Source organism: Schistocerca cancellata, chromosome 11 (assembly GCF_023864275.1).
Source record: "Schistocerca cancellata isolate TAMUIC-IGC-003103 chromosome 11, iqSchCanc2.1, whole genome shotgun sequence".
NCBI lineage: Eukaryota > Metazoa > Arthropoda > Insecta > Orthoptera > Acrididae > Schistocerca > Schistocerca cancellata.
Genome location: NC_064636.1, coordinates 97042816 through 97331173, shown reverse-complemented (window position 1 = coordinate 97331173; position 288358 = coordinate 97042816).

Below are 288358 nucleotides of genomic sequence, written 5' to 3'. Positions count from 1 at the left end.
ATTTGAAGGCCCATGGGATACAGTAAACCTGCAATGGTGCATCGGAATCTAATACTGCTGTCCCAGGAACGTCTCAAAGCACGAACTATTAGAAGAGTTACTCCTCTTATAAATAAGTCGACATTTTGCCTTTTGTATTCAATATCGATGCAATTTCTGTGTTTCATCGTTGATTTGAAGGTCCAAGGGATTCTGTAAACCTGCAATGGTGCATCGGAATCTAATACTGTAGTCCCAGGAGAGGCTCAAAGCACGAACTATTAGAAGAGTTACTCATCTTGTAAATAAGTCGACATTTTGCCTTTTGTATTCAATATCGATGCAATTTCTGTGTTTCATCGTTGATTTGAAGGTCCAAGGGATACAGTAAACCTGCAATGGAGCGTCGGAATCTATTACTGCTGTCCCAGGAATGGCTCAAACATGAAATATTAGAAGAGTTATTCCTCTTGTAAATAAGTCGATATTTTGCCTTTTGTATTCAATATCGATGCAATTTCTGTGTTTCATCGTTGATTTGAAAGTCCAAGGGATACAGTAAACCTGCAATGGTGCATCGGAATCTAATACTGCTGTCCCAGGAAAGGGTAAAACACGAACTATTAGAAGAGTTACTCCTCTTGTAAATAAGTCGACATTTTGCCTTTTGTATTCAATATCGATGCAATTTCTGTGTTTCATCGTTGATTTGAAGGTCCAAGGGATACAGTAAACCTGCAATGGAGCGTCGGAATCTAATACTGCTGTCCCAGGAATGGCTCAAAGCACAAACTATTAGAAGAGTTACTCCTCTTGTAAAAAAGTCGACATTTTGCTTTTTGTATTCAATATCGATGCAATTTCTGTGTTTCATCGTTGATTTGAAGGTCCAAGGGTTACAGTAAACCTGCAATGGTGCATCGGAATCTAATACTACTGTCCCAGGAAAGGGTAAAAGCACGAACTGTTAGAAGAGTTACTCCTCTTGTAAATAAGTCGACATTTTATCTTTTGTATTCAATATCGATGCAGTATCTGTGTTTCATCGTTGGTTTGAAGATCCAAGGGATACAGTAAACCTTCAGTGGTGCATTGGAATCTAATACTGCTGTCCCAGGAACGTCTCAAAGCACGAACTATTAGAAGATTTACTCCTCTTATAAATAAGTCGACATTTTGCATTTTGTATTCAATATCGATGCAATTTCTGTGTTTCATCGTTGATTTGAAGGTCCAAGGGATACAGTAATCCTTCAATGGTGCATCGGAATCTAATACTGCTGTCCCAGGAAAGGCTCAAAAAACGAACTATTAGAAGAGTTACTTCTCTTGTAAATAAGTTGACATTTTGCCTTTTATATTCAATATCGATGCAATTTCTGTGTTTCATCGTTGATTTGAAGGTCCAAGGGTACGGTAAACCTGCAATGGTGCATCGGAACCTAATACTGCTGTCCCAGGAAAGGCTCAAAGCACGAACTATTAGAAGAGTTACTCCTCTTGTAAATAAGCCGACATTTTCTCTTTTGTATTCAATATCGATGCAATATCTGTGTTTCATTGTTGATTTGAAGGTCCAAGGGATACAGTAAACCTGCAATGGTGCATCGGAATCTAATACTGCTGTCCCAGGAACGTTTCAAAGCACGAACTATTAGAACAGTTACTCCTCTTTTAAATAAGTCGACATTTTGCCTTTTGTATTCAATATCGATGCAATTTATGTGTTTCATCGTTGATTTGAATGTCCAAGGGATACAGTAATCCTGCAATGGTGCATCGGAATCTAATACTGCTGTCCCAGGAAAGGCTAAAAGCACGAACTATTAGAAGAGTTACTCCTCTTGTGAATAAGTCGACATTTTGCCTTTTGTATTCAATATCGATGCAATTTCTGTGTATCATCGTTGATTTGAAGGTCCAAGGGATACAGTAAACCTGCAATGTTGCATCGGAATCTAATACTGCTGTCCAAGGAAAGGCTCAAAGCACGAACTATTAGAAGAGTTACTCCTCTTAAAAATAAGTCGACATTTTGCCGTTTGTATTCAATATCGATGCAATTTCTGTGTTTCATCGTTGATTTGAATGTCCAAGGGATACAGTAAACCTGCAATGGAGCGTCGGAATCTAATACTGCTGCCCCAGGAATGGCTCAAAACACGAACTATTAGAAGAGTTACTCCTCTTGTAAATAAGTCGACATTCTGCCTTTGTATTCAATATCGATGCAATTTCTGTGTTTCATCATTGATTTGAAGGTCCAAGGGATACAGTAAACCCTCAATGGTGCATCGGAATCTAATACTGCTGTCCCAGGAAAGGGTAAAAGCACGAACTATTAGAAGAGTTTCTCCTCTTGTAAATAAGTCGACATTTTATCTTTTGTATTCAATATCGATGCAATATCTGTGTTTCATCGTTGATTTGAAGGTCCAAGGGATACAGTAAAACTGCAATGGTGCATCGGAATCTAATACTGCTGTCCCAGGAGAGGCTCAAAGCACGTACTATTAGAACAGTTACTCCTCTTTTAAATAAGTCGACATTTTGCCTTTTGTATTCAATATCGATGCAATTTATGTGTTTCATCGTTGATTTGAATGTCCAAGGGATACAGTAATCCTGCAATGGTGCATCGGAATCTAATACTGCTGTCCCAGGAAAGGCTAAAAGCACGAACTATTAGAAGAGTTACTACTCTTGTGAATAAGTCGACATTTTGCCTTTTGTATTCAATATCGATGCAATTTCTGTGTATCATCGTTGATTTGAAGGTCCAAGGGATACAGTAAACCTGCAATGTTGCATCGGAATCTAATACTGCTGTCCCAGGAATGGCTCAAATCACGAACTATTAGAAGAGTTACTCCTCTTGTAAATAAGTCGACATTTTGCCTTTTGTATTCAATATCGATGTAATTTCTGTGTTTCATCGTTGATTTGAAGGTCCAACGGATACAGTAAACCTTCAATGGAGCGTCGGAATCTATTACTGCTGTCCCAGGAATGGCACAAACATGAACTATTAGAAGAGTTATTCCTCTTGTAAATAAGTCGATATTTTGCCTTTTGTATTCAATATCGATGCAATTTCTGTGTTTCATCGTTGATTTGATGGTCCAAGGGATACAGTAAACCTGCAATGGTGCATCGGAATCTAATACTGCTGTCCCAGGAAAGGGTAAAAGCACGAACTATTAGAAGAGTTACTCCTCTTGTAAATAAGTCGACATTTTGCCTTTTGTATTCAATATCGATGCAATTTCTGTGTTTCATCGTTGATTTGAAGGTCCAAGGGATACAGTAATTCTGCAATGGAGCGTCGGAATCTAATACTGCTGTCCCAGGAATGGCTCAAAGCACAAACTATTAGAAGAGTTACTCCTCTTGTAAATAAGTCGACATTTTGCCTTTTGTATTCAATATCGATGCAATTTCTGTGTTTCATCGTTGCTTTGAAGGTCCAAGGGTTACAGTAAACCTGCAATGGTGCATCGGAATCTAATACTACTGTCCCAGGAAAGGGTAAAAGCACGAACTGTTAGAAGAGTTACTCCTCTTGGAAATAAGTCGACATTTTCTCTTTTGTATTCAATATCGATGCAGTATCTGTGTTTCATCGTTGGTTTGAAGATCCAAGGGATACAGTAAACCTTCAGTGGTGCATTGGAATCTAATACTGCTGTCCCAGGAACGTCTCAAAGCACGAACTATTAGAAGATTTACTCCTCTTATAAATAAGTCGACATTTTGCATTTTGTATTCAATATCGATGCAATTTCTGTGTTTCATCGTTGATTTGAAGGTCCAAGGGATACAGTAATCCTTCAATGGTGCATCGGAACCTAATACTGCTGTCCCAGGAAAGGCTCAAAGCACGAACTATTAGAAGAGTTACTCCTGTTGTAAATAAGCCGACATTTTCTCTTTTGTATGCAATATCGATGCAATATCTGTGTTTCATTGTTGATTTGAAGGTCCAAGGGATACAGTAAACCTGCAATGGTGCATCGGAATCTAATACTGCTGTCCCAGGAACGTTTCAAAGCAGGAACTATTAGAACAGTTACTCCTCTTTTAAATAAGTCGACATTTTGCCTTTTGTATTCAATATCGATGCAATTTATGTGTTTCATCGTTGATTTGAATGTCCAAGGGATACAGTAATCCTGCAATGGTGCATCGGAATCTAATACTGCTGTCCCAGGAAAGGCTAAAAGCACGAACTATTAGAAGAGTTACTCCTCTTGTGAATAAGTCGACATTTTGCCTTTTGTATTCAATATCGATGCAATTTCTGTGTATCATCGTTGATTTGAAGGTCCAAGGGATACAGTAAACCTGCAATGTTGCATCGGAATCTAATACTGCTGTCCAAGGAAAGGCTCAAAGCACGAACTATTAGAAGAGTTACTCCTCTTAAAAATAAGTCGACATTTTGCCGTTTGTATTCAATATCGATGCAATTTCTCTGTTTCATCGTTGATTTGAATGTCCAAGGGATACAGTAAACCTGCAATGGAGCGTCGGAATCTAATACTGCTGCCCCAGGAATGGCTCAAAACACGAACTATTAGAAGAGTTACTCCTCTTGTAAATAAGTCGACATTCTGCCTTTGTATTCAATATCGATGCAATTTCTGTGTTTCATCATTGATTTGAAGGTCCAAGGGATACAGTAAACCCTCAATGGTGCATCGGAATCTAATACTGCTGTCCCAGGAAAGGGTAAAAGCACGAACTATTAGAAGAGTTTCTCCTCTTGTAAATAAGTCGACATTTTATCTTTTGTATTCAATATCGATGCAATATCTGTGTTTCATCGTTGATTTGAAGGTCCAAGGGATACAGTAAAACTGCAATGGTGCATCGGAATCTAATACTGCTGTCCCAGGAGAGGCTCAAAGCACGTACTATTAGAAGAGTTACTCCTCTTGTAAATAAGTCGACATTTTGCCTTTTGTATTCAATATCGATGCAATTTCTGTGTTTCATCGTTGATTTGAAGGTCCAAGGGATACAGTAAACCTGCAATGGTGCATCGGAATCCAATACTGCTGTCCCAGGAAAGGGTAAGAGCACGAACTATTAGAAGAGTTACTCCTCTTGTAAATAAGTCGAAATTTTCTCTTTTGTATTCAATATCGATGCAATATCTGTGTTTCATCGTTGATTTGAAGGTCCAAGGGATACAGTAAACCTGCAATGGAGCGTCGGAATCTAATACTGCTGTCCCAGGAATGGCTCAAATCACGAACTATTAGAAGAGTTACTCCTCTTGTAAATAAGTCGACATTTTGCCTTTTGTATTCAATATTGATGCAATTTCTGTGTTTCGTCGTTGATCTGAAGGTCCAAGGGATACAGTAAACCTGCAATGGTGCATCGGAATCTAATACTGCTGGCATAGGAAAGGGTAAAAGCACGAACTATTAGAAGAGTTACTCCTCTTGTAAATAAGTCGACATTTTTTCTTTTGTATTCAATATCGATGCAATATCTGTGTTTCATCAATGATTTGAAGGTCCAAGGGATACAGTAAACCTGCAATGGTGCATCGGAATCTAATACTGCTGTCCCAGGAACGTCTCAAAGCACGATCTATTAGAACAGTTACCCCTTTTATAAATAAGTCGACATTTTGCATTTTGTATTCAATATCGATGCTATTTATGTGTTTCATCGTTGATTTGAAGGTCCAAGTTATACAGTGATCCTGCAATGGTGCATCGGAATCTAACACTGCTGTCCCAGGAAAGGCTCAATGCACGAACTATTAGAAGTGTTTCTCCTCTTGTAAATAAGTCGACATTTTGCATTTTGTATTCAATATCGATGCAATTTCTGTGTTTCATCGTTGATTTGAAGGTCCAAGGGATACAGTAAACCTGCAATGGTGCATCGGAATCTAATACTGCTGTCCCAGGAAAGGCTCAAAGCACGAACTATTAGAAGAGTTACTCCTGTTGTAAATAAGTCGACATTTTGCTTCTGTATTCAATATCGATGCAATTTCTGTGTATCATCGATGATTTAAGGGTCCAAGGGATACAGTAAACCTGCAATGTTGCATCGGAATCTAATACTGCTGTCCCAGGAAAGGCTTAAAGCATGAACTATTAGAAGAGTTATTCCTCTTGTAAATAAGTCAGTATTTTGCCATTTGTATTCAATTTCGATGCAATTTCTGTGTTTCATCGTTGATTTGAAGGTCCAAGGGATACAGTAAACCTGCAATGGTGCATCGGAATCTAATACTGCTGTCCCAGGAAAGGCTCAAAGCACGAACTATTAGAAGAGTTACTCCTCTTATAAATAAGTCGACATTTTGCCGTTTGTATTCAATATCGATGCAATTTCTGTGTTTCATCGTTGATTTGAAGGCCCATGGGATACAGTAAACCTGCAATGGTGCATCGGAATCTAATACTGCTGTCCCAGGAACGTCTCAAAGCACGAACTTTTAGAAGAGTTACTCCTCTTATAAATAAGTCGACATTTTGCCTTTTGTATTCAATATCGATGCAATTTCTGTGTTTCATCGTTGATTTGAAGGTCCAAGGGATTCTGTAAACCTGCAATGGTGCATCGGAATCTAATACTGCAGTCCCAGGAGAGGCTCAAAGCACGAACTATTAGAAGAGTTACTCCTCTTGTAAATAAGTCGACATTTTGCATTTTGTATTCAATATCGATGCAATTTCTGTGTTTCATCGTTGATTTGAAGGTCCAAGGGATACAGTAAACCTGCAATGGTGCATCGGAATCTAGTACTGCTGTCCCAGGGAAGGGTAAAAGCACGAACTATTAGAAGAGTTACTCCTCTTGTAAATAAGTCGACATTTTGTCTTTTGTATTCAATATCGATGCAATATCTGTGTTTCATCGTTGATTTGAAGGTCCAAGGGATAAAGTAAGCCTGCAATGGAGCGTCGGAATCTAATACTGCTGTCCCAGGAAAGGCTCAAATCACGAACTATTAGAAGAGTTTCTCCTCTTGTAAATAAGTCGACATTTTGCCTTTTGTATTCAATATCGATGCAATTTCTGTGTTTCATCGTTGATTTGAAGGTCCAAGGGATACAGTAAACCTGCAAAGGTGCATCGGAATCTAATACTGCTGTCCCAGGAAAGGCTCAAAGCACGATTTATTAGAAGAGTTACTCCTCTTGTAAATAAGTCGACATTTTGCCTTCTGTATTCAATATCGATGCAATTTCTGTGTTTCATCGTTGATTTGAAGGTCCAAGGGATACAGTAAACCTGCAATGGTGCATCGGAATCCAATACTGCTGTCCCAGGAAAGGGTAAAAGCACGAACTATTAGAAGAGTTACTCCTCTTGTAAATAAGTCGACATTTTGCCTTTTGTAATCAATATCGATGCAATTTCTGTGTTTCATCGTTGATTTGAAGGTCCAAGGGATACAGTAAACCTGCAATGGAGCGTCGGAATCTAATACTGCTGTCCCAAAAATGGCTCAAAGCACGAACTATTAGAAGAGTTACTCCTCTTGTAAATAAGTCGTCATTTTGCCTTTTGTATTCAATATCGATGCAATTTCTGTGTTTCATCGTTGATTTGAAGGTCCATGGGTTACAGTAAAACTGCAATGGTGCGTCGGAATCTAATACTGCTGTCCCAGGAATGGCTCAAATCACGAACTGTTAGAAGAGTTACTTCTCTTGTAAATAAGTCGACATTTTCTCTTTTGTATTCAATATCGATGCAATATCTGTGTTTCATCGTTGGTTTGAAGGTCCAAGGGATACAGTAAACCTGCAATGGTGCATTGGAATCTAATACTGCTGTCCCAGGAACGTCTCTAAGCACGAACTATTAGAACATTTACTCCTCTTATAAATAAGTCGACATTTTGCATTTTGTATTCAATATCGATGCAATTTCTGTGTTTCATCGTTGATTTGAGGTCCAAGGGATACAGTAATCCTTCAATGGTGCATCGGAATCTAATACTGCTGTCCCAGGAAAGGCTCAAAACACGAACTATTAGAAGAGTTACTCCTCTTGTAAATAAGTCGACATTTTGCCTTTTGTATTCAATATCGATGCAATTTCTGTGTTTCATCGTTGATTTGAAGGTCCAAGGGATACAGTAAACCTGCAATGGTGCATCGGAACCTAATACTGCTGTCCCAGGAACGTCTCAAAGCACGAACTATTAGAAGAGTTACTCCTCTTTTAAATAAGTCGACATTTTGCATTTTGTATTCATTATCGATGCAATTTATGTGTTTCATCGTTGATTTGAAGGTCCAAGGGATACAGTAATCCTGCAATGGTGCATCGGAATCTAATACTGCTGTCCCAGGAAAGGCTAAAATCACGAACTATTAGAAGAGTTACTCCTCTTGTAAATAAGTCGAAATTTTGCCTTTTGTGTTCAATATCGATGCAATTTCTGTGTATCATCGTTGATTTGAAGGTCCAAGGGATACAGTAAACCTGCAATGCTGCATCGGAATCTAATACTGCTGTCCCAGGAAAATCTCAAAGCACGATCTAGTAGAAGAGTTTCTCCTCTTGTAAATAAGTCGACATTTTATCTTTTGTATTCAATATCGATGCAATATCTGTGTTTCATCGTTGATTTGAAGGTCCAAGGAATACAGTAAACCTGCAATGGTGCATCGGAATCTAATACTGCTGTCCCAGGAGAGGCTCAAAGCACGTACTATTAGAAGAGTTACTCCTCTTGTAAATAAGTCGACATTTTGCCTTCTGTATTCAATATCGATGCAATTTCTGTGTATCATCGATGATTTGAGGGTCCAAGGGATACAGTAAACCTGCAATGTTGCATCGGAATCTAATACTGCTGTCCCAGGAAAGGCTCAAACATGAACTATTAGAAGAGTTATTCCTCTTGTAAATAAGTCGATATTTTGCCTTTTGTATTCAATATCGATGCAATTTCTGTGTTTCATCGTTGATTTGAAGGTCCAAGGGATACAGTAAACCTGCAATGGTGCATCGGAATCTAATACTGCTGTCCCAGGAAAGGGTAAAAGCACGAACTATTAGAAGAGTTACTCCTCTTGTAAATAAGTCGACATTTTGCCTTTTGTATTCAATATCGATGCAATTTCTGTGTTTCATCGTTGATTTGAAGGTCCAAGGGATACAGTAAACCTGCAATGGAGCGTCGGAATCTAATACTGCTGTCCCAGGAATGGCTCAAAGCACAAACTATTAGAAGAGTTACTCCTCTTGTAAATAAGTCGACATTTTGCCTTTTGTATTCAATATCGATGCAATTTCTGTGTTTCATCGTTGATTTGAGGGTCCAAGGGTTACAGTAAACCTGCAATGGTGCATCGGAATCTAATACTACTGTCCCAGGAAAGGGTAAAAGCACGAACTGTTAGAAGAGTTACTCCTCTTGTAAATAAGTCGACATTTTCTCTTTTGTATTCAATATCGATGCAGTATCTGTGTTTCATCGTCGGTTTGAAGATCCAAGGGATACAGGAAACCTTCAGTGGTGCATTGGAATCTAATACTGCTGTCCCCGGAACGTCTCTAAGCACGAACTATTAGAAGATTTACTCCTCTTATAAATAAGTCGACATTTTGCACTTTGTATTCAATATCGATGCAATTTATGTGTTTCATCGTTGATTTGAAGGTCCAAGGGATACAGTAATCCTTCAATAGTGCATCGGAATCTAATACTGCTGTCCCAGGAAAGGCTCAAAAAACGAACTATTAGAAGAGTTACTCCTCTTGTAAATAAGTCGACATTTTGCCTTTTGTATTCAATATCGATGCAATTTCTGTGTTTCATCGTTGATTTGAAGGCCCAAGGGTACAGTAAACCTGCAATGGTGCATCGGAACCTAATACTGCTGTCCCAGGAAAGGCTCAAAGCACGAACTATTAGAAGAGTTACTCCTCTTGTAAATAAGTCAACATTTTCTCTTTTGTATTCAATATCGATGCAATATCTGTGTTTCATCGTTGATTTGAATGCCCAAGGGATACAGTAAACCTGCAATGGTGCATCGGAATCTAATACTGCTGTCCCAGGAACGTTTCAAAGCACGAACAATTAGAACAGTTACTCCTCTTTTAAATAAGTCGACATTTTGCCTTTTGTATTCAATATCGATGCAATTTATGTGTTTCATCGTTGATTTGAATGTCCAAGGGATACAGTAATCCTGCAATGGTGCATCGGAATCTAATACTGCTGTCCCAGGAAAGGCTAAAAGCACGAACTATTAGGAGAGTTACTCCTCTTGTGAATAAGTCGACATTTTGCCTTTTGTATTCAATATCGATGCAATTTCTGTGTATCATCGTTGATTTGAAGGTCCAAGGGATACAGTAAACCTGCAATGTTGCATCGGAATTTAATACTGCTGTCCAAGGAAAGGCTCAAAGCAGGAACTATTAGAAGAGTTACTCCTCTTAAAAATAAGTCGAAATTTTGCCGTTTGTATTCAATATCGATGCAATTTCTGTGTTTCATCGTTGATTTGAATGTCCAAGGGATACAGTAAACCTGCAATGGAGCGTCGGAATCTAATACTGCTGCCCCAGGAATGGCTCAAAACACGAACTATTAGAAGAGTTACTCCTCTTGTAAATAAGTCGACATTCTGCCATTGTATTCAATATCGATGCAATTTCTGTGTTTCATCATTGATTTGAAGGTCCAAGGGATACAGTAAACCTGCAATGGTGCATCGGAATCCAATACTGCTGTCCCAGGAGAGGCTCAAAGCGCGTACTATTAGAAGAATTACTCCTCTTGTAAATAAGTCGACATTTTGCCTTTTGTTCTCAATATCGATGCAATTTCTGTGTTTCATCGTTGATTTGAAGGTCCAAGGGATACAGTAAACCTGCAATGGTGCATCGGAATCCAATACTGCTGTCCCAGGAAAGGGTAAGAGCACGAACTATTAGAAGAGTTACTCCTCTTGTAAATAAGTCGACATTTTCTCTTTTGTATTCAATATCGATGCAATATCTGTGTTTCATCGTTGATTTGAAGATCCAAGGGATACAGTAAACCTGCAATGGAGCGTCGGAATCTAATACTGCTGTCCCAGGAATGGCTCAAATCACGAACTATTAGAAGAGTTACTCCTCTTGTAAATAAGTCGACATTTTGCCTTTTGTATTCAATATCGATGCAATTTCTGTGTTTCATCGTTGATTTGAAGGTCCAAGGGATACAGTAAACCTGCAATGGTGCATCGGAATCTAGTACTGCTGTCATAGGAAAGGGTAAAAGCACGAACTATTAGAAGAGTTACTCCTCTTGTAAATAAGTCGACATTTTATCTTTTGTATTCAATATCGATGCAATATCTGTGTTTCATCGTTGATTTGAAGGTCCAAGGGATACAGTAAACTTGCAATGGCGCATCGGAATCTAATACTGCTGTCCCAGGAACGTCTCAAAGCACGATCTATTAGAACATTTACCCCTTTTATAAATAAGTCGACATTTTGCATTTTGTATTCCATATCGATGCCATTTATGTGTTTCATCGTTGATTTGAAGGTCCAAGGGATACAGTAATCCTGCAATGGTGCATCGGAATCTAACACTGCTGTCCCAGGAAACACTCAATGCACGAACTATTAGAAGAGTTTCTCCTCTTGTAAATAAGTCGACATTTTGCCTTTTGTATTCAATATCGATGCAATTTCTGTGTTTCATCGTTGATTTGAAGGTCCAAGGGATACAGTAAACCTTCAATGGTGCATCGGAATCTAATACTGCTGTCCCAGGAATGGCTCAAATCACGAACTATTAGAAGAGTTACTCCTCTTGTAAATAAGTCGACATTTTGCCTTTTGTATTCAATATCGATGCAATTTCTGTGTTTCATCGTTGATTTGAAGGTCCAAGGGATACAGTAAACCTGCAATGGTGCATCGGAATCTAATACTGCTGTCCCAGGAAAGGCTCAAAGCACGAACTATTAGAAGAGTTACTCCTCTTATAAATAAGTCGACATTTTGCCGTTTGTATTCAATATCGATGCAATTTCTGTGTTTCGTCGTTGATTTGAAGGCCCATGGGATACAGTAAACCTGCAATGGTGCATCGGAATCTAATACTGCTGTCCCAGGAACGTCTCAAAGCACGAACTTTTAGAAGAGTTACTCCTCTTATAAATAAGTCGACATTTTGCCTTTTGTATTCAATATCGATGCAATTTCTGTGTTTCATCGTTGATTTGAAGGTCCAAGGGATACTGTAAACCTGCAATGGTGCATCGGAATCTAATACTGCAGTCCCAGGAGAGGCTCAAATCACGAACTATTAGAAGAGTTACTCATCTTGTAAATAAGTCGACATTTTGCCTTTTGTATTCAATATCGATGCAATTTCTGTGTTTCATCGTTGATTTGAAGGTCCAAGGGATACAGTAAACCTGCAATGGAGCGTCGGAATCAAATACTGCTGTCACAGGAATGGCTCAAAGCACGAACTATTAGAAGAGTTACTCGTCTTGTAAATAAGTCGACATTTTGCATTTTGTATTCAATATCGATGCAATTTCTGTGTTTCATCGTTGATTTGAAGGTCCAAGGGATACAGTAAACCTGCAATGGTGCATCGGAATCTAATACTGCTGTCCCAGGGAAGGGTAAAAGCACGAACTATTAGAAGAAATACTCCTCTTGTAAATAAGTCGACATTTTGTCTTTTGTATTCAATATCGATGCAATATCTGTGTTTCATCGTTGATTTGAAGGTCCAAGGGATACAGTAAACCTGCAATGGAGCGTCGGAATCTAATACTGCTGTCCCAGGAATGGCTCAAATCACGAACTATTAGAAGACTTTCTCCTCTTGTAAATAAGTCGACATTTTGCCTTTTGTATTCAATATCGATGCAATTTCTGCGTTTCATCGTTGATTTGAAGGTCCAAGGGATGCAGTAAACCTGAAATGGTGCATCGGAATCTAATACTGCTGTCCAAGGAAAGGGTAAAAGCACGAACTATTAGAAGGGTTACTCCTCTTGTAAATAAGTCGACATTTTATCTTTTGTATTCAATATCGATGCAATATCTGTGTCTCATCGTTGATTTGTTGGTCCAAGTTATTCAGTAATCCTGCAGTGGTGCATCGGAATCTAACACTGCTGTCCCAGGAAAGGCTCAATGCACGAACTATTAGAAGAGTTTCTCCTCTTGTAAATAAGTCGACATTTTGCCTTTTGTATTTAATATCGATGCAATTTCTGTGTTTCATCGTTGATTTGAAGGTCCAAGGGATACAGTAAACCTGCAATGGTGCATCGGAATCTAATACTGCTGTCCCAGGAAAGGCTCAAATCACGAACTATTAGAAGAGTTACTCCTCTTGTAAATAAGTCGACATTTTGCCTTCTGTATTCAATATCGATGCAATTTCTGTGTATCATCGATGATTTGAGGGTCCAAGGGATACAGTAAACCTGCAATGTTGCATCGGAATCTAATACTGCTGTCCCAGGAAAGGCTCAAAGCTCGAACTATTAGAAGAGTTACTAGTGTTGTAAATAAGTCGACATTTTGCCTTCTGTATTCAATATCGATGCAATTTCTGTGTATCATCGATGATTTAAGGGTCCAAGGGATACAGTAAACCTGCAATGTTGCATCGGAATCTAATACTGCTGTCCCAGGAAAGGCTTAAAGCATGAACTATTAGAAGAGTTATTCCTCTTGTAAATAAGTCGATATTTTGCCATTTGTATTCAATTTCGATGCAAATTCTGTGTTTCATCGTTGATTTGAAGGTCCAAGGGATACAGTAAACCTGCAATGGTGCATCGGAATCTAATACTGCTGCCCCAGGAAAGGCTCAAAGCACAAACTATTAGAAGAGTTACTCCTCTTATAAATAAGTCGACATTTTGCCGTTTGTATTCAATATCGATGCAATTTCTGTGTTTCATCGTTGATTTGAAGGCCCATGGGATACAGTAAACCTGCAATCTTGCATCGGAATCTAATACTGCTGTCCCAGGAACGTCTCAAAGCACGAACTTTTAGAAGAGTTACTCCTCTTATAAATAAGTCGACATTTTCCTTTTGTATTCAATATCGATGCAATTTCTGTGTTTCATCGTTGATTTGAAGGTCCAAGGGATACAGTAAACCTGCAATGGAGCGTCGGAATCAAATACTGCTGTCACAGGAATGGCTCAAAGCACGAACTATTAGAAGAGTTACTCCTCTTGTAAATAAGTCGACATTTTGCATTTTGTATTCAATATCGATGCAATTTCTGTGTTTCATCGTTGATTTGAAGGTCCAAGGGATACAGTAAACCTGCAATGGTGCATCGGAATCTAATACTGCTGTCCCAGGGAAGGGTAAAAGCACGAACTATTAGAAGGGTTACTCCTCTTGTAAATAAGTCGACATTTTGTCTTTTGTATTCAATATCGATGTAATATCTGTGTTTCATCGTTGATTTGAAGGTCCAAGGGATACAGTAAACCTGCAATGGAGCGTCGGAATCTAATACTGCTGTCCCAGGAATGGCTCAAATCACGAACTATTAGAAGAGTTACTCCTCTTGTAAATAAGTCGACATTTTGCCTTTTGTATTCAATATCGATGCAATTTCTGTGTTTCATCGTTGATTTGAAGGTCCAAGGGATGCAGTAAACCTGCAATGGTGCATCGGAATCTAATACTGCTGTCCAAGGAAAGGGTAAAAGCACGAACTATTAGAAGGGTTACTCCTCTTGTAAATAAGTCGACATTTTATCTTTTGTATTCAATATCGATGCAATATCTGTGTCTCATCGTTGATTTGTTGGTCCAAGTTATACAGTAATCCTGCAGTGGTGCATCGGAATCTAACACTGCTGTCCCAGGAAAGGCTCAAATCACGAACTATTAGAAGAGTTACTCCTCTTGTAAATAAGTCGACATTTTGCCTTCTGTATTCAATATCGATGCAATTTCTGTGTATCATCGATGATTTGAGGGTCCAAGGGATATAGTAAACCTGCAATGGTGCATCGGAATCTAATACTGCTGTCCCAGGAAAGGCTCAAAGCACGAACTATTAGAAGAGTTACTACTCTTGTAAATAAGTCGATATTTTGCCTTTTGTATTCAATATCGATGCAATTCCTGTGTTTCATCGTTGATTTGAAGGTCAAAGTGATACAGTAAACCTGCAATGGAGCGTCGGAATCTAATACTGCTGTCCCAGGAATGGCTCAAAGCACGAACTATTAGAAGAGTTACTCCTCTTGTAAATAAGTCGATATTTTGCCCTTTGTATTCAATATCGATGAAATTTCTGTGTTTCATCGTTGATTTGAAGGTCCAAGGGATACAGTAAACCTGCAATGGAGCATCGGAATCTAATACTGCTGTCCCAGGATTGGCTCAAAGCACGAACTATTAGAAGAGTTACTCCTCTTGTAAATAAGTGGACATTTTCCCTTTTGTATTCAATATCGATGCAAATTCTGTGTTTCATCGTTGATTTGAAGGTCCAAGGGATAGAGTAAACCTGCATTGGTGCATCGGAATCCAATAGTGCTGTCCCAGGAAAGGCTCTGAACACGAACTATTAGAAGAGTTACTCCTCTTATCAATAAGTCGATATTTTGCATTTTGTATTCAATATCGATGCAATTTATGTGTTTCATCGTTGATTTGAAGGTCCAAGGGATACAGTAAACCTGCCATGGTGCAACGGAATCTAATACTGCTGTCCCAGGAAAGGCTCAAACACGAACTATTAGAAGAGTTACTCCTCTTGTAAATAAGTCTACATTTTGCCTTTTGTATTCAATATCGATGCAATTTCTGTGTAACATCGTTGATTTGAAGGTCCAAGGGATACAGTAAACCTGCAATGTTGCATCGGAATCTAATACTGCTGTCCCAGGAACATCTCAAAAACGAACTATTAGAAGAGTTACTCCTGTTATAAATAAGTCGATATTTGGCATTTTGTATTCAATATCGATGCAATTAATGTGTTTCATCGTTGATTTGAAGGTCCAAGGGATACAGTAAACCTGCAATGGTGCATCGGAATCTATTACTGCAGTCCCAGGAAAGGCTCAAAGCGCGAACTATTAGAAGAATTACTCCTCTTGTAAAAAAGTCGACATTTTGCCTCTTGTATTCAATATAGATGCAATTTCTGTGTATCATCGTTGATTTCAAGGTCCAAGGGATACAGTAAACCTGCAATGGTGCATCGGAATCTAATACCGCTGTCCCACGAAAGGCTCAAACATGAACTACTAGAAGAGTTACACCTCTTGTAAATAAGTCGACATTTTGCCTTTTGTATTCAATATCGATGCAATTTCTGCGTTTCATCGTTGATTTGAAGGTCCAAGGGATGCAGTAAACCTGCAATGGTGCATCGGAATCTAATACTGCTGTCCAAGGAAAGGGTAAAAGCACGAACTATTAGAAGGGTTACTCCTCTTGTAAATAAGTCGACATTTTATCTTTTGTATTCAATATCGATGCAATATCTGTGTCTCATCGTTGATTTGTTGGTCCAAGTTATTCAGTAATCCTGCAGTGGTGCATCGGAATCTAACACTGCTGTCCCAGGAAAGGCTCAATGCACGAACTATTAGAAGAGTTTCTCCTCTTGTAAATAAGTCGACATTTTGCCTTTTGTATTTAATATCGATGCAATTTCTGTGTTTCATCGTTGATTTGAAGGTCCAAGGGATACAGTAAACCTGCAATGGTGCATCGGAATCTAATACTGCTGTCCCAGGAAAGGCTCAAATCACGAACTATTAGAAGAGTTACTCCTCTTGTAAATAAGTCGACATTTTGCCTTCTGTATTCAATATCGATGCAATTTCTGTGTATCATCGATGATTTGAGGGTCCAAGGGATACAGTAAACCTGCAATGTTGCATCGGAATCTAATACTGCTGTCCCAGGAAAGGCTCAAAGCTCGAACTATTAGAAGAGTTACTAGTGTTGTAAATAAGTCGACATTTTGCCTTCTGTATTCAATATCGATGCAATTTCTGTGTATCATCGATGATTTAAGGGTCCAAGGGATACAGTAAACCTGCAATGTTGCATCGGAATCTAATACTGCTGTCCCAGGAAAGGCTTAAAGCATGAACTATTAGAAGAGTTATTCCTCTTGTAAATAAGTCGATATTTTGCCATTTGTATTCAATTTCGATGCAAATTCTGTGTTTCATCGTTGATTTGAAGGTCCAAGGGATACAGTAAACCTGCAATGGTGCATCGGAATCTAATACTGCTGCCCCAGGAAAGGCTCAAAGCACAAACTATTAGAAGAGTTACTCCTCTTATAAATAAGTCGACATTTTGCCGTTTGTATTCAATATCGATGCAATTTCTGTGTTTCATCGTTGATTTGAAGGCCCATGGGATACAGTAAACCTGCAATCTTGCATCGGAATCTAATACTGCTGTCCCAGGAACGTCTCAAAGCACGAACTTTTAGAAGAGTTACTCCTCTTATAAATAAGTCGACATTTTCCTTTTGTATTCAATATCGATGCAATTTCTGTGTTTCATCGTTGATTTGAAGGTCCAAGGGATACAGTAAACCTGCAATGGAGCGTCGGAATCAAATACTGCTGTCACAGGAATGGCTCAAAGCACGAACTATTAGAAGAGTTACTCCTCTTGTAAATAAGTCGACATTTTGCATTTTGTATTCAATATCGATGCAATTTCTGTGTTTCATCGTTGATTTGAAGGTCCAAGGGATACAGTAAACCTGCAATGGTGCATCGGAATCTAATACTGCTGTCCCAGGGAAGGGTAAAAGCACGAACTATTAGAAGGGTTACTCCTCTTGTAAATAAGTCGACATTTTGTCTTTTGTATTCAATATCGATGTAATATCTGTGTTTCATCGTTGATTTGAAGGTCCAAGGGATACAGTAAACCTGCAATGGAGCGTCGGAATCTAATACTGCTGTCCCAGGAATGGCTCAAATCACGAACTATTAGAAGAGTTACTCCTCTTGTAAATAAGTCGACATTTTGCCTTTTGTATTCAATATCGATGCAATTTCTGTGTTTCATCGTTGATTTGAAGGTCCAAGGGATGCAGTAAACCTGCAATGGTGCATCGGAATCTAATACTGCTGTCCAAGGAAAGGGTAAAAGCACGAACTATTAGAAGGGTTACTCCTCTTGTAAATAAGTCGACATTTTATCTTTTGTATTCAATATCGATGCAATATCTGTGTCTCATCGTTGATTTGTTGGTCCAAGTTATACAGTAATCCTGCAGTGGTGCATCGGAATCTAACACTGCTGTCCCAGGAAAGGCTCAAATCACGAACTATTAGAAGAGTTACTCCTCTTGTAAATAAGTCGACATTTTGCCTTCTGTATTCAATATCGATGCAATTTCTGTGTATCATCGATGATTTGAGGGTCCAAGGGATATAGTAAACCTGCAATGGTGCATCGGAATCTAATACTGCTGTCCCAGGAAAGGCTCAAAGCACGAACTATTAGAAGAGTTACTACTCTTGTAAATAAGTCGATATTTTGCCTTTTGTATTCAATATCGATGCAATTCCTGTGTTTCATCGTTGATTTGAAGGTCAAAGTGATACAGTAAACCTGCAATGGAGCGTCGGAATCTAATACTGCTGTCCCAGGAATGGCTCAAAGCACGAACTATTAGAAGAGTTACTCCTCTTGTAAATAAGTCGATATTTTGCCCTTTGTATTCAATATCGATGAAATTTCTGTGTTTCATCGTTGATTTGAAGGTCCAAGGGATACAGTAAACCTGCAATGGAGCATCGGAATCTAATACTGCTGTCCCAGGATTGGCTCAAAGCACGAACTATTAGAAGAGTTACTCCTCTTGTAAATAAGTGGACATTTTCCCTTTTGTATTCAATATCGATGCAAATTCTGTGTTTCATCGTTGATTTGAAGGTCCAAGGGATACAGTAAACCTGCATTGGTGCATCGGAATCCAATAGTGCTGTCCCAGGAAAGGCTCTGAACACGAACTATTAGAAGAGTTACTCCTCTTATCAATAAGTCGATATTTTGCATTTTGTATTCAATATCGATGCAATTTATGTGTTTCATCGTTGATTTGAAGGTCCAAGGGATACAGTAAACCTGCCATGGTGCAACGGAATCTAATACTGCTGTCCCAGGATAGGCTCAAACACGAACTATTAGAAGAGTTACTCCTCTTGTAAATAAGTCTACATTTTGCCTTTTGTATTCAATATCGATGCAATTTCTGTGTAACATCGTTGATTTGAAGGTCCAAGGGATACAGTAAACCTGCAATGTTGCATCGGAATCTAATACTGCTGTCCCAGGAACATCTCAAAAACGAACTATTAGAAGAGTTACTCCTGTTATAAATAAGTCGATATTTGGCATTTTGTATTCAATATCGATGCAATTAATGTGTTTCATCGTTGATTTGAAGGTCCAAGGGATACAGTAAACCTGCAATGGTGCATCGGAATCTATTACTGCAGTCCCAGGAAAGGCTCAAAGCGCGAACTATTAGAAGAATTACTCCTCTTGTAAAAAAGTCGACATTTTGCCTCTTGTATTCAATATAGATGCAATTTCTGTGTATCATCGTTGATTTCAAGGTCCAAGGGATACAGTAAACCTGCAATGGTGCATCGGAATCTAATACCGCTGTCCCACGAAAGGCTCAAACATGAACTACTAGAAGAGTTACACCTCTTGTAAATAAGTCGACATTTTGCCTTTTGTATTCAATATCGATGCAATTTCTGTGTTTCATCGTTGATTTAAACGTCCAAGGGATACAGTAAACCTACCATGGTGCATCGGAATCTAATACTGCTGTCCCAGGAAAGGCTCAAAGCACGAACTATTAGAAGAGTTACTCCTCTTGTAAATAAGTCGACATTTTGCCTTTTGTATTCAATATCGATGCAATTTCTGTGTTTCATCGTTGATTTGAAGGTCCAAGGGATACAGTAAACCTGCAGTGGTGCATCGGAATCTATTACTGCTGTCCCAGGAAAGGCTCAAATCACGAACTATTAGAAGAGTTGTTCCTCTTATAAATAAGTCGACATTTCGCCTTTTGTATTCAATATCGATGCAATTTCTGTGTTTCATCGTTGATTTGAAGAACCAAGGGATACAGTAAACCTGCAATGGTGCATCGGAATCTAATACTGCTGTCCCAGGAAAGGCTAAAAGCACGAACTATTAGAAGAGTTACTCCTCTTGTAAATAAGTCGACATTTTGCCTTTTGTATTCAATATCGGTGCATTTTTTCTGTGTATCATCGTTGATTTGAAGGTCCAAGGGATACAGTACACCTGCAATGTTGCATCGGAATCTATTACTGCTGTCCCAGGAAAGGCTCAAAGCATGAACTATTAGAAGAGTTACTCCTCTTGTAAATAAGTCGATATTTTGCCTTTTGTATTCAATATCGACGCAATTTCTGTGTTTCATCGTTGATTTGAAGGTCCAAGGGATACAGTAAACGTGCAATGGTGCATCGGAATCTAATATTGCTGTCCCAGGTGAGGCTCAAAGCACGAACTATTAGAAGTGTTACTCCTCTCGTAAATAAGTTGACATTTTGCCTTTTGTATTCAATATCGATGCAATTTCTGTGTTTCATCGTTGATTTGAGGGTCCAAGGGATACAGTAAATCTGCAATGGTGCATCGGAATCTAATACTGCTGTCCCAGGAAAGGCTCAAACCACGAACTATTAGAAGAGTTATTCCTCTTATAAATAAGCCGACATTTTGCCTTTTGTTTTCAATATCGATGCAATTTGTGTGTTTCATCGTTGATTTGAAGGTCCAAGGGATACAGTAAACCTGCAATGGTGCATCGGAATCTAATATTGCTGTCCCAGGAGAGGCTCAAAGCACGAACTATTAGAAGAGTTAATCCTCTAGTAAATAAGTCGACATTTCCTTTTGTATTCAATATCGATGCAATTTCTGTGTTTCATCGTTGATTTGATGGTCCAAGGGATACAGTAAACCTGCAATGGTGCATCGAAATCTAGTACTGCTATCCCAGGAAAGGCTCAAAGCACGAACTGCTAGAAGAGTTACTCCTCCTATAAAAAAGTTGACATTTTGCCATTTGTATTCAATATCGATGCAATTTCTGTGTTTCATCGTTGACTTGAAGGTCCAAGGGATACAGTAAACCTGCAATGGTGCATCGGAATCTAATACTGCTTTCCCAGGAAAGGCTCAAAGCACGAACTATTAGAAGAGTTACTCCTCCTAAAATAAGTCGACACTTTGCCTTTTGTATTCAATATCGATGCAATTTCTGTGTTTCATCGTTGATTTGATGGTCCAAGGGATACAGTAAACCTGCAATCGTGCATCGGAATCTAATACTGCTGTCCCAGGAAAGGGTAAAAGCACGAACTATTAGAAGAGTTACTCCTCTTGTAAATAAGTCGACATTTTGCCTTTTGTATTCAATATCGATGCAATTTCTGTGTTTCATCGTTGATTTGAAGGTCCAAGGGATACAGTAATCCTGCAATGGTGCATCGGAATCTAATCCTGATGTCCCAGAAAGGCTCAAAACACGAACTATTAGAAGAGTTACTCCTCTTGTAAATAAGTCGACATTTTGCATTTTGTATTCAATATCGATGCAATTTCTGTGTTTCGTCGTTGATTTGAAGGTCCAAGGGATACAGTAAACCTGCAATGGTGCATCGGAATCTAATACTGCTGTCCCAGGAAAGGCTCAAAACACGAACTATTAGAAGAGTTACTCCTCTTATAAATAAGTCGACATTTTGCCGTTTGTTTTTAATATCGATGCAATTTCTGTGTTTCATCGTTGATTTGTTGGTCCAAGGGATTCAGTAAACCTGCAATGGTGCATCGTAATCTAATACTGCTGTCCCAGGAAAGGCTCAAAGCAAGAACTATTAGAAGAGTTACTCCTCTTGTAAATAAGTCGACATTTTGCATTTTGTATTCAATATCGATGCAATTTCTGTGTTTCGTCGTTGATTTGAAGGTCCAAGGGATACAGTAAACCTGCAATGGTGCCTCGGAATCTAATACTGCTGTCCCAGGAAAGGCTCAAATCACGAACTATTAGAAGAGTTACTCCTCTTTTAAATAAGTCGACATTTTGCATTTTGTATTCAATATCGATGCAATTTCTGTGTTTCGTCGTTGATTTGAAGGTCCAAGGGATACAGTAAACCTGCAATGGTGCCTCGGAATCTAATACTGCTGTCCCAGGAAAGGCTCAAAGTACGAACTATTAGAAGAGTTACTCCTCTTGTAACTAAGTCGACATTTTGCCTTTTGTATTCAATATCGATGCAATTTCTGTGTTTCGTCGTTCATTTGAAAGTCCGAGGGATACAGTGATCCTGCAATGGTGCATCGGAATCTAATACTGCTGTCCCAGGGAAGGCTGAAATCACGAACTATTAGAAGAGTTACTCCTCTTGTAAATAAGTCGACATTTTGCCTTTTGAATTCAATATCGATGAAATTTCTGTGTTTCATCGTTGATTTGAAAGTCCAAGGGATACAGTAAACCTGCAATGGTGCATCGGAATCTAATACTGCTGTCCCAGGAAAGGCTCAAAGCACGAACTATTAGAAGAGTTACTCCTCTTGTAATTAAGTCGACATTTAGCCTTTTGTATTCTATATTGATGCAATTTCTGTGTTTCATCGTTGATTTGAAGGTCCAAGAGATACAGTAAACCTGCAATGATGCATCGGTATCGAATACTGCAGTCCCAGGAAAGGCTCCAATCACGAACTATAAGAAGAGTTACTCCTCTTGTAAATAAGTTGACATTTTGCCTTTTGTATTCAATATCGATGCAATTTCTGTGTTTCATCGTTGATTTGTTGGTCCAAGGGATTCAGTAAACCTGCAATGGTGCATCGTAATCTAATACTGCTGTCCCAGGAAAGGCTCAAAGCAAGAACTATTAGAAGAGTTACTCCTCTTGTAAATAAGTCGACATTTTGCCTTTTGTATTCAATATCGATGCAATTTCTGTGTTTCATCGTTGATTTGAAGGTCCAAGGGATACAGTAAACCTGCAATGGTGCATCGGAATCTAATACTGCTGTCCCAGGAAAGGCTCAAAGCACGAACTATTAGAAGAGTTACTACTCTTGTAAATTAGTCGATATTTTGCCTTTTGTATTCAATATCGATGCAATTCCTGTGTTTCATCGTTGATTTGAAGGTCAAAGTGATACAGTAAACCTGCAATGCAGCATCGGAATCTAATACTGCTGTCCCAGGAAAGGCTCAAAGCACGAACTATTAGAAGGGTTGCACCTCTTATAAATAAGTCGAAATTTTTCTGTTTGTATTCAATATCGATGCAATTTCTGTGTTTTATCGTTGATTTGAAGGTCCAAGGGATACAGTAAACCTGCAATGGTGCATCGGAATTTAATACTGCTGTCCCAGGAGAGGCTCAAAGCACGAATTATTAGAAGAGTTACTTCTCTTGTAAATAAGTCGACATTTTGCCTTTTGTATTCAAAATCGATGCAATTTCTGTGTTTCATCGTTGATTTGAAGGTCCAAAGGATACAGTAAACCTGCAATGGCGCATCAGAATCTAATACTGCTGTCCCAGGAAAGGCTCAAATCACGAAGTATTAGAAGAGTTACTCCTCTTGTAAATAAGTCGACATTTTGCATTTTGTATTCAATATCGATGCATTTCTGTGTTTCATCGTTGATTTGAAGGTCCAAGGGATACAGTAATCCTGCAATGGTGCGTCGGAATCTAATCCTGATGTCCAAGGAAAGGCTCAAAGCACGAACTATTAGAAGAGTTACTCCTCTTATAAATAAGTTGACATTTTGCCTTTTGTATTCAATATCGATGCAATTTCTGTGTTTCATCGTTGATTTGAAGGTCCAAGGGATACAGTAAACCTGCAATGGAGCGTCGGAATCTAATACTGCTGTCCCAGGAATGGCTCAAAGCACGAACTATTAGAAGAGTTACTCCTCTTGTAAATAAGTCGATATTTTGCCCTTTGTATTCAATATCGATGAAATTTCTGTGTTTCATCGTTGATTTGAAGGTCCAAGGGATACAGTAAACCTGCAATGGAGCATCGGAATCTAATACTGCTGTCCCAGGATTGGCTCAAAGCACGAACTATTAGAAGAGTTACTCCTCTTGTAAATAAGTGGACATTTTCCCTTTTGTATTCAATATCGATGCAAATTCTGTGTTTCATCGTTGATTTGAAGGTCCAAGGGATAGAGTAAACCTGCATTGGTGCATCGGAATCCAATAGTGCTGTCCCAGGAAAGGCTCTGAACACGAACTATTAGAAGAGTTTGTCCTCTTATCAATAAGTCGATATTTTGCATTTTGTATTCAATATCGATGCAATTTATGTGTTTCATCGTTGATTTGAAGGTCCAAGGGATACAGTAAACCTGCCATGGTGCAACGGAATCTAATACTGCTGTCCCAGGAAAGGCTCAAACACGAACTATTAGAAGAGTTACTCCTCTTGTAAATAAGTCTACATTTTGCCTTTTGTATTCAATATCGATGCAATTTCTGTGTAACATCGTTGATTTGAAGGTCCAAGGGATACAGTAAACCTGCAATGTTGCATCGGAATCTAATACTGCTGTCCCAGGAACATCTCAAAAACGAACTATTAGAAGAGTTACTCCTGTTATAAATAAGTCGATATTTGGCATTTTGTATTCAATATCGATGCAATTAATGTGTTTCATCGTTGATTTGAAGGTCCAAGGGATACAGTAAACCTGCAATGGTGCATCGGTATCTATTACTGCAGTCCCAGGAAAGGCTCAAAGCGCGAACTATTAGAAGAGTTACTCCTCTTGTAAAAAAGTCGACATTTTGCCTCTTGTATTCAATATAGATGCAATTTCTGTGTATCATCGTTGATTTCAAGGTCCAAGGGATACAGTAAACCTGCAATGGTGCATCGGAATCTAATACCGCTGTCCCACGAAAGGCTCAAACATGAACTACTAGAAGAGTTACACCTCTTGTAAATAAGTCGACATTTTGCCTTTTGTATTCAATATCGATGCAATTTCTGTGTTTCATCGTTGATTTAAACGTCCAAGGGATACAGTAAACCTGCCATGGTGCATCGGAATCTAATACTGCTGTCCCAGGAAAGGCTCAAAGCACGAACTATTTGAAGAGTTACTCCTCTTGTAAATAAGTCGACATTTTGCCTTTTGTATTCAATATCGATGCAATTTCTGTGTTTCATCGTTGATTTGAAGAACCAAGGGATACAGTAAACCTGCAATGGTGCATCGGAATCTAATACTGCTGTCCCAGGAAAGGCTAAAATCACGAACTATTAGAAGAGTTACTCCTCTTGTAAATAAGTCGACATTTTGCCTTTTGTATTCAATATCGGTGCATTTTTTCTGTGTATCATCGTTGATTTGAAGGTCCAAGGGATACAGTACACCTGCAATGTTGCATCGGAATCTATTACTGCTGTCCCAGGAAAGGCTCAAAGCATGAACTATTAGAAGAGTTACTCCTCTTGTAAATAAGTCGATATTTTGCCTTTTGTATTCAATATCGACGCAATTTCTGTGTTTCATCGTTGATTTGAAGGTCCAAGGGATACAGTAAACGTGCAATGGTGCATCGGAATCTAATATTGCTGTCCCAGGTGAGGCTCAAAGCACGAACTATTAGAAGTGTTACTCCTCTCGTAAATAAGTTGACATTTTGCCTTTTGTATTCAATATCGATGCAATTTCTGTGTTTCATCGTTGATTTGAGGGTCCAAGGGATACAGTAAATCTGCAATGGTGCATCGGAATCTAATACTGCTGTCCCAGGAAAGGCTCAAACCACGAACTATTAGAAGAGTTATTCCTCTTATAAATAAGCCGACATTTTGCCTTTTGTTTTCAATATCGATGCAATTTGTGTGTTTCATCGTTGATTTGAAGGTCCAAGGGATACAGTAAACCTGCAATGGTGCATCGGAATCTAGTATTGCTGTCCCAGGAGAGGCTCAAAGCACGAACTATTAGAAGAGTTAATCCTCTAGTAAATAAGTCGACATTTCCTTTTGTATTCAATATCGATGCAATTTCTGTGTTTCATCGTTGATTTGATGGTCCAAGGGATACAGTAAACCTGCAATGGTGCATCGAAATCTAGTACTGCTATCCCAGGAAAGGCTCAAAGCACGAACTACTAGAAGAGTTACTCCTCCTATAAAAAAGTTGACATTTTGCCATTTGTATTCAATATCGATGCAATTTCTGTGTTTCATCGTTGACTTGAAGGTCCAAGGGATACAGTAAACCTGCAATGGTGCATCGGAATCTAATACTGCTTTCCCAGGAAAGGCTCAAAGCACGAACTATTAGAAGAGTTACTCCTCCTAAAATAAGTCGACATTTTGCATTTTGTATTCAATATCGATGCAATTTCTGTGTTTCATCGTTGATTTGATGGTCCAAGGGATACAGTAAACCTGCAATCGTGCATCGGAATCTAATACTGCTGTCCCAGGAAAGGGTAAAAGCACGAACTATTAGAAGAGTTACTCCTCTTGTAAATAAGTCGACATTTTGCCTTTTGTATTCAATATCGATGCAATTTCTGTGTTTCATCGTTGATTTGAAGGTCCAAGGGATACAGTAATCCTGCAATGGTGCATCGGAATCTAATCCTGATGTCCCAGAAAGGCTCAAAACACGAACTATTAGAAGAGTTACTCCTCTTGTAAATAAGTCGACATTTTGCATTTTGTATTCAATATCGATGCAATTTCTGTGTTTCGTCGTTGATTTGAAGGTCCAAGGGATACAGTAAACCTGCAATGGTGCATCGGAATCTAATACTGCTGTCCCAGGAAAGGCTCAAAACACGAACTATTAGAAGAGTTACTCCTCTTATAAATAAGTCGACATTTTGCCGTTTCTTTTTAATATCGATGCAATTTCTGTGTTTCATCGTTAATTTAAAGGTCCAAGGAATACAGTAAACCTGCAATGGTGCCTCGGAATCTAATACTGCTGTCCCAGGAAAGGCTCAAAGCACGAACTATTAGAAGAGTTACTCCTCTTGTAACTAAGTCGACATTTTGCCTTTTGTATTCAATATCGATGCAATTTCTGTGTTTCGTCGTTGATTTGAAGGTCCAAGGGATACAGTGATCCTGCAATGGTGCATCAGAATCTAATACTGCTGTCCCAGGAAAGGCTCAAATCACGAACTATTAGAAGAGTTTCTCCTCTTGTAAATAAGTCGACATTTTGGCTTTTGTATTAATATCGATGCAATTTCTGAGTTTCATCGTTGATTTGAAAGTCCAAGGGATACAGTAAACCTGCAATGGTGCATCGGAATCTAATACTGCTGTCCCAGGAAAGGCTCAAAGCACGAACTATTTGAAGAGTTACTCCTCTTGTAATTAAGTCGACATTTTGCCTTTGGTATTCTATATTGATGCAATTTCTGTGTTTCATCGTTGATTTGAAGGTCCAAGAGATACAGTAAACCTGCAATGATGCATCGGTATCTAATACTGCAGTCCCAGGAAAGGCTCCAATCACGAACTATTAGAAGAGTTACTCCTCTTGTAAATAAGTTGACATTTTGCCTTTTGTATTCAATATCGATGCAATTTCTGTGTTTCATCGTTGATTTGTTGGTCCAAGGGATTCAGTAAACCTGCAATGGTGCATCGTAATCTAATACTGCTGTCCCAGGAAAGGCTCAAAGCAAGAACTATTAGAAGAGTTACTCCTCTTGTAAATAAGTCGACATTTTGCATTTTGTATTCAATATCGATGCAATTTCTGTGTTTCGTCGTTGATTTGAAGGTCCAAGGGATACAGTAAACCTGCAATGGTGCCTCGGAATCTAATACTGCTGTCTCAGGAAAGGCTCAAAGCACGAACTATTAGAAGAGTTACTCCTCTTGTAACTAAGTCGACATTTTGCCTTTTGTATTCAATATCGATGCAATTTCTGTGTTTCGTCGTTGATTTGAAAGTCCGAGGGATACAGTGATCCTGCAATGGTGCATAGGATTCTAATACTGCTGTCCCAGGAAAGGCTCAAATCACGAACTATTAGAAGAGTTACTCCTCTTGTAAATAAGTCGACATTTTGCATTTTGTATTCAATATCGATGCAATTTCTGTGTTTCGTCGTTGATTTGAAGGTCCAAGGGATACAGTAAACCTGCAATGGTGCCTCGGAATCTAATACTGCTGTCCCAGGAAAGGCTCAAATTACGAACTATTAGAAGAGTTACTCCTCTTGTAACTAAGTCGACATTTTGCCTTTTGTATTCAATATCGATGCAATTTCTGTGTTTCGTCGTTCATTTGAAAGTCCGAGGGATACAGTGATTCTGCAATGGTGCATCGGAATCTAATACTGCTGTCCCAGGGAAGGCTGAAATCACGAACTATTAGAAGAGTTACTCCTCTTGTAAATAAGTCGACATTTTGCCTTTTGAATTCAATATCGATGAAATTTCTGTGTTTCATCGTTAATTTGAAAGTCCAAGGGATACAGTAAACCTGCAATGGTGCATCGGAATCTAATACTGCTGTCCCAGGAAAGGCTCAAAGCACGAACTATTAGAAGAGTTACTCCTCTTGTAATTAAGTCGACATTTAGCCTTTTGTATTCTATATTGATGCAATTTCTGTGTTTCATCGTTGATTTGAAGGTCCAAGAGATACAGTAAACCTGCAATGATGCATCGGTATCGAATACTGCAGTCCCAGGAAAGGCTCCAATCACGAACTATAAGAAGAGTTACTCCTCTTGTAAATAAGTTGACATTTTGCCTTTTGTATTCAATATCGATGCAATTTCTGTGTTTCATCGTTGATTTGTTGGTCCAAGGGATTCAGTAAACCTGCAATGGTGCATCGTAATCTAATACTGCTGTCCCAGGAAAGGCTCAAAGCAAGAACTATTAGAAGAGTTACTCCTCTTGTAAATAAGTCGACATTTTGCCTTTTGTATTCAATATCGATGCAATTTCTGTGTTTCATCGTTGATTTGAAGGTCCAAGGGATACAGTAAACCTGCAATGGTGCATCGGAATCTAATACTGCTGTCCCAGGAAAGGCTCAAAGCACGAACTATTAGAAGAGTTACTACTCTTGTAAATAAGTCGATATTTTGCCTTTTGTATTCAATATCGATGCAATTCCTGTGTTTCATCGTTGATTTGAAGGTCAAAGTGATACAGTAAACCTGCAATGCAGCATCGGAATCTAATACTGCTGTCCCAGGAAAGGCTCAAAGCACGAACTATTAGAAGGGTTGCACCTCTTATAAATAAGTCGAAATTTTTCTGTTTGTATTCAATATCGATGCAATTTCTGTGTTTTATCGTTGATTTGAAGGTCCAAGGGATACAGTAAACCTGCAATGGTGCATCGGAATTTAATACTGCTGTCCCAGGAGAGGCTCAAAGCACGAATTATTAGAAGAGTTACTTCTCTTGTAAATAAGTCGACATTTTGCCTTTTGTATTCAAAATCGATGCAATTTCTGTGTTTCATCGTTGATTTGAAGGTCCAAAGGATACAGTAAACCTGCAATGGCGCATCAGAATCTAATACTGCTGTCCCAGGAAAGGCTCAAAGCACGAAGTATTAGAAGAGTTACTCCTCTTGTAAATAAGTCGACATTTTGCATTTTGTATTCAATATCGATGCATTTCTGTGTTTCATCGTTGATTTGAAGGTCCAAGGGATACAGTAATCCTGCAATGGTGCGTCGGAATCTAATCCTGATGTCCAAGGAAAGGCTCAAAGCACGAACTATTAGAAGAGTTACTCCTCTTATAAATAAGTTGACATTTTGCCTTTTGTATTCAATATCGATGCAATTTCTGTGTTTCATCGTTGATTTGAAGGTCCAAGGGATACAGTAAACCTGCAATGGAGCGTCGGAATCTAATACTGCTGTCCCAGGAATGGCTCAAAGCACGAACTATTAGAAGAGTTACTCCTCTTGTAAATAAGTCGATATTTTGCCCTTTGTGTTCAATATCGATGAAATTTCTGTGTTTCATCGTTGATTTGAAGGTCCAAGGGATACAGTAAACCTGCAATGGAGCATCGGAATCTAATACTGCTGTCCCAGGATTGGCTCAAAGCACGAACTATTAGAAGAGTTACTCCTCTTGTAAATAAGTGGACATTTTCCCTTTTGTATTCAATATCGATGCAAATTCTGTGTTTCATCGTTGATTTGAAGGTCCAAGGGATAGAGTAAACCTGCATTGGTGCATCGGAATCCAATAGTGCTGTCCCAGGAAAGGCTCTGAACACGAACTATTAGAAGAGTTACTCCTCTTATCAATAAGTCGATATTTTGCATTTTGTATTCAATATCGATGCAATTTATGTGTTTCATCGTTGATTTGAAGGTCCAAGGGATACAGTAAACCTGCCATGGTGCAACGGAATCTAATACTGCTGTCCCAGGAAAGGCTCAAACACGAACTATTAGAAGAGTTACTCCTCTTGTAAATAAGTCTACATTTTGCCTTTTGTATTCAATATCGATGCAATTTCTGTGTAACATCGTTGATTTGAAGGTCCAAGGGATACAGTAAACCTGCAATGTTGCATCGGAATCTAATACTGCTGTCCCAGGAACATCTCAAATACGAACTATTAGAAGAGTTACTCCTGTTATAAATAAGTCGATATTTGGCATTTTGTATTCAATATCGATGCAATTAATGTGTTTCATCGTTGATTTGAAGGTCCAAGGGATACAGTAAACCTGCAATGGTGCATCGGAATCTATTACTGCAGTCCCAGGAAAGGCTCAAAGCGCGAACTATTAGAAGAGTTACTCCTCTTGTTAAAAAGTCGACATTTTGCCTCTTGTATTCAATATAGATGCAATTTCTGTGTATCATCGTTGATTTCAAGGTCCAAGGGATACAGTAAACCTGCAATGGTGCATCGGAATCTAATACCGCTGTCCCACGAAAGGCTCAAACATGAACTACTAGAAGGGTTACACCTCTTGTAAATAAGTAAACATTTTGCCTTTTGTATTCAATATCGATGCAATTTCTGTGTTTCATCGTTGATTTAAACGTCCAAGGGATACAGTAAACCTGCCATGGTGCATCGGAATCTAATACTGCTGTCCCAGGAAAGGCTCAAAGCACGAACTATTAGAAGAGTTACTCCTCTTGTAAATAAGTCGACATTTTGCCTTTTGTATTCAATATCGATGCAATTTCTGTGTTTCATCGTTGATTTGAAGGTCCAAGGGATACAGTAAACCTGCAGTGGTGCATCGGAATCTATTACTGCTGTCCCAGGAAAGGCTCAAATCACGAACTATTAGAAGAGTTGTTCCTCTTATAAATAAGTCGACATTTCGCCTTTTGTATTCAATATCGATGCAATTTCTGTGTTTCATCGTTGATTTGAAGAACCAAGGGATACAGTAAACCTGCAATGGTGCATCGGAATCTAACACTGCTGTCCCAGGAAAGGCTAAAAGCACGAACTATTAGAAGAGTTACTCCTCTTGTAAATAAGTCGACATTTTGCCTTTTGTATTCAATATCGATGCATTTTTTCTGTGTATCATCGTTGATTTGAAGGTCCAAGGGATACAGTAAACCTGCAATGTTGCATCGGAATCTATTACTGCTGTCCCAGGAAAGGCTCAAAGCATGAACTATTAGAAGAGTTACTCCTCTTGTAAATAAGTCGATATTTTGCCTTTTGTATTCAATATCGACGCAATTTCTGTGTTTCATCGTTGATTTGAAGGTCCAAGGGATACAGTAAACCTGCAATGGTGCATCGGAATCTAATTTTGCTGTCCCAGGTGAGGCTCAAAGCACGAACTATTAGAGGTGTTACTCCTCTCGTAAATAAGTTGACATTTTGCCTTTTGTATTCAATATCGATGCAATTTCTGTGTTTCATCGTTGATTTGAGGGTCCAAGGGATACAGTAAATCTGCAATGGTGCATCGGAATCTAATACTGCTGTCCCAGGAAAGGCTCAAACCACGAACTATTAGAAGAGTTATTCCTCTTATAAATAAGCCGACATTTTGCCTTTTGTTTTCAATATCGATGCAATTTGTGTGTTTCATCGTTGATTTGAAGGTCCAAGGGATACAGTAAACCTGCAATGGTGCATCGGAATCTAATATTGCTGTCCCAGGAAAGGGTAAAAGCACGAACTATTAGAAGAGTTACTTCTCTTGTAAATAAGTCGACGTTTTGCCTTTTGTATTCAATATCGATGCAATTTCTGTGTTTCATCGTTGATTTGATGGTCCAAGGGATACAGTAAACCTGCAATGGTGCATCGAAATCTAGTACTGCTATCCCAGGAAAGGCTCAAAGCACGAACTACTAGAAGAGTTACTCCTCCTATAAAAAAGTTGACATTTTGCCATTTGTATTCAATATCGATGCAATTTCTGTGTTTCATCGTTGACTTGAAGGTCCAAGGGATACAGTAAACCTGCAATGGTGCATCGGAATCTAATACTGCTTTCCCAGGAAAGGCTCAAAGCACGAACTATTAGAAGAGTTACTCCTCCTAAAATAAGTCGACATTTTGCCTTTTGTATTCAATATCGATGCAATTTCTGTGTTTCATCGTTGATTTGATGGTCCAAGGGATACAGTAAACCTGCAATGGTGCATCGGAATCTAATACTGCTGTCCCAGGAAAGGGTAAAAACACGAACTATTAGAAGAGTTACTCCTCTTGTAAATAAGTCGACATTTTGCCTTTTGTATTCAATATCGATGCAATATCTGTGTTTCATCGTTGATTTGAAGATCCAAGGGATACAGTAATCCTGCAATGGTGCATCGGAATCTAATCCTGATGTCCCAGAAAGGCTCAAAACACGAACTATTAGTAGAGTTACTCCTCTTGTAAATAAGTCGACATTTTGCATTTTGTATTCAATATCGATGCAATTTCTGTGTTTCGTCGTTGATTTGAAGGTCCAAGGGATACAGTAAACCTGCAATGGTGCATCGGAATCTAATACTGCTGTCCCAGGAAAGGCTCAAAACACGAACTATTAGAAGAGTTACTCCTCTTATAAATAAGTCGACATTTTGCCGTTTGTTTTTAATATCGATGCAATTTCTGTGTTTCATCGTTAATTTAAAGGTCCAAGGGATACAGTACACCTGCAATGGTGCCTCGGAATCTAATACTGCTGTCCCAGGAAAGGCTCAAAGCACGAACTATTAGAAGAGTTACTCCTCTTGTAACTAAGTCGACATTTTGCCTTTTGTATTCAATATCGATGCAATTTCTGTGTTTCGTCGTTGATTTGAAGGTCCAAGGGATACAGTGATCCTGCAATGGTGCATCAGAATCTAATACTGCTGTCCCAGGAAAGGCTCAAATCACGAACTATTAGAAGAGTTTCTCCTCTTGTAAATAAGTCGACATTTTGGCTTTTGTATTAATATCGATGCAATTTCTGAGTTTCATCGTTGATTTGAAAGTCCAAGGGATACAGTAAACCTGCAATGGTGCATCGGAATCTAATACTGCTGTCCCAGGAAAGGCTCAAAGCACGAACTATTTGAAGAGTTACTCCTCTTGTAATTAAGTCGACATTTTGCCTTTGGTATTCTATATTGATGCAATTTCTGTGTTTCATCGTTGATTTGAAGGTCCAAGAGATACAGTAAACCTGCAATGATGCATCGGTATCTAATACTGCAGTCCCAGGAAAGGCTCCAATCACGAACTATTAGAAGAGTTACTCCTCTTGTAAATAAGTTGACATTTTGCCTTTTGTATTCAATATCGATGCAATTTCTGTGTTTCATCGTTGATTTGTTGGTCCAAGGGATTCAGTAAACCTGCAATGGTGCATCGTAATCTAATACTGCTGTCCCAGGAAAGGCTCAAAGCAAGAACTATTAGAAGAGTTACTCCTCTTGTAAATAAGTCGACATTTTGCATTTTGTATTCAATATCGATGCAATTTCTGTGTTTCGTCGTTGATTTGAAGGTCCAAGGGATACAGTAAACCTGCAATGGTGCCTCGGAATCTAATACTGCTGTCCCAGGAAAGGCTCAAAGCACGAACAATTAGAAGAGTTACTCCTCTTGTAACTAAGTCGACATTTTGCCTTTTGTATTCAGTATCGATGCAATTTCTGTGTTTCGTCGTTGATTTGAAAGTCCGAGGGATACAGTGATCCTGCAATGGTGCATCGGAATCTAATACTGCTGTCCCAGGAAAGGCTCAAATCACGAACTATTAGAAGAGTTACTCCTCTTGTAAATAAGTCGACATTTTGCATTTTTTATTCAATATCGATGCAATTTCTGTGTTTCGTCGTTGATTTGAAGGTCCAAGGGATACAGTAAACCTGCAATGGTGCCTCGGAATCTAATACTGCTGTCCCAGGAAAGGCTCAAAGTACGAACTATTAGAAGAGTTACTCCTCTTGTAACTAAGTCGACATTTTGCCTTTTGTATTCAATATCGATGCAATTTCTGTGTTTCGTCGTTCATTTGAAAGTCCGAGGGATACAGTGATCCTGCAATGGTGCATCGGAATCTAATACTGCTGTCCCAGGAAAGGCTGAAATCACGAACTATTAGAAGAGTTACTCCTCTTGTAAATAAGTCGACATTTTGCCTTTTGAATTCAATATCGATGCAATTTCTGTGTTTCATCGTTGATTTGAAAGTCCAAGGGATACAGTAAACCTGCAATGGTGCATCGGAATCTAATACTGCTGTCCCAGGAAAGGCTCAAAGCACGAACTATTAGAAGAGTTACTCCTCTTGTAATTAAGTCGACATTTAGCCTTTTGTATTCTATATTGATGCAATTTCTGTGTTTCATCGTTGATTTGAAGGTCCAAGAGATACAGTAAACCTGCAATGATGCATCGGTATCGAATACTGCAGTCCCAGGAAAGGCTCCAATCACGAACTATAAGAAGAGTTACTCCTCTTGTAAATAAGTTGACATTTTGCCTTTTGTATTCAATATCGATGCAATTTCTGTGTTTCATCGTTGATTTGTTGGTCCAAGGGATTCAGTAAACCTGCAATGGTGCATCGTAATCTAATACTGCTGTCCCAGGAAAGGCTCAAAGCAAGAACTATTAGAAGAGTTACTCCTCTTGTAAATAAGTCGAAATTTTGCCTTTTGTATTCAATATCGATGCAATTTCTGTGTTTCATCGTTGATTTGAAGGTCCAAGGGATACAGTAATCCTGCAATGGTGCATCGGAATTTAATCCTGATGTCCCAGGAAAGGCTCAAAACACGAACTATTAGAAGAGTTACTCCTCTTGTAAATAAGTCGACATTTTGCCTTTTGTATTCAATATCGATGCAATTTCTGTGTTTCATCGTTGATTTGAAGGTCCAAGGGATACAGTGATCCTGCAATGGTGCACCGGAATCTAATACTGCTGTCCCAGGAAAGGCTCAAATCACGAACTATTAGAAGAGTTACTCCTCTTGTAAATAAGTCGACATTTTGCCTTTTCTATTCAATATCGATGCAATTTCTGTGTTTCATCGTTGATTTCAAAGTCCAAGGGATACAGTAAACCTGCAATGGTGCCTCGGAATCTAATACTGCTGTCCCAGGAAAGGCTCAAAGCACGAACTATTAGAAGAGTTACTCCTCTTGTAATTAAGTCGACATTTTGCCTTGTGTATTCTGTATTGATGCAATTTCTGTGTTTCATCGTTGATTTGAAGGTCCAAGAGATACAGTAAACCTGCAATGATGCATCGGTATCTAATACTGCAGTCCCAGGAAAGGCTCCAATCACGAACTATTAGAAGAGTTACTCCTCTTGTAAATAAGTCGACATTTTGCCTTTTGTATTCAATATCGATGCAATTTCTGTGTTTCATCGTTGATTTGTTGGTCCAAGGGATTCAGTAAACCTGCAATGGTGCATCGTAATCTAATACTGCTGTCCCAGGAAAGGCTCAAAACACGAACTATTAGAAGAGTTACTCCTCTTGTTAATAAGTCGGCATTTTGCCTTTTGTATTCAATATCGATGCAATTTCTGTGTTTCATCGTTGATTTGAAGGTCCAAGGGATACAGTAAACCTGCAATGGTGCATCGGAATCTAATACCGCTGTCACAGGAATGGCTCAAAGCACAAACTATTAGAAGAGTTACTCCTCTTGAAAATAAGTCGACATTTTGCATTTTGTATTCAATATCGATGCAATTTCTGTGATTCATCGTTGATTTGACGGTCCAAGGGATACAGTAAACCTGCAATGGTGCATCGGAATCTAATACTGCTGTCCCAGGAAAGGCCCAAAGCACGAACTATTAGAAGAGATACTCCTCTTGTAAATAAGTCGACATTTCCTTTTGTATTCAATATCGATGCAATTTCTGTGTTTCATCGGTGATTCGAAGGTCCAAGGGATACAGTAAACCTGCAATGGTGCATCGGAATCTAATACTGCTGTCCCAGGAAAATCTCAAAGCACGAACTATTAGAAGAGTTACTCCTCTTATAAATAAGTCGACATTTTGTCTTTTGTATTCAATATCGATGCAATTTCTGTGTTTCATCGTTGATTTGAAGGTCCAAGGGATACAGTGAACCTGCAATGGCGCATCGGAATCTAATACTGCTGTCCCAGAAAAGGCTCAAAGCACGAACTATTAGAAGAGTTACTCCTGTTGTAAATAAGTCGATATTTTGCCTTTTGTATTCAATATCGATGCAATTTCTGTGCTTCATCGTTGATTTGAAGGTCCAAGGAATACAGTAAACCTGCAATGGTGCATCGGAATCTGATACTGCTGTCCCAGTAAGGGCTCAAAGCACGAACTATTAGAAGAGTTACTCCTCTTGTAAATAAGTCGACATTTTGCCTTTTTTATTCAATATCGATGCAATTTCTGTGTTTCATCGTTGATTTGAAGGTCCAAGGGATACAGTAAACCTGCAATGGTGCATCGGAATCTAATACTGCTGTCCCGGGAAAGGCTCAAAGCACGAACTATTAGAAGATTTACTCCTCTTATAAATAAGTCGACATTTCCTTTTGTATTCAATATCGATGCAATTTCCGTGTTTCATCGTTGATTTGAAGGTCCAAGGGATACAGTAAACCTGCAATGGTGCATCGGAATCTAATACCGCTGTCACACGAAAGGCTCAAACACGAACGATTAGAAGAGTTACTCCTCTTGTAAATAAGTCGACATTTTGCCTTTTGTATTCAATATCGATGCAATTTCTGTGTTTCATCGTTGATTTGAAGGTCCAAGGGATACAGTAAACCCGCAATGGTGCATCGGAATCTAAAACTGCTGTCCCAGGAAAGGCTAAAAGCACGTACTAAAAGAAGAATAACTCCTCTTGTAAATAAGTCGACATTTTGCCTTTTGTATTAAATAACGATGCAATTTCTGTGTTTCATCGTTGATTTGAAGGTCCAAGGGATACAGTAAACCTGTAATGGTGCATCGGAATCTAATACTGCTGTCCCAGGAAAGGCTCAAAACACGAACTATTTGAAGAGTTGCTCCTCTTGTAAATAAGTCGACATGTTGCCTTTTGTATTCAATATCGATGCAATTTCAGTGTTTCATCGTTGATTTGATGTTACAAGGGATACAGTAAACCTGCAATGGTGAATCGGAATCTAATACTACTGTCCCAGGAAGGGCTCAAATCACGAACTATTAGAAGAGTTGTTCCTCTCATAAATAAGTTGACATTTTGCCTTTTGTATTCAATATCGATGCAATTTCTGTGTTTCAGCGTTGATTTGAAGGTCCAAGGGATACAGTAAACCTGCAATGGAGCATCGGAATCTAATACTGCTGTCGCAGAAAGGCTCAAAGCACGAACTATTAGAAGAGTTACTCCTCTTGTAAATAAGTCGATATTTTGCCTTTTGTATTCAATATCGATGCAATTTCTGTGTTTCATCGTTGATTTGAAGGTATAAGGGATACAGTAAACCTGCAATGGTGCATCGGAATCTAATACTGCTGTCCCAGGAAAGGCTAAAACACGAATTATTAGAAGAGTTACTCCTCTTGTAATTAAGTCGACATTTTGCCTTTTGTATTCAATATCGATGCAATTTCTGTGTTTCATCGTTGATTTGAAGGTCCAAGGGATACAGCAATGGTGCATCGGAATCTAATACTGCTGTCCCAGGAAAGGCTCAGAACACGAACTATTAGATGAGTTACTCCTCTTGTTAATAAGTCGACATTTTGCCTTCTGTATTCAATATCGATGCAATTTCTGTGTTTCATCGTTGATTTGAAGTTCCAAGGGATACAGTAAACCTGGAATGGTGCATCGGAATCTAATACTGCTGTCCCAGGAAAGGCTAAAAGCACGAACTATTAGAAGAGTTACTCCTCTTATAAATAAATCGACATTTTGCCGTTTGTATTTAATATCGATGCAATCTCTGTGTTTCATCGTTGATTTGAAGGTCCAAGGGATACAGTAAACCTGCAATGGTGCATCGTAATCTAATACTGCTGTCCCAGGAGAGGCTGAAAGCACGAACTATTAGAAGTGTTACTCCTCTTGTAAATAAGTCGACATTTTGCCTTTTGTATTCAATATCTATGCAATTTCTGTGTTACGTCGTTGATTTGAAGGTATAAGGGATACAGTAATCCTGCAATGGTGCATCGGAATCTAATACTGCTGTCCCAGGAAAGGCTCAAAGCACGAACTATTTGAAGAGTTACTCCTCCTGTAAATAAGTCGACATTTTGCCTTTTGTATTCAATATCGATGCAATTTCTGTGTTTCATCGTTGATTTGAAGGTCCAAGGGATACAGTAAACCTGCAATGGTGCATCGGAATCTAATACTGCTGTCCCAGGAAAGGAACAAAGCACGAACTATTAGAAGAGATACTACTCTTGTAAATAAGTCGACATTTTGCCTTTTGTATTCAATATCGATGCAATTTCTGTGTTTCATCGATGATTTGAAGGTCCAAGATATACAGTAAACCTGCAATGGTGCATCTGAATCTAATACTGCTGTCCCAGGAAAGGCTCAAATCACGAACTACTGGAAGAGTTGTTCATCTTATAAATAAGTTGACATTTTGCCTTTTGTATTCAATATCGATGCAATATATGTGTTTCACCGTTGATTTGAAGGTCCAAGGGATACAGTAAACCTGCAATGGTACATCGGAATCTAATACTGCTGTCCCGGGAAAGGCTTAAAGCACGAACTATTAGAAGAGTTAATCCTCTTATAAATAAGTTGACATTTCCTTTTGTATTCAATATCGATGCAATTTCTGTGATTCGTCGTTGATTTGAAGGTATAAGGGATACAGTAATCCTGCAATGGTGCATCGGAATCTAATACTGCTGTCCCAGGAAAGGCTCAAAGCACGAACTATTTGAAGAGTTACTCCTCCTGTAAATAAGTCGACATTTTGCCTTTTGTATTCAATATCGATGCAATTTCTGTGTTTCATCGTTGATTTGAAGGTCCAAGGGATACAGTAAACCTGCAATGGTACATCGGAATCTAATACTGCTGTCCCGGGAAAGGCTTAAAGCACGAACTATTAGAAGAGTTAATCCTCTTATAAATAAGTCACATTTCCTTTTGTATTCAATATCGATGCAATTTCTGTGTTTCATCGATGATTCGAAGGTCCAAGGGATACAGTAAACCTGCAATGGTGAATCGGAATCTAATACTGCTGTCCCAGGAAAGGCCCAAAACACGAACTATTAGAGGAGTTACTCCTCTTGTAATTAAGTCGACGTTTTGCCTTTTGTATTCTATATTGATGCAATTTCTCTGTTTCATCGTTGATTTGAAGGTCCAAGAGATACAGTAAACCTGCAATGGTGCATCGGTATTTAATACTGCTGTCCCAGGAAAGGGTTAAAGCACGAGCTATTAGAAGAGTTACTCCTCTTGTAAATAAGTCGACATTTTGCCTTTTGTAATCAATATCGATTCAATTTCTGTGTTTCATCGTTGATTTGAAGGTCCAAGGGATACAGTAAACCTGTAATGGAGCATCGGAATCTAATACTGCTGTCCCAGGAAAGGCTCAAAACACGAACTATTAGAAGAGTTGCTCCTCTTGTAAATAAGTCGACATTTTGCCTTTTGTATTCAATATCGATGCAATTTCAGTGTTTCATCGTTGATTTGAAGTTACAAGGGATACAGTAAACCTGCAATGGTGAATCGGAATCTAATACTACTGTCCCAGGAAAGGCTCAAATCACGAACTATTAGAAGAGTTGTTCCTCTCATAAATAAGTTGACATTTTGCCTTTTGTATTCAATATCGATGCAATTTCTGTGTTTCATCGTTGATTTGAAGGTCCAAGGGATACAGTAAACCTGCAATGGAGCATCGGAATCTAATACTGCTGTCGCAGAAAGGCTCAAAGCACGAACTATTACAAGAGTTACTCCTCTTGTAAATAAGTCGATATTTTGCCTTTTGTATTCAATATCGATGCAATTTCTGTGTTTCATCGTTGATTTGAAGATCCAAGAGATACAGTAAACATAAAATGGTGCATCGGTATTTAATACTGCTGTCCCAGGAAAGGGTTAAAGCACGAACTATTAGAAGAGTTACTCCTCTTCTAAATAAGTCGACATTTTGCCTTTTGTATTCAATATCGATGCAATTTCTGTGTTTCATCGTTGATTTGAAGGTATAAGGGATACAGTAAACCTGCAATGGTGCATCGGAATCTAATACTGCTGTCCCAGGAAAGGCTAAAACACGAATTATTAGAAGAGTTACTCCTCTTGTAATTAAGTCGACATTTTGCCTTTTGTATTCAATATCGATGCAATTTCTGTGTTTCATCGTTGATTTGAAGTTCCAAGGGATACAGTAAACCTGGAATGGTGCATCGGAATCTAATACTGCTGTCCCAGGAAAGGCTAAATGCACGAACTATTAGAAGAGTTACTCCTCTTATAAATAAGTCGACATTTTGCCGTTTGTATTTAATATCGATGCAATCTCTGTGTTTCATCGTTGATTTGAAGGTCCAAGGGATACAGTAAACCTGCAATGGTGCATCGTAATCTAATACTGCTGTCCCAGGAGAGGCTGAAAGCACGAACTATTAGAAGTGTTACTCCTCTTGTAAATATGTCGACATTTTGCCTTTTGTACTCAATATCGATGCAATTTCTGTGTTTCGTCGTTGATTTGAAGGTATAAGGGATACAGTAATCCTGCAATGGTGCATCGGAATCTAATACTGCTGTCCCAGGAAAGGCTCAAAGCACGAACTATTTGAAGAGTTACTCCTCCTGTAAATAAGTCGACATTTTGCCTTTTGTATTCAATATCGATGCAATTTCTGTGTTTCATCGTTGATTTGAAGGTCCAAGGGATACAGTAAACCTGCAATGGTGCATCGGAATCTAATACTGCTGTCCCAGGAAAGGAACAAAGCACAAACTATTAGAAGAGATACTACTCTTGTAAATAAGTCGACATTTTGCCTTTTGTACTCAATATCGATGCAATTTCTGTGTTTCATCGTTGATTTGAAGGTCCAAGGGATACAGTAAACCTGCAATGGTGCATCTGAATCTTATACTGCTGTCCCAGGAAAGGCTCAAATCACGAACTACTGGAAGAGTTGTTCATCTTATAAATAAGTTGACATTTTGCCTTTTGTATTCAATATCGATGCAATATATGTGTTTCACCGTTGCTTTGAAGGTCCAAGGGATACAGTAAACCTGCAATGGTACATCGGAATCTAATACTGCTGTCCCGGGAAAGGCTTAAAGCACGAACTATTAGAAGAGTTAATCCTCTTATAAATAAGTTGACATTTCCTTTTGTATTCAATATCGATGCAATTTCTGTGTTTCATCGGTGATTCGAAGGTCCAAGGGATACAGTAAACCTGCAATGGTGCATCGGAATCTAATACTGCTGTCCCAGGAAAGGCTCAAAGCACGAACTATTAGAAGAGTTACTCCTCTTGTAAATAAGTCGATATTTTGCCTTTTGTATTCAATATCGATGCAATTTCTGTGTTTCATCGTTGATTTGAAGGTCCAAGGGATACAGTAAACCTGCAATGGTGCATCGGAATCTAATACTGTTGTCCCAGGAATGGCTCAAATCACGAACTTTTAGAAGAGTTACTCCTCTTGTAAATAAGTCGACATTTTGCCGTTTGTACACAATATCGATGCAATTTCTGTGTTTTCATCGTTGATTTGGAGGTCCAAGGGATACAGTAAACCTGCAATGGTGCATCGTAATCTAATACTGCTGTCCCAGGAAAGGCTCAAAGCAAGAACTATTAGAAGGGTTACTCCTCTTGTAAATAAGTCGACATTTTGCATTTTGTATTCAATATCGATGCAATTTCTTTGTTTCATCGTTGATTTGAAGGTCCAAGGGATACAGTAAGCCTGCAATGGTGCATCGGAATCTAATACTGCTGTCCCAGGAAAGGCTCAAAGCACGAACTATTAGAAGAGTTGCTCCTCTTGTAAATAAGTCAACATTTTGCCTTTTGTATTCAATATCGATGCAATTTCTGTGTTTCATAGTTGATTTGAAGGTCCAAGGGATACAGTAAACCTGCAATGGTGCCTCGGAATCTAATATTGCTGTCGCAGGAAAGGTTCAAAGCACGAACTATTAGAAGAGTTACTCCTCTTGTAACTAAGTCGACATTTTGCCTTTTGTATTCAATATCGATGCAATTTCTGTGTTGCATCGTTGATTTGAAAGTCCAAGGGATACAGTAAACCTGCAATGGTGCATCGGAATCTAATACTGCTGTCCCAGGAAAGGCTCAAAGCACGAACTATTAGAAGAGTTACTCCTCTTGTAAATAAGTCGATATTTTGCCTTTTGTATTCAATATCGATGCAATTTCTGTGTTTCATCGTTGATTTGAATGTCCAAGGGATACAGTAAACCTGCAATGGTGCATCGGAATCTAATACTGCTGTCCCAGGAAAGGCTCAAAACACGAACTATTAGAAGAGTTACTCCTCTTGTAAATAAGTCGACATTTTGCCTTTTTTATTCAATATCGATGCAATTTCTGTGTTTCATCGTTGATTTGAAGGTCCAAGGGATACAGTACCTGCAATGGTGCATCGGAATGTAATACTGCTGTCCCAGGAAAGGCTCAAAGCAAGAACTATTAGAAGAGTTACTCCTCTTGTAAATAAGTCGACATTTTGCCTTTTGTATTCAATATCGATGCAATCTCTGTGTTTTATCGTTGATTTGAAAGTCCAAGGGATACAGTAAACCTGGAATTGTGCATCGGAATCTAATACTGCTGTCCCAGGAAAGGCTCAAAACACGAACTATTAGAAGAGTTACTCCTCTTGTAAATAAGTCGACATTTTGCCTTTTGTATTCAATATCGATGCAATTTCAGTGTTTCATCGTTGATTTGAAGGTCCAAGAGATACAGTAAACCCGCAATGGTGCATCGGAATCTAATACTGCTGTCCCAGGAAAGGCTCAAAGCACGAACCATTAGAAGAATTACTCCACTTGTAAATAAGTCGACATTTTGCCTTTTGTATTCAATATCGATGCAATTTCTGTGTATCATCTTTGATTTGAAGGTCCAAGGGATACAGTAAACCTGCAATGTTGCATCGGAATCTGGTACTGCTGTCCCAGGAAAATCTCAAAGCACAAACTATTAGAAGAGTTACTCCTCTTGTAAATAAGTCGATATTTTGCCTCTTGTATTCAATATCGACGCAATTTCTGTGTTTCATCGTTGATTTGAAGGTCCAAGGGATACAGTAAACCTGCAATGGTGCATCGCAATCTAATACTACTGTCCCAGGAAAGGCTCAAAGCACGAACTATTAGAAGAGTTACTCCTCTTATAAATAAATCTACATTTTGCCTTTTGTATTCATTATCGATGCAATTTCTGTGTTTCATCGTTGATTTGAAGGTCCAAGGGATACAGTAAACCTGCAATGGTGCATCGGAATCAAATACTGCTGTCCCAGGAAAGGCTCAAAGCACGAACTATTAGAAGAGTTACTCCTCTTGTAAATACGTCAACATTTTGCCTTTGGAATTCAGTATCGATGCAATTTCTGTGTTTTATCGTCGATTTGAAGGTCCAAGGGATATAGTAAACCTGCAATGGTGCAACGGAATGTAATACTGCTGTCCCAGGAACGTGTCAAAGCATCAACTATTAGAAGAGTTACTACTCTTATAATTAAGTTCGACATTTTGCATTTTGTATTCAATATCGATGCAATTTCTGTGTTTCATCGTTGATTTGAAGGTCCAAGGGATACAGTACCTGCAATGGTGCATCGGAATGTAATACTGCTGTCCCAGGAAAGGCTCAAAGCAAGAACTATTAGAAGAGTTACTCCTCTTGTAAATAAGTCGACATTTTGCCTTTTTTATTCAATATCGATGCAATTTCTGTGTTTCATCGTTGATTTGAAGGTCCAAGGGATACAGTACCTGCAATGGTGCATCGGAATGTAATACTGCTGTCCCAGGAAAGGCTCAAAGCAAGAACTATTAGAAGAGTTACTCCTCTTGTAAATAAGTCGACATTTTGCCTTTTGTATTCAATATCGATGCAATTTCTGTGTTTCATCGTTGATTTGAAGGTCCAAGGGATACAGTAAACCTGCAATGGTGCATCGGAATCTAATACTGCTGTCCCAGGAAAGGCTCAAATCACGAACTTTTAGAAGAGTTACTCCTCTTGTAAATAAGTCGATATTTTGCCTTTTGTATTCAATATCGATGCAATTTCTGTGTTTCATCGTTGATTTTAAGGTCCACGGGATACAGTAAACCTGCAATGGTGCACCGGAATCTAATACTACTGTCCCAGGAAAGGCTCAAAGCACGAACTGTTAGAAGAGTTACTCCTCTTATAAATAAGTCGACATTTTGCCGTTTGTATTCAATATCGATGCAATTTCTGTGTTTCATCGCTGATTTGAAGGTCCAAGGGATACAGTAAACCTGCAATGGTGCATCGGAATCTATTACTGCTGTCCCAGGAAAATCTCAAAGCACGAACTATTAGAAGAGTTACTCCTCTTATAAATAAGTCGACATTTTGTCTTTTGTATTCAATATCGATGCAATTTCTGTGTTTCATCGTTGATTTGAAGGTCCAAGGGATACAGTGAACCTGCAATGTAGCATCGGAATCTAATACTGCTGTCCCAGGAAAGGCTCAAAGCACGAACTATTAGAAGAGTTACTCCTGTTGTAAATAAGTCGATATTTTGCCTTTTGTATTCAATATCGATGCAATTTCTGTGCTTCATCGTTGATTTGAAGGTCCAAGGAATACAGTAAACCTGCAATGGTGCATCGGAATCTGATACTGCTGTCCCAGGAAGGGCTCAAAGCACGAACTATTAGAAGAGTTACTCCTCTTGTAAATAAGTCGACATTTTGCCTTTTTTATTCAATATCGATGCAATTTCTGTGTTTCATCGTTGATTTGAAGGCCCAAGGGATACAGTAAACCTGCAATGGTGCATCGGGATCTAATACTGCTGTCCCGGGAAAGGCTCAAAGCACGAACTATTAGAAGATTTACTCCTCTTATAAATAAGTCGACATTTCCTTTTGTATTCAATATCGATGCAATTTCCGTGTTTCATCGTTGATTTGAAGGTCCAAGGGATACAGTAAACCTGCAATGGTGCATCGGAATCTAATACCGCTGTCACAGGAAAGGCTCAAACACGAACGATTAGAGGAGTTACTCCTCTTGTAAATAAGTCGACATTTTGCCTTTTGTATTCTATATCGATGCAATTTCTGTGTTTCATCGTTGATTTGAAGGTCCAAGGGATACAGTAAACCCGCAATGGTGCATCGGAATCTAAAACTGCTGTCCCAGGAAAGGCTAAAAGCACGAACTAAAAGAAGAATAACTCCTCTTGTAAATAAGTCGACATTTTGCCTTTTGTATTAAATAACGATGCAATTTCTGTGTTTCATCGTTGATTTGAAGGTCCAAGGGATACAGTAAACCTGTAATGGAGCATCGGAATCTAATACTGCTGTCCCAGGAAAGGCTCAAAACACGAACTATTTGAAGAGTTGCTCCTCTTGTAAATAAGTCGACATTTTGCCTTTTGTATTCAATATCGATGCAATTTCAGTGTTTCATCGTTGATTTGAAGTTACAAGGGATACAGTAAACCTGCAATGGTGAATCGAAATCTAATACTACTGTCCCAGGAAGGGCTCAAATCACGAACTATTAGAAGAGTTGTTCCTCTCATAAATAAGTTGACATTTTGCCTTTTGTATTCAATATCGATGCAATTTCTGTGTTTCATCGTTGATTTGAAGGTCCAAGGGATATAGTAAACCTGCAATGGAGCATCGGAATCTAATACTGCTGTCGCAGAAAGCCTCAAAGCACGAACTATTAAAAGAGTTACTCCTCTTGTAAATAAGTCGATATTTTGCCTTTTGTATTCAATATCGATGCAATTTCTGTGTTTCATCGTTGATTTGAAGATCCAAGAGATACAGTAAACCTAAAATGGTGCATCGGTATTTAATACTGCTGTCCCAGGAAAGGGTTAAAGCACGAACCATTAGAAGAGTTACTCCTCTTCTAAATAAGTCGACATTTTGCCTTTTGTATTCAATATCGATGCAATTTCTGTGTTTCGTCGTTGATTTGAAGGTATAAGGGATACAGTAAACCTGCAATGGTGCATCGGAATCTAATACTGCTGTCCCAGGAAATGCTAAAACACGAATTATTAGAAGAGTTACTCCTCTTGTAATTAAGTCGACATTTTGCCTTTTGTATTCAATATCGATGCAATTTCTGTGTTTCATCGTTGATTTGAAGGTCCAAGGGATACAGCAATGGTGCATCGGAATCTAATACTGCTGTCCCAGGAAAGGCTCAGAACACGAACTATTAGATGAGTTACTCCTCTTGTTAATAAGTCGACATTTTGCCTTTTGTATTCAATATCGATGCAATTTCTGTGTTTCATCGTTGATTTGAAGTTCCAAGGGATACAGTAAACCTGGAATGGTGCATCGGAATCTAATACTGCTGTCCCAGGAAAGGCTAAAAGCACGAACTATTAGAAGAGTTACTCCTCTTATAAATAAGTCGACATTTTGCCGTTTGTATTTAATATCGATGCAATCTCTGTGTTTCATCGTTGATTTGAAGGTCCAAGGGATACAGTAAACCTGCAATGGTGCATCGTAATCTAATACTGCTGTCCCAGGAGAGGCTGAAAGCACGAACTATTAGAAGTGTTACTCCTCTTGTAAATAAGTCGACATTTTGCCTTTTGTATTCAATATCTATGCAATTTCTGTGTTTCGTCGTTGATTTGAAGGTATAAGGGATACAGTAATCCTGCAAAGGTGCATCGGAATCTAATACTGCTGTCCCAGGAAAGGCTCAAAGCACGAACTATTTGAAGAGTTACTCCTCCTGTAAATAAGTCGACATTTTGCCTTTTGTATTCAATATCGATGCAATTTCTGTGTTTCATCGTTGATTTGAAGGTCCAAGGGATACAGTAAACCTGCAATGGTGCATCGGAATCTAATACTGCTGTCCCAGGAAAGGAACAAAGCACGAACTATTAGAAGAGATACTACTCTTGTAAATAAGTCGACATTTTGCCTTTTGTATTCAATATCGATGCAATTTCTGTGTTTCATCGATGATTTGAAGGTCCAAGATATACAGTAAACCTGCAATGGTGCATCTGAATCTAATACTGCTGTCCCAGGAAAGGCTCAAATCACGAACTACTGGAAGAGTTGTTCATCTTATAAATAAGTTGACATTTTGCCTTTTGTATTCAATATCGATGCAATATATGTGTTTCACCGTTGATTTGAAGGTCCAAGGGATACAGTAAACCTGCAATGGTACATCGGAATCTAATACTGCTGTCCCGGGAAAGGCTTAAAGCACGAACTATTAGAAGAGTTAATCCTCTTATAAATAAGTTGACATTTCCTTTTGTATTCAATATCGATGCAATTTCTGTGTTTCGTCGTTGATTTGAAGGTATAAGGGATACAGTAATCCTGCAATGGTGCATCGGAATCTAATACTGCTGTCCCAGGAAAGGCTCAAAGCACGAACTATTTGAAGAGTTACTCCTCCTGTAAATAAGTCGACATTTTGCCTTTTGTATTCAATATCGATGCAATTTCAGTGTTTCATCGTTGATTTGAAGTTACAAGGGATACAGTAAACCTGCAATGGTGAATCGGAATCTAATACTACTGTCCCAGGAAAGGCTCAAATCAAGAACTATTAGAAGAGTTGTTCCTCTCATAAATAAGTTGACATTTTGCCTTTTGTATTCAATATCGATGCAATTTCTGTGTTTCATCGATGATTCGAAGGTCCAAGGGATACAGTAAACCTGCAATGGTGCATCGGAATCTAATACTGCTGTCCCAGGAAAGGCCCAAAACACGAACTATTAGAAGAGTTTCTCCTCTTGTAATTAAGTCGACGTTTTGCCTTTTGTATTCTATATTGATGAAATTTCTCTGTTTCATCGTTGATTTGAAGGTCCAAGAGATACAGTAAACCTGCAATGGTGCATCGGTATTTAATACTGCTGTCCCAGGAAAGGGTTAAAGCACGAGCTATTAGAAGAGTTACTCCTCTTGTAAATAAGTCGACATTTTGCCTTTTGTAATCAATATCGATGCAATTTCTGTGTTTCATCGTTGATTTGAAGGTCCAAGGGATACAGTAAACCTGTAATGGAGCATCGGAATCTAATACTGCTGTCCCAGGAAAGGCTCAAAACACGAACTATTAGAAGAGTTGCTCCTCTTGTAAATAAGTCGACATTTTGCCTTTTGTATTCAATATCGATGCAATTTCAGTGTTTCATCGTTGATTTGAAGTTACAAGGGATACAGTAAACCTGCAATGGTGAATCGGAATCTAATACTACTGTCCCAGGAAAGGCTCAAATCAAGAACTATTAGAAGAGTTGTTCCTCTCATAAATAAGTTGACATTTTGCCTTTTGTATTCAATATCGATGCAATTTCTGTGTTTCATCGTTGATTTGAAGGTCCAAGGGATACAGTAAACCTGCAATGGAGCATCGGAATCTAATACTGCTGTCGCAGAAAGGCTCAAAGCACGAACTATTAGAAGAGTTACTCCTCTTGTAAATAAGTCGATATTTTGCCTTTTGTATTCAATATCGATGCAATTTCTGTGTTTCGTCGTTGATTTGAAGGTATAAGGGATACAGTAAACCTGCAATGGTGCATCGGAATCTAATACTGCTGTCCCAGGAAAGGCTAAAACACGAATTATTAGAAGAGTTACTCCTCTTGTAATTAAGTCGACATTTTGCCTTTTACATTCAATATCGATGCAATTTCTGTGTTTCATCGTTGATTTGAAGGTCCAAGGGATACAGCAATGGTGCATCGGAATCTAATACTGCTGTCCCAGGAAAGGCTCAGAACACGAACTATTAGATGAGTTACTCCTCTTGTAAATAAGTCGACATTTTGCCTTTTGTATTCAATATCGATGCAATTTCTGTGTTTCATCGTTGATTTGAAGTTCCAAGGGATACAGTAAACCTGGAATGGTGCATCGGAATCTAATACTGCTGTCCCAGGAAAGGCTAAATGCACGAACTATTAGAAGAGTTACTCCTCTTATAAATAAGTCGACATTTTGCCGTTTGTATTTAATATCGATGCAATCTCTGTGTTTCATCGTTGATTTGAAGGTCCAAGGGATACAGTAAACCTGCAATGGTGCATCGTAATCTAATACTGCTGTCCCAGGAGAGGCTGAAAGCACGAACTATTAGAAGTGTTACTCCTCTTGTAAATAAGTCGACATTTTGCCTTTTGTATTCAATATCGATGCAATTTCTGTGTGTCGTCGTTGATTTGAAGGTATAAGGGATACAGTACTCCTGCAATGGTGCATCGGAATCTAATACTGCTGTCCCAGGAAAGGCTCACAGCACGAACTATTTGAAGAGTTACTCCTCCTGTAAATAAGTCGACATTTTGCCTTTTGTATTCAATATCGATGCAATTTCTGTGTTTCATCGTTGATTAGAAGGTCCAAGGGATACAGTAAACCTGCAATGGTGCATCGGAATCTAATACTGCTGTCCCAGGAAAGGAACAAAGCACGAACTATTAGAAGAGATACTACTCTTGTAAATAAGTCGACATTTTGCCTTTTGTATTCAATATCGATGCAATTTCTGTGTTTCATCGTTGATTTGAAGGTCCAAGGGATACAGTAAACTTGCAATGGTGCATCTGAATCTAATACTGCTGTCCCAGGAAAGGCTCAAATCACGAACTACTGGAAGAGTTGTTCATCTTATAAATAAGTTGACATTTTGCCTTTTGTATTCAATATCGATGCAATATATGTGTTTCACCGTTGATTTGAAGGTCCAAGGGATACAGTAAACCTGCAATGGTACATCGGAATCTAATACTGCTGTCCCGGGAAAGGCTTAAAGCACGAACTATTAGAAGAGTTAATCCTCTTATAAATAAGTTGACATTTCCTTTTGTATTCAATATCGATGCAATTTCTGTGTTTCATCGGTGATTCGAAGGTCCAAGGGATACAGTAAACCTGCAATGGTGCATCGGAATCTAATACTGCTGTCCCAGGAAAGGCTCAAAACACGAACTATTAGAAGAGTTACTCCTCTTGTAATTAAGTCGACGTTTTGCCTTTTGTATTCTATATTGATGCAATTTCTGTGTTTCATCGTTGATTTGAAGGTCCAAGAGATACAGTAAACCTGCAATGGTGCATCGGTATTTAATACTGCTGTCCCAGGAAAGGGTTAAAGCACGAACTATTAGAAGAGTTACTCCTCTTGTAACTAAGTCGCCATTTTGCCTTTTGTATTCAATATCGATGCAATTTTTGTGTTTCATCGTTGATTTGAAGGTCCAAGAGATTCAGTAAATCTGCAATGGTGCATCGTAATCTAATACTGCTGTCCCAGGAAAGGAACAAAGCACGAACTATTAGAAGAGATACTCCTCTTGTAAATAAGTCGACATTTTGCATTTTGTATTCAATATCGATGCAATTTCTGTGTTTCATCGTTGATTTGAAGGTCCAAGGGATACAGTAAACCTGCAATGGTACATCGGAATCTAATACTGCTGTCCCGGGAAAGGCTTAAAGCACGAACTATTAGAAGAGTTAATCCTCTTATAAATAAGTCGACATTTCCTTTTGTATTCAATATCGATGCAATTTCTGTGTTTCATCGATGATTCGAAGGTCCAAGGGATACAGTAAACCTGCAATGGTGCATCGGAATCTAATACTGCTGTCCCAGGAAAGGCCCAAAACACGAACTATTAGAAGAGTTACTCCTCTTGTAATTAAGTCGACGTTTTGCCTTTTGTATTCTATATTGATGCAATTTCTCTGTTTCATCGTTGATTTGAAGGTCCAAGAGATACAGTAAACCTGCAATGGTGCATCGGTATTTAATACTGCTGTCCCAGGACAGGGTTAAAGCACGAGCTATTAGAAGAGTTACTCCTCTTGTAAATAAGTCGACATTTTGCCTTTTGTAATCAATATCGATGCAATTTCTGTGTTTCATCGTTGATTTGAAGGTCCAAGGGATACAGTAAACCTGCAATGGTGCATCGGAATCTAATACTGTTGTCCCAGGAATGGCTCAAATCACAAACTTTTAGAAGAGTTACTCCTCTTGTAAATAAGTCGAAATTTTGCCGTTTGTACACAATATCGATGCAATTTCTGTGTTTTCATCGTTGATTTGAAGGTCCAACGGATACAGTAAACCTGCAATGGTGCATCGGAATCTAATACTGCTCCCTTAGGAAAATCTCAAATCACGAACTAATAGAAGAGTTACTCCTCTTGTAAAAAAGTCGAGATTTTTCTTTTTGTATTCAATATCGATGCAATTTCTGTGTTTTATCGTTGATTTGAAGGTCCAAGGGATACAGTAAACCTGCAATGGTGCATCGGAATCAAATACTGCTGTCCCAGGAAAGGCTCAAAGCACGAACTATTAGAAGAGTTACTCATCTTATAAATAAGTCGACATTTTGCCTTTTGTATTCAATATCGATACAATTTCTGTGTTTCATCATTGATTTGAAGGTCCAAGGGATACAGTAAACCTGCAATGGTGCATCGTAATCTAATACTGCTGTCCCAGGAAAGGCTCAAAGCAAGAACTATTAGAAGAGTTACTCCTCTTGTAAATAAGTCGACATTTTGCATTTTGTATTCAGTATCGATGCAATTTCTTTGTTTCATCGTTGATTTGAAGGTCCAAGGGATACAGTAAACCTGCAATGGTGCATCGGAATCTAATACTGCTGTCCCAGGAAAGGCTCAAAGCACGAACTATTAGAAGAGTTGCTCCTCTTGTAAATAAGTCGACATTTTGCCTTTTGTATTCAATATCGATGCAATTTCAGTGTTTCATCATTGATTTGAAGTTACAAGGGATACAGTAAACCTGCAATGGTACATCGGAATCTAATACTGCTGTCCCGGGAAAGGCTTAAAACACGAACTATTAGAAGAGTTAATCGTCTTATAAATAAGTCGACATTTCCTTTTGTATTCAATATCGATGCTATTTCTGTGTTTCATCGATGATTCGAAGGTCCAAGGGATACAGTAAACCTGCAATGGTGCATCGGAATCTAATACTGCTGTCCCAGGAAAGGCCCAAAACACGAACTATTAGAAGAGTTACTCCTCTTGTAATTAAGTCCACGTTTTGCCTTTCGTATTCTATATTGATGCAATTTCTCTGTTTCATCGTTGATTTGAAAGTCCAAGAGATACAGTAAACCTGCAATGGTGCATCGGTATTTAATACTGCTGTCCCAGGAAAGGGTTAAAGCACGAGCTATTAGAAGAGTTACTCCTCTTGTAAATAAGTCGACATTTTGCCTTTTGTAATCAATATCGATGCAATTTCTGTGTTTCATCGTTGATTTGACGGTCCAAGGGATACAGTAAACCTGCAATGGTGCATCGGAATCTAATACTGTTGTCCCAGGAATGGCTCAAATCACGAACTTTTAGAAGAGTTACTCCTCTTGTAAATAAGTCGAAATTTTGCCGTTTGTACACAATATCGATGCAATTTCTGTGTTTTCATCGTTGATTTGAAGGTCCAAGGGATACAGTAAACCTGCAATGGTGCATCGGAATCTAATACTGCTGCCCCAGGAAAATCTCAAATCACGAACTAATAGAAGAGTTACTCCTCTTGTAAATAAGTCGAGATTTTTCTTTTTGTATTCAATATCGATGCAATTTCTGTGTTTTATCGTTGATTTGAAGGTCCAAGGGATACAGTAAACCTGCAATGGTGCATCGGAATCAAATACTGCTGTCCCAGGAAAGGCTCAAAGCACGAACTATTAGAAGAGTTACTCATCTTATAAATAAGTCGACATTTTGCCTTTTGTATTCAATATCGATGCAATTTCTGTGTTTCATCATTGATTTGTAGGTCCAAGGGATACAGTAAACCTGCAATGGTGCATCGTAATCTAATACTGCTGTCCCAGGAAAGGCTCAAAGCAAGAACTATTAGAAGAGTTACTCCTCTTGTAAATAAGCCGACATTTTGCATTTTGTATTCAATATCGATGCAATTTCTTTGTTTCATCGTTGATTTGAATGTCCAAGGGATACAGTAAGCCTGCAATGGTGCATCGGAATCTAATACTGCTGTCCCAGGAAAGGCTCAAAGCACGAACTATTAGAAGAGTTGCTCCTCTTGTAAATAAGTCGACATTTTGCCTTTTGTATTCAATATCGATGCAATTTCAGTGTTTCATCGTTGATTTGAAGTTACAAGGGATACAGTAAACCTGCAATGGTACATCGGAATCTAATACTGCTGTCCCGGGAAAGGCTTAAAGCACGAACTATTAGAAGAGTTAATCCTCTTATAAATAAGTCGACATTTCCTTTTGTATTCAATATCGATGCAATTTCTGTGTTTCATCGATGATTCGAAGGTCCAAGGGATACAGTAAACCTGCAATGGTGCATCGGAATCTAATACTGCTGTCCCAGGAAAGGCCCAAAACACGAACTATTAGAAGAGTTACTCCTCTTGTAATTAAGTCGACGTTTTGCCTTTTGTATTCTATATTGATGCAATTTCTCTGTTTCATCGTTGATTTGAAGGTCCAAGAGATACAGTAAACCTGCAATGGTGCATCGGTATTTAATACTGCTGTCCCTGGAAAGGGTTAAAGCACGAGCTATTAGAAGAGTTACTCCTCTTGTAAATAAGTCAAAATTTTGCCGTTTGTACACAATATCGATGCAATTTCTGTGTTTTCATCGTTGATTTGAAGGTCCAAGGGATACAGTAAACCTGCAATGGTGCATCGGAATCTAATACTGGTGCCCCAGGAAAATCTCAAATCACGAACTAATAGAAGAGTTACTCCTCTTGTAAATAAGTCGAGATTTTTCTTTTTGTATTCAATATCGATGCAATTTCTGTGTTTTATCGTTGATTTGAAGGTCCAAGGGATACAGTAAACCTGCAATGGTGCATTGGAATCAAATACTGCTGTCACAGGAAAGGCTCAAAGCACGAACTATTAGAAGAGTTACTCATCTTATAAATAAGTCGACATTTTGCCTTTTGTATTCAATATCGATGCAATTTCTGTGTTTCATCATTGATTTGAAGGTCCAAGGGATACAGTAAACCTGCAATGGTGCATCGTAATCTAATACTGCTGTCCCAGGAAAGGCTCAAAGCAAGAACTATTAGAAGAGTTACTCCTCTTGTAAATAAGCCGACATTTTGCATTTTGTATTCAATATCGATGCAATTTCTGTGTTTCATCGTTGATTTGAAGGTCCAAGGGATACAGTACCTGCAATGGAGCATCGGAATGTAATACTGCTGTCCCAGGAAAGGCTCAAAGCAAGAACTATTGGAAGAGTTACTCCTCTTGTAAATAAGTCGACATTTTGCCTTTTGTATTCAATATCGATGCAATTTCAGTGTTTCATCGTTGATTTGAAGTTACAAGGGATACAGTAAACCTGCAATGGTGCATCGTAATCTAATACTGCTGTCCCAGGAAAGGAACAAAGCACGAACTATTAGAAGAGATACTCCTCTTGTAAATAAGTCGACATTTTGCCTTTTGTATTCAATATCGATGCAATTTCTGTGTTTCATCGTTGATTTGAAGGTCCAAGGGATACAGTAAACCTGCAATGGTACATCGGAATCTAATACTGCTGTCCCGGGAAAGGCTTAAAGCACGAACTATTAGAAGAGTTAATCCTCTTATAAATAAGTCGACATTTCCCTTTGTATTCAATATCGATGCAATTTCTGTGTTTCATCGATGATTCGAAGGTCCAAGGGATACAGTAAACCTGCAATGGTGCATCGGAATCTAATACTGCTGTCCCAGGAATGGCCCAAAACACGAACTATTAGAAGAGTTACTCCTCTTGTAATTAAGTCGACATTTTGCCTTTTGTATTCAATATCGATGCAATTTCTGTGTTTCATCGTTGATTTGAAGGTCCAAGGGATACAGTAGACCTGCAATGGTGCATCGGAATCTAATACTGCTGTCCCAGGAAAGGAACAAAGCACGAACTATTAGAAGAGATACTACTCTTGTAAATAAGTCGACATTTTGCCTTTTGTATTCAATATCGATGCAATTTCTGTGTTTCATCGTTGATTTGAAGGTCCAAGGGATACAGTAAACCTGCAATGGTGCATCTGAATCTAATACTGCTGTCCCAGGAAAGGCTCAAATCACGAACTACTGGAAGAGTTGTTCATCTTATAAATAAGTTGACATTTTGCCTATTGTATTCAATATCGATGCAATATATGTGTTTCACCGTTGATTTGAAGGTCCAAGGGATACAGTAAACCTGCAATGGTACATCGGAATCTAATACTGCTGTCCCGGGAAAGGCTTAAAGCACGAACTATTAGAAGAGTTAATCCTCTTATAAATAAGTTTATATTTCCTTTTGTATTCAATATCGATGCAATTTCTGTGTTTCATCGGTGATTCGAAGGTCCAAGGGATACAGTAAACCTGCAACGGTGCATCGGAATCTAATACTGCTGTCCCAGGAAAGGCTCAAAACACGAACTATTAGAAGAGTTACTCCTCTTGTAATTAAGTCGACGTTTTGCCTTTTGTATTCTATATTGATGCAATTTCTGTGTTTCATCGTTGATTTGAAGGTCCAAGAGATACAGTAAACCTTCAATGGTGCATCGGTATTTAATACTGCTGTCCCAGGAAAGGGTTAAAGCACGAACTATTAGAAGAGTTACTCCTCTTGTAACTAAGTCGACATTTTGCCTTTTGTATTCAATATCGATGCAATTTTTGTGTTTCATCGTTGATTTGAAGGTCCAAGAGATTCAGTAAATCTGCAATGGTGCATCGTAATCTAATACTGCTGTCCCAGTAAAGGAACAAAGCACGAACTATTAGAAGAGATACTCCTCTTGTAAATAAGTCGACATTTTGCCTTTTGTTTCAATATCGATGCAATTTCTGTGTTTCATCGTTGATTTGAAGGTCCAAGGGATACAGTAAACCTGCAATGGTACATCGGAATCTAATACAGCTGTCCCGGGAAAGGCTTAAAGCACGAACTATTAGAAGAGTTAATCCTCTTATAAATAAGTCGACATTTCCTTTTGCATTCAATATCGATGCAATTTCTGTGTTTCATCGATGATTCGAAGGTCCAAGGGATACAGTAAACCTGCAATGGTGCATCGGAATCTAATACTGCTGTCCCAGGAAAGTCCCAAAACACGAACTATTAGAAGAGTTACTCCTCTTGTAATTAAGTCGACGTTTTGCCTTTTGTATTCTATATTGATGCAATTTCTCTGTTTCATCGTTGATTTGAAGGTCCAAGAGATACAGTAAACCTGCAATGGCGCATCGGTATTTAATACTGCTGTCCCACGAAAGGGTTAAAGCACGAGCTATTAGAAGAGTTACTCCTCTTGTAAATAAGTCGACATTTTGCCTTTTGTAATCAATATCGATGCAATTTCTGTGTTTCATCGTTGATTTGAAGGTCCAAGGGATACAGTAAACCTGCAATGGTGCATCTGAATCTAATACTGTTGTCCCAGGAATGGCTCAAATCACGAACTTTTAGAAGAGTTACTCCTCTTGTAAATAAGTCGAAATTTTGCCGTTTGTACACAATATCGATGCAATTTCTGTGTTTTCATCGTTGATTTGAAGGTCCAAGGGATACAGTAAACCTGCAATGGTGCATCGGAATCTAATACTGCTGCCCCAGGGAAATCTCAAATCACGAACTAATAGAAGAGTTACTCCGCTTGTAAATAAGTCGAGATTTTTCTTTTTGTATTCAATATCGATGCAATTTCTGTGTTTTATCGTTGATTTGAAGGTCCAAGGGATACAGTAAACCTGCAATGGTGCATCGGAATCAAATACTGCTGTCCCAGGAAAGGCTCAAAGCACGAACTATTAGAAGAGTTACTCATCTTATAAATAAGTCGACATTTTGCATTTTGTATTAAATATCGATGCAATTTCTTTGTTTCATCGTTGATTTGAAGGTCCAAGGGATACAGTAAACCTGCAATGGTGCATCGTAATCTAATACTGCTGTCCCAGGAAAGGAACAAAGCACGAACTACTAGAAGAGATACTCCTCTTGTATATAAGTCGACATTTTGCCTTTTGTATTCAATATCGATGCAATTTCTGTGTTTCATCGTTGATTTGAAGGTCCAAGGGATACAGTAAACCTGCAATGGTGCCTCGGAATCTAATACTGCTGTCCCAGGAAAGGCTCAAAGCACGAACTATTAGAAGAGTTACTCCTCTTGTAAATAAGTCGACATTTTGCCTTTTTTATTCAATATCGATGCAATTTCTGTGTTTCATCGTTGATTTGAAGGTCCAAGGGATACAGTACCTGCAATGGAGCATCGGAATGTAATACTGCTGTCCCAGGAAAGGCACAAAGCAAGAACTATTGGAAGAGTTACTCCTCTTGTAAATAAGTCGACATTTTGCCTTTTGTATTCAATATCGATGCAATTTCTGTGTTTCATCGTTGATTTGAAGGTCCAAGGGATACAGTAAACCTGCAATGGTGCATCGGAATCTAATACTGCTGTCCCAGGAATGGCTCAAATCACGAACTTTTAGAAGAGTTACTCCTCTTGTAAATAAGTCGAAATTTTGCCGTTTGTACACAATATCGATGCAATTTCTGTGTTTTCATCGTTGATTTGAAGGTCCAAGGGATACAGTAAACCTGCAATGGTGCATCGGAATCTAATACTGCTGCCCCAGGAAAATCTCAAATCACGAACTAATAGAAGAGTTACTCCTCTTGTACATAAGTCGACATTTTTCTTTTTGTATTCAATATCGATGCAATTTCTGTGTTTTATCGTTGATTTGAAGGTCCAAGGGATACAGTAAACCTGCAATGGTGCATCGGAATCTAATACTGCTGTCCCAGGAAAGACTCAAAACACGAAGTATTAGAACAGTTACTCCTCTTGTAAATAAGTCGACATTTTGCCTTTTGTATTCAATATCGATGCAATTTCTGTGTTACATCGTTGATATGAAGGTCCAAGGGATACAGCAAACCTGCAATGGTGCATCGCAATCTAATACTACTGTCCCAGGAAAGGCTCAAAGCACGAACTATTAGAAGAGTTACTCCTCTTATAAATAAATCGACATTTTGCCTTTTGTATTCATTATCGATGCAATTTCTGTGTTTCATCGTTGATTTGAAGGTCCAAGGGATACAGTAAACCTGCAATGGTGCATCGGAATCTAATACTGCTGTCCCAGGAAAGGCTCAAAGCACGAACTATTAGAAGAGTTACTCCTCTTGTAAATACGTCAACATTTTGCCTTTGGAATTCAATATCGATGCAATTTCTGTGTTTTATCGTCGATTTGAAGGCCCAAGGGATATAGTAAACCTGCAATGGTGCATCGGAATGTAATACTGCTGTCCCAGGAACGTCTCAAAGCACGAACTATTACAAGAGTTACTACCCTTATAATTAAGTTCGACATTTTGCATTTTGTATTCAATATGGATGCAATTTCTGTGTTTCATCGTTGATTTGAAGGTCCAAGGGATACAGTAATGGTGCAATGGTGCGTCGGAATCTAATACTGCTGTCCCAGGAAAGGCTCAAAGCACGAACTATTAGAAGAGTTACTCCTCTTCTAAATAAGTTGACATTTTGCCTTTTTTATTCAATATCGATGCAATTTCAGTGTTTCGTCGTTGATTTGAAGGTCCAAGGGATACAGTAAACCTGCAATGGTACATCGGAATCTAATACTGCTGTCCCGGAAAAGGCTTAAAACACGAACTATTAGAAGAGTTAATCCTCTTATAAATAAGTCGACATTTCCTTTTGTATTCAATATCGATGCAATTTCTGTGTTTCATCGGTGATTCGAAGGTCCAAGGGATACAGTAAACCTGCTCTGGTGCATCGGAATCTAATACTGCTGTCCCAGGAAAGGCTCAAAACACGAACTATTAGAAGAGTTACTCCTCTTGTAATTAAGTCGACGTTTTGCCTTTTGTATTCTATATTGATGCAATGTCTGTGTCTCATCGTTGATTTGAAGGTCCAAGAGATACAGTAAACCTGCAATGGTGCATCGGTATTTAATACTGCTGTCCCAGGAAAGGGTTAAAGCACGAACTATTAGAAGAGTTACTCCTCTTGTAACTAATTCGACATTTTGCCTTTTGTATTCAATATCGATGCAATTTTTGTGTTTCATCGTTGATTTGAAGGTCCAGGAGATTCAGTAAACCTGCAATGGTTCATCTGAATCTAATACTGCTGTCCCAGGAAAGGCTCAAATCACGAACTATTGGAAGAGTTGTTCATCTTATAAATAAGTTGACATTTTGCCTTTTGTATTCAATATCGATGCAATTTCTGTGTTTCATCGTTGATTTGAAGGTCCAAGGGATACAGTAAACCTGCAATGGTACATCGGAATCTAATACTGCTGTCCCGGGAAAGGCTTAAAGCACGAACTATTAGAAGAGTTAATCCTCTTATAAATAAGTCGACATTTCCTTTTGTATTCAATATCGATGCAATTTCTGTGTTTCATCGGTGATTCGTAGGTCCAAGGGATACAGTAAACCTGCAATGGTGCATCGGAATCTAATACTGCTGTCCCAGGAAAAGCTCAAAGCACGAACTATTAGAAGAGTTACTCCTCTTGTAATTAAGTCGACGTTTTGCCTTTTGTATTCTATATTGATGCAATTTCTGTGTTTCATCGTTGATTTGAAGGTCCAAGAAATACAGTAAACCTGCAATGGTGCATCGGTATTTAATACTGCTGTCCCAGGAAAGGGTTAAAGCACGAGCTATTAGAAGAGTTACTCCTCTTGTAAATAAGTCGACATTTTGCCTTTTGTATTCAATGTCGATGCAATTTTTGTGTTTCATCGTTGATTTGAAGGTCCAAGAGATTCAGTAAATCTGCAATGGTGCATCGTAATCTAATACTGCTGCCCCAGGAAAGGCTCAAAGCACGAACTATTAGAAAAGTTACTCTTCTTGTATATAAGTCGACAATTGCCTTTTGTATTCAATATCGATGCAATTTCTGTGTTTCATCGTTGATTTGAAGGTCCAAGGGTTACAGTGAACCTGCAATGGTGAATCGGATTCTAATACTGCTGTCCCAGGAAAGGCTAAAAGCTCGAACTTATAGGAGAGTTACTCCTCTTGTAAATAAGTCGACATTTTAGCTTTTGTATTCAATATCGATGCAATTTCTGTGTTTCATCGTTGATTTGAAGGTCCAAGGGATACAGTAAACCTGCAATGGTGCATCGGAATCTAATACTGCTGTCCCAGGAAAGGCTCAAAGCACGAACTATTAGAAGAGTTACTCCTCTTGTAAATACGTCAACATTTTGCCTTTGGAATTCAATATCGATGCAATTTCTGTGTTTTATCGTCGATTTGAAGGCCCAAGGGATATAGTAAACCTGCAATGGTGCATCGGAATGTAATACCGCTGTCCCAGGAACGTCTCAAAGCACGAACTATTACAAGAGTTACTACCCTTATAATTAAGTTCGACATTTTGCATTTTGTATTCAATATGGATGCAATTTCTGTGTTTCATCGTTGATTTGAAGGTCCAAGGGATACAGTAATGGTGCAATGGTGCGTCGGAATCTAATACTGCTGTCCCAGGAAAGGCTCAAAGCACGAACTATTAGAAGAGTTACTCCTCTTCTAAATAAGTTGACATTTTGCCTTTTGTATTCAATATCGATGCAATTTCAGTGTTTCGTCGTTGATTTGAAGGTCCAAGGGATACAGTAAACCTGCAATGGTACATCGGAATCTAATACTGCTGTCCCGGAAAAGGCTTAAAACACGAACTATTAGAAGAGTTAATCCTCTTATAAATAAGTCGACATTTCCTTTTGTATTCAATATCGATGCAATTTCTGTGTTTCATCGGTGATTCGAAGGTCCAAGGGATACAGTAAACCTGCTCTGGTGCATCGGAATCTAATACTGCTGTCCCAGGAAAGGCTCAAAACACGAACTATTAGAAGAGTTACTCCTCTTGTAATTAAGTCGACGTTTTGCCTTTTGTATTCTATATTGATGCAATGTCTGTGTCTCATCGTTGATTTGAAGGTCCAAGAGATACAGTAAACCTGCAATGGTGCATCGGTATTTAATACTGCTGTCCCAGGAAAGGGTTAAAGCACGAACTATTAGAAGAGTTACTCCTCTTGTAACTAATTCGACATTTTGCCTTTTGTATTCAATATCGATGCAATTTTTGTGTTTCATCGTTGATTTGAAGGTCCAGGAGATTCAGTAAACCTGCAATGGTTCATCTGAATCTAATACTGCTGTCCCAGGAAAGGCTCAAATCACGAACTATTGGAAGAGTTGTTCATCTTATAAATAAGTTGACATTTTGCCTTTTGTATTCAATATCGATGCAATTTCTGTGTTTCATCGTTGATTTGAAGGTCCAAGGGATACAGTAAACCTGCAATGGTACATCGGAATCTAATACTGCTGTCCCGGGAAAGGCTTAAAGCACGAACTATTAGAAGAGTTAATCCTCTTATAAATAAGTCGACATTTCCTTTTGTATTCAATATCGATGCAATTTCTGTGTTTCATCGGTGATTCGTAGGTCCAAGGGATACAGTAAACCTGCAATGGTGCATCGGAATCTAATACTGCTGTCCCAGGAAAAGCTCAAAGCACGAACTATTAGAAGAGTTACTCCTCTTGTAATTAAGTCGACGTTTTGCCTTTTGTATTCTATATTGATGCAATTTCTGTGTTTCATCGTTGATTTGAAGGTCCAAGAAATACAGTAAACCTGCAATGGTGCATCGGTATTTAATACTGCTGTCCCAGGAAAGGGTTAAAGCACGAGCTATTAGAAGAGTTACTCCTCTTGTAAATAAGTCGACATTTTGCCTTTTGTATTCAATGTCGATGCAATTTTTGTGTTTCATCGTTGATTTGAAGGTCCAAGAGATTCAGTAAATCTGCAATGGTGCATCGTAATCTAATACTGCTGCCCCAGGAAAGGCTCAAAGCACGAACTATTAGAAAAGTTACTCTTCTTGTATATAAGTCGACAATTGCCTTTTGTATTCAATATCGATGCAATTTCTGTGTTTCATCGTTGATTTGAAGGTCCAAGGGTTACAGTGAACCTGCAATGGTGAATCGGATTCTAATACTGCTGTCCCAGGAAAGGCTAAAAGCTCGAACTTATAGAAGAGTTACTCCTCTTGTAAATAAGTCGACATTTTAGCTTTTGTATTCAATATCGATGCAATTTCTGTGTTTCATCGTTGATTTAAAGGTCCAAGGGACATAGTAAACCTGCAATGGTGCATTGGATCTAATACTACTGTCCCAGGAAAGGCTAAAAACACGAACTATTAGAAGAGTTACTCCTCTTGTAAATAAGTCGACATTTTGCCTTTTGTATTCAATATCGATGCAATTATTGTGCTTCATCGTTGATTTTAAAGTCCAAGGGATACAGTAAACCTGAAATGGTGCATCGGAATCTAATTCTGCTGTCCCAGGAAAGGCTCACAGCACGAACTATTAGAAGAGTTACTCCGCTTGTAAATAAGTCGACATTTTGCCTTTTGTATTCAATATCGATGCAATTTCTGGGTTTCATCGTTGATTTGAAGGTCCAAGGGATACAGTAAACCTGCAATGGTGCATCGGAATCTAATACTGTTGTCCCAGGAAAGGCTCAAATCACGAACTTTTAGAAGAGTTACTCCTCTGGTAAATAAGCCGACATTTTACCTGTTATATTCAATATCGATGCAATTTCTGTGTTTCATCGTTGATTTGAAAGTCCAAGGGATACAGTAAACCTGCAATGGTGCCTCGGAATCTAATACTGCTGTCCCAGGAAAGGCTCACAGCACGAACTATTAGAAGAGTTACACCGCTTGTAAATAAGTCGACATTTTGCCTTTTGTATTCAATATCGATGCAATTTCTGGGTTTCATCGTTGATTTGAAGGTCCAAGGGATACAGTAAACCTGCAATGGTGCATCGGAATCTAATACTGTTGTCCCAGGAAAGGCTCAAATCACGAACTATTAGAAGAGTTACTCCTCTTGTAACTAAGTCGACATTTTGCCTTTTGTATTCAATATCGATGCAATTTCTGTGTTGCATCATTGATTTGAAAGTCCAAGGGATACAGTAAACCTGCAATGGTGCATCGGAAATTAGTACTGCTGTCCCAGGAAAGGGTTAAAGCACGAACTATTAGAAGAGTTACTCCTCTTGTAAATAAGTCGATATTTTGCCTTTTGTATTCAATATCGATGCAATTTCGGTGTTTCATCATTGATTTGAATGTCCAAGGGATACAGTAAACCTGCAATGGTAAATCGGAATCTAATACCGCTGTCACAGGAAAGGCTCAGAGCACAAACTATTAGAAGAATTGCTCCTCTTGTAATTAAGTCGACATTTTGCCTTTTGTATTAAATATCGATGCAATTTCTGTGTTTCATCGTTGATTTGAAGGTCCAAGGGATACAGTAAACCTGCAATGGTGCATGAAAATCTAATACTGCTGTCACAGGAAAGGCTCAAAGCACGAAGTATTAGAAGAGTTACTCCTCTTGTAAATAAGTCGACATTTTGCCTTTTCTATTCAATATCGGTGCAATTTCTGTGTTTCATCGTTGATTTGAAGGTCCAAGGGATACAGTAAACCTGCAATGGTGCTTCGAAATCTAATACTGCTGTCCCAGGAAAGGCTCAAAACACGAACTACTAGATGAGTTACTCCTCCTACAAATAAGTTGACATTTTGCTTTTTGTATTCAATATCGATGCAATTTCTGTGTTTCATCGTTGATTTGAAGGACCAAGGGATACAGTAAACCTGCAATGGTGCATCGGAATCTAATACTGCTGTCCCAGGAAAGGCTAAAAACACGAACTATTAGAAGTGTTACTCCTCTTGTAAATAAGTCGACATTTTGCTTTTGTATTCAATATCGATGCAATTTCTGTGCTTCATCGTTGATTTGAAGGTCCAAGGGATACAGTAAACCTGCAATGGTACATCGGAATCTAATACTGCTGTCCCGGGAAAGGCTTAAAGCACGAACTATTAGAAGAGTTAATCCTCTTATAAATAAGTCGATATTTCCTTTTGTATTCAATATCGATGCAATTTCTGTGTTTCATCGATGATTCGAAGGTCCAAGGGATACAGTAAACCTGCAATGGTGCATCGGAATCTAATACTGCTGTCCCAGGAAAGGCTCAAAGCACGAACTATTAGAAGAGTTACTCCTCTTGTAAATAAGTCGATATTTTGCCTTTTGTATTCAATATCGACGCAATTTCTGTGTTTCATCGTTGATTTGAATGTCCAAGGGATACAGTAAACCTGCAATGGTGCCTCGGAATCTAATACTGCTGTCCCATGAAAGGCTCAAAGCACGAACTATTAGAAGAGTTACTCCTCTTGTAACTAAGTCGACATTTTGTCTTTTGTATTCAATATCGATGCAATTTCTGTGTTGCATCGTTCATTTGAAAGTCCAAGGGATACAGTAAACCTGCAATGGTGCATCGGAATCTAATACTGCTGTCCCAGGAAAGGCTCAAAGCACGAACTATTAGAAGAGTGACTCCTCTTGTAAATAAGTCGATATTTTGCCTTTTGTATTCAATATCGACGCAATTTCTGTGTTTCATCGTTGATTTGAATGTCCAAGGGATACAGTAAACCTGCAATGGTGCATCGTAATCTAATACTGCTGCCCCAGGAAAGGCTCAAAGCACGAACTATTAGAAGAGTTACTCCTCTTGTAAATAAGTCGACATTTTGCCTTTTTTATTCAATATCGATGCAATTTCTGTGTTTCATCGTTGATTTGAAGGTCCAAGGGATACAGTACCTGCAATGGAGCATCGGAATGTAATACTGCTGTCCCAGGAAAGGCTCAAAGCAAGAACTATTGGAAGAGTTACTCCTCTTGTAAATAAGTCGACAATTTGCCTTTTGTATTCAATATCGATGCAATTTCTGTGTTTCATCGTTGATTTGAAGGTCCAAGGGATACAGTAAACCTGCAATGGTGCATCGGAATCTAATACTGCTGTCCCAGGAATGGCTCAAATCACGAACTTTTAGAAGAGTTACTCCTCTTGTAAATAAGTCGAAATTTTGCCGTTTGTACACAATATCGATGCAATTTCTGTGTTTTCATCGTTGATTTGAAGGTCCAAGGGATACAGTAAACCTGCAATGGTGCATCGGAATCTAATACTGCTGCCCCAGGAAAATCTCAAATCACGAACTAATAGAAGAGTTACTCCTCTTGTACATAAGTCGACATTTTTCTTTTTGTATTCAATATCGATGCAATTTCTGTGTTTTATCGTTGATTTGAAGGTCCAAGGGATACAGTAAACCTGCAATGGTGCATCGGAATCTAATACTGCTGTCCCAGGAAAGACTCAAAACACGAAGTATTAGAACAGTTACTCCTCTTGTCAATAAGTCGACATTTTGCCTTTTGTATTCAATATCGATGCAATTTCTGTGTTACATCGTTGATATGAAGGTCCAAGGGATACAGCAAACCTGCAATGGTGCATCGCAATCTAATACTACTGTCCCAGGAAAGGCTCAAAGCACGAACTATTAGAAGAGTTACTCCTCTTATAAATAAATCGACATTTTGCCTTTTGTATTCATTATCGATGCAATTTCTGTGTTTCATCGTTGATTTGAAGGTCCAAGGGATACAGTAAACCTGCAATGGTGCATCGGAATCTAATACTGCTGTCCCAGGAAAGGCTCAAAGCACGAACTATTAGAAGAGTTACTCCTCTTGTAAATACGTCAACATTTTGCCTTTGGAATTCAATATCGATGCAATTTCTGTGTTTTATCGTCGATTTGAAGGCCCAAGGGATATAGTAAACCTGCAATGGTGCATCGGAATGTAATACTGCTGTCCCAGGAACGTCTCAAAGCACGAACTATTACAAGAGTTACTACCCTTATAATTAAGTTTTTGCATTTTGTATTCAATATGGATGCAATTTCTGTGTTTCATCGTTGATTTGAAGGTCCAAGGGATACAGTAATGGTGCAATGGTGCGTCGGAATCTAATACTGCTGTCCCAGGAAAGGCTCAAAGCACGAACTATTAGAAGAGTTACTCCTCTTCTAAATAAGTTGACATATTGCCTTTTGTATTCAATATCGATGCAATTTCAGTGTTTCGTCGTTGATTTGAAGGTCCAAGGGATACAGTAAACCTGCAATGGTACATCGGAATCTAATACAGCTGTCCCGGAAAAGGCTTAAAACACGAACTATTAGAAGAGTTAATCCTCTTATAAATAAGTCGACATTTCCTTTTGTATTCAATATCGATGCAATTTCTGTGTTTCATCGGTGATTCGAAGGTCCAAGGGATACAGTAAACCTGTACTTGTGCATCGGAATCTAATACTGCTGTCCCAGGAAAGGCTCAAAACACGAACTATTAGAAGAGTTACTCCTCTTGTAATTAAGTCGACGTTTTGCCTTTTGTATTCTATATTGATGCAATGTCTGTGTTTCATCGTTGATTTGAAGGTCCAAGAGATACAGTAAACCTGCAATGGTGCATCGGTATTTAATACTGCTGTCCCAGGAAAGGGTTAAAGCACGAACTATTAGAAGAGTTACTCCTCTTGTAACTAAGTCGACATTTTGCCTTTTGTATTCAATATCGATGTAATTTTTGTGTTTCATCGTTGATTTGAAGGTCCAAGAGATTCAGTAAACCTGCAATGGTTCATCTGAATCTAATACTGCTGTCCCAGGAAAGGCTCAAATCACGAACTATTGGAAGAGTTGTTCATCTTATAAATAAGTTGACATTTTGCCTTTTGTATTCAATATCGATGCAATTTCTGTGTTTCATCGTTACTTTGAAGGTCCAAGGGATACAGTAAACCTGCAAAGGTACATCGGAATCTAATACTGCTGTCCCGGGAAAGGGTTAAAGCACGAACTATTAGAAGAGTTAATCCTCTTATAAATAAGTCGACATTTCCTTTTGTATTCAATATCGATGCAATTTCTGTGTTTCATCGGTGATTCGTAGGTCCAAGGGATACAGTAAACCTGCAATGGTGCATCGGAATCTAATACTGCTGTCCCAGGAAAAGCTCAAAGCACGAACTATTAGAAGAGTTACTCCTCTTGTAATTAAGTCGACGTTTTGCCTTTTGTATTCTATATTGATGCAATTTCTGTGTTTCATCGTTGATTTGAAGGTCCAAGAGATACAGTAAACCTGCAATGGTGCATCGGTATTTAATACTGCTGTCCCAGGAAAGGGTTAAAGCACGAGCTATTAGAAGGGTTACTCCTCTTGTAAATAAGTCGACATTTTGCCTTTTGTATTCAATATCGATGCAATTTTTGTGTTTCATCGTTGATTTGAAGGTCCAAGAGATTCAGTAAATCTGCAATGGTGCATCGTAATCTAATACTGCTGCCCCAGGAAAGGCTCAAAGCACGAACTATTAGAAAAGTTACTCTTCTTGTATATAAGTCGACAATTGCCTTTTGTATTCAATATCGATGCAATTTCTGTGTTTCATCGTTGATTTGAAGGTCCAAGGGTTACAGTGAACCTGCAATGGTGAATCGAATTCTAATACTGCTGTCCCAGGAAAGGCTAAAAGCTCGAACTTATAGAAGAGTTACTCGTCTTGTAAATAAGTCGACATTTGGCCTTTTGTATTCAATATCGATGCAATTTCTGTGTTTCATCGTTGATTTAAAGGTCCAAGGGACATAGTAAACCTGCAATGGTGCATTGGATCTAATACTACTGTCCCAGGAAAGGCTAAAAACACGAACTATTAGAAGAGTTACTCCTCTTGTAAATAAGTCGACATTTTGCCTTTTGTATTCAATATCGATGCAATTATTGTGCTTCATCGTTGATTTTAAAGTCCAAGGGATACAGTAAACCTGAAATGGTGCATCGGAATCTAATTCTGCTGTCCCAGGAAAGGCTCAAAGCACGAACTATTAGAAGAGTTACTCCTCTTGTAAATAAGTCGACATTTTGCCTTTTGTATTCAATATCGATGCAATTTCTGGGTTTCATCGTTGATTTGAAGGTCCAAGGGATACAGTAAACCTGCAATGGTGCATCGGAATCTAATACTGTTGTCCCAGGAAAGGCTCAAATCACGAACTTTTAGAAGAGTTACTCCTCTGGTAAATAAGTCGACATTTTACCTGTTATATTCAATATCGATGCAATTTCTGTGTTTCATCGTTGATTTGAAAGTCCAAGGGATACAGTAAACCTGCAATGGTGCCTCGGAATCTAATACTGCTGTCCCAGGAAAGGCTCAAAGCACGAACTATTAGAAGAGTTACTCCTCTTGTAAATAAGTCGACATTTTGCCTTTTGTATTCAATATCGATGCAATTTCTGTGTTGCATCATTGATTTGAAAGTCCAAGGGATACAGTAAACCTGCAATGGTGCATCGGAAATTAATACTGCTGTCCCAGGAAAGGGTTAAAGCACGAACTATTAGAAGAGTTACTCCTCTTGTAAATAAGTCGATATTTTGCCTTTTGTATTCAATATCGATGCAATTTCGGTGTTTCATCGTTGATTTGAATGTCCAAGGGATACAGTAAACCTGCAATGGTAAATCGGAATCTAATACCGCTGTCACAGGAAAGGCTCAAAGCACGAACTATTAGAAGAATTGCTCCTCTTGTAATTAAGTCGACATTTTGCCTTTTGTATTAAATATCGATGCAATTTCTGTGTTTCATCGTTGATTTGAAGGTCCAAGGGATACAGTAAACCTGCAATGGTGCATGAAAATCTAATACTGCTGTCACAGGAAAGGCTCAAAGCACGAAGTATTAGAAGAGTTACTCCTCTTGTAAATAAGTCGACATTTTGCCTTTTGTATTCAATATCGATGGAATTTCTGTGTTTCATCGTTGATTTGAAGGTCCATGGGATACAGTTAACCTGCAATGGTGCATCGGAATCTAATACTGCTGTCCCAGTAACGTCTCAAAGCACGAACTTTTAGAAGAGTTACTCCTATTGTAAATAAGTCGACATTTTGCCTTTTTTATTCAATATCGATGCAATTTCTGTGTTTCATCGTTGATTTGAAGGTCCAAGGGATACAGTACCTGCAATGGTGCATCGGAATGTAATACTGCTGTCCCAGGAAAGGCTCAAAGCAAGAACTATTACAAGAGTTACTCCTCTTGTAAATAAGTCGTCATTTTGCCTTTTGTATTCAATATCGTTGCAATTTCTGTGTTTCATCGTTGATTTGAAGGTCCAAGGGATACAGTAAACCTGCAATGGTGCATCGGAATCTAATACTGCTGTCCCAGGAAAGGCTCAAATCATGAACTTTTAGAGGAGTTACTCCTCTTGTAAATAAGTCGATATTTTGCCGTTTGTATTCAATATCGATGCAATTTCTGTGTTTTCATCGTTGATTTGAAGGTCCAAGGGATACAGTAAACCTGAAATGGTGCATCGCAATCTAATACTGCTGCCCCAGGAAAATCTCAAATCACGAACTAATAGAAGAGTTACTCCTCTTGTAAATAAGTCGACATTTTTCTTTTTGTATTCAATATCGATGCAATTTCTGTGTTTTATCGTTGATTTGAAGGTCCAAGGGATACAGTAAACCTGCAATGGCGCATCGGAATCAAATACTGCTGTCCCAGGAAAGGCTCAAAGCACGAACTATTAGAAGAGTTACTCATCTTATAAATAAGTCGACATTTTGCCTTTTGTATTCAATATCGATGAAATTTCTGTGTTTCATCATTGATTTGAAGGTCCAAGGGATACAGTAATCCTGCAATGGTGCATCGGAATCTAATACTGCTGTCCCAGGAAAGACTCAAAACACGAAGTATTAGAACAGTTACTCCTCTTGTAAATAAGTCGACATTTTGCCTTTTGTATTCAATATCGGTGCAATTTCTGTGTTACATCGTTGATATGAAGGTCCAAGGGATACAGTAAACCTGTAATGGTGCATCTGAATCTAATACTGCTCTCCCAGGAAAGGCTCACAACACCAACTATTAGAAGAGTTACTCCTCTTAAAAATAAGTCGACATTTTGCATTTTGTATTCAATATCGATGCAATATCTATGTTTCATCTTTGATTAGAAGGTCCAAGGGATACAGAAATCCTGCAATGGTGCATCGGAATTTAATACTGCTGTCCCAGGAAAGGGTTAAAGCACGAACTATTAGAAGAGTTACTCCTCTTGTAAATAAGTCGACGGTTTGCCTTTTGTATTCAATATCGATGCAATTTCTGTGTTTTATCGTTGATTTGAAGGTCCAAGGGATACAGTAAACCTGGAATTGTGCAATGGAATCTAATATTGCTGTCCCAGGAAGGGCTCAAAACACGAACTATTAGAAGAGTTACTCCTCTTGTAAATAAGTCGACATTTTGCCTTTTGTATTCAATATCGATGCAATTTCTGTGTTTCATCGTTGATTTGAAGGTCCAAGAGATACAGTAAACCCGCAATGGTGCATCGGAATCTAATACTGCTGTCCCAGGAAAGGCTCAAAGCACGAACCATTAGAAGAGTTAATCCACTTGTAAATAAGTCGACATTTTGCCTTTGGTATTCAATATCGATGCAATTTCTGTGAATCATCTTTGATTTGAAGGTCCAAGGGATACAGTAAACCTGCAATGTTGCATCGGAATCTGGTACTGCTGTCCCAGGAAAATCTCAAAGCACGAACTATTAGAAGAGTTTCCCCTCTTGTAAATAAGTCGATATTTTGCCTTTTGTATTCAATATCGATGCAATTTCTGTGTTTCATCGTTGATTTGAAGGTCCAAGGGATACAGTAAACCTGCAATGGTGCATCGGAATCTAATACTACTGTCCCAGGAAAGGCTCAAATCACGAACTATTAGAAGAGTTACTCCTCTTATAAATAAATCAACATTTTGCCTTTTGTATTCAATATCGCGGCAATTTCTGTGTTTCGTCGTTGTTTTGAAGGTCCAAGGGATACAGTAAACCTGCAATGGTGCATCGGAATCTATTATTGCTGTCCCAGGAAAATCTCAAAGCACGAAATATTAGATGAGTTACTCCTCCTATAAATAAGTCGACATTTTGCGTTTGTATTCAATATCGATGCAATTTCTGTGTTTCATCTTTGATTTGAATGTTCAAGGGATACAGTAAACCTGCAATGGTGCATCGGAATCTAATGCTGCTGTCCCAGGAAACGCTCAAAGCACGAACTATTAGAAGAGTTACTCCTCTTGTAAATACGTCGACATTTTGCCTTTTGTATTCAATATCGATGCAATTTCTGTGTTTTATCGTCGATTTGAAGGTCCAAGGGATATAGTAAACCTGCAATGGTGCATCGGAATGTAATACTGCTGTCCCAGGAACGTCTCAAAGCACGAACTATTAGAAGAGTTACTCCTCTTATAAATAAGTCGACATTTTGTATTCAATATCGATGCAATTTCTGTGTTTCATCGTTGATTTGAAGGTCCAAGGGATACAGTAATCCTGCAATGGTGCGTGGGAATCTAATACTGCTGTCCCAGGAAAGGCTCAAAGCACGAACTATTAGAAGAGTTACTCCTCTTGTAAATAAGTTGACATTTTGCCTTTTGTATTCAATATCGATGCAATTTCAGTGTTTCGTCGTTGATTTGAAGGTCCAAGGGATACAGTAAATCTGCAATGGTGCATCGGAATCTAATGCTGCTGTCCCAGGAAACGCTCAAAGCACGAACTATTAGAAGAGTTACTCCTCTTGTAAATACGTCGACATTTTGCCTTTTGTATTCAATATCGATGCAATTTCTGTGTTTCATCGTTGATTTAAAGGTCCAAGGGACATAGTAAACCTGCAATGGTGCATTGGATCTAATACTACTGTCCCAGGAAAGGCTAAAAACACGAACTATTAGAAGAGTTACTCCTCTTGTAAATAAGTCGACATTTTGCCTTTTGTATTCAATATCGATGCAATTATTGTGCTTCATCGTTGATTTTAAAGTCCAAGGGATACAGTAAACCTGAAATGGTCCATCGGAATCTAATTCTGCTGTCCCAGGAAAGGCTCAAAGCACGAACTATTAGAAGAGTTACTCCTCTTGTAAATAAGTCGACATTTTGCCTTTTGTATTCAATATCGATGCAATTTCTGGGTTTCATCGTTGATTTGAAGGTCCAAGGGATACAGTAAACCTGCAATGGTGCATCGGAATCTAATACTGTTGTCCCAGGAAAGGCTCAAATCATGAACTTTTAGAAGAGTTACTCCTCTGGTAAATAAGTCGACATTTTACCTGTTATATTCAATATCGATGCAATTTCTGTGTTTCATCGTTGATTTGAAAGTCCAAGGGATACAGTAAACCTGCAATGGTGCCTCGGAATCTAATACTGCTGTCCCAGGAAAGGCTCAAAGCACGAACTATTAGAAGAGTTACTCCTCTTGTAAATAAGTCGACATTTTGCCTTTTGTATTCAATATCGATGCAATTTCTGTGTTGCATCATTGATTTGAAAGTCCAAGGGATACAGTAAACCTGCAATGGTGCATCGGAAATTAATACTGCTGTCCCAGGAAAGGGTTAAAGCACGAACTATTAGAAGAGTTACTCCTCTTGTAAATAAGTCGATATTTTGCCTTTTGTATTCAATATCGATGCAATTTCGGTGTTTCATCGTTGATTTGAATGTCCAAGGGATACAGTAAACCTGCAATGGTAAATCGGAATCTAATACCGCTGTCACAGGAAAGGCTCAAAGCACAAACTATTAGAAGAATTGCTCCTCTTGTAATTAAGTCGACATTTTGCCTTTTGTATTAAATATCGATGCAATTTCTGTGTTTCATCGTTGATTTGAAGGTCCAAGGGATACAGTAAACCTGCAATGGTGCATGAAAATCTAATACTGCTGTCACAGGAAAGGCTCAAAGCACGAAGTATTAGAAGAGTTACTCCTCTTGTAAATAAGTCGACATTTTGCCTTTTCTATTCAATATCGGTGCAATTTCTGTGTTTCATCGTTGATTTGAAGGTCCAAGGGATACAGTAAACCTGCAATGGTGCATCGAAATCTAATACTGCTCTCCCAGGAAAGGCTCAAAACACGAACTACTAGATGAGTTACTCCTCCTACAAATAAGTTGACATTTTGCTTTTTGTATTCAATATCGATGCAATTTCTGTGTTTCATCGTTGATTTGAAGGACCAAGGGATACAGTAAACCTGCAATGGTGCATCGCAATCTAATACTGCTGTCCCAGGAAAGGCTAAAAGCACGAACTATTAGAAGTGTTACTCCTCTTGTAAATAAGTCGACATTTTGCTTTTGTATTCAATATCGATGCAATTTCTGTGCTTCATCGTTGATTTGAAGGTCCAAGGGATACAGTAAACCTGCAATGGTGCATCGGAATCTAAAACTGCTGTCCCAGGAAAGGCTCAAAGCACGAACTATTAGAAGAGTTACTCCTCTTGTAAATAAGTCGACATTTTGCCTTTTGTATTCAATATCGATGGAATTTCTGTGTTTCATCGTTGATTTGAAGGTCCATGGGATACAGTTAACCTGCAATGGTGCATCGGAATCTAATACTGCTGTCCCAGTAACGTCTCAAAGCACGAACTTTTAGAAGAGTTACTCCTATTGTAAATAAGTCGACATTTTGCCTTTTTTATTCAATATCGATGCAATTTCTGTGTTTCATCGTTGATTTGAAGGTCCAAGGGATACAGTACCTGCAATGGTGCATCGGAATGTAATACTGCTGTCCCAGGAAAGGCTCAAAGCAAGAACTATTACAAGAGTTACTCCTCTTGTAAATAAGTCGTCATTTTGCCTTTTGTATTCAATATCGTTGCAATTTCTGTGTTTCATCGTTGATTTGAAGGTCCAAGGGATACAGTAAACCTGCAATGGTGCATCGGAATCTAATACTGCTGTCCCAGGAAAGGCTCAAATCATGAACTTTTAGAGGAGTTACTCCTCTTGTAAATAAGTCGATATTTTGCCGTTTGTATTCAATATCGATGCAATTTCTGTGTTTTCATCGTTGATTTGAAGGTCCAAGGGATACAGTAAACCTGAAATGGTGCATCGCAATCTAATACTGCTGCCCCAGGAAAATCTCAAATCACGAACTAATAGAAGAGTTACTCCTCTTGTAAATAAGTCGACATTTTTCTTTTTGTATTCAATATCGATGCAATTTCTGTGTTTTATCGTTGATTTGAAGGTCCAAGGGATACAGTAAACCTGCAATGGTGCATCGGAATCAAATACTGCTGTCCCAGGAAAGGCTCAAAGCACGAACTATTAGAAGAGTTACTCATCTTATAAATAAGTCGACATTTTGCCTTTTGTATTCAATATCGATGAAATTTCTGTGTTTCATCATTGATTTGAAGGTCCAAGGGATACAGTAATCCTGCAATGGTGCATCGGAATCTAATACTGCTGTCCCAGGAAAGACTCAAAACACGAAGTATTAGAACAGTTACTCCTCTTGTAAATAAGTCGACATTTTGCCTTTTGTATTCAATATCGGTGCAATTTCTGTGTTACATCGTTGATATGAAGGTCCAAGGGATACAGTAAACCTGTAATGGTGCATCTGAATCTAATACTGCTCTCCCAGGAAAGGCTCACAACACCAACTATTAGAAGAGTTACTCCTCTTAAAAATAAGTCGACATTTTGCATTTTGTATTCAATATCGATGCAATATCTATGTTTCATCTTTGATTAGAAGGTCCAAGGGATACAGAAATCCTGCAATGGTGCATCGGAATTTAATACTGCTGTCCCAGGAAAGGGTTAAAGCACGAACTATTAGAAGAGTTACTCCTCTTGTAAATAAGTCGACGGTTTGCCTTTTGTATTCAATATCGATGCAATTTCTGTGTTTTATCGTTGATTTGAAGGTCCAAGGGATACAGTAAACCTGGAATTGTGCAATGGAATCTAATATTGCTGTCCCAGGAAGGGCTCAAAACACGAACTATTAGAAGAGTTACTCCTCTTGTAAATAAGTCGACATTTTGCCTTTTGTATTCAATATCGATGCAATTTCTGTGTTTCATCGTTGATTTGAAGGTCCAAGAGATACAGTAAACCCGCAATGGTGCATCGGAATCTAATACTGCTGTCCCAGGAAAGGCTCAAAGCACGAACCATTAGAAGAGTTAATCCACTTGTAAATAAGTCGACATTTTGCCTTTGGTATTCAATATCGATGCAATTTCTGTGAATCATCTTTGATTTGAAGGTCCAAGGGATACAGTAAACCTGCAATGTTGCATCGGAATCTGGTACTGCTGTCCCAGGAAAATCTCAAAGCACGAACTATTAGAAGAGTTTCCCCTCTTGTAAATAAGTCGATATTTTGCCTTTTGTATTCAATATCGATGCAATTTCTGTGTTTCATCGTTGATTTGAAGGTCCAAGGGATACAGTAAACCTGCAATGGTGCATCGGAATCTAATACTACTGTCCCAGGAAAGGCTCAAATCACGAACTATTAGAAGAGTTACTCCTCTTATAAATAAATCAACATTTTGCCTTTTGTATTCAATATCGCGGCAATTTCTGTGTTTCGTCGTTGTTTTGAAGGTCCAAGGGATACAGTAAACCTGCAATGGTGCATCGGAATCTATTATTGCTGTCCCAGGAAAATCTCAAAGCACGAAATATTAGATGAGTTACTCCTCCTATAAATAAGTCGACATTTTGCGTTTGTATTCAATATCGATGCAATTTCTGTGTTTCATCTTTGATTTGAATGTTCAAGGGATACAGTAAACCTGCAATGGTGCATCGGAATCTAATGCTGCTGTCCCAGGAAACGCTCAAAGCACGAACTATTAGAAGAGTTACTCCTCTTGTAAATACGTCGACATTTTGCCTTTTGTATTCAATATCGATGCAATTTCTGTGTTTTATCGTCGATTTGAAGGTCCAAGGGATATAGTAAACCTGCAATGGTGCATCGGAATGTAATACTGCTGTCCCAGGAACGTCTCAAAGCACGAACTATTAGAAGAGTTACTCCTCTTATAAATAAGTCGACATTTTGTATTCAATATCGATGCAATTTCTGTGTTTCATCGTTGATTTGAAGGTCCAAGGGATACAGTAATCCTGCAATGGTGCGTGGGAATCTAATACTGCTGTCCCAGGAAAGGCTCAAAGCACGAACTATTAGAAGAGTTACTCCTCTTGTAAATAAGTTGACATTTTGCCTTTTGTATTCAATATCGATGCAATTTCAGTGTTTCGTCGTTGATTTGAAGGTCCAAGGGATACAGTAAATCTGCAATGGTGCATCGGAATCTAATGCTGCTGTCCCAGGAAACGCTCAAAGCACGAACTATTAGAAGAGTTACTCCTCTTGTAAATACGTCGACATTTTGCCTTTTGTATTCAATATCGATGCAATTTCTGTGTTTCATCGTTGATTTAAAGGTCCAAGGGACATAGTAAACCTGCAATGGTGCATTGGATCTAATACTACTGTCCCAGGAAAGGCTAAAAACACGAACTATTAGAAGAGTTACTCCTCTTGTAAATAAGTCGACATTTTGCCTTTTGTATTCAATATCGATGCAATTATTGTGCTTCATCGTTGATTTTAAAGTCCAAGGGATACAGTAAACCTGAAATGGTCCATCGGAATCTAATTCTGCTGTCCCAGGAAAGGCTCAAAGCACGAACTATTAGAAGAGTTACTCCTCTTGTAAATAAGTCGACATTTTGCCTTTTGTATTCAATATCGATGCAATTTCTGGGTTTCATCGTTGATTTGAAGGTCCAAGGGATACAGTAAACCTGCAATGGTGCATCGGAATCTAATACTGTTGTCCCAGGAAAGGCTCAAATCATGAACTTTTAGAAGAGTTACTCCTCTGGTAAATAAGTCGACATTTTACCTGTTATATTCAATATCGATGCAATTTCTGTGTTTCATCGTTGATTTGAAAGTCCAAGGGATACAGTAAACCTGCAATGGTGCCTCGGAATCTAATACTGCTGTCCCAGGAAAGGCTCAAAGCACGAACTATTAGAAGAGTTACTCCTCTTGTAAATAAGTCGACATTTTGCCTTTTGTATTCAATATCGATGCAATTTCTGTGTTGCATCATTGATTTGAAAGTCCAAGGGATACAGTAAACCTGCAATGGTGCATCGGAAATTAATACTGCTGTCCCAGGAAAGGGTTAAAGCACGAACTATTAGAAGAGTTACTCCTCTTGTAAATAAGTCGATATTTTGCCTTTTGTATTCAATATCGATGCAATTTCGGTGTTTCATCGTTGATTTGAATGTCCAAGGGATACAGTAAACCTGCAATGGTAAATCGGAATCTAATACCGCTGTCACAGGAAAGGCTCAAAGCACAAACTATTAGAAGAATTGCTCCTCTTGTAATTAAGTCGACATTTTGCCTTTTGTATTAAATATCGATGCAATTTCTGTGTTTCATCGTTGATTTGAAGGTCCAAGGGATACAGTAAACCTGCAATGGTGCATGAAAATCTAATACTGCTGTCACAGGAAAGGCTCAAAGCACGAAGTATTAGAAGAGTTACTCCTCTTGTAAATAAGTCGACATTTTGCCTTTTCTATTCAATATCGGTGCAATTTCTGTGTTTCATCGTTGATTTGAAGGTCCAAGGGATACAGTAAACCTGCAATGGTGCATCGAAATCTAATACTGCTCTCCCAGGAAAGGCTCAAAACACGAACTACTAGATGAGTTACTCCTCCTACAAATAAGTTGACATTTTGCTTTTTGTATTCAATATCGATGCAATTTCTGTGTTTCATCGTTGATTTGAAGGACCAAGGGATACAGTAAACCTGCAATGGTGCATCGCAATCTAATACTGCTGTCCCAGGAAAGGCTAAAAGCACGAACTATTAGAAGTGTTACTCCTCTTGTAAATAAGTCGACATTTTGCTTTTGTATTCAATATCGATGCAATTTCTGTGCTTCATCGTTGATTTGAAGGTCCAAGGGATACAGTAAACCTGCAATGGTGCATCGGAATCTAAAACTGCTGTCCCAGGAAAGGCTCAAAGCACGAACTATTAGAAGAGTTACTCCTCTTGTAAATAAGTCGACATTTTGCCTTTTGTATTCAATATCGATGGAATTTCTGTGTTTCATCGTTGATTTGAAGGTCCATGGGATACAGTTAACCTGCAATGGTGCATCGGAATCTAATACTGCTGTCCCAGTAACGTCTCAAAGCACGAACTTTTAGAAGAGTTACTCCTATTGTAAATAAGTCGACATTTTGCCTTTTTTATTCAATATCGATGCAATTTCTGTGTTTCATCGTTGATTTGAAGGTCCAAGGGATACAGTACCTGCAATGGTGCATCGGAATGTAATACTGCTGTCCCAGGAAAGGCTCAAAGCAAGAACTATTACAAGAGTTACTCCTCTTGTAAATAAGTCGTCATTTTGCCTTTTGTATTCAATATCGTTGCAATTTCTGTGTTTCATCGTTGATTTGAAGGTCCAAGGGATACAGTAAACCTGCAATGGTGCATCGGAATCTAATACTGCTGTCCCAGGAAAGGCTCAAATCATGAACTTTTAGAGGAGTTACTCCTCTTGTAAATAAGTCGATATTTTGCCGTTTGTATTCAATATCGATGCAATTTCTGTGTTTTCATCGTTGATTTGAAGGTCCAAGGGATACAGTAAACCTGAAATGGTGCATCGCAATCTAATACTGCTGCCCCAGGAAAATCTCAAATCACGAACTAATAGAAGAGTTACTCCTCTTGTAAATAAGTCGACATTTTTCTTTTTGTATTCAATATCGATGCAATTTCTGTGTTTTATCGTTGATTTGAAGGTCCAAGGGATACAGTAAACCTGCAATGGTGCATCGGAATCAAATACTGCTGTCCCAGGAAAGGCTCAAAGCACGAACTATTAGAAGAGTTACTCATCTTATAAATAAGTCGACATTTTGCCTTTTGTATTCAATATCGATGAAATTTCTGTGTTTCATCATTGATTTGAAGGTATAAGGGATACAGTAATCCTGCAATGGTGCATCGGAATCTAATACTGCTGTCCCAGGAAAGACTCAAAACACGAAGTATTAGAACAGTTACTCCTCTTGTAAATAAGTCGACATTTTGCCTTTTGTATTCAATATCGGTGCAATTTCTGTGTTACATCGTTGATATGAAGGTCCAAGGGATACAGTAAACCTGCAATGGTGCATCTGAATCTAATACTGCTCTCCCAAAAAAGGCTCACAACACCAACTATTAGAAGAGTTACTCCTCTTAAAAATAAGTCGACATTTTGCATTTTGTATTCAATATCGATGCAATATCTATGTTTCATCTTTGATTTGAAGGTCCAAGGGATACAGAAATCCTGCAATGGTGCATCGGAATTTAATACTGCTGTCCCAGGAAAGGGTTAAAGCACGAACTATTAGAAGAGTTACTCCTCTTGTAAATAAGTCGACGGTTTGCCTTTTGTATTCAATATCGATGCAATTTCTGTGTTTTATCGTTGATTTGAAGGTCCAAGGGATACAGTAAACCTGGAATTGTGCAATGGAATCTAATATTGCTGTCCCAGGAGGGGCTCAAAACACGAACTATTAGAAGAGTTACTCCTCTTGTAAATAAGTCGACATTTTGCCTTTTGTATTCAATATCGATGCAATTTCTGTGTTTCATCGTTGATTTGAAGGTCCAAGAGATACAGTAAACCCGCAATGGTGCATCGGAATCTAATACTGCTGTCCCAGGAAAGGCTCAAAGCACGAACCATTAGAAGAGTTAATCCACTTGTAAATAAGTCGACATTTTGCCTTTGGTATTCAATATCGATGCAATTTCTGTGAATCATCTTTGATTTGAAGGTCCAAGGGATACAGTAAACCTGCAATGTTGCATCGGAATCTGGTACTGCTGTCCCAGGAAAATCTCAAAGCACGAACTATTAGAAGAGTTTCCCCTCTTGTAAATAAGTCGATATTTTGCCTTTTGTATTCAATATCGATGCAATTTCTGTGTTTCATCGTTGATTTGAAGGTCCAAGGGATACAGTAAACCTGCAATGGTGCATCGGAATCTAATACTACTGTCCCAGGAAAGGCTCAAATCACGAACTATTAGAAGAGTTACTCCTCTTATAAATAAATCAACATTTTGCCTTTTGTATTCAATATCGAGGCAATTTCTGTGTTTCGTCGTTGATTTGAAGGTCCAAGGGATACAGTAAACCTGCAATGGTGCATCGGAATCTATTATTGCTGTCCCAGGAAAATCTCAAATCACGAAATATTAGATGAGTTACTCCTCCTATAAATAAGTCGACATTTAGCGTTTGTATTCAATATCGATGCAATTTCTGTGTTTCATCTTTGATTTGAATGTTCAAGGGATACAGTAAACCTGCAATGGTGCATCGGAATCTAATGCTGCTGTCCCAGGAAACGCTCAAAGCACGGACTATTAGAAGAGTTACTCCTCTTGTAAATACGTCGACATTTTGCCTTTTGTATTCAATATCGATGCAATTTCTGTGTTTTATCGTCGATTTGAAGGTCCAAGGGATATAGTAAACCTGCAATGGTGCATCGGAATGTAATACTGCTGTCCCAGGAACGTCTCAAAGCACGAACTATTAGAAGAGTTACTCCTCTTATAAATAAGTCGACATTTTGTATTCAATATCGATGCAATTTCTGTGTTTCATCGTTGATTTGAAGGTCCAAGGGATACAGTAATCCTGCAATGGTGCGTGGGAATCTAATACTGCTGTCCCAGGAAAGGCTCAAAGCACGAACTATTAGAAGAGTTACTCCTCTTGTAAATAAGTTGACATTTTGCCTTTTGTATTCAATATCGATGCAATTTCAGTGTTTCGTCGTTGATTTGAAGGTCCAAGGGATACAGTAAATCTGCAATGGTGCATCGGAATCTATTACTGCTGTCCCAGGAAAATCTCAAAGCACGAACTATTAGAAGATTTACTCCTCTTATAAATAAGTCGACATTTTGCCTTTTGTATTCAATATCGATGCAATTTCTGTGTTTCATCGTTGATTTGAAGGTCCAAGGGATACAGTGAACCTGCAATGGAGCATCGGAATCTAATACTGCTGTCCCAGGAAAGGCTCAAAGCACGAACTATTAGAAGAGTTACTCCTGTTGTAAATAAGTCGATATTTTGCCTTTTGTATTCAATATCGATGCAATATCTGTGTTTCATCGTTGATTTGAAGGTCCAAGGGATACAGTAAACCTGCAATGGTGCATCGGAATCTAATACTGCTGTCCCAGGAAGGGCTCAAAGCACGAACTATTAGAAGGGTTACTCCTCTTGTAAATAAGTCGACATTTTGCCTTTTTAATCAATATCGATGCAATTTCTGTGTTTCATCGTTGATTTGAAGGTCCAAGGGATACAGTAAACCTGCAATGGTGCATCGGAATCTAATACTGCTGTCCCGGGAAAGGCTCAAAGCACGAACTATTAGAAGATTTAATCCTCTTATAAATAAGTCGACATTTCCTTTTGTATTCAATATCGATGCAATTTCTGTGTTTCATCGTTGATTTGAAGGTCCAAGGGATACAGTAAACCTGCAATGGTGCATCGGAATCTAATACCGCTGTCACAGGAAAGGCTCAAACACGAACAATTAGAAGAATTACTCCTCTTGTAAATTAGTCGACATTTTGCTTTTCGTATTCAATATCGATGCAATTTCTGTGTTTCATCGTTGATTTGAAGGTCCAAGGGATACAGCAAACCTGCAATGGTGCATCGGAATCTAAAACTGCTGTCCCAGGAAAGGCTAAAAGCACGAACTAAAAGAAGAATAACTCCTCTTGTAATTAAGTCGACATTTTGCCTTTTGTATTAAATAACGATGCAATTTCTGTGTTTCATCGTTGATTTGAAGGTCCACGGGATACAGTAAACCTGTAATGGAGCATCGGAATCTAATACTGCTGTCCCAGGAAAGGCTCAAAGCAAGAACTATTAGAAGAGTTACTCCTCTTGTAAATCAGTCGACATTTTGCCTTTTGTATTCAATATCGATGCAATTTCTGTGTTTCATCGTTGATTTGAAGGTCCAAGGGATACAGTAAACCTGCAATGGTGCATCGTAATCTAATACTGCTGTCCCAGGAAAGGCTCAAAGCAAGAACTATTAGAAGAGTTACTCCTCTTGTAAATAAGTCGACATTTTGCATTTTGTATTAAATATCGATGCAATTTCTGTGTTTCACTGTTGATTTGAAGGTCCAAGGGATACAGTAAGCCTGCAATGGTGCATCGGAATCTAATACTGCTGTCCCACGAGAGGCTCAAAGCACGAACTATTAGAAGAGTTGCTCCTCTTGTAAATAAGTCGACATTTTGCCTTTTGTATTCAATATCGATGCAAATTCTGTGTTTCATCGTTGATTTGAAGTTACAAGGGATACAGTAAACCTGATATGGTGCATCGGAATCTAATACTGCTGTCCCAGGAAGGGCTCAAAGCACGAACTATTAGAAGGGTTACTCCTCTTGTAAATAAGTCGACATTTTGCCTTTTTAATCAATATCGATGCAATTTCTGTGTTTCATCGTTGATTTGAAGGTCCAAGGGATACAGTAAACCTGCAATGGTGCATCGGAATCTAATACTGCTGTCCCGGGAAAGGCTCAAAGCACGAACTATTAGAAGATTTAATCCTCTTATAAATAAGTCGACATTTCCTTTTGTATTCAATATCGATGCAATTTCTGTGTTTCATCGTTGATTTGAAGGTCCAAGGGATACAGTAAACCTGCAATGGTGCATCGTAATCTAATACTGCTGTCCCAGGAAAGGCTCAAAGCAAGAACTATTAGAAGAGTTACTCCTCTTGTAAATAAGTCGACATTTTGCATTTTGTATTAAATATCGATGCAATTTCTGTGTTTCACTGTTGATTTGAAGGTCCAAGGGATACAGTAAGCCTGCAATGGTGCATCGGAATCTAATACTGCTGTCCCACGAGAGGCTTAAAGCACGAACTATTAGAAGAGTTGCTCCTCTTGTAAATAAGTCGACATTTTGCCTTTTGTATTCAATATCGATGCAAATTCTGTGTTTCATCGTTGATTTGAAGTTACAAGGGATACAGTAAACCTGATATGGTGAATCGGAATCTAATACTACTGTCCCAGGAAAGGCTCAAATCAGGAATTATTAGAAGAGTTGTTCCTCTCATAAATAAGTTGACATTTTGCCTTTTGTATTAAATAATGATGCAATTTCTGTGTTTCATCGTTGATTTGAAGGTCCAAGGGATACAGTAAACCAGCAATGGAGCATCGGAATCTAATACTGCTGTCGCAGAAAGGCTCAAAGCACGAACTATTAGAAAAGTTACTCCTCTTGTAAATAAGTCGATATTTTGCCTTTTGAATTCAATATCGATGCAATTTCTGTGTTTCATCGTTGATTTGAAGGTCCAAGGGGTACAGTAAACCTGCAATGGTGCATCGTAACCTAATACTGCTGTCCCAGGAAAGGCACAAAGCACGAACTATTAGAAGAGTTACTCCTCTTGTAAATAAGCCGATATTTTGCATTTTTTATTCAATATCGATGCAATTTCTGTGCTTCATCGTTGATTTGAAGGTCCAAGGGATACAGTAAACCTGCAATGGTGCATCGGAATCTAATACTGCTGTCCCGGGAAAGGCTCAAAGCACGAACTATTAGAAGAGTTAATCCTCTTATAAATAAGTCGACATTTCCTTTTGTATTCAATATCGATGCAATTTCTGTGTTTCATCTTTGATTTGAAGGTCCAAGGGATACAGTAAGCCTGCAATGGTGCATCGGAATCTAATACCGTTGTCACAGGAAAGGCTCAAAGCACAAACTATTAGAAGAATTACTCCTCTTGTAATTAAGTCGACATTTTGCCTTTTGTATTAAATATCGATGCAATTTCTGTGTTTCATCGTTGATTTGAAGGTCCAAGGGATACAGTAAACCTGCAATGGTGCATGAAAATCTAATACTGCTGTCACAGGAAAGGCTCAAAGCACGAACTATTAGAAGAGTTACTCCTCTTGTAAATAAGTCGACATTTTGCCTTTTCTATTCAATATCGGTGCAATTTCTGTGTTTCATCGTTGATTTGAAGGTCCAAGGGATACAGCAATGGTGCATCGGAATCTAATACTGCTGTCCCAGGAAAGGCTCAAAACACGAACTATTAGAAGACTTACTCCTCTTATAAATAAGTCGACATTTTGCCTTCTGTATTCAATATCGATGCAATATCTGTGTTTCATCGTTGATTTGAAGGTCCAAGGGATACAGTAAACCCGCAATGGAGCTTCGGAATCTAATACTGCTGTCCCAGGAAAGGCTCAATGCACGAACTATTAGAAGAGTTACTCCTCTTGTAAATAAGTCGACAGTTTGCCTTTTGTATTCAATATCGATGCAATTTCTGTGTTTCATCGTTGATTTGAAGGTCCAAGGGATACAGTAAACCTGCAATGGTGCATCGGAATCTAATACTGCTGTCCCAGGAAAGGCTCAAAGCACGAACTACTAGAAGAGTTACTACTCCTATAATAAGTCGACATTTTACCTTTTGTATTCAATATCGATGCAATTTCTGTGTTTCATCGTTGATTTGAAGGTAAAAGGGATATAGTAAACCTGCAATGGTGCATTGGAATCTAATACTGCTGTCCCACGAAAGGCTAAAAGCACGAACTATTAGAAGTGTTACTCCTCTTGTAAATAAGCCCACATTTTGCCTTTTGTATTCAATATCGATGCAATTTCTGTGTTGCATCGTTGATTTGAATATTTAAGGGATACAGTAAACCTGCAATGGTGCATCGGAATCTATTACTGCCGTCCCAGGAAAGGCTGAAATCACGAAGTATTAGAAGAGTTACTCCTCTTGTAAATAAGTCGACATTTTGCCTTTTGTATTCAATATCGATGCAATTTCTGTGTTTCATCGTTGATTTGAAGGTCCATGGGATACAGTAAACCTGCAATGGAGCATCGGAATCTAATATTGCTGTCCCAGGAACGTCTCAAAGCACGAACTTTTAGAAGAGTTACTCCTCTTATAAATAAGTCGATATTTTGCATTTTGTATTCAATATCGATGCAATTTTTGTGTTTCATCGTTGATATGAGGGGTCCAAGGGATACAGTAAACCTGCAATGGTGCATCGGAATCTAATACTGCTGTGCCAGGAGAGGCTCAAAGCACGAACAATTAGAAGAGTTACTCCTCTTGTAAATAAGTCGACATTTTGCCTTTTGTATTCAATATCGATGCAATTTCTGTGTTTCGTCGTTGATTTGAGTGTCCAAGGGATACAGTAAATCTGCAATGGTGCATCGGAATCTAATACTGCTGTCCCAGGAAAGGCTCAAATCACGAACTGTTAGAAGAGTTACTCCTCTTGTAAATAAGTCGACATTTTGCATTTTTTATTCAATATCGATGCAATTTCTGTGTTTCATCGTTGATTTGAAGGTCCAAGGGATACGGTAAACATGCAATGGTGCATCGGAATCTAATACTGCTGTCCCGGGAAAGGCTCAAAGCACGAACTATTAGAAGAGTTAATCCTCTTATAAATAAGTCGACATTTCCTTTTGTATCCAATATCGATTCAATTTCTGTGTTTCATCGTTGATTTGAAGGTCCAAGGGATACAGTAAACCTGCAATGGTGCATCGGAATCTAATACCGCTGTCACAGGAAAGGCTCAAAGCACGAACTATTAGAAGAGTTACTCCTCTTGTAAATAAGTCGATATTTTGCCTTTTGTATTCAATATCGATGCAATTTCTGAGTTTCATCGTTGATTTGAAGGTCCAAGGGATACAGTAAACCTGCAATGGTGCATCGTAATCTAATACTGCTGTCCCAGGAAAGGCTCAAAGCACGAACTATTAGAAGAGTTACTCCTCTTGTAAATAAGTCGACATTTTGCATTTTGTATTAAATATCAATGCAATTTCTGTGTTTCATCGTTGATTTGAAGGTCCAAGGGATACAGTAAGCCTGCAATGGTGCATCGGAATCTAATACTACTGTCCCAGGAAAGGCTCAAATCACGAATTATGAGAAGAGTTGTTCCTCTCATAAATAAGTTGACATTTTGCCTTTTGTATTCAATAATGATGCAATTTCTGTGTTTCATCGTTGATTTGAAGGTCCAAGGGATACAGTAAACCAGCAATGGAGCATCGGAATCTAATACTGCTGTCGCAGAAAGGCTCAAAGCACGAACTATTAGAAGAGTTACTCCTCTTGTAAATAAGTCGATATTTTGCCTTTTGTATTCAATATCGATGCAATTTCTGTGTTTCATCGTTGATTTGAAGGTCCAAGGGATACAGTAAACCTGCAATGGTGCATCGGAGCCTAATACTGCTGTCCCAGGAAAGGCTCAAAGCACGAACTATTAGAAGAGTTACTCCTCTTGTAAATAAGTCGACATTTTGCATTTTTTATTCAATATCGATGCAATTTCTGTGTTTCATCGTTGATTTGAAGGTCCAAGGGATACAGTAAACCTGCAATGGTGCATCGGAATCTAATACTGCTGTCCCGGGAAAGGCTCAAAGCACGAACTATTAGAAGAGTTAATCCTATTATAAATAAGTCGACATTTCCTTTTGTATTCAATATCGATGCAATTTCTGTGTTTCATCGTTGATTTGAAGGTCCACGGGATACAGTAAACCTGCAATGGTGCATCGGAATCTAATACCGCTGTCACAGGAAAGGCTCAAAGCACAAACTATTAGAAGAATTACTCCTCTTGTAATTAAGTTGACATTTTGCCTTTTCTATTAAATATCGATGCAATTTCTGTGTTTCATCGTTGATTTGAAGGTCCAAGGGATACAGTAAACCTGCAATGGTGCATGAAAATCTAATACTGCTGTCACAGGAAAGGCTCAATGCACGAACTATTAGAAGAGTTACTCCTCTTGTAAATAAGTCGACATTTTGCCTTTTCTATTCAATATCGGTGCAATTTCTGTGTTTCATCGTTGATTTGAAGGTCCAAGGGATACAGTAAACCTGCAATGGTGCATCGAAATCTAATACTGCTGTCCCAGGAAAGGCTCAAAACACGAACTACTAGATGAGTTACTCCTCCTACAAATATGTTGACATTTTGCTTTTTGTATTCAATATCGATGCAATTTCTGTGTTTCATCGTTGTTTTGAAGGACCAAGGGATACAGTAAACCTGCAATGGTGCATCGGAATCTAATACTGCTGTCCCAGGAAAGGCTAAAAACACGAACTATTAGAAGTGTTACTCCTCTTGTAAATAAGTCGACATTTTGCCTTTTGTATTCAATATCGATGGAATTTCTGTGTTTCACCGTTGATTTGAAGGTCCATGGGATACAGTTAACCTGCAATGGTGCATCGGAATCTAATACTGCTGTCCCAGTAACGTCTCAAAGCACGAACTTTTAGAAGAGTTACTCCTCTTGTAAATAAGTCGACATTTTGCCTTTTGTATTCAATATCGATGCAATTATTGTGTTTCATCGTTGATTTGAAGGTCCAAGAGATTCAGTAAATCTGCAATGGTGCGTCGGAATCTAGTCCTGATGTCCCAGGAAAGGCTCAAAACACGAACTATTAGAAGAGTTACTCCTCTTCTAAATAAGTCGACATTTTGCATTTTGTATTCAATATCGATGCAATTTCTGTGTTTCGTCGTTGATTTGAAGGTATAAGGGATACAGTAAACCTGCAATGGTGCATCAGAATCCAATACTGCTGTCCCAGGAAAATCTAAAACACGAATTATTAGAAGAGTTACTCGTCTTGTAATTAAGTCGACATTTTGCCTTTTGTATTCAATATCGATGCAATTTCTGTGTTTCATCGTTGATTTGAAGGTCCAAGGGATACAGCAATGGTGCATCGGAATCTAATACTGCTGTCCCAGGAAAGGCTCAAAACACGAACTATTAGAAGACTTACTCCTCTTATAAATAAGTCGACATTTTACCTTCTGTATTCAATATCGATGCAATATCTGTGTTTCATCGTTGATTTGAAGGTCCAAGGGATACAGTAAACCCGCAATGGAGCTTCGGAATCTTATACTGCTGTCCCAGGAAAGGCTCAAAGCACGAACTATTAGAAGAGTTACTCCTCTTGTACATAAGTCGACAGTTTGCCTTTTGTATTCAATATCGATGCAATTTCTGTGTTTCATCGTTGATTTGAAGGTCCAAGGGATACAGTAAACCTGCAATGGTGCATCGGAATCTAATACTGCTGTCCCAGGAATGGCTCAAAGCACGAACTACTTGAAGAGTTACTACTCCTATAATAAGTCGACATTTTACCTTTTGTATTCAATATCGATGCAATTTCTGTGTTTCATCGTCGATTTGAAGGTAAAAGGGATATAGTAAACCTGCAATGGTGCATTGGAGTCTAATACTGCTGTCCCACGAAAGGCTAAAAACACGAACTATTAGAAGTGTTACTCCTCTTGTAAATAAGCCGACATTTTGCCTTTTGTATTCAATATCGATGCAATTTCTGTGTTGCATCGTTGATTTGAAGGTCCAAGGGATACAGTAAACCTGCAATGGTGCATCGGAATCTAATATTGCTGTCCCAGGAACGTCTCAAAGCACGAACTTTTAGAAGAGTTACTCCTCTTATAAATAAGTCGACATTTTGCATTTTGTATTCAATATCGATGCAATTTTTGTGTTTCATCGTTGATATGAGGGGTCCAAGGGATACAGTAAACCTGCAATGGTGCATCGGAATCTAATACTGCTGTGCCAGGAGAGGCTCAAAGCACGAACAATTAGATGAGTTAATCCTCTTGTAAATAAGTCGACATTTTGCCTTTTGTATTCAATATCGATGCAATTTCTGTGTTTCGTCGTTGATTTGAGTGTCCAAGGGATACAGTAAATCTGCAATGGTGCATCAGAATCTAATACTGCTGTCCCAGGAAAGGCTCAAATCACGAACTGTTAGAAGAGTTACTCCTCTTGTAAATAAGTCGACATTTTGCATTTTTTATTCAATATCGATGCAATTTCTGTGTTTCATCGTTGATTTGAAGGTCCAAGGGATACGGTAAACATGCAATGGTGCATCGGAATCTAATACTGCTGTCCCGGGAAAGGCTCAAAGCACGAACTATTAGAAGAGTTAATCCTCTTATAAATAAGTCGACATTTCCTTTTGTATCCAATATCGATGCAATTTCTGTGTTTCATCGTTGATTTGAAGGTCCAAGGGATACAGTAAACCTGCAATGGTGCATCGGAATCTATTACCGCTGTCACAGGAAAGGCTCAAAGCACGAATTATTAGAAGAGTTACTCCTCTTGTAAATAAGTCGACATTTTGCCTTTTGTATTCAATATCGATGCAATTTCTGTGTTTCATCGTTGATTTGAAGGTCCAAGGGATACAGTAAACCTGCAATGGTGCATCGGAATCTAATACTGCTGTCCCAGGAAAGGCTCAAAGCACGAACTATTAGAAGAGTTACTCCTCTTGTAAATAAGTCGACATTTTGCCTTTTGTATTCAATATCGATGCAATTTCTGTGTTTCATCGTTGATTTGAAGGTCCAAGGGATACAGTAAACCTGCAATGGAGCATCGGAATCTAATACTGCTGTCCCAGGAAAGGCTCAAAGCAAGAACTATTAGAAGAGTTACTCCTCTTGTAAATAAGTCGACATTTTGCCTTTTGTATTCAATATCGATGCAATTTCTGTGTTTCATCGTTGATTTGAAGGTCCAAGGGATACAGTAAACCTGCAATGGTGCATCGGAATCTAATACTGCTGTCCCGTGAATGGCTCAAAGCACGAACTATTAGAAGATTTAATCCTCTTATAAATAAGTCGACATTTCCTATTGTATTGAATATCGATGCAATTTCTGTGTTTCATCGTTGATTTGAAGGTCCAAGGGATACAGTAAACCAGCAATGGAGCATCGGAATCTAATACTGCTGTCGCAGAAAGGCTCAAAGCACGAACTATTAGAAGAGTTACTCCTCTTGTAAATAAGTCGACATTTTGCATTTTTTATTCAATAACGATGCAATTTCTGTGTTTCATCGTTGATTTGAAGGTCCAAGGGATACAGTAAACCTGCAATGGTGCATCGGAATCTAATACTGCTGTCCCGGGAAAGGCTCAAAGCACGAACTATTAGAAGAGTTAATCCTCTTATAAATAAGTCGACATTTCCTTTTGTATTCAATATCGATGCAATTTCTGTGTTTCATCGTTGATTTGAAGGTCCAAGGGATACAGTAAACCTGCAATGGTGCATCGGAATCTAATACCGCTGTCACAGGAAAGGCTCAAAGCACAAACTATTAGAAGAATTACTCCTCTTGTAATTAAGTCGACATTTTGCCTTTTCTATTAAATATCGATGCAATTTCTGTGTTTCATCGTTGATTTGAAGGTCCAAGGGATACAGTAAACCTGCAATGGTGCATGAAAATCTAATACTGCTGTCACAGGAAAGGCTCAAAGCACGAACTATTAGAAGAGTTACTCCTCTTGTAAATAAGTCGACATTTTGCCTTTTCTATTCAATATCGGTGCAATTTCTGTGTTTCATCGTTGATTTGAAGGTCCAAGGGATACAGTAAACCTGCAATGGTGCATCGAAATCTAATACTGCTGTCCCAGGAAAGGCTCAAAACACGAACTACTAGATGAGTTACTCCTCCTACAAATAAGTTGACATTTTGCTTTTTGTATTCAATATCGATGCAATTTCTGTGTTTCATCGTTGATTTGAAGGACCAAGGGATACAGTAAACATGCAATGGTGCATCGGAATCTAATACTGCTGTCCCAGGAAAGGCTAAAAACACGAACTATTAGAAGTGTTACTCCTCTTGTAAATAAGTCGACATTTTGCTTTTGTATTCAATATCGATGCAATTTCTGTGCTTCATCGTTGATTTGAAGGTCCAAGAGATACAGTAAACCTGCAATGGTGCATCGGAATCTAAAACTGCTGTCCCAGGAGAGGCTCAAAGCACGAACTATTAGAAGAGTTACTCCTCTTGTAAATAAGTCGACATTTTGCCTTTTGTATTCAATATCGATGGAATTTCTGTGTTTCACCGTTGATTTGAAGGTCCATGGGATACAGTTAACCTGCAATGGTGCATCGGAATCTAATACTGCTGTCCCAGTAAAGTCTCAAAGCACGAACTTTTAGAAGAGTTACTCCTCTTGTAAATAAGTCGACATTTTGCCTTTTGTATTCAATATCGATGCAATTTTTGTGTTTCATCGTTGATTTGAAGGTCCAAGAGATTCAGTAAATCTGCAATGGTGCGTCGGAATCTAGTCCTGATGTCCCAGGAAAGGCTCAAAACACGAACTATTAGAAGAGTTACTCCTCTTCTAAATAAGTCGACATTTTGCATTTTGTATTCAATATCGATGCAATTTCTGTGTTTCGTCGTTGATTTGAAGGTATAAGGGATACAGTAAACCTGCAATGGTGCATCAGAATCCAATACTGCTGTCCCAGGAAAAACTAAAACACGAATTATTAGAAGAGTTACTCGTCTTGTAATTAAGGCGACATTTTGCCTTTTGTATTCAATATCGATGCAATTTCTGTGTTTCATCGTTGATTTGAAGGTCCAAGGGATACAGCAATGGTGCATCGGAATCTAATACTGCTGTCCCAGGGAAGGCTCAAAGCACGAACTATTAGAAGAGTTACTCCTCTTGTAAATAAGTCGACAGTTTGCCTTTTGTATTCAATATCGATGCAATTTCTGTGTTTCATCGTTGATTTGAAGGTCCAAGGGATACAGTAAACCTGCAATGGTGCATCGGAATCTAATACTGCTGTCCCAGGAAAGGCTCAAAGCACGAACTACTTGAAGAGTTACTACTCCTATAATAAGTCGACATTTTACATTTGGATTCAATATCGATGCAATTTCTCTGTTTCATCGTTGATTTGAAGGTAAAAGGGATATAGTAAACCTGCAATGGTGCATAGGAGTCTAATACTGCTGTCCCACGAAAGGCTAAAAACACGAACTATTAGAAGTGTTACTCCTCTTGTAAATAAGCCGACATTTTGCCTTTTGTATTCAATATCGATGCAATTTCTGTGTTGCATCGTTGATTTGAAGGTCCAAGGGATACAGTAAACCTGCAATGGTGCACGGAATCTAATATTGCTGTCCCAGGAACGTCTCAAAGCACGAACTTTTAGAAGAGTTACTCCTCTTATAAATAAGTCGACATTTTGCATTTTGTATTCAATATCGATGCAATTTTTGTGTTTCATCGTTGATATGAGGGGTCCAAGGGATACAGTAAACCTGCAATGGTGCATCGGAATCTAATACTGCTGTGCCAGGAGAGGCTCAAAGCACGAACAATTAGAAGCGTTAATCCTCTTGTAAATAAGTCGATATTTTGCCTTTTGTATTCAATATCGATGCAATTTCTGTGTTTCGTCGTTGATTTGAGTGTCCAAGGGATACAGTAAATCTGCAATGGTGCATCAGAATCTAATACTGCTGTCCCAGGAAAGGCTCAAATCACGAACTGTTAGAAGAGTTACTCCTCTTGTAAATAAGTCGACATTTTGCATTTTTTATTCAATATCGATGCAATTTCTGTGTTTCATCATTGATTTGAAGGTCTAAGGGATACGGTAAACATGCAATGGTGCATCGGAATCTAATCCTGATGTCCCGGGAAAGGCTCAAAGCACGAACTATTAGAAGAGTTAATCCTCTTATAAATAAGTCGACATTTCCTTTTGTATCCAATATCGATGCAATTTCTGTGTTTCATCGTTGATTTGAAGGTCCAAGGGATACAGTAAACCTGCAATGGTGCATCGGAATCTAATACCGCTGTCACAGGAAAGGCTCAAAGCACGAACTATTAGAAGAGTTACTCCTCTTGTAAATAAGTCGATATTTTGCCTTTTGTATTCAATATCGATGCAATTTCTGTGTTTCATCGTTGATTTGAAGGTCCAAGGGATACAGTAAACCTGCAATGGTGCATCGGAATCTAATACTGCTGTCCCGTGAAAGGCTCAAAGCACGAACTATTAGAAGATTTAATCCTCTTATAAATAAGTCGACATTTCCTATTGTATTCAATATCGATGCAATTTCTGTGTTTCATCGTTGATTTGAAGGTCCAAGGGATACAGTAAACCTGCAATGGTGCATCGGAATCTAATACCGCTGTCACAGGAAAGGCTCAAACACGAACAATTAGAAGAGTTACTCCTCTTGTAAATAAGTCGACATTTTGCCTTTCGTATTCAGTATCGATGCAATTTCTGTGTTTCATCGTTGATTTGAAGGTCCAAGGGACACATTAAACCTGCAATGGTGCATCGGAATCTAAAACTGCTGTCCCATAAAGGCTAAAAGCACGTACTAAAAGAAGAATAACTCCTCTTGTAATTAAGTCGACATTTTGCCTTTTGTATTAAATAACGATGCAATTTCTGTGTTTCATCGTTGATTTGAAGGTCCAAGGGATACAGTAACCTGTAATGGAGCATCGGAATCTAATACTGCTGTCCCAGGAAAGGCTCAAAGCAAGAACTATTAGAAGAGTTACCCCTCTTGTAAATCAGTCGACATTTTGCCTTTTGTATTCAATATCGATGCAATTTCTGTGTTTCATCGTTGATTTGAAGGTCCAAGGGATACAGTAAACCCGCAATGGAGCTTCGGAATCTAATACTGCTGTCCCAGGAAAGGCTCAAAGCACGAACTATTAGAAGAGTTACTCCTCTTGTAAATAAGTCGACAGTTTGCCTTTTGTATTCAATATCGATGCAATTTCTGTGTTTCATCGTTGATTTGAAGGTAAAAGGGATATAGTAAACCTGCAATGGTGCATTGGAATCTAATACTGCTGTCCCACGAAAGGCTAAAAACACGAACAATAGAAGTGTTACTCCTCTTGTAAATAAGCCGACATTTTGCCTTTTGTATTCAATATCGATGCAATTTCTGTGTTGCATCGTTGATTTGAAAGTTTAAGGGATACAGTTAACCTGCAATGGTGCATCGGAATCTATTACTGCCGTCCCAAGAAAGGCTGAAATCACGAAGTATTAGAAGAGTTACTCCTCTTGTAAATAAGTCGACATTTTGCCTTTTGTATTCAATATCGATGCAATTTCTGTGTTTCATCGTTGATTTGAAGGTCCAAGGGATACAGTAAACCTGCAATGGTGCATCGGAATCTAATACTGCTGTCCCAGGAAAATCTCTAAGCACGAACAATTAGAAGAGTTACTCCTCTTGTAAATAAGTCGACGTTTTCCATTTTTTATTCAATATCGTTGCAATTTCTGTGTTTCATCGTTGATTTGAAGGTCCAAGGGATACAGTAAACCTGCAATGGTGTATCGGAATCTAATACTGCTGTCCCAGGAAAGGCTCAAAGCAAGAACAAATAGAAGAGTTTCTCCGCTTGTAAATAAGTCGACATTTTGCCTTTTGTATTCAATATCGATGCAATTTCTGTGTTTCGGCGTTGATTTGAAGGTACAAGGGATACAGCAAACCTGCAATGGTGCATCGGAATCTAATACTGCTGTCCCAGGAAAGGCTCAAAGCACGAACTATTAGAAGAGTTACTCCTCTTATAAATAAGTCGACATTTTGCCTTTTGTATTCAATATCGATGCAATTTCTGTGTTTCATCGTTGATTTGAAGGTCCATGTGATACAGTAAACCTGCAATGGTGCATCGGAATCTAATATTGCTGTCCCAGGAACGTCTCAAAGCACGAACTTTTAGAAGAGTTACTCCTCTTATAAATAAGTCGACATTTTGCATTTTGTATTCAATATCGATGCAATTTTTGTGTTTCATCGTTGATATGAGGGGTCCAAGGGATACAGTAAACCTGCAATGGTGCATCGGAATCTAATACTGCTGTGCCAGGAGAGGCTCAAAGCACGAACAATTAGAAGAGTTACTCCTCTTGTATATAAGTCGACATTTTGCCTTTTGTATTCAATATCGATGCAATTTCTGTGTTTCGTCGTTGATTTGAGTGTCCAAGGGATACAGTAAATCTGCAATGGTGCATCGGAATCTAATACTGCTGTCCCAGGAAAGGCTCAAATCACGAACTGTTAGAAGAGTTACTCCTCTTGTAAATAAGTCGACATTTGCATTTTTTATTCAATATCGATGCAATTTCTGTGTTTCATCGTTGATTTGAAGGTCCAAGGGATACGGTAAACATGCAATGGTACATCGGAATCTAATACTGCTGTCCCGGGAAAGGCTCAAAGCACGAACTATTAGAAGAGTTAATCCTCTTATAAATAAGTCGACATTTCCTTTTGTATCCAATATCGATGCAATTTCTGTGTTTCATCGTTGATTTGAAGGTCCAAGGGATACAGTAAACCTGCAATGGTGCATCGGAATCTAATACCGCTGTCGCAGGAAAGGCTCAAAGCACGAACTATTAGAAGAGTTACTCCTCTTGTAAATAAGTCGATATTTTGCCTTTTGTATTCAATATCGATGCAATTTCTGTGTTTCATCGTTGATTTGAAGGTCCAAGGGATACAGTAAACCTGCAATGGTGCATCGGAATCTAATACTGCTGTCCCAGGAAAGGCTCAAAGCACGAACTATTAGAAGAGTTACTCCTCTTGTAAATAAGTCGACATTTTGCCTTTTGTATCCAATATCGATGCAATTTCTGTGTTTCATCGTTGATTTGAAGGTCCAAGGGATACAGTAAACCTGCAATGGAGCATCGGAATCTAATAGTGCTGTCCCAGGAAAGGCGCAAAGCAAGAACTATTAGAAGAGTTACTCCTCTTGTAAATAAGTCGACATTTTGCATTTTTTATTCAATATCGATGCAATTTCTGTGTTTCATCGTTGATTTGAAGGTCCAAGGGATACAGTAAACCTGCAATGGTGCATCGGAATCTAATACTGCTGTCCCGGGAAAGCCTCAAAGCACGAACTATTAGAAGATTTAATCCTCTTATAAATAAGTCGACATTTCCTTTTGTATTTAATATCGATGCAATTTCTGTGTTTCATCGTTGATTTGAAGGTCCAAGGGATACAGTAAACCTGCAATGGTGCATCGGAATCTAATACCGCTGTCACAGGAAAGGCTCAAACACGAACAATTAGAAGAGTTACTCCTCTTGTAAATAAGTCGACATTTTGCTTTTCGCATTCAGTATCGATGCAATTTCTGTGTTTCATCGTTGATTTGAAGGTCCAAGGGATACAGTAAACCTGCAATGGTGCATCGGAATCTAAAACTGCTGTCCCAGGAAAGGCTAAAAGCACGAACTAAAAGAAGAATAACTCCTCTTGTAATTAAGTCGACATTTTCCTTTTGTATTAAATAACGATGCAATTTCTGTGTTTCATCGTTGATTTGAAGGTCCAAGGGATACAGTAAACCTGTAATGGAGCATCGGAATCTAATACTGCTGTCCCAGGAAAGGCTCAAAGCAAGAACTATTAGAAGAGTTACTCCTCTTGTAAATAAGTCGACATTTTGCCTTTTCTATTCAATATCGGTGCAATTTCTGTGTTTCATCGTTATTTGAAGGTCCAAGGGATACAGTAAACCTGCAATGGTGCATCGAAATCTAATACTGCTGTCCCAGGAAAGGCTCAAAACACGAACTACTAGATGAGTTACTCCTCCTACAAATAAGTTGACATTTTGCTTTTTGTATTCAATATCGATGCAATTTCTGTGTTTCATCGTTGATTTGAAGGACCAAGGGATACAGTAAACCAGCAATGGTGCATCGGAATCTAATACTGCTGTCCCAGGAAAGGCTAAAAACACGAACTATTAGAAGTGTTACTCCTCTTGTAAATAAGTCGACATTTTGCCTTTTGTATTCAATATCGATGCAATTTCTGTGCTTCATCGTTGATTTGAAGGTCCAAGGGATACAGTAAACCTGCAATGGTGCATCGGAATCTAAAACTGCTGTCCCAGGAAAGGCTCAAAGCACGAACTATTAGAAGAGTTTCTCCTCTTGTAAATAAGTCGACATTTTGCCTTTTGTATTCAATATCGATGCAATTTCTGTGTTTCATCGTTGATTTGAAGGTCCAAGGGATACAGCAATGGTGCATCGGAATCTAATACTGCTGTCCCAGGAAAGGCTCAAAACACGAACTATTAGAAGACTTACTCCTCTTATAAATAAGTCGACATTTTGCCTTCTGTATTCAATATCGATGCAATATCTGTGTTTCATCGTTGATTTGAAGGTCCAAGGGATACAGTAAACCCGCAATGGAGCTTCGGAATCTAATACTGCTGTCCCAGGAAAGGCTCAAAGCACGAACTATTAGAAGAGTTACTCCTCTTGTAAATAAGTCGACAGTTTGCCTTTTGTATTCAATATCGATGCAATTTCTGTGTTTCATCGTTGATTTGAAGGTCCAAGGGATACAGTAAACCTGCAATGGTGCATCGGAATCTAATACTGCTGTCCCAGGAAAGGCTCAAAGCACGAACTACTAGAAGAGTTACTACTCCTATAATAAGTCGACATTTTACCTTTTGTATTCAATATCGATGCAATTTCTGTGTTTCATCGTTGATTTGAAGGTAAAAGGGATATAGTAAACCTGCAATGGTGCATTGGAATCTAATACTGCTGTCCCACGAAAGGCTAAAAACACGAACTATTAGAAGTGTTGCTCCTCTTGTAAATAAGCCGACATTTTGCCTTTTGTATTCAATATCGATGCAATTTCTGTGAGGCATCGTTGATTTGAAGGTCCATGGGATACAGTTAACCTGCAATGGTGCATCGGAATCTAATACTGCTGTCCCAGTAACGTCTCAAAGCACGAACTTTTAGAAGAGTTACTCCTCTTGTAAATAAGTCGACATTTTGCATTTTGTATTCAATATCGATGCAATTTCTGTGTTTCATCGTTGATTTGAAGGTCCAAGGGATACAGTAAACCTGCAATGGTGCATCGGAATCTAATACTGCTGTCCCAGGAAAGGCTCAAAGCAAGAACTATTAGAAGAGTTACTCCTCTTGTAAATAAGTCGACATTTTGCCTTTTGTATTCAATATCGATGCAATTTCTGTGTTTCGGTGTTGATTTGAAGGTCCAAGGGATACAGCAAACCTGCAATGGTGCATCGGAATCTAATACTGCTGTCCCAGAAAAGGCTCAAAGCACGAAATATTAGAAGAGTTACTCCTCTTATAAATAAGTCGACATTTTGCCTTTTGTATTCAATATCGATGCAATTTCTGTGTTTCATCGTTGATTTGAAGGTCCATGTGATACCGTAAACCTGCAATGGTGCATCGGAATCTAATATTGCTGTCCCAGGAACGTCTCAAAGCACGAACTATTAGAAGAGTTACTCCTCTTATAAATAAGTCGACATTTTGCATTTTGTATTCAATATCGATGCAATTTTTGTGTTTCATCGTTGATATGAGGGGTCCAAGGGATACAGTAAACCTGCAATGGTGCATCGGAATCTAATAGAGCTGTGCCAGGAGAGGCTCAAAGCACGAACAATTAGAAGAGTTACTCCTCTTGTAAATAAGTCGACATTTTGCCTTTTGTATGCAATATCGATGCAATTTCTGTGTTTCGTCGTTGATTTGAGTGTCCAAGGGATACAGTAAATCTGGAATGGTGCATCGGAATCTAATACTGCTGTCCCAGGAAAGGCTCAAATCACGAACTGTTAAAAGAGTTACTCCTCTTGTAAATAAGTCGACATTTTGCATTTTTTACTCAATATCGATGCAATTTCTGTGTTTCACCGTTGATTTGAAGGTCCAAGGGATACGGTAAACATGCAATGGTGCATCGGAATCTAATACTGCTGTCCCGGGAAAGGCTCAAAGCACGAACTATTAGAAGAGTTAATCCTCTTATAAATAAGTCGACATTTCCTTTTGTATTCAATATCGATGCAATTTCTGTGTTTCATCGTTGATTTGAAGGGCCAAGGGATACAGTAAACCTGCAATGGTGCATCGGAATCTAATACCGCTGTCACAGGAAAGGCTCAAAGCACGAACTATTAGAAGAGTTACTCCTCTTGTAATTAAGTCGACATTTTGCCTTTTGCATTCCATATCGATGCAATTTCTGTGTTTCATCGTTGATTTGAAGGTCCAAGGGATACAGTAAACATGCAATGGTGCGTGAAAATCTAATACTGCTGTCACAGGAAAGGCTCAAAGCACGAACTATTAGAAGAGTTACTCCTCTTGTAAATAAGTCGACATTTTGCCTTTTCTATTCAATATCGGTGCAATTTCTGTGTTTCATCGTTGATTTGAAGGTCCTAGGGATACAGTAAACCTGCAATGGTGCATCGGAATCTAATACTGCTGTCCCAGGAAAGGCTCAAATCCCGAACTGTTAGAAGAGTTACTCCTCTTGTAAATAAGTCGACATTTTGCATTTATAATTCAATATCGATGCAATTTCTGTGTTTCATCGTTGATTTGAAGGTCCAAGGGATACGGTAAACATGCAATGGTGCATCGGAATCTAATACTGCTGTCCCGGGAAAGGCTCAAAGCACGAACTATTAGAAGAGTTAATCCTCTTATAAATAAGTCGACATATCCTTTTGTATTCAATATCGATGCAATTTCTGTGTTTCATCGTTGATTTGAAGGTCCAAGGGATACAGTAAACCTGCAATGGTGCATGAAAATCTAATACTGCTGTCACAGGAAAGGCTCAAAGCACGAACTATTAGAAGAGTTACTCCTCTTGTAAATAAGTCGACATTTTGCCTTTTCTATTCAATATCGGTGCAATTTCTGTGTTTCATCGTTGATTTGAAGGTCCAAGGGATACAGTAAACCTGCAATGGTGCATCGAAATCTAATACTGCTGTCCCAGGAAAGGCTCAAAACACGAACTACTAGATGAGTTACTCCTCCTACAAATAAGTTGACATTTTGCTTTTTGTATTCAATATCGATGCAATTTCTGTGTTTCATCGTTGATTTGAAGGTAAAAGGGATATAGTAAACCTGCAATGGTGCATTGGAATCTAATACTGCTGTCCCACGAAAGGCTAAAAACACGAACTATTAGAAGTGTTACTCCTCTTGTAAATAAGTCGACAGTTTGCATTTTGTATTCAATATCGATGCAATTTCTGTGTTTCATCGTTGATTTGAAGGTCCAAGGGATACAGTAAACCTGCAATGGTGCATCGGAATCTAATACTGCTGTCCCAGGAAAATCTCTAAGCACGAACAATTAGAAGAGTTACTCCTCTTGTAAATAATTCGACCTTTTGCATTTTTTATTCAATATCGATGCAATTTCTGTGTTTCATCGTTGATTTGAAGGTCCAAGGGATACAGTAAACCTGCAATGGTGCATCGGAATCTAATACTGCTGTCCCAGGAAAGACTCAAAGCAAGAACTATTAGAAGAGTTACTCCTCTTGTAAATAAGTCGACATTTTGCCTTTTGTATTCATTATCGATGCAATTTCTGTGTTTCGGCGTTGATTTGAAGGTCCAAGGGATACAGCAAACCTGCAATGGTGCATCGGAATCTAATACTGCTGTCCCAGGGAAGGCTCAAAGCACGAACTATTAGAAGAGTTACTCCTCTTATAAATAAGTCGACATTTTGCCTTTTGTATTCAATATCGATGCAATTTCTGTGTTTCATCGTTGATTTGAAGGTCCATGTGATACAGTAAACCTGCAATGGTGCATCGGAATCTAATATTGCTGTCCCAGGAACGTCTCAAAGCACGAACTTTTAGAAGAGTTACTCCTCTTATAAATAAGTCGACATTTTGCATTTTGTATTCAATATCGATGCAATTTTTGTGTTTCATCGTTGATATGAGGGGTCGAAGGGATACAGTAAACCTGCAATGGTGCATCGGAATCTAATACTGCTGTGCCAGGAGAGGCTCAAAGCACGAACAATTAGAAGAGTTACTCCTCTTGTAAATAAGTCGAAATTTTGCCTTTTGTATTCAATATCGATGCAATTTCTGTGTTTCGTCGTTGATTTGAGTGGCCAAGGGATACAGTAAATCTGCAATGGTGCATCGGAATCTAATACTGCTGTCCCAGGAAAGGCTCAAATCACGAACTGTTAGAAGAGTTACTCCTCTTGTAAGTAAGTCGACATTTTGCATTTTTTATTCAATATCGATGCAATTTCTGTGTTTAATCGTTGATTTGAAGGTCCAAGGAATACGGTAAACATGCAATGGTGCATCGGAATCTAATACTGCTCTCCCGGGAAAGCCTCAAAGCACGAACTATTAGAAGAGTTAATCCTCTTATAAATAAGTAGACATATCCTTTTGTATCCAATATCGATGCAATTTCTGTGTTTCATCGTTGATTTGAAGGTCCAAGGGATGCAGTAAACCTGCAATGGTGCATCGGAATCTAATACCGCTGTCACAGGAAAGGCTCAAAGCACGAACTATTAGAAGAGTTACTCCTCTTGTAAATAAGTCGATATTTTGCCTTTTGTATTCAATATCGATGCAATTTCTGTGTTTCGGCGTTGATTTGAAGGTACAAGGGATACAGCAAACCTGCAATGGTGCATCGGAATCTAATACTGCTGTCCCAGGAAAGGCTCAAAGCACGAACTATTAGAAGAGTTACTCCTCTTGTAAATAAGTCGACATTTTGCCTTTTGTATTCAATATCGATGCAATTTCTGTGTTTCATCGTTGATTTGAAGGTCCAAGGGATACAGTTAACCTGCAATGGTGCATCGGAATCTAAAACTGCTGTCCCAGGAAAGGCTAAAAGCACGAACTATTAGAAGAATTACTCCTCTTGCAATTAAGTCGACATTTTGCCTTTTGTATTAAATATCGATGCAATTTCTGTGTTTCATCGTTGATTTGAAGGTCGAAGGGATACAGTAAATTTGCAATGGAGCATCGGAATCTAATACTGCTGTCCCAGGAAAGGCTCAAAGCAAGAACTATTAGAAGAGTTACTCCTCTTGTAAATAAGTCGACATTTTGCCTTTTGTATTCAATATCGATGCAATTTCTGTGTTTCATCGTTGATTTGAAGATCCAAGGGATACAGTAAACTTGCAATGGTGCATCGGAATCTAATACTGCTGTCCCAGGAATGGCTCAAAGCACGAACTATTAGAAGAGTTGCTCCTCTTGTAAATAAGTCGACATTTTGCCTTTTGTATTCAATATCGATGCAATTTCTGTGTTTCATCGTTGATTTGAAGGTCCAAGGGATACAGTAAACCTGCAATGGTGCATCGGAATCTAATACTACTGTCCCAGGAAAGGCTCAAATCACGAACTATTAGAAGAGTTGTTCCTCTTATAAATAAGTTGACATTTTGCCTTTTGTATTCAATATCGATGCAATTTCGGTGTTTCATCGTTGATTTGAAGGTCCAAGGGATACAGTAGACCTGCAATGGTGCATCGGAATCTAATACTGCTGTCCCAGGAAAGGCTCAAAGCAAGAACTATTAGAAGAGTTACTCCTCTTGTAAATAAGTCGACATTTTGCCTTTTGTATTCAATATCGATGCAATTTCTGTGTTTCATCGTTGATTTGAAGGTCCATGGGATACAGTAAACCAGCAATGGAGCATCGGAATCTGATACTGCTGTCGCAGAAAGGCTCAAAGCACGAACTATTAGAAGAGTTACTCCTCTTGTAAATAAGTCGATATTTTGCTTTTTGTATTCAATATCGATGCAATTTCTGTGTTTCATCCTTGATTTGAAGGTCCAAGGGATACAGTAAACCTGCAATGGTGCATCGGAATCTAATACTGCTGTCCCAGGAAAGGCTCAAAGCACGAACTATTAGAAGAGTTACTCCTCTTGTAAATAAGTCGACATTTTGCATTTTTTAATCAATATCGATGCAATTTCTGTGTTTCATCGTTGATTTGAAGGTCCAAGGGATACAGTAAACCTGCAATGGTGCATCGGAATCTAATACTGCTGTCCCGGGAAAGGCTCAAAGCACGAACTATTAGAAGAGTTAATCCTCTTATAAATAAGTCGACATTTCCTTTTGTATTCAATATCGATGCAATTTCTGTGTTTCATCGTTGATTTGAAGGTCCAAGGGATACAGTAAACCTGCAATGGTGCATCGGAATCTAATACCGCTGTCACAGGAAAGGCTCAAAGCACAAACTATTAGAAGAATTACTCCTCTTGTAATTAAGTCGACATTTTGCCTTTTCTATTAAATATCGATGCAATTTCTGTGTTTCATCGTTGATTTGAAGGTCCAAGGGATACAGTAAACCTGCAATGGTGCATGAAAATCTAATACTGCTGTCACAGGAAAGGCTCAAAGCACGAACTATTAGAAGAGTTACTCCTCTTGTAAATAAGTCGACATTTTGCCTTTTCTATTCAATATCGGTGCAATTTCTGTGTTTCATCGTTGATTTGAAGGTCCAAGGGATACAGTAAACCTGCAGTGGTGCATCGAAATCTAATACTGCTGTCCCAGGAAAGGCTCAAAACACGAACTACTAGATGAGTTACTCCTCCTACAAATAGGTTGACATTTTGCCTTTTGTATTCAATATCGATGCAATTTCTGTGTTTCATCGTTGATTTGAAGGACCAAAGGATACAGTAAACCTGCAATGGTGCATCGGAATCTAATACTGCTGTCCCAGGAATGGCTAAAAACACGAACTATTAGAAGTGTTACTCCTCTTGTAAATAAGTCGACATTTTGCTTTTGTATTCAAATTCGATGCAATTTCTGTGATTCATCGTTGATTTGAAGGTCCAAGGGATACAGTAAACCTGCAATGGTGCATCGGAATCTAAAACTGCTGTCCCAGGAAAGGCTCAAAGCACGAACTATTAGAAGAGTTACTCCTCTTGTAAATAAGTCGACATTTTGCCTTTTGTATTCAATATCGATGGAATTTCTGTGTTTCATCGTTGATTTGAAGGTCCAAGGGATACAGTAAACCTGCAATGGTGCATCGGAATCTAATACTACTGTCCCAGGAAAGGCTCAAATCACGAACTATTAGAAGAGTTGTTCCTCTTATAAATAAGTTGACATTTTGCCTTTTGTATTCAATATCGATGCAATTTCTGTGTTTCATCGTTGATTTGAAGGTCCAAGGGATACAGTAGACCTGCAATGGTGCATCGGAATCTAATACTGCTGTCCCAGGAAAGGCTCAAAGCAAGAACTATTAGAAGAGTTACTCCTCTTGTAAATAAGTCGACATTTTGCCTTTTGTATTCAATATCGATGCAATTTCTGTGTTTCATCGTTGATTTGAAGGTCCATGGGATACCGTGAACTAGCAATGGAGCATCGGAATCTAATACTGCTGTCACAGAAAGGCTCAAAGCACGAACTATTAGAAAAGTTACTCCTCTTGTAAATAAGTCGATATTTTGCCTTTTGTATTCAATATCGATGCAATTTCTGTGTTTCATCGTTGATTTGAAGGTCCAAGGGATACAGTAAACCTGCAATGGTGCATCGGAATCTAATTCTGCTGTCCCAGGAAAGGCTCAAAGCACGAACCATTAGAAGAGTTACTCCTCTTGTAAATAAGACGACATTTTGCATTTTTTAATCAATATCGATGCAATTTCTGTGTTTCATCGTTGATTTGAAGGTCCAAGGGATACAGTAAACCTGCAATGGTGCATCGGAATCTAATACTGCTGTCCCGGGAAAGGCTCAAAGCACGAACTATTAGAAGAGTTAATCCTCTTATAAATAAGTCGACATTTCCTTTTGTATTCAATATCGATGCAATTTCTGTGTTTCATCGTTGATTTGAAGGTCCAAGGGATACAGTTAACCTGCAATGGTGCATCGGAATCTAATACCGCTGTCACAGGAAAGGCTCAAAGCACAAACTATTAGAAGAATTACTCCTCTTGTAATTAAGTCGACATTTTGCCTTTTGTATTAAATATCGATGCAATTTCTGTGTTTCATCGTTGATTTGAAGGTCCAAGGGATACAGTAAACCTGCAATGGTGCATCGGAATCTAATACTGCTGTCCCAGGAAAGGCTCAAAGCACGAACTATTAGAAGAGTTACTCCTCTTGTAAATAAGTCGACATTTTGCATTTTTTAATCAATATCGATGCAATTTCTGTGTTTCATCGTTGATTTGAAGGTCCAAGGGATACAGTAAACCTGCAATGGTGCATCGGAATCTAATACTGCTGTCCCGGGAAAGGCTCAAAGCACGAACTATTAGAAGAGTTAATCCTCTTATAAATAAGTCGACATTTCCTTTTGTATTCAATATCGATGCAATTTCTGTGTTTCATCGTTGATTTGAAGGTCCAAAGGATACAGTAAACCTGCAATGGTGCATGAAAATCTAATACTGCTGTCACAGGAAAGGCTCAAAGCACGAACTATTAGAAGAGTTACTCCTCTTGTAAATAAGTCGACATTTTGCCTTTTCTATTCAATATCGGTGCAATTTCTGTGTTTCATCGTTGATTTGAAGGTCCAAGGGATACAGTAAACCTGCAATGGTGCATCGAAATCTAATACTGCTGTCCCAGGAAAGGCTCAAAACACGAACTACTAGATGAGTTACTCCTCCTTAAAAAAAAGTTGACATTTTGCTTTTTGTATTCAATATCGATGCAATTTCTGTGTTTCATCGTTGATTTGAAGGACCAAGGGATACAGTAAACCTGCAATGGTGCATCGGAATCTAATACTGCTGTCCCAGGAAAGGCTCAAAGCACGAACTATTAGAAGAGTTACTCCTCTTGTAAATAAGTCGACATTTTGCCTTTTGTATTCAATATCGATGGAATTTCTGTGTTTCATCTTTGATTTGAAGGTCCAAGGGATACAGTAAACCTGCAATGGTGCATCGGAATCTAATACTACTGTCCCAGGAAAGGCTGAAATCACGAACTATTAGAAGAGTTGTTCCTCTTATAAATAAGTTGACATTTTGCCTTTTGTATTCAATATCGATGCAATTTCTGTGTTTCATCGTTGATTTGAAGGTCCAAGGGATACAGTAGACCTGCAATGGTGCATCGGAATCTAATACTGCTGTCCCAGGAAAGGCTCAAAGCAAGAACTATTAGAATAGTTACTCCTCTTGTAAATAAGTCGACATTTTGCCTTTTGTATTCAATATCGATGCAATTTCTGTGTTTCGTCGTTGATTTGAAGGTCCATGGGATACAGTAAACCAGCAATGGAGCATCGGAATCTAATACTGCTGTCGCAGAAAGGCTCAAAGCACGAACAATTAGAAGAGTTACTCCTCTTGTAAATAAGTCGATATTTTGCCTTTTGTATTCAATATCGATGCAATTTCTGTGTTTCATCGTTGATTTGAAGGTCCAAGGGATACAGTAAACCTGCAATGGTGCATCGGAATCTAATACTGCTGTCCCAGGAAAGGCTCAAAGCACGAACTATTAGAAGAGTTACTCCTCTTGTAAATAAGTCGACATTTTGCATTTTTTATTCAATATCGATGCAATTTCTGTGTTTCATCGTTGATTTGAAGGTCCAAGGGATACAGTAAACCTGCAATGGTGCATCGGAATCTAATACTGCTGTCCCGGGAAAGGCTCAAAGCACGAACTATTAGAAGAGTTAATCCTCTTATAAACAAGTCGACATTTCCTTTTGTATTCAACATCGATGCAATTTCTGTGTTTCATCGTTGATTTGAAGGTCCAAGGGATACAGTAAACCTGCAATGGTGCATCGGAATCTAATACCGCTGTCACAGGAAAGGCTCAAAGCACAAACTATTAGAAGAATTACTCCTCTTGAAATTAAGTCGACATTTTGCCTTTTGTATTAAATATCGATGCAATTTCTGTGTTGCATCGTTGATTTGAAGGTCCAAGGGATACAGTAAACCTGCAATGGTGCATGAAAATCTAATACTACTGTCACAGGAAAGGCTCAAAGCACGAACTATTAGAAGAGTTACTCCTCTTGTAAATAAGTCGACATTTTGCCTTTTCTATTCAATATCGGTGCAATTTCTGTGTTTCATCGTTGATTTGAAGGTCCAAGGGATACAGTAGACCTGCAATGGTGCATCGGAATCTAATACTGCTGTCCCAGGAAAGGCTCAAAGCACGAACCATTAGAAGAGTTACTCCTCTTGTAAATAAGACGACATTTTGCATTTTTTAATCAATATCGATGCAATTTCTGTGTTTCATCGTTGATTTGAAGGTCCAAGGGATACAGTAAACCTGCAATGGTGCATCGGAATCTAACACTGCTGTCCCAGGAAAGGCTCAAAGCACGAACTATTAGAAGTGTTACTCCTCTTGTATATAAGTCGACATTTTGCTTTTGTATTCAAATTCGATGCAATTTCTGTGCTTCATCGTTGATTTGAAGGTCCAAGGGATAAAGTAAACCTGCAATGGTGCATCGGAATCTAAAACTGCTGTCCCAGGAAAGGCTCAAAGCACGAACTATTAGAAGAGTTACTCCTCTTGTAAATAAGTCGACATTTTGCCTTTTGTATTCAATAACGATGGAATTTCTGTGTTTCATCGTTGATTTGAAGGTCCATGGGATACAGTTAACCTGCAATGGTGCATCGGAATCTAATACTGCTGTCCCAGTAACGTCTCAAAGCACGAACTTTTAGAAGAGTTACTCCTCTTGTAAATAAGTCGACATTTTGCCTTTTGTATTCAATATCGATGCAATTTTTGTGTTTCATCGTTGATTTGAAGGTCCAAGAGATTCAGTAAATCTGCAATGGTGCGTCGGAATCTAGTCCTGATGTCCCAGGAAAGGCTCAAAACACGAACTATAAGAAGAGTTACTCCTCTTTTAAATAAGTCGACATTTTGCATTTTGTATTCAATATCGATGCAATTTCTGTGTTTCGTCGTTGATTTGAAGGTATAAGGGATACAGTAAACCTGCAATGGTGCATCAGAATCCAATACTGCTGTCCCAGGAAAAATTAAAACACGAATTATTAGAATAGTTACTCGTCTTGTAATTAAGTCGACATTTTGCCTTTTGTATTCAATATCGATGCAATTTCTGTGTTTCATCGTTGATTTGAAGGTCCAAGGGATACAGCAATGGTGCGTCGGAATCTAATACTGATGTCCCAGGAAAAGCTCAAAACACGAACTATTAGAAGACTTACTCCTCTTATAAATAAGTCGACATTTTGCCTTCTGTATTCAATATCGATGCAATATCTGTGTTTCATCGTTGATTTGAAGGTCCAAGGGATACAGTAAACCCGCAATGGAGCTTCGGAATCTAATACTGCTGTCCCAGGAAAGGCTCAAAGCACGAACTATTAGAAGAGTTACTCCTCTTGTAAATAAGTCGACAGTTTGCCTTTTGTATTCAATATCGATGCAATTTCTGTGTTTCATCGTTGATTTGAAGGTCCAAGGGATACAGTAAACCTGCAATGGTGCATCGGAATCTAATACTGCTGTCCCAGGAAAGGCTCAAAGCACGAACTACTAGAAGAGTTACTACTCCTATAATAAGTCGACATTTTACCTTTTGTATTCAATATCGCTGCAATTTCTGTGTTTCATCGTTGATTTGAAGGTAAAAGGGATATAGTAAACCTGCAATGGTGCATTGGAATCTAATACTGCTGTCCCACGAAAGGCTAAAAACACGAACAATTAGAAGTGTTACTCCTCTTGTAAATAAGCCGACATTTTGCCTTTTGTATTCAATATCGATGCAATTTCTGTGTTGCATCGTTGATTTGAAAGTTTAAGGGATACAGTAAACCTGCAATGGTGCATCGGAATCTATTACTGCCGTCCCAGGAAAGGCTGAAATCACGAAGTATTAGAAGAGTTACTCCTCTTGTAAATAAGTCGACATTTTGCCTTTTGTATTCAATATCGATGCAATTTCTGTGTTTCATCGTTGATTTGAAGGTCCAAGGGATACAGTAAACCTGCAATGGTGCATCGGAATCTAATACTGCTGTCCCAGGAAAATCTCTAAGCACGATCAAATAGAAGAGTTACTCCTCTTGTAAATAAGTCGACCTTTTGCATTTTTTATTCAATATCGATGCAATTTCTGTGTTTCATCGTTGATTTGAAGGTCCAAGGGATACAGTAAACCTGCAATGGTGCATCGGAATCTAATACTGCTGTCCCAGGAAAGGCTCAAAGCAAGAACTATTAGAAGAGTTACTCCTCTTGTAAATAAGTCGACATTTTGCCTTTTGTATTCAATATCGATGCAATTTCTGTGTTTCGGCGTTGATTTGAAGGTCCAAGGGATACAGCAAACCTGCAATGGTGCATCGGAATCTAATACTGCTGTCCCAGGAAAGGCTCAAAGCACGAACTATTAGAAGACTTACTCCTCTTATAAATAAGTCGACATTTTGCCTTCTGTATTCAATATCGATGCAATATCTGTGTTTCATCGTTGATTTGAAGGTCCAAGGGATACAGTAAACCCGCAATGGAGCTTCGGAATCTAATACTGCTGTCCCAGGAAAGGCTCAAAGCACGAACTATTAGAAGAGTTACTCGTCTTGTAAATAAGTCGACAGTTTGCCTTTTGTATTCAATATCGATGCAATTTCTGTGTTTCATCGTTGATTTGAAGGTCCAATGGATACAGTAAACCTGCAATGGTGCATCGGAATCTAATATTGCTGTCCCAGGAACGTCTCAAAGCACGAACTTTTAGAAGAGTTACTCCTCTTATAAATAAGTCGACATTTTTCATTTTGTATTCAATATCGATGCAATTTTTGTGTTTCATCGTTGATATGAGGGGTCGAAGGGATACAGTAAACCTGCAATGGTGCATCGGAATCTAATACTGCTGTGCCAGGAAAGGCTCAAAGCACGAACAATTAGAAGAGTTACTCCTCTTGTAAATAAGTCGACATTTTGCCTTTTGTATTCAATATCGATGCAATTTCTGTGTTTCGTCGTTGATATGAGTGTCCAAGGGATACAGTAAATCTGCAATGGTGCATCGGAATCTAATACTGCTGTCCCAGGAAAGGCTCAAATCACGAACTGTTAGAAGAGTTACTCCTCTTGTAAATAAGTCGACATTTTGCATTTTTTATTCAATATCGATGCAATTTCTGTGTTTCATCGTTGATTTGAAGGTCCAAGGGATACGGTAAACATGCAATGGTGCATCGGAATCTAATACTGCTGTCCCGGGAAAGGCTCAAAGCACGAACTATTAGAAGAGTTAATCCTCTTATAAATAAGTCAACATTTTCTTTTGTATCCAATATCGATGAAATTTCTGTGTTTCATCGTTGATTTGAAGGTCCAAGGGATACAGTAAAACTGCAATGGTGCATCGGAATCGAATACCGCTGTCACAGGAAAGGCTCAAAGCACGAACTATTAGAAGAGTTACTCCTCTTGTAAATAAGTCGATATTTTGCCTTTTGTATTCAATATCGATGCAATTTCTGTGTTTCATCGTTGATTTGAAGGTCCAAGGGATACACTAAACCTGCAATGGTGCATCGGAATCTAATACTGCTGTCCCAGGAAAGGCTCAAAGCACGAACTATTAGAAGAGTTACTCCTCTTGTAAATAAGTCGACTTTTTGCCTTTTGTATTCAATATCGATGCAATTTCTGTGTTTCATCGTTGATTTGAAGGTCCAAGGGATACAGTTAACCTGCAATGGTGCATCGGAATCTAAAACTGCTGTCCCAGGAATGGCTAAAATCACGAACTATTAGAAGAATTACTCCTCTTGCAATTAAGTCGACATTTTGCCTTTTGTATTAAATATCGATGCAATTTCTGTGTTTCATCGTTGATTTGAAGGTCCAAGGGATACAGTAAACCTGCAATGGAGCATCGGAATCTAATACTGCTGTCCCAGGAAAGGCTCAAAGCAAGAACTATTAGAAGAGTTACTCCTCTTGTAAATAAGTCGACATTTTGCCTTTTGTATTCAATATCGATGCAATTTCTGTGTTTCATCGTTGATTTGAAGGTCCAAGGGATACAGTAAACCTGCAATGCTGCATCGAAATCTAATACTGCTGTCCCAGGAATGGCTCAAAGCACGAACTATTAGAAGAGTTGCTCCTCTTGTAAATAAGTCGACATTTTGCCTTTCGTATTCAATATCGATGCAATTTCTGTGTTTCATCGTTGATTTGAAGGTCCAAGGGATACAGTAAACCTGCAATGGTGCATCGGAATCTAATACTACTGTCCCAGGAAAGGCTCAAATCACGAACTATTAGAAGAGTTGTTCCTCTTATAAATAAGTTGACATTTTGCCTTTTGTATTCAATACCGATGCAATTTCTGTGTTTCATCGTTGATTTGAAGGTCCAAGGGATACAGTAGACCTGCAATGGTGCATCGGAATCTAATACTGCTGTCCCAGGAAAGGCTCAAAGCAAGAACTAATAGAAGAGTTACTCCTCTTGTAAATAAGTCGACATTTTGCCTTTTGTATTCAATATCGATGCAATTTCTGTGTTTCATCGTTGATTTGAAGGTCCATGGGATCCAGTAAACCTGCAATGGTGCATCGGAATCTAATATTGCTGTCCCAGGAACGTCTCTAAGCACGAACTTTTAGAAGAGTTACTCCTCTTATAAATAAGTCGACATTTTGCATTTTGTGTTCAATATCGATGCAATTTCTGTGTTTCATCGTTGATTTGAAGGTCCAAGGGATACAGTAAACCTGCAATGGAGCATCGGAATCTAATACTGCTGTCCCAGGAAAGGCTCAAAGCAAGAACTATTAGAAGAGTTACTCCTCTTGTAAATAAGTCGACATTTTGCCTTTTGTATTCAATATCGATGCAATTTCTGTGTTTCATCGTTGATTTGAAGGTCCAAGGGATACAGTAAACCTGCAATGCTGCATCGGAATCTAATTCTGCTGTCCCAGGAAAGGCTCAAAGCACGAACCATTAGAAGAGTTACTCCTCTTGTAAATAAGACGACATTTTGCATTTTTTAATCAATATCGATGCAATTTCTGTGTTTCATCGTTGATTTGAAGGTCCAAGGGATACAGTAAACCTGCAATGGTGCATCGGAATCTAATACTGCTGTCCCGGGAAAGGCTCAAAGCACGAACTATTAGAAGAGTTAATCCTCTTATAAATAAGTCGACATTTTGCATTTTGTATTCAATATCGATGCAATTTTTGTGTTTCATCGTTGATATGAGGGGTCCAAGGGATACAGTAAACCTGCAATGGTGCATCGGAATCTAATACTGCTGTGCCAGGAGAGGCTCAAAGCACGAACAATTAGAAGAATTACTCCTCTTGTAAATAAGTCGACATTTTGCCTTTTGTATTCAATATCGATGCAATTTCTGTGTTTTGTCGTTGATTTGAGTGTCCAAGGGATACAGTAAATCTGCAATGGTGCATCGGAATCTAATACTGCTATCCCAGGAAAGGCTCAAAGCAAGAACTATTAGAAGAGTTACTCCTCTTGTAAATAAGTCGACATTTTGCCTTTTGTATTCAATATCGATGCAATTTCTGTGTTGCATCGTTCATTTGAAAGTTTAAGGGATACAGTAAACCTGCAATGGTGCATCGGAATCTAATACTGCCGTCCCAGGAAAGGCTGAAATCACGAAGTATTAGAAGAGTTACTCCTCTTGTAAATAAGTCGACATTTTGCCTGTTGTATTCAATATCGATGCAATTTCTGTGTTTCATCGTTGATTTGAAGGTCCAAGGGATACAGTAAACCTGCAATGGTGCATCGGAATCTAATACTGCTGTCCCAGGAAAATCTCTAAGCACGAACAATTAGAAGAGTTACTCCTCTTGTAAATAAGTCGACCTTTTGCATTTTTTATTCAATATCGATGCAATTTCTGTGTTTCATCGTTGATTTGAAGGTCCAAGGGATACAGTAAACCTGCAATGGTGCATCGGAATCTAATACTGCTGTCCCAGGAAAGGCTCAAAGCAAGAACTATTAGAAGAAATACTCCTCTTGTAAATAAGTCGACATTTTGCCTTTTGTATTCAATATCGATGCAATTTCTGAGTTTCGGCGTTGATTTGAAGGTCCAAGGGATACAGCAAACCTGCAATGGTGCATCGGAATCTAATACTGCTGTCCCAGGAAAGGCTCAAAGCACGAACTATTAGAAGAGTTACTCCTCTTATAAATAAGTCGACATTTTGCCTTTTGTATTCAATATCGATGCAATTTCTGTGTTTCATCGCTGATTTGAAGGTCCATGGGATACAGTAAACCTGCAATGGTGCATCGGAATCTAATATTGCTGTCCCAGGAACGTCTCAAAGCACGAACTTTTAGAAGAGTTACTCCTCTTATAAATAAGTCGACATTTTGCATTTTGTGTTTAATATCGATGCAATTTTTGTGTTTCATCGTTGATATGAGGGGTCCAAGGGATACAGTAAACCTGCAATGGTGCATCGGAATCTAATACTGCTGTGCCAGGAGAGGCTCAAAGCACGAACAATTAGAAGAATTACTCCTCTTGTAAATAAGTCGACATTTTGCCTTTTGTATTCAATATCGATGCAATTTCTGTGTTTTGTCGTTGATTTGAGTGTCCAAGGGATACAGTAAATCTGCAATGGTGCATCGGAATCTAATACTGCTGTCCCAGGAAAGGCTCAAATCACGAACTGTTAGAAGAGTTACTCCTCTTGTAAATAAGTCGACATTTTGCATTTTTTATTCAATATCGATGCAATTTCTGTGTTTCATCGTTGATTTGAAGGTCCAAGGGATACGGTAAACATGCAATGGTGCATCGGAATCTAATACTGCTGTCCCGGGAAAGGCTCAAAGCACGATCTATTAGAAGAGTTAATCCTCTTATAAATAAGTCGACATTTCCTTTTGTATCCAATATCGATGCAATTTCTGTGTTTCATCGTTGATTTGAAGGTCCAAGGGATACAGTTAACCTGCAATGGTGCATCGGAATCTAAAACTGCTGTCCCAGGAAAGGCTAAAATCACGAACTATTAGAAGAATTACTCCTCTTGCAATTAAGTCGACATTTTGCCTTTTGTATTAAATATCGATGCAATTTCTGTGTTTCATCGTTGATTTGAAGGTCCAAGGGATACAGTAAACCTGCAATGGAGCATCGGAATCTAATACTGCTGTCCCAGGAAAGGCTCAAAGCAAGAACTATTAGAAGAGTTACTCCTCTTGTAAATAAGTCGACATTTTGCCTTTTGTATTCAATATCGATGCAATTTCTGTGTTTCATCGTTGATTTGAAGGTCCAAGGGATACAGTAAACCTGCAATGCTGCATCGAAATCTAATACTGCTGTCCCAGGAATGGCTCAAAGCACGAACTATTAGAAGAGTTGCTCCTCTTGTAAATAAGTCGACATTTTGCCTTTCGTATTCAATATCGATGCAATTTCTGTGTTTCATCGTTGATTTGAAGGTCCAAGGGATACAGTAAACCTGCAATGGTGCATCGGAATCTAATACTACTGTCCCAGGAAAGGCTCAAATCACGAACTATTAGAAGAGTTGTTCCTCTTATAAATAAGTTGACATTTTGCCTTTTGTATTCAATATCGATGCAATTTCTGTGTTTCATCGTTGATTTGAAGGTCCAAGGGATACAGTAGACCTGCAATGGTGCATCGGAATCTAATACTGCTGTCCCAGGAAAGGCTCAAACCAAGAACTAATAGAAGAGTTACTCCTCTTGTAAATAAGTCGACATTTTGCCTTTTGTATTCAATATCGATGCAATTTCTGTGTTTCATCGTTGATTTGAAGGTCCATGGGATACAGTAAACCTGCAATGGTGCATCGGAATCTAATATTGCTGTCCCAGGAACGTCTCTAAGCACGAACTTTTAGAAGAGTTACTCCTCTTATAAATAAGTCGACATTTTGCATTTTGTGTTCAATATCGATGCAATTTCTGTGTTTCATCGTTGATTTGAAGGTCCAAGGGATACAGTAAACGTGCAATGGAGCATCGGAATCTAATACTGCTGTCCCAGGAATGGCTCAAAGCACGAACTATTAGAAGAGTTGCTCCTCTTGTAAATAAGTCGACATTTTGCCTTTAGTATTCAATATGGATGCAATTTCTGTGTTTCATCGTTGATTTGAAGGTCCAAGGGATACAGTAAACCTGCAATGGTGCATCGGATTCTAATACTACTGTCCCAGGAAAGGCTCAAATCACGAACTATTAGAAGAGTTGTTCCTCTTATAAATAAGTTGACATTTTGCCTTTTGTTTTCAATATCGAAGCAATTTCTGTGTTTCATCGTTGATTTGAAGGTCCAAGGGATGCAGTAGACCTGCAATGGTGCATCGGAATCTAATACTGCTGTCCCAGGAAAGACTCAAAGCAAGAACTATTAGAAGAGTTACTCCTCTTGTAAATAAGTCGATATTTTGCCTTTTGTATTCAATATCGATGCAATTTCTGTGTTGCATCGTTCATTTGAAAGTTTAAGGGATACAGTAAACCTGCAATGGTGCATCGGAATCTAATACTGCCGTCCCAGGAAAGGCTGAAATCACGAAGTATTAGAAGAGTTACTCCTCTTGTAAATAAGTCGACATTTTGCCTGTTGTATTCAATATCGATGCAATTTCTGTGTTTCATCGTTGATTTGAAGGTCCAAGGGATACAGTAAACCTGCAATGGTGCATCGGAATCTAATACTGCTGTCCCAGGAAAATCTCTAAACACGAACAATTAGAAGAGTTACTCCTCTTGTAAATAAGTCGACCTTTTGCATTTTTTATTCAATATCGATGCAATTTCTGTGTTTCATCGTTGATTTGAAGGTCCAAGGGATACAGTAAACCTGCAATGGTGCATCGGAATCTAATACTGCTGTCCCAGGAAAGGCTCAAAGCAAGAACTATTAGAAGAAATACTCCTCTTGTAAATAAGTCGACATTTTGCCTTTTGTATTCAATATCGATGCAATTTCTGTGTTTCGGCGTTGATTTGAAGGTCCAAGGGATACAGCAAACCTGCAATGGTGCATCGGAATCTAATACTGCTGTCCCAGGAAAGGCTCAAAGCACGAACTATTAGAAGAGTTACTCCTCTTATAAATAAGTCGACATTTTGCCTTTTGTATTCAATATCGATGCAATTTCTGTGTTTCATCGCTGATTTGAAGGTCCATGGGATACAGTAAACCTGCAATGGTGCATCGGAATCTAATATTGCTGTCCCAGGAACGTCTCAAAGCACGAACTTTTAGAAGAGTTACTCCTCTTATAATTAAGTCGACATTTTGCATTTTGTATTCAATATCGATGCAATTTTTGTGTTTCATCGTTGATATGAGGGGTCCAAGGGATACAGTAAACCTGCAATGGTGCATCGGAATCTAATACTGCTGTGCCAGGAGAGGCTCAAAGCACGAACAATTAGAAGAATTACTCCTCTTGTAAATAAGTCGACATTTTGCCTTTTGTATTCAATATCGATGCAATTTCTGTGTTTTGTCGTTGATTTGAGTGTCCAAGGGATACAGTAAATCTGCAATGGTGCATCGGAATCTAATACTGCTGTCCCAGGAAAGGCTCAAATCACGAACTGTTAGAAGAAATACTCCTCTTGTAAATAAGGCGACATTTTGCATTTTTTATTCAATATCAATGCAATTTCTGTGTTTCATCGTTGATTTGAAGGTCCAAGGGATACGGTAAACATGCAATGGTGCATCGGAATCTAATACTGCTTTCCCGGGAAAGGCTCAAAGCACGACCTATTAGAAGAGTTAATCCTCTTATAAATAAGTCGACATTTCCTTTTGTATCCAATATCGATGCAATTTCTGTGTTTCATCGTTGATTTGAAGGTCCAAGGGATACAGTTAACCTGCAATGGTGCATCGGAATCTAAAACTGCTGTCCCAGGAAAGGCTAAAATCACGAACTATTAGAAGAATTACTCCTCTTGCAATTAAGTCGACATTTTCCCTTTTGTATTAAATATCGATGCAATTTCTGTGTTTCATCGTTGATTTGAAGGTCCAAGGGATACAGTAAACCTGCTATGGAGCATCGGAATCTAATACTGCTGTCCCAGGAAAGCCTCAAAGCAAGAACTATTAGAAGAGTTACTCCTCTTGTAAATAAGTCGACATTTTGCCTTTTGTATTCAATATCGATGCAATTTCTGTGTTTCTTCGTTGATTTGAAGGTCCAAGGGATACAGTAAACCTGCAATGGTGCATCGGAATCTAATACTGCTGTCCCAGGAATGGCTCAAAGCACGAACTATTAGAAGAGTTGCTCCTCTTGTAAATAAGTCGACATTTTGCCTTTTGTATTCAATATCGATGCAATTTCTGTGTTTCATCGTTGATTTGAAGGTCCAAGGGATACAGTAAACCTGCAATGGTGCATCGGAATCTAATACTACTGTCCCAGGAAAGGCTCAAATCACGAACTATTAGAAGAGTTGTTCCTCTTATAAATAAGTTGACATTTTGCCTTTTGTATTCAATATCGATGCAATTTCTGTGTTTCATCGTTGATTTGAAGGTCCAAGGGATACAGTAGACCTGCAATGGTACATCGGAATCTAATACTGCTGTCGCAGAAAGGCTCAAAGTACGAACTATTAGAAGAGTTATAAATAAGTCGACATTTCATTTGTATTCAATATCGATGCAACTTCTGTGCTTCATCGTTGATTTGAAGGTCCAAGGGATACAGTAAACCTGCAATGGTGCATCGGAATCTAATACCGCTGTCACAGGAAAGGCTCAAAGCACGAACTATTAGAAGAGTTACTCCTCTTGTAAATAAGTCGACATTTTGCCTTTTGTATTCAATATCGGTGCAATTTCTCTGTTTCATCGTTGATTTGAAGGTCCAAGGGATACAGTAAGCCTGCAATGGTGCATCGAAATTTAATACTGCTGTCACAGGAAAGGCTCAAAGCACGAACTATTAGAAGAGTTACTCCTCTTGTAAGTAAGTCGACATTTTGCCTTTTCTATTCAATATCGGTGCAATTTATGTGTTTCATCGTTGATTTAAAGGTCCAAGGGATACAGTAAACCTGCAATGGTGCATCGAAATCTAATACTGCTGTCCCAGGAAAGGCTCAAAACACGAACTACTAGAAGACTTACTCCTCCTACAAGTAAGTGCTTGTATTCAATATCGATGCAATTTCTGTGTTTCATCGTTGATTTGAAGGTCCAAGGGATACAGTAAACCTGCAATGGTGCATCGGATTCTAATACTGCTGTCCCAGGAAAGGCTAAAAACACGAACTATTAGAAGTGTTACTCCTTTTGTAAATAGGTCGACATTTTGCATTTGTATTCAATATCGATGCAATTTCTGGGTTTCATCGTTGATTTGAAGGTCCAAGGGATACAGTAAACCTGCAACGGTGCAATGGAATCTAATACTGCTGTCCCAGGAAAGGCTCAAAGCACGAACTATTAGAAGAGTTACTCCTCTTGTAAATAAGTCGATATTTTGCCTTTTTTATTCAATATCGATGCAATTTCTGTGTTTCATCGTTGATTTGAATGTCCAAGGGATACAGTAAACCTGCAATGGTGCATCGGAATCTAATACTGCTGTCCCAGGAAAGGCTCAAAGCACGAACTATTAGAAGAGTTACTCCTCTTGTAAATAAGTCGACATTTTGCCCTTTTTATTCAATATCGATGCAATTTCTGTGTTTCATCGTTGATTTGAAGGTCCAAGGGATACAGTACCTGCAATGGTGCATCGGAATGTAATACTGCTGTCCCAGGAAAGGCTCAAAGCAAGAACTATTAGAAGAGTTACTCCTCTTGTAAATAAGTCGACATTTTGCATTTTGTATTCAATATCGATGCAATTTCTGTGTTTCATCGTCGATTTGAAGGTCCAAAGGATACAGTAAACCTGCAATGGTGCATCGGAATCTAATACTGCTGTCCCAGGAAAGGTTTAAATCACGAACTTTTAGAAGAGTTACTCCTCTTGTAACTAAACCGACATTTTGCCTTTTGTATTCAATATCGATGCAATTTCTGTGTTGCATCGTTGATTTGAAAGTCCATGGGATACAGTAAACCTGCAACGGTGCATCGGAATCTAATACTGCTGTCCCAGGAAAGGCTCAAAGCACGAACTATTAGAAGAGTTACTCCTCTTGTAAATAAGTCGACATTTTGCCTTTTGTATTCAATATCGATGCAATTTCTGTGTTTCATCGTTGATTTGAAAGTCCAAGGGATACAGTAAACCTGCAATGGTGCCTCGGAATCTAATACTGCTGTCCCAGGAAAGGCTCAAAGCACGAACTATTAGAAGAGTTACTCCTCTTGTAACTAAACCGACATTTTGCATTTTGTATTCAATATCGATGCAATTTCTGTGTTTTATGATCGATTTGAAGGTCCAAGGGATATAGTAAACCTGCAATGGTGCATCGGAATGTAATACTGCTGTCCCAGGAACGTCTCAATGCACGAACTAATAGAAGAGTTACTCCTCTTATAAATAAGTCGACATTTTGCATTTTGTATTCAATATCGATGCATTTCTGTGTTTCATCGTTGATTTGAAGGTCCAAGGGATACAGTAATCCTGCAGGGTGCGTCGGAATCTAATACTGCTGTCCCAGGAAAGGCTCAAAGCACGAACTTTTAGAAGAGTTACTCCTCTTGTAAATAAGTCGACATTTTACCTGTTATATTCAATGTCGATGCAATTTCTGTGTTTCATCGTTGATTTGAAAGTCCAAGGGATACAGTAAACCTGCAATGGTGCCTCGGAATCTAATACTGCTGTCCCAGGAAAGGCTAAAAGCACGAACTATTAGAAGAGTTACTCCTCTTGTAACTAAGTCGACATTTTGCCTTTTGTATTCAATATCGATGCAATTTCTGTGTTGCATCGTTGATTTGAAAGTCCAAGGGATACAGTATACCTGCAATGGTGGATCGGAATCTAATACTGCTGTCCCAGGAAAGGCTCAAAGCACGAACTATTAGAAGAGTTACTCCTCTTGTAAATAAGTCGATATTTTGCCTTTTGTATTCAATATCGATGCAATTTCTGTGTTTCATCGTTGATTTGAAGGTCCAAGGGATACAGTAAACCTGCAATGGTGCATCGGAATCTAATACTGCTGTCCCAGGAAAGGCTCAAAGCACGAACTATTAGAAGAGTTACTCCTCTTGTAAATAAGTCGACATTTTGCCTTTTTTATTCAATATCGATGCAATTTCTGTGTTTCATCGTTGATTTGAAGGTCCAAGGGATACAGTACCTGCAATGGTGCATCGGAATGTAATACTGCTGTCACAGGAAAGGCTCAAAGCAAGAACAATTAGAAGAGTTACTCCTCTTGTAAATAAGTCGACATTTTGCCTTTTGTATTCAATATCGATGCAATTTCTGTGTTTCATCGTTGATTTGAAGGTCCAAAGGATACAGTAAACCTGCGATGGTGCATCTGAATCTAATACTGCTGTCCCAGGAAAGGCTCACCACACCAACTATTAGAAGAGTTACTCCTCTTAAAAATAAGTCGACATTTTGCATTTTGTATTCAATATCGATGCAATATCTATGTTTCATCTTTTATTTGAAGGTCCAAGGGATACAGAAATCCTGCAATGGTGCATCGGAATCTAATACTGCTGTCCCAGGAAAGGTTTAAAGCACGAACTATTAGAAGAGTTACTCCTCTTGTAAATAAGTCGACAGTTCGCCTTTTGTATTCAATGTCGATGCAATTTCTGTGTTTTATCGTTGATTTGAAGGTCCAAGGGATACAGTAAACCTGGAATTGTGCATCGGAATCTAATACTGCTGTCCCAGGAAAGGCTCAAAGCACGAACTATTAGAAGAGTTACTCCTCTTGTAAATAAGTCGACATTTTGCTTTTTGTATTTAATATCGATGCAATTTCTGTGTTTCATCGTTGATTTGAAGGTCCAAGGGATACAGTAAACCTGCAATGGTGCATCGGATTCTAATACTACTGTCCCAGGAAAGGCTCAAATCACGAACTATTAGAAGAGTTGTTCCTATTATAAATAAGTTGACATTTTGCCCTTTGTATTCAATATCGATGCAATTTCTGTGTTTCATCGTTGATTTGAAGGTCCAAGGGATACAGTAGACCTGCAATGGTGCATCGGAATCTAATACTGCTGTCCCAGGAAAGGCTCAAAGCAAGAACTATTAGAAGAGTTACTCCTCTTGTAAATAAGTTGACATTTTGCCTTTTGTATTCAATATCGATGCAATTTCTGTGTTGCATCGCTGATTTGAAAGTTTAAGGGATACAGTAAACCTGCAATGGTGCATCGGAATCTAATACTGCCGTCCCAGGAAAGGCTGAAATCACGAAGTATTAGAAGAGTTACTCCTCTTGTAAATAAGTCGACATTTTGCCTTTTGTATTCAATATCGATGCAATCTCTGTGTTTCATCGTTGATTTGTAGGTCCAAGGGATACAGTAAACCTGCAATGGTGCATCGGAATCTAATACTGCTGTCCCAGGAAAATCTCTAAGCACGAACAATTAGAAGAGTTACTCCTCTTGTAAATAAGTCGACCTTTTGCATTTTTTATTCAATATCGATGCAATTTCTGTGTTTCATCGTTGATTTGAAGGTCCAAGGGATACAGTAAACCTGCAATGGTGCATCGGAATCTAATACTGCTGTCCCAGGAAAGGCTCAAAGCAAGAACTATTAGAAGAGTTACTCCTCTTATAAATAAGTCGACATTTTGCCTTTTGTATTCAATATCGATGCAATTTCTGTGTTTCATCGTTGATTTGAAGGTCCATGGGATACAGTAAACCTGCAATGGTGCATCGGAATCTAATATTGCTGTCCCAGGAACGTCTCAAAGCACGAACTTTTAGAAGAGTTACTCCTCTTATAAATAAGTCGACATTTTGCATTTTGTATTCAATATCGATGCAATTTTTGTGTTTCATCGTTGATATGAGGGGTCCAAGGGATACAGTAAACCTGCAATGGTGCAACGGAATCTAATGCTGCTGTGCCAGGAGAGGCTCAAAGCACGAACAATTAGAAGAATTACTCCTCTTGTAAATAAGTCGACATTTTGCCTTTTGTATTCAATATCGATGCAATTTCTGTGTTTCGTCGTTGATTTGAGTGTCCAAGGGATACAGTAAATCTGCAATGGTGCATCGGAATCTAATACTGCTGTCCCAGGAAAGGCTCAAATCACGAACTGTTAGAAGAGTTATTCCTCTTGTAAATAAGGCGACATTTTGCATTTTTTATTCAATATCGATGCAATTTCCGTGTTTCATCGTTGATTTGAAGGTCCAAGGGATACGGTAAACATGCAATGGTGCATCGGAATCTAATACTGCTGTCCCGGGAAAGGCTCAAAGCACGATCTATTAGAAGAGTTAATCCTCTTATAAATAAGTCGACATTTCCTTTTGTATCCAATATCGATGCAATTTCTGTGTTTCATCTTTGATTTGAAGGTCCAAGGGATACAGTAAACCTGCAATGGTGCATCGGAATCTAATACCACTGTCACAGGAAAGGCTCAAAGCACGAACTATTAGAAGAGTTACTCCTCTTGTAAATAAGTCGATATTTTGCCTTTTGTATTCAATATCGATGCAATTTCTGTGTTTCATCGTTGATTTGAAGGTCCAAGGGATACAGTTAACCTGCAATGGTGCATCGGAATCTAAAACTGCTGTCCCAGGAAAGGCTAAAAGCACGAACTATTAGAAGAATTACTCCTCTTGCAATTAAGTCGACATTTTCCCTTTTGTATTAAATATCGATGCAATTTCTGTGTTTCATCGTTGATTTGAAGGTCCAAGGGATACAGTAAACCTGCAATGGTGCATCGGAATCTAATACTGCTGTCCCAGGAAAGGCTCAAAGCAAGAACTATTAGAAGAGTTACTCCTCTTGTAAATAAGTCGACATTTTGCCTTTTGTATTCAATATCGATGCAATATCTGTGTTTCATCGTTGATTTGAAGGTCCAAGGGATACAGTAAACCTGCAATGGTGCATCGGAATCTATTACTGCTGTCCCAGGAAAATCTCAAAGCACGAAATATTAGATGAGTTACTCCTCTTATAAATAAGTCGACATTTTGCGTTTGTATTCAATATCGATGCAATTTCTGTGTTTCATCGTTGATTTGAATGTCCAAGGGATACTGTAAACCTGCAATGGTGCACCGGAATCTAATACTGCTGTCCCAGGAAAGGCTCAAAGCACGAACTATTAGAAGAGTTACTCCTCTTGTAAATACGTAGACATTTTCCTTTTTGTATTCAATATCGATGCAATTTCTGTGTTTTATCATCGATTTGAAGGTCCAAGGGATATAGTAAACCTGCAATGGTGCATCGGAATGTAATACTGCTGTCCCAGGAACGTCTCAATGCACGAACTATTAGAAGAGATACTCCTCTTATAAATAAATCGGAATTTTGCATTTTGTATTCAATATCGATGCAATTTCTGTGTTTCATCGTTGATTTGAAGGTCCAAGGGATACAGTAATCCTGCAGGGTGCGTCGGAATCTAATACTGCTGTCACAGGAAAGGCTCAAAGCACGAACTTTTAGAAGAGTTACTCCTCTTGTAAATAAGTCGACATTTTACCTGTTATATTCAATGTCGATGCAATTTCTGTGTTTCATCGTTGATTTGAAAGTCCAAGGGATACAGTAAACCTGCAATGGTGCCTCGGAATCTAATACTGCTGTCCCAGGAAAGGCTAAAAGCACGAACTATTAGAAGAGTTGCTCCTCTTGTAACTAAGTCGACATTTTGCCTTTTGTATTCAATATCGATGCAATTTCTGTGTTGCATCGTTGATTTGAAAGTCCAAGGGATACAGTAAACCTGCAACGGTGCATCGGAATGAAATCTTCTGTCCCAGGAAAGGCTCAAAGCACGAACTATTAGAAGAGTTACTCCTCTTGTAAATAAGTCGATATTTTGCCTTTTGTATTCAATATCGATGCAATTTCTGTGTTTCATCGTTGATTTGAATGTCCAAGGGATACAGTAAACCTGCAATGGTGCATCGGAATCTAATACTGCTGTCCCAGGAAAGGCTCAAAGCACGAACTATTAGAAGAGTTACTCCTCTTGTAAATAAGTTGACATTTTGCCTTTTTTATTCAATATCGATGCAATTTCTGTGTTTCATCGTTGATTTGAAGGTCCAAGGGATACAGTACCTGCAATGGTGCATCGGAATGTAATACTGCTGTCACAGGAAAGGCTCAAAGCAAGAACAATTAGAAGAGTTACTCCTCTTGTAAATAAGTCGACATTTTGCCTTTTGTATTCAATATCGATGCAATTTCTGTGTTTCATCGTTGATTTGAAGGTCCAAAGGATACAGTAAACCTGCAATGGTGCATCGGAATCTAATACTGCTGTCCCAGGAAAGGCTCAAATCACGAACTTTTAGAAGAGTTACTCCTCTTGTAAATAAGTCGAAATTTTGCCGTTTGTATTCAATATCGATGCAATTTCTGTGTTTTCATCGTTGATTTGAAAGTCCAAGGGATACAGTAAACCTGCAATGGTGCAGCGGAATCTAATACTGCTGCCCCAGGTAAATCTCAAATCACGAACTAATAGAAGAGTTACTCCTCTTGTAAATAAGTGGACATTTTTCTTTTTGTATTCAATATCGATGCAATTTCTGTGTTTTATCGTTGATTTGAAGGTCCAAGGGATACAGTAAACCTGCAATGGTGCATCGGAATAAATACTGCTGTCCCAGGAAAGGCTCAAAGCACGAACTATTAGAAGAGTTACTCATCTTATAAGTAAGTCGACATTTTGCCTTTTGTATTCAAAATCGATGCAATTTCTGTGTTTCATCATTGATTTGAAGGTCCAAGGGATACTGTAATCCTGCAATGGTGCATCGGAATCTAACACTGCTGTCCCAGGAAAGACTCAAAACACGAAGTATTAGAACAGTTACTCCTCTTGTAAATAAGTCGACATGTTGCCTTTTGTATTCAATATCGATGCAATTTCTGTGTTACATCGTTGCTATGAAGGACCAAGGGATACAGTAAACCTGCAATGGTGCATCTGAATCTAATACTGCTGTCCCAGGAAAGGCTCACCACACCAACTATTAGAAGAGTTACTCCTCTTAAAAATAAGTCGACATTTTGCATTTTGTATTCAATATCGATGCAATATCTATGTTTCATCTTTGATTTGAAGGTCCAAGGGATACAGAAATCCTGCAATGGAGCATCGGAATCTAATACTGCTGTCCCAGGAAAGGGTTAAAGCACGAACTATTAGAAGAGTTACTCCTCTTGTAAATAAGTCGACAGTTTGCCTTTTGTATTCAATATCGATGCAATTTCTGTGTTTTATCGTTGATTTGAAGGTCCAAGGGATACAGTAAACCTGGAATTGTGCATCGGAATCTAATACTGCTGTCCCAGGAAAGGCTCAAAACACGAACTATTAGAAGAGTTACTCCTCTTGTAAATAAGTCGACATTTTGCTTTTTGTATTCAATATCGATGCAATTTCTATGTTTCATCGTTGATTTGAAGGTCCAAGAGATACAGTAAACCTTCAATGGTGCATCGGAATCTAATACTACTGTCCCAGGAAAGGCTCAAATCACGAACTATTAGAAGAGTTACTCCTCTTATAAATAAATCGACATTTTGCCTTTTGTATTCAATATCGAGGCAATTTCTGTGTTTCATCGTTGATTTGAAGGTCCAAGGGATACAGTAAACCTGCAATGGTGCATCGGAATCTATTACTGCTGTCCCAGGAAAATCTCAATGCACGAAATATTAGATGAGTTACTCCTCTTATAAATAAGTCGACATTTTGCGTTTGTATTCAATAACGATGCAATTTCTGTGTTTCATCGTTGATTTGAATGTCCAAGGGATACAGTAAACCTGCAATGGTGCACCGGAATCTAATACTGCTGTCCCAGGAAAGGCTCAAAGCACGAACTATTAGAAGAGTTACTCCTCTTGTAAATACGTCGACATTTTGCTTTTTGTATTCAATATCGATGCAATTTCTGTGTTTTATCATCGATTTGAAGGTCCAAGGGATATAGTAAACCTGCAATGGTGCATCGGAATGTAATACTGCTGTCCCAGGAACGTCTCAATGCACGAACTATTAGAAGAGTTACTCCTCTTATAAATAAGTCGACATTTTGCATTTTGTATTCAATATCGATGCAATTTCTGTGTTTCATCGTTGATTTGAAGGTCCAAGGGATACAGTAATCCTGCAGGGTGCGTCGGAATCTAATACTGCTGTCCCAGGAAAGGCTCAAAGCACGAACTTTTAGAAGAGTTACTCCTCTTGTAAATAAGTCGACATTTTACCTGTTATATTCAATGTCGATGCAATTTCTGTGTTTCATCGTTGATTTGAAAGTCCAAGGGATACAGTATACCTGGAATGGTGCCTCGGAATCTAATACTGCTGTCCCAGGAAAAGCTCAATGCACGAACTATTAGAAGAGTTACTCCTCTTGTAAATAAGTCGATATTTTGCCTTTTGTATTCAATATCGATGCAATTTCTGTGTTTCATCGTTGATTTGAATGTCCAAGGGATACAGTAAACCTGCAATGGTGCATCGGAATCTAATACTGCTGTCCCAGGAAAGGCTAAAAGCACGAACTATTAGAAGAGTTACTCCTCTTGTAAATAAGTCGACATTTTGCCTTTTTTATTCAATATCGATGCAATTTCTGTGTTTCATCGTTGATTTGAAGGTCCAAGGGATACAGTACCTGCAATGGTGCATCGGAATGTAATACTGCTGTCACAGGAAAGGCTCAAAGCAAGAACAATTAGAAGAGTTACTCCTCTTGTAAATAAGTCGACATTTTGCCTTTTGTATTCAATATCGATGCAATTTCTGTGTTTCATCGTTGATTTGAAGGTCCAAAGGATACAGTAAACCTGCAATGGTGCATCGGAATCTAATACTGCTGTCCCAGGAAAGGCTCAAATCACGAACTTTTAGAAGAGTTACTCCTCTTGTAAATAATTCGAAATTTTGCCGTTTGTATTCAATATCGATGCAATTTCTGTGTTTTCATCGTTGATTCGAAGGTCCAAGGGATACAGTAAACCTGCAATGGCGCATCGGAATCTAATACTGCTGCCCCAGGTAAATCTCAAATCACGAACTAATAGAAGAGTTACTCCTCTTGTAAATAAGTGGACATTTTTCTTTTTGTATTCAATATCGATGCAATTTCTGTGTTTTATCGTTGATTTGAAGGTCCAAGGGATACAGTAAACCTGCAATGGTGCATCGGAATAAATACTGCTGTCCCAGGAAAGGCTCAAAGCACGAACTATTAGAAGAGTTACTCATCTTATAAGTAAGTCGACATTTTGCCTTTTGTATTCAAAATCGATGCAATTTCTGTGTTTCATCATTGATTTGAAGTTCCAAGGGATACAGTAATCCTGCAATGGTGCATCGGAATCTAATACCGCTGTCCCAGGAAAGACTCAAAACACGAAGTATTAGAACAGTTACTCCTCTTGTAAATAAGTCGACATTTTGCCTTTTGTATTCAATATCGATGCAATTTCTGTGTTACATCGTTGCTATGAAGGTCCAAGGGATACAGTTAACCTGCAATGGTGCATCTGATTCTAATACTGCTGTCCCAGGAAAGGCTCACCACACCAACTATTAGAAGAGTTACTCCTCTTAAAAATAAGTCGACATTTTGCATTTTGTATTCAATATCGACGCAATATCTATGTCTCATCTTTGATTTGAAGGTCCAAGGGATACAGAAATCCTGCAATGGTGCATCGGAATCTAATACTGCTGTCCCAGGAAAGGGTTAAAGCACGAACTATTAGAAGAGTTACTCCTCTTGTAAATAAGTCGACAGTTTGCCTTATGTATTCAATATCGATGCAATTTCTGTGTTTTATCGTTGATTTGAAGGTCCAAGGGATACAGTAAACCTGGAATTGTGCATCGGAATCTAATACTTCTGTCCCAGGAAAGGCTCAAAACACGAACTATTAGAAGAGTTACTCCTCTTGTAAATAAGTCGACATTTTGCCTTTTGTATTCAATATCGAAGCAATTTCTGTGTTTCATCGTTGATTTGAAGGTCCAAGAGATACAGTAAACCCGCAATGGTGCATCGGAATCTAATACTGCTGTCCCAGGAAAGGCTCAAAGCACGAACCATTAGAAGAGTTACTCCACTTGTAAATAAGTCGACATTTTGCCTTTTGTATTCAATATCGATGCAATTTCTGTGTATCATGTTTGATTTGAAGGTCCAAGGGATACAGTAAACCTGCAATGGTGCATCGGAATGTAATACTGCTGTCCCAGGAACGTCTCAAACCACGAACTATTAGAAGAGTAACTCCTCTTATAAATAAATCGACATTTTGCCCTTTGAATTCAATATCGAGGCAATTTCTGTGTTTCATCGTTGATTTGAAGGTCCAAGGGATACAGTAAACCTGCAATGGTGCATCGGAATCTATTACTGCTGTCCCAGGAAAATCTCAAAGCACGAAATATTAGATGAGTTACTCCTCTTATAAATAAGTCGACATTTTGCGTTTGTATTCAATATCGATGCAATTTCTGTGTTTCATCGTTGATTAGAATGTCCAAGGGATACAGTAAACCTGCAATGGTGCATCGGAATCTAATACTGCTGTCCCACGAAAGGCTCAAAGCACGAACTATTAGAAGAGTTACTCCTCTTGTAAATACGTCGACATTTTGCCTTTTGTATTCAATATCGATGCTATTTCTCTGCTTTATCATCGATTTGAAGGTCCAAGGGGTATAGTAAACCTGCAATGGTGCATCGGAATGTAATACTGCTGTCCCAGGAACGTCTCAATGCACGAACTATTAGAAGAGTTACTCCTCTTATAAATAAGTCGACATTTTGCATTTTGTATTCAATATCGATGCAATTTCTGTGTTTCTTCGTTGATTTGAAGGTCCAAGGGATACAGTAATCCTGCAGGGTGCGTCGGAATCTAATACTGCTGTCCCAGGAAAGGCTCAAAGCACGAACTATTAGAAGAGTTACTCCTCTTGTAAATAAGTTGACATTTTGCCTTTTGTATTCATTATCGATGCAATTTCAGTGTTTCGTCGTTGATTTGAAGGTCCAAGGGATACAGTAAACCTGCAATGGTGCATCGGAATCTAATACTGCTGTCCCAGGAAAATCTCAAAGCACGAGCCATTAGAAGAGTTACTCCTCTTATAAATAAGTCGACATTTTGCCTTTTGTATTCAATACGATGCAATTTCTGTGTTTCATCATTGATTTGAAGGTCCAAGGGATACAGTAAACCTGCAATGGAGCGTCGGAATCTAACACTGCTGTCCCAGGAATGGCTCAAAGCCCGAACTATTAGAAGAGTTACTCCTGTTGTAAATAAGTCGATATTTTGCCTTTTGTATTCAATATCGATGCAATTTCTGTGTTTCATCGTTGATTTGAAGGTCCAAGGGATACAGTAAACCTGCAATGGTGCATCGGAATCTAATACTGCTGTCCCAGGAAAATCTCAAAGCACGAACTATTAGAAGAGTTACTCCTCTTGTAAATAAGTCGACATTTTACCTGTTATATTCAATATCGATGCAATTTCTGTGTTTCATCGTTGATTTGAAGGTCCAAGGGATACAGTAAACCTGCAATGGTGCATCGGGATCTAATACTGCTGTCCAAGGAAAGGCTCAAAGCACGAACTATTAGAAGAGATACTCCTCTTGTAAAGTCGACATTTTGCCTTTTGTATTCAATACCGATGCAATTTCTGTGTTTCATCGTGGATTTGAAGGTCCAAGGGATACAGTAAACCTGCAATGGTGCATCGGAATCTAATACCGCTGTTACAGGAAAAGCTCAAACACGAACAATTAGAAGAGTTACTCCTCTTGTAAATAAGTCGACATTTTGCCTTTTGTATTCAATATCGATGCAATTTCTGTGTTTCATCGTTGATTTGAAGGTCCAAGGGATACAGTAAACCTGCAATGGTGCATCGGAATCTAAAACTGCTGTCCCAGGAAAGGCTAAAAGCACGAACTAAAAGAAGAATAACTCCTCTTGTAATTAAGTCGACATTTTGCCTTTTGTATTAAATAACGATGCAATTTCTGTGTTTCATCGTTGATTTGAAGGTCCAAGGGATACAGTAAAGCTGTAATGGAGCATCGGAATCTAATACTGCTGTCCCAGGAAAGGCTCAAAGCAAGAACTATTAGAAGAGTTACTCCTCTTGTAAATCAGTCGACATTTTGCCTTTTGTATTCAATATCGATGCAATTTCTATGTTTCATCGTTGATTTGAAGGTCCAAGGGATACAGTAAACCTGCAATGGTGCATCGTAATCTAATACTGCTGTCCCAGGAAAGGCTCAAAGCAAGAACTATTAAAAGAGTTACTCCTCTTGTAAATAAGTCGACATTTTGCATTTTGTATTAAATATCGATGCAATTTCTGTGTTTCATCGTTGATTTGAAGGTCCAAGGGATACAGTAAGCCTGCAATGGTGCATCGGAATCTAATACTGCTGTCCCAGGAGAGGCTCAAAGCACGAACTATTAGAAGAGTTGCTCCTCTTGTAAATAAGTCGACATTTTGCCTTTTGTATTCAATATCGATGCAATTTCTGTGTTTCATCGTTGATTTGAAGTTACAAGGGATACAGTAAACCTGCAATGGTGAAAAGGAATCTAATACTACTGTCCCAGGAAAGGCTCAAATCACGAACTATTAGAAGAGTTGTACCTCTCATAAATAAGTTGACATTTTGCCTTTTGTATTCAATATCGATGCAATTTCTGTGTTTCATCGTTGATTTGAAGGTCCAAGGGATACAGTAAACCAGCAATGGAGCATCGGAATCTAATACTGCTGTCGCAGAAAGGCTCAAAGCACGAACTATTAGAAGAGTTACTCCTCTTGTAAATAAGTCGATATTTTGCCTTTTGTATTCAATATCGATGCAATTTCTGTGTTTCATCGTTGATTTGAAGGTCCAAGGGATACAGTAAACCTGCAATGGTGCATCGGAATCTAATACTGCTGTCCCAGGAAAGGCTCAAAGCACGAACTATTAGAAGTGTTACTCCTCTTGTAAATAAGTCGACATTTTGCATTTTTTATTCAATATCGATGCAATTTCTGTGTTTCATCGTTGATTTGAATGTCCAAGGGATACAGTAAACCTGCAATGGTGCATCGGAATCTATAACTGCTGTCCCGGGAAAGACTCAAAGCACGAACTATTAGAAGAGTTACTCCTCTTATAAGTAAGTCGACATTTCCTTTTGTATTCAATATCGATGCAATTTCTGTGTTTCATCGTTGATTTGAAGGTCAAAGGAATACAGTAAACCTGCAATGGTGCATCGGAATCTAATACCGCTGTCACAAGAAAGGGTCAAAGCACAAACTATTAGAAGAATTACTCCTCTAGTAAATAAGTCGACAGTTTGCCTTTTGTATTCAATATCGGTGCAATTTCTGTGTTTCATCGTTGATTTGAAGGTCCAAGAGATACAGTAAACCCGCAATGGTGCATCGGAATCTAATACTGCTGTCCCAGGAAAGGCTCAAAGCACGAACCATTAGAAGAGTTACTCCACTTGTAAATAAGTCGACATTTTGCCTTTTGTATTCAATATCGATGCAATTTCTGTCTATTATCTTTGAATTGAAGGTCCAAGGGATACAGTAAACCTGCAATGGTGCATCGGAATGTAATACTGCTGTCCCAGGAACGTCTCAAAGCACGAACTATTAGAAGAGTTACTCCTCTTATAAATAAGTCGACATTTTGCATTTTGTATTCAATATCGATGCAATTTCTGTGTTTCATCGTTGATTTGAAAGTCCAAGGGATACAGTAAACCTTCAATGGTGCATCGGAATCTAATACTACTGTCCCAGGAAAGGCTCAAAGCACGAACTATTAGAAGAGTTACTCCTCTTGTAAATAAGTTGACATTTTGCCTTTTGTATTCAATATCGATGCAATTTCAGTGTTTCGTCGTTGATTTGAAGGTCCAAGGGATACAGTAAATCTGCAATGGTGCATCGGAAACTAATACTACTGTCCCAGGAAAGGCTCAAAACACGACCTATTGGAAGAGTTACTCCTCTTATAAATAAGTCGACATTTTGTCGTTTGTATTCAATATCGATGCAATTTCTGTGTTTCATCGTTGATTTGAAGGTCCAAGGGATACAGTAAACCTGCAATGGTGCATCGGAATCTATTACTGCTGTCCCAGGAAAATCTCAAAGCACGAACTTTTAGAAGAGTTACTCCTCTTATAAATAAGTCGACTTTTTGCCTTTTGTATTCAATATCGATGCAATTTCTGTGTTTCATCGTTGATTTGAAGGTCCAAGGGATACAGTAAACCTGCAATGGTGCATCGGAATCTAATACTGCTGTCCAAGGAAAGGCTCAAAGCACGAACTATTAGAAGAGTTACTCCTCTTGTAAAGTCGACATTTTGCCTTTTGTATTCAATACCGATGCAATTTCTGTGTTTCATCGTGGATTTGAAGATCCAAGGGATACAGTAAACCTGCAATGGTGCATCGGAATCTAATACCGCTGTCACAGGTAAGGCTCAAACACGAACAATTAGAAGAGTTATTCCTCTTGTAAATAAGTCGACATTTTGCCTTTTGTATTCAATATCGATGCAATTTCTGTGTTTCATCGTTGATTTGAAGGTCCAAGGGATACAGTAAACCTGCAATGGTGCATCGGAATCTAAAACTGCTGTCCCAGGAAAGGCTAAAAGCACGAACTAAAAGAAGAATAACTCCTCTTGTAATTAAGTCGACATTTTGCCTTTTGTATTAAATAACGATGCAATTTCTGTGTTTCATCGTTGATTTGAAGGTCCAAGGGATACAGTAAAGCTGTAATGGAGCATCGGAATCTAATACTGCTGTCCCAGGAAAGGCTCAAAGCAAGAACTATTAGAAGAGTTACTCCTCTTGTAAATCAGTCGACATTTTGCATTTTGTATTCAATATCGATGCAATTTCTATGTTTCATCGTTGATTTGAAGGTCCAAGGGATACAGTAAACCTGCAATGGTGCATCGTAATCTAATACTGCTGTCCCAGGAAAGGCTCAAAGCAAGAACTATTAAAAGAGTTACTCCTCTTGTAAATAAGTCGACATTTTGCATTTTGTATTAAATATCGATGCAATTTCTGTGTTTCATCGTTGATTTGAAGGTCCAAGGGATACAGTAAGCCTGCAATGGTGCATCGGAATCTAATACTGCTGTCCCAGGAGAGGCTCAAAGCACGAACTATTAGAAGAGTTGCTCCTCTTGTAAATAAGTCGACATTTTGCCTTTTGTATTCAATATCGATGCAATTTCTGTGTTTCATCGTTGATTTGAAGTTACAAGGGATACAGTAAACCTGCAATGGTGAAAAGGAATCTAATACTACTGTCCCAGGAAAGGCTCAAATCACGAACTATTAGAAGAGTTGTTCCTCTCATAATTAAGTTGACATTTTGCCTTTTGTATTCAATATCGATGCAATTTCTGTGTTTCATCGTTGATTTGAAGGTCCAAGGGATACAGTAAACCAGCAATGGAGCATCGGAATCTAATACTGCTGTCGCAGAAAGGCTCAAAGCACGAACTATTAGAAGAGTTACTCCTCTTGTAAATAAGTCAATATTTTGCCTTTTGTATTCAATATCGATGCAATTTCTGTGTTTCATCGTTGATTTGAAGGTCCAAGGGATACAGTAAACCTGCAATAGTGCATCGGAATCTATAACTGCTGTCCCGGGAAAGACTCAAAGCACGAACTATTAGAAGAGTTAATCCTCTTATAAATAATTCGACATTTCCTTTTGTATTCAATATCGATGCAATTTCTGTGTTTCATCGTTGATTTGAAGGTCAAAGGGATACAGTAAACCTGCAATGGAGCATCGGAATCTAATACCGCTGTCACAGGAAAGGGTCAAAGCACAAACTATTAGAAGAATTACTCCTCTTGTAAATAAGTCGACAGTTTGCCTTTTGTATTCAATATCGATGCAATTTCTGTGTTTCATCGTTGATTTGAAGGTCCAAGGGATACAGTAAACCTGCAATGGTGCATCGGAATCTAATACTGCTGTCCCAGGAAAATCTCAAAGCACGAACTATTAGAAGAGTTACTCCTCTTGTAAATAAGTCGACATTTTACCTGTTATATTCAATATCGATGCAATTTCTGTGTTTCATCGTTGATTTGAAGGTCCAAGGGATACAGTAAACCTGCAATGGTGCATCGGGATCTAATACTGCTGTCCAAGGAAAGGCTCAAAGCACGAACTATTAGAAGAGATACTCCTCTTGTAAAGTCGACATTTTGCCTTTTGTATTCAATACCGATGCAATTTCTGTGTTTCATCGTGGATTTGAAGGTCCAAGGGATACAGTAAACCTGCAATGGTGCATCGGAATCTAATACCGCTGTTACAGGAAAGGCTCAAACACGAACAATTAGAAGAGTTACTCCTCTTGTAAATAAGTCGACATTTTGCCTTTTGTATTCAATATCGATGCAATTTCTGTGTTTCATCGTTGATTTGAAGGTCCAAGGGATACAGTAAACCTGCAATGGTGCATCGGAATCTAAAACTGCTGTCCCAGGAAAGGCTAAAAGCACGAACTAAAAGAAGAATAACTCCTCTTGTAATTAAGTCGACATTTTGCCTTTTGTATTAAATAACGATGCAATTTCTGTGTTTCATCGTTGATTTGAAGGTCCAAGGGATACAGTAAAGCTGTAATGGAGCATCGGAATCTAATACTGCTGTCCCAGGAAAGGCTCAAAGCAAGAACTATTAGAAGAGTTACTCCTCTTGTAAATCAGTCGACATTTTGCCTTTTGTATTCAATATCGATGCAATTTCTATGTTTCATCGTTGATTTGAAGGTCCAAGGGATACAGTAAACCTGCAATGGTGCATCGTAATCTAATACTGCTGTCCCAGGAAAGGCTCAAAGCAAGAACTATTAAAAGAGTTACTCCTCTTGTAAATAAGTCGACATTTTGCATTTTGTATTAAATATCGATGCAATTTCTGTGTTTCATCGTTGATTTGAAGGTCCAAGGGATACAGTAAGCCTGCAATGGTGCATCGGAATCTAATACTGCTGTCCCAGGAGAGGCTCAAAGCACGAACTATTAGAAGAGTTGCTCCTCTTGTAAATAAGTCGACATTTTGCCTTTTGTATTCAATATCGATGCAATTTCTGTGTTTCATCGTTGATTTGAAGTTACAAGGGATACAGTAAACCTGCAATGGTGAAAAGGAATCTAATACTACTGTCCCAGGAAAGGCTCAAATCACGAACTATTAGAAGAGTTGTACCTCTCATAAATAAGTTGACATTTTGCCTTTTGTATTCAATATCGATGCAATTTCTGTGTTTCATCGTTGATTTGAAGGTCCAAGGGATACAGTAAACCAGCAATGGAGCATCGGAATCTAATACTGCTGTCGCAGAAAGGCTCAAAGCACGAACTATTAGAAGAGTTACTCCTCTTGTAAATAAGTCGATATTTTGCCTTTTGTATTCAATATCGATGCAATTTCTGTGTTTCATCGTTGATTTGAAGGTCCAAGGGATACAGTAAACCTGCAATGGTGCATCGGAATCTAATACTGCTGTCCCAGGAAAGGCTCAAAGCACGAACTATTAGAAGTGTTACTCCTCTTGTAAATAAGTCGACATTTTGCATTTTTTATTCAATATCGATGCAATTTCTGTGTTTCATCGTTGATTTGAATGTCCAAGGGATACAGTAAACCTGCAATGGTGCATCGGAATCTATAACTGCTGTCCCGGGAAAGACTCAAAGCACGAACTATTAGAAGAGTTACTCCTCTTATAAGTAAGTCGACATTTCCTTTTGTATTCAATATCGATGCAATTTCTGTGTTTCATCGTTGATTTGAAGGTCAAAGGAATACAGTAAACCTGCAATGGTGCATCGGAATCTAATACCGCTGTCACAAGAAAGGGTCAAAGCACAAACTATTAGAAGAATTACTCCTCTAGTAAATAAGTCGACAGTTTGCCTTTTGTATTCAATATCGGTGCAATTTCTGTGTTTCATCGTTGATTTGAAGGTCCAAGAGATACAGTAAACCCGCAATGGTGCATCGGAATCTAATACTGCTGTCCCAGGAAAGGCTCAAAGCACGAACCATTAGAAGAGTTACTCCACTTGTAAATAAGTCGACATTTTGCCTTTTGTATTCAATATCGATGCAATTTCTGTCTATTATCTTTGAATTGAAGGTCCAAGGGATACAGTAAACCTGCAATGGTGCATCGGAATGTAATACTGCTGTCCCAGGAACGTCTCAAAGCACGAACTATTAGAAGAGTTACTCCTCTTATAAATAAGTCGACATTTTGCATTTTGTATTCAATATCGATGCAATTTCTGTGTTTCATCGTTGATTTGAAGGTCCAAGGGATACAGTAAACCTTCAATGGTGCATCGGAATCTAATACTACTGTCCCAGGAAAGGCTCAAAGCACGAACTATTAGAAGAGTTGCTCCTCTTGTAAATAAATTGACATTTTGCCTTTTGTATTCAATATCGATGCAATTTCTGTGTTTCGTCGTTGATTTGAAGGTCCAAGGGATACAGTAAATCTGCAATGGTGCATCGGAAACTAATACTACTGTCCCAGGAAAGGCTCAAAACACGACCTATTGGAAGAGTTACTCCTCTTATAAATAAGTCGACATTTTGTCCTTTGTATTCAATATCGATGCAATTTCTGTGTTTCATCGTTGATTTGAAGGTCCAAGGGATACAGTAAACCTGCAATGGTGCATCGGAATCTATTACTGCTGTCCCAGGAAAATCTCAAAGCACGAACTTTTAGAAGAGTTACTCCTCTTATAAATAAGTCGACTTTTTGCCTTTTGTATTCAATATCGATGCAATTTCTGTGTTTCATCGTTGATTTGAAGGTCCAAGGGATACAGTAAACCTGCAATGGTGCATCGGAATCTAATACTGCTGTCCAAGGAAAGGCTCAAAGCACGAACTATTAGAAGAGTTACTCCTCTTGTAAAGTCGACATTTTGCCTTTTGTATTCAATACCGATGCAATTTCTGTGTTTCATCGTGGATTTGAAGATCCAAGGGATACAGTAAACCTGCAATGGTGCATCGGAATCTAATACCGCTGTCACAGGTAAGGCTCAAACACGAACAATTAGAAGAGTTATTCCTCTTGTAAATAAGTCGACATTTTGCCTTTTGTATTCAATATCGATGCAATTTCTGTGTTTCATCGTTGATTTGAAGGTCCAAGGGATACAGTAAACCTGCAATGGTGCATCGGAATCTAAAACTGCTGTCCCAGGAAAGGCTAAAAGCACGAACTAAAAGAAGAATAACTCCTCTTGTAATTAAGTCGACATTTTGCCTTTTGTATTAAATAACGATGCAATTTCTGTGTTTCATCGTTGATTTGAAGGTCCAAGGGATACAGTAAAGCTGTAATGGAGCATCGGAATCTAATACTGCTGTCCCAGGAAAGGCTCAAAGCAAGAACTATTAGAAGAGTTACTCCTCTTGTAAATCAGTCGACATTTTGCATTTTGTATTCAATATCGATGCAATTTCTATGTTTCATCGTTGATTTGAAGGTCCAAGGGATACAGTAAACCTGCAATGGTGCATCGTAATCTAATACTGCTGTCCCAGGAAAGGCTCAAAGCAAGAACTATTAAAAGAGTTACTCCTCTTGTAAATAAGTCGACATTTTGCATTTTGTATTAAATATCGATGCAATTTCTGTGTTTCATCGTTGATTTGAAGGTCCAAGGGATACAGTAAGCCTGCAATGGTGCATCGGAATCTAATACTGCTGTCCCAGGAGAGGCTCAAAGCACGAACTATTAGAAGAGTTGCTCCTCTTGTAAATAAGTCGACATTTTGCCTTTTGTATTCAATATCGATGCAATTTCTGTGTTTCATCGTTGATTTGAAGTTACAAGGGATACAGTAAACCTGCAATGGTGAAAAGGAATCTAATACTACTGTCCCAGGAAAGGCTCAAATCACGAACTATTAGAAGAGTTGTTCCTCTCATAATTAAGTTGACATTTTGCCTTTTGTATTCAATATCGATGCAATTTCTGTGTTTCATCGTTGATTTGAAGGTCCAAGGGATACAGTAAACCAGCAATGGAGCATCGGAATCTAATACTGCTGTCGCAGAAAGGCTCAAAGCACGAACTATTAGAAGAGTTACTCCTCTTGTAAATAAGTCAATATTTTGCCTTTTGTATTCAATATCGATGCAATTTCTGTGTTTCATCGTTGATTTGAAGGTCCAAGGGATACAGTAAACCTGCAATGGTGCATCGGAATCTAATACTGCTGTCCCAGGAAAGGCTCAAAGCACGAACTATTAGAAGAGTTACTCCTCTTGTAAATAAGTCGACATTTTGCATTTTTTATTCAATATCGATGCAATTTCTGTGTTTCATCGTTGATTTGAAGGTCCAAGGGATACAGTAAACCTGCAATGGTGCATCGGAATCTATAACTGCTGTCCCGGGAAAGACTCAAAGCACGAACTATTAGAAGAGTTAATCCTCTTATAAATAATTCGACATTTCCTTTTGTATTCAATATCGATGCAATTTCTGTGTTTCATCGTTGATTTGAAGGTCAAAGGGATACAGTAAACCTGCAATGGAGCATCGGAATCTAATACCGCTGTCACAGGAAAGGGTCAAAGCACAAACTATTAGAAGAATTACTCCTCTTGTAAATAAGTCGACAGTTTGCCTTTTGTATTCAATATCGATGCAATTTCTGTGTTTCATCGTTGATTTGAAGGTCCAAGAGATACAGTAAACCCGCAATGGTGCATCGGAATCTAATACTGCTGTCCCAGGAAAGGCTCAAAGCACGAACCATTAGAAGAGTTACTCCACTTGTAAATAAGTCGACATTTTGCTTTTTGTATCCAATATCGATGCAATTTCTGTGTATTATCTTTGATTTGAAGGTCCAAGGGATACAGTAAACCTGCAATGGTGCATCGGAATGTAATACTGCTGTCCCAGGAACGTCTCAAATCACGAACTATTAGAAGAGTTACTCCTCTTATAAATAAGTCGACATTTTGCATTTTGTATTCAATATCGATGCAATTTCTGTGTTTCATCGTTGATTTGAAGGTCCAAGGGATACAGTAAACCTTCAATGGTGCATCGGAATCTAATACTACTGTCCCAGGAAAGGCTCAAAGCACGAACTATTAGAAGAGTTACTCCTCTTGTAAATAAGTTGACATTTTGCCTTTTGTATTCAATATCGATGCAATTTCAGTGTTTCGTCGTTGATTTGAAGGTCCAAGGGATACAGTAAATCTGCAATGGTGCATCGGAAACTAATACTACTGTCCCAGGAAAGGCTCAAATCACGAACTATTGGAAGAGTTACTCCTCTTATAAATAAGTCGACATTTTGTCGTTTGTATTCAATATCGATGCAATTTCTGTGTTTCATCGTTGATTTGAAGGTCCAAGGGATACAGTAAACCTGCAATGGTGCATCGGAATCTATTACTGCTGTCCCAGGAAAATCTCAAAGCACGAACTATTAGAAGAGTTACTCCTCTTATAAATAAGTCGACATTTTGCCTTTTGTATTCAATATCGATGCAATTTCTGTGTTTCATCGTTGATTTGAAGGTCCAAGGGATACAGTAAACCTGCAATGGTGCATCGGAATCTAATACTGCTGTCCAAGGAAAGGCTCAAATCACGAACTATTAGAAGAGTTACTCCTCTTGTAAAGTCGACATTTTGCCTTTTGTATTCAATACCGATGCAATTTCTGTGTTTCATCGTGGATTTGAAGGTCCAAGGGATACAGTAAACCTGCAATGGTGCATCGGAATCTAATACCGCTGTCACAGGAAAGGCTCAAACACGAACAATTAGAAGAGTTACTCCTCTTGTAAATAAGTCGACATTTTGCCTTTTGTATTCAATATCGATGCAATTTCTGTGTTTCATCGTTGATTTGAAGGTCCAAGGGATACAGTAAACCTGCAATGGTGCATCGGAATCTAAAACTGCTGTCCCAGGAAAGGCTAAAATCACGAACTAAAAGAAGAATAACTCCTCTTGTAATTAAGTCGACATTTTGCATTTTGTATTAAATAACGATGCAATTTCTGTGTTTCATCGTTGATTTGAAGGTCCAAGGGATACAGTAAAGCTCTAATGGAGCATCGGAATCTAATACTGCTGTCCCAGGAAAGGCTCAAAGCAAGAACTATTAGAAGAGTTACTCCTCTTGTAAATCAGTCGACATTTTGCCTTTTGTATTCAATATCGATGCAATTTCTATGTTTCATCGTTGATTTGAAGGTCCAAGGGATACAGTAAACCTGCAATGGTGCATCGTAATCTAATACTGCTGTCCCAGGAAAGGCTCAAAGCAAGAACTATTAAAAGAGTTACTCCTCTTGTAAATAAGTCGACATTTTGCATTTTGTATTAAATATCGATGCAATTTCTGTGTTTCATCGTTGATTTGAAGGTCCAAGGGATACAGTAAGCCTGCAATGGTGCATCGGAATCTAATACTGCTGTCCCAGGAGAGGCTCAATGCACGAACTATTAGAAGAGTTGCTCCTCTTGTAAATAAGTCGACATTTTGCCTTTTGTATTCAATATCGATGCAATTTCTGTGTTTCATCGTTGATTTGAAGTTGCAAGGGATACAGTAAACCTGCAATGGTGAAAAGGAATCTAATACTACTGTCCCAAGAAAGGCTCAAATCACGAACTATTATAAGAGTTGTTCCTCTTGTAAATAAGTCGACAGTTTGCATTTTGTATTCAATATTGATGCAATTTCTGTGTTTCATCGTTGATTTGAAGGTCCAAGGGATACAGTAAACCTGCAATGGTGCATCGGAATCTAATACTGCTGTCCCAGGAAAGGCTCAGAGCACGAACTTATAGAAGAGTTACTCCTCGTGAAAATAAGTCGACATTTTGCCTTTTGTATTCAATATCGATGCAATTTCTGTGTTTCATCTGTGATTTGAAGGTCCCAGTTATACAGTAGACCTGCAATGGTGCATCGGAATCTAATACTGCTGTCCCAGGAAAGGCTCAAAGCAAGAACTATTAAAAGAGTTACTCCTCTTGTAAATAAGTCGACATTTTGCATTTTGTATTAACTATCGATGCAATTTCTGTGTTTCATCGTTGATTTGAAGGTCAAAGGGATACAGTAAACCTGCAATGGTGAAAAGGAATCTAATACTACTGTCCCAGGAAAGGCTCATATCACGAACTATTAGAAGAGTTGTTCCTCTCATAATTAAGTTGACATTTTGCCTTTTGTATTCAATATCGATGCAATTTCTGTGTTTCATCGTTGATTTGAAGGTCCAAGGGATACAGTAAACCTGCAATGGTGCATCGGAATCTAATACTGCTGTCCCAGGAAAGGCTCAAAGCACGAACTATTAGAAGAGTTACTCCTTTTGTAAATAAGTCGACATTTTGCATTTTTTATTCAATATCGATGCAATTTCTGTGTTTCATCGTTGATTTGAAGGTCCAAGGGATACAGTAAACCTGCAATGGTGCATCGGAATCTATAACTGCTGTCCCGGGAAAGACTCAAAGCACGAACTATTAGAAGAGTTAATCCTCTTATAAATAATTCGACATTTCCTTTTGTATTCAATATCGATGCAATATCTGTGTTTCATCGTTGATTTGAAGGTCAAAGGGATACAGTAAACCTGCAATGGTGCATCGGAATCTAATACCGCTGTCACAGGAAAGGGTCAAAGCACAAACTATTAGAAGAATTACTCCTCTTGTAAATAAGTCGACAGTTTGCCTTTTGTATTCAATATCGATGCAATTTCTGTGTTTCATCGTTGATTTGAAGGTCCAAGAGATACAGTAAACCCGCAATGGTGCATCGGAATCTAATACTGCTGTCCCAGGAAAGGCTCAAAGCACGAACCATTAGAAGAGTTACTCCACTTGTAAATAAGTCGACATTTTGCCTTTTGTATCCAATATCGATGCAATTTCTGTGTATTATCTTTGATTTGAAGGTCCAAGGGATACAGTAAACCTGCAATGGTGCATCGGAATGTAATACTGCTGTCCCAGGAACGTCTCAAAGCACGAACTATTAGAAGAGTTACTCCTCTTATAAATAAGTCGACATTTTGCATTTTGTATTCAATATCGATGCAATTTCTGTGTTTCATCGTTGATTTGAAGGTCCAAGGGATACAGTAAACCTTCAATGGTGCATCGGAATCTAATACTACTGTCCCAGGAAAGGCTCAAAGCACGAACTATTAGAAGAGTTACTCCTCTTGTAAATAAGTTGACATTTTGCCTTTTGTATTCAATATCGATGCAATTTCAGTGTTTCGTCGTTGATTTGAAGGTCCAAGGGATACAGTAAATTTGCAATGGTGCATCGGAAACTAATACTACTGTCCCAGGAAAGGCTCAAAACACGAACTATTGGAAGAGTTACTCCTCTTATAAATAAGTCGACGTTTTGTCGTTTGTATTCAATATCGATGCAATTTCTGTGTTTCATCGTTGATTTGAAGGTCCAAGGGATACAGTAAACCTGCAATGGTGCATCGGAATCTATTACTGCTGTCCCAGGAAAATCTCAAAGCACGAACTATTAGAAGAGTTACTCCTCTTATAAATAAGTCGACATTTTGCCTTTTGTATTCAATATCGATGCAATTTCTGTGTTTCATCGTTGATTTGAAGGTCCAAGGGATACAGTAAACCTGCAATGGTGCATCGGAATCTAATACTGCTGTCCAAGGAAAGGCTCAAAGCACGATCTATTAGAAGAGTTACTCCTCTTGTAAAGACGACATTTTGCCTTTTGTATTCAATACCGATGCAATTTCTGTGTTTCATCGTGGATTTGAAGGTCCAAGGGATACAGTAAACCTGCAATGGTGCATCGGAATCTAATACCGCTGTCACAGGAAAGGCTCAAACACGAACAATTAGAAGAGTTACTCCTCTTGTAAATAAGTCGACATTTTGCCTTTTGTATTCAATATCGATGCAATTTCTGTGTTTCATCGTTGATTTGAAGGTCCAAGGGATACAGTAAACCTGCAATGGTACATCGGAATCTAAAACTGCTGTCCCAGGAAAGGCTAAAAGCACGAACTAAAAGAAGAATAACTCCTCTTGTAATTAAGTCGACATTTTGCCTTTTGTATTAAATAACGATGCAATTTCTGTGTTTCATCGTTGATTTGAAGGTCCAAGGGACACAGTAAAGCTGTAATGGAGCATCGGAATCTAATACTGCTGTCCCAGGAAAGGCTCAAAGCAAGAACTATTAGAAGAGTTACTCCTCTTGTAAATCAGTCGACATTCTGCCTTTTGTATTCAATATCGATGCAATTTCTATGTTTCATCGTTGATTTGAAGGTCCTAGGGATACAGTAAACCTGCAATGGTGCATCGTAATCTAATACTGCTGTCCCAGGAAAGGCTCAAAGCAAGAACTATTAAAAGAGTTACTCCTCTTGTAAATAAGTCGACATTTTGCATTTTGTATTAAATATCGATGCAATTTCTGTGTTTCATCGTTGATTTGAAGGTCCAAGGGATACAGTAAACCTGCAATGGTGCATCGGAATCTAATACTGCTGTCCCAGGAAAGGCTCAAAGCACGAACTATTAGAAGAGTTACTCCTCTTGTAAATAAGTCGACATTTTGCATTTTTTATTCAATATCGATGCAATTTCTGTGTTTCATCGTTGATTTGAAGGTCCAAGGGATACAGTAAACCTGCAATGGTGCATCGGAATCTAATACTGCTGTCCCGGGAAAGACTCAAAGCACGAACTATTAGAAGAGTTAATCCTCTTATAAATAAGTCGACATTACCTTTTGTATTCAATATCGATGCAATTTCGGTGTTTCATCGTTGATTTGAAGGTCCAAGGGATACAGTAAACCAGCAATGGAGCATCGGAATCTAATACTGCTGTCGCAGAAAGGCTCAAAGCACGAACTATTAGAAGAGTTACTCCTCTTGTAAATAAGTCGATATTTTGCCTTTTGTATTCAATATCGATGCAATTTCTGTGTTTCATCGTTGATTTGAAGGTCCAAGGGATACAGTAAACCTGCAATGGTGCATCGGAATCTAATACTGCTGTCCCAGGAAAGGCTCAAAGCACGAACTATTAGAAGAGTTACTCCTCTTGTAAATAAGTCGACATTTTGCATTTTTTATTCAATATCGATGCAATTTCTGTGTTTCATCGTTGATTTGAAGGTCCAAGGGATACAGTAAACCTGCAATGGTGCATCGGAATCTAATACTGCTGTCCCGGGAAAGACTCAAAGCACGAACTATTAGAAGAGTTAATCCTCTTATAAATAAGTCGACATTTTGCCTTTTGTATTCAATATCGATGCAATTTCTGTGTTTCATCGTTGATTTGAAGGTCCAAGGGATACAGTAAACCTGCAATGGTGCATCGGAATCTAATACCGCTGTCACAGGAAAGGGTCAAAGCACAAACTATTAGAAGAATTACTCCTCTTGTAAATAAGTCGACATTTTGCCTTTTGTATTCAATATCGATGCAATTTCTGTGTTTCATCGTTGATTTGAAGGTCCAAGAGATACAGTAAACCCGCAATGGTGCATCGGAATCTAATACTGCTGTCCCAGGAAAGGCTCAAAGCACGAACCATTAGAAGAGTTACTCCACTTGTAAATAAGTCGACATTTTGCCTTTTGTATTCAATATCGATGCAATTTCTGTGTATCATCTTTGATTTGAAGGTCCAAGGGATACAGTAAACCTGCAATGGTGCATCGGAATGTAATACTGCTGTCCCAGGAACGTCTCAAAGCACGAACTATTAGAAGAGTTACTCCTCTTATAAATAAGTCGACATTTTGCATTTTGTATTCAATATCGATGCAATTTCTGTGTTTCATCGTTGATTTGAAGGTCCAAGGGATACAGTAAACCTTCAATGGTGCATCGGAATCTAATACTACTGTCCCAGGAAAGGCTCAAATCACGAACTATTAGAAGAGTTACTCCTCTTATAAATAAATCGACATTTTGCCTTTTGTATTCAATATCGAGGCAATTTCTGTGTTTCATCGTTGATTTGAAGGTCCAAGGGATACAGTAAACCTGCAATGGTGCATCGGAATCTATTACTGCTGTCCCAGGAAAATCTCAAAGCACGAAATATTAGATGAGTTACTCCTCTTATAAATAAGTCGACATTTTGCCTTTTGTATTCAATATCGATGCAATTTCTGTGTTTCATCGTTGATTTGAAGGTGCAAGGGATACAGTGAACCTGCAATGGAGCATCGGAATCTAATACTGCTGTCCCAGGAAAGGCTCAATGCACGAACTATTAGAAGAGTTACTCCTGTTGTAAATAAGTCGATATTTTGCCTTTTGTGTTCAATATCGATGCAATTTCTGTGTTTTATCATCGATTTGAAGGTCCAAGGGATATAGTAAACCTGCAATGGTGCATCGGAATGTAATACTGCTGTGCCAGGAAAGGCTCAAAGCACGAACTATTAGAAGAGTTACTCCTCTTGTAAATAAGTTGACATTTTGCCTTTTGTATTCAATATCGATGCAATTTCAGTGTTTCGTCGTTGATTTGAAGGTCCAAGGGATACAGTAAATCTGCAATGGTGCATCGGAAACTAATACTACTGTCCCCGGAAAGGCTCAAAGCACGAACTATTGGAAGAGTTACTCCTCTTATAAATAAGTCGACATTTTGCCGTTTGTATTCAATATCGATGCAATTTCTGTGTTTCATCGTTGATTTGAAGGTCCAAGGGATACAGTAAACCTGCTATGGTGCATCGGAATCTATTACTGCTGTCCCAGGAAAATCTCAAAGCACGAACTATTAGAAGAGTTACTCCTCTTATAAATAAGTCGACATTTTGCCTTTTGTATTCAATATCGATGCAATTTCTGTGTTTCATCGTTGATTTGAAGGTGCAAGGGATACAGTGAACCTGCAATGGAGCATCGGAATCTAATACTGCTGTCCCAGGAAAGGCTCAATGCACGAACTATTAGAAGAGTTACTCCTGTTGTAAATAAGTCGATATTTTGCCTTTTGTATTCAATATCGATGCAATTTCTGTGTTTCATCGTTGGTTTGAAGGTCCAAGGGATACAGTAAACCTGCAATGGTGCATCGGAATCTAATACTGCTGTCCCAGGAAGGGCTCAAAGCACGAACTATTAGACGAGTTACTCCTCTTGTAAATAAGTCGACATTTTACCTGTTATATTCAATATCGATGCAATTTCTGTGTTTCATCGTTGATTTGAAGGTCCAAGGGATACAGTAAACCTGCAATGGTGCATCGGAATCTAATATCGCTGTCACAGCAAAGGCTCAAACACGAACAATTAGAAGAGTTACTCCTCTTGTAAATAAGTCGACATTTTGCCTTTTGTATTCAATATCGATGCAATTTCTGTGTTTCATCGTTGATTTGAAGGTCCAATGGATACAGTAAACCTGCAATGGTGCATCGGAATCTAAAACTGCTGTCCCAGGAAAGGCTAAAAGCACGAACTAAAAGAAGAATTACTCCTCTTGTAATTAAGTCGACATTTTGCCTTTTGTATTAAATAACGATGCAATTTCTGTGTTTCATCGTTGATTTGAAGGTCCAAGGGATACAGTAAAGCTGTAATGGAGCATCGGAATCTAATACTGCTGTCCCAGGAAAGGCTCAAAGCAAGAACTATTAGAAGAGTTACTCCTCTTGTAAATCAGTCGACATTTTGCCTTTTGTATTCAATATCGATGCAATTTCTATGTTTCATCGTTGATTTGAAGGTCCAAGGGATACAGTAAACCTGCAATGGTGCATCGTAATCTAATACTGCTGTCCCAGGAAAGGCTCAAAGCAAGAACTATTAAAAGAGTTACTCCTCTTGTAAATAAGTCGACATTTTGCATTTTGTATTAAATATCGATGCAATTTCTGTGTTTCATCGTTGATTTGAAGGTCCAAGGGATACAGTAAACCAGCAATGGAGCATCGGAATCTAATACTGCTGTCGCAGAAATGCTCAAAGCACGAACTATTAGAAGAGTTACTCCTCTTGTAAATAAGTCGATATTTTGCCTTTTGTATTCAATATCGATGCAATTTCTGTGTTTCATCGTTGATTTGAAGGTCCAAGGGATACAGCAAACCTGCAATGGTGCATCGGAATTTAATACTGCTGTCCCAGGAAAGGCTCAAAGCACGAACTATTACAAGAGTTACTCCTCTTGTAAATAAGTCAACATTTTGCATTTTTTATTCAATATCGATGCAATTTCTGTGTTTCATCGTTGATTTGAAGGTCCAAGGGATACAGTAAACCTGCAATGGTGCATCGGAATCTAATACTGCTGTCCCGGGAAAGGCTCAAAGCACGAACTATTAGAAGAGTTAATCCTCTTATAAATAAGTCGACATTTCCTTTTGTATTCAATATCGATGCAATTTCTGTGTTTCATCGTTGATTTGAAGGTCCAAGGGATACAGTAAACCTGCAATGGTGCATCGGAATCTAATACCGCTGTCACAGGAAAGGGTCAAAGCACAAACTATTAGAAGAATTACTCCTCTTGTAATTAAGTCGACATTTTGCCTTTTCTATTCAATATCGTTGCAATTGCTGTGTTTCATCATTGATTTGAAGGTCCAAGGGATACAGTAAACCTGCAATGGTGCATCGAAATCTAATACTGCTGTCCCAGGAAAGGCTCAAAACACGAACTACTAGAAGAGTTACTCCTCCTGCAAATAAGTTGAGATTTTGCTTTTTGTATTCAATATCGATGCAATTTCTGTGTTTCATCGTTGATTTGTAGGTCCAAGGGATACAGTAAACCTGCAATGGTGCATCGGAATCTAATACTGCTGTCCCAGGAAAGGCTAAAAACACGAACTATTAGAAGAGTTACTCCTGTTGTAAATAAGTCGATATTTTGCCTTTTGTATTCAATATCGATGCAATTTCTGTGTTTCATCGTTGATTTGAAGGTCCAAGGGATACAGTAAACCTGCAATGGTGCATCGGAATCTAATACTGCTGTCCCAGGAAGGGCTCAAAGCACGAACTATTAGAAGAGTTACTCCTCTTGTAAATAAGTCGACATTTTGCCATTTTTATTCAATATCGATGCAATTTCTGTGTTTCATCGTTGATTTGAAGGTCCAAGGGATACAGTAAACCTGCAATGGTGCATCGGAATCTAATACTGCTGTCCCGGGAAAGGCTCAAAGCACGAACTATTAGAAGATTTAATCCTCTTATAAATAAGTCGACATTTCCTTTTGTATTCAATATCGATGCAATTTCGTTGTTTCATCGTTGATTTGAAGGTCCAATGGATACAGTAAACCTGCAATGGTGCATCGGAATCTATTACCGCTGTCACAGGAAAGGCTCAAACACGAACAATTAGAAGAGTTACTCCTCTTGTAAATAAGTCGACATTTTGCCTTTTGTATTCAATATCGATGCAATTTCTGTGTTTCATCGTCGATTTGAAGGTCCAAGGGATACAGTAAACCTGCAATGGTGCATCGGAATCTAAAACTGCTGTCCCAGGAAAGGCTATTAGCACGAACTAAAAGAAGAATAACTCCTCTTGTAATTAAGTCGACATTTTGCCTTTAGTATTAAATAACGATGCAATTTCTGTGTTTCATCGTTGATTTGAAGGTCCAAGGGATACAGTAATCCTGTAATGGAGCATCGGAATCTAATACTGCTGTCCCAGGAAAGGCTCAAAGCAAGAACTATTAGAAGAGTTACTCCTCTTGTAAATCAGTCGACATTTTGCCTTTTGTATTCAATATCGATGCAATTTCTGTGTTTCATCGTTGATTTGAAGGTCCAAGGGATACAGTAAGCCTGCAATGGTGCATCGGAATCTAATACTGCTGTCCCAGGATAGGCTCAAACCACGAACTATTAGAAGAGTTACTCCTCTTGTAAATAAGCGACATTTTGCCTTTTGCATTCAATATCGATGCAATTTCTGTGTTTCATCGTTGATTTGAAGTTACAAGGGATACAGTAAACCTGCAATGGTGAATCGGAATCTAATACTACTGCCCCAGGAAAGGCTCAAATCACGAACTATTAGAAGAGTTGTTCCTCTCATAAATAAGTTGACATTTTGCCTTTTGTATTCAATATCGATGCAATTTCTGTGTTTCATCGTTGATTTGAAGGTCCAAGGGATACAGTAAACCAGCAATGGAGCATCGGAATCTAATACTGCTGTCGCAGAAAGGCTCAAAGCACGAACTATTAGAAGAGTTACTCCTCTTGTAAATAAGTCGATATTTTGCCTTTTGTATTCAATATCGATGCAATTTCTGTGTTTCATCGTTCATTTGAAGGTCCAAGGGATACAGTAAACCTGCAATGGTGCATCAGAATCTAATACTGCTGTCCCAGGAAAGGCTGAAAGCACGAACTATTAGAAGAGTTACTCCTCTTGTAAATAAGTCGACATTTTGCATTTTTTATTCAATATCGATGCAATTTCTGTGTTTCATCGTTGATTTGAAGGTCCAAGGGATACAGTAAACCTGCAATTGTGCATCGGAATCTAATACTGCTGTCCCGGGAAAGGCTCAAAGCACGAACTATTAGAAAAGTTAATCCTCTTATAAATAAGTCGACATTTCCTTTTGTATTCAATATCGATGCAATTTCTGTGTTTCATCGTAAATTTGAAGGTCCAAGGGATACAGTAAACCTGCAATGGTGCATCGGAATCTAATACCGCTGTCACAGGAAAGGCTCAAAGCACAAACTATTAGAAGAATTACTCCTCTTGTAATTAAGTCGACATTTTGCCTTTTGTATTAAATATCGATGCAATTTCTGTCTTTCGTCGTTGATTTGAAGGTCCAAGGGATACAGTAAACCTGCAATGGTGCATGGAAATGTAATACTGCTGTCACAGGAAAGGCTCAAAGCACGAACTATTAGAAGAGTTACTCCTCTTGTAAATAAGTCGACATTTTGCCTTTTCTATTCAATATCGGTGCAATTTCTGTGTTTCATCCTTGATTTGAAGGTCCAAGGGATACAGTAAACCTGCAATGGTGCATCGGAATCTAATACTGCTGTCCCAGGAAAGGCTAAAAACACGAACTATTAGAAGTGTTACTCCTCTTGTAAATAAGTCGACATTTTTTTTGTATTCAATATCGATGCAATTTCTGTGCTTCATCGTTGATTTGAAGGTCCAAGGGATACAGTAAACTTGCAATGGTGCATCGGAATCTAAAACTGCTGTCCCAGGTAAGGCTCAAAGCACGAACTATTAGAAGAGTTACTCCTCTTGTAAATAAGTCGACATTTTGCCTTTTGTATTCAAAATCGATGGAATTTCTGTGTTTCATCGTTGATTTGAAGGTCCATGGGATACAGTTAACCTGCAATGGTGCATCGGAATCTAATACTGCTGTCCCAGGAACGTCTCAAAGCACGAAGTTTTGGACGAGTTACTCCTCTTATAAATAAGTCGACATTTTGCCTTTTGTATTCATTATCGATGCAATTTCTGTGTTTCATCGTTGATTTGAAGGTCCAAGGGATACAGTAATCCTGCAATGGTGCATCGGAATCTAATCCTGCTGTCCAAGGAAAGGCTCAAAGCACGAACTATTAGAAGAGTTACTCCTCTTGTAAATAAGTCGACATTTTACCTTTTGTATTCAATATCGATGCAATTTCTGTGTTTCATCGTTGATATGAAGGTCCAAGGGATACAGTAAACCTGCAATGGTGCATCGGAATCTAATACTGCTGTGCCAGGAGAGGCTCAAAGCACGAACTATTAGAAGAGTTACTCCTCTTGTAAATAAGTCGACATTTTGCCTTTTGTATTCAATATCGATGCAATTTCTGTGTTTCGTCGTTGATTTGAGTGTCCAAGGGATACAGTATACTTGCAATGGTGCATCGGAATCTAATACTGCTGCCCCAGGAAAGGCTCAAAACACGAACTATTAGAAGACTTACTCCTCTTATAAATAAGTCGACATTTTGCCGTTTGTATTCAATATCGATGCAATTTCTGTGTTTCATCGTTGATTTGAAGGTCCAAGGGATACAGTAAACCTGCAATGGTGCATCGGAATCTATTACTGCTGTCCCAGGAAAATCTCAAATCACGAACTATTAGAAGAGTTACTCCTCTTATAAATAAGTCGACATTTTGCCTTTTGTATTCAATATCGATGCAATTTCTGTGTTTCATCGTTGATTTGAAGGTCCAAGGGATACAGTGAACCTGCAATGGAGCATCGGAATCTAATACTGCTGTCCCAGGAAAGGCTCTTAGCACGAACTATTAGAAGAGTTACTCCTGTTGTAAATAAGTCGATATTTTGCCTTTTGTATTCAATATCGATGCAATTTCTGTGTTTCATCGTTGATTTGAAGGTCCAAGGGATACAGTAAACCTGCAATGGTGCATCGGAATCTAATACTGCTGTCCCAGGAAGGGCTCAAAGCACGAACTATTAGAAGAGTTACTCCTCTTGTAAATAAGTCGACATTTTGCCTTTTTTATTCAATATCGATGCAATTTCTGTGTTTCATCGTTGATTTGAAGGTCCAAGGGATACAGTAAACCTGCAATGGTGCATCGGAATCTAATACTGCTGTCCCGGGAAAGGCTCAAAGCACGAACTATTAGAAGATTTAATCCTCTTATAACTAAGTCGACATTTCCTTTTGTATTCAATATTGATGCAATTTCTGTGTTTCATCGTTGATTTGAAGGTCCAAGGGATACAGTAAACCTGCAATGGTGCATCGGAATCTAATACCGCTGTCACAGGAAAGGCTCAAACACGAACAATTAGAAGAGTTACTCCTCTTGTAAATAAGTCGACATTTTGCCTTTTGTATTCCATATCGATGCAATTTCTGTGTTTCATCGTTGATTTGAAGGTCCAAGGGATACAGTAAACCTGCAATGGTGCATCGGAATCTAAAACTGCTGTCCCAGAAAAGGCTAAAAGCACGAACTAAAAGAAGAATAACTCCTCTTGTAATTAAGTCGACATTTTGCCATTTGTATTAAATAACGATGCAATTTCTGTGTTTCATCGTTGATTTGAAGGTCCAAGGGATACAGTAAACCTGTAATGGAGCATCGGAATCTAATACTGCTGTCCCAGAAAAGGCTCTTAGCACGAACTATTAGAAGAGTTACTCCTGTTGTAAATAAGTCGATATTTTGCCTTTTGTATTCAATATCGATGCAATTTCTGTGTTTCATCGTTGATTTGAAGGTCCAAGGGATACAGTAAACCTGCAATGGTGCATCGGAATCTAATACTACTGTCCCAGGAAAGGCTCGAATCACGAACTATTAGAAGAGTTGTTCCTCTCATAAATAAGTTGACATTTTGCCTTTTGTATTCAATATCGATGCAATTTCTGTGTTTCATCGTTGATTTGAAGGTCCAAGGGATACAGTAAACCAGCAATGGAACATCGGAATCTAATACTGCTGTCGCAGAAAGGCTCAAAGCACGAACTATTAGAAGAGTTACTCCTCTTGTAAATAAGTCGATATTTTGCCTTTTGTATTCAATATCGATGCAATTTCTGTGTTTCATCGTTGATTTGAAGGTCCAAGGGATACAGTAAACCTGCAATGGTGCATCACAATCTAATACTGCTTTCCCAGGAAAGGCTCAAAGCACGAACTATTAGAAGAGTTACTCCTCTTGTAAATAAGTCGACATTTTGCATTTTTTATTCAATATCGATGCAATTTCTGTGTTTCATCGTTGATTTGAAGGTCCAAGGGATACAGTAAACCTGCAATTGTGCATCATAATCTAATACTGCTGTCCCGGGAAAGGCTCAAAGCACGAACAATTAGAAAAGTTAATCCTCTTATAAATAAGTCGACATTTGCTTTTGTATTCAATATCGATGCAATTTCTGTGTTTCATCGTTGATTTGAAGGTCCGAGGGATACAGTAAACCTGCAATGGTGCATCGGAATCTAATACCGCTGTCACAGGAATGGCTCAAAGCACAAACTATTAGAAGAATTACTCCTCTTGTAATTAAGTCGACATTTTGCCTTTTGTATTAAATATCGATGCAATTCCTGTGTTTCATCGTTGTGTGAAGGTCCAAGGGATACAGTAAACCTGCAATGGTGCATGGAAATCTAATACTGCTGTCACAGGAAAGGCTCAAAGCACGAACTATTAGAAGAGTTACTCCTCTTGTAAATAAGTCGACTTTTTGCCTTTTCTATTCAATATCGGTGCAATTTCTGTGTTTCATCGTTGATTTGAAGGTCCAAGAGATACAGTAAACCTGCAATGGTGCATCGAAATCTAATGCTGCTGTCCCAGGAAAGGCTCAAAACACGAACTACTAGAAGAGTTACTCCTCCTACAAATAAGTTGACATTTTGCTTTTTGTATTCAATATCGATGCAATTTCTGTGTTTCATCGTTGATTTGAAGGTCCAAGGGATACAGTAAACCTGCAATGGTGCATCGGAATCTAATACTGCTGTCCCAGGAAAGGCTAAAAACACGAACTATTAGAAGTGTTACTCCTCTTGTAAATAAGTCGACATTTTGCTTTTGTATTCAATATCGATGCAATTTCTGTGTTTCATCGTTGATTTGAAGGTCCAAGGGATACAGTAAACTTGCAATGGTGCATCGGAATCTAAAACTGCTGTCCCAGGAAAGGCTCAAAGCACGAACTATTAGAAGAGTTACTCCTCTTATAAATAAGTCGACATTTTGCCTTTTGTATTCAATATCGATGCAATTTCTGTGTTTCATCGTTGATTTGAAGGTCCAAAGGATATAGTAATCCTGCAATGGTGCATCGGAATCTAATACTGCTGTGCCAGGAGAGGCTCAAAACACGAACTATTAGAAGAGTTACTCCTCTTGTAAATAAGTCGTCATTTTGCCTTTTGTATTCAATATCGATGCAATTTCTGTGTTTCGTCGTTGATTTGAGTGTCCAAGGGATTCAGTATACTTGCAATGGTGCATCGGAATCTAATACTGCTGCCCCAGGAAAGGCTCAAAACACGAACTATTCGAAGACTTACTCCTCTTATAAATAAGTCGACATTTTGCCGTTTGTATTCAATATCGATGCAATTTCTGTGTTTCATCGTTGATTTGAAGGTCCAAGGGATACAGTAAACCTGCAATGGTGCATCGGAATCTAATACTGCTGTCCCGGGAAAGGCTCAAAGCACGAACTATTAGAAGATTTAATCCTCTTATAAATAAGTCGACATTTCCTTTTGTATTCAATATCGATGCAATTTCTGTGTTTCATCGTTGATTTGAAGGTCCAAGGGATACAGTAAACCTGCAATGGTGCATCGGAATCTAATACCGCTGTCACAGGAAAGGCTCAAACACGAACAATTAGAAGAGTTACTCCTCTTGTAAATAAGTCGACATTTTGCCTTTTGTATTCAATATCGATGCAATTTCTGTGTTTCATCGTTGATTTGAAGGTCCAAGGGATACAGTAAACCTGCAATGGTGCATCGGAATCTAAAACTGCTGTCCCAGGAAAGGCTAAAAGCACGAACTAAAAGAAGAATAACTCCTCTTGTAATTAAGTCGACATTTTGCCATTTGTATTAAATAACGATGCAATTTCTGTGTTTCATCGTTGATTTGAAGGTCCAAGGGATACAGTAAACCTGTAATGGAGCATCGGAATCTAATACTGCTGTCCCAGAAAAGGCTCTTAGCACGATCTATTAGAAGAGTTACTCCTGTTGTAAATAAGTCGATATTTTGCCTTTTGTATTCAATATCGATGCAATTTCTGTGTTTCATCGTTGATTTGAAGGTCCAAGGGATACAGTAAACCTGCAATGGTGCATCGGAATCTAATACTACTGTCCCAGGAAAGGCTCGAATCACGAACTATTAGAAGAGTTGTTCCTCTCATAAATAAGTTGACATTTTGCCTTTTGTATTCAATATCGATGCAATTTCTGTGTTTCATCGTTGATTTGAAGGTCCAAGGGATACAGTAAACCAGCAATGGAACATCGGAATCTAATACTGCTGTCGCAGAAAGGCTCAAAGCACGAACTATTAGAAGAGTTACTCCTCTTGTAAATAAGTCGATATTTTGCCTTTTGTATTCAATATCGATGCAATTTCTGTGTTTCATCGTTGATTTGAAGGTCCAAGGGATACAGTAAACCTGCAATGGTGCATCAGAATCTAATACTGCTTTCCCAGGAAAGGCTCAAAGCACGAACTATTAGAAGAGTTACTCCTCTTGTAAATAAGTCGACATTTTGCATTTTTTATTCAATATCGATGCAATTTCTGTGTTTCATCGTTGATTTGAAGGTCCAAGGGATACAGTAAACCTGCAATTGTGCATCATAATCTAATACTGCTGTCCCGGGAAAGGCTCAAAGCACGAACTATTAGAAAAGTTAATCCTCTTATAAATAAGTCGACATTTCCTTTTGTATTCAATATCGATGCATTTTCTGTGTTTCATCGTTGATTTGAAGGTCCGAGGGATACAGTAAACCTGCAATGGTGCATCGGAATCTAATACCGCTGTCACAGGAAAGGCTCAAAGCACAAACTATTAGAAGAATTACTCCTCTTGTAATTAAGTCGACATTTTGCCTTTTGTATTAAATATCGATGCAATTTCTGTGTTTCATCGTTGTTTGAAGGTCCAAGGGATACAGTAAACCTGCAATGGTGCATGGAAATCTAATACTGCTGTCACAGGAAAGGCTCAAAGCACGAACTATTAGAAGAGTTACTCCTCTTGTAAATAAGTCGACATTTTGCCTTTTCTATTCAATATCGGTGCAATTTCTGTGTTTCATCGTTGATTTGAAGGTCCAAGAGATACAGTAAACCTGCAATGGTGCATCGAAATCTAATACTGCTGTCCCAGGAAAGGCTCAAAACACGAACTACTAGAAGAGTTACTCCTCCTACAAATAAGTTGACATTTTGCTTTTTGTATTCAATATCGATGCAATTTCTGTGTTTCATCGTTGATTTGAAGGTCCAAGGGATACAGTAAACCTGCAATGGTGCATCGGAATCTAATACTGCTGTCCCAGGAAAGGCTAAAAACACGAACTATTAGAAGTGTTACTCCTCTTGTAAATAAGTCGACATTTTGCTTTTGTATTCAATATCGATGCAATTTCTGTGTTTCATCGTTGATTTGAAGGTCCAAGGGATACAGTAAAATTGCAATGGTCCATCGGAATCTAAAACTGCTGTCCCAGGAAAGGCTCAAAGCACGAACTATTAGAAGAGTTACTCCTCTTATAAATAAGTCGACATTTTGCCTTTTGTATTCAATATCGATGCAATTTCTGTGTTTCATCGTTGATTTGAAGGTCCAAAGGATATAGTAATCCTGCAATGGTGCATCGGAATCTAATACTGCTGTGCCAGGAGAGGCTCAAAGCACGAACTATTAGTAGAGTTACTCCTCTTGTAAATAAGTCGTCATTTTGCCTTTTGTATTCAATATCGATGCAATTTCTGTGTTTCGTCGTTGATTTGAGTGTCCAAGGGATTCAGTATACTTGCAATGGTGCATCGGAATCTAATACTGCTGCCCCAGGAAAGGCTCAAAACACGAACTATTAGAAGACTTACTCCTCTTATAAATAAGTCGACATTTTGCCGTTTGTATTCAATATCGATGCAATTTCTGTGTTTCATCGTTGATTTGAAGGTCCAAGGGATACAGTAAACCTGCAATGGTGCATCGGAATCTATTACTGCTGTCCCAGGAAAATCTCAAATCACGAACTATTAGAAGAGTTACTCCTCTTATAAATAAGTCGACATTTTGCCTTTTGTATTCAATATCGATGCAATTTCTGTGTTTCATCGTTGATTTGAAGGTCCAAGGGATACAGTAAACCTGCAATGGTGCATCGGAATCTAATACTGCTGTCCCAGGAAGGGCTCAAAGCACGAACTATTAGAAGAGTTACTCCTCTTGTAAATAAGTCGACATTTTGCCTTTTTTATTCAATATCGATGCAATTTCTGTGTTTCATCGTTGATTTGAAGTTACAAGGGATACAGTAAACCTGCAATGGTTAATCGGAATCTAATACTACTGTCGACAGGAAAGGTTCAAATCACGAACTATTAGAAGAGTTGTTCCTCTCATAAATAAGTTGACATTTTGCCTTTTGTATTCAATATCGATGCAATTTCTGTGTTTCATCGTTGATTTGAAGGTCCAAGGGATACAGTAAACCAGCAATGGAGCATCGGAATCTAATACTGCTGTCGCAGAAAGGCTCAAAGCACGAACTATTAGAAGAGTTACTCCTCTTGCAAATAAGTCGATATTTTGCCTTTTGTATTCAATATCGATGCAATTTCTGTGTTTCATCGTTGATTAGAAGGTCCAAGGGATACAGTAAACCTGCAATGGTGCATCGGAATCTAATACTGCTGTCCCAGGAAAGGCTCAAAGCACGAACTATTAGAAGAGTTACTCCTCTTGTAAATAAGTCGACATTTTGCATTTTTTATTCAATATCGATGCAATTTCTGTGTTTCATCGTTGATTTGAAGGTCCAAGGGATACAGTAAACCTGCAATGGTGCATCGGAATCTAATACTGCTGTCCCGGGAAAGGCTCAAAGCACGAACTATTAGAAGAGTTAATCCTCTTATAAATAAGTCGACATTTCCTTTTGTATTCAATATCGATGCAATTTCTGTGTTTCATCGTTGATTTGAAGGTCCAAGGGATACAGTAAACCTGCAATGGTGCATCGGAATCTAATACCGCTGTCACAGGAAAGGCTCAAAGCACAAACTATTAGAAGAATTACTCCTCTTGTAATTAAGTCGACAATTTGCCTTTTGTATTAAATATCGATGCAATTTCTGTGTTTCATCGTTGATTTGAAGGTCCAAGGGATACAGTAAACCTGCAATGGTGCATGGAAATCTAATACTGCTGTCACAGGAAAGGCTCAAAGCACGAACTATTAGAAGAGTTACTCCTCTTGTAAATAAGTCGACATTTTGCCTTTTCTATTCAATATCGGTGCAATTTCTGTGTTTCATCGTTGATTTGCAGGTCCAAGGGATACAGTAAACCTGCAATGGTGCATCGAAATCTAATACTGCTGTCCCTGGAAAGGCTCAAAACACGAACTACTAGAAGAGTTACTCCTCCTACAAATAAGTTGACATTTTGCTTTTTGTATTCAATACTGATGCAATTTCTGTGTTTCATCGTTGATTTGAAGGTCCAAGGGATACAGTAAACCTGCAATGGTGCATCGGAATCTAATACTGCTGTCCCAGGAAAGGCTAAAAACACGAACTATTAGAAGTGTTACTCCTCTTGTAAATAAGTCGACATTTTGCTTTTGTATTCAATATCGATGCAATTTCTGTGTTTCATCGTTGATTTGAAGGTCCAAGGGATACAGTAAACCTGCAATGGTGCATCGGAATCTAAAACTGCTGTCCCAGGAAAGGCTCAAAGCACGAACTATTAGAAGAGTTACTCCTCTTGTGAATAAGTCGACAGTTTGCCTTTTGTATTCAATATCGATGCAATTTCTGTGTTTCATCGTTGATTTGAAGGTCCATGGGATACAGTTAACCTGCAATGGTGCATCGGAATCTAATACTGCTGTCCCAGGAACGTCTCAAAGCACGAACTTTTAGAAGAGTTACTCCTTTTATAAATAAGTCGTCATTTTGCCTTTTGTATTCAATATCGATGCAATTTCTGTGTTTCATCGTTGATTTGAAGGTCCAAGGGATACAGTAATCCTGCAATGGTGCATCGGAATCTAATACTGCTGTCCCAGGAAAGGCTCAAAACACGAACTATTAGAAGAGTTACTCCTCTTGTAAATAAGTCGACATTTTGCCTTTTGTATTCAATATCGATGCAATTTCTGTGTTTCATCGTTGATATGAAGGTCCAAGGGATACAGTAAACCTGCAATGGTGCATCGGAATTTAATACTGCTGTGCCAGGAGAGGCTCAAAACACGAACCATTAGAAGAGTTACTCCTCTTGTAAATAAGTCGACAGTTTGCCTTTTGTATTCAATATCGATGCAATTTCTGTGTTTCATCGTTGATTTGAAGGTCCAAGGGATACAGTAAACCTGCAATGGTGCATCGGAATCTAATACTGCTGTCCCAGGAAAGGCTCAAAGCACGAACTACTAGAAGAGTTACTACTCCTATAATAAGTCGACATTTTGCCTTTTGTATTCAATATCGATGCAATATCTGTGTTTCATCGTTGATTTGAAGGTCCAAGGGATATAGTAAACCTGCAATGGTGCATTGGAATCTAATACTGCTGTCCCACGAAAGGCTAAAAACACGAACTATTAGAAGTGTTACTACTCTTGTAAATAAGTCGACATTTTGCCTTTAGGATTCAATATCGATGCAATTTCTGTGTTGCATCGTTGATTTGAAAGTTTAAGGGAAACAGTAAACCTGCAATGGTGCATCGTAATCTAATACTGCCGTCCCAGGAAAGGCTGAAATCACGAAGTATTAGAAGAGTTACTCTTCTTGTAAATAAGTCGACATTTTGCCTTTTGTATTCAATATCGATGCAATTTCTGTGTTTTATCGTTGATTTGAAGGTCCAAGGGATACAGTAAACCTGCAATGGTGCATCGGAATCTAATACTGCTGTCCCAGGAAAATCTCTAAGCACGAACAATTAGAAGAGTTACTCCTCTTGTAAATAAGTCGACCTTTTGCATTTTTTATTCAATATCGATGCAATTTCTGTGTTTCATCGTTGATTTGAAGGTCCAAGGGATACAGTAAACCTGCAATGGTGCATCGGAATCTAATACTGCTGTCCCAGGAAAGGCTCAAAGCAAGAACTATTAGAAGAGTTACTCCTCTTGTAAATAAGTCGACATTTTGCCTTTTGTATTCAATATCGATGCAATTTCTGTGTTTCGGCGTTGATTTGAAGGTCCAAGGGATACAGCAAACCTGCAATGGTGCATCGTAATCTAATACTGCTGTCCCAGGAAAGGCTCAAAGCACGAACTATTAGAAGAGTTACTCCTCTTATAAATAAGTCGACATTTTGCATTTTGTATTCAATATCGATGCAATTTCTGTGTTTCATCGTTGATTTGAAGGTCCATGGGATACAGTAAACCTGCAATGGTGCATCGGAATCTAATATAGCTGTCCCAGGAACGTCTCAAAGCACGAACTTTTAGAAGAGTTACTCCTCTTATAAATATGTCGACATTTTGCATTTTGTATTCAATATCGATGCAATTTTTGTGTTTCATCGTTGATATGAGGGGTCCAAGGGATACAGTAAACCTGCAATGGTGCATCGGAATCTAATACTGCTGTGCCAGGAGAGGCTCAAAGCACGAACAATTAGAAGAGTTACTCCTCTTGTAAATAAGTCGACATTTTGCCTTTTGTATTCAATATCGATGCAATTTCTGTGTTTCGTCGTTGATTTGAGTGTCCAAGGGATACAGTAAATCTGCAATGGTGCATCGGAATCTAATACTGCTGTCCCAGGAAAGGCTCAAAGCACGAACTATTAGAAGAGTTACTCCTCTTGTAAATAAGTCGACATTTTGCATTTTTTATTCAATATCGATGCAATTTCAGTGTTTCATCGTTGATTTGAAGGTCCAGGTGATACAGTAAACATGCAATGGTGCATCGGAATCTAATACTGCTGTCCCGGGAGAGGCTCAAAGCACGAACTATTAGAAGAGTTACTCCTCTTATAAATAAGTCGACATTTCCTTTTGTATCCAATATCGATGCAATTTCTGTGTTTCATCGTTGATTTGAAGGTCCAAGGGATACAGTAAACCTGCAATGGTGCATCGGAATCTAATACCGCTGTCACAGGAAAGGCTCAAAGCACGAACTATTAGAAGAGTTACTCCTCTTGTAAATAAGTCGATATTTTGCCTTTTGTATTCAATATCGATGCAATTTCTGTGTTTCATCGTTGATTTGAAGGTCCAAGGGATACAGTAAACCTGCAATGGTGCATCGAAATTTAATGCTGCTGTCACAGGAAAGGCTCAAAGCACGAACTATTAGAAGAGTTACTCCTCTTGTAAATAAGTCGACATTTTGCCTTTTCTATTCAATATCGGTGCAATTTATGTGTTTCATCGTTGATTTGAAGGTCTAAGGGATACAGTAAACCTGCAATGGTGCATCGAAATCTAATACTGCTGTCCCAGGAAAGGCTCAAAACACGAACTACTAGAAGAGTTACTCCTCCTACAAATAAGTTGACATTTTGCCTTCTGTATACAATATCGATGCAATTTCTGTGTTTCATCGTTGATTTGAAGGTCCAAGGGATACAGTAAACCTGCAATGGTGCATCGGAATCTAATACTGCTGTCCCAGGAAAGGCTAAAAACACGAACTATTAGAAGTGTTACTCCTGTTGTAAATAAGACGACATTTTGCATTTGTATTCAATATCGATGCAATTTCTGTGCTTCATCGTTGATTTGAAGGTCCAAGGGATACAGTAAACCTGCAATGGTGCATCGGAATCTAAAACTGCTGTCCCAGGAAAGGCTCAATGCACGAACTATTAGAAGAGATACTCCTCTTGTAAATAAGTCGACATTTTGCCTTTTGTATTCAATATCGATGGAATTTCTGTGTTTCATCGTTGATTTGAAGGTCCAAGGGATACAGTTAACCTGCAATGGTGCCTCGGAATCTAATACTGCTGTCCCAGGAAAGTCTCAAAGCACGAACCATTAGAAGAGTTACTCCTCTTGTAAATAAGCGGACATTTTGCCTTTTGTATTCAATATCGATGCAATTTCTGTGTTGCATCGTTGATTTGAAAGTCCAAGGGAAACAGTAAACCTGCAATGGTGCATCGGAATCTAACACTGCTGTCCCAGGAAAGGCTCAAAGTACGAACTATTAGACGTGTTACTCCTCTTGTAAATAAGTCGACATTTTGCCTTTTGTATTCAATATCGATGCAATTTCTCTGTTTCATCGTTGATTTGAAGGTCCATGGGATACAGTAAACCTGCAATGGTGCATCGGAATCTAATACTGCTGTCCCAGGAACGTCTCAAAGCACGAACTTTTAGAAGAGTTACTCCTCTTATAAATAAGTCGACATTTTGCCTTTTGTATTCAATATCGATGCAATTTCTGTGTTTCATCGTTGATTTGAAGGTCCAAGGGATACAGTAATCCTGCAATGTGGCATCGGAATCTAATACTGCTGTCCCAGGAAAGGCTCAAAACACGAACTATTAGAAGAGTTACTCCTCTTGTAAATAAGTCGACATTTTGCCTTTTGTATTCAATATCGATGCAATTTCTGTGTTTCATCGTTGATATGAAGGTCCAAGGGATACAGTAAACCTGCAATGGTGCATCGGAATCTAATACTGCTGTGCCAGGAGAGGCTCAAAGCACGAACTATTAGACTTATTTACAAGAGGAGGACAGCAGTGTTAGATTCCGATGTATTGTAAATAAGTCAACATTTTGCCTTTTGTATTCAATATCGATGCAATTTCTGTGTTTCGTCGTTGATTTGAGTGTCCAAGGGATACAGTAAACCTGCAATGGTGCATCGGAATCTAATACTGCTGTCCCAGGAAAGGCTCAAAAGACGAACTATTAGAAGAGTTACTCCTCTTGTAAATAAGTCGACATTTTGCCTTTTGTATTCAATATCGATGCAATATCTGTGTTTCATCGTTGATTTGAAGGTACAAGGGATACAGTAAACCTGCAATGGAGCTTCGGAATCTAATACTGCTGTCCCAGGAAAGGCTCAAAGCACGAACTATTAGAAGAGTTACTCCTCTTGTAAATAAGTCGACAGTTTGCCTATTGTATTCAACATCGATGCAATTTCTGTGTTTCATCGTTGATTTGAATGTCCAAGGGATACAGTAAACCTGCAATGGTGCATCGGAATCTAATTCCGCTTTCCCAGGAAAGGCTCAAAGCTCGAACTACTAGAAGAGTTACTCCTCCTATAATAAGTCGACATTTTGCCTTTTGTATTCAATATCGATGCAATTTCTGTGTTTCATCGTTGATTTGAAGGTCCAAGGGATATAGTAAACCTGCAATGGTGCATTGGAATCTAATACTGCTGTCCCACGAAAGGCTAAAAACACGAACAATTAGAAGTGTTACTCCTCTTGTAAATAAGTCGACATTTTGCCTTTTGTATTCAATATCGATGCAATTTCTCTGTTGCATCGTTGATTTGAATGTCCAAGGGATACAGTAAACCTGCAATGGTGCATCGGAATCTAATACTGCCGTCCCAGGAAAGGCTGAAAACACGAAGTATTAGAAGAGTTACTCCTCTTGAAAATAAGTCGACATTTTGACTTTTGTATTCAATATCGATGCAATTTCTGTGTTTCATTGTTGATTTGAAGGTCCAAGGGATACAGTAAACCTGCAATGGTGCATCGGAATCTAATACTGCTGTCCCAGGAAAATCTCTAAGCACGAACAATTAGAAGAGTTACTCCTCTTGTAAATAAGTCGACCTTTTGCATTTTTTATTCAATATCGATGCAATTTCTGTGTTTCATCGTTGATTTAAGGGCCAAGGGATACAGTAAACCTGCAATGGTGCATCGGAATGTAATACTGCTGTCCCAGGAAAATCTCTAAGCACGAACAATTAGAAGAGTTACTCCTCTTGTAAATAAGTCGAAATTTTGCATTTTTTATTCAATATCGATGCAATTTCTGTGTTTCATCGTTGATATGAGGGGTCCAAGGGATACAGTAAACCTGCAATGGTGCATCGGAATCTAATACTGCTGTGCCAGGAGAGGCTCAAAGCACGAACAATTAGAAGAGTTACTCCTCTTGTAAACAAGTCGACATTTTGCCTTTTGTATTCAATATCGATGCAATTTCTGTGTTTCATCGTTGATTTGAAGGTCCAAGGGATACAGTAAATCTGCAATGGTGCATCGGGATCTAATACTGCTGCCCAGGAAAGGCTCAAAACACGAACTATTAGAAGCCTTACTCCTCTTATAAATAAGTCGACATTTTGCCTTTTGTATTCAATATCAATGCAATATCTGTGTTTCATCGTTGATTTGAAGGTCCAAGGGATACAGTAAACCTGCAATGGAGCATCGGAATCTAATACTGCTGCCCCAGGAATGGCTCAAAGCACGAACTATTAGAAGAGTTACTCCTCTTGTAAATAAGTTGACATTTTGACTTTTGTATTAAATATCGATGCAATTTCTGTGTTTCATCGTTGATTTGAAGGTCCAAGGGATACAGTAAACCTGCAATGGTGCATCGGAATCTAATACTGCTGTCCCAGGAAAGGCTCAAAGCACGATGTATTAGAAGAGTTACTCCTCCTATAATAAGTCGACATTTTGCCTTTTGTATTCAATATCGATGCAATTTCTGTGTTTCGTCGTTGATTTGAAAGTCCAAGGGATACAGTAAACCTGCAATGGTGCATTGGAATCTAATACTGCTGTCCCAGGAAAGGCTCAAAGCACGAACTATTAGAAGAGTTACTCCTCTTGTAATTAAGTCGACATTTTGCCTTCTGTATTCTATATTGATGCAATTTCTGTGTTTCATCGTTGATTTGAAGGTCCAAGAGATACAGTAAACCTGCAATGATGCTTCGGTATCTAATACTGCTGTCCCAGGAAAGGCTCAAAGCACGAACTATTAGAAGAGTTACTCCTCTTGTAAATAAGTCGACATTTTGCCTTTTGTATTCAATATCGATGCAATTTCTGTGTTTCATCGTTGATTTGAAGGTCCAAGAGATACAGTAAACCTGCAATGGTGCATCGGTATCTAATACTGCTGTCCCAGGAAAGGCTCAAAGCACGAACTATTAGAAGAGTTACTCCTCTTGTAAATAAGTCGACATTTTGCCTTTTGTATTGAATATCGATGCATCTTCTGTGTTTCACAGTTGATTTCAAGGTCCACGGGATTCAGTAAACCTGCAATGGTGCATCGTAATCTAAAACTGCTGTCACATGAAAGGCTGAAAGCACGAACTATTGGAAGAGTTACTCCTCTTATAAATAAGTCGACATTTTGCATTTTGTATTCAATATCGATGCAATTTCTGTGTTTCATCGTTGATTTGAAGGTCCATGGGATACAGTAAACCTGCAATGGTGCATCGGAATCTAATACTGCTATCCCAGGAACGTCTCAAAGCACGAACTTTTGGAAGAGTTATTCCTCTTATAAATAAGTCGACATTTTGCCTTTTGTATTCAATATCGATGCAATTTCTGTGTTTCATCGTTGATTTGGAGGTCCAAGGGATACAGTAATCCTGCAATGGTGCATCGGAATCTAATACTGCTGTCCCAGTAAAACTCAAAACACGAACTATTAGAAGAGTTACTCCTCTTGTAAATAAGTCGACATTTTGCATTTTGTATTCAATGTCGATGCAATTTTTATGTTTCATCGTTGATATGAGGGGTCCAAGGGATACAGTAAACCTGCAATGGTGCATCGGAATCTAATACTGCTGTAACAGGAGAGGCTCAAAGCACGAATTATTGGAAGAGTTACTCCTCTTGTACATAAGTCGACATTTTGCCTTTTGTATTCAATATCGATGCAATATCTGTGTTTCATTGTTGATTTGAAGGTCCAAGGGATACAGTAAACCTGCAATGGAGCATCGGAATCTAATACTGCTGTCCCAGGAATGGCTCAAAGCACGAACTATTAGAAGAGTTACTCCTCTTGTAAATAAGTCGACATTTTGTATTTTGTATTCAATATCGATGCGATTTCTGTGTTTCATCCTTGATTTGAAGGTCCAAGGGATACAGTAAACCTGCAATGGTGCATCGGAATCTAATACTGCTGTCCAAGGAAAGGCTCAAAGCACGAACTATTATAAGAGTTACTCCTCCTATAATAAGTCGACATTTTGCCTTTTGTATTCAATACCGATGCAATTTCTGTGTTTCATTGTTGATTTGAAAGTCCAAGGGATACAGTAAACCTGCAATGGTGCATCGGAATCTAATACTGCTGTCCCAGGAAAGGCTCAAAGCACGAACTATTAGAAGAGTTGCTCCTCTTGTAAATAAGTCGACATTTTGCCTTTTGTATTCAATATCGATGCAATTTCTGTGTTTCATCGTTGATTTGAAGGTCCAAGGGATACAGTAAACCTGCAATGGTGCATCGGAATCTAATACTACTGTCCCAGGAAAGGCTCAAATCACGAACTATTAGAAGAGTTGTTCCTCTTATAAATAAGTTGACATTTGGCCTTTTGTATTCAATATCGATGCAATTTCTGTGTTTCATCGTTGATTTGAAGGTCCAAGGGATACAGTAGACCTGCAATGGTGCATCGGAATCTAATACTGCTGTCCCGGGAAAGGCTCAAAGCACGAACTATTAGAAGAGTTAATCCTCTTGTAAATAAGCCGACATTTCCTTTTGTATTCAATATCGATGCAATTTCTGTGCTTCATCGTTGATTTGAGTGTCCAAGGGATACAGTAAACCTGCAATGGTGCATCGGAATCTAATACCGCTGTCACAGGAAAGGCTCAAAGCACGAACTATTAGAAGAGTTACTCCTCTTGTAAATAAGTCGACATTTTGCCTTTTGTATTCAATATGGCTGCAATTTCTGTGTTTCATCGTTGATTTGAAGGACCATGGGATACAGTAAACCTGCAATGGTGCATCGAAATCTAATACTGCTGTCACAGGAAAGGCTCAAAGCACGACCTATTAGAAGAGTTACTCCTCTTGTAAATAAGTCGACAGTTTGCCTTTTGTATTCAATATCGATGCAATTTCTGTGTTTCATCGTTGATTTGAAGGTCCAAGGGATACAGTAGACCTGCAATGGTGCATCGGAATCTAATACTGCTGTCCCAGGAAAGGCTCAAAGCACGAACTACTAGAAGAGTTACTCCTCCTATAATAAGTCGACATTTTGCCTTTTGTATTCAATATCGATGCAATTTCTGTGTTTCATCGTTGATTTGAAGGTCCAAGGGATATAGTAAACCTGCAATGGTGCATTGGAATCTAATACTGATGTCCCACGAAAGGCTAAAAAAACGAACAATTAGAAGTGTTACTCCTCTTGTAAATAAGTCGACATTTTGCCTTTTGTATTCAATATCGATGCAATTTCTGTGTTTCATCGTTGATTTGAAGGTCCAAGGGATACAGCAAACCTGCAATGGTGCATCGGAATCTAATACTGCTGTCACAGGAAAGGCTCAAAGCACGAACTATTAGAAGAGTTACTCCTCCTAAAATAAGTCGACATTTTGCTTTTTGTATTCAATATCGATGCAATATCTGTGTTTCATCGTTGATTTGAAAGTCCAATGGATACAGTAAACCTGCAATGGTGCATTGGAATCTAATACTGCTGTCCCAGGAAAGGCTCAAAGCACGAACTATTAGAAGAGTTACTCCTCTTGTAATTAAGTTAACATTTTGCCTTTTGTATTCAATATCGATGCAATTTCTGTGTTTCATCGTTGATTTGAAGGTCCAAGAGATACAGTAAACCTGCAATGATGCATCGGTATCTAATACTGCTGTCCCAGGAAAGGCTCAAAGCACGAACTATTAGAAGAGTTACTCCTCTTGTAAATAAGTCGACATTTTGCTTTTTGTATTCAATATCGATGCAATTTCTGTGTTTCATCGTTGATTTGAAGGTCCAAGGGATTCAGCAAACCTGCAATGGTGCATCGTAACCTAATACTGCTGTCCCAGGAAACGCTCAAAGCACGAACTATTAGAAGAGTTACTCCTCTTGTAAATAAGTCGACATTTTGCCTTTTGTATTCAATATCGATGCAATTTCTGTGTTTCGTCGTTGATTTGAGTGTCCAAGGGATACAGTAAACCTGCAATGGTGCATCGGAATCTAATACTGCTGCCCCAGGAAAGGCTCAAAACACGAACTATTAGAAGAGTTACTCCTCTTATAAATAAGTCGACATTTTGCCTTTTGTATTCAATATCGATGCAATATCTGTGTTTCATCGTTGATTTGAAGGTCCAAGGGATACAGTAAACCTGCAATGGTGCATCGGAATCTAATACTGCTGTGCCAGGAGAGGTTCAAAGCACGAACTATTAGAAGAGTTACTCCTCTTGTAAATAAGTCGACATTTTGCCTTTTGTATTCAATATCGATGCAATTTCTGTGTTTCGTCGTTGATTTGAGTGTCCAAGGGATACAGTAAACCTGCAATGGTGCATCGTAATATAATACTGCTGCCCCAGGAAAGGCTCAAAACATGAACTATAAGAAGACTTACTCCTCTTATAAATAAGTCGACATTTTGCCTTTTGTATTCAATATCGATGCAATATCTGTGTTTCATCGTTGATTTGAAGGTCCAAGGGATACAGTAAACCTGCAATGGAGCTTCGGAATCTAATACTGCTGTCCCAGGAAAGGCTCAAAGCACGAACTATTAGAAGAGTTACTTCTCTTGTAAATAAGTCGACAGTTTGCCTTTTGTATTCAATATCGATGCAATTTCTGTGTTTCATCGTTGATTTGAAGGTCCAAGGGATACAGTAGACCTGCAATGGTGCATCGGAATCTAATACTGCTGTCCCAGGAAAGGCTCAAAGCACGAACTACTAGAAGAGTTACTCCTCCTATAATAAGTCGACATTTTGCCTTTTGTATTCAATATCGATGCAATTTCTGTGTTTCATCGTTGATTTGAATGTCCAAGGGATATAGTAAACCTGCAATGGTGCATTGGAATCTAATACTGATGTCCCACGAAAGGCTAAAAACACGAACAATTAGAAGTGTTACTCCTCTTGTAAATAAGTCGACATTTTGCCTTTTGTATTCAATATCGTTGCAATTTCTGTGTTGCATCGTTGATTTGAAGGTCCAAGAGATACAGTAAACCTGCAATGATGCATCGGTATCTAATACTGCTGTCCCAGGAAAGGCTCAAAGCACGAACTATTAGAAGAGTTACTCCTCTTGTAAATAAGTCGACATTTTGTTTTTTGTATTCAATATCGATGCAATTTCTGTGTTTCATCGTTGATTTGAAGGTCCAAGGGATTCAGCAAACCTGCAATGGTGCATCGGTATCAAATACTGCTGTCCCAGGAAAGGCTCAAAGCACGAACTATTAGAAGAGTTACTCCTCTTGTAAATAAGTCGACATTTTGCCTTTTGTATTCAATATCGATGCAATTTCTGTGTTTCGTCGTTGATTTGAGTGTCCAAGGGATACAGTAAACCTGCAATGGTGCATCGGAATCTAATACTGCTGCCCCAGGAAAGGCTCAAAACACGAACTATTAGAAGACTTACTCCTCTTATAAATAAGTCGACATTTTGCCTTTTGTATTCAATATCGACGCAATATCTGTGTTTCATCGTTGATTTGAAGGTCCAAGGGATACAGTGAACCTGCAATGGTGCATCGGAATTTAATACTGCTGTGCCAGGAGAGGTTCAAAGCACGAACTATTTGAAGAGTTACTCCTCTTGTAAATAAGTCGACATTTTGCCTTTTGTATTCAATATCGATGCAATTTCTGTGTTTCGTCGTTGATTTGAGTGTCCAAGGGATACAGTAATTCTGCAATGGTGCATCGGAATCTAATACTGCTGCCCCAGGAAAGGCTCAAAACACGAACTATTAGAAGACTTACTCCTCTTATAAATAAGTCGACATTTTGCCTTTTGTATTCAATATCGATGCAATATCTGTGTTTCATCGTTGATTTGAAGGTCCAAGGGATACAGTAAACCTGCAATGGAGCTTCGGAATCTAATACTGCTGTCCCAGGAAAGGCTCAAAGCACGAACTATTAGAAGAGTTACTCCTCTTGTAAATAAGTCGACAGTTTGCCTTTTGTATTCAATATCGATGCAATTTCTGTGTTTCATCGTTGATTTGAAGGTCCTAGGGATACAGTAAACCTGCAATGGTGCATCGGAATCTAATACTGCTGTCCCAGGAAAGGCTCAAAGCACGAACTACTAGAAGAGTTACTCCTCCTATAATAAGTCGACATTTTGCATTTTGTATTCAATATCGATGCAATTTCTGTGTTTCATCGTTGATTTGAAGGTCCAAGGGATATAGTAAACCTGCAATGGTGCATTGGAATCTAATACTGCTGTCCCACGAAAGGCTAAAAACACGAACAATTAGAAGTGTTACTCCTCTTGTAAATAAGTCGACATTTTGCCTTTTGTATTCAATATCGATGCAATTTCTGTGTTGCATCGTTGATTTGTAAGTCCAAGGGATACAGTAAACCTGCAATGGTGCATCGGAATCTAATACTGCCGTCCCAGGAAAGGCTGAAAGCATGAATTATTAGAAGAGTTACTCCTCTTGTAAATAAGTCGACATTTTGCCTTTTGTATTCAATATCGATGCAATTTCTGTGTTTCATCGTTGATTTGAATGTCCAAGGGATACAGCAAACCTGCAATGGTGCATCGGAATCTAATACTGCTGTCCCAGGAAAATCTCAAAGCACGAACAATTAGAAGAGTTACTCCTCTTGTAAATAAGTCGATCTTTTGCATTTTTTATTCAATATCGATGCAATTTCTGTGTTTCATCGTTGATTTAAAGGTCCAAGGGATACAGTAAACCTGCAATGGTGCATCGGAATCTAATACTGCTGTCCCAGGAAAGGCTCAAAGCAAGAACTATTAGCAGAGTTACTCCTCTTGTAAATAAGTCGACATTTTGCTTTTGTATTCAATATCGGTGCAATTTCTGTGTTTCGTCGTTGATTTGAAGGTCCAAGGGATACAGCAAACCTGCAATGGTGCATCGGAATCTAATACTGCTGTCCCAGGAAAGGCTCAAAGCACGAACTATTAGAAGAGTTACTCCTCTTAAAAATAAGTCGACATTTTGCCCTTTATATTCAATATCGATGCAATTTCTGTGTTTCATCGTTGATTTGAAGGTCCATGGGATACAGTAAACCTGCAATGGTGCATCGGAATCTAATACTGCTGTCCCAGGAACGTCTCAAAGCACGAACTTTTAGAAGAGTTACTCCTCTTATAAATAAGTCGACATTTTGCCTTTTGTATTCAATATCGATGCAATTTCTGTGTTTCGTCGTTGATTTGAGTGTCCAAGGGATACAGTAAATCTGCAATGGTGCATCGGAATCTAATACTGCTGCCCCAGGAAAGGCTCAAAACACGATCTATTAGAAGACTTACTCCTCTTATAAATAAGTCGACATTTTGCCTTTTGTATTCAATATCGATGATATATCTGTGTTTCATCGTTGATTTGAAGGTCCAAGGGATACAGTAAACCTGCAATGGAGCATCGGAATCTAATACTGCTGTCCCAGGAATGGCTCAAAGCACGAACTATTAGAAGAGTTACTCCTTTTGTAAGTAAGCCGACAGTTTGCCTTTTGTATTCAATATCGATGCAGTTTCTGTGTTTCATCGATGATTTGAAGGTCCAAGGGATACAGTAAACCTGCAATGGTGCATCGTAATCTAATACTGCTGTCCCAGGAAAGGCTCAAAGCACGAACTATTAGAAGAGTTACTCCTCTTGTAAATAAGTCGACATTTTGCCTTTTGTATTCAATATCGATGGAATTTTTGTGTTTCATCGTTGATTTGAAGTTCCAAGGGATACAGTAAACCTGCAATGGTGCATCGGAATCTAATACTGCTGACCCAGGAAAGGCTCAAGGCACGAACTATTAGAAGAGTTACTCCTCTTGTAAGTAAGTCGACCTTTTGCATTTTTTATTCAATATCGATGCAATTTCTGTGTTTCATCGTTGATTTGAAGGTCCAAGGGATACAGTAAACCTGCAATGGTGCATCGGAATCTAATACTGCTGTCCCAGGAAAGGTTCAAAGCAAGATCTATTAGAAGAGTTACTCCTCTTATAAATAAGTCGACATTTTGCCTTTTGTATTTAATATTGATGCAATTTCTGTGTTTCGTCGTTGATTTGAAGGTCCAAGGGATACAGTAATCCTGCAATGGTGCATCGCAATCTAATACTGCTGTCCCAGGAAAAGCTCAAAGCACGAACTATTAGAAGAGTTACTCCTCTTGTAAATAAGTCGACATTTTGCCTTTTGTATTCAATATCGATGCAATTTTTGTGCTTCATCGTTGATATGAAGGGTCCAAGGGATACAGTAAACCTGCAATGGTGCATCGGAATCTAATGCTGCTGTGCCAGGAGAGGCTCAAAGCACGAACTATTAGAAGAGTTACTCCTCTTGTAAATAAGTCGACATTTTGCCTTTTGTATTCAATATCGATGCAATTTCTGAGTTTCGTCGTTGATTTGAGTGTCCAAGGGATACAGTAAATCTTCAATGGTGCATCGTAATCTAATACTGCTGCCCCAGGAAAGGCTCAAAACACGAACTATTAGAAGACTTACTCCTCTTATAAATAAGTCGACATTTTGCCTTTTGTATTCAATATCGATGCAATATCTGTATTTCATCGTTGATTTGAAGGTCCAAGGGATACAGTAAACCTGCAATGGAGCATCGGAATCTAATACTGCTGTCCCAGGAATGGCTCAAAGCACGAACTATTAGATGAGTTACTCCTCTTGTAAATAAGTCGACAGTTTGCCTTTTGTATTCAATATCGATGCAATATCTGTGTTTCATCGTTGATTTGGAGGTCCAAGGGATACAGTAAACCTGCAATGGTGCATCGGAATCTAATAATGCTGTCCCAGGAAAGGCTCAAAGCACGAACTATTAGAAGAGTTACTCCTCCTATAATAAGTCGACATTTTGCCTTTTGTATTCAATATCGATGCAATTTCTATGTTTCATCGTTGCTTTGAAAGTCCAAGGGATACAGTAAACCTGCAATGGTGCATCGGAATCTAATACTGCTGTCCCAGGAAAGGCTCAAAGCACGAACTATTAGAAGAGTTACTCCTCTTGTAATTAAGTCAACATTTTGCCTTTTGTATTCTATATTGATGCAATTTCTGTGTTTCATCGTTGATTTGAAGGTCCAAGAGATACAGTAAACCTGCAATGATGCATCGGTATCTAATACTGCAGTCCCAGGAAAGGCGCCAATCACGAACTATTAGAAGAGTTACTCCTCTTGTAAATAAGTCGACATTTTGCCTTTTGTATTCAATATCGATGCAATTTCTGTGTTTCATCGTTGATTTGTTGGTCCAAGGGATTCAGTAAACCTGCAATGGTGCATCGTAATCTAATACTGCTGTCCCAGGAAAGGCTCAAAGAACGAACTATTAGAAGAGGTACTCCTCTTGTAAATAAGTCGACTTTTTGCCTTTTGTATTCAATATCGATGGAATTTCTGTGTTTCATCGTTGATTTGAAGTTCCAAGGGATACAGTAAATGTGCAATGGTGCATCGGAATCTAATACTGCTGACCAAGGAAATGCTCAAAACACGAACTTATAGAAGAGTTACTCCTCTTGTAAATAAGTCGACATTTTGCCTTTTGTATTCAATATTGATGCAATTTCTGTGTTTCATCTTTGAATTGAAGTTCCAAGGGATACAGTAATCCTGCAATGGTGCATCGGAATCTAATACTGCTGTGCCAGGAAAGGCTCAAAGCAAGAACTATTAGAAGAGTTTCTCCTCTTGTAAATAAGTCGACATTTTGCCTTTTGTATTCAACAACGATGCAATTTCTGTGTTTCGTCGTTGATTTGAGTGTCCAAATGATACAGTAAACCTGCAATGGTGCATCGGAAACTATTACTGCTGCCCCAGGAACGGCTCAAAGCACGAACTATTAGAAGACTTACGCCTCTTATAAATAAGTCGACATTTAGCCTTTTGTATTCAATATCGATGCTATTTCTGTATTTCATCGTTGATTTGAAGGTCCAAGGGATACAGTAAACCTGCAATGGTGCATCGGAATCTAATACTGCTGTGCCAGGAGAGGCTGAAAGCACGAACTATTAGAAGAGTTACTCCTCTTGTAAATAAGTCGACATTTTGCCTTTTGTATTCAATATCGATGCAATTTCTCTGTTTCATCGTCGATTTGAAGTTCCAAGGGATACAGTAAACCTGCAATGGTGCATCGGAATCTAATACTGCTGACCCAGGAAAGGCTCAAAGCACGAACTATTAGAAGAGTTACTCCTCTTGTAAATAAGTCGACCTTTTGCATTTTTTATTCAATATCGATGCAATTTCTGTGTTTCATCGTTGATTTGAAGGTCCAAGGGATACAGTAAACCTGCAATGGTGCATCGGAATCTAATACTGCTGTCCCAGGAAAGGTTCAAAGCAAGATCTATTAGAAGAGTTACTCCTCTTATAAATAAGTCGACAATTTGCCTTTTGTGATCAATATCGATGCAATTTTTGTGCTTCATCGTTGATATGAAGGGTCCAAGGGATACAGTAAACCTGCAATGGTGCATCGGAATCTAATGCTGCTGTGCCAGGAGAGGCTCAAAGCACGAACTTTTGGAAGAGTTACTCCTCTTATAAATAAGTCGACATTTTGCCTTTTGTATTCGATATCGATGCAATTTCTGTGTTTCATCGTTGATTTGAAGGTGAAAGGGATACAGTAATCCTGCAATGGTGCATCGGAATCTAATACTGCTGTCCAAGGAAAGGCTCAAAACACGAACTATTAGAAGAGTTACTCCTCTTGTAAATAAGTCGAAATTTTGCCTTTTGTATTCAATATCGATGCATTTTTTGTGTTTCATCGTTGACATGAAGGTCCAAGGGATACAGTAATCCTGCAATGGTGCATCGGAATCTAATAGTGCTGTGCCAGGAGAGGCTCAGAGCACGAACTATTAGAAGAGTTACTCCTCTTGTAAATAAGTCGACATTTTGCCTTTTGTATTCAATATCGATGCAATTTCTGTATTTCGTCGTTGATTTGAGTGTCCAAGGAATACAGTAAACCTGCAATGGAGCATCGGAATCTAATACTGCTGTCCCAGGAATGGCTCAAAGCACGAACTATTAGAAGAGTTACTCCTCTTGTAAATAAGTCGACAGTTTGCATTTTGTATTCAATATTGATGCAATTTCTGTGTTTCATTGTTGATGTGAAGGTCCAAGGGATACAGTAAACCTGCAATGGTGCATCGGAATCTAATACTGCTGTCCCAGGAAAGGCTCAGAACACGAACTTATAGAAGAGTTACTCCTCTTGAAAATAAGTCGACATTTTGCTTTTTGTATTCAAAATCGATGCAATTTCTGTGTTTCATCTTTGATTTGAAGGTCCAAGTGATACAGTAAACCTGCAATGGTGCATCGGAATCTAATACTGCTGTCCCAGGAAAGGCTCAAAGCACGAACTATTAGAAGAATTACTCCTCTTGTAAATAAGTCGACATTTTGCCTTTTGTATTCAATAACGATGCAATTTCTGTGTTTCGTCGTTGATTTGAGTGTCCAAGGGGTATGGTAAACCTGCAATGGTGCATCGGAATCTAATACTGCTGCCCCAGGAAAGGCTCAAAGCACGAACTATTAGAAGAGTTACTCCTCTTGTAAATAAGTCGACATTTTGCCTTTTGTATTCAATATCGATGCAATTTCTCTGTTTCATCGTTGATTTGAAGGTCCAAGGGATACAGTAAACCTGCAATGGTGCATCGGAATGTAATACTGCTGTCCCAGGAACGTTTCAAAACACGAACTATTAGAAGAGTTACTCCTCTTATAAATAAGTCGACATTTTGCCTTTTGTATTCAATATCGATGCAATTTCTGTGTTTCATCGTTGATTTGAAGGTCCAAGGGATACAGTAATCCTGCAATGGTGCATCTGAATCTAATACTGCTGTCCCAGGAATGGCTCAAAGCACGAACTATTAGAAGAGTTACTCCTCTTGTAAATATGTCGACAGTTTGCATTTTGTATTCAATATCGATGCAATTTCTGTGTTTCATCGTTGATTTGAAGGTCCAAGGGATACAGTAAACCTGCAATGGTGCATCGGAATCTAATACTGCTGTCCCAGGAAAGGCTCAAAGCACGAACTATTAGAAGAGTTACTCCTCTTGAAAATAAGTCGAAATTTTGCCTTTTGTATTCAATATCGATGCATTTTTTGTGTTTCATCGTTGACATGAAGGTCCAAGGGATACAGTAATCCTGCAATGGTGCATCGGAATCTAATAGTGCTGTGCCAGGAGAGGCTCAGAGCACGAACTATTAGAAGAGTAACTCCTCTTGTAAATAAGTCGACATTTTGCCTTTTGTATTCAATATCGATGCAATTTCTGTGTTTCGTCGTTGATTTGAGTGTCCAAGGAATACAGTAAACTTGCAATGGAGCATCGGAATCTAATACTGCTGTCCCAGGAATGGCTCAAAGCACGAACTATTAGAAGAGTTACTCCTCTTGTAAATAAGTCGACATTTTGCTTTTTGTATCCAATATCGATGCAATTTCTGTGTTTCATCTTTGATTTGAAGGTCCAAGTGATACAGTAAACCTGCAATGGTGCATCGGAATCTAATACTGCTGTCCCAGGAAAGGCTCAAAGCACGAACTATTAGAAGAGTTACTCCTCTTGTAAATAAGTCGACATTTTGCCTTTTGTATTCAATAACGATGCAATTTCTGTGTTTCGTTGATTTGAGTGTCCAAGGGATACAGTAAACCTGCAATGGTGCATCGGAATCTAATACTGCTGCCCCAGGAAAGGCTCAAAGCACGAACTATTAGAAGACTTACTCCTTTTATAAATAAGCCGACATTTTGCCTTTTGTATTCAATATCGATGCAATTTCTGTGTTTCATCGTTGATTTGAAGGTCCAAGGGATACAGTAAACCTGCAATGGTGCATCGGAATCTAATACTGCTGTCCCAGGAAAGGTTCAAAGCAAGATCTATTAGAAGAGTTACTCCTCTTATAAATAAGTCGACATTTTGCCTTTTGTATTTAATATCGATGCAATTTCTGTGTTTCGTCGTTGATTTGAAGGTCCAAGGGATACAGTAAACCTGCAATGGGTCATCGGAATCTAATACTGCTGCCCCAGGAAAGGCTCAAAGCACGAACTATTAGAAGACTTACTCCTCTTATAAATAAGTCGACATTTAGCCTTTTGTATTCTATATTGATGCAATTTCTGTGTTTCATCGTTGATTTGAAGGTCCAAGAGATACAGTAAACCTGCAATGATGCATCGGTATCTAATACTGCAGTCCCAGGAAAGGCTCCAATCACGAACTATTAGAAGAGTTACTCCTCTTGTAAATAAGTCAACATTTTGCCTTTTGTATTCAACAACGATGCAATTTCTGTGTTTCGTCGTTGATTTGAGTGTCCAAATGATACAGTAAACCTGCAATGGTGCATCGGAAACTAATACTGCTGCCCCAGGAAAGGCTCAAAGCACGAACTCTTAGAAGACTTACTCCTCTTATAAATAAGTCGACATTTTGCCTTTTGTATTCTATATTGATGCAATTTCTGTGTTTCATCGTTGATTTGAAGGTCCAAGAGATACAGTAAACCTGCAATGATGCATCGGTATCTAATACTGCAGTCCCAGGACAGGCTCCAATCACGAACTATTAGAAGAGTTACTCCTCTTGTAAATAAGTCAACATTTTGCCTTTTGTATTCAATATCGATGCAATTTCTGTGTTTCATCGTTGATTTGTTGGTCCAAGGGATTCAGTAAACGTGCAATGGTGCATCGTAATCTAATACTGCTGTCCCAGGAAAGGCTCAAAGAACGAACTATTAGAAGAGTTACTCCTCTTGTAAATAAGTCGACTTTTTGCCTTTTGTATTCAATATCGATGGAATTTCTGTGTTTCATCGTTGATTTGAAGTTCCAAGGGATACAGTAAACCTGCAATGGTGCATCGGAATCTAATACTGCTGTGCCAGGAACGTCTCAAAGCACGAACTTTTAGAAGAGTTACTCCTCGTATAAATAAGTCAACATTTTGCCTTTTGTATTCAAAATCGATGCAATTTCTGTGTTTCATCGTTGATTTGAAGGTCCATGGGATACAGTAAACCTGCAATGGTGCATCGGAATCTAATACTGCTGTCCCAGGAACGTCTTAAAGCACGAACTTTTAGAAGAGTTACTCCTCTTATAAATAAGTTGACATTTTGCCTTTTGTATTCGATATCGATGCAATTTCTGTGTTTCATCGTTGATTTGAAGGTCCAAGGTATACAGTAATCCTGCAATGGTGCATCGGAATCTAATACTGCTGTCCAAGGGAAGGCTCAAAAAACGAACTATTAGAAGAGTTACTCCTCTTGTAAATAAGTCGACAGTTTGCATTTTGTATTCAATATTGATGCAATTTCTGTGTTTCATCGTTGATTTGAAGGTCCAAGGGATACAGTAAACCTGCAATGGTGCATCGGAATCTAATACTGCTGTCCCATTAAAGGCTCAGAGCACGAACTTATAGAAGAGTTACTCCTCTTGAAAATAAGTCGACCTTTTGCTTTTTGTATTCAATATCGATGCAATTTCTGTGTTTCATCTTTGATTTGAAGGTCCAAGTGATACAGTAAACCTGCAATGGTGCATCGGAATCTAATACTGCTGTCCCAGGAAAGGCTCAAAGCACGAACTATTAGAAGAGTTACTCCTCTTGTAAATAAGTCGACATTTTGCCTTTTGTATTCAATATCGATGCAATCTCTCTGTTTCATCGTTGATTTGAAGGTCCAAGGGATACAGTAAACCTGCAATGGTGCATCGGAATGTAATACTGCTGTCCCAGGAACGTTTCAAAACACGAACTATTAGAAGAGTTACTCCTCTTATAAATAAGTCGACATTTTGCCGTTTGTATTCAATATCGATGCAATTTCTGTGTTTCATCGTTGATTTGAAGGTCCAAGGGATACAGTAATCCTGCAATGGTGCATCGGAATCTAATACTGCTGTCCCAGGAATGGCTCAAAGCACGAATTATTAGAAGAGTTACTCCTCTTGTAAATAAGTCGACAGTTTGCATTTTGTATTCAATATCGATGCAATTTCTGTGTTTCATCGTTGATTTGAAGGTCCAAGGGATACAGTAAACCTGCAATGGTGCATCGGAATCTAATATTGCTGTCCCAGGAAAGGCTCAAAGCGCGAACTATTAGAAGAGTTACTCCTCTTGTAAATAAGTCGAAATTTTGCCTTTTGTATTCAATATCGATGCATTTTTTGTGTTTCATCGTTGACATGAAGGTCCAAGGGATACAGTAATCCTGCAATGGTGCATCGGAATCTAATAGTGCTGTGCCAGGAGAGGCTCAGAGCACGAACTATTAGAAGAGTTACTCCTCTTGTAAATCAGTCGACATTTTGCCTTTTGTATTCAATATCGATGCAATTTCTGTGTTTCGTCGTTGATTTGAGTGTCCAAGGAATACAGTAAACCTGCAATGGAGCATCGGAATCTAATACTGCTGTCCCAGGAATGGCTCAAAGCACGAACTATTAGAAGAGTTACTCCTCTTGTAAATAAGTCGACAGTTTGCATTTTGTATTCAATATTGATGCAATTTCTGTGTTTCATCGTTGATTTGAAGGTCCAAGGGATACAGTAAACCTGCAATGGTGCATCGGAATCTAATACTGCTGTCCCAGGAAAGGCTCAGAGCACGAACTTATAGAAGAGTTACTCCTCTTGAAAATAAGTCGACATTTTGCTTTTTGTATTCAATATCGATGCAATTTCTGTGTTTCATCTTTGATTTGAAGGTCCAAGTGATACAGTAAACCTGCAATGGTGCATCGGAATCTAATACTGCTGTCCCAGGAAACGCTCAAAGCACGAACTATTAGAAGAGTTACTCCTCTTGTAAATAAGTCGACATTTTGCCTTTTGGATTCAATAACGATGCAATTTCTGTGTTTCGTCGTTGATTTGAGTGTCCAAGGGATATGGTAAACCTGCAATGGTGCATCGGAATCTAATACTGCTGCCCCAGGAAAGGCTCAAAGCACGAACTATTAGAAGACTTACTCCTTTTATAAATAAGTCGACATTTTGCCTTTTGTATTCAATATCGATGCAATTTCTGTGTTTCATCGTTGATTTGAAGGTCCAAGGGATACAGTAAACCTGCAATGGTGCATCGGAATCTAATACTGCTGTCCCAGGAAAGGCTCAAAGCACGAACTATTAGAAGAGTTACTCCTCTTGTAAATAAGTCGACATTTTGCCTTTTGTATTCAATATCGATGCAATCTCTCTGTTTCATCGTTGATTTGAAGGTCCAAGGGATACAGTAAACCTGCAATGGTGCATCGGAATGTAATACTGCTGTCCCAGGAACGTTTCAAAACACGAACTATTAGAAGAGTTACTCCTCTTATAAATAAGTCGACATTTTGCCTTTTGTATTCAATATCGATGCAATTTCTGTGTTTCATCGTTGATTTGAAGGTCCAAGGGATACAGTAATCCTGATATGGTCCATCGGAATCTAATACTGCTGTCCCAGGAATGGCTCAAAGCACGAACTATTAGAAGAGTTACTCCTCTTGTAAATAAGTCGACAGTTTGCATTTTGTATTCAATATCGATGCAATTTCTGTGTTTCATCGTTGATTTGAAGGTCCAAGGGATACAGTAAACCTGCAATGGTGCATCGGAATCTAATACTGCTGTCCCAGGAAAGGCTCAAAGCACGAACTATTAGAAGAGTTACTCCTCTTGTAAATAAGTCGAAATTTTGCCTTTTGTATTCAATATCGATGCATTTTTTGTGTTTCATCGTTGACATGAAGGTCCAAGGGATACAGTAATCCTGCAATGGTGCATCGGAATCTAATAGTGCTGTGCCAGGAGAGGCTCAGAGCACGAACTATTAGAAGAGTTACTCCTCTTGTAAATAAGTCGACATTTTGCCTTTTGTATTCAATATCGATGCAATTTCTGTCTTTCGTCGTTGATTTGAGTGTCCAAGGAATACAGTAAACCTGCAATGGAGCATCGGAATCTAATACTGCTGTCCCAGGAATGGCTCAAAGCACGAACTATTAGAAGAGTTACTCCTCTTGTAAATAAGTCGACAGTTTGCATTTTGTATTCAATATTGATGCAATTTCTGTGTTTCATCGTTGATTTGAAGGTCCAAGGGATACAGTAAACCTGCAATGGTGCATCGGAATCTAATACTGCTGTCCCAGGAAAGGCTCAGAGCACGAACTTATAGAAGAGTTACTCCTCGTGAAAATAAGTCGACATTTTGCCTTTTGTATTCAATATCGATGCAATTTCTGTGTTTCATCTTTGATTTGAAGGTCCCAGTTATACAGTAGACCTGCAATGGTGCATCGGAATCTAATACTGCTGTCCCAGGAAAGGCTCAAAGCACGAACTATTAGAAGAGTTACTCCTCTTGTAAATAAGTCGACATTTTGCCTTTTGGATTCAATAACGATGCAATTTCTGTGTTTCGTCGTTGATTTGAGTGTCCAAGGGATATGGTAAACCTGCAATGGTGCATCGGAATCTAATACTGCTGCCCCAGGAAAGGCTCAAAGCACGAACTTTTAGAAGACTTACTCCTTTTATAAATATGTCGACATTTTGCCTTTTGTATTCAATATCGATGCAATTTCTGTGTTTCATCGTTGATTTGAAGGTCCAAGGGATACAGTAAACCTGCAATGGTGCATCGGAATCTAATACTGCTGTGCCAGGAACGTCTCAAAGCACGAACGTTTAGAAGAGTTACTCCTCTTATAAATAAGTCAACATTTTGCCTTTTGTATTCAATATCGATGCAATTTCTGTGTTTCATCGTTGATTTGAAGGTCCATGGGATACAGTAAACCTGCAATGGTGCATCGGAATCTAATACTGCTGTCCCAGGAACGTCTTAAAGCACGAACTTTTAGAAGAGTTACTCCTCTTATAAATAAGTCGACATTTTGCCTTTTGTATTCGATATCGATGCAATTTCTGTGTTTCATCGTTGATTTGAAGGTCCAAGGTATACAGTAATCCTGCTATGGTGCATCGGAATCTAATACTGCTGTCCAAGGGAAGGCTCAAAACACGAACTATTAGAAGAGTTACTCCTCTTGTAAATAAGTCGACAGTTTGCATTTTGTATTCAATATTGATGCAATTTCTGTGTTTCATCGTTGATTTGAAGGTCCAAGGGATACAGTAAACCTGCAATGGTGCATCGGAATCTAAAACTGCTGTCCCATTAAGGCTCAGAGCACGAACTTATAGAAGAGTTACTCCTCTTGAAAATAAGTCGACATTTTGCTTTTTGTATTCAATATCGATGCAATTTCTGTGTTTCATCTTTGATTTGAAGGTCCAAGTGATACAGTAAACCTGCAATGGTGCATCAGAATCTAATACTGCTGTCCCAGGAAAGGCTCAAAGCACGAACTATTAGAAGAGTTACTCCTCTTGTAAATAAGTCGACATTTTGCCTTTTGTATTCAATAACGATGCAATTTCTGTGTTTCGTCGTTGATTTGAGTGTCCAAGGGGTATGGTAAACCTGCAATGGTGCATCGGAATCTAATACTGCTGCCCCAGGAAAGGCTCAAAGCACGAACTATTAGAAGACTTACTCCTTTTATAAATAAGTCGACATTTTGCCTTTTGTATTCAATATCGATGCAATTTCTGTGTTTCATCGTTGATTTCAAGGTCCAAGGGATACAGTAACCCTGCAATGGTGCATCGGAATCTAATACTGCTGTCCCAGGAAAGGCTCAAAGCACGAACTATTAGAAGAGTTACTCCTCTTGTAAATAAGTCGCCATTTTGCGTTTTTTTTTTCAATATCGATGCAATCTCTCTGTTTCATCGTTGATTTGAAGGTCCAAGGGATACAGTAAACCTGCAATGGTGCATCGGAATGTAATACTGCTGTCCCAGGAACGTTTCAAAACACCAACTATTAGAAGAGTTACTCCTCTTATAAATAAGTCGACATTTTGCCTTTTGTATTCAGTATCGATGCAATTTCTGTGTTTCATCGTTGATTTGAAGGTCCAAGGGATACAGTAATCCTGCAATGGTGCATCGGAATCTAATACTGCTGTCCCAGGAATGGCTCAAAGCACGAATTATTAGAAGAGTTACTCCTCTTGTAAATAAGTCGACAGTTTGCATTTTGTATTCAATATCGATGCAATTTCTGTGTTTCATCGTTGATTTGAAGGTCCAAGGGATACAGTAAACCTGCAATGGTGCATCGGAATCTAATACTGCTGTCCCAGGAAAGACTCAAAGCGCGAACTATTAGAAGAGTTACTCCTCTTGTAAATAAGTCGAAATTTTGCCTTTTGTATTCAATATCGATGCATTTTTTGTGTTTCATCGTTGACATGAAGGTCCAAGGATACAGTAATCCTGCAATGGTGCATCGGAATCTAATAGTGCTGTGCCAGGAGAGGCTCAGAGCACGAACTATTAGAAGAGTTACTCCTCTTGTAAATAAGTCGACATTTTGCCTTTTGTATTCAATATCGATGCAATTTCTGTGTTTCGTCGTTGATTTGAGTGTCCAAGGAATACAGTAAACCTGCAATGGAGCATCGGAATCTAATACTGCTGTCCCAGGAATGGCTCAAAGCACGAACTATTAGAAGAGTTACTCCTCTTGTAAATAAGTCGACAGTTTGCATTTTGTATTCAATATTGATGCAATTTCTGTGTTTCATCGTTGATTTGAAGGTCCAAGGGATACAGTAAACCTGCAATGGTGCATCGGAATCTAATACTGCTGTCCCAGGAAAGGCTCAGAGCACGAACTTATAGAAGAGTTACTCCTCTTGAAAATAAGTCGACATTTTGCTTTTTGTATTCAATATCGATGCAATTTCTGTGTTTCATCTTTGATTTGAAGGTCCAAGTGATACAGTAAACCTGCAATGGTGCATCGGAATCTAATACTGCTGTCCCAGGAAAGGCTCAAAGCACGAACTATTAGAAGAGTTACTCCTCTTGTAAATAAGTCGACATTTTGCCTTTTGGATTCAATAACGATGCAATTTCTGTGTTTCGTCGTTGATTTGAGTGTCCAAGGGATATGGTAAACCTGCAATGGTGCATCGGAATCTAATACTGCTGCCCCAGGAAAGGCTCAAAGCACGAACTATTAGAAGACTTACTCCTTTTATAAATAAGTCGACATTTTGCCTTTTGTATTCAATATCGATGCAATTTCTGTGTTTCATCGTTGATTTGAAGGTCCAAGGGATACAGTAAACCTGCAATGGTGCATCGGAATCTAATACTGCTGTCCCAGGAAAGGCTCAAAGCACGAACTATTAGAAGAGTTACTCCTATTGTAAATAAGTCGACATTTTGCCTTTCGTATTCAATATCGATGCAATCTCTCTGTTTCATCGTTGATTTGAAGGTCCAAGGGATACAGTAAACCTGCAATGGTGCATCGGAATGTAATACTGCTGTCCCAGGAACGTTTCAAAACACGAACTATTAGAAGAGTTACTCCTCTTATAAATAAGTCGACATTTTGCCTTTTGTATTCAATATCGATGCAATTTCTGTGTTTCATTGTTGATTTGAAGGTCCAAGGGATACAGTAATCCTGCAATGGTGCATCGGAATCTAATACTGCTGTTCCAGGAATGGCTCAAAGCACGAACTATTAGAAGAGTTACTCCTCTTGTAAATAACTCGACAGTTTGCATTTTGTATTCAATATCGATGCAATTTCTGTGTTTCATCGTTGATTTGAAGGTCCAAGGGATACAGTAAACCTGCAATGGTGCATCGGAATCTAATACTGCTCTCCCAGGAAAGGCTCAAAGCACGAACTATTAGAAGAGTTACTCCTCTTGTAAATAAGTCGAAATTTTGCCTTTTGTATTCAATAGCGATGCATTTTTAGTGTTTCATCGTTGACATGAAGGTCCAAGGGATACAGTAATCCTGCAATGGTGCATCGGAATCTAATAGTGCTGTGCCAGGAGAGGCTCAGAGCACGAACTATTAGAAGAGTTACTCCTCTTGTAAATAAGTCAACATTTTGCCTTTTGTATTCAATATCGATGCAATTTCTGTGTTTCGTCGTTGATTTGAGTGTCCAAGGAATACAGTAAACCTGCAATGGAGCATCGGAATCTAATACTGCTGTCCCAGGAATGGCTCAAAGCACGAACTATTAGAAGAGTTACTCCTCTTGTAAATAAGTCGACAGTTTGCATTTTGTATTCAATATTGATGCAATTTCTGTGTTTCATCGTTGATTTGAAGGTCCAAGGGATACAGTAAACCTGCAATGGTGCATCGGAATCTAATACTGCTGTCCCAGGAAAGGCTCAGAGCACGAACTTATAGAAAAGTTACTGCTCGTGAAAATAAGTCGACATTTTGCCTTTTGTATTCAATATCGATGCAATTTCTGTGTTTCATCTTTGATTTGAAGGTCCAAGTGATACAGTAGACCTGCAATGGTGCATCGGAATCTAATACTGCTGTCCCAGGAAACGCTCAAAGCACGAACTATTAGAAGAGTTACTCCTCTTGTAAATAAGTCGACATTTTGCCTTTTGGATTCAATAACGATGCAATTTCTGTGTTTCGTCGTTGATTTGAGTGTCCAAGGGATATGGTAAACCTGCAATGGTGCATCGGAATCTAATACTGCTGCCCCAGGAAAGGCTCAAAGCACGAACTATTAGAAGACTTACTCCTTTTATAAATAAGTCGACATTTTGCCTTTTGTATTCAATATCGATGCAATTTCTGTGTTTCATCGTTGATTTGAAGGTCCAAGGGATACAGTAAACCTGCAATGGTGCATCGGAATCTAATACTGCTGTCCCAGGAAAGGCTCAAAGCACGAACTATTAGAAGAGTTACTCCTCTTGTAAATAAGTCGACATTTTGCCTTTTGTATTCAATATCGATGCAATCTCTCTGTTTCATCGTTGATTTGAAGGTCCAAGGGATACAGTAAACCTGCAATGGTGCATCGGAATGTAATACTGCTGTCCCAGGAACGTTTCAAAACACGAACTATTAGAAGAGTTACTCCTCTTATAAATAAGTCGACATTTTGCCTTTTGTATTCAATATCGATGCAATTTCTGTGTTTCATCGTTGATTTGAAGGTCCAAGGGATACAGTAATCCTGCAATGGTGCATCGGAATCTAATACTGCTGTCCCAGGAATGGCTCAAAGCACGAACTATTAGAAGAGTTACTCCTCTTGTAAATAAGTCGACAGTTTGCATTTTGTATTCAATATCGATGCAATTTCTGTGTTTCATCGTTGATTTGAAGGTCCAAGGGATACAGTAAACCTGCAATGGTGCATCGGAATCTAATACTGCTGTCCCAGGAAAGGCTCAAAGCACGAACTATTAGAAGAGTTACTCCTCTTGTAAATAAGTCGAAATTTTGCCTTTTGTATTCAATATCGATGCATTTTTTGTGTTTCATCGTTGACATGAAGGTCCAAGGGATACAGTAATCCTGCAATGGTGCATCGGAATCTAATAGTGCTGTGCCAGGAGAGGCTCAGAGCACGAACTATTAGAAGAGTTACTCCTCTTGTAAATAAGTCGACATTTTGCCTTTTGTATTCAATATCGATGCAATTTCTGTGTTTCGTCGTTGATTTGAGTGTCCAAGGAATACAGTAAACCTGCAATGGAGCATCGGAATCTAATACTGCTGTCCCAGGAATGGCTCAAAGCACGAACTATTAGAAGAGTTACTCCTCTTGTAAATAAGTCGACATTTTGCCTTTTGTATTCTATATTGATGCAATTTCTGTGTTTCATCGTTGATTTGAAGGTCCAAGAGATACAGTAAACCTGCAATGATGCATCGGTATCTAATACTGCAGTCCCAGGAAAGGCTCCAATCACGAACTATTAGAAGAGTTACTCCTCTTGTAAATAAGTCGACATTTTGCCTTTTGTATTCAATATCGATGCAATTTCTGTGTTTCATCGTTGATTTGTTGGTCCAAGGGATTCAGTAAACCTGCAATGGTGCATCGTAATCTAATACTGCTGTCCCAGGAAAGGCTCAAAGAACGGACTATTAGAAGAGTTACTCCTCTTGTAAATAAGTCGACTTTTTGCCTTTTGTATTCAATATCGATGGAATTTCTGTGTTTCATCGTTGATTTGAAGTTCCAAGGGATACAGTAAACGTGCAATGGTGCATCGGAATCTAATACTGCTGACCCAGGAAAGGCTCAAAACACGAACTTATAGAAGAGTTACTCCTCTTGTAAATAAGTCGACATTTTGCCTTTTGTATTCAATATTGATGCAATTTCTGTGTTTCATCTTTGCATTGAAGGTCCAAGGGATACAGTAATCCTGCAATGGTGCATCGGAATCTAATACTGCTGTGCCAGGAAAGGCTCAAAGCTCGAACTATTAGAAGAGTTTCTCCTCTTGTAAATAAGTCGACATTTTGCCTATTGTATTCAACAACGATGCAATTTCTGTGTTTCGTCGTTGATTTGAGTGTCCAAATGATACAGTAAACCTGCAATGGTGCATCGGAAACTAATACTGCTGCCCCAGGAAAGGCTCATAGCACGAACTATTAGAAGACTTACGCCTCTTATAAATAAGTCGACATTTAGCCTTTTGTATTCAATATCGATGCAATTTCTGTGTTTCATCGTTGATTTGAAGGTCCAAGGGATACAGTAAACCTGCAATGGTGCATCGGAATCTAATACTGCTGTGCCAGGAGAGGCTCAAAGCACGAACTATTAGAAGAGTTACTCCTCTTGTAAATAAGTCGACATTTTGCCTTTTGTATTCAATATCGATGCAATTTCTCTGCTTCATCGTCGATTTGAAGGTCCAAGGGATACAGTAATCCTGCAATGGTGCATCGTAATCAAATACTGCTGTCCCAGGAACGTCTCAAAGCACGAACTTTTAGAAGAGTTACTCCTCTTATAAATAAGTCAACATTTTGCCTTTTGTATTCAATATCGATGCAATTTCTGTGTTTCATCGTTGATTTGAAGGTCCATGGGATACAGTAAACCTGCAATGGTGCATCGGAATCTAATACTGCTGTCCCAGGAACGTCTTAAAGCACGAACTTTTAGAAGAGTTACTCCTCTTATAAATAAGTCGACATTTTGCCTTTTGTATTCGATATCGATGCAATTCTGTGTTTCATCGTTGATTTGAAGGTCCAAGGTATACAGTAATCCTGCAATGGTGCATCGGAATCTAATACTGCTGTCCAAGGAAAGGCTCAAATCACGAACTATTAGAAGAGTTACTCCTCTTGTAAATAAGTCGACAGTTTGCATTTTGTATTCAATATTGATGCAATTTCTGTGTTTCATCGTTGATTTGAAGGTCCAAGGGATACAGTAAACCTGCAATGGTGCATCGGAATCTAATACTGCTGTCCCAGGAAAGGCTCAGAACACGAACTTATAGAAGAGTTACTCCTCTTGAAAATAAGTCGACATTTTGCTTTTTGTATTCAATATCGATGCAATTTCTGTGTTTCATCTTTGATTTGAAGGTCCAAGTGATACAGTAACCCTGCAATGGTGCATCGGAATCTAATACTGCTGTCCCAGGAAAGGCTCAAAGCACGAACTATTAGAAGAGTTACTCCTCTTGTAAATAAGACGACATTTTGCCTTTTGTATTCATTAACGATGCAATTTCTGTGTGTCGTCGTTGATTTGAGTGTCCAAGGGGTATGGTAAACCTGCAATTGTGCATCGGAATCTAATACTGCGGCCCCAGGAAAGGCTCAAAGCACGAACTATTAGAAGACTTACTCCTTTTATAAATAAGTCGACATTTTGCCTTTTGTATTCAATATCGATGCAATTTCTGTGTTTCATCGTTGATTTGAAGGTCCAAGGGATACAGTAAACCTGCAATGGTGCATCGGAATCTAATACTGCTGTCCCAGGAAAGGCTCAGAGCACGAACTTATAGAAGAACTACTCCTCTTGAAAATAAGTCGACATTTTGCTTTTTGTATTCAATATCGATGCAATTTCTGTGTTTCATCTTTGATTTGAAGGTCCAAGTGATACAGTAAACCTGCAATGGTGCATCGGAATCTAATACTGCTGTCCCAGGAAAGGCTCAAAGCACGAACTATTAGAAGAGTTACTCCTCTTGTAAATAAGTCGACATTTTGCCTTTTGGATTCAATAACGATGCAATTTCTGTGTTTCGTCGTTGATTTGAGTGTCCAAGGGATATGGTAAACCTGCAATGGTGCATCGGAATCTAATACTGCTGCCCCAGGAAAGGCTCAAAGCACGAACTATTAGAAAACTTACTCCTTTTATAAATAAGTCGACATTTTGCCTTTTGTATTCAATATCGATGCAATTTCTGTGTTTCATCGTTGATTTGAAGGTCCAAGGGATACAGTAAACCTGCAATGGTGCATCGGAATCTAATACTGCTGTCCCAGGAAAGGCTCAAAGCGCGAACTATTAGAAGAGTTACTCCTCTTGTAAATAAGTCGAAATTTTGCCTTTTGTATTCAATATCGATGCATTTTTTGTGTTTCATCGTTGACATGAAGGTCCAAGGGATACAGTAATCCTGCAATGGTGCATCGGAATCTAATAGTGCTGTGCCAGGAAAGGCTCAGAGCACGAACTTATAGAAGAGTTACTCCTCTTGAAAATAAGTCGACATTTTGCTTTTTGTATTCAATATCGATGCAATTTCTGTGTTTCATCTTTGATTTGAAGGTCCAAGTGATACAGTAACCCTGCAATGGTGCATCGGAATCTAATACTGCTGTCCCAGGAAAGGCTCAAAGCACGAACTATTAGAAGAGTTACTCCTCTTGTAAATAAGTCGACATTTTGCCTTTTGTATTCAATAACGATGCAATTTCTGTGTGTCGTCGTTGATTTGAGTGTCCAAGGGGTATGGTAAACCTGCAATTGTGCATCGGAATCTAATACTGCGGCCCCAGGAAAGGCTCAAAGCACGAACTATTAGAAGACTTACTCCTTTTATAAATAAGTCGACATTTTGCCTTTTGTATTCAATATCGATGCAATTTCTGTGTTTCATCGTTGATTTGAAGGTCCAAGGGATACAGTAAACCTGCAATGGTGCATCGGAATCTAATACTGCTGTTCCAGGAAAGGCTCAGAGCACGAACTATTAGAAGAGTTACTCCTCTTGTTAATAAGTCGACATTTTGCCTTTTGTATTCAATATCGATGCAATCTCTCTGTTTCATCGTTGATTTGAAGGTCCAAGGGATACAGTAAACCTGCAATGGTGCATCGGAATGTAATACTGCTGTCCCAGGAACGTTTCAAAACACGAACTATTAGAAGAGTTACTCCTCTTATAAATAAGTCGACATTTTGCCTTTTGTATTCAATATCGATGCAATTTCTGTGTTTCATCGTTGATTTGAAGGTCCAAGGGATACAGTAATCCTGCAATGGTGCATCGGAATCTAATACTGCTGTCCCAGGAATGGCTCAAAGCACGAACTATTAGAAGAGTTACTCCTCTTGTAAATAAGTCGACAGTTTGCATTTTGTATTCAATATCGATGCAATTTCTGTGTTTCATCGTTGATTTGAAGGTCCAAGGGATACAGTAAACCTGCAATGGTGCATCGGAATCTAATACTGCTGTCCCAGGAAAGGCTCAAAGCACGAACTATTAGAAGAGTTACTCCTCTTGTAAATAAGTCGAAATTTTGCCTTTTGTATTCAATATCGATGCATTTTTTGTGTTTCATCGTTGACATGAAGGTCCAAGGGATACAGTAATCCTGCAATGGTGCATCGGAATCTAATAGTGCTGTGCCAGGAGAGGCTCAGAGCACGAACTATTAGAAGAGTTACTCCTCTTGTAAATAAGTCGACATTTTGCCTTTTGTATTCAATATCGATGCAATTTCCGTGTTTCGTCGTTGATTTGAGTGTCCAAGGAATACAGTAAACCTGCAATGGAGCATCGGAATCTAATACTGCTGTCCCAGGAATGGCTCAAAGCACGAACTATTAGAAGAGTTACTCCTCTTGTAAATAAGTCGACATTTTGCCTTTTGTATTCTATATTGATGCAATTTCTGTGTTTCATCGTTGATTTGAAGGTCCAAGAGATACAGTAAACCTGCAATGATGCATCGGTATCTAATACTGCAGTCCCAGGAAAGGCTCCAATCACGAACTATTAGAAGAGTTACTCCTCTTGTAAATAAGTCGACATTTTGCCTTTTGTATTCAATATCGATTCAATTTCTGTGTTTCATCGTTGATTTGTTGGTCCAAGGGATTCAGTAAACCTGCAATGGTGCATCGTAATCTAATACTGCTGTCCCAGGAAAGGCTCAAAGAACGAACTATTAGAAGAGTTACTCCTCTTGTAAATAAGTCGACTTTTTGCCTTTTGTATTCAATATCGATGGAATTTCTGTGTTTCATCGTTGATTTGAAGTTCCAAGGGATACAGTAAACGTGCAATGGTGCATCGGAATCTAATACTGCTGACCCAGGAAAGGCTCAAAACACGAACTTATAGAAGAGTTACTCCTCTTGTAAATAAGTCGACATTTTGCCTTTTGTATTCAATATTGATGCAATTTCTGTGTTTCATCTTTGCATTGAAGGTCCAAGGGATACAGTAATCCTGCAATGGTGCATCGGAATCTAATACTGCTGTGCCAGGAAAGGCTCAAAGCACGAACTATTAGAAGAGTTTCTCCTCTTGTAAATAAGTCGACATTTTGCCTTTTGTATTCAACAACGATGCAATTTCTGTGTTTCGTCGTTGATTTGAGTGTCCAAATGATACAGTAAACCTGCAATGGTGCATCGGAAACTAATACTGCTGCCCCAGGAAAGGCTCATAGCACGAACTATTAGAAGACTTACGCCTCTTATAAATAAGTCGACATTTAGCCTTTTGTATTCAATATCGATGCAATTTCTGTGTTTCATCGTTGATTTGAAGGTCCAAGGGATACAGTAAACCTGCAATGGTGCATCGGAATCTAATACTGCTGTGCCAGGAGAGGCTCAAAGCACGAACTATTAGAAGAGTTACTCCTCTTGTAAATAAGTCGACATTTTGCCTTTTGTATTCAATATCGATGCAATTTCTCTGTTTCATCGTCGATTTGAAGGTCCAAGGGATACAGTAATCCTGCAATGGTGCATCGTAATCTAATACTGCTGTCCCAGGAACGTCTCAAAGCACGAACTTTTAGAAGAGTTACTCCTCTTACAAATAAGTCAACATTTTGCCTTTTGTATTCAATATCGATGCAATTTCTGTGTTTCATCGTTGATTTGAAGGTCCATGGGATACAGTAAACCTGCAATGGTGCATCGGAATCTAATACTGCTGTCCCAGGAACGTCTTAAAGCACGAACTTTTAGAAGAGTTACTCCTCTTATAAATAAGTCGACATTTTGCCTTTTGTATTCGATATCGATGCAATTTCTGTGTTTCATCGTTGATTTGAAGGTCCAAGGTATACAGTAATCCTGCAATGGTGCATCGGAATCTAATACTGCTGTCCAAGGAAAGGCTCAAAACACGAACTATTAGAAGAGTTACTCCTCTTGTAAATAAGTCGACAGTTTGCATTTTGTATTCAATATTGATGCAATTTCTGTGTTTCATCGTTGATTTGAAGGTCCAAGGGATACAGTAAACCTGCAATGGTGCATCGGAATCTAATACTGCTGTCCCAGGAAAGGCTCAGAACACGAACTTATAGAAGAGTTACTCCTCTTGAAAATAAGTCGACATTTTGCTTTTTGTATTCAATATCGATGCAATTTCTGTGTTTCATCTTTGATTTGAAGGTCCACGTGATACAGTAACCCTGCAATGGTGCATCGGAATCTAATACTGCTGTCCCAGGAAAGGCTCAAAGCACGAACTATTAGAAGAGTTACTCCTCTTGTAAATAAGTCGACATTTTGCCTTTTGTATTCAATAACGATGCAATTTCTGTGTGTCGTCGTTGATTTGAGTGTCCAAGGGGTATGGTAAACCTGCAATTGTGCATCGGAATCTAATACTGCGGCCCCAGGAAAGGCTCAAAGCACGAACTATTAGAAGACTTACTCCTTTTATAAATAAGTCGACATTTTGCCTTTTGTATTCAATATCGATGCAATTTCTGTGTTTCATCGTTGATTTGAAGATCCAAGGGATACAGTAAACCTGCAATGGTGCATCGGAATCTAATACTGCTGTCCCAGGAAAGGCTCAGAGCACGAACTTATAGAAGAGTTACTCCTCTTGAAAATAAGTCGACATTTTGCTTTTTGTATTCAATATCGATGCAATTTCTGTGTTTCATCTTTGATTTGAAGGTCCAAGTGATACAGTAAACCTGCAATGGTGCATCGGAATCTAATACTGCGATCCCAGGAAAGGCTCAAAGCACGAACTATTAGAAGAGTTACTCCTCTTGTAAATAAGTCGACATTTTGCCTTTTGGATTCAATAACGATGCAATTTCTGTGTTTCGTCGTTGATTTGAGTGTCCAAGGGATATGGTAAACCTGCAATGGTGCATCGGAATCTACTACTGCTGCCCCAGGAAAGGCTCAAAGCACGAACTATTAGAAGACTTACTCCTTTTATAAATAAGTCGACATTTTGCCTTTTGTATTCAATATCGATGCAATTTCTGTGTTTCATCGTTGATTTGAAGGTCCAAGGGAAACAGTAAACCTGCAATGGTGCATCGGAATCTAATACTGCTGTCCCAGGAAAGGCTCAAAGCGCGAACTATTAGAAGAGTTACTCCTCTTGTAAATAAGTCGAAATTTTGCCTTTTGTATTCAATATCGATGCATTTTTTGTGTTTCATCGTTGACATGAAGGTCCAAGGGATACAGTAATCCTGCAATGGTGCATCGGAATCTAATAGTGCTGTGCCAGGAAAGGCTCAGAGCACGAACTTATAGAAGAGTTACTCCTCTTGAAAATAAGTCGACATTTTGCTTTTTGTATTCAATATCGATGCAATTTCTGTGTTTCATCTTTGATTTGAAGGTCCAAGTGATACAGTAACCCTGCAATGGTGCATCGGAATCTAATACTGCTGTCCCAGGAAAGGCTCAAAGCACGAACTATTAGAAGAGTTACTCCTCTTGTAAATAAGTCGACATTTTGCCTTTTGTATTCAATAACGATGCAATTTCTGTGTGTCGTCGTTGATTTGAGTGTCCAAGGGGTATGGTAAACCTGCAATTGTGCATCGGAATCTAATACTGCGGCCCCAGGAAAGGCTCAAAGCACGAACTATTAGAAGACTTACTCCTTTTATAAATAAGTCGACATTTTGCCTTTTGTATTCAATATCGATGCAATTTCTGTGTTTCATCGTTGATTTGAAGGTCCAAGGGATACAGTAAACCTGCAATGGTGCATCGGAATCTAATACTGCTGTCCCAGGAAAGGCTCAGAGCACGAACTTATAGAAGAGTTACTCCTCTTGAAAATAAATCGACATTTTGCCTTTTGTATTCAATATCGATGCAATTTCTGTGTTTCATCGTTGATTTGAAGGTCCAAGGGATACAGTAAACCTGCAATGGTGCATCGGAATCTAATACTGCTGTCCCAGGAAAGGCTCAAAGCGCGAACTATTAGAAGAGTTACTCCTCTTGTAAATAAGTCGAAATTTTGCCTTTTGTATTCAATATCGATGCATTTTTTGTGTTTCATCGTTGACATGAAGGTCCAAGGGATACAGTAATCCTGCAATGGTGCATCGGAATCTAATAGTGCTGTGCCAGGAGAGGCTCAGAGCACGAACTATTAGAAGAGTTACTCTTCTTGTAAATAAGTCGACATTTTGCCTTTTGTATTCAATATCGATGCAATTTCTGTGTTTCGTCGTTGATTTGAGTGTCCAAGGAATACAGTAAACCTGCAATGGAGCATCGGAATCTAATACTGCTGTCCCAGGAATGGCTCAAAGCACGAACTATTAGAAGAGTTACTCCTCTTGTAAATAAGTCGACAGTTTGCATATTGTATTCAATATTGATGCCATTTCTGTGTTTCATCGTTGATTTGAAGGTCCAAGGGATACAGTAAACCTGCAATGGTGCATCGGAATCTAATACTGCTGTCCCAGGAAAGGCTCAGAGCACGAACTTATAGAAGAGTTACTCCTCTTGAAAATAAGTCGACATTTTGCTTTTTGTATTCAATATCGATGCAATTTCTGTGTTTCATCTTTGATTTGAAGGTCCAAGTGATACAGTAAACCTGCAATGGTGCATCGGAATCTAATACTGCTGTCCCAGGAAAGGCTCAAAGCACGAACTATTAGAAGAGTTACTCCTCTTGTAAATAAGTCGACATTTTGCCTTTTGGATTCAATAACGATGCAATTTCTGTGTTTCGTCGTTGATTTGAGTGTCCAAGGGATATGGTAAACCTGCAATGGTGCATCGGAATCTAATACTGCTGCCCCAGGAAATGCTCAAAGCACGAACTATTAGAAGACTTACTCCTTTTATAAATAAGTCGACATTTTGCCTTTTGTATTCAATATCGATGCAATTTCTGTGTTTCATCGTTGATTTGAAGGTCCAAGGGATACAGTAAACCTGCAATGGTGCATCGGAATCTAATACTGCTGTCCCAGGAAAGGCTCAAAGCACGAACTATTAGAAGAGTTACTCCTCTTGTAAATAAGTCGACATTTTGCCTTTTGTATTCAATATCGATGCAATCTCTCTGTTTCATCGTTGATTTGAAGGTCCAAGGGATACAGTAAACCTGCAATGGTGCATCGGAATGTAATACTGCTGTCCCAGGAACGTTTCAAAACACGAACTATTAGAAGAGTTACTCCTCTTATAAATAAGTCGACATTTTGCCTTTTGTATTCAATATCGATGCAATTTCTGTGTTTCATCGTTGATTTGAAGGTCCAAGGGATACAGTAATCCTGCAATGGTGCATCGGAATCTAATACTGCTGTCCCAGGAATGGCTCAAAGCACGAACTATTAGAAGAGTTACTCCTCTTGTAAATAAGTCGACAGTTTGCATTTTGTATTCAATATCGATGCAATTTCTGTGTTTCATCGTTGATTTGAAGGTCCAAGGGATACAGTAAACCTGCAATGGTGCATCGGAATCTAATACTGCTGTCCCAGGAAAGGCTCAAAGCACGAACTATTAGAAGAGTTACTCCTCTTGTAAATAAGTCGACATTTTGCCTTTTGTATTCAATAACGACGCAATTTCTGTGTTTCGTCGTTGATTTGAGTGTCCAAGGGATACAGTAAACCTGCAATGGTGCATCGGAATCTAATACTGCTGCCCCAGGAAAGGCTCAAAGCACGAACTATTAGAAGACTTACTCCTTTTATAAATAAGTCGACATTTTGCCTTTTGTATTCAATATCGATGCAATTTCTGTGTTTCATCGTTGATTTGAAGGTCCAAGGGATACAGTAAACCTGCAATGGTGCATCGGAATCTAATACTGCTGTCCCAGGAAAGGCTCAAAGCACGAACTATTAGAAGAGTTACTCCTCTTATAAATAAGTCGACATTTTGCCTTTTGTATTCAATATCGATGCAATTTCTGTGTTTCATCGTTGATTTGAAGGTCCAAGGGATACAGTAATCCTGCAATGGTGCATCGGAATCTAATACTGCTGCCCCAGGAAAGGCTCAAAGCACGAACTATTAGATGACTTACTCCTTTTATAAATAAGTCGACATTTTGCCTTTTGTATTCAATATCGATGCAATTTCTGTGTTTCATCGTTGATTTGAAGGTCCAAGGGATACAGTAATCCTGCAATGGTGCATCGGATTCTAATACTGCTGTCCCAGGAACGTCTCAAAGCACGAACTTTTAGAAGAGTTACTCCTCTTATAAATAAGTCGACATTTTGCCTTTTGTATTTAATATCGATGCAATTTCAATGTTTCATCGTTGATTTGAAGGTCCAAGGGATACAGTAATCCTTCAATGGTGCATCGGAATCTAATACTGCTGTCCCAGGAAAGGCTCGAAACACGAACTATTAGAAGAGTTACTCCTCTTGTAAATAAGTCGACATTTTGCCTTTTGTATTCAATATCGATGCAATTTCTGTGTTTCATCGTTGATATGAAGGTCCAAGGGATACAGTGTAATATTAGTAATTTTCGCCTCACAAACATCAATAGTAAACGCCTGATGTCCTAAAGTTATCGAACAATTGTAAAGTAAAAGAAATGAACCATCGCATAGCAGCGACTGAATTTATTATTCTTTATCTTTGCCGTTCTTGCGCGGTGGCAGTAAATCTCTATGTACATGTATCGATTAATGGTGTAAAAAAAAAAGAATTCTGTTGTTTCAAGACAAATGAGGTTTTTGGCGCCTCACCTGTTACTGTTTGTATTCCATGAGAGGCGGACGCGGACTTGCTGCGTTCCGCAACTGTATTTTATATTCTATGTGAAAGTATTGAGTGAATATGCTAATTGTTATTTTTTCCAAACAGAAAACATGTAGTTTCTTGTAACTGATATCGAACAGACAGCGTCAAGAGGACATTTTTACTGTTATGTATAAAGTATCTAACCACAGTGGTCATATATTGTAATTTAATATGAAAAGGTACGTAGCATTAAAAAACGTGTGTTAAAGATAAGTGTGCTTATTTTAGTAAATTAACCTTGATGATTCCATCTCCTTATTTACCTGTATGATAATTATTTTTGTGTTACTTCATCACCAGAAATACGATCACGCTGATGGGCCGAATGCAGCATGAGGCAGAAGGAACATTATCGTTTTCCTATTATTTCTGAACTAACTCCTTTTTTTTAATTGTGTAGTGTTGCATTTCTTTTAAAGTCTATAAATCTTCTGGTCCCTTAGTGTTGATCCGGGTATGACTACATCGCGACTATAAAAATACACAAAAAATGATAATGTTTCTTCCGAACGATTTCAAATATATATATATCAATATGCTGCTCTTATTCAGGTATTTAATGCTCAACGTATGTTATTTTAATAGTGTAATCAATCCCTGATTCTGTTGCCAAGTGGCCCACCAAAATATTCACTTTTTCGACCTTAAAAAAGAAAAGTAACAGTTCTTTTTATTTTCGTTCCCCAAGAGCAACGCTACACTTGGCGCCCGCACAGGGACTTGATCAAAATTCATTTCATGTATGTGTTTAAAAATTTTTCAGTGCTTGTTCTAATAATTGTTTCATTTTTTTCATGTGGATGCAATTCAACCGAGAAAGAGAAGTGGGAAAACCTTTTAATTAATTCAGAAGAACGATTGATGAAATTACCAATAAACGCGAGTATTCATCCGTATCACCATCAAGACAGCCATAGTAAGTGAAATTTTTATACACAGTAGCCAAGCTTTCGTAGTGACGTAGCATCTTTCGAGTTGATCAGAACGTAAACCTGTCTTTCCTTGCCTTGAAACAGCTTTATTTCAATTTGTCCATAGTCCATTCTTATGTAGTTAAATTCAGTGAAAGTGTATCATTGTTGTCAGTGCATAAAAAAAAATTACGATATGGCGGATAACTACGCTCAAAACGGGTAAAACGTGTGATATTTCATTTGTTTGTAATTAGTAGGAACCATCTTGTCTTCTTGGCGTAAATGAACGTCAGTTGTTACCCAGAGTTTAAATTTCATCTTAGGTCCCAGTAAGCCATAGCACTACGTCACAGACAAACGACTGACGGCAGTGACAAACAATATCTATAGCATTTTGACGTTTGACAAATAATTCATGAACATGGCTGACGGTAAACAGCGGACACAAACAAAACCAGACGACAGCGGTGATGCGAATGGACCTCACTATCCATTACGATCACGCGCGATAGGTACACGAGCGGAGGCAGAAACAGCCTCGACCGAAGTTTTAGAAGCTGGTCCTAGTGTGCAAACTATTCCCGCTTTTGAAAAAAATGACTTGGCTGCAATGATCGAAGCAATAATGGAACGCAAGTTCGAAAGCCAAAAACAGGAAAGATTAGATGAAAAGGCCCGCGAAGAAAAAGAGAAGGCCGAAAGACGGCATAATAAAAATCAGGTCCTTACAAATCTGTGCAACTCAGTAAAAGCAGACATAAATTCAGTAAAAACAGAAATAAATTCGGTAAAAACAGAAATAAATTCGGTAAAAACAGACATAAATTCAGTAAAAACAGATCTGCAAACGGAGATAAATGACCTAAATACACGGTTAAATTCGGTAAAGGCCGAACTAAAGGCAGACATAACAGCTGATTTAAATACCCTGTTGGGTAATATCCAAAGCCAAATCAGTAGTCAGATCACGACCATGAGGCTAGAAATTGACACACAAGTAGAGTCAAAAGGAGAGGATATTTCAAAACGGTTAGATGAAAAATCGAAGCAGCCAAGGGAGAAATAAATTCAAATGTGATGGAATATCAAAAACAAGCTGCGACCTTAAAAGAAGATTATACTGCAATCTCTGATGAGGTCAAAGGAGTTAAAACCGCAGTAGACACGATCGAGAATGTTGTTGATGATCTTTCCAAACAGATCGAGACTCTTAATGTAGAGGATCAAATAAAGAATACTGTTAAGGCACATGCTGAAGCATTGTCTGACCACTACCAAGAGTGGATTAAAAATAAAGACGGATTTATAGAAAACAAGGTCAAGAACGAACTCAGGGAAACTGTCAAAAACGTGACATTTGAAATATTGGCGGCCCCTGGAAAAACAGGAGACGCGGTGATGTCAGAATTAGGCCAGATAAAACGAACGTTAGCTCAAGATTTACCTGAATGGCGTCAACAGATAGTTGATGAAGTTCGTACACTAAAATGTCAAGTTGAAAATTCCCCACCTCCCGTGTCAGGAGACTGGAATAATTCACCACGAAGTAATGAACAACAGCAGGTACATTACCGTTCACCATTTGATAACGCTCAAACTCATAGTTCTATAGAAGCACAAGTTAACCAGAGTACCAGCCCACCCACTTTCGTCAGTTTGATGCAGGAGGAAAGCGTGATCAAACATCGTATTTTTCCGACCTTTCACCCACAGAAAAGAGACATTCATCCTATAGTGTTCCTCCGAAATTTTTCAGGAATTTTCCCGAATAGCTGGAGTGACCGCCAGCGAATTCAATTCGTTAGTGGATTTATCGTAGGCGATGCTGCCTTATGGGGAACCGAAATGGTCGACTCTTGTAAGAGTTACAAAGAGTTTTAACAGACGTTTTTTAGCTAAATTCTGGAGTTCTGGTGTGCAGCAGCGCCTGAGAAAAGAGGTTTACAACGCCGAAGTGTTTAACAGTAAGCGCGGTAGTTTGAGAAGGTATTTTGAAAAATATTTAGCGAAAATCAAGTTCTGGGATTCGCCGATCACCGCCAAAGACGTTATTATGATTCTAAAAACTAAGCTACCTATTGCGATCAGAGAAAAGTTAGTAAACGTGTCTGAGGACGATACGGACACTTTCCTATCAGTGTTAGACTCGTTAGATCTGATTTACGAGGACGCTAGAGTTGATGTTGGCAACGCTCACTTCAGTGCAGGCGGCCAGCACAATACAGAATATGCAGGCAACAATGGTGGCCGAGCGAAAGCGCGTCACAGCGACAGCCAGTACCACCCCCACAACGGTTTCAAAAATAAACACACTACGTACTCCAACAGCAAATACAAAAATAAGTACAATAACGGCCAGAGATACAATCCAATATGTAATTCGTCACCACCTCAGTACGAAAATGCACATTATAACACACAGCCCCAGCAATATGGAAACACGCAACCGAGCAACGGTAATTATCAAAACGATCAGTCTTACGATTCAAATCGTCAGTGGAAAGGAAATAAATGGCATAATCAATGTGGAGACCAACGTACACCTTTCAGTAACGGTTACAATCAACACAAGCCACAGCAAAATACCTTTCAGCCACAAAATATACACTTCACGCAACAAGCGAACGGACCTTCGGGAAGTCTGAAGCCTAAACGCCCGCATAATACGCAAATTTATTATGCGCAAGCGAATACGCCAGGACAACAAGATCCATTTCCAACCGAGTTCGTACCACAAAACCAACACCAGTTCCAGACGGAAGAAACTTTAAGAAATATAAATCAGCAGGAAAGTAAGCGTCGAGCGGAAAATTAAAAGCAGCACCTTCGAGCCTCCTAGAGGATGCTGCAGGTTTGAATGGGGGCACCCTGTCCCTTAGTCCACACGAAATTAAAGCAATTAGGTATGAGAAAGAGACAAACTTACGGGATGATCTAGTAGCAGACACTGAGACGAAAGACAATGATGACGTATGGGACGAACAAGTTCAAGCTTCCATAAGAGTATCAATTGCCAACATACCAGTAACAGCCATTGTAGATACAGGAGCTAATATAAATGTCTTATCTTTATGTTTATTTAAGCAAATGTCCTCTGTAAGTTTTATCACTTCCAATTCAAGGTTGCACCGTATCGGGAGCAATTGGTCCACTAACACAACGTGTAAATCTTCAGACTCAGCTTCAAATCCAGATAGAGTCTATTTCAGTAACGTGCATTTTTCTTATTGTTAAAAACCTATCAGTACCATGTATCCTGGGTATGGAATTCTTGAGGCATACGAAAGCTAAAATTGACATCGAGTGTGGAATCTGTACTCTAGTAGCGAGCCAGCAACAAGTAACTGTAAATTTGTTAAGAAGTAAGGTGAAGACAAACTTTGGGGTGCTTCGGATAGCAGTACGGCCATGGACTAAAAGACAACAGTACAGTCGGACAGAAGACGTGACAGATCCTGAAAGTGTTAATGACGATGAGTATAAAGACCTAATTCCCGGTCAGAATGAATTATACGGTAAAGCTAATGAGTCCACTGAATTATCCAAACAACAGAAGAATGAGCTTTACAATTTGTTAACAGATTACGTTCAAGTATTTTCTAAGAAACCTGGACTAATAAAAGGCTTTGAATATCGAATGGATGTCCTGCCCCATTCAACCTACTGTAGAACAAGCTATTCCATTCCATATGCGAGACTAGAAGCTGTCAAGTGCGAGATCAGGAAAATGTTACGCTGGAATGTGATAGAAGTATCTCATTCACCTTATTCGAGTCCTTTATTGTCTGTACTAAAATCAGATGGTAGCGTAAGGCTAGTCCTAGATGCAAGATTAATCAATAAAATTATAGTACCCATAAGAACGAGACCAGAGGCTCTTGAAGAGCAACTGCAGAAATTTCACGGAGTTAAGTATTTGAGCACCCTTGATTTGAAAAGCAGTTACTGGCAAGTAAAACTTGCGCAGGAGTCTAGAAAGTACACTGCGTTTATATTTGCAGGTAGATCTTACCATTTCAAAGTTGTACCGTTTGGACTAAATGTGACTTCCGGAATTTTTATTTCTGCCCTTGACTATGTACTGGGTCCTGCACTTTTAGATGAGGTAACAGTCTATGTGGATGACGTTCTTGTAGCATCGAGAAATTGGGAAGATCATGTGGCCCTTCTGCAGAAGATATTTCAACGATTCAGAGAGTATGGTGTTACAGCAAATCTTAAGAAATCCAAGTTTGGAAAAAGTGAAATTAAATTATTAGGACACATCATCACCCCTGAAGGAATTAAACCCGACCCGGAAAAATTGTCTGCTATAAAAAACTTTCCAACCCCTGTTACAAAAAGGCAACTGAGAGGATTTATCGGTCTTACGTCATTTTTCAGACGTTTTGTTCCCAATCAGGTACTGAACAATCCCGCTCTTCACAACCTTTTAAAAAAGAATTCACATTGGAATTGGACGCCGGAATGCCAAGACGGATTTAAGAAAATTAAAGACAGTCTGGTTAACAGTAACATTCTCCGTCATCCTCAGATGGATTAGGAATTTTGTATTACTGCAGACGCTTCCTTTGTGGGTATCGGCGCTTGTCTTTTTCAGATTCAATTAGTAAATGGACACGAGCAAATCCAAGTGATTAGCTTTGCGAGTCGAGTGTTATCAGAGTGTGAGAAGTCTTATTCGGTTACGGAGTTGGAGGCACTTGCCGTAATATGGGCTTTTAGGCGATTTAACTATTATATCTATGGAAGAAAAATTAAAGTCTATTCAGACCATCAAGCCTTATCATTCCTCCTTACATGCAAGTTGCAACACCCTCGTCTTACTCGATGGTGCTTATTCCTGCAGGAATATGACTTTGACATTGTATATATAAAAGGTAAAGATAATGTTATGGCAGACGCACTTTCTCGCTCACCTGAGGGCTTACCAGAAACCAGCGAACTGGTGGAACAAATGTCTAATTATAAAGTTTTGTTAATGAAAGATCCAATTCACAGAAAGTATTTTCTTCAGTTATGTAGGCAGATTCAGATTCTTCAAAATACAGATCCAAAGTGGAAAAAGGTTATACAAATTCTTCACGAAAATCCAGCCCACAAGTTGTCCAAGTTTTATAAAGTTCATAACCAAGTGCTATTTCATAAGACGTCTGAGTCATCTGAGAGGTGGTGTGTTTGCATCCCTCGAAATTTCATTGAACATCTTCTGTGGTACACTCACATTTCATGGGGTCACTACGGACCAGAAAAATGTAAAAGGAAAATCTCGACTTACTGTTATGTTCCGAATCTACACCAGAGAATCCATAAATTATTGAGAAACTGTGTCATCTGTCAAAAGGCAAAATCCTTAAACGTTTCCACTTCAATCCCACTAAATCCAATAATTACTGAAAGGCCAAACCAGCTTCTTAGTATTGATTTGGCAGGTCCACTACCCACCGGTAGGGGAGGCGCTAAATACTTAGTAGCAATCCTGGATAATTTTTCTAAGCACATAAGACTGTACGCAGTAAAATCTTCTTGTGCAAATCCAATAATTCGTCGCATTGAAAATGACTATTTCCCACGATTCGGGGTTCCAGAATCAATCTTGTCTGATAATGCTTCAAATTTCACATCACGCCCGTGGCGTGCATTTCTTGCTCGCCATGGAATCAAACAAATTTTGATATCCCTGTTTCGACCGCAATTGAATCCGACAGAAAGAATCTTCAAAGAATTTAACAGATTTATAAGGACGTACATTCCGAATAAGCAATCTAAGTGGGTAGACTTCGTAACACCTTTCGAACAGATTGTAAACCACCTTCCTCATCCGTCGACCGGATTCACGCCACATGAGTTAATGTCAAGATCAAAAGAAAGGAATGAATGGATAGACCCCCTTCCAAAGTTACAAGACAACGAATTGGACCTAGACGCAAAAATCAGGCAAGCTCTCATATCATTGACAACGTATGCTAACCTCCGAAAAAAGGCATTTGATAAGAAGGTAAACAGAGTTATAGATTTCAAAGAAGGAGAAAAGGTATTAGTCAGGACTCACTTTAAACCATCCCTGTTGTTAAAGAAGAATCGTAAGTGGCAACATATTTATGAAGGTCCCTTTGTGATAATGAGGAAACCACACATTGGTAGCTATTTGTTATCTGACCCTGCCACGAATAAAATCAAAGGATTGTTCCACCATCATGATTTAAGAAAATTTTATAACGCCAGGAATTAAGTTAATTTAAGCTGTAAGAAAATTCTAAGGTATTGGAGATCAGGATTAACCAATTAGTAACAAGAATTGAACTGAACTGAACTGACTACGGACGTTAACCGGTGCTAAAAGGAAACCTTATGTATCAAAACAACGTGTCTGGAAAATGAAATACAGAATAAGTTGTAGACAAGTATTTACATGAATAATCTTTATGTAAACAGGAGGACATGTCCTAGAGGCGATTTTCAATTTTAGTTATAAGTTAGTATGTAAGAAAAATGATGTACTCGAGAGGTATTAATTAGCCCCGAGGTACTAAAATGATGAAAGAGGAAGGAGCGAATTATGCACTTCTCTCGCTAAATAGTAATTTGAGAATGAGCAGGAAGGAGCGAATAATGCACTTCTCTCACTAAATAGTAATATGAAAATGATGATTATATGTGCTTAGTATTAGTAAGTGAAATTTAATCGAGGACAAATTAATGACCTGTTTTAAAAGGAAATACTTAAACGTCCAGACAAAAGAGGAAAGTTGTGAGAAAAGATTCGATTCCATGAGGTTATTCCCTATTTTCAAATGTGACGTAAATAAGGCACCACCTGTTAGCGCAAAACAGTCGGTAGATTTAACTTGTAACTTCCAGCACAGTGCTGTGCCAGCGATGAAATAACATCTCTTTGAAGTAAACAGATACCTAGGATTAAGCATGAACAAATTGATAACGCTGTGCAATTGTTCTAAAAAGGCCTGACGTTAACCTTAAGTAAAAGCGTGATGGAATAAAAAGGAAGTTTATTATATAACGCAAAGTAAGATGAGTCCAGACTATAAACAAGCTGAGTAAAAGCACATATGAGTAACATGATTTATTATGCCAACTTCACGGTACTATTGAGCGTTAGCGATACTTCAAATTCACAAGCTAGCAGCAAATAGAATAAGGATCTCACCCAAGCTTCATGGGTCGCGACAGCAGCAAAAAACAACACTCTAGTGAGAGGCTTATATATATATATATATATATACAAATGACAATTAATACCCAAATGCGTAATGCATAAACTTGACTTAGTCTAAGAAATGAGCAAAGAGTAGTAAGCAAGCTGCAGCAAGATACATATTAGATATACATGCTTGAAGTGATAGATTTTATTTTAAGTGCGCACTGCAATATTTATTGTTTTCTCTGTGATTATTGAATCCCTTTCCCAAGTGCAAATCCTTTAAGATCCTTGATCCTATCCACTCCTCAGGATCAACTTGTAAAGATGCACGTGTGCTTAGGAAGTGAGGCACTACATATAAAAATGAGTAGGATCGCGACGATCATATTGCTTTTGTAATGCGCAATGTAAATTATATTTTCGACCTGGTTGAGGAGTAATTTAAATTCTGTCGACGATCTGTGAGTAGGCCCGCTTTGCCCACTTTTCTTTTACGACTGTTTGTATTTCTACACGAAATCCCGAGGCGGAATTGCTATTTTCAAATCTGTCCTCGAACTTTTTAACTTTAAAGACAAGCACATACGAGAGAAACTTTGACATAAATGAAGCTCCCCTCACAAGTCACTAAATAAGACGAGCAATTTAAAAAAAATGTATTGGGCCTACAAAATGAATAAGCAAGCGTGATAAAGATTACTATGAATGAAATTAATTTGTAAAGGAGATTGGAATGGATTTGGTCAAAGAAAAAGGACTTATAATAGCCTACCTGTGACCGTAGGCATAAATAAAAAAAAGAGTAATTAAGAAACAATTGTTTTTATTCAAAGTGGTCAATTAGATTATTTCTCGATTTAAATGAACTCTTGTAAATATTTGTATGTAAATCAACTTGTAAACACGGTGTGATGTTATGAAGCGAGAATTTCTTTTAATACACCGTTCACGCAGACGCTCACCACAGTGCAAGTGAAGTTTTAAAGTTCGACGATTTTCAGTGGCAGTATTCTACTGCACCATATGTGTAAAAAAATTCATTGATGTGTGCAGTGTGTAATAATCAGTGTCATTCCACACGTGCAGTTGCAGCGGTAGCTACCACTTACCTGTGAATCCGTAACTGGATAGTGGACAGGAAGTGATATGAGGCAGTTTCGGTGGCAGAAGCTCTCTCCAGCAATCTAAAAAGCACAAAGCCACGATCCGCCGAACAAAAGCGACGCGCGGCACCTCAAACGCGAAATCAACGCTCTGCAAGAAAGCTCCGGTCACGTGCGCTCGCACAGACTGAATTTCAAGATTGCTCGCAACAGTGGAGGCAGACCGCCACCATATGACGAAATAATGTAAACGTTCAACCGCCAACAGCAGTTGCTGTGCGCTGTATTCTGTAGCAAAAACATTCACACCCAGTACTGAAAGCATTTTGTATGTATCATAAACCTTCTGAGAGACTCTAAGATAGAGCAGTTAGCGTAATTAGTATAATGACTGATTGTACACAGAGATAAGTCATAAGTTCACCTCTGAACACTGTTGAAAAGTAAACTTTAACGAGAGGTCACGATACGAATGAAAATAAGCACACGAAATTACGTCAAAGGTCCGATCCTTCCTATATCCCATCCCACATGTATATAAAATTAGTTTTGTAAGCTATTCTAATATAAGATATTTTATCTGTTTCATATGTGAAATAATTAGGAGAGCCACACTCGAGCCCTGAAAGTGAAAGATATGGACTTCCTTGTCGAAGCCATCACCAGTGGCCGCTCTACAATCCAAGTCTATCATAAATAGTGTATGTGCGACGAAAATAAATCTATAATTAAGTGTGACAACGGACAAGGCAGTCAATCGACAAGACGATGACAATATAATGAATACAGTCAAAACAGAAAGTTGTGTACCAGTAGTGATAGTCAAATTACTTTTGCAACGTTGAAAAATGAAGTGTGACACTATTTCCTTATAAAGTTTGTAAATATGTGTACTTATAGCCTTAATTTTAAGAATCATCACGAAAGACTGAATCCATGCATACACTGATAGACGCACAGAACAAATTCACAATGATCCACCGTCAGTAATTACAAATTGAAGCGTTAATTCTTTTATTATGGAATGAATGTGAAATGAAATTTTTAATAACCTGTATGTTACACTCGAAAATTACAAATATTCCAATGGGCATGAGGATGAAAGTAATACCTTCGGTATTCCTTCCCTCCTCATGGGAGGCAGTGTAATATTAGTAATTTTCGCCTCACAAACATTAATATACGCTCAATAGTAAACGCCTGATGGCCTAAAGTTATCGAACAATTGTAAAGTAAAAGAAATGAACCATCGCATAGCAGGGACAGAATCTATTGTTCTTTATCTTTGCCGTTCTCGCGCGGTGCCAGTAAATCTCTATGTACATGTATCGATTAATGGTGTAAAAAAAGAATTCTGTTGTTTCAAGACAAATGAGGCTTTTGGCGCCTCACCTTTTACTGTTTGTATTTCATGACAGGCGGACGCGGACTTGCTGCGTTCCGCAACTGTATTTTATATTCTATGTGAAAGTATTGAGTGAATATGCTAATTGTTATTTTTTCCAATCAGAAAACATGTAGTTTCTTGTAACTGATATCGAACAGACAGCGTCAAGAGGACATTTTGACTGTTATGTATAAAGTATCTAACCACAATGGTCATCTATTGTAATTTAATATGAAAAGGTACGTAGCATTAAAAAAAACGTGTGTTAAAGATAAGTGTGCTTATTTTCGTAAATTAACCTTGATGATTCCATCTCCTTAATTAACTGAATGATAATTATTGTTTGTGTTACTTCATCATCAGAAATTACGGTCACGCTGATGGGCCGAACGCAGGATGAGGCAGAAGGAACATTATCGTTTCCCTATTATTTCTGAACTAACTTTTTTGTGTAGTGTTGCATTTGTTTTAAAGTCTATAAATCTTCTGGTCCCTTAGTGTTGATCCAGGTATGACTACATCGCGACTATAAAAATGCACAGAAATGATAATGTTTCTTCCGAACGATTTCAAATATATATATATATATATATATATATATCAATATGCTGCTCTTATTCAGGTATTTAATGCTCAACGTATGTTATTATAATAGTGTAATCAATCCCTGATTCTGTTGCCAAGTGGCCCACCAAAATATTCACTTTTTCGACATTTTTCAAAAAAAAAATAAAATAAAATAACAATTCTTTTTCTTTTCGTCCCCCAAGAGCAACGCTACAAATAGGAACAAAAAAAATTACGTACAGTCACTGCAGCTTCGCAAAACATAACCCCTGAGTTAGAGTAACTATATATAATTCATTATTACCATCAAAGTGCTGACTGCTGCGGGCCATACGCTGTGGCGTGCCACCCCTCTGGCCGCCCTCACCAGCTGCGGCGCCAGCACTGCTGTGGAGGCCGTGGCTGGCTGGCTGGGTGGGGAGCTGGCCCCGCCCCTGCAGGTCTCCTCTGGAGGCGGGCTGGCGGCTCCCCAGCCAGCCAGTGGCCACGTGGGGCCCGCGGCGGCAGCTCGCCGCAGCACTGCCCGGCCGACACGTGCGCCGCTGCCCAACAAAGGCGCCTCGCGCCCAGTGCTGGAGACTTCCGAGTAAGCACTGGCTCATCGCATGTTTATGTGCAGTACAATGGTGGGGATTGGTACGCAGTGAGGCCGGAAGAACAATTTATTTTGTATTTTCTTTACTTACATATGTACGTTTTATACGCATTGTGTATAGCAAAGTTTTCCCAGACGTTGCTTCATATGAGTCTAAAAAATTCAGCTTGTGTAGTATTCTGTCCAGCAAGTGCCTCAACATATGTGTTAGTAGACATACCACCCCTGAATTCTACTTCACTGAACTCGATAGTAATAGGCTCTCTTGGTACAGCGAGAATACATGCATTTATACACTGCTCCTCTTACATTCAAATAACAGTACCTCAGTCTGTCTGTAGCAGTCGTTAAGATGCAGTATAAATCATCCAAATCCCCCACATTCGAATGTTTTATTTAAATGCGCATATCCCCTGAAGTTGATTCAGTCATAGCTTCCCTGTACATATGCACTGTTGAAACCCTCCTCCCATACATTTTAAAGTCAGTTGGTGATTGTAATGCACCACACTCTGTTGTCATCTACTTCTTTGTATACTCCCTCATGCTGCACAGATAGTCCTGTGATGCCAAAAACACGTCGAAAGTTTTCTATTTCTGGACCTACACTGACGCTTTTAGATAGACTAACAATCACAGTATATGTGTTGGTGAAAAGCAGTACACTTCTGCAACTTAACTGAGACTTGCCGACTTGAGGAACTTCTGATCTCTGTGTGAAATAGTTGAAAGACTGCAGGTCTGATAAATCTGGAAGATACTCTGTGGCTTGTTGCTGCATTCCAGCTGGAGTTCATTGGCCTGGTGTAAAAATACGTAGGTATTGTCGAGTATGTTTGGTTTTTCGGCCCATCCCTGCTGACTGCACTTTGTGACGTTCTTTTCACTACTTTATACAGACCTGATATGATATTTATTGGGCGAGAACAGTGTCGGGGAGGGGAATGTAGGGGGATTGGAGTGGGGAGGGAAGGGTGAGTGGATGGGAAGGCGACATACGGTTATGTGTCTGCTGTAATATGACACCGGAAGAAAAGTACTGACAGATCCTGAGGCAGCGATTTCGCTCGTGCAGTCTCTTAACGGATGAACGCAGAAAAGGTTTCTAGATATGGGAGTGGAACGCAAATTTCATAATAGCAGAACCCCTTACTTTGCACTCGACAGCGAGCGTTCATGAGAGACAAAGGTATCGCCAGGAGTGCGGCAGAACGTAATCTGACAGAGAGGATGAGCTGATGATGCTGTGGTGTACAGGGACGTCTAAGTGTTGAGTGACTGTAGGAGGGTACAAGATGACTTAAGCAAAATTTCTAGTTGGTGAGACGAATTATAGTTAGATCTAAATGTAGAAATATTCGAATACAGATTTATCAGCGCGCTGCTTGACATTCACGTCGATGAAATATCTAGGTGTCACGTTGCAAAGCAATGTGAAATGAAATGAGCATGTAAGGGTGCAGCTGAGAAGGCGAATGCTTGACATAGAGTAGGAGAATTTTAGGAAAGAACGGTTCATTTGCAGAAGACAGAATATAGGACACTAGTACAATACGTCCTTGAGCACTGTTTGAGTGTTTTGGATTCGCACAAGGTCTTTTTATGGCAAGACGTCGAAGCAATTTAACTGTGCAGCTAGAGTTGTTACCTCCAGGATCGAAAAACATGCTAGTGTTATGGAAGTGGTTTGTGAACGAAAATAGGAACCCCTGTAGCGAACACGATATTATTTCTAGGAAAATTATAGAGGAAATTTAGAGAACCGACATTAGAAGCTGACTGCAGAACGATTTCACTGACGTCAACGTCCATTTCGCTTAAGGAGCACTTACAGACAAAATTTGGGTTTCTGTGGAGTCATGGTGAAGAAGTGGGATCTAGAGAAGATAAGATCCAACAAAGAACAAATGCTGTCACTTAAGTTTCTAAACAAATTAAGATACAAAAGAACCACCTGATAATGTCAGCGAGTACTGGAAATCATTAAAGCAGGACAGCAAAATATAGGATATGTAAAACGGAAAAGGGGAAAGAAATATTAGGTCACACAAGAAATGATTTCTAATGTGGGGGAGAGAAGAAAATTTAAAAACAAGAACACTGAAGATGCAACAATGATGGACCGAAGGTTAAATAATGAACTGCAAAGAGAAACAGAGCAGGCTAGGAAAAAATGGCTAAGAGGAATGTAATGCAATCGAAGAACTGGACAGGAAGGGAAGATACGACTTACTGTACAACAGAGTAAAGACTATGACATGGGATTAAAACAGAGCCGGAAGTGCTACTATGGAAATTTTGAGTAAAGACGAAGAGGTAGTGTACAAAGATCGTGACGATGTCCTCCAGCGATGGGAAGAATATCTAAAACAGCTATATGACAGATCGCAAACCAGAAACTGTGGAACTTCAATTACTCAACAGTGTAAATGATGACCAGAAAGGAAGGCCCAATCATCATAATGGAAGAAATAATGTCTGGCATAACTGCAATGAAAAATGGTAAAGCAGTAGGTACAGATACGGAGAGAAATATTAAAATGCTAGAAACAAGATGAAACAAGGGAAATATTGAGGTTATGAATAAAATATGTGACAGTGGTGAATGGCCTAAGGACTTTCTGACAAAACTAATGATTCCATTACCGAAAAACAAAGAATCAAGAAATGCAGTGAGCACAGGACAATCAGCCTCATTTCACATGCAGCCAAAATGATGTTAAGAATAGTTAACAAGAGACTTTAAAAATTAGTGGAGGAGAATCTTGGCGAGGAGCAGTTTGGCTTTAGACGGAATACGGACACCAGAGATGCAGTGGGGCTCCTACGACTCTTGGGAGAAAGGTTTATTGAAAAAGGAAGAGACCTCTAAATGGGCTTCACCGATCCAGAAAAGGCACTTGACATGGTGGCTTGGGACAAGCTGGCGACTGTAATGAGAGAAAAGAGAGTGGACTGGAAAACCAGAAGACTCATTATATCTTAATCAAAAAGCCTCAGTTAAAGTGAGAGGAGAAAGTACAAACTCGATCGGACTAGGAATAGGAGTAAGACAAGGATGCTGTCTATCACCTAAGGTTTTCAATCTCTACTTGGAAAATATGATTGACCACTGCACATTACACGACAAAGGAGTAGAAATTGAAGAAGAGTAGGGTGTTTGAGGTTTGCTGATGACATGGTCCTTCTAGCCATAGGGGAAAAACAATTACAGGATTTAGTAGACACCATTGACGCCATTATGGAATGAAAATTAACACAAAGAAAACAAAAGTATTGGCACTAGGAGAAAATAAAGAAATAAAAATTATGCTGAATGGAGAAATATTAGAACAGGTGCTAAATTTTAAGTATCTTGGAAGAAGGATAGACACCGACTGGAAGTGCACCACAGAAATGAAAACAATGATAGCAGTGGTAAAAGAGGCATTTTATAAGAAAAGGAGAGTTTTCTGCAGCAGTGTGGACAGAGAACTGAGGAAAAGATAAAATGTTTTGTATGGAGTGTTCTTCTGTATGACCTGAAACATGGGTTTTAAGGAATAAAGACCGAGAAAGCCTGGAGGCTTCTGAGATGTGGACATGGCGGAGTATGGAAAGAATAAGTTGGATGGTCAGAGTAATAAATGAAGAGGTATTGAAATGAGTGGGAGAGAAAAGACAGTTGCTAGATGTAATAAAGAGAAGAAAATTAAATTGGATTGGGCATATATTAATAAAGAATGACGGACTGATAAAAACATGTGTAGAAGGTTATGTAGAAGGGAAAAGGAAGCGAGGAAGGAGGAGATTTCAGATACTGGATGACGTAATGGACAGTACAACATACAGCAGCCGTAAGAAGGAGGCAATGGATCGCAGAAAATGGAGAGGCAAAGGACCTGCTAACATAGCAAAAAACTGATGATGATGGAGGCATAAAGATAGTCGCTTTTCCCTCTCTATATTTAAGAGCGTAACAGGGAAGAAAATGACTAGTGATGGTGCAAGGCAACTTCCACCATGCACCATATTGCGACTTGTGTGGAGTTCTAGATGTACATCTGCATCTACACCAGTACTCCGCGTGACACCCGGCGGTGTGTGGCGGAGGGTTCTTCTAGCATCACTAAGTGACAGTCTCTTTAGTGGGCTTGCCGCTTTGTCTAGGTGTTCTGCAAACAAAACACAGTCTTCCCTACAAGATTTTCTATTTGATCGTTCCTATTTAAGCTGGCCCTTATTGTATTACCTTGGCATTTAGCTGAAACGGCACCCTTTCGATTTTTGTGACTCATCGAGTAAAAGAAATTTAACAGGTTCCTTCTAGTTCTCCTGTGGATGACATAACACTTTTCATTATTTAGAATCACGTGCCACTAAACGCACCGCGCCGATAACCTCTCTATATCATTTTGCCATTGTGTCTGATCCTCCGATGACTTTACTAGATGCTAAAAGACAGCATCATCTGCAAACAATGGCTGCTCAAATTGCCTCCTAAATCGTTTTTATAGATTAGGAGCAGCACAAGGACTACAACACTTCCTTGGGAAAGGGCAGATACCACTTTTGTTCTACTCGACGACTTTTGTGAACTCTCACCAGGCAAACAGGAACACGGCGGTCATCCGGATGAGAGGCGTCACGCCACGCTTCCCGTGGTTTGGCCGTCCTGCGGCAGACTTCCGCTGCGCCCGCCGTCATATTGAGCGCGCGCTCCCTGCGGCGCGCACTGCTTCTGTTTGCTCCCCAGTGTCGACAGCGGACAATGCAGCCGGCGGGCGTAATTGCCACAGTGGCAGCTCTGATTGCAGCAAACGGGACCTACTCGGTGCTGGATTGCTTCTGCTGGCACAGGGACAAAGGTTCGGGGTTCACTAGCGGTGAATCTCATCTATCGTGGCAGTTCTGTCTCCATCCCAGTAAGTGCTTTTTCGTGCTGTACGTATTCATAAGACGTTATGCACAGTCCACTTATCAAACACTCACAGGCGGCTTGGCTTACATATGCTGTTCTTAAAAATTATACGTTTTCTGCCTGACAGTGAAGGACTAAGTTTATTATGAGGACGCTCAGCTAGGTATCCACTCTTAAGGAATACGTATAGAAATTACATTGGTGTAACAGGGTGACGAGAACTGATGGAAAGTGATGGCGTGCAACCGAATGCGAAACAGCCTGTCGTGGAGCTTATCGTAAAACTGGCTGTCCTTTAAGGCGTTGCTGCAGGTAGTGTTATAATATGTTTCATACACACTGAAAAGACAGATATCTGGAGGTACTATTCATCTGGAGGTTCCAGGTGGTACGAACTGCTATGTCACACACTTTCCAGGAGCGGTAGCTTGTTCTTTAGGAGTATGATTTCTATGCGCAGCCTAGGAATCGAGAAAAAACACCTATTTTGACGAACTATTGGCCGAAAGCAGTGATCATAGAATAGCTGTAGATCTCTTACGTCTGTTCTCCCACTCTTGTTTGCTGTGACGTAAATATTCCCTACGGCCCCTGCCAAAATTAGACACACGAGAAAGAATCAAAGGGCGCAGAGCAATAAATAGCGTTCTAGCCAATTTACCGTCTGGTTAATCAGTCGGCATAACTGTATACGAATGCGAATTGATAATAGATTATCTTGACTGATCTCTCTTGGTACCTCTAATTTCCAGGGTCCCTTTCATGTACGTTTCCTCTTCAAATGTCGATTGGCTGCAGTTGAAAACAAATTCCTTGCTCAACGACGGGGCAAATTTCCTTATCTCATCTACAAATATTTCGGTCGATCCTGTAGTTTGCTGTGCATCGTCAAGTTGACGCTTTCTTCGAAATTTCATTATCTCATGTCTCACACTTCTGTAGCACTGTTTGACGTCATGCAAGCATCCACTGCTTCTTTTGAAATCTCTGTAATGTATGTCGAGCATCCTTGAAACGCGCAACTGAGCCTTGTCCTCCGTTGAATGTCTGTAGTTTTCCTTACACACTAACGGTCATATTTCTGCAGACTTGTTCAAAATATGTTCGTAATTGTTCTTTTGCTATGCTGTCTGCGATTTTCCAAGTACGTGATTATGTTTAGCATCCGCTCCTTGGACAACGACTGTCCTTCACTACGTGTGACTGGAAACGGGAGCTGCGGCCCTCTGTCCGACAGCGACGATGAACCACAGCACGCCTGTTTCAGTACAACTTTCCAGTGCCGTGCACGTATCGCCATCACTGCACTCCTGTTGTACACTGTTCGCACGACACCACGCATTCCACTGACTCATCCGCCACTTCTTTCACACTCAGCGAAATTTCTTGAGTTGCTTTCTGATCAATTCTCCACTTTGGCTACTGTTTCTGAAGATATAACGCAATGTTTGCTTTGTTTATCGTTGCCATTGCTCTGCTTTGTAACAACACCAGTAGCACTGTAGCACTACCGTGAGTTACTCGTCGACTAAGCAGTTCAGCCACGCTCCGTAGCCTCGTGCTGTCGACGTCATTTGACAGCTCCAGTCCCGCCCCCTGCTGGCATCTGCAGCCAGTGTTGTGTTAGCATCGTGGGCAATATGTGGGGCGCCGAATGCTGTCACATCTGACATGCAAGTGCATGTCCGGCTTGTGTCTTTACCCGTAGCTTACAGCATACACGGAAAATAAAATGGGTTATTCGTAGGAGTTGACCAGGAAATCCAAATGTTACTTTTACAAACATTAACATTAAAAGAGCTGCAGGATGCCTTACTTCGGCTTTTTCACCTTTGCTTTACTTCGAGCTGAGGTAGCGGCTTTTGTACTTCACAGTTCTCTTCTAAGCTTTAAGCTGTGTCACCTAGGGAGATGTACTCTCGCAATTTCATTATTCTACAGTAATTATATTTTTTGTGCTGCAATTTTTTTCCGCCGGTGTATTGCTGGCGAGCTTTCCCAGCGGCCCTCTCTGCTCAAGGAACGCCCATAAACTTACTCGCGGAGGTTCAGATGACAAAATGAATCTTAGTAGTCCCCGCGTAATGCTTTCAGACATACGCATGCTATATGAACAACTTAAAATTTATCATACGATAAAAACTGAAAATGCAGATAAAACGACCTCATACGAGGCAGAATCGGAGGGCGATTGTTTAGTTGCACACATTTGTTATTTGCACAACCAGCTCTTTTCTGGGGCTTGTAGAGTTTCCAGACTTTAGAGGTTCCAGGCTGTGGCTGGAGTGTGTTGCCACGGCCGGAGAACGCGATCGGCCCGCGGCGCGAGTCGTCCAGTGCGGGGGTGGGGGCCGTGGCCCGCTGCGTGGGAGGCCGGCCTGCCTGCAGCCAGACACGCAGGCCGGGGAGTACGTGGAGGAGGCGCGCCAGTCGGCCGTAAACACACTTTCGCTTAATCACAATAGGAGTAGTTTCCTTTCGTTACAGTGATTGTCAGGGAAAGTCCCTCAGTCATTGGGCGTAACTGAGGCATTATTCCAGTACGGGAAGCTTCAGGTATCGCTGCACAGTTGACGGGGACAGGCTCTCGCGAGAATACATCGCAGGTTACGGAGAGCGCCAAGTGAGTCAGTCGGCCCTCAGACACGACGAGGCGGAGGTCTCCGTGTTGGGTCAGGAGCGTGGACTTCCCTCTGTACGAGTCAATTACGTTCGCAGTGGTTAATTACAATAGCCGTACCGCAATGGCATCCCGATTTTTCGGTTAGCAGTAGCAGCTGCCCACAGTCCCATCAGAAGCGACTGTTTGTATGTTTACAGCCCGGTAGCCACACCGACGGCGAGAGACGTCGTCAGATTTCGCAGTCTCACTGGGCAGGTACGGAACTTTCAGAATGTTTACCGGCGAGGTCAGCTCACCGCCGAGGTAGCCTCAGCTGGACTCCCTAAGCGAAGCGGATCTGACGAGTGTAGCTGCGCGGGCTGACCGTCTGTTCCTTCACAGAGACATTACGCTTTCTTCTTTCCTTTTGCTTCATTTAGCAGTCTAACTCACTGCGGGTTTTGTCACACATTTGCTCAAAAAGACGTGAGTCCCTCGTGAGGGAATGAGCAGGAAGAATATCTTTTGTGTGTCCAGAGATTCTGCCGTAAACTTTCTGGCAGGTGAGAACAGATCAGCGCTTTTTAGTGCAAAGCCACTCTCTGCCACTCAGTGCCTTCATTGCTGCTTTATCTGCGGCGATGAACCGTATGTCAACCGCACTTGCATATCGGTCGACAATTTCAGTCCGATTATTTCTAAAATGATCTCAACATTTGATAAGTGCTTAGCTATTACATTTGTTTTCTCCCTGCTCCGTAAGCGCTGAACGTTCGCACACGAGACAACTGGACAGAAGTGCAACTACTGCCTCCGAAGTGTACAGAACAACGAATGGCAGCGCCTCTGCTGCTTACCTAACGAGATACCCCGGGTAAACACTGCTACAGCTAAGAGGAATATACAGCTCAGAGACGGATCCCAGAGATTAAAGCGAGAGGAGAGTGGTATGCCGATTACATCATTGGGAATTCCAGCTTTTCTGGCTGCAGTTATTTGACTGTGACGCAGTACTTGGCAGGTAGACTGTGATGAGACAGGCTAAGTGTGCGACGCTCCAGGAGATGACAGTACAGAATGCCCGGGGTCGTCATTCACGGCCCAGCCTGGACTGGAGATCTGAAGTCACCAGGAAAGGCTCCCACCGGCTGCCGCTCCAGTCTGGAGCGCCCTGCCGCCTGCAGCCCAGCTGCCTCTCGGCCAGCCTGGAGTTTCCTCTCCAGCCCCGCACTGCCAGCTCTGACACCAACGTGAGACTCTATCTGCTCTGGCATTCTGCAAAGATCTATGAGCACGGGTCCAAATGTCTTATTCCCAATCTCGCCAATCAAACCAGTTAACGATAAGTGTGATTTTCACTTAAATATTACTGTCTGCGCCATCGCACGTTTCTGTGGTAGCGGTGCTAACTCTGTCAAGCTGGGGCAGAACAGCATGCGTAACATGCGACATTAAATTATTTAGTTGAAAGGATGTCGAAAATATCGCAAGCGAGCTGCCTCAAGGACTCAGAAATGTAACAGCTGCGATCAGCGTAACCAGTTACGTATTGTATACCGAGTGGCTCCCCGTGAGATGGGCGAGAGTGCAACGTGGCATTCTCCGCTCTGCTCAGGGCCTCGATGCACGGATCGTCCACACCGATGCTGCAGTCAGAACTCGGGCTCATACGGAATGACGGCACAGTGTCCAGTGTTGTACTGTCGGCGCAGCTCTTCCCGCTTCCTCGTCAAGGGGAGCCGCAGCAGTGGCCGCCGTGCTGACAGTCAGCTGACTTGTTGACCTTTTGCTTGTAAAAGTGTGCAGCACACCTCACGCCGTGTCGATTATCGTTGGCTGCAGCTCTCTTAGTGTTTCTGCTAGCTGCTAGTACTGATGTGCTAGCTGCTAATACTGATGTGCATATCAGTAGCCCATGGAAGCTCGTGAGTCAGAGTGCAGACCTCGAGGTGACTGAAGAACGTTTTGCAGGTTGGCCACCGGGGTTCGCAACGTGCGGCAGCCCGGAGCAGCCGCCCCCCGGGTGGTCAGCTGCGGAGCGCATGGCAGACCGCATCTGGGACTCCGGACTGCCGCCGCCGCCAGCAGGTGGAGCGGAGGAGGGAGGGGGGGTGCGACGGCGCCCTGGCGCAGATCCACCACCTCTCGTTCGAGGAATCCTGGGAACTCGTCAAGGAGCTCCACTGCCGGATCGCTGACGACTGTATCGACTCCCGCTGTGTACCGAGGTATGTAGACCACTCGATGCCATTGCTACTAACCGTACAACTAATTCTTTCTCCTCTCCTTAAATTTATTCTCAATACTGTCACCTACTTTTCCTATTTTGCGATACTAACTATCTGTCAATAAGGGCACATTTGTGACCCAAAGAGGAAGCGCGCTAATACCTTCTGCCGCCGCCTCTTCTGTTGACACTTTCCACCGAGCAGTCAATGGAATGTGGCTCGTGGCATACGTCTCTCTCCGCTCGCTGTCTCCGCGTATCGCTACAGCAGACAGTAAATCATCTGATGATGACAGTCAAAGACTGAAAGCGGCAACTGACAACAAAAGCTTTTGCGATCGAGACTGCTAGCCTTATTAAAATTGAATTTATATCCCTATTTCCCAACTGTATTATCAAAAATCAATTAAAGTACAGTGTCGTTTGAGATGACAACAGCAGTAGCTCGATGTCGTTGTTAGTTGTAAATCAGTTCAAAAGTGAACAATAAACACTGCAAGTGGCTAAATTAATTACTTTTCGAAAGAAGCATTTGTAGAGCCAACACCCTGCACCACCAGATTACAGTAATACTCCACAACATTTGCTGTATATACGTAATTAAAATTTCTAACAAGGCAGCAGTCAGCAACAGTAAAATGATGGAAGCCATAGGAATCGAACAGCCATCCAGTGGCACGTCAGATGTTTATTCACACTTTTACCTTGCTTTACTGTTCATTGAGCCACGTGGCTATACCTTGGCATTTATATGGGTCATTTTAGTGTTGACTGAGCTTTATGACCTGTTTTCTCTTTCCACACAATAAGTTTACACACGTAACTATTTCTTCCAAGGAAGAAAGGTTTATATCTGTTTAAACCTAGGTAAGGATTCGAATAAACTTGTGAACTACAACTAGCTGGTGCATGATTCCCATTCTTTCCATACATCATTAACTTATAGTAAGACAGTCACATTGAAGCCAACTTTTGCTTCAAGGATCATGAAATGGCATCACGGTATTACCGCCTCTAGCCTCGAAGACTTCGTCAACTCGGCGGGGAAGAGAGTTCCGGAAGTTTCTTCAGATACGCAGCATCTGCCCGAGGCCTCCCACTGCTGCATCAGATCCCGCAGAGCTACCAGTGTGTGGGGATGTCGGCTGCCACGTCTCAGCTGCTGTTCCAGACAGTACCGTACAACGTCTGCGGCTCTGAGACCGGGTAGTCTAGTGGTCGCCTCGATGTGCTGCAGGGCGCCCGAGTGTTCGTGAAACCGGGAGTGTATGCACGCAGCCCTGGGAACACGACTGTGTGTGTCATCTTGTACAACGCAAGTGACCAGAGAATAGGGCAACACTTCGTCACCGAGAATGTTGAAATAAACGTGCTGGTTCAGGTTCACATTGACCGCAGTGACTGAATCCAAGTCGCGGTGATAGAAACACCCCTATGACACCTTGGAACCACCAGTGGCTTGAACTGCATCCTCTATAGGCCGTCGGTCCCATCGCCACCTCCATAATTTCAGAAGAGGCGAAATCGCGCGACTCGTGTGACGCACCTCCACCCAGCCACTGTCCGTCTCTGTGTGGTTTGGCCCACTCAAGACGCGCCGCTGTGTGTGGCTGTGTGAGCGACGGCCGCTGACTCCAAATGTCGAGTCTGTGCAGCCGCCTTCCGAACGATTGCTAGGCAGCTGGTTCAGATGGAGCTGCTTTGCCAGGCATTGGCAATTTGCGTCTCGTTTGAAACCGATCGCCAGTCACTTGGAGTGACACTCGCCAACAGCCCTGTCGGCTGGGATCTTTTTACGCCACTGCCTCACATCACTACGAGTGGTTCACCATTCTTTGCAGATACTTGGACAGTCCACATTGATAGACCAACAGATCGTGTAACTTTACTAGTGGTGTGGTCGTGGACATGTCGAAACGCAAAAATTCCTTTCTGCCACTTCTCGACGCAGGTGACCGCCCTGATGCCACGCGAGCGACTGGCACGTACACACCGCGATTGTCACCTCACCGTCACCACTGACGTCAACGGTGGAGCGTCACGTGACCGCCTGGTTCCTCCCCTGCAGCACGGCATCCATCCCTCCAAAGCGACCTCTGTGCTCAATTAAGTGGAGGCACAGCATTTCGTCTGATGACATTAGTTCATGCTTTCCAGAAGCTCTGCGTTTTGTACACTTGTAGCCAACACTTTATTCGTCTATGATAAGCATCAGGTGGGAAATAACTTTGTAGTTGGCGACTTCAAGCACACTTTGTTCGTTTTTAATTTCACTCATAAATGGTATACCATAATCGGTGGATTACTTTCTTTCTACAAAAGACATATCGTTTTACGATCGGCACCCAAGTGTTGTTATTGCTGTTAGAGGCATATCTGTACTGTTCACTGAATATACACCAATTTCAAATCTTAGTTCGTCATTTGCACATAATGACATTTTAATATCATAAAGGAAAACGTTCCTGATGTTCAGCAACTACTATTTAAATAATCACGGACTAGGATTTATGTTCTTATGCTGAGATATGATGGGTTGTGATTAAATTCGTAACATCTGCACAACATTGGGAAAATGTTTCCGTTGCGATATTATTTTCATGCTCTGTCAATCATCGAACGATAATTAATTTACTTAGTGTCATTTTCTGTCAAAAAAGTTTTGCATCACCCCAGTTCCCAGAACTGCTGAAGATAGACGTTGATTGTGGATATTGTATCACAGTTACAGTCCCTTCGACTGTTCAGAGATGTCACTAAACCCGCCCAAAGACGTAAACAACCGTGCATGAGCAGCGCTTACTAGACGGAAGGGATCCGACAGTTCCAGTCGTTCCACCAGGAAGGAGGTACACGGCTGGTGTTGTCTGTAGTCCAACCATGCCTAGACGGTCAATACCGCGGTTCGATCGCGTCCGCATTGTTACTTTGTGTCAGGAAGGGCTCTGAACAGGAGAAGTGTCCAGGCCTCTTGGAGTGAACCAAGGCGACGTTGTTCGGACATGGAGGAGATACAGAGAGACAGGAACTGCAAATGACATGCCTCGCTCAGGCCGCCCAAGGGCTACTACTACTTCAGTGGATAACCGCTACCTACGGATTATGGCTCGGAGAAACCCTGACAGCAACGCCACTATGTTGAATAACGCTTTTCGTGCAGCCGCAGGACGTCCTGTTACAACTGAAACTGTGCGCAGTCGGCTGCATAATGCGCAACTTCACTCCCGACGTCCGTGGCGAAGTCCATCTTTGGAACCACGACACCGTGCAGCGCGGTACGTGACCCACCAACCAATCTGAGGGATCTGCGCCGATTCGCCGTTGAGGAGTGAGACAATCTGGACCAACAGTGCCTTGAAGAACTTGTGGATAGCACGCCACGACGAATACAGGCATGTATCAATGCCAGAGGACGTGCTGCTGGGTATTAGAGGTACCAGTGTCTACAGCATCTGGACCATCACCTCTGAAGGTCTCGCTGTATGGTGGAACAACGTGTAACGTGTGGTTTTCTTGACCAATAAAAAGGGCAGAAATGATGTTTATATTGATATCTATTCCAATTTTCTGTACAGGTTCCGGAACTCTCGGAACCGGGATGATGCAATCTACTTTTTGATGTATGTATTAAGTAGTGAAATACATCTCAACATATCCATACGTTACTAAGCGAGCTACTAAGATTGCTGAAACATTGACCTGTCACATTCAAAAGGGTAGTTAGATTAGGAAGGAAGACTCTAAAGCAGTAGATGTGTTGTCCTATTCAGGCAGCAACATAATTGTTTCCAGCCGAAGTAGACAGGACATAAAATACAGACTGGCTAGGGCTTGGAAAACATCTCTGGAAAAGAGTAATTGTTTTGCTGTTTAACATAAATTTGACCTTTTCGCTGTCATTTCTTAAGGTACTTGTCACGAGTGTAGTCTTGCATGGAAATGAAACATGGATGGTAAGCAGCTGACACAAGAAGAGAATATGAGGTACTGAGATGTAGTGCTAGAGCAAACTGCTGAAAAATACGTGTTTAGATGGTTTAATTAATGAGAAGATACTGAATCGAATTAGAGACAGTAAAAAATATGCCGCAACTTGACTGAAAAAAGGGATCAGCTGACAAAACACCTCCTGGGACGTCAGCGAATCGTCCGTTTGGTAATGGAGAAGTGGTGTGGGGAGAAAAACTTGTAGAGGGACACCGAGTGCTGAGTACAGCAAACAGGTTCAGATGAATGCAGGCTGCAGTAGGGGAGGGGCTCGCACAGGATAGTGTAGCATGGAGAGCGGCATCAGACCGGTCTTCGAACTAACAATGACAGCGACAAATAACTACGACAATTGTAATGATAACAGAAATAACGTTATTTCTCACTAATCTGAAATCTGAATCTTCCTGACAGATGGAAACTGTGTGTCAGGCCGGCACTCAAACCCAGTCCTCCTCCTTTTGCGGACACTTCTCACACCAACTGTAGTATCGAGATATGAACAACAATGTGGGCATTGTCGGTCCGCCTTGATGCAAAATATTTTTGTTGATCGTTTATTTATTTATTCATGCCCATGTTAGTTTCAGAGACAAATATCGCCATCAATGTAAAACATGCAGAAAATAGCACAGCTATAAAACGGTGTAAAACGTTATTACATGTTTACTGTTTGTTTTTTAAATATTGTGTTCTGTGGGTACTTTCATAATAGCTTATTTATTATACATTACAGCGTGGTTTTAAGATTCTTGTTGGTGTTTGGGGCATATTTTCTGTGTTTTTCTGTTGCCGTTTTTCTCAACATAAATCATGTCATTTGCAACTGTATGAGCGACTATTAGTAAACAAATACGAAAACGTGAACTTACGTATGTCAGCGTTATGCAGTTGCGATTACGGTAGTGTTGTGGATACAGTTTTGGTGTGTACTACTAGGTTGTTACATAGTTTCTCGTGTACTCATGTTCGCTGGACGGCTTGCAGCTAGTTCTATACACAGAAAATCATAACTGTCGCACTTCTTTCATAATGCATAACGTTACGCCAACTTGCCGCTGGCGTGTCTCGTGAGAAATGTATCACACGTTGCAAGAAGGTTATGAAAATTTAAGCGCGAGTTCTGACGACTTCCGTTCCTCATTTATGTGTCCCTGTCTGATGGGCGAGTGGTTCTTTTGCAAGTGTGTGCTTTCTGTTGTGTGTCGTGCGTCAGTTCTCTCAGAGCAGTGAAGATTGTGTCGTTGAAACGTGTTGTTTCTTCGTTTATTACGTTTTTCTCTTCCACTATTGCTTTTTGTATATAATAATTTTCTTCTGTTGTTGTTGGTATAAAGAGAAAAACTTCTGGGATAGAATAAAATGACCAACCTAAGTGATCATCCAACACAAAGATATCAAAGGAACCCAGAGACATTAATAGAAAGCATCACACGCATCCTCACACAGAACCAGACAAAAATAATGATACAAAGGAGTCCTAAAGCTCCACTCTTAACAGGCCTCCCAAAGGTCCACAAACTTCTCATTCTAGTCAGGCCAGCGGTGGACTTCAGAGAGACACATGTACACATCCCTAGAGAAAACATACACATACACAAACAACAGAAGCTTCAAAACGCCTGAAGACATAATAGAGAAAATTAAGAACATCCCCCCAACAGCAAAACTTGTATCTTCTGACATTACATCCATGTACACACACATATTTACAGAAGAAACTATAAACACTATAGAACAACAGCTAAAGTACAAGAAATTCCCAGAAAGACAAATAAATGAAATCTCATCCATTCTTAGTGTAATCACTGAACAAAACTATTTCAGCAACAACTTCTGTTTGCAAAAAGAGGGGCTAACCATGGGATATCCCCTCAGAGGGAAATTAGTAGGCATATTCTTGGATCGTATAGAGAACACAATATTCAACAACTTTTTAAAACAAGATGAGTACAAAATAATTGACTGGTACCGATACCAGGATGACATATTTGTCTTATAGATGAAACACAAAACAGTTGAAGAGCTACACAGTAACATCAACACAGTACTACCTCAGCCCCACTTCACAAAGGAAAGAGAAAAAAAAAAAACAAGAATCAAAATTTCTTGAATCTTACAGTTGCAAGAAACAAGCACCAACATTAATTTTCCATCTTCAGAAAACCCACATCCACAACCACTGCTACCCATATCTCATCCAACCACCATACATCCAGTAAATATGCCAGCTTTGCACCCATGCTCCACAGGATAAACAGAACACGCCTTAAACTGAAGAGTACACACAGGAACTAAATATAATCAAACACAGCCAGCCGGAGTGGTCGAACGGTTCTAGGCGCTACAGTCTGGAAACACGCGATCGCTACGGTCGCAGGTTCGAATCCCGCATCGGGCATGGATGTGTGTGATGTCCTTAGGTTAGTTAGGTTTACGTAGTTCTAAGTTCTAGGGGACTGATGACCACAGCAGTTACTTCCCATAGTGCTCAGAGCCATTTGAACCATTTACAATCAAACAAATTGCTGTTGAAAATGACTACAAAACAGATATCATAAACAAGCTCAACAGCAAGGTAAATATGAAACTTAAAAATAGTGGCCACCCACTCAAAAGCACAAGCAAAGAATCTGAAAACCCACAGGCCAAACACACATACAACACGGCAGACCACTTCACTTCAGGAAACGGAAACATATGGTACCCACTGACATACACTAATAAAATATCACATTGAACTGGAAACATCTTGAAAAATCAAGGGATCCCAATAACATTCTAAACAAACAACATAGTTCATAAAGGGCTGAGACCAGACAAAAGAATCTCAGAAAAATTCAGCATGCTGGAATATACCAGCTCACATGTAACTGCTATCAGGCCTAACCCATAGGAGAAACAATCAAAAATATCCGAACGAAGTACACAGAGTCCTAAAAAGTGACAGCACACATTCCACTTTCGCAAGACACCCAATGAACAAAAACTGTACCTCTACTAATATCGAAAGTGATCTACACATAACAGAATGCACACACACGCAAAAAGACATAAACGAACAACAGAAGTCGTCAGAACTTCCGCTAAAATTTTCATAGTGTCCTTGTAACATGCGATACATTTCTCGCGACACATGCTAATGGCAAGATGGCGTAATGTTTTGGATTATAAACGAAGTGCGAAACTTACGTTTTTCTGTGTGTAAAATTAGCTGAAAGCCTTGCCGCGAACGTAAGTACACGAGAAACTATGTAACAACCGAGTACACATCAAAACTGTATCCACAACACTACGGCAATCCCAACTGTATAACGCTGACATACATAAGTTAATGTTTTTGTATTTGTTTAGTAATAGCCAGTCATACAGTTGCAGATGACATAACCTATGCCGCGAAAAACGGCAACAGAGGCACACAGAAAATATGCCCCAAACACCAACAACAGTCTTAAAACCATACCGTACTGTATAATAAATAAGGTATTATGAAAGTACTCACGGAAAACAGGATTTATAAAACAAACAGTACACATATAATAATGTTTTACAGTGTTTTATAACTATGCTATTCTTTGCATGTTTTAGATATAAAGACCCCATGACCCATTAATGATGGCGACATTTGTCGCTGAAACTAGATTGGGGAATAAATAACTAAACAACAAAATCGTTTTGCATCCAGAAGGACTCAAAGTCCCTTTTTTGTATGCAAACACCATCTGGAAGAGTTCCAAATAAAATTATTCTATGGAGACATGACTCACGACTTGTACTCACAGTTTTGACATTTTCTTTTCTGCGGCATCTCGTTCTCGGAATGATAAGATGTCACCCACGGCATTTTGGTATGCATGTTCCTGTCTTGGAAGAGGCGTATGAAGAGCTGGAAAGAAGACAGGACGACAGGCAACTCCTACGGATAGCTAAAGCAAGAGATAAGGCGACCAAGGACATAACAGCAGTGAGGCCGATAAAGGATAAATCAGGTGTAGTATTATACGACCTTGAGAAAATCCTGAATAGGTGGTGGGAGTACTTTCAAAGGCTATTGAATGAGGAAAATGTATGAGAGAAGTATGAGTAAGGAGATATAAATGAAAGAATGACACAAAGTATAAGTAGGAAAGAAGTCCAACATGCGATGAAGAAAATTAAAATGGGAGGCCCTAGGAGCTGACCAATTCCCAATAGAAGCATGGAGAAGTCTGGAAGAACACGGTACTGATATTCTCTGCGATCTAATGCAGGAGATCTGCAAAAGGAGAAAGAACGCCGCGTGTGTGGAGAAGCAGTATGCTTCTATATAAGGGCAATTACAGAGGGATAAAAGTGATGTCCCACACAATGAATATCTTGGAAAGGATATTTGAGAACAGAATGCGTCTAGAAACTGACGTATGTAAAGAACAGTTTGGATTAATGTCGGGAAGAGGAAAAACCAACAATGGATGCGAAAAATCTATATATTGACCTGCAAGGAGAACAACTGATGATCAAGAAATTTAAATACCTAGGCTCTTACATGAAAAGTAATGGAGGACTGGAGGTCGAAATATAGCAGAGGATAAATAGTTATGGATGAACTGGAGGAAACTGAGCTGAGTACTGTGTGATAAGAAGGTTAGCTGCAGAATGAAAGGAAAGTTTTAGAAGTCTGTGGTGAGGCCTGCGATGCTGTATAGTGCAAAAACTTGCCCAATTACAAAAGTCCAAGAGAAAAAGATGGAAGTGGCTGGAATGAGAATGATAAGGTGGATGAGTGGGGTGACACGAAAGGATAGACTAAGGAAAGTGTACACCAGGGGAACAGTGGAAGTGGAGCCCGTAGGGAAGAAGATCCAAGAAAGTAGGCTGGGATGGTATTTACACGTGCAGAGAAGAGGGAAGTACTACGCGGGGAGAAGAGTTGAAGACCTAGAAATCGAAAAATCGAGGAGAAGAGGAAGACCGAAACTGAGGTGGAAAGACAAGGTAGCAGGAGACCTACGGGAGAAAGAGAAGAAGCACTGGATAGGAATTTATGGAAGAGAAGGATCCAGCAAAACAATGCTGACCCCACATGACGCGGGAAAAGGCTGATATGACGATTATGAGGATGACAATGATGTTCCTGTCATTTCTTTGGAATGATTTGGGCAAACAGTAGCAAGCGTAAGTCACAATAGACGGATCAGGTATCCTTGTTTGACAAACAGTTTACGAGCTTTTCAAATCGCTGCTTCTAACACTCTGACCTTGTATACAGGATGATGCTGGCTGTGTAATTCCCACCAGATGTTCTGATTATGTTACTTCGTGATCTTCCTAAATTACTTCAGGCGAATGGCCAGATGATTCCTTCCAGGACCTCACGGCAAACTGTCTGCTCATCCTCGTTAAACTAGACTTATGGGTGTCCACATGCCTCTATATACATGTTTTCAGTTGTCAACCTGTGAAGCAACCGATGCCCAGTTTTCATCAAAGATGGATCCTCGAAGGAATAAAATTGCACTACACCTGCTACACGAACCGGGACGAGGGTGCTCAGACCGCCTGAAGGTGTCAGTACCCTCTCCACACTCGTCACGTGAGCTCGCGAGGGCCGCCTCCCAGGGCTGTGGCGGTACAGGCCCGAGGAGCGACGCCTCGGCCATGTGTGGGCAGCACGACGAGGGTCACGGGCAGGCGTGTCGCGGGGGAGCTGTGGGGCTCCTGCTGCACATGTCGGGCATTAAAGGTCTGGCAGACGTAGTTAACAGTCACTGCACAGACGATGTAGTTGTCTGTAACAAAGGGAACATGGTCAGGGAAGGAGGGGACATGTTCGATTTCAGTGCACACTGTGCAAGGAGCGCGCCTAGAGAAGGAAGTTACCAGGTTTAGGCCTTTCTAGGAGGCCAAACTACTAATTGAAGATGGCAACGGAAGGGGAGGCGATTCACATTAACTGATGTTGGTAGCCGTTCGTGGAACGTCTCCCAAGAAAGACGTCTTTTCTGCTCGAGGTCTGGATCACGAGAGAGGGAAGCAACCGTGTTCTGCATTGCAGAGTGCTGCAGTGTCCACACACGTGACCTGTATCCCACCCACGCTACTGGGTAAAACCGATGGCGTGAATCCACCAGCAGTCTCAGCACAGGGCTCAAGGCGCCTCTTGTCAGCGGCTTCAACTGGACAGAGCTGCCACAGGCAGGCAACTTCTGTCACGTCGGCACAGCGTAAGTTGCTCTGGGAGAAAACTTGTAAAGATTTCATTGGGCCTTTGAGGTAAATTCTTTAAACCATTTCACTGAAATATTCCTTTACTGGCTATCAGCACGTCCAAAAGTACTACCTCAAAGCAAAAGGACCGCATGTACCTAATCACATCTGGATAATATCTTAACCTTCGAGCTGGACAGTGTCATTTATCACAAATTTCTTTCTATATGCATTGTTAACTGTCTTACCCATTTTCGAGAACTACTTGAAACTTTTCACGTGTAAGCGCTGTTCTCCCATGCCTTTTGCTAAAGAAAGCTGCGGTCTGAGCTGCAACTTAAGGTAGTAGAGGTGCTTTCCCTTCTTCTCTCGTCCACATGTCACACGCCGTCCTCTTTTCTTGGTGGCAGGCTACCCAATTGTTTCAACCCACGGATCTTTGAATTTCTGTAGGAAAGTTGCTACGTTCACAGGAAGTGAAGCAACCTTATCTGTTTTGACTAGCTGAAGCCTCGCAAGGGAAAATACTAACTCTTTCAAGGAAAATGCTCCTTTTCTGGATTTCTCTCACTTGCGTCGAACATGATTTGAGCTCTTATTCCAGCTATATCGATTACAGAATAGGATACGACCAGTGGCCATCTTCTTGTGACCCATGCTATGGAATACGCTCTTCCCAGTTGATCGACTACGCAGACCCCTCCATTTGTGACATTGTAATAACTGCCTTATTGCAACAAGTTTATCGGTTGCTCTCCCTTCTTGTCTTGAGCTTTTGTCGTCAAAACGGATGCAACGTAAAAGGAACAGCAGTCTTCTATAGCTCATCACATCTCCTGTAATCTTCATATTTCTGCCATCTGCTTTCCACAGTTCGACAACATTAGTGTGGCTGGCCTGCGTAATCCCAAAGAGGTAAAGCAATCCCAGTAATGCCATTATTTCTTCTTCTGTAGTGTTTTTAGCATCCCTTTCACTTGAATGCTGTACACTTTTTTCCTTAGACTGAGTACAGAAGAGTGTGTACTTAATATTTTGTCAATCGTTTCCAGGCTAAGTACTGCCCATTTCACTTATGACCTTTCTGGATACACTTTCTGACCCAGGAAATATTTTTACAATATTCTTTCTTTTTGTTTTTATGACTACATTAGCCCATAATTGATTCCATTTTCATTTTTCTCTTTCCTAATAAAAATATAAACATTGGAGAGCGACTGTTTGCGGTCATCGTCTGAATTGTGTTCCCGTTCGGGATCCGAACCTCGGTCACGTCGTGTGGCAAACTGTTCCTCTTCTTCCTCAGCGTCATCGCCAATTTTCCTGCCTGATTCGGTGTCGAACCCTGGATCCTCGTCGAGTGGCCATGCAGCCTCCTCGTTGTCGGCCAACTTTGTTGTGGCCTGTACAGGGTGGCAGGGCCTGCTTGTGGACAAAAGGTAACGAGATGAGAGTGAAAGGAACGCTACTTACACAACTGGGCGTTTTGTGTACCTTGTATTCTAAGACGGCACACGCGTTGTTTATTTTACGTTTCTGCTGCTCACTTGGACGTGTGACAACACAACTTACCACTGAGCTAGCTGAAGCTATAATGAAGGTATAGGTACGGTTGGCAATTTTATAACAACAATGCAATTTTTTTATTTATTATGCAGAGAATTGGACAAGACAATGCCATTTGCGGTTGGCGCGTTTTACGCATAGTCGCGCTCAATCGAGAGTTAAACTGCAGTGAAGACTGAAAACTTTCTTTACTTGTTTGTGAACGTAAAACTGTGCACTTAAAAAATAAGCAGATAATAGTTATCCTACACCTGCCATACCAGTGAGTAATATTTGGCATCAATCGGTTTACAGAAACACGTAGTTGAACGAAACACAGAAACCTGTACTGGCAGTCGCAAATACTCCCTTAAAGCCTACCTGTAAATAAAAGTTATTTGAAAACGTCCTGCCTTCAACAAAACACAGTTTGTTCTTTTTCACCCATACATGTTTCGGCGAAGCTTTACCGTCATGAGAGGTTCCCTTCATTTTTCTGTCGAACAAAGAATATATTCAAACTTCCTGGCAGATTAAAACCGTGTGCCGGACGGAGACTCGAACTCGGGACCTTCGCCCTTGGCAGGGAAGCGCTCTACCAACTGAGCTACCCAAGCACGACTCACGCCCCGTCCTCACAGCTTTAATTCCGCCAGTACCTCGTCTCCTACCTCCCAAACTTCACAGAAGCTCTCCTGCGAACTTTGCAGAAACTAGCACTCCTGGAAGAAAGGATACTGCGGAGACATGGCTTAGCCACAAAGTGGGGGATGTTCCTAGAACGAAATTTTCACTTTACAGCGGAGCGTGCGCTGATATCAAACTTCCTGGCAGATTAAAACCGTGTGCCGGACGGAGACTCGAACTCGGGACCATCGCCTTTCGCGGGCAAGCGCTCTACCAACTGAGCTACCCAAGCACGACTCACGACCCGTCCTCATAGCTTTAATATCGGTACAGCCATTCTTATAAGGGAAGGCATTCCGGTGACTTAAATCGAGCGACTAGAATCAGGAAGAGCCGTAGGCATAAAAATTTTCGATATGACCGTGCTTAACCTTTACGTCCCATCAGAAAATTCCCATAAATTGGATGGTGCGATGTTTTTTCAAGACGAACTAATTGATTTATTGAGGAAAAATCCGTGTTCTCTTATATTAGATGGACATATTAACTGTGTTTTAAACCAGAAAGATCAACAACCCAATTTCAACTACTCGCCACAGTTAAAAAAGTTAGTAAGTGATCTACAACTCAAAGATGTATAGGAACTTCAGCACCCGACATCAGTCGAGTTCACCTATATAACCAGCCACTCCTGCAGCAGACTAGATAGAATTTACGTGTCACCAAATTTGGAAATTTTTTTATTAAACGTTGAAACAGTTCCCGTGTATTTTAGCGGTCACAGTACACTTTTAACTTGCTTTAATTTAAGTGTACAGCCAACCCGTCGATTCAGAGGGCAATGGAGTTTGAATATATCTGTCTTAACTGACGAAGAACTGGAACAAGAAATAAGAGTAGGAATTTGAATATATCTGTTTTAACTGACGAAGAACTGGAACAGGAAATAAGAGTAGCGTGGACTATCTGCCTCCGCACAGCAGACAAGCACCCAACAGTCACTGACTGGTGGACTAGGAGGGCTAAACCAAGGCTGCTGAAAGTTGTCTTGCAGTATAGTGTAGCGAGGCGCAGGGAGTTGAGGAATACAATGGAGTTTTATTATAAAGTTTTAAGAGACTTATATCAAGAGGCACATGATGTAATTCGTCTGAATGATCTCAAAAAATGAAAGACAAGTTGTTGTTGTTGTTGTTGTGGTCTTCAGTCCTGAGACTGGTTTGATGCAGCTCTCCATGCTACTCTATCCTGTGCAAGCTTTTTCATCTCCCAGTACCTACTGCAACCTACATCCTTCTGAATCTGCTTAGTGTATTCATCTCTTGGTCTCCCTCTACGATTTTTACCCTCCACGCTGCCCTCCAATACTAAATTGGTGATCCCTTGATGCCTCAGAACATGTCCTACCAACTGATCCCTTCTTCTGGTCAAGTTGTGCCACAAACTTCTCTTCTCCCCAATCCTATTCAAAACTTCCTCATTAGTTATGTGATCTACCCATCTAATCTTTAGCATTCTTCTGTAGCACCACATTTCGAAAGCTTCTATTCTCTTCTTGTCCAAACTATTTATCGTCCATGTTTCACTTCCATACATGGCTACACTCCATACGAATACTTTCAGAAATGACTTCCTGACACTTAAATCAATACTGGATGTTAACAAATTTCTCTTCTTCAGAAACGCTTTCCTTGCCATTGCCAGCCTACATTTTATATCCTCTCTACTTCGACCATCATCAGTTATTTTGCTCCCCAAATAGCAAAACTCCTTTACTACTTTAAGTGCCTCATTTCCTAATCTAATTCCCTCAGCATCACCCGACTTAATTAGACTACATTCCATTATCCTTGTTTTGCTTTTGTTGATGTTCATCTTATATCCTCCTTTCAAGACACTGTCCATTCCATTCAACTGCTCTTCCAAGTCCTTTGCTGTCTCTGGCAGAATTACAATGTCATCAGCGAACCTCAAAGTTTTTATTTCTTCTCCATGAATTTTAATACCTACTCCGAATTTTTATTTTGTTTCCTTTACTGCTTGCTCAATATACAGATTGAACAACATCGGGGAGAGGCTACAACCCTGTCTTACTCCCTTCCCAACCACTGCTTCCCTTTCATGCCCCTCGACTCTTATAACTGACATCTGGTTTCTGTACAAATTGTAAATAGCCTTTCGCTCCCTGTATTTTACCCCTGCCACCTTTAGAATTTGAAAGAGAGTATTCCTGTCAACATTGTCAAAAGCTTTCTCTAAGTCTACAAATGCTAGAAACGTAGGTTTGCCTTTCCTTAATCTTTCTTCTAAGATAAGTCGTAAGGTCAGTGTTACCTCACGTGTTCCAGTGTTTCTACGGAATCCAAACTGATCTTCCCCGAGGTTGGCTTCTACTAGTTTTTCCATTCGTCTGTAAAGAATTCGTGTTAGTATTTTGCAGCTGTGACTTATTAAGCTGATAGTTCGGTAATTTTCACATCTGTCAACACCTGCTTTCTTTGGGATTGGAATTATTATATTCTTCTTGAAGTCTGAGGGTATTTCGCCTGTTCCATACATCTTGCTCACCAGATGGTAGAGTTTTGTCAGGACTGGCTCTCCCACGGCCGTCAGTAGTTCCAATGGGGCCTTGTTTCGACTCAGGTCTTTCAGTGCTCTGTCAAACTCTTCACGCAGTATCATATCTCCCAATTCATCTTCATCTACATCCTCTTCCATTTCCATAATATTGTCCTCAAGTACATCGCCCTTGTATAGACCCTCTATATACTCCTTCCACCTTTCTGCTTTCCCTTCTTTGCTTAGAACTGGGTTTCCATCTGAGCTCTTGATATTCATACAAGTCGTTCTCTTATCTCCTAAGGTCTCTTTAATTTTCCTGTAGGCGGTATCTATCTTACCCCTAGTGAGATAGGCCTCTACATCCTTACATTTGTCCTCCAGCCATCCCTGCTTAGCCATTTTGCACTTCCTGTCGATCTCATTTTTGAGACGTTTGTATTCCTTTTTGCCTGTTTCACCTACTGCATTTTTATATTTTCTCCTTTCATCAATTAAATTCAATATTTCTTCTGTTACCCAAGGATTTCTACTAGCCCTCGTCTTTTTACCTACTTGATCCTCTGCTGCTTTCACTACTTCATCCCTCAAAGCTACCCATTCTTCTTCTACTGTATTTATTTCCCCCATTCCTGTCAATTGCTCCCTTATGCTCTCCCTGAATCTCTGTACAACCTCTGGTTCTTTTAGTTTATCCAGGTCCCATCTCCTTAAATTCCCACCTTTTTGCAGTTTCTTCAGTTTTAATCTACAGGTCATAACAAATAGATTGTGGTCAGAGTCCACATCTGCCCCTGGAAATGTCTTACAATTTAAAACCTGGTTCGTAAATCTCTGTCTTACCATTATATAATCTATCTGATACCTTTTAGTATCTCCAGGGTTCTTCCATGTATACAACCTTCTTTCATGATTCTTAAACCAAGTGTTAGCTATGATTATGTTGTGCTCTGTGCAAAATTCTACCAGGCTGCTTCCTCTTTCATTTCTGTCCCCCAATCCATATTCACCTACTATGTTTCCTTCTCTCCCTTTTCCTACACTCGAATTCCAGTCACCCATGACTACTAAATTTTCGTCTCCCTTCACAATCTGAATAATTTCTTGTATTTCATCATACATTTCTTCAATTTCTTCGTCATCTGCAGAGCTAGTTGGCATATAAACTTGTACTACTGTAGTAGGTGTGGTCTTCGTATCTATCTTGGCCACAATAATGCGTTCACTATGCTGTTTGTAGTAGCTTACCCGCATTCCTATTTTCCTATTCATTATTAAACCTACTCCTGCATTACCCCTATTTGATTTTGTGTTTATAACCCTGTAGTCACCTGACCAGAAGTCTTGTTCCTCCTGCCACCGAACTTCACTAATTCCCACTATATCTAACTTCAACCTATCCATTTCCCTTTTTAAATTTTCTAACCTACCTGCCCGATTAAGGGATCTGACATTCCACGCTCCGATCCGTAGAACGCCAGTTTTCTTTCTCCTGATAACGACATCCTCTTGAGTAGTCCCCGCCCGGAGATCCGAATGGGGGACTATTTTACCTCCGGAATATTTTACCCAAGAGGACGCCATCATCATGTAATCATACAGTAAAGCTGCATGCCCTCGGGAAAAATTACGGCTGTAGTTTCCCCTTGCTTTCAGCCGTTCGCAGTACCAGCACAGCAAGGCCGTTTTGGTTATTGTTACAAGGCCAGATCAGTCAATCATCCAGACTGTTGCCCTTGCAACTACTGAAAAGGCTGCTGCCCCTCTTCAGGAACCACACGTTTGTCTGGCCTCTCAACAGATACCCCTCCGTTGTGGTTGCACCTACGGTACGGCTATCTGTATCGCTGACGCACGCAAGCCTCCCCACCAACGGCAAGGTCCATGGTTCATGGGGGGAAAAAAGACAAGTTATTAAGCATTAAACAGCAACAGATGGAGGGACTAAAATTTAAATCGAAAGCCACATCCGTAGTAGCTGATGAAACTGCCTCTCTGTATCACTTGGTGCGGCATGCTAAAAACAGACGTCAAACTTTTATTGCTGAAGTCCAGACGCATACTGGTACAAGGCTCCCATGCCAGAAAGAAATACTGGACAAAGTCCACAGGTACTATGACAACTTATATGCCCCTACCACAGTGGACGATGCAGCTCTCGAGGACTTTCAAATGGTTCAAATGGCTCTGAGCACTATGGGACTCAACATCTTAGGTCATAAGTCCCCTAGAACTTAGGACTACTTAAAACTAACTACCCTAAGGACATCACACACACCCATGCCCGAGGCAGGATTCGAACCTGCGACCGTAGCAGTCCCGCGGTTCCGGACTGCAGCGCCAGGACCGCTAGACCACCGCGGGCGGCCCGAGGATTTTCTCACTATTTTAGGTCCACAGTTGTCGGGAACAGAAAACGCTGACGTCCTGTCACCTATTACTAAAGATGGAGTGCATGAGGCAGTGCGTAACTCACCTCTCAAAAAATCTCCGGGGCTTGGTGGCCTCCCTGTGGATTTTTATGCCCGCTACTGGTCTATAATTGGGGACAAGATCACTTCCATGGCGAATGGGGTCCTGACCGGAAAAGCGGTCCCTGCAGAGTTTAAGGAAAGTAAAATAGTACTGATTCCTAAGAGTAAAGGCAAAACCAACTTAAACAATTTTCGGCCTCTTTCGCTACTAAATTCTGATTACAAAATAATTTCGCGTATTATCAACAAAAGACTCCGTGCCTTTTCCAACAAATTATTGAGTCATCATTAATCTTGTTCTCCAACCAGAACGATATTCGAAAGTCTATCTGCGTACAGAGACGTCATTGCAATTACGTCAGTGGCAAGTATAAAATGTGCTTCAGTCTTTATAGATTTCAACAAAGCTTTTGACCGCGTTGGTCGTAGATGCCTCTTTGCGACGCTGTGAAGAATGGCTTTCCACCCTCAGATTGTCAACATGCTAAGAAATATTGCAACAGGCATAAAAGCGAAAATAGCAATCAATGGCCAAACATCTAAACCCATACAGATAAGGCGAGGGGTTCCACAGGGCAGTCCCTTATCTATGTTTTTATTTTCCGTATCTGTAGAGCCCTTTCTCCGCAGTGTCCACGCAAGATTAACAGGCATAACATTGAGTGGTGAGAAAACCCTCACACGAGTTTATGCTGATGACATGGGTGTTGTAATAAGGAATAAGGAGGAGACAGTTACACTGGAAAGAGAAATCCAGAAGTATTGCCTACCGTCGGGAGCGACACCCAATGAAAACAAAAGTAAAATATTGAATCTGCAGGGCCTAGATCACCTCCGACTGGCATGGGCAAAACAAGACAACAAACATAAAACTTTGGGAATAACCTTAATGGCATGTCCGATGAGGATGGCTGCTTTTAACTGGACGGAAGCTAGGAGGATAGTTCATGGTGCTATAATGGAAAACATCCTTCGAACTGTGGACCAGGTGCCAAAAGTGAGATTCATGAACTCCTGCATTTTGTCTAAAACGTATTTCACTGCACAGGTATTTCCAGTCCCCAAACTAGTAGCGAAAAGGATCATGTCCACTGTTACCAATTATTTATCGCGAGGAGATATACTCAGGGTCGGTACGACTACCGTTATACTGGATGTCAGAAACGGGGGCCTCGGTTTGGTGGGCATTCGAAATAGAGAGTCTGCTCTGTCCCTCAAATGGACTTTCCATATACTCAGAGAACTTCCACAACGTATAACCGCAAAGCTCTTTGAGGCTGTGACACCCAATAGCCTGCAAGCACCGATTGATGTGCGAAGGATTAATGCCCGTCTGCAGTATGTGAGGAACTTTTTCCTCGCAGCAAGTTACCTTAGTGACGAAATCAGAAGCAACACATGTACCACAGCGCGCGACATCATACTTGAAAGGAAGTTAAATGAGGGCAGAAACAAAATTGAAAAGAAATTCCCTAATTGTGACTGGAAAGTTGTATGGCGGAACATCAACTATGCCGGGCTATCTGCAGACGCTATTTCCGCACGGTACAAAACAGTTAACAGTGTCATCAGCACCACGAGAGACTGTATGGGATCGGTTTAAACCAGACACACCTTTGTGGAAAACGCAGTCTGGTGGATACACTCATCCACAGACTCACCTGTGGCGGCAGTGTGAATAATGGAATTGGATCAGGCAACAAAGCGCCTTTCTCACCGATCCTCGACCGAATATGTAACGCCATCGCTCCTCCTGAGACCAGACATGACATACATTCCGAAATTAAAAACGAACGCCATTAGCTGGTTACTGGGAAAATGTGTCAGTTATGTCATCAACAAACTTGGGTTGGACAACGAGATAGAATTCTGCGTTTACATGAAGTGTGAATACGCAAAAATCACCACGTATCGCAACCACAAGAAGCACTACGGCAACATGCTGAAGATCATTTTTGAAAGAATAGGTGTCGGTTAAATATGTGGCACCACTACAACACCTTGAACGAGAACGAACAGAAGAAAATTAAAAGTCAGTTGTGTTCTTATTATTATTTACTATTACCTTGCTTCCGAAACTTCTATGTTACACGAAGAGTTCTCAAAACATTTTGTTCAGAATTACTCGTGTTCGACTTCCAAAGTATTTGTGTGATTCAAGAAGAATTGTCAAGTCTTTATAAGTGTTCAGTTGCTACTCAGAGAAGAGGTTTCTTTGTTTTTCTGACATCGGAGAATGGGAATTTAGTGTTAAGATTTCTGCACACTTAGTGCTATGACCCAACTGGGGACATGAAAGAAGGGGTGGGAGGGGTTTGGGCCTCGACGCACCGGCAGTGCCGTGAAGAGACCCCACTGCTAGTGCGGCGTGTACCACGCCCTGTGACCTTCTATTTAAAAAAAAAAAAAAAAAAAGTAGTTAGCGCGCGGGAATAGGATACGGAAGGTCATGGGTTCGCGCGTGGATGGATGCGAAAAATTCTTTTCCTCTTCATAAAAAAAGAAAATAAAAAAAGTTGGTAGAGCACTTGCCCGCAAAAGGAAAAAGTCTTGAGTTCGAGTCTCGGTCCGGCACACAGTTTTAATCTGCCAGGAAGTTTCATACCAGCGCACACTCCGCTGTAGAGAGAAAATTTCATTCTAGAAAGAATATATTGTTACAATGGGAAACGTATAACTTTAGAATTGTACATTTGCATTCAAAACGCTCTCAGAAAGATGTATGCGTTAATGGCACATGCTGTTGCTGATGTCCGTGTCTGCTATTTCCAGTTTGGCTGGTATCTCGGTATTGCAGATGACGTGCAGCGACATGAACAACGGCATGTGCTACTATGGTTTACATGTCTGCTATAACGTTCTGAGCAAAAATAACACATTCCCAAAAAGATGCGTATCCCAATGCGACAGTTTACTCTTTACTCTGCAGAAGAATAAAGGAAACCCGCTGGTGATAATGAAATATGGCTGAAATACGTGTCGGCAGAAAGAGAAGAAACCGTGTTTGTTCAAGGTTGAATCTTTTCAAATTTTTGTTCTTAAATCAAAGGCGAGATAAAAAAATTGAGATTTCATGTCGAGAAATCACCTCAAGATGAATACCTACTCACAACATTCCAAGAACCTGTATGAAGCGAAGAATCTGAGAATACAAGACGGACGCCTGGCTGTCGCTCTCGTAGGGCCGGCAAAGACGAGGTCACACTAATTACATGGCGCACAGGAGCGAAGTGGCTGGGGAGACAATCCAGTATGTGCTACTGCAGGAAAAACCCTCTACCACGCACTTCGCAGGGGTTTATGGAGTATGGAAGTGGAAGTTGATTTAGATATTACCAACATGTTATTTTTACAGCCTTATGACTGAATATTTACTTTCACTCAGGAAAAAATATATTTCACGAGCTAGGTGACTGACGCAAAAGCGGTAGTGCATGATATAGAAATATATACTGTCCCAAATAATATATGATCTCAACCACATGCACTCTTATTTATTCTGTAATTACTGCTTCCATTTCCTTACAGTTTGCATCCTTCAGCTTTACCTTTAGTTGCCAACATTAAAAATGGTGTTACAAGCAATTTGAGTGAGTGAGGCGCAGGAGTTTGAACTTTCTTCGACGTACAAGACTTTATTATTTAAACGTTTGCAAATCCCGTTAACGTTAGTAACGTCTTCACACTACGACATTCAGTAAACAAATAACCGAAGATTTTCGCTGCTCGCCTGGCATTGTCCTCGTTATATACCAGCGTAATTTGATGTTATTCTCAGATTTGTACATACTACTCACACAGCTGATACAATCAGCTGGTCTAATGACATTTCTCAAAATATTGCAGTGTTCTCTGTAATTATCTCTAGTTGATGGCTCTTGATACTGCTGTATTCCTTGGCAATATTATGCTTTTAATATGTGTTATTCTAATGCGTTGTGTTTTACACGCTTGCTGTTTGTCACTTTTAAAAATGGACATCTTTTTCCTGAAAAATAACAAACGAACATATGTGAAGTATTACATCTTACATCCAACCTGTGGGCACCGGTGACGCCTCAGGAGTTGACTGAGTGACTTCGCCGCAGCTGGGTAGGGGCTCATAATCACGGCCGGCCGCGCCGTGCCACAAGTCACGCGTGCGGCGTGTCTGGCCCACGGGCGGCGCGGGCCCGGCCTGCCTGCCGCTCGGCTCCGCTCGGCTCCGCTCGGTCCTTCTCGGAGGCGCCCGGAAGAGCGCGGCGCTTCATCCGGCGTCGCGGTGCGGCGTCTTCCGGCCGGTACAAGTCTCTCGAGTTCGGCAGACTCGCGCTGTCAGCGCTGTCTACCCTTCGCTGTGTGATCTCGGTACGATGGAGGTTCACTGGGCCAGTGGCTGTTTGCACGAAGGAGGCAGTCGAGCGATCTACCGTCGCGACTCTTTAAAATGAGTGGCAGTGACAGAAGAGAGCGAAGAGGTTTCCCAATTCATATACGTTACAGGTAGTGCATATCTACTGTGAAACGACATTAGATGTACGTGTACATGGATCCTCTGCAGATCACACCTAAGTGCCTGGCGGAGGGTTCATCGAATGACCTTCACAACGATTCTCGATTATTCCAATATCGAACAGTGCGAGGAAAAAACCAATGCCCATACCTTTCCCTGATAGCTTCCGTTTCCTTTATTTTATTACGACGATCGTTTCTCCCTAAGTATGTCTGCGTTAGCAAAATATTTTCGCATTCGAAGGAGAAAGTTGGTGACTGAAATTTCGTGAAATGATTCTGCTACAATGAAAAACGCCCTTTTGATGTCCACCCCAAATTCTGTATCATGTCAGTAACACTGTTTCCCCTATTTCGGGGTAATACAGAACGTGCAGCTCTTCTTTGAACTTTCTCAATGTACTCCATTAACCCTATCTGGTGAGGATCCCACACTGTGCAGCGGTACTCCAAAAGAGGGCATACAAGCGTAGCGTAGGCAGTCTCTTTAGTAGAGCTGTTACATTTTCTAAATATTCTGCTAATGAATCGCAGTCTTTGGGTAGCCTCCCCCTCAATATTATGTGTTCTTCCCAGTTTAAGTGGCTCGTAATTATAATTCATAGGGTATTAGTTCAATTTGCGGGCTTTAGATTTAGTGACTTATCGTGTAACCAAAGTTTAACAGATTCCTTTTAGCACTCATATGGAGGACTTCATTATCTAGGATCAATTGCCACTTTCCAAAATATACAGGTATATTTTCTAAATCGTTTTGCATTTTTTGATCTCAGATTGTTCCTCAGATTCTTACGAAATCATTTATATAGATAATGAACAGCAGTGGGCCTATAACACTACGTTGGGGAACGCCAGAAATCACTTCTGTTTCACTCGATGACTGTCAGTTCTAAGGAACTGTGACCTCTCTGACAGGATATCACGAATCCAATTAGCTAACTTAGATGCCGCTTGTGTGGTACAGTGTCAAAGGTCTTTTCGAAATCCTTGTCGATAGCACTCAACACTTCGCGCTTCACAAGAATGATGTTTTCTGAATCCGTCTTTACTGTGTGTCAATAGACCGTTTTCTTAGAGGTAATTCATAGTCCTCACACGCAATATATGTTCCAAAATCCTACTGGATATCGACGTTAATAATATGGACCTGTAATTTACTGGATTACTCCTTCCACCGTTCTTGAATATTGGTGTAACCTGTGCAGCTTTCTAATCTTTTCATACGGATCTTTCGTCCAGCGGACGGTTGTATAAGGTCGTTATGTATGGAGCTGTTGCATCAGCATATTCTGAAGGAAACGTAATTGGTATACAGTACGGACCGGAAGACTTGCTGTTATTAAGTGATTTAAGTTGCCTCACAAATCGTAGGATATCTGCCTCTAGGTTATATGGAGAACTGTTCTTGTTTCGGATTCTGGAATATGCAGAAAGAGTTTAAAGATTTGATTGACAATGAAACAGGATAAAATCACGAATGTCGACAGACGAGATTCCTTGTTTTGTACATCAAAAAGCACTTTGTGCTAAATTTGCAGGCCTTTGGCACATGGCGAAATTGGAAGAAAGCATAGTATAATTGCTGAAGTCCCACGCATCTTCCGTTTTCAGCTGCAACGGTTTTCAGTGAAACTGATCGATTCCTATGGAGACTTCATATCGAACTGCAGAGTATGTAGGTTATGTCGAGAGACATACCTGGAGCAAGCGTTTAATTTTTTGACGGAAAAAGGAATGCAGGAACGAAAATTAAAACATGTGCAATCTAGAGCATGTAATCTCCCCACGGAAAATACCCTCTACCACGCAATAATTAATAATGGTCAATCAAATCATCCACATTTATTCACTTTTGAAAAGTATCTGATCGGATTTTCTAGTAATATATGCGCCGACAGCTCGTCGACGCCAAGGTATTTTTTTAGTACGTTTATTCTTTGGAATAACAGAGATACATATATGTATTCTCCATGGTTATTATAGAGGGATAACTAGGACAGCTTCGGAAGTATCTGTTGGAAGATTGTCGGGTTGCTAAAAGAGACATATTTGCTCTTCTTCTCGCTAAAGCGAGCTATTAACGTTTGTGCCACTAGCGGGTTATTTGAAGAGAGAGAGAAAAATTGTAAACGCAAATTAAGTAAGACTGGGAATCAACAGAAAACGTAACATGTAATGGAGATGGATTGAATATACAATTTTCCTCAGAAATAAGGTTTGTGACCCTTTTATTCTAGAGTGAATGACGAATGAGTTCTCTGTCTGAATCATTGATGATTGTCTTGGCCCTGTAATTAGTGGGGAAGTTTCAGTTGTGACGAAGAGAGCCTGCAATCACCGAGATTTTATAAAATCGTCCAAAAAGGCTTCGGACACATCTGAAATTCTAAATCTGTCGTAAAATGAACGAATTGTTCAAACGATCGATTTTCCCAACTGAATGCAGCGCTTAACAATAATAATAGATATAAAGATCTTTTACAGCAAGCCAGCCGCTGAATATTAAGACGAAGGGCTCCACCAGAGATTCTATTGGGCTGAGTTCACGTAATGAAATATTATATTTAAAACTGTATATAGATAAAGGACAGAGAGAGAGAGAGAGAGAGAGAGAGAGAGAGAGAGAGAGAGAGAGAGAGCGAATGAAATTAGAGAAAATACGCAGAATCCTCCATTAGTATAATTGTTTGCCTGTCTTATCACGGATCAGCCTAAAGATAAAACAGGAGGCCCTTACTTTACTGTACAGGTTTATGTGTGAGAGACATTACACCAAGTTAGCGGCGAGCGGCATTCCCAATAACAATATATAATCCATTATAATCAGATTTCACATTTTAACTGGACTTGACTGCACACTGCCCACAGTAATGCACTGCAAGCTAACTTGTTCCTCATTTGATGGGGACGCATTTAAAAAGAAAATCGCATTACTGGAACGGACACATACTGACAAAGACAGTCGAGCTTCTTAAGAACACTGGTGTTAAAGGAAATACGGAGTTTGAAGAATACGTTGTGGCCTAGAAAGAATTACAAGGGTAGTTTTATAAAGTTTTTGAGATTTTTAAAAGTTTGTTCACATTAGCGTTTCATTGCGTATTAATACAGGTTACGTAACATCAGTGCTCTTGTGCCAAGTTATCCTCTTCCTTTGTGTAAATTTTTCTGTAAAAACATGTCTAGCAAATGTGATGTTTGCTGTAGAAATCTGAAGGCGGGGGTGTGAAGACTGTGTAGGTTATGGTTTATTGGGGCGAATGTAGCGGCGAGGAAACTGGGTAGATAAAGACGCTCTCCATGGCAAGTACGTTATGTAGAAAGGACAGAAAAGTTGCTGAACATGAGGCAAAAATTTGTGCCCTTAAGGCTGAATTAGAAAATGCGGACTTGGAATTATGTAGGCCAAGGGAAGAAACAGGGACGGGATGCTGGGGAAAGGTAGAAGCAAAAAGGGAAACTGTTGAAAAAACTTCGAAATTCAGTTAGTAAATCAGTTTGGCTTGCTATCAGAAGTAGTGGAAGAAGGGCCTCATCCAGATGTAGTTGAATGTATTTCGAAGCAGAATATTAGCTTCAAGAAAAAGAGACATGTAGGGATCAAATCAGAATAGGAAAAGAAGATTATTGCTTCTAGTTAACAGTCAAGGCCAGGAGCTTGAGAAGGAATTAGGTGCAGCGTACCAGGTCACAAGTTTTGTGAAAACAAATGCTAGGGAGATCAGGTAATTACAGTTGGGGCAGCAGGAAACAGCCTGCGGTATGAATCCAAGGTGTACTATTGCGAGAGACGTGGATGAAATAGGAACATGAACTGGCCACACGAATGTGGTGTCTGTGGAGGTCTTTCAGCGCCATGTTCGGTCCTGCGTAAACACTGCTGTAAGGCGTGTTAACACTCTGGCTTGCTATCTGAAGTAGTGGAGGAACGGGATGTTCCAGATACCCCCAAAACCTCACATATGCGATGTTCCTGTTGATACTACTGGTAGGTGAGGACACACTACGCATGGCCTGCACCTAAATAGGAAGGGGAAAGATAAGTTAGGTTCTCTATTAGCAGACACTGTAAGGGGGAGGCTCAGTCACACGAGGGTGACCCCTGTGGTTTATGGGACCAGGTAGACAGGTTTCTTGTGTTAAGGTCAAAGTCCAAACAGGCAACAGTAAAAAAAAATAGAATAAAAGAAGCTCCATGTACAGTAAATAGGGATGAAGCTAAGGGTAGTATCAACTTACTTCCTCAGAATATCAGGGGAATAAAAAATAAAGTAGATGATCTGTTAGTATGTGTAGATGACCTCACAAATAACAATGAGATTGATATACTTTGTCTGAACACCATGTAATTGTGGTGATGGATAGTGTCAGTATAAATTATTATAATTTAGCCTCTTACACTTCCAGATATAGCATGGATAAAGGAGTGGTTGCCGTTTACAAAAACAAGGATATAAATACAAAACTGGAGAAATAAGCAAATTCTGTATTGATCAGCACTTTGAAGTTTATGCTTATGAACTACAGCCTTAGCAGATTGGGAGCTACTCATAAAAATGTTTGACTACCTATTACGCTGTCTATCAGACAAAAACAGGAAGTTATTAATCTGTGATGATTTCTGTGTAAACTTTCTAACCAGTTCAGATGGGAAAAGTGTAAGTGTTATTAATTACAGATAGAATCAGCTATCAATTTCCCTACACATATAGCTCAAGACAGTAGCGCTCTAATGGATTATGTATTTGTACAGCAAGTGGGTGTAAAACTAACATATGCTTTCCCATTGATAAATGGATTATCAGCCCATGATGTACAATTGATTAAATTAGAAAACACAGCAAGGTGTACAGTTCAGAAACCATGAAATAAAACTGTACGGTTGCTCAACCCAGTGTTTATTGAGCACTTGAGAGGAAATTTAAGAAATATTAATTGGGGAGATGTATATAATGAGCCAAACGCACTTGTGCCCGGGCATAGCCCGTGAGCTGATGTCTTGGCCACCCCTTCTCTAAAGATTTCTCCCCTTTCTACACTCCTCATTTCTTTCGTGATTCCTACAAACACTAACACATGTGCTCGTACTGATAAATAATTAAAATACAACCTACTGGTCAATTTTGATTAATGGGTATTAGGCCACGTTCCATAGCGTATTTCTGTGCCAAAGACTTCGTCCCCTAAATGTGGAGGCACCACCAGAGACACTGCCAGAGGCAATAAGCACTGAGACATCAGTACCTTAACGAAACGTGAAAAGAAACCTGTCCGAGATTTCAATTTTTATGTATTCTAGAGCTTCCAACAGATAAGGGCAACGCTACAATGCTAATGAAATAACGAACCTACTGCAGTATAACTGGCGTTGTATAACAACCAGGAAGGTACAGGGAGTTCAAAAGCTATCCTCCAACAGCAATACTTTGGGAAATGCATCAGATAGTGAAAGCCTCCTCGATTTCTCCCACAGACTAAAAATGTCTTTTTAAATCAGATCTGGTCCAAGATTGTGTGGTGCACCAAAAATTCACAAACCCATCATTCAATTAAGACCAGTTGTTAACGCTATGGACTGTTCGACAAGCATGGCTGCCAAGCACTTAGCAAGTCTTCTACAGTTCTCTGTAGCAAAAAAAGACGTATAAAAGGTTTAGTTCATTTATGCAAAAAATAGAATCCTTCATGCTAAGCCCATCACATATTAGCCTATTTAGACTTTCTATCACTGCTTACTAGAAGAAGGGATTGGTTGGCAGGACATATTCTGAGGCATCAAGGGATCACCAGTTTAGTATTGGAGGGCAGCGAGGAGGGTAAAAATCATAGAGGGAGCACGATGTCACATATAGAAATTACACTCTTAGGCAAAAAAAGGAACTATCTGAAAGGTCCAGAAACTAATAGATGTTCCGTATATGAACAGACAACCAAGTGGTTGACTTATTCGAGAGAGAAGCTTCACAGATTAAGCAAGTCAATAATGCGTCCTTACGTAAGCAATGCATCCTGATGTAAGCAATTTCTCAGCTTCGCATTGAATGACAGAGTTGTTGGATGTCTCCCTGAGGAACATCATGCCATATTTTGTCCAAATGGTGCGTTAGATCCTCAGAATCTCGACCTGGTTGGAGGTCCCTGCCTATTTGCTCCAATTATTCTCAATTGGGAAGAGGTCTGGCAAAGTTATTGGCCAAGGTAGGGTTTGGCAAGTCCAAAGACAAATAGTAGAAACTCTCTCTATGTGTGAGTGGGCGTTATCTTGGAAAAAAGTTAGCCAATGATGGCTAACCTAGAAGGGCAGCAAAATAGGGTGTAGAACACCACAGGCAAACTGGTGTGCTGTAAGGGTGCCACAGATGACAACGAAAGAGGTCCTGCTGTGAAGACAAATGACACCCCTGAGCATCAATCCAGGTGGTCAGACCATATAGCGGACGACAGTAAGATTGGTATCCTACGGCCATCAGGGGCATCTCTAGACGTGACTTCGGCCAGGAATCTCATTGACTGTAACAGTCTTCTATGATGAGCCTCACTTCAAATTGAGCCCCAATGTCCAGCAAAGATGTGTCTGGAGATGCCTTGGAGACTGGGGAGTATCAACTTGACTGTCGCCCACCATAAGTCCCAACAACCGGGAGTGATGGTCTGGGGTACCGTTCACTTTCATAGCAGGACCACTTTAGTAGTCACCCACAAAGCAGAGCGATATGTCCACGTCCAGTTTTGTTGCCCATCATGGCAAGCCATACTGGCCTTACGTATCAGCAAGATAATGCCCACCCACACTCAGAGCGAGAGTTTCTATTGCTCGCCAAACATACCTTGACTAGGAAGGTCGCCAAACCTCTCCCCAACTGACAACGCTTGGGGCATACTGGATAGGGCCCTCCAACCATCTCGGGGTTTTCATGACTTAACCTGCCAGCTGGACATGATTTCGAACAATGTCCGTCAGAAGGACATTCAACAGCTCTGCCAGTATATGCAAAGCCGAATAACTGAGGCGGACCAAAGCGTTATTGACTTCGCTCAGTTTGTGAGGCTCTCGAATAAATCATCCAGTTTTCTGAAACTGTATTCATTACAACATTACAGGAAACACACTCAGCACAGTTACAACGGACTTCTATATGTAAAACTGGAAGGAACAGCTCATCAGCCCAGCAAGATAAATCACTATCGTTGGTTTTGTTATATTGATGATACACTTCCTTATATAGCCTCATGGAGAAAAAGAACACAGAATTTCTAAACTTTCCGAATGATATTAGTTATAATATAAAATCTAGTATAGAAAAAGAGAAAGAAGTTGAAATATTTTAAAATGTACAGCTACTTAGAAAATCCACAGATGTTAGGCACAGAAGGTCTGCAAAAACCTCACTCACACATGTGGATACATTCACAAAAATTCCAGTCATTGTCACAGACTGAAAGGAGCAGTGATGAGAACATTGGGGGGCTTCGCTTAAATAATGTGTCACCAGAGTAGTTGGAGGAACGCTCCGACCATTTAAACACTACTTTCAGAATAAATGATTAATCTGAGAAAGAGATAAATAGGGCAGTAAGTCCATAAAGGTATGGAGCTTCTCATGAAGAAGAAACAAAGATTTACTCCCATTCGTAAAAGCAGTCATGGTTCACATGATCAGAGTACGAGGAATACATAGTATTGATGCAGTGTTTATACCAATTACGAAGGAGCGTGAATGTTTCGAACACTGTAAAGAATGTACGGCCAGCACTCGCCACAGGAGGAATATATAAATTGTCTTGCACACACAGTCAAGCACACATGTGTAGTACAAACAGAAGTACTCATTTCTTGCTTAAGGAACAGAAGAGCAGTTGTCATCTGCGAAATAGCAATAAATCGGCAGTTGCAGAATATCCACTCGGACCAGGGAAACTAAAAATTCGTCTCTGCAATACAGAACCAATATTACTGTGCTTGAATTAACAGAGAGGGCATTCAAATATCAAAGCACGAAAGCAACTTTAACGGAAAGAAGAATGAGAGAAATTAGACTAGTTGCTGGCCTCAGTGCTGAATACAGAAACCAGCGCCAAGTGTTCCCCGGGCAGAAGCTCGACAACACACGCACTCGTGACTCTGCGCTCTTAAGCAGCCGTCTGACGACATCACAGCCCGACTGTGGCAGGGATCCGAACAAACAGTTCAGCTTGTAGAGTTTATATAAGATTCAAACTGCTGCCGGAGCCTTTATAGCCTCTGAAGATGTCTCCAGCATTTGGAAACGAAACGTTAGAGACCTTTACATTTTTTTTGAGCCATCTGTCTTCTCATTCGTTTGATGTGGTCCACTACAAATTCCTCTTCTATGCCAACCTCTTCACCTCAGAGCAGCACTTGCGACCTACGTCCTCAATTATTTTTTGGATGTATTCTCCAATTTCGTACCATGAAAGTCATTTCCTGATGTCTTAGCAGATGTCCTATCATCGTGTCCCTTCCACACATTCCTTTCTTCTTCCATTCTGCGCAGACCCTCCTCATTCCTTGCTTTGTAAGTTGACCTAATTTTCAGCATTCGTCTGTAATACATCATCTCAAATGCTTTGATTCTCTCCTTTTCCGGTTTTCCCACAGTCCATGTTTCACTACCATTCAAGGTTCTGCTCCAAACGTACATTCTCAGAAAGTTCTTCCTAAAATTAAGGCCTATCTTTGATACTAATAGACTTCTCTTGGTCAGGAATGCCTTTTTTGCCGGTGCTAATCTGCTTTCGATGTCCTCCTTGCTCCATCTGACATTGGTTATTTTGTTGCCTAGGTAGTAGAATTCCTTAATTTGATATACTTCGTGACAATTAATCCTGATGTTATGTTTATCTCTGTTCTCATTTCTGCTACTTCCAATTCCTTTCGTCTTTCTTCGATTTCAAATGGTTCAAATGGCTCTGAGCACTATGGGACTCAACTGCTGAGGTCATTAGTCCCCTAGAACTTAGAACTAGTTGAACCTAACTAACCTAAGGACATCACACACATCCATGCCCGAGGCAGGATTCGAACCTGCGACCGTAGCGGTCTCGCGGTTCCAGACTGCAGCGCCAGAACCGCGCGGCCACTTCGACCGGCTTCTTCGATTTATTCTCAACCCATATGTTGTACTCATTAGACATTCAGCCCATCATGTAATTCTTCTTCACTTTCACTTTCAGGATAGCAATGTCATCAGCGAATCGTATCATTCATGCCCTTTCAACTTGAATTTTAATCCCACTCCTGAACCTTTCTTGTATTTCCATCATTGCTTCATCGATGTACATACTGAAAATACGGGCGAAACACTACATCCCTGCCTATATCCTTTTCAATCCGAGCGCTTCATTCTTTGTCATCCACTCTTATTATTTCCCTGTTGGCTTTTGTACATATTGTCTATTACCTGTCTCTCTCTACAGCTGACCCCTGTTTGTCTCAGAATTTCAAACACTTTGCGCAATTTTACATTGCTCAACATCTTTTCCAAGTCGACAAATCCTATAAAAGTAACTTTATTGTTCTTTAGTCTTGCTTCTATCACGGACAGCAACGTCGGAATTGCCTCTCTGTTGCATCTACCTTTCCTAAGGCCAAATTGATAGTCATCTAACTCATCCTCAATTTTCTTTTCCATTCTCCAATATGTTATTCTTGTCAGCAATTTGGATGCATGAGATGTTAAGCAGACTGTTCGATAATTGTCGCACTTGTCAGCTCTTGCAGTCTTAGGAATTGTGTGGATGATAATTTTTCGAAAGCTAGATGGTATGTCGGCGGACTCATACATTTTACACACCAACGTGAATAGTCGCCTTGTCGCCAGTTCCCCCCCCAATGATTTTAGACATCCTGATGGAAAGTTATCTACCCCTTCTGCCTTATTTGATCTTAAGTCCTCCAAAGCTCTTTTAAATTCTGATTCTATTACTGGATCTCCTATCTCCTCCAAATCGACTCTTCTTTCTTCTTCTATCACATCAGACAAATCTTCCCTCCTCATGGAGGCCTTCAATGTACTGATTCCATATACCCACTTCCTCCTCCTTTTTTGACGGTGAAATTCCCACTGCACTCTTAATATTACCACCCTTTGCTAACAATTTCACTCAAGGTTGCTTTGACTTTCTTATGCGTTGACTCAGTCCTTCCGACAATAATTTCTTTTTCGGTTTCTTCACATTTTTCAGGCAGCCATTTCGTCTTAGCTTTCCTACATATCCTGTCTATTTCATCCCTCAGTGACTAGCATTTCTGTATTCCTGAATTTCCCTGAACATTTTTGAACTTCCTTCTTTCATCATGGGTAATAAAAGAAATACTTCAGTTATTTATTTTAATTCCCATGGTTTCTTTGCAGTTACTTTCTTTGTATCTATATTTTTCTTTCCAACTTCTATTATTGTCCTTTTCAGAGATATCCATTCCTCTTCAAGTGGACTGCCTACTGGGATATTCCTTGTTGCTGTATCCATAGCCTTGCAGATCTTCAAGAGTATCTCGTCATTCCTTAGTACTTCTGTATCTGACACATTTGCGTATCGATTCTTTCTGACTTATCTTTTAACCTTCAACGTACTGTTTATCATTACTACATTGTGATATGAGTCTATATCTGCTCCTGCGTATGCCTTACAATCCATGATATCATTTCAGAAATCTGTCGGACCATGATGTAATCCAACTGTTGTTCCCCATATCACCCAGCCTTTTCCAATTATACATCCTCCTCTTGCGATTAAGAGTATTCGCTATTACTAGCCGAAATTTATTACAGGACTGAGTTAGTCTTTCTTCTTTCTCATTCCCTATCCCAACACCACATACTCCAGTAACCGTTTCTTCGACGTTTTCCCCTACAACTGCATTCGAGTCTCCTACGAGTAATGGAGTTTCATCTCCCTTTACGTGCTGTATTACCCTTTCAATTCCTTCATATACTTTTTGTGTCTCTTCATCTTAAGCTTCCGACGTCGGCATGTACTATCTGAACTATCGTTGTCGGTATTCGTTTGCTGTCGATTGTGATAAGCGTGACTGTATCACTGAATTGTTCACTGTAACACACTCTCTGCTCTACCTTCCTAAAGAATCCTAATCCCGTTATACTGTTTTCTGCTACTGTTGATAGTACCATAATAGCAGCCCAAAATACGACCGTCCCGCCCCGTAGCAGCACCCATGGATAGAGACCTGCACCGGTGCCTGGTCGCCTACACAGCCTTGTACGACGATCCCCAGTCGACGTTCGAAGTCTGTGCTCGCCGGTGAACACAAGAACACTCCATTGATCCAGGTTCCGTTTCACGTGTCCCCTTAGGCAATTTCTTCGCACTCCAAGGTCCGACGTAGTTTGTTATTGTTGTTCGTAGTGGTCGCCTAGTGACCAAATTCATCGAGTGAAACTGGCTACTTACTGATTGTGTCGACGAGCCTCCGAGTTGACACCAAACTGAGGGAGTACTTTTACAGATAGAGACTCCAGCAAAACACAAGCGGAACTGAGCCCACAGAGTTCTACCTCCATGATACAGAGGCACACAGGCAGTCATATGTGCCCCTGGATAGGACCAAAATTTCCTGCAGCTACTTCCCTAATTACCTTGGTGCCTCCCTTTTCCTGTCACTGTCATTTATGCAGCACTGCGCGGACCTGTGAAAGTCGTTTGGTTCTATTCTAAATCAACTGCACTACATTCCTGCAAAAAACAGTGGAGCAAATGTAGACAAACAAAACAACGCTGCAATTTCTCTTGGTTATTGAGCTGTCGCATGTGCTAAAGCGTTAAGGAGCCATGTTGACTATTAATGACATTGCTACAACAGCTCCCACTTAGGAGTTGCATGTTCTGTCCAATTTTGTCCCTGCTAATCTCACAATCAAGGATGCCAAGGTACCAATTCCTAAGACAGAGTGCAGTAAGTATTTAGTCCAACTGAGTAAGGTAGCGCAGTATGGTCTTTCTTGTCACGAAAGACCAAGATTCAACCTCATCCAAACGGCACAAGAGAGACATGGCAACGTCTTGAAAACGTGGTATTATAGTGGAAGTGCTGCTCGTGATTATGGCGCCAAGGAGCAGACGGTGAGCCATGTTGTAGGGGAGCGCCCACTCCATGCCTTTGAAGGCGGTCTGCTGTGCTTGTCCAATCATACTTCTGGCTGCATGTTTGTATGTGAATTCTTGTATTTCATCAGAAATGATCAGTTCGCCAGAATATGTTAGCAGACTCACATACCAGCCGTAATGTACGCAACAATTCCTGTCTGACACCTCGATTCGTCTCTAATCGGCTGGCGACCTCTATCAATGGAAAACGTAAAAGCTGGAGAAGGGCAAGTTCAGTTTAGTTTTCACTATTCTAGTCTACAAAATACAGTCAAGTTTCAGAATATCTTGTGTCACATAAGCTGACTCCATTTTATTTTGAAAGGTTGAACAACATGGAATGGAACATGACAACGCTGCAAGCGGGTGATCTGAGGCATCATATCCTGTCCCAGTCAGCGCATGCTGTTCGACACATCACAAGAGCCATGGTCGGCAGGTTGAGATGTGAGAGGTGGCGTCATGTTCAGTTTAAGTGGTGGGATAAAACTGGTGAGTATATTATTTGGAAGTTCGTTATTGTTAAATAAAGTGTAATGTGCTCATTTAGGTATTCTATAAAAACTCTCGTCGATGCTTATGAACACATGATGATGGAGTTGCACCAGATTTGAAAATTCAGTCCTAATGACAGTGCATAGAAATAAAAACATCAGAAGTAAATAATAACCACACTGGAGAAAAGAAACAGTTATCTAATCACAACCGATTTCATCTAACAAGAGAAGATGACCAACCTGGTCTCACATACAAAACGCACACTTGCAAGGTGTGAGCGCGGAGATTTGGGCCACGATTGTGACTGTACGAAGTTAAGACCTTCTGACCACATAGGTTTTTAACGCCCGTGTACCACTTGTTTCTGGCACGCTCCGCTGCGTTCGCCCATTGTCGGAGCTCGAACTACTGTGAGTAAGAGGTTCGCGTTTATAGTGCCGGTGCACCGACAAGCGACAGTGTGGCACGTCCAGGAGCAGTATACAGTGACGGTCAAATTGCCACGTTTAAACGTCAAAGCTCGCTACAGTTCTGACCGATAAGCGTCGTTATATGTGGCTGTTCAACTAACACTTACACGAGGCAAAAGAAACTCTATGAGCGTTTCTTTGTGCTACTATTTGTACCTTGCGATTTAGTTGCGGCAGTCATACAGAACACCCGTTAAATGGAGAGAAGAATAGTTGATTGACGTTAGACTACTCTTTATGAGAGGATGGTGGTGAGAATGATGACGATACCCTTTCACCACGATCATTTTCGTCAAACAACTTCATTGGCACAATGCGACGGAGACGTAAAATCACGAACTGACTGTTTAGGAAGCTTGCTTTGAAGAGATAATATTGTCAGATTGTACCTTGCCTCTGTCCGTAACAGAGATCTGTGTGTGTGTGTGTGTGTGTGTGTGTGTGTGTGTGTGTGTGTGCGTGTGTTTTATAAAAAAACTGCTGCAGAATATGTCCTAAAATGTTGCTAAACAGTGTTGACCATATATGCGCATGGCATTGACATACTATCTGCTCATATTGCTTACCCGTTTTTCATGTTAAATAACATGTGTTCTACTAGATGAACAAAGTTTCGAAACACATGGGGCAGACGTGACCGGCTCCACACACGTCTTCCCACACTTGCGACATGAAGCGGGTCTGAGGGCTCTGGACGTCACCCCGCTGCACAGTACTCTGCACTCGTGCATCAGGCAGCTGCAGTGGGGCGGAGCCAGCGGCAGGCAACCTGCACCTACAGAACTTTAAAAACTCTGCATTCAAGACGTCTGAAATGAGTATTATCTTAAGTATGGCCATTTATTTTAAGAGAGGACGGGTGTTTGGTATCTAGGGTTGAGATCTTGCAAGTGTACGTTTTTCTCCTTACAAAAGAAGGTCGAGTTAGTTATGTTTATGTGGAAGGTTACAAGTAAAAAACATGAAGGTTGAAGACAGATTTCATTCGATGTCAGGTAAGGAGAGATCATGCTGACACAGGAGTAGAGCACACCGCCTCTAGCCTCGACAAGGGCCTGAGTTGGCCGACAAAGAGAGTCCACGACTCTCTCCAGTTGTGTCGTGTTCAGCTGACGTCACTCAACAGGTCCCGTAGAGCCGCCAGACGGCAGGGACGTTGTGACCGCCGCTGTCCACACGCTGGAGCCAGACATCTGCTGTGAGGCTGAGACCGGATGGCTTAGCGGGCATGTCGGGATGCGGCAGGACGGCTGAGTGTTCGGCCGTCCAGCCAGGAGCGTGTCCACGCGGCCTGTGAACACGGCTGCTGTCTTGGGAGCGTCCCCAGGGCACTCAGCATGAAGGTAGCGCACAGGGCGCAGGTCCCGATTAAAAAATCACTAAGCGATGTGATGCGATCTAGACTGCTCGCTCACTGAACTTCAGCACAGATCTCTGACACGTGACGTTTTAAGACTCCCGTTCATTGTCGTTGCGATAAAAGTGACAATGCAGGAAGGTACTGTAACTTTTACGAAATTTTTAGACCTTTAATGCCATACGCTACAGAGCGTACGGGGATCCACTACACGATGCCAACCCCAGCAGAACAGACACTAAGAGTCGCAAGAAACGACAGAGCCCGTGTCCTTAGAAATAGTGTAGAGTGCGTTATAAAAAGTGGCGGAATTTGGCACATTGTGTACATTTATTTACTTCTTTATGCGTTTATTCCATCTGATAAAATTAAGGCATTAGTGCACTCTCTTACATATAACCTGACATCTCAGTAAGTCAACATTATGACATGTGAAGTACACGAGCAGCACACGGTAGTGATAACTATACTACTTCTGCTAATAACAACAACAACAATGGAGACACATGAGAATACACGTTGCTCTTGATGGGACATGCAGAACTGTTGATACACATCCCCAGTGATAAAATCAACTGCTGATGTAAAATTTTGCAACTGTTGCAGGTATTATCACTGATGACAGAAGTTAATGTATGGGGTTTCATAAATTCCACATGTTATGCTTTATATCAGAATACACATACTACAAAAATTGTAGCTCTGCATCTTTAAGTTGACTTACATGTAAAACAGTGTAAAACATCGATTTTTGCAGCAACTGTTTCAAACTGTGGATGCATTACTTTTGCATGTTTGTTCGCCTTTCTTTTAACAAATTAAATAATGATAAAAATTTCTAAACTTTCTGTACTGCAATTACATAACACTATGGCTTCAGTACAAACAGTCATGACTGCACACGAGGTTTGGCATTGGAGCGGAGTGGAAGAGAGGGAAGTCCCTTTCTCTCTCCCTCTGTCGCTCTTTGTTTTAATTCGCAACCGTCGGTAGCTATAGAAAACTCTCGCTTCCCCACGGGAGGTATGCTTCCAAAAGGATCGAGGCACAGGAAAGTTCCATGTGAGGTAACGTCCTGGTGAGGCTCTTGTTAATACTCGTACTTCTGTATTTATGGGAAGAATTGTCCGATTATCTACGGCTAGAAGTCGAAATTTATGGTTTTCTAAATCCTGCTCTTAGATTGTGTGGCTCGCCTAGGGCCAGATATAAGCTCAGATCTCAATTGAATTGCGATGAAGAGTGGATAGGAGTTTAAGAGAATTGTCTGGAAGAATAAATGCGGAAAGGAGTGGGACACTGAAGTGGAGAGCATTCATGAAATGCGTCTGAATTTCTCATGGGCTGTAGATACTACGTTGATGAATACCACACAGGCAGTTCATTTGAAGAGAAATGGAAATCTATGAAAAGGGCATCACAGAAGTTGGACAAACAAAGTTAATAACTGGCAACCAATGCTCTACAATCGCTATAAAGTTAAGAGATGTTCAATTGACTCTTTTATTAGAACATGTTACGCGTTTCAGGTTTAACACCCATCTTCAGACATATGTTACAAACACATACAAAACATAAGCGAACAGCACACTCAACGCGTCTCAACGTTACAGAGAGTGAGATGTAGTCATATGAGTTACATACCACAAACTTCAACTCCTTCCTACCCAACCAGGCGTACAGCCTTGACAACTCAAAGAAAGTGTCGAATAACATATGACTGCGGCACGAGCAGTCTTGAAGCAGAGCGTATACTGACGCTAAACAAGTCAACCAGCAGCGAAGCGCTCTCGGTACATGTGCTCCATGTGTTAACATGTAATTTAAGAATAATATACTCATCATATAAATCTAACAGTGTGTAATTACGACTAGCAGTCGGAATAGTACCTCTGTACACGTTAACACTAAAAGTTTTTTAAATTTTTTTTTAAACTCCAAATTTTTTTACATTTCCATACTATGCCTATAGCCAGTAGTGGTACTAAACACTACTCAGAACATATGTCAATATAAAATAAATAATAGGGAGAGGGGGGGAGTTTCTTGGTGAATAAACGTTTCAACCTCTCAAATCTGTAAAAGAATACCACCAAATTAAATATAACCAACATTATCCATCATAAACTAAAACCCTGTGATCAGCTCGCGTACACAAACGTCTTAGGCGCCATCTGTTATAGCCAACGGCAACCACATTGGCCCATCCGCCTATCGAGTTGCAGCCAAGTGATACTCATGGGCCATGACTGCCCAGACAGAAGCCTTCAAACACCAACTTACACCCATCTACCACATGGAAAAAGTTTAATGGTGAGAGGAAGAGTATTTTCATAAAATCGCAAAAGATACGTGGGCTATACCTCATACATTCCTTATATAAACTAGTGGCACGACAATTGCCCGAGTCCTGCCTATGCTATCCGGATACTGGAGAGCTATAGGTTTTTAAAAAACAAATATAAAACATTAAAAGTGTTAAAACTTTAGTCTAAAATCAATAAAATAAACCATGGTGTCACCAAAGAGCACCCAAAGGGCACCGTGGTGGACAAATCTGTAAATGACAACCTATATGCTCATCTAACTTTCCCTGTATGACTATAAACTAGCCAACCACTGGGCAAAAAACATAGCTTATCATAACGGTACGTCGACAGAACACCACCAGCTCCAATAAAATACACAATCATACTTCTAATGTGGGGATAATAGACACCAAGTTCAAAATAGTATACGTTCAAACAAGCCAGAAAACCAGTTGTTCCCACTGGAAGCCTGTTTATTAAATACTGGGTGTGCAGCGTGCTGTATACGTGCGTAGAACTCCAGATCTTCAAAGTTATCTAAAATCTTCCCTTTAGGTTATAAATGCTGAATTCTTAGGCTATCTTCTATCGGGGACCGCTTTTGGCCAGTCTCCCTTATATGGCACCCCAGCCCACTATTATTACTATTGTAATGTTCTCTAAACCTTGTGGCAAAATCTCTACCCGTCTGGCCAATGTATGTCCCAGCACATCCCCCCACACTTAATTTCGTATACACTGGATTGCTTAAACTTATCTGTTTTCCCTTCGTCCGTATGTACTAATATTCCCCCCAACTTCTTTCTTGTATGGAAGCTTACGCAAACGCCAGCCTTCCTGAAGGCTCTAGTTATTTTTTGGCAACATGGTCCAGCATATGGAGTATCATGGTGGCTGCAGTGTAACACGTGTTACGTTCGGCTCGCGAAATTTAGTTGAACTCGAAGGTGTTCTCGCAGGTGGTGTTGTCTAGTACCAGTGGAAATTGTGTAAACAACAGTGTTCTGTGCAGTAGTGCTATTTTTTTTCTGTGCTCCGCCAATATCTTTGAGAAAATGGTAAACAGAAGAGTCGACAGCAGTGCGTCCAGCAGCGGGGAAGCAGCAGGTGCGTCGGGTCTGCTCTTGGCGGAAGATGCGGCCGCGGCTCCCGGTATAGCGGAGCTGGTCCGCTCTGAGGTAAACGCTGCGCTTCGCGATAAAAACAATCTCGATCCGATAGCAGGCACTATACCAGATACTGTAACGGCAGCAGTACTGGCCAAAATGCGTGAAACTGTTGAGGCGAATACTGCCGAAATTACAGCACTAAAAAAGTCTGTGTCTGAATACGAGAAAAAGGCACGAGAGTTGGAAGTGAAACTATCTGCCGCAACAGACGAGCTAGAACAGTACCAAAGGCGAAATAGTCTACGACTGTTTGGAGTAGCAGAAAATAAGGAAGAAGACACCGACAACCTGTTTATACAGGTTGCACGTGAAAAATTAGGCGTTGAAGTGACCAAGGCAGACATTGACAGGAGTCATCGGGTGGGACGAAAACTACCAGGTGCTACCAAACCTCGTCCAATAATCATTAAATTTGTCTCGTAGCGAAAAAGGGCAGAGATCTTTACCCAGAAGAAGAAGTTAGCAAGGACAGGGCTTACAATAAGGGAAGATCTGACACACAAATGGCTAAAGATTTTAAACAGTGCCATATCCCATTTCGGTCTTCAGAATGTGTGGACTCAGGATGGCACAGTAATCATTAAGACAGCAGCTGGAAAGAAGAAAGTCACAAACATGACAGAACTGAATAGTATTAAGTGAAGCTACTAGAGCCAAAAGTGCAAACTTAACACCATTTGCAAATTGTAACAGCCCTATACTCTGATATAGTCTTGTAATAATATTAACTTTTTAATTATACCCATATTTGTACCTTCAACTAATTGTTTTCGTAACTGTATTAACTTTTTACTATTTTTTGTATCTATAGCTCTAACCATTACTTAATTTTAGTTACTGCTACTACTTTTTTCATTTTCATTTTCTCTTCCATTCTGTAATAGTTCTATTGTAATTATTAGTCTCTCCTTTAGTTCATTAATCACCCATCTCTTTGGTTTAAATTGTTCATAACAAAAATCACTATCAGTATCACTTTAGCAAATTTCAATCTAATTGTAGCGTACTACGATAATCACTACCAGTATCACTTTAGTAAATCTCAATTCAGTTCTAGCTTCCTACGATAATCTATTAATTATTAAGCTTACTTCTCTCTGCTGGCAGCATCGGCCTCTTAAATCACACCCCTTTCCCTTATTTCCACCCTAAGCTATTTCAAATACGCCAATTACATTGGTCCTCTTACGACATAGGATACACAGTGACACACAGCCGTCACTATTTTGGTCATATTCTCCTTGCACCGAATACCACTAATCCATTTTCTATTCTCCCGCAACCTCAGGAAATCTCTTGCAGTCGCCTTTCTTTCGGCACTCGCGGAGTCACAAACAGGGCGCGCAAAATCTCGGATACCCCTGCGTTATGTCACTCGGCGGAAGCAGCGGCCAGTGCCCCTCGCGGCAGGTAGTGCCTAACAAAGGGACAAACCAGTCTGCCACCCTACTCCAGGCTGCCCAGCGGAACGCGTCACAGCTTTTAGCAGCTCACTGCAACATCCAGTCTTTACCTGCACATTACGAAGAACTTACCCTCCTCTTCAACCAACTAAACTACCACGTAATCCTCTTATCCGAAACGTGGTTGAAACCACACATATCCTCTGCTCTATTCATCTCCCAAGGTACACATTTCTTAGGGCAGACAGATCAAAAAAGCGAGGTGGCGGGGTCGGCGCGTATATTCGAACAGACCTCAAAGCGAAAGTATTATGTACGTCAAACCCTGCTGAAGAAAAAGAGGCTGAATTCATGTTCATTGAAATACATATACAAAATCGGAAGTTCTTGACTGGCGTCGTGTACAAGCCGCCAAAAATAAGCTCAATGGGTTCCTTCCAGTCGGAATTACATTCACTTCAGTGTCAATACGAACATGTCATCGTAATGGGTGACTTGAACATAGACCTGCTAAGAGACACTCCCTCCGCAATAAACCTAAGAAGACTGTTTAGTTGCAATAGCATGAACATTCTTCCATTACAACCTACACACCATACGACGCACAGTCATACTCTTATAGACGTAATCGCAACGAAACAGACTGACAAAGTAAGAGATGTTGGTCAAACATCAGACCCTGGCCTCTCAGCACATGATGTAATATTCCTGGCCTACTCTGTGCAGCCCCCAAGGATCAAATCGCGTTACATAACTTGGAGGAACATGAAACGTATTGACCTTGACGCTCTAACAGCCAATTGCTCAGAAATCTCATGGCATCAAATAATCAGAGACCCTACAATCGACGGCAAAATTAATGAACTTGGTTTTAAACTCACTGCCCTCTATGACAAACATGCACCTGTGCGCAAAATCCGTGTAAGAAAATTTCCTGCTCCATGGCTGACAGCTGAATTACGTCAAATGATGACTAATAGGGATGCTGCCCACAGGCGTTTCAAGGCAGATCCGAAACCCGAGCGTTTCGAAGAATATAGAAAGCTACGGAACAGAGTGAAACAATGCATTCGCAATGCTAAAATCAGGCACACTCGCTTCCTTGTATGCAGCGATCTGACGCCCACGACTCTATGGAAGAATCTCCGTAGCTTGGGGGTCGGAAAGGCAAAATCGGAAACTACTTTTCATGGGTCAGCTAACGAATTAAATGAATTCTTCTCTGCACCTCTGAATACCCGCACGGCTGATAATTACCGTCCACAAGAATCCACAAACAGGATAACTAACAACGATACCTTCCATCTAAAACATGCAACAACAAATACGGCAAGAAAAGCAATAATGAGAATCTCTTCTGATGCAATAGGCAACGACAGTATCGGTATAACCATGATTAAGAATGTTGCTGATATCTTAGTACCTGTCTTAACTGACATATTTAATTTTTCCCTCGTGAACGGAATATACCCCACTGCATGGAAAAGAAGCATAATTCGACCCATCCCTAAGATCGAAAACCCGCAACTGCCTAGTGATCACCGACCAATTAGCATACTGCCTGCTGTTTCCAAAGCACTTGAATATATTGTTCATGACCAAATCACTGAACACTTGAATGAATTCAGCCTATGTGACAAATTTCAATCCGGTTTCCGTAAACATCACAGCACTAACACTGCTCTAATTAAAGTAACTGATGACCTGAAATATGCCATCGACAATCGAAAGGCAACAATATTGACGTTACTGGACTTCATCAAAGCTTTTGACACTGTTAATTTTGACATATAGCTCAGAAAAATGCAACAGCTTAATTTCTCTGATAGTGCAATGAGATGGTTTGAAAGCTACTTAAAAGACAGACAGCAATGTGTTGTCTGCGTAAATGAAAAATCTTCCTGGAAACGTGTTTCCTCGGGAGTGCCACAAGGATCAGTCTTAGGACCACTTTTGTTTTCTTTATATGTCAACGATATTTCGTAGGTTGTGTCCTCCTGTAAATATCATTTCTATTCCGACGACCTCCAGCTCTACCTAAGTGTCAGACCTGAAGATGTAAACACTGCAATCGGTCACATCAATGATGATCTGTCTTCAGTAGTGACATGGGCGAAAAACCTGGGGCTTAAACTAAATGCAAAAAAGACGCAAGTAATCTTAATAGCCCATCAGAAATTGATAAGTTCAGATTTCCGCGAACGGCTACCTCCTATTCTGCTCGGCGGTACTCCAATACCATATCAGAAAACAGTTAAGAACTTGGGTGTAACTTTGGATGAGCATCTCAACTGGGCAGAGAATACAGTCGCAGTGTGCCGAAAGACGTCTGCTTATCTCTATGCTCTCAAAAAGTTTCGGAACATATTTCCACAGGACTTGAAACGCCAGCTCGTGCAAGCACTCGTTCTACCGAACCTCCACTATTGTGATGTGATTCAACAAGGCACGAGTAGTGCAAAACAAAAGACGGCTAGAGCTAACCATGAATGCCTGTGTGCGTTACACCTGCAACATTCGCCGACATGATCATGTTAGTGCTTCATACTCCGAGCTAGGGTGGCTGCGGCCGGACAAATTGCGTGACTACCACACTCTATGTCTACTTCACCGACTCCTCGTCGCGCAAGCACCCCAGTACCTTGCTTCAGAGATTAAAAACCTGTCATGCCATCATAATCGAAACACGAGGTCACTCTTATTTGGTATCCAAACTGTGCCCACTCACAAAACAAAAACTTTTGCAAACTCCTTCTCAGTTGCCGCTGTCCGCCTCTGGAACAAACTGCCCCTTACCTTGCGCAAAATTCAATCTCCTGCTGCTTTTAAGAAGAAGTTGAAGCATTTCCTGCTATCATCCTCATAACGTTCTCCACAAAATTAATGTACGAGGCCAAACCTCTCATCTCTCAAATAGCAAAGCTAGCGCATCCTATCTTGCTCCTGAGATGCCTTCCTCTTCATCTATCTCTATTAGCCACACAATCTTCTTTTCCTTTATATTTCCTTAATTATGTTTCATCATGTCTCTCTATTCTTCTCCTCCCTTCACCATGAGTCTCCCTCATACTCCCTGCTGCTAGCACTCCTATCTAAAATCTGTCTCTTCAATAATGTCTAATTATAACAGTACTTATGTTCTACGAATATAAACTCTATATGTATGTATTTTTCCAGGTGTACCTTCCTAATTGTTTATTTCACTTTTTGTACTAGATGTAGTTTAACATGTCTACTAAAACATGTGTAGAATCCTTGGTTAGATGTAAGAGAGGGCCTGATGGCCCTAATCTTGCCAGGTTAAATAAATAAATAAATATTCCATTGACACAATATTACTATTTAATTTCTGGCGGCCTGACTGCCGCGTCTTGTTAAGAATTTTAGCTCCAAACTCTCGTATAAATTTTTCCGAGTACCCGTTAGCCTGTCGTAATTACACACTGTTAGATTTATATTCTGAGTATATTATTATTGAATTACATGTGAATGCATGGAGCACATGACCATGCAGCGCCCTGACACTTTCTTTGAGTTGTCAAGACTGTACGCCTGGTAGGGTAGGAAAGAGTGTAAGTTTGTGGTATGTAACTCATATGACCAGATCTCATTTTCTGTAACGTTGAGACGTGTTGAGTGTGCTGTTCACTTATGTTTTGTACTTGCTTGTAACATATGTCTGAAGATGGGTGTAATCCCAAACGCATAACATGTTCCAATAAAAGATTCAATTGAACATCTCATGCGATTGAACAGTATCGGTGGCCAATTATTAACATAAAAATGACCACAGGCCTCAGAAGGGATTTTATGTTCCATATATCAAACAGAGGTAGATATAAGGAGCTAACGGAAAAGAAACCTTGGCAAACAGAAAAAACACTGCAACTGATCGGTAAATGTAGAAGGTGCAAAAACGTTCAGAGGAACACAGGAATACAGCAGTATGTCACTTGGGAACGAAGCAACTGGGGGTAGATGTGAAACCAAAGCGAAATGGCTGTTGGAAAAATGTGAAGAGAAAGAATAACACATGGGCGTCTGAAAGATTTATTCATTGTACAGATTACTCAAAAGAACATTTGACGTAATCTTTAAGAGTGCATTGGAAATTCCACTGTCAAATGCAGAGGAGAGTGCAGGTAGGTGGAGAGAGTAAACTGAAGGCATCTACGAGGGGAAACACCCGTCTGGTGACTTGACAGAAGAAGAAGAAATGAGAATCACAACGGAAGACACTGGAGATCCCACATAAGAGTTGAGTTGAGTTGTTTGGGGAAGGAGACCAGACAGCGAGGTCATCGGTCTCATCGGATTAGGGAAGGACGGGGAAGGAAGTCGGCCGTGCCCTTTGAAAGGAACCATCCCGGCGTTTGCCTGGAGCGATTTAGGTAAATCACGGAAAACCTAAATCAGGATGGCCGGACGCGGGATTGAACCGTCGTCCTCCCGAATGCGAGTCCAGTGTCTAACCACTGCGCCACCTCGCTCGGCGACCCCACATAAGAGTCAGAGCTTAACACAGCTTTGGAAGGCAGAAGCGATAGGTAACATACCTTCGGAGTTTCCGAAATCATTGGCGAAAGTGTCAACCAAGAACTACTGAAGTTGGCGTCTAGAATATACGAGAATGGCGCTATATCATTACATACAACGCTGAAGATATAAGTAGATACTTGCGAGGCCTATCGCACAATCAGCTTAACACCTCATGTATGGAATTTGTCGACAGGAATAATACATACAGAGGAATGTAAAAGATAATAGAGGATATGATAGATGACGATCATTTTGACTGTCAGAAGGCTATTAGCACGCGAGAGCGGCACGTCTGACATTGTAACTGATGAGGGAAGCAAAACTTGGGAAATAAAATGGACACATTCATAGGCCCTGTACACCTAGAAAAACCATCCGGAAATGTAAAATTCTGCAAAATGTTCGAAATATTGAGAAAAATAAGAGTAAGTTGCAAAGAAAGATGGGTAATACGTACAAGAACCAAGAGGGAACAATAAGGTTGCATGACCAAGAACAAAATGCTGTCCCATATTTGGTAAGTTCCATTCTTCGCCGATTCTGCTGAGAACCTCATCGTTTCTTTTCTTATCAGTCAATCTAATTTTCGACATTCTTCTCTAGCACCACATATCAAACGCTTCAGTTCTCTTCTGTCCCGGTTTTCCCACTGTCCATGATTCACTTTCATAGAATACCGTGCTCCAAACTTACACTATGAGTTACTCGTCCTCCAACTAAAACCGACATTTAATTGGATAGATAAAAAAAAACCACTCACCAAGCGGCAGCAGAGCACACACATAAAAGACTGTTGTGATTGACAAGCTTTCTGGCCAGTGGCTCCTTCTTTAGGTAGGAGGGTTGAAAGGGAAGGAAGAAGGGTGAAGGAAAAGGACTGGAGAGGTCTAGGAAAAGGGGTAGATTTTGGGAAAGTCACCCAGAACTGTGGGTCAGGGGAGACTTACTGTACGAGATGAGAAAGGAAGACTAATTGTTGGGGACTGCATCGGACGAGATTTGAAAACCTAAGAGCTTAAAGGTAGAAGACGAGGTGATATGTACGACAGAAATTGCTGCTAAGACATTTATCACAAGTTGTAAAGAGTGAGAAGCTACTTGCATTGTACATAACAGAGGTGGGTTGGTTCAAATGGCTCTGAGCACTATGGGACTTAACATCTATGGTCATCAGTCCCCTAGAACTTAGAACTACTTAAACCTAACTAACCTAAGGACATCACACAACACCGAGTCATCACGAGGCAGAGAAAAACAGAGGTGGGATGGGGTGGTGAAAAATAGATGGGAAATACAATGAAAGATGCAGGAAACTGAAACGGAGTGAAGCAAAGAGCAGTTACAGTGATAAAAAGCTGGGTGGCGAGAACCAAGGGCATGTTGTAGAGGTAGTACCCACCTACAGAGTTCTGAGAAACTGGTGTCTGCGGGAAGATCCAGATGGTGAAACAGGCACCGAGGTCACGAATGTCATGCTGTAGAGCACGATCTGCCACAGGATATTGTGAGTTGGCAGTGTATACCCTCACCCTATACCCATTCATCCTAACTGATAATCTGATGGTAGCCATGCCTATTTAGAAGGCTCAACAGTGTTATAATAGCTGGGATATGACTTGTGTCGTTTCGCAGCTGCTCTCCCTTTGATAGAATATGTTTTGCCAGTTACAGGGCTATTATAGGAGGTGATAGGAGGACACACTCTTATTAACTTGTGATCACTGTTTTAGCAGTAATCTCTGTCTTGCATGTTACCCTGTGTTCCACCTTTAAACTCTCAGGTTTCCGAATCCTGTCCGATGCAGTCCCCAACAGTCAGTCTTTCCCTCTCATCTTGTACGGTAAGACTCCCTGACCCGCTGTTCTGGGTGACTTTCCCAAAATCTACCCCTTTTCCTAGACCTCTTCAGTCCTTTTCCTTCACTCTTCTTCTTTCCCCTTCAACCCCTCTGCCTGAAGAAGGTGCCACTGGTTCCAAAAACTTGCCAATCACAACAGTCTTTCTGTGTGTTCTGCCGCTGCTTCGTGAGTAGATTCTGTTATCTATCCTATTAAATAATTTTGTTTGTGTTCGTTGTTACAAAACTGACATTTGATGTTAATTGACTTCGTTTGGCCAGGAACATCCTCTCTGAATGTTCTTCTCTACTTTCTATGTTCTCTTTAACTTGTTCATTATGAGTTACTTTATTCTCAAGGTAGGAGAATTCTTTTAGTTGGTCTAGATCCTCGTCTATAGTTCTGACCTTAACTTGAACACTGATCCCATTTCTGCTAGACTTCATTAATTTAGTCTTTCTTCAGTTTTAGTCTTAATTCATAGAGTGTACACATTAGATTGTTCATTCTGTTCAACACCTCCTACAATTACCTCTCCCTTCCACTGAGAACAGCAATGATATCAGCTATTCCTATCATTGATATCCTTTCAGCACGAATTTTAATTCCATTTCTGAACCCCTCGTTTATGTCTGTCATTGCTTCTTCGATGTACAGATTGAATGGTAGGGGCGATTACATGTATGTCTTTCACCTTTCCTAATCTGAGCTGTTATTGGTCTTCCTATTTTTTCCCCTTGTTTGATGTACATATTGCACGTAACCCTTCTTTTGCTAGGGGTTACACCCATTTTTATGAGAGTTTCGGAAATCCTGCATCATTTTAAATCATCGTACGATTTTTATCTAACTACAAATCCTACGAACGTTTCTAGATTTTCCTTAAGTCTCGCTTTAATCATCAATCGCCAACCCAAAAGTCCTTCTCTGATGCCTTTACCTTTCCTAAAACCAAATTGATCGTAATCTAGCACTTCCTCAATCTTCTTTTTCCTCTTATACAAATATTCCTGTCAGCAACTTGAGTGTGAGAGCTCTTTAGGTAATTGTGCGGATGTCCTCGCACTTTTGTGCCCTTGCAACATACAGAACTATGTGAATGATATTTTCCAGAGATACTGATTGTTTATCTCGAGAACCAATTTGAATAATAATTTGGCTTCCAAATTTCTGAACAATTTTCGAAATTCCTAAGAACTCTTCCACATGCCTTCGACATGATTTGATCGCGAGTCTTCCTAACCACCGTTTGTTTCTGTGGCTGCAGAGGTAGGCATCTCGACGGCCGCTGCTTCCCGTGACGTCTCACGAGGCCACCTGAGGACAGAGCAGCGTCGACCTGACCGCCACAGGCAAAAGCGACTCCCGCCGCTGAACACCACAGAACGCCCTACACTGTGCTGCTTGTGGTGTGGTGTCAGTGGTAGCCACAGATCTCAACACAAGTTACATCGGTCTGTCTGTGATGGCTGGTGAACTTCTCAGCTCTCTTTTGTCTCCACCCCAACCCGTGGCTATACATTCTGCAGTCGTTGCCCTACAGCCAGATGCCAGTGTAATGTGTCAGTACGATGCTCTCAAGTCCCTCATGCCGAAGATTCGTTTTTTTACAGAGACATAAAGATGCACGTTCCTTGGACTTTCTCTTTTGCGATTTGCCGCTGAGTAATTCCAATAGCATTAGGAACACAATAAACATCGTGTACACACATCATTCTCCATCTGTAACAATGTCTTTTCTGTACTGAAAATAAGCTCGCATAAGGACGAAATGCGAAAAATCTTGCACAGGCATTAAAAAAATGCAGTATTTTTCTTAAAGACGACGTATCTGCCATTAACTGTAAAATTATTTGTTTTCACGACTACAGTTTCGATCCTATGCCCTTTATACAGGTATACAGCAATGACCGAAATGTGAAGGGCAGACAGCATGTATAGAACGCCACTATCATCCCATACATGAGGCAGTTATATTACAACAAATGCTAAAAACTGTACGTCACTTGCATTGCGCCACTGGAGGTGTCAAAATTTACGAATCTTCTGACGTGTGTATATCTCACTGTTGTCTCTGTATGTTGAGCCTCCTATCTCCGAGTGTACATCAATTTTAGATTAGCGTAAGGATCATAGTTATGGCATAAGGTAAATTTATTGTTACTGATGTTAACCTCACTAACATGAATCCCCTCAAATCACTGTTCATGTTGTTCATATGACAACTGAGGCGGTTGGCGGGTAACATATTCACAAGTCGTTTCTTCTTTGTTCTTAGCAGTGATTATACATCCCACAGTAAACGTTTTATATCAGAGTATCTTAACATTGCGTTTACATTCGTTAACAGAATTTGCCATTCTGTTTACGATACAATCATTTGATGTAAAGAAATAAGATAAGACACTTCTTTATTGTGATAGTGCGTAATAGTACATATGGTATCCATCGTGAAAGGCTTACAGAGGCTTAACTGCTCATGAAACCATGGCAGTAATAATCATATATATATATATATCATTTTACATATGTATTCTTTGTACCATATTAACATCACAAAGGTATAAATCGCCTTCACAACAACTTTCGTACATGAATTGATCCACTGGACAAATAAAAAGAGAAAGGAGTACAAGAATGAGATAAAAACATGTGATGGGATACTTGTCACAAATTACAGAACATTATGTGTATCACCATGTAATTGCAAAATGTACTGTTAATATGTAAGGTACTCTACCATTACAAACGTAGTCATAAATTTCCATGGTCCTTAGAACGTGTAGGCCGAGAATGGCTTTTTTTAGCTACACTTGCAAAACACCTTATTCAATTTTTTACTGAATTATTAAAATATATTACTTACGTTAAAATTAACACACCCTAAATATAAAAACGTGTATGAGTGGGCATAATTCTTAGGTTAGTGTTTGAACGTCCCGTCGACAACGAGGTCATTAGAGACGGAGCGCAAGCTCGGGTTAGGGAAGGATTGGGAAGGAAATCGGCCGTGCCCTTTCAAAGGAACCATCTCGGCATTTGCCTGAAACGATTTAGGGAAATCACGGAAAACCTAAATCAGGATGGCCGGAGACGGGATTGAACCGTCGTCCTCCCGAATGCGAGTCCAGGGTGCTAACCACTGCGCCACCTCGCTCGGTCATAATTCTTCCTGATTTCCATACAAAACATAAAACTCATGGGAAACATCATAAAGACTACTCATATTATAAAACCAGCATAGACACGATCCTGTGCAAATCGTTACGTCCTATGCTTGTCAGTATGTCAAAGTCAAATAGCCAAACTATACACCCTCATTAATGTTACTTTCTATTATTAACACATAATACTGACTGGAATTTATCTCAAGATCTCTTATTTCTTAAATCTGTCTTATTGTAGGGCCAGCCTCATGGATGATTTTTGAAATAGTTGTATATTTCCACTTCTTCAGATATTTTGATACTTCTACCCTTAGGTTAATTTTTATTACTGGATCTACGTTAGGTGGTGATACTCCTCTCTCTTTGCTTGATGTGCTATTTAAATTTGTCGCTGGAATATGAGCTTTGTAACGTCCGGTCAAGATGTCCGTGCTGTAACTCATACGATTACTGACATTGTATATTGATCTAGTTTCAAAAGGTATATGCTACCTGCAAACACTTTGTGGGTGCAGAAAGTGAAAGCTGTACTTCCTACAGAAGCCTGATCCACTGGCTTGTTCACGAGTCCGTCGTCTCCCGTCTTGTGCAGAACTGCAGGCCCAGGCGGCTGTTTTGCGGGAACGCCTCTCCAGCTACTGGCGGGACTTGGCGCAGCTGCTCTCACTCGGTGCGACGCACTTCTCACAGCTGTTGGTTCCCCTCGCATTCGAACGTATGGTAAGTGGAGTTTTTTCCTCCTCTTATAATCTGTATTATACGTACAGGGGGTGAGAAAATGACACACACCACCTGGCCAGTTCTTAGAGAGTGTTTCCCAGTTTACCTTCTTCACACTGTAGCTATCTTTGGCTCTCCAGTTCTAATACTAACCATCTGGAAGAATTCTGAACCAACCTCTACTTCTGTGAGCCTTTTGGGGCTATGATACAGGGAGGCTAAGCTCGGAATGGTTAGAGATAGGGAAGAAAATCGTCTGTATCTTTCTTTTCTCGTATTTGCTAACTACTTCTTTAACAGATTCAGATAACTCTGTATACAGTCCTGCTTTATAAGCTGAAGCATGTTAGCTTCATATGTAGTGGAGAGTGGTCTAGAGTCTCAGTGTGGCATTTCAAGTCTCCATCAGCATCTTCTCTTCCTAAGAATCTCTACTCCATATGGAAGGCCTATAAAATTATTTATGCTCAACATGGAGGTTCGTCAGCTTCAGATCTCTTTATTAACCTGTATACATACCACATAATTCATACATTTCGTCACAACTGTTCAACGTCTTCCCACCTTAACATTCAAGTGACCATTTCCCAGGACTCCATGACCAGACGATAGCGCAGCTGACACTTGTGGCTCGACGCCATTGGCGGCCCCCTGTGCTCACCACTGCCAGCCAGCACTGTCCGTGTGACACGGCAATGCCCCAGCCGCCGCAGCCACAGAGGACGCGCGTCAATAACGAAAACCTGCAGTTGGGGTCCACCAGTTAGCGCGTGTTGCGTCAGCGAGTGGCTTTGTTAAAGGCACTGAGCTACTACAGTCACAAGCGGAATATCTGGTGAATGCGTCAAGGCCAATGAAAATCTGTGCCAGACTAACGGGAAACCGGATGCTGCTTTCTGAGAGCATTCATCTCAGTCGTTAGCCTTTCTGCACGTGTCTCGTGGCCTAACTCGAACCATTATCGAGTCTGAATTCTCTGTCTATGACTTATGAACACCACCACCAGTGATTTTCACACTACCGAGAGTAAAAGCTATGTGCTCTTAACACACACACTGGACGCGCATTCGGGAGGACGACGGTTCAATCCCGTGTTCGGCCATTCTGATTTAGGGCACGGCCGACTTCCTTCCCCATCCTTCCCTAATCCGATGAGACCGATGACCTCGCTGTCTGGTCTCCTTCCCCAAACAACCCAACCTTAACACATAGAATGGCCACTGTGCATTAAGACTGTTTGGATTCTGACAGTAGTATACATGGAAAGCAAAAGGACGCAGTATGATCTGTGTCTTTGTGTAACTTTTTGTGACGTATGTAGCAAAGTGCCAGTCCCTAAAGTATCGTTAGAGCCTCATTTTGGATCCTTTGAGAAGAGAAGTAGGCGATACCTGTTTTAGTGAAGTGAAAAGGTTCTGGGTAGATTAAACCTTTCTGCTATAATTATTACAGATGTTTGCTGGATGGTAATTTCAAAGATTGATAATAGCGGGTTCCGTATTTAAGAATGGTTTCTGCCGACATCGTATCATGTCCTGTCATTGCATCTTGTTTTCGTTACCATCATCCATGCATTTCACTGCAGCAAAGGCTATTTGCCTGATACGTATCCAATATTTTGTAGAGTTAGTACCTCACAGCTTACGAGAATGTTTAAAGGACGGCTTCCTTATTACATTTGGGGTGCAGCTACGCTTCGTTGATCATACACTGCACCTGCTAAGGAAAAGTGTAATTGCGAAACGTTATTCCGTGAAACCAATGTTGTACAGATAGTTTCGATTTAAAGACACACTTTGCTTTCTGAATGAAACTTGAGTCTTCAGACAGCTGCAGCAGTCTTGAGGTATTCGTATTCGAGATAATTCCTCTCGTGGTTCTTCACTACAGCCCTGCAGAGTAGTACGGCAAAGCGTGCTGTGGCCCAGGTAACGACGCAGCTTACGATTTTGACCCTGTGCCCCTGGTAACTGGGCTCTCACATAATACTGTGTACACATATGTATGTATGTATGTTCAGAATAGTTCAAATGGCTCTGAGCACTATGGGACTCAGGTCATCAGTCCCCTAGAACTACTTAAACCTAACTAACCTAAGGACATCACACACATCCATGCCAGAGGCAGGATTCGAACCTGCGACCGTAGCAGTCGCGCGGTTCCAGACTGAAGCGCTTAGAACCGCTCGGCCACACCGGCCGGCATAGATTAGGTCCAGATGGCAGAAAGTGCAGTGGCGCCATCGCAAGGACGACGGATTCAACGTTCTGGAAGGTGCCGATTCAAGAGTGCGCAACACCTTCCACTTCACTGCTCCTGCACAACGAGGGAAATTCTGAATTTTATTTTTCGTTTTCTATACTGCTTATCAACGTACGGGTAAGAGTCGACTGCAGCCACGTGTCACCACTACAGTGATTTTGGGTTTGTTTATACGCCGGGCCCCCTACTGTGTGGACTCGGCCCGTGTCGCTCGCTGGCCTCCCTCGCCCTGTGTTGCTGTGACGCCCGCAGCCGGGCTGTCGGAAGCGCGAAGCGGCTCAGACCGCAAACGGGATGTTAGCTGCCCGCTGACCGCTAACCGCATGCTGTCACAGCGAGGACGTGACGCACGTCCCACACACACACACACACACGTAAAAGCGTGCAGCATTCCTGGCGCACATCCGCAAAGCTCTACTTACGCAAATACGAATTGGAGGCGATAAATCGCGATCCCGCCTTGAACCGGTCGGCCATGTATGTATGTATGTAAATTTAAAAAATATTCTATTCGAAAAGGATTTCTTTTTTCTCTGACGCCTGCCATCATTATAAAACTGATAAAGGAGGTATTTCATTCAAAAAATATGAAAAAGAAGAGCAACTGTATGGTGAAAACAACTGATAGCATTTTAGTTTCCATTTTTTCTCGTATTTGTGATATACGTAATAGTTATGTTATTTCGTAATTGATTCATTACAATATACACGTTCTTTTGTGAATAAGGTAATTTTTTTATTTCAATGTCTATTAAACACTGATTAGTAACTCAAAGAGAGAGAGAAGTTTTCAGTGTATACATACTTAGAACAGCAACAGCAATAGCAGCTCAAAAACAATACACAGACACACACACACACACACACACACACACACATACATGCACGCACACACACATGGACGCACGCAGTGTGCAATGACACAATCATAATCTCAAACATGCAGTCGGAACTGTGACAAACAGCTCATCAAACTATTCCACACACACTCAGTCAAGTGGAGCACCTTTTTACCTTTTTACTAATAAATGAACCCACCCAGACACATCAGTAAATAGTCTGGGTGCAGCAGATTTCCACACCTATGCCCCCCGATGAACCACTTGTGATCGTGGTAGGACACCCCTGCTTCCAGCTGGAATTGCAGTATATACCTCAGAATATAACCTAAATCGAAAGGTCTCCTGATAAGCGTTTGTGGTGCAGCGCCAATGCCCTAGAGGAGGCACCTGTTGAAGTCCCTGAACGTGAAAGTCTTTTAGGCTGTGCAAATCCCCGTGTCTGTCATGGAGACTTGTGGGATAGTCCAGCTCTACCTCTAGGACATATCCCTCAACAGCATCAGCAGCCACATATTTGATGTCTTTCCTCAGTCTGGTGATTTCCCCTTTGGACATCCATGAGAGCCCTTGAAAAGGGAGACTTTGTTGCACGGTTTGCCTTTGGAGACAGTTTACATCCAGGTAAAGGATGAAACTGAAGTCGTCAGACAACCTGTACTCCCCCTCGATTATCTGCAAGTTATTTGCCTTGGCATACCTGCGCACACATTGGCAAAGTCACTCGTGGACCGCATGTTCCAGGAAGACATGCATCTCAACGTTGGTCAAGAATTCGCTGCTGGCTTGTGTCTTTCTTAACATGGCATCCCACGAAATCTCAGCCATATGCTACAGAACTTCTCGAAGATGTTGGCGGTCAGATGTACATTGGTGTTCATCATTTTACATGTTCTGATAAATCAGAGATGCCGAAGTCCTGCTGTTCATTCACCAAGTGCCCGTTCTTTCCATTCATTATGGAAATGCCTTTTAGTTTACTAGAGAATCCAGATATTCGTATGGAAAGACCCCTTCTCCGTCACAAGTTGAAACTCTTGAAACTCTACATCATTGAGATAAGTGGCTCCCTTTGCTGAGAATATCTTCAGGACGCGTTGGTTCAGCAAATTTCTAAAGAGACGTAAGCATGAAGCGTTGTGAATCCAGGAAGTGGTGTGATCCTCTTTGAAGCGGCATGTATTTGTCAGTGGTGTCAGCAATGACACTGATCTTATCATCCTATAACCCAGACTCGTCAGAGTGCTGAACTAGAAAGTGGGTATCATGCTCATGGAAATTGTGGAAAAGATGGCTGTGTGCTGTGGCAGTTAGTACTTAAAGTTACATGGATTGTCAGCTGCACTCTGGGACTTCCCCGTGAAACGTTCCCTTTTAACAATTATACAAGACTGTGCTTAAACTGACACACAATATTTTTAGCGCAACGCAATCTGACTTTCAAAAATCCCTACAAGAGAATGGCCCTGACTAACATTAACCTATACCTTTCACAAATCACTTACCTCACCAAAAATCTTCGTTACTCGAACTACTGCAAAACAGCGAGCGCCACTACTGCCAGCTAAATAAAAGATTCAAACTACGGAAGGCACTAACTACTGATAGGCATAGTTAGGAAATGAAATATTTTAGTAGAGAACAAACAATGTATTTACCTTAATAGTGTTGAAAAATCATAATATACATAACAGATCATGACATTCAGTCTTAGAAATTTCCAAACTCCGCCATCTCTCTCTCCACATCCACCACTGCTGGCGGCTCACCTCCAACTGCGCAACGCTACGCGCTGTTCACATCCAGCTGCCACTGCCCAACACTACAATGGCAGACAACAATGCAAACTAGCCGCAGACTGCACACAGCACAGCCAGTGATTTTCATACAGAGCGCTACGTAACGTTGCCAATAAGAAAACGTAAACAGCCTACTTACATAGCCCCCATGCTCCCCACAAAAAATTTTACAAATTGTTTTGGGCAGTGGCCAATAATGATTTGATAAAATTTTACATAATTACAATAACAAAGAAATCAAATGCACACACTTATTGATACAATGTTGGTCAAAAGCTAAAATTTTCTCACAGTCCATAAAGACAGTCCTGATCGTTCATCACAGTAAAATAGCAGTGTTTTTCTCAAAGTCTGAGCAGTAAAAGAAAATGCACACAGAAGTAGTGGATTTCCATGCTGTCTTGAAGAAGTTGTGTTGTCCTTCCAACGGAAAGACAGTGCTGACTCTTGATGTGCCGACAGGTAATGGGCCATAACAAAGCAAACACACAGCAGAGTCAGTCGAAGTTTTGAAGAATATCGGTAGCTGCGCGATCCATTACAGCTACGCGGATAAGATGCCTGTCATCTCGACTGCTAGTGATATGGGGCACTTGGGATCCAGCACGGCGTTCCGTAGTACCTTCCTGAACCCACCGTTTCAATAGTCTGCTAACAGTCATTGGATCTCGACCAAAGCGAGCAGAAATGTTGCGATACGATAAACCGCAATCGCGATAGGCTACAATCCGACCTTTATGAAAAGTCGGAGACGTGATGGTACGCATTTCTCCTCCTTACACGAGGCATCATATCAACGTTTCACCAGGCAACGCCGGTCAACTGCTGTTTGTGTATGAGAAATCGGTTGGAAACTTTCCTCATGTCAGCACGTTGTAGGTGTCGCCACCGGCGCTAACCTTCTGCGAATGCGCTGAAAAGCTAATCATTTGCATATCACAGCATCTACTTCCCGTCGGTTAAATTTCGCGTCTGCAGCACGTCATGTTCGTGGTGTAGCAATTTTAATGGCCAGTAGTGTATAAACAAAAAGAGTATAGAAAATATGTATACTTGCTTTCATCCTCAGCCAAGGTGACCATGATGAACAACATCACACCGTCGTCGGTAAACAGTGACAACAGTGCGGCGTCATTATTGTTATCCAACGTGCGTGGCCATGACGGCAGTCACCATCGTCGTCACGGATACCGCACGAGCGCTCGACTCCGGTATCAGGGCTGGCTGGCAGTCGGAGAGAGAGAAAGACTCGGGTCGCCCTCCGCAGGGCTGTTTACAAAACCCTTCAGCCACGCAGCGTACGCTGATCAGCAATTCAAGTCGCAATTCATCACGCTTCTCCTCTCCCCACTAACACTACTTACACATAGCGCATTGCGTCAGTGCCCAGCGTGTTGGTACACATTTGAACATGCCTCTCTCAACTTGCAACTGCTCTCATTACTTAGCAAGCGTGGACGCAAGGCAGCACAAACGGGTTTATTTCTCGTAAGAAAAGAACTTCCACATATTAAACGAGTCGGATTGTGCTGTGACAGAAATGCGCGAAATGGAATATGCTGGCTGCAAGTAGCTAGCTGCTGATCGGCTACGTTTTGAGTGACACATTGTGGAAACTTGGGAAATCATCTCGACAGTTCTCCAAAAAGAGTGTAGATGTCACCTGGTAAATAAACATAGCTGACAAAAGAACTGTAAAAAATGAGCTCGGAGTATCTAAATAAATACAAAAATTTTATTAAGAAAATAATATTTGCACATAACTGCAACACAAGTAAATCCGTTTTTCTCTCCACCACCGTACACTTGCCTAAGGTGTCTGACTGACATACAGTTGAACGATTCCAAATTCAGAATGGCAGTGTTCTTGAAAATATCCTACATTCATACCACCACCTCACGACCTTTGACGTGCATGACGCTCTCTCCGTCATCACAGTTTCGGAGTGATGTCAGCATATCCTCATAGGTCATTGCTGTATCGTGGCGGCTACTGCGATAGTGGAATCGAGTCAATCACGCTACTGTCTTCCAAGACATGTCACACTTCATTGTTCTGAGCAGCTGGGCAGAAGTGACAACTGTGTAGGAACTTGTCGAAACACAGACTGAGTCGATGCGTGTGACAACAGCCACACCTTTAATCATCTTTAAACATGAAGCGGCCGCACTCGTCGTGGAGGCCTCGCCCGTGAGCAACAATGTTGTACCAGGAGGCAGGCAGCTTGGACCCCGGCAAGCAGGTCTTCAGCTGTATCTACAGGTGTTTTGTACATAACCTCAGAGAATGAGGTCTAGGGTTGTAAGATCCAGCGATCGCAATGGCCATCAGAGAGGACCCCCCCCCCCCCCCTTTCCAGTCCTACAATGAGTGTGAGTATTCTTCAGGTGCTTGCAAACATTAACATCAAAGTGGAATGATCTTGGATAATGCCCTAAAATACCTTGACTGAGAATCTTTGCTGTTGGCCTCCGATATGGGTGGCGTGGGTGTTGCCCTCATTCTAGATCTGCCTGTTTGGCTTTTGAAAACAACATCACGGATGAATGAGGCCTCATCCACAAACAATACAAACTGTATGATGTTGGACAGTACAGCGCTGTGAACGATACTGGATTGACACAAGCAGACATAGGACTCAAAATCCGTTCGTCGCAGTGCTTGCACATTTCATCTTTGATTACTCATTGTGCACTGTACACAGCAACACACCTCACCATGAACACGACACAAGCTATCTGATGCAATGGACAGGTGACAGCAGGGTCAGTGGTGTGCTTGCGGCACAGGTTAATGCGCCACTGCGATGCTTGAGTGCTACGAGCCTAGTTGTGTACAGTAGATCCGTTTGGTGGTCAGGTGTGTACACTGTTTATCAGCTGCTACTGTTCGTGTGCACAACGGACACCCGAGATCTTTGCAAGAGTGTGAAGAACTGTAGGCATCATTGCAATACATGCATTCATCGTCGTTGCTTTGAAGAATTGCTATGAGCTACATTGTTGTTAGGTGGTGTATGCTGTGTATGTCCTTAACACAATAAATATGCTCCTTCGAGTGTTGGTTCCCTATCTCAATATAATCTATTGTGGAACCACTGTCACCTGTTTCAGTGTGACCCAAAAGGATTGGGTACTCCACATACAGAGGACAAGAGCTGTTCCGTCCCATTTCCCTCAGACACTCCCGACGGCACCCATGTCTGTGGTGAGCACTCACCTTCCAGAACAACATACTGGGTGATGCTAGGGTAGATAGAAGAAAGGAAAACAGAATGGGCAAGTGCGAGAGGGTTCTGTACAAACTCCCCATCGTGGGAATCGAGATTCCCAATAATTTTTACCTGTTATCGACACTTTGTAACTTTACTGGCAAGATACTGGTCCCAGGAATACCAAGATCGGTTCAAAAATTCTACGTTATTTCCTCAGCCCAGCTCAAACAAACAAGAACAAGCATGCAGAGGACTTTAGTTTATGTATGTAGGGAGACAAGATTTAATAACACATTTCTGTTTACGTACTAAATCATGAATACAACATACATTTTATGTTTGGATGCAGTAATGTTCGTATGTTATACTTTCAACAGGTGGTGAATACAATGTATGTCCAAATCGAAAACGACATTTTTATGTGATAAAATTACAAGTTAACAAGTTTCAGATTTTTTGCTTTACTTGCACCGGAAAACTTAGTTGTTGCCAAATCTCATGATTCCATTCAATGGAGGGCACCCTATAGGCTTCGATGAGTGAGTTTTCGATTATCAAAACACGAGACACAAACGGCCGTCCGTATCTGTTGACTGGAGTCAGTTATAAGCTTACAGTTTTTACGCCGCCAAGGGTCGATATACCATTGTATGTCACATAATTTGAACATGATACCCAGAACGTATCCAGAGAAAAAGATTCCTAACAGATGGACAGACAAATAGACAGTCTGATAAAAAATAATACTAAAAGTATTTTCTAGAGTTATATAGTTACCAATTATGGATTTTAAGACTTTGTCCTTTATTTGCACTGTGAAATCTGGATTCTTCCAAAATGCCATGATTCTAAATCAACACGGAGCACCTTATGGATTTTTGTGAGTGATTTTTCAAGTATGAAAATATTTAATTTAAATGGCCATATCTTTATCGCCGTGACTTAGAAGCCTACAATTTGTACAACGCCAAAGGAGCATAGACCTTAATATGTGATATAAATGTGAACTTCGTACCCCAAAAATGGTCCAGAAAAAATTATCTTAACGCTCGGACAGTCAATACATTCCTTCAAATCTGCAACATTCGAGACGTGTTCAGATACAGACGACATCGTGTTAGATGACGAGCAACAAACGCAAATTTGCGGCAAAAGCGATCAGCCAGGCAACAGACAAACGCTACAAAATTTTGAGTCAAACTGACATTTCGTGTGTGCGCAATTAACTCAGATAATGTTTCAGATATGGAGCGGCTGATGTCTATCGTTGCGTTTGTAGAAGGTCGTAACATGTGTTCAGGTTTCTCACAGCGTTGGTAACGAGTAGGATTTTGACGGATTTGTCAACAGTCTGGCCATTCTATTTTCGAAAATCGTCACAAGTTTAAATAGAATCTCCTCAGAGTTCCAGCCACGCCATGTGGCTTTACAAGTAGGAACTCGACGCTGCTGGCAGCTCCAGAACATTTCAGTTGGATACATCGTCACGGGAGTATACATTCATACATTAAGACGTCTGTAATGTCAACTACCAAGAAATATCTGCACCTCTCTTATCGGATGTCACAGTTTGAGAAATGTATTTATTTAATAAAACCCCACGAGGCATCTGCTGTGCATTAATGTTTTTATGCCTGTACAAAACTTTATGTACTACACTCATGCGCTGGCAGTAATTTCAGTGTCATGTAATAGTGCTACATGTAACTGTATACTAAGACAGGCTGCTGCTTGTGGATGTTATGAAAGTAATTCGAACTATTCTCTGTGTGTCTCAGGGTAACCACGCAAGTGATCAGCAACTCCACGGTTGGATTAAGGACATGAAACGTGTGAAAGACATGCTGCGCACGAAATTAACCGGATGGGTACAGGACTTGCAATTCGCCAGCAAACAGGTGGAGCACTACGAGGTGGAAGAAGACAAGGACAGGCCAGGGCACTTGATACTCAGGTATAAACCAGTGTACACTCAAATGTCTGTCGTACTCACTATGGTTTATTGGAGTTTATCTCACTTTTATCCATGGAAGTATTCATTAGAGTTATAGAAAACACAGGGATCATTTAATTCAAAATGGAGTAAAGAACTAGCATTAATAGACAATAGTGAAGGACATGGTTACAGAGACTCGTGATTTACAAAGGTTTTTGACTCCGTTTAGCCTTGGATATTTTGATTCGTATTGTGTCTTAAAATGTGCCACGTTTTACGTAACAGACCAGCGGAGAAAACTGACACAATAAACGATGTTACTGCATTTACTAGAGAAAGTATTGATGGTTACAGATACTTCCGAAGTTTTCATAATTTGTGGAAACAATGATGTGGAACCTGACACTAAAAGCGATCGTGTCCTCGTCTTATTAGAGACAAAAAAAAGAAAAGAAAATAAACACTTCGGGAGAAATTACGGTAATACCATGTAGTAGCGACTCTAGTCCAGATACTGGAATCCAGTCGGTGAGGGAAAGAGGCCACAAGTCATGTTCATCTCAATAGATGGAGGAAAAATCTAAGCAGCGATGAGGGAATATGGGAAAATGTCAGCAGAGGGCAGGAAGCTGACAGCCATCGTTCTTATATTTTGTGCTGTGGTTGGTGTGTTTAAATCAGTCCGTAGCATAGAGCATAAATACTGGAAGTTGCGAGCGGGAGGAAAGCGGAATAGTCTCTCGAGTGGTTGACATATGGGGCCGTGGAATGGAGTAGTGTAGGAGATATGTTGGCACTATGGAGGGTGACCAGGTGGCCTCCTGTGTGGGAATGGGTAAGCTCCCAGCAGGCACCCCAGGTCTTGTGGCGGTGTTGTTGGACTCCTTCAGGTGGCTTATTGTGGGATAGCTATGGAGGTGGAGAACATGGATTAGGATTGACAATTAGACTCAGTCGTGATTACTATCAATAGGATGAAAGACTTCTGCAGTTATATCTGTAGAGGTCGGTAGGGGAGTCACTTTGGGATGAGTGTGTCTGGGAAATGGACTAGGTCTTCTGAAAGAAAGGTGATCAACCGACATCCCCAGTTAAGTTCATCATGGGAATTGATGTGGGTATACAGCTGTGGAGAGGCAGTGGTCAGTGTGAGGAACGAAATTATGTGCTATAGGATGATGACAGAGACAGGCAGTAGCACAGATCACGGTCAGGGTGGTAAAATACACACTCAGGATAAAGTATTATGCAGGATGATTGAACATGATTTGTAGCCAACTGGAGCTGTTTTTGAGGAACGGTATTGTTACTCCACAATGTTTATTGTGTGGGGATTTTTGGTTTGCTACTCCACATCTGTGATCAGAACTGTGAGTGGGTTACCGGTTCACTGTGTACGGACACAGGCAGATAGTGTGACGGGATAAAACTATCGATATTGTGTCAGGCAGTGGGAATGAAGGTAAGAGTGGTTGGGAAGGTGAACTGAAAATCGGAAATGGGTAGATATCAAGACAGGGGTGCACTACACAAAGAAGCAGCTAATCGGATAGCAGAGTAGTTGTTGAGTGCACAAGGGGGGTTTCAGGCTAGCCAGTAGTTTGAGGTACTCTCATAAACACTAGCCAGTTGGTACACATTTAGGGAAATCAGATAGCTTTCAGAGTAAAGTCAGTTCGACTCTGAAACTTTTATCAGTAAACTGTCTAAGTATTTGTAACATAGCTCCCAAATTTACTCTCCTCCATGAATGTTCTCAGCCTCAAATTATTCTTAAACTGAGAGCTGGCTAAGACCCAAAGCAAAAAACTATGAGATATTTAGCGAGTCTTGGAATCTCTATCGGAAAGACATATTCGACGCCGTAGAAGGTCAAGTGTTCATTGCAGGTGACAAATAAAATATTCTCTTCACTGAGGTTGAATTTGAGTGCAATAGTGAAGTTACGTGGTCGCACATAACAGGACTAGGTGAAACCATATCAGTTGTTGGATGTTTTTACGACCCACCCGACTCCGCTGGGACAGATGTGGAGCCATTCAAAGAAGGTAAATAGTCAGCATTGCATAAATATCCAGATCACGCGACACTAGCTGGCGGTGACCTTAACCTAGCGAGTATAGACTGGGACGTCTATGGCTTCACTGCAGGTCGTGCAGACAGACAGTCTTGTGAAGGACTTTTGAACACGTTTTCCGAAAACTGTGTTGAGCAGCTAGTTCGGCAGCCAGCACAAACAGGCAGGACCTTATCGATGGCGTCAGCATAGAGATGGGGATTAGTGATCATGATGTTATAATAGTGACTATGGTTATGAAAGTCAGTAAATCAGTCAAGAACGCTAGGAGAGTTGATATGCAGTTGTCAGCGTCTCACTTAGACCGTAAAATACAATCATTCAATTCCAGAATTATGGCCATAGAGGAATTATGGCTAAAGTTTAAAGAGACTGTAAATAATGATCCGGAAAAGTATGCGCCTACTAAGTGGATCAAGGGCGGAAAAGACTCATCGTGCTTTAATAACAGAATTCGGATAATGCTGAGGAACGAAAGGCTGTTACATTCTCGGTTCAAAAGAGAACGCGCAAATGAGGACAGAAAGATTTGTAGAGATTCGTGCGTCTGTGAAAAGATCTGTGCGCGAAGCATACAACTACTGCCACCGGAGAACCGGAAAAAGTTTTGCTCCTCTGCAAAATCGTTAAGCGGATCTAACGCTTCCATTCAGTCACACGTTGACCAGTCGGCTTTGGCGCTAGAATATTCCAAAAGGAAGGCCGAAGTTAAAAATTCCTCGTTTAAGAAATCGTTCACGCAGGAGAATGGTAGTAACGTGCCGTCCTTTGACCATCGCACAGAGTCCCGTGTGGAAATCATAGTAATGAGTACCGCTGGCGTAGAGAAACAGCTGAAACAGCTGAAAATAAATAAGTGGCAATGCCTAGATGGAATGCCAGTTTGGTTTTACAAAGAGTAGAGTACGGCACTGGCCCCTTACTTAGCTTGCATTTACCGCGAATCTTGCGATCAGCGCTAAGAACCAAGCGAATGGAAAAAAGTACAAGTGGCTCCATTGTATAAGAAAGGTAAAAGAACGGACCCACAAAATTGCAGACCAATATCCCTAACACCTGTTTCCTGCAGAATCCTTGAACATATTCTCAGTTCGAACATAATCAACTTTCTTCAGACTAAGGAGCTTATGTGCACAAATCAACACGGTTTTGGTAAGCATCGCTTCTGTGAAACTCACCTTTTCCTTTTCTCGCATGATGCACTGAGAGCTATGGATGAAGGGCAACAGGCAGATTCCATATTTCTAGATTTCTCGAAAGCATTTGACACGGTGTCCCACTGCGGGGTGCTAACGGAAGAACGAGCATATGGAATAAGTTCAAGGACTGCAGGTCTACACAAGATGACGTCGACAAAATTTCTAGTTGGTGTGATGAATGGCAGGTGGCTCTTGCTGTAGAAGAAAGCGAACGAGTAGCAAAAACGAACCCGTAATATCCGGATACGGCATTCCAAGTGTCCTGCTTACCACAGTCACTTCGTTTAAATATCTGGGCGTAATGTTGCGAAGCGAGATGAAATGGAATAAACATGTGAGGATTCTGGTAGGGAAGGCCAACGGTCGGCTTCGGTTTATTGGGAGAGTTTTGTGAAAGTGTGGTTCCTGTGTGAGGGAGACCCCGTTTAGGACGCCAGAGCGACTTCTTGTTCAGCGTTGCTCGAGTGTTTGGGATCTGCACCAGGTCGGATTGAAAGAAGGCATCGAAACAATTCAGGGGGAGCAGGTAGATTTCTTACCGGAGTTTCGATCAGCATGCAAGTGTTACGTATATGTTTCTGGAGCTCAGCAGGGAAGAAGACACTCATTTCGAAGAAAACAACTGAGAAAGTTTAGAGAACCTGACTGCAGAACGATCCTAATGACGCCAGCATACATTTCTGGTAGGGACCACGAAGACAAGATACGGGGAATTACGGATCCTAAGGAGGCATATAGACAGACGTCTGTCCCTCGCTCTGTCAGCGAGCGGAACAGGAAAGGAAACGACTAGTTGTGGAGCAGGGTACCCTCCGCCACGCACCGCACCGTGGCTTGCGGATTATGTATGTAGATGTAGATACGAAGGACGATAGTTGAGAGGAATTATTGGTTTCATGTCCGTAAATCTAGTGAAATCATTTTTGGCTTGGTTTCATTTGGAATCGCGAGGTTTTATCTATTCTATTTCATTTGTTTGGTCTTATGACTGCATGCATGAGGGTTGTGGTGTAATAGGTGGTCCAAGTTGTGTGTAGATAAAGACACTGACAGGAGTTTATGACGGTGGTGACGAAGCTACAGTGGTGGTGGATGTGGCTGGAACTTCCTGCATCGGCAGTGGTGGGGGCGATGGGGCGGGCCGCGGATGGGGGCTGGCAACGGTGTCGGCGACAGAGGCAGGGACGCTGCTGGAGAAGGAGTCGACGGTGGCGCAGGTGGCGGCGACGGTGGTGGAGCATTTGACGGAGGCAGTGGCGGAGGAGCTGCCAGACTACGGCTCTCTGTGAGTGGTGAAGCAATGAAGACGACGGCGAAGGGTGGGAGATGATCGGCGAAGAACCACTGGGAGAGTCCAGGTGAGAGCTGAGGTGCTGGCCAAGTATAGTGGGGCGTGTCAGTAAAACGGAGGATATACTTCGTACTGGACATATTGAGAGGACATTTTGAGGTTAACATGAGTAAAACGAGTCAGAGAATATACCCCACACGAGAACGTGCTCAACGTGAGTAGAAAGGTGAGGGATGTTGCTTAAGACAAAGAACGTTCTCCGATTACGTATGAATAAAACTAGAGGAGCTTCTCACAATCGGAAAATATTGAAACGAGTTGTTTAGCATTCTTTGAGGTGAGTAAGTTCTGTTCAGGTTAAGTTTTACATACTTTTTGACAGTAATGGCAGAATTCATGCTGCTTCGAAGGCAATGAAAGATATAAGCAGCCCAACAAAATGCTGAACAGAGACACTGTAGAAGTTTATATGGGTTTCACAATAAGAACATTACTTGCCTGGTGAACTTCCCTCCAGAAGCGCTGATAGAAAGCACCGAAGCTGAAATCGTTATAGGTACAGAAAGCTGGCTGAAGCCAGAGATAAATTCTGCCGAAATTTTTACAAAGGCACAGACGGTGTTTAGAAAGGATAGATTGCATGCAACCGGTGGCGGAGTGTTCGTCGCTGTTAGTAGTAGTTTATCCTGTAGTGAAGTAGAAGTGGATAGTTCCTGTGAATTATTATGGGTGGAGGTTACACTCAACAACCGAGCAAGGTTAATAATTGGCTCCTTTTACCGACCCCCCGACTCAGCAGCATTAGTGGCAGAACAACTGAGAGAAAATTTGGAATACATTTCACATAAATTTTCTCAGCATGTTATGGTCTTAGGTGGAGATTTCAATTTACCAGATATAGACTGGGACACTCAGATGTTTAGGACGGGTGGTAGGGACAGAGCATCGAGTGACATTATACTGAGTGCACTATCCGAAAATTACCTCGAGCAATTAAACAGAGAACCGACTCGTGGAGATAACATCTTGGACCTACTGATAACAAACAGACCCGATCTTTTCGACTCTGTAAGTGCAGAACAGGGAATCAGTGATCATAAGGCCGTTGCAGCATCCCTGAATATGGAAGTTAATAGGAATATAAAAAAAGGGAGGAAGGTTTATCTGTTTAGCAAGAGTAATAGAAGGCAGATTTCAGACTACCTAACAGATCAAAACGAAAATTTCTGTTCCGACACTGACAATGTTGAGTGTTTATGGAAAAAGTTCAAGGCAATCGTTAAATGCGTTTTAGACAGGTACGTGCCGAGCAAAACTGTGAGGGACGGGAAAAACCCACCGTGGTACAACAACAAAGTTAGGAAACTACTGCGAAAGCAAAGAGAGCTTCACTCCAAGTTTAAACGCAGCCAAAACCTCTCAGACAAACAGAAGCTAAACGATGTCAAAGTTAGCGTAAGGAGGGCTATGCGTGAAGCGTTCAGTGAATTCGAAAGTAAAATGCTAGGTACCGACTTGACAGAAAATCCTAGGAAGTTCTGGTCTTACGTTAAATCAGTAAGTGGCTCGAAACATCATGTCCAGACACTCTGGGATGATGATGGCATTGAAACAGAGGATGACAAGCGTAAAGCTGAAATACTAAACACCTTTTTCCAAAGCTGTTTCACAGAGGAAGACCGCACTGCAGTTCCTTCTCTAAATCCTCGCACCAACGAAAAAATGGCTGACATTGAAATAAGTGTCCAAGGAATAGAAAAGCAACTGGAATCACTCAACAGAGGAAAGTCCACTGGACCTGACGGGATACCAATTCGATTCTACACAGAGTACGCGAAAGAACTTGCCCCCCTTCTAACAGCCGTGTACCGCAAGTCTCTAGAGGAACAGAAGGTTCCAAATGATTGGAAAAGCGCAAAGGTAGTCCCAGTCTTCAAGAAGGGTCGTCGAGCAGATGCGCAAAACTATAGACCTATCTCTCTGACGTCGATCTGTTGTAGAATTTTAGAACATGTCTTTTGCTCGAGTATCATGTCGTTTTTGGAAACTCAGAATCTACTATGTAGGAATCAACATGGATTCCGGAAACAGCGATCGTGTGAAACCCAACTCGCATTATTTGTTCATGAAACCCAGAAAATATTAGATACAGGCTCCCAGGTAGATGCCATTTTCCTTGACTTCCGGAAGGCGTTCGATACAGTT